Raw genomic sequence first — 263808 nt, 5'->3', positions numbered from 1 at the left:
GGCAAAAAGATATGACACTGAAAGATGAACTCCCCAGGTCGGTAGGTGCCCAATATGCTACTGGAGAAGAGTGGAGAAATAACTCCAGAAAGAATGAAGAGACAGAGCCAAAGTGAAAACAATGCCCAGTTGTGGATGTGACTGGTGATGGAAGTAAAGTCTGATGCTGTAAAGAACAATATTGCATAGGAACCTGGAATGTTAGGTCCATGAATCAAGGTAAATTGGAAGTGGTCAAACAGGAGATGGCAAGAGTGAACATCAACATTTTAGGAATCAGTGAACTAAAATGGACTGGAATGGGAGAATTTAATTCAGATGACCATTATATCTACTACTGTGGCAAGAATCCCTTAGAAGAAATGGAGTAGCCCTCACAGTCAACAAAAGAGTCCAAAATGCAGTACTTGGGTGCAATCTCAAAAACAACAGAATGATCTCTGTTCATTTCCAAGGCAAACCATTCAGTATCACAGTAATCCAAGTCTATGCCCCAACCACTAATGCTGAAGAAACTGAAGTTGAATGGTTCTATGAAGACCTACAAGACCTTCTAGAACTAACACCAAAAAAAGATGTCCTTTTCATCATAGGGGACTGGAATGCAAAAGTAGGAAGTCAAGAGATACCTGAAGTAATAGGCAAGTTTGGCCTTGGAGTACAAAATGAAGCAGGGCAAAGGCTAACAGAGTTTTGCCAAGAGAACACACTGGTCATAGCAAACACCCTCTTCCAACAACACAAGAGAGACTACACATGGACATCACCAGATGGTCAATACCAAAATCAGATTGATTATATTCTTTGCAGCTGAAGATGGAGAAGCTCTATACAGTCAGCAAAAACAAGACCGGGAGCTGACTGTGGCTCAGATCATGAACTCCTTATTGCCAAATTCAGACTTAAATTGAAGAAAGTAGGGAAAACCACTAGACTGTTCAGGTATGAACCTAAGTCAAATCCCTTATGATTATACAGTGGAAGTGACAAATAGATTCAAGGGATTAGATCTGATAGTGCCTGAAGAACTATGGCCACAGGTTTGTGACATTGTACAGGAGATTGTGATCAAAATCATCCCCAAGAACAAGAAATGCAAAAAGGCAAAATGATTCTCTGAGGAGGCCTCAAAAATAGCTGAGAAAAGAGAAGTGAAAGGCAAAGGAGAAAAGGTACCCATTTGAATGCAGAGTTCCAAAGAACAAAAAGGAGAGACAAGAAAGCCTTCCTCAGTGATCAGTGCAGAGAAATAGAGGAAAACAATAGAATGGGAAAGACTAGAGATCTCTTCAAGAAAATTAGAGATACCAAGGGAACTTTTCATGCAAAGATGGGCACAGTAAAGGACAGAAACAGCAAGGACCTAACAGAAGCAGAAGAGATTAAGAAGAGGTGGCAAGAATACACAAAAGTACTAGACAAAAAAGATCTTCTTGACCCAGATAACCAGGCAGACGATGCTGTGATCACTCACCTAGAGGCAGACATCCTGGAATGCAAAGTCAAGTGGGCCTTAGGAAGCATCACTATGAACAAAACTAGTAGAGGTGATGGAATTCCAGCTGAGCTCTTTCAAATCCTAAAAGATGATGCTGTGAAAGTGCTGCACTCAGTATGCCAGCAAATTTGGAAAACTCAGCAGTGGCCACAGGACTGGAAAAGGTCAGTTTTCATTCCAATCCCAGAGAAAGGCAATGCCAAAGAATGCTCAAACTACTACACAATTGCACTCATCTCACACGCTAGCAAAGTAATGCTCAAAATTCTCCAAGCTAGGCTTGGAGAACCGAGAACTTCCAGGTGTTCAGGCTAGATTTGAAAAAGGCAGAGGAACCAGAAATCAAATTGCCAACATCCGTTGGATGATAGAGAAAGCAAGAGAGTTCCAGAAAAACATCTGCTTTATTGACTGTGCCAAAGCCTTTGACTGTGATAACATGTGGAAAATTCTTAAAGAGGTGAGAATCCCAGACCACATTATTTGCCTCCTGAGAAATCTGTATGCAGGTCAAGAAACAACAGTTAGAACTGGACATGGAACAATGGACTGGTTCAAAATTGGGAAAGGAGTACATCAAGGCTGTATATTGTCACCCTGTTTATTTAACTTATATGCAGAGTACATCATGTGAAATGCTGGGCTGGATGAAGCACAAGCTGGAATCAAGATTGCTGGAAGAAATATCAATAACCTCAGATATGCAGATGACAACACCCTTATGGCAGAAAGTGAAGAGGAACTAAAGAGCCTCTTGATGAAAGTGAAAGAGGAGAGTGAAAAAGCTAGTTTAAAACTCAACATTCAAAAAAATAAGATCATGGCATCTGGTCCCATCACTTCATGGCAAATAGATGGGAAACAAAGGAAAAAGTGACAGACTTTATTTTCTTGGGCAAAATCACTGCAGATGGTGACTGCAGCCATGAAATTAAAAGATGCCTGCTCCTTAGAAGAAAGTCTATGACAAACCTAGATAGCATGACAAAAAGCAGAGACATTACTTTGCTGACAAGGTCCATATAGTCAAAGCTGTGGTTTTTCCAGTGGTCATGTATGGATGTGAGAGTTGGACCATAAAGAAAGCTGAGTGCTGAAGAATTGATACTTTTGAACTGTGGTGTTGGGGAAGACTCTTGAGAGTCCCTTGGACTGCAAGGAGATCAAACCAGTTCATCCTAAAGGAAATCAGTCCTGAATATTCATTGGAAGGACTGATGTTGAAGCTGAAGCTCCAATATTTTGGTCACCTGATGAGAATAACTGACTCATTGGAAATGACCCTGATGCTAGGAAAGATTGAAGGCAGGAGGAAAAGGGGATGACAGAAGATGAGATGGTTGGATGGCATCAGCATCTCGATGGACAGGAGTTTGAGCAAGCTCTGGGAGTTGGTGATGGACAGGGAAGCCTGGCATGCTGTAGTCCATGGGGTCACAAAGAGTTGGACACAACTGAGTGACTGAACTGAACTGAACTTCTCCTTTGAATTGTCCTGGCAGTATGTCAAAGGTAAGTGAGTTGTATTTGTAAAGGCTTATTTCTTGATTCTTGATTCTATTCCATTGATCTAGCCTTAGGCCACTACCACATGTGTCTTATTTACTAAAACTTTACAATAAGTTTTGAAATTGGGAAGTGTGAGTTCTACATTTTGTAACTCTTTTTTAAGATTGTTCTGGCTGTCCTGAGTCCCTTGAATTTCCAGGTGAATTTAGAAACAGACTGTCAATTTCTACAAGGAAATCATCTAGGATTTTGATAGGTATTGTGTTGAATCTATAGATAAATTTAGAAAAATTTACCCCTTTATATTGAGCCTTTCAATCTATGAACATGGACTGTTTTTCCATTTATTTAGTTCTAATTTAATTTCTTTCAGTTCTATAACATTCAGAGTAAAAGTTTTTCAGTTGTCAAACTCATTCCTAACATATTTTCATGCTACTATAAATGAAACAGCTTATGCTTTTTATGTTAACTATTTATTACACAACTCATTTAACACATTCAGATGAAATTATTATCTAAGACACATTCCTTGTCATAGGATACTTCATGTCATTGCAGCTTCCTGCCATTGATATATAATTGCTGACATCAGTAGGTGTAGGAAAAATGTGATCTGTTCCATATAGCAAAAATATTTGTGTCAGGCCCCTTCAATTAGATTTTTTTTTTAATTTTATGACTTAAAGATGGTGGAGTAGAAAAGGCAGAGGAACCAGAGATCAAATTGCCAACATCCACTGGATCATAGAAAAAGCAAGAGAATTCCAGAAAAACATCTACTTCTGCTTCATTGACTATGCTAAAGCCTTTGACTGTGTGGATCACAACAAACTGTGGAAAATTCTTAAAGAGATGGAATACCAGACCACCTTACTTGCCTCCTGAGAAATCTGTATACAGGTCAAGAAGCAACAGTTAGAACTGGACGTGGAACAACAGACTGGGTTCCAAATAGGAAAAGGAGTACATCAAGGCTGTATATTGTCACCCTGCTTATTTAACTTATATGCAGAGTACATCATGAGAAATGCTGGACTGGATGAAGCACAAGCTGGAATTAAGATTGCCAGGAGTAACCTCAGACATGCAGATGACACCACCCTTATGGCAGAAAGTGAAGAGGAACTAAAGAGCCTCTTGATGAAGGTGAAAGAGGAGAGTGAAAAAGCTGGTTTAAAACTCAGCATTCAAAAAAGGAAGATCATGGCATCCGGTCCCATCACTTCATGGGCAAATAGATGGGGAAACAATAGAAACAGTGACAGACTTTATTTTCTTGGGCTCCAAAATCACTGCAGATGATAACTGCAGCCATGAAATTAAAAGATGCTTATTCTTTGGAAGAAAAGCTGTGACAAACCTAGACAGCATTTTAAAAAGCATAGATGTTACTTTTACGACAAAAGTCCATAGAGTCAAAGCTACGGTTTTTCCAGTAGTCCTGTATGGATGTGAGAGTTGGACCATAAAGAAGGCTGAGCACCAAAGAATTGATGCTTTTGAACTGTGGTGTTGGAGAAGACTCTTGAGAGTCCCTTGGACTGCAGGGAGATCAAACCAGTCCATCCTAAAGGAAATCAGTCCTGAATATTCATTGGAAGGACTGATGCTGAAGCTGAAGCTCCAGTACTTTGGCCACCTGATGTGAAGAGCTGACTCATTAGAAAAGACCCTGATGCTGGGAAAGATTGAAGGCAGGAGGAGAATGGGATGACAGAGACGAGATGGTTGGATGGCATCACCGACTCAGTGAACATGAGTTTGAGCAAGGTCCCAGAGATGGTGAAGGACAGGGAAACCTGGCTTGCTACAGTCCATTGGGTCACAAAAAGTTGGACACAACTGAGTGACTGACAGCAACAACAACACTTTTTTATTTTATAATTTTTATTGAGGTATAGTTGATTTACAATATTATATGTTTTAAGTATACTGTATTATGATTCACAATTTTAAAGGTTATTCTTAATTTATAGTTATAAAACATTTGCTGTATTCCCTGTGTTGTACAATATATCCTTGTAACTTATTTATTTTATAAATAATAGTTTCTGTTTCCTAACCTCCTACTTCTATCCTGCCTCTTCTTCCCTCTCCCCAGTGGTAACCACTAGTTTGTTCTCGATATCTGTGAGTGTGTCTTTTTTGTTGTGTCTACTAGTTTTAATTTTTAGGTTCCACATATAAGTTGTATCATACAGTTTTTATCTTTCTCTTTCTGGCATATTTCACTACACATGATACCCTCCAAGTCCATCCATGTTGTTGCAATGGGAGTAGTTAGAACCACTTTCTTAATTTCATTTTTTGATTGCTCATTGCTACTATACAGATACAGTTGATTTTTAGCTATTGTACTTATTATTTATTTAGTTTGGAACAACTTGACAAATATAATTCACATACCATTACAATTCACTCAGTGTATAATTCATTGTTTATATGTTAAATTATTACTTTTTAAATTGTAGTAAGAAATATATAGCATAAAATTTGCCATTTTAAGATACAATTCATTGGCATTAATTACATTCAGTGTTATGCAAACTTCACCCCTATTTCCAAAATATTTTCTTTACCCTTTTGTCAGCATTAAGTGATAACTCTTCAGTCCCCCTTCCCCAGCCCCTGGTAATCCCTAAAGTATTTTCTGTCTTTATGGTTTTGCCTATTTTAAGTGTGTGCTTGCATGCTCAGTCGTATCCAACTCTTTGTGACCCCATCGAGTCCTCCAGGCTCATCTGTCCTTGAGATTTTCCAGACAATACTGGAGTGGGTTGCCATTTCCTCCTCCACAGGATCTTCCTGACCCAGGGATTGAACCCACATGTCCTGTGTCTCCTGTATTGGCAGGCAGATTCTTTATCCCTAAGCCTCTGAGGAAGCCATCATATAAATGGAATTGTAAAATATTTGTCTTTTTGTGTCTGCATTATTTTGCTTAACATGAGTTTTTCAAAGGCCAACAAGGATGTAGCAGGCATCAGAAGTTCATTCCTTTTTAATATCTGAATAATATTCTGTTAAATATACATAACACATTTTATTCTGTCCACTTGTCTGTTGGTGAACACTTGAATCATTTACAAATTTTGCCTATTATAAATAATGCTGTAATGAAAATTGATGTATAAGACTCTGTTCAATGCCTGGTTGCAGTTCCTCTAGATATTTATTTAGAAGAGGAATTTATGAATTGTATGATGATTCTGTCATTAGCTTTCTGAGGAATCACTAAATTAGTTTCCATCGTGGCTGTATCATTTTACATTATTGACTAAGTATTTTATTCTTTTTGAAGCTATTGTAAATTGAATTGCTTTTACAATTTACTTTTGAGTTGTTCATTGCAAGTATATAGAAATACAACTGATTTTTGTGTGTTGGGTTTGTATCCTACAGATTTGCTTAATTTATTAATATTAGCTCTAACAGTTTTCTGTGAAATCAGTAGGTTTTTCAATATGTCAGATCACATCATTTGCATACAGAGAGAACTTTACTTCATCCTTTCCATACCTTTTATTTGTTTTTCTTGACTAATTGTTCTGGTTTGAACTTCCAGAACTGTGTTGAATCAAAGTGGTGAAACTTGGCACTGTTGCTTTGTTCCTGATCTTGGAGGGAAAGCTCTCAGTCTTTCACAATTGAATATGATGATATGTGTGAGTTTTCCACATATGGCTTTTATCGTGTTGAGGAATTTCCCTACTATTACTCATTTATTATTTTTACATTAAGTTTTATTAAATGTTATTTCTGCAACAACCAGGATGATCATGTGGGTTTGTTCCTTCTTTCTAATAATGTGATTTACTGTATTGGTTAATTTTAGTATATCAAACCATACTTTCATTTTAGAAATAAATTCCACTTGATCATGGGATAATTCTTTTCAAATGCTGCTGAATTTGACTTGCTAATATTTTGTTGGATATTTGCATCTATATTCATGAAGATTTTCATCTGTTGTTTCTTCCTGTAGTGCCTCTGTATAGTTTTAGTATCAAAGTAATGCTAGCCTCATAGAGTGAGTTTCAGAAATGTTTCCTCTTCTTCAATTTGTTTGAAGAATTTGTGAATAATCGATATTGAGTCTTCTTTAAACATTTGGTATAATTCACCAGTAAAGTCATCTGTTTCTGGGATTTTCTTTGTTGTGAGATTTTTTCATTACTAATTCAATCTCCTCACCACTTAACTTGCTATCTTAATTTGGGCTGCTACAACAGATACCATAAACTGGATAGCTTAAACAACACATTTTTTTTTTTAATTTTTATTAGTTGGAGGCTAATTACTTTACATCATTACAGTAGTTTTTGTTATACATTGATATGAATTAGCCATGGATTTACATGTACTCCCCATCCCAATCCCCCCTCCCACCTCCCTCTCCACCCGATCCCTCTGGGTCTTCCCAGTGCACCAGGCCCGAGCACTTGTCTCATGTACCCAACCTGAGCTGGTTATCCATTTCACCCTAGATAATATACATGTTTCAATGCTGTTCTCCTGAAACATCCCACCCTCTCCTTCTCCCAGAGTCCACAAGTCTGTTCCATACATCTGAGTCTCTTTTTCTGTTTTGCATATAGGGTTATCGTTACCATCTTTCTAAAGTCCATATATATGTGTTAGTATACTGTAATGGTCTTTATCTTTCTGGCTTACTTCGCTCTGTATAATGGGCTCCAGTTTCATCCATCTCATTAGAACTGATTCAAATGAATTCTTTTTAATGGCTGAGTAATATTCCATAGTGTATATGTACCACAGCTTCCTCATCCATTCGTCTGCTGATGGGCATCTGGGTTGCTTCCATGTCCTGGCTATTATAAAGGGTGCTGCGATGAACATTGGGGTGCCCGTGTCTCTTTCAGATCTGGTTTCCTTGGTGTGTATGCCCAGAAGTGGGATTGCTGGGTCATATGGCAGTTCTATTTCCAGCTTTTTAAGAAATCTCCTCACTGTTTTCCATAGTGGCTTTACTAATTTGCATTCCCTAGAGGGTAGGATTTCAACATACACATTTGGGGAGGACAAACATCCAGTCTAAAGCTCTTACATTTAATGTGATTACTGTTATAAAGGGTTGACTGTTTTCTGTGTTTCTTCTATGTTTTTTGTTCTTCATTTCCTCCATTGCTGCCTTTTTGTAGTAAGTTAATTTTTTTCAGTGTACCATTTTGATTCCCTTCTTTCTTTTTCTGTATATTGTTAAAGTTATTTTCTTAGGAATTGCCATGGGGATTACAATTAGCGACCTGAAATTATAATATGTTTTGAGTAATAGTTCTATTGTAACAGTACACACTCTGCTCCTGCACATCCCGTCTCCTCCCTCGCCGTGTTGCTGTGTCGCTGTGATCACAGATTACATCTTTATACATTATATGCCCATTATCATGGACTTATAATTATTTTATGCATGTTTCTTTTAAATCACATGAAAATGGAGACACTATAAATATAAACTAAACCAAAAGTACAACAGTGCTGGCTTTTTTCTTTACCTGTAAAGCTTTCTCTTCACTAGTGTCTTATAATCTTTTCTTATGTCTTTGAGTTACTGTCTGGTGTTCTTTCATTTCAGTCTGAATAATTCACTGTAGAATTTCTTGTCGGGCAAATTACTGCTGATGAACATCCTCAGCTTTTTTTAAATCTGATAATGCCTTATTTTCTCCTTCATTCTTGAAGGATAGTTTCACCAGATATAGAATTCTTAGGTGACAGGTTTTTATTTCAGCACTTTAAGAATGTCTTCTCATTGCCTTTTGATCTTTATAGCTTCAGGTGAGAAATCTACTGTTAACCTTATTGAAGATCATTTGTACTTGAGAAGTCACTTCCATCTTGCTGCTTTCAATATTATCTCTTTGTTTTTGAGTTTTAGCAATTTGACTATAATGTATCCCTTACAAAGATATGGATCTCATTAAATTTACCCTGTTTGGGATTTGTTAAGCTTCTTGGATGTATGTATTCATGTCTTTCATCAGATTTAGGAAGTTTTGGCCATTATTTCTTCAAATATTTCTTCTGCCCGTTTGTATCTTCTCTTTCTGGAATTCCTATAATGTGCATATTGTTCTGTTGCTAGTATCCACAGGTCCCTTAGACTATTTTCACTTTTCTTTCTTCCTTTTTTTCTTTCTTCTCCTCAGATTAGGTAATTTCTTAATGTCTAACCTTGAAATTCATTGATTCTTTCTTTTACTTGCTCAGATCTGTTGAATCCCTCTGTGAGTTTTTCACTTATTGTACTTTTCAGCTCCAGAATTTATTTTTGACTACCCTTTATAGTTTCCATCTCTATTGATACTCTCATTTTGTTCTGATATCACCTTACTAATTTCCTTTAGTTCTTTGTTCATGGTTTCCTTTAGCTTATTAATACTTAAGACAGTCACTGTAACATCTTTGACTAATAATTCTAATATCTGGACTTCCCCAGGAATAGTTTCTGTCAAACTCTTTATTTTCCATGACTGGAACATACTGATCTATTTCTTCATACGTTTTCTATTTTTGCTGAGAAGTAGATACTCTGAGCATCATGCTGTGGTAACTTTCTGGAAATCTGATTTTCCCACTCATCAGTGATTGCTGGAGTTTTCTTCATTCATGGCTGGAGACATCCTTTTGTAGCTTTTCCATACTGTATTTTGCAAAGTATATATCCTTTGTTGTGTGTGTTCACTGAAGCTTCCCTTCTGTTGTCTCTACAGTCAGCCAGTGTCCTGACAAGGATTTCCTTAAATGACTCTCAGAAAGAGAGAGAGAGAAAAAAAATGTTTCTTCAAATTCTCTCATGTCCGGGAGGCACTTCAGCCTGAGGGTTGAAAGAACATTCACCCGCCATGGCTGCCAGTCACTGATCAAAAACAATATCAGAACCGACAACTCCAAGTTTTGGAGGACAAAGCCCTTATTACCCACTCTGGGTCCAGCAAGCCATACCAGGAGTTTGGGTGGGCACCTATTTTCCATCACTGCCTGCTCCAGGGCTTAAGAATGGGTAACAGTAGCCACCATCTCATTAAAACTGAAGTTGACAAAAACTACCAGCCTCTTCATCCAGCTCTCTCTTGGATGCTGCAACTGCTCTGCTTGCGGCAACTCTACAAGGGAGTTGCTTCAGACAGTTTCTGGCAATTTGATGGTTGGGTCAGTAGAGGGATAGATTCCTGGAGCTTCCTACTCTGCCATCTTCCTGAATATCACCCACGACAGAATTTGTATTTATCTGTATACAGTTTGTATCTGGATCTTGTGTCCTGCAAACTTGCTAAACTTGTTTATTTGTCCTAACAATGTTCATTGGTTTCCTTAGGATTTTATATACACAAGATCATGTCATAGCCAAAGAAAGATCATTTTCCTCCTTCCTTTTCCAATATGGACACCTTTCTTTCTTTCTTTTTTTTGACTCCTTCCTTCCTTCCTTCCTTCCTTCCTTCCTCCCTCCCTCCCCTCCCTCCCTCCCTCCCTCCCTTCCTTCCTTCCTTCCTTCCTTCCTTCCTTCCTTTTGTCCTAGCTGTAACTTTCAGTAACTATTGAATAAATGTGGTGACAGAGAACATCCTTGTCTTGTTCCTGATCTTAGGGGTAAAGTGTTTAGTCTTTCACCATTACGTATGGTGTTAGATGTGGGTTTTTCATAGATGCCATTTAAAAGATTAAGTTCCCTTCTAAGTTTGTTGAGTTTTTTTTTTATCATGAAAAGGTGTTGCATTTTGTCAAATTCTCTTTCTACATCTATTGAGATGATCATGATGTAATTTATTAATTTTTTAAGGTTTTTATTATATATTAATTAAAGATATTGTTCTGTATTTTTTGTGTGTGTTTGATGTATTTGTCTATTTTGGTATCACGGAAATAGAGGCCTCAGAATGAGTTGGGAAGTATTCCCTGCTCTCCTTCCTTTTGGAAGAATTTGTAAAGGACTTCTATTTATTCTTCCTTAACATTTTTAAAAATACACCAGTGAAGTCATCTGGTCCTGCAATTTTCTTTGTGGAAAGTTCTTTAATTGTTAATTCAAATTTTATTTCTTACATATCTATTCTTTTTTTTTTTTTACATATCTATTCTTAAACAATTCTTGGTTTTGTTTATTTTTTTCTGTTGATTTCTTGCTTTCATTGATTTCTGTTGTGATTTTTATAATTTCTACTGCTTAATTTTTTTTTTTGCTACATGTATTTAGAGCCATACATTTTCTTCTAAACATTGTTTTCATTTTATCTTGCAAATTTTGAAAATTTGTATTTCATTTTCATTTAGTTCAAAACTATTTAACTTATCTTGAAATTTCTTTGACCCATGTGTTGTCTAGAAGTACATTGTTTAATCTGAAAATATTTTGGAATTTTCAGTATTCTTGGGCTTCCCTTGTGGCTCAGCTGGTAAAGAATCCCTGCAATGCGGGAGACCTGGGTTTGATCCCTGGGCTGGGAAGATCCCTTGGAGAAGGGAAAGGCTACCCACTCCAGTGTTCTGGCCTGGAGAATTCCATGGACTGTATAGTCCATGGAGTCACAGAGTCAGACATGACTGAGTGACTTTCACTTTCTGTTATTGATTTCTATTTTAATTTTACTGTAGTCTGAAATGTTCTTTATATGATTTTTATTCTATTACATTTGCTAACATGTGTTTTATGGCCCAGAATGTGATTTATCTTAGTAAGTCAACTCTGCTATTAATGGACTCCTCTATCTTGACTTTTATACTAATCAAAGTTTTGCGTTTGCTTATGGTTTTAATAACAAATTTTGCCTATCTAAACATTGCAGTTTACCTTGACTATATTCTTATTGTCTTTGATATGCCTTTTAAATCTTTAATCTATATATAGGTGGCCTTTCTGTTCTTTTTATCTTACAATTTGTTTGAGGAACTCAATCCTTTAATTTTTAGTTTCCCATAGTTTAATTTTTGCCAGTTATACTTAATAGTATAGTAAAACATGATTCTCTGTTTTCTGGATCCAGAATCTTGGTCACTTCATATTTGATTTTTTATTTTGGTAGGACTATGTGCAGTGTTGTATTCTCTCTATGGGAGTTACTTACTGCCTAATTCTATCTCTTTTTATGATGTTAGCAGGCAGTAGGAGTATCTTCAGGTTGACTCCTAACTCTTTTGTTATCATTTTGCTCTCTGGTATGGCAAAATATTCCCAACACATCTTATATATTTCCTGCTTCTCAAACTGGTCATTTCTCTGAGTCCCTGGTTTCAGTTTCTGGAAAGGGGTGCTTAAACATCACAATCTAGGCAGTGGTGTGATTATTTCTATTGAGTATGTGATTGTCTTTAGGACTTTTTAAGTAGACAGATACACAAACACACGTTTTATGTGTAGTGTTTAATTGTAAAGTTATCCCCCACCTCTTTTTCATTAACCACGCTTTGGAAACAAGTTCCTAAGTATAGCCCACGTTCACGGGATGAGGAACGCGGCTCCACCTCCTCGAGGGGTCTCCCCTCATTTTTTAAATAGCTGTGCTCTTCCTGCTTTGTCAGAGCACATCAGCAGCAGGGAGCATACTACACTCTCCCTGTAAACTTCAGTCCGTGTTAGTTCAGTAATTAGACATTTAGTGCTTACCTCCAGTCCTTATGTCAACGTCTTTTTTCCTTTTGTTGCCTGAAACTAGTTCTCTGATGAGTTCCTCAAGAAGAACTCAAGGTACAATATTCCTTCAGTTTTGTGTGCATCAGTAATTGTTTGTCCACACCTTTTGTGATTGACTGTCAATCTGACTGATTTTAATAAAATTCTTGATTCACATACAGTTTGCCTTTTTGTTTTACAAAGGGGAAATGGAAACTTTACAAAGAAAGTGTATATAATCTTTTCATTCAAACTAGCACAGCAGTGTTTTAAAAGGCTTACTTGTCGGTTAACTTCCACCATTTTAATAGCATGTAGATTGGTGTTCTTAAAGCACTCAGGGGTTTGTGGCTGTCAGGGTGCTACAGTTACTGCATACAGGATGTGTATCATCCCTGCTTTTTCTTCTCATTACATTTGTGCACATTTTCATAGTTTTTCATGGCGCATGATAAATTGCCACAAACATTGAAAAGCAGTATTATTTCAGTGTCCATGCTCAGGCACCCAGCAGAGTATATAGCTGCAGCCCTGGTTAGGGCCTCATGAGGCTGCAGTCATGGTACCCACCAGGGGTAGGACATCATCTGAGTCCTCCTTCAGTCCCATGTGGTTTTTTGGTATAATTCATTTTCTATTGAACCCATGATGGCTTGTCCCAAAGGCGGGCTTTTCTGGCTTCATAACTCCAGAAGCCAGGTAGGCATAGTTACCGCAGTAGACAGCAGAGACAAAGCAACAATCTGAATAGTTTGACTCACTGTAGTGCACAAATTTGTGGCATTGGCTTGTTAATCATGGGGTTACTAAACATTTAAATAGGTATGAAAACTACTAAATTCTTAATTGATCTATATAAGCAGAAAAGTTCTGGACTTCCCTGGTGGTCCAGTGGTTAGAAATACACCTGCCGATGCAGGGGATGAGCTTCAGTCCCAGATGCAGGAAGATCCCACATGTTGCTGAGCAACAGAGCTGAGTGCTATAACTACTGAGCCTGTATTCTAGAGCCTTCAAGCTGCAACCACTGAGCCTGTGTGCTGCAGCTACTGAAACTCTAGTGCCCTAGAGCCCGTGCTCGGCAACAAGAGAAACCACCGTAATGAGAAGCCCATTCACTGCACCTGGAGAGTAGCCTCCGCTCACCACAACACAAAGCCTGCGTACGGCAACAAAGACCTAGCACAGCCAAAAATAAATAAAAACTTTAATTAAAAAGAAAAGTCCTAGGTTAAGTGAATGAAGGTCTAGCTCAAGTCATAAAGTAGAGTCACACCCACTTAAAATTCCCAAACTTGAGCCAATTGACAGACCCAGAATCTTTTGAATGAAGGTGAAGCAAGACCTCTTGAGGAAGAACCCCAGTACACCACCAAAAACATATACCGTTAATCTTATTCCCAGCTTTCCCCAAAGGGACCTACAGCCTTTTACCAGATCATCTATGCATTGACGAAAAGGAAATAATCAGAACTTTCAGGGACACTGGCTGTGAATAGGCATTGATTTCAAGAGACCCAAAATGTCATGTGCCCTCCAGTCAAATTAGAACCTTATGGGGCTCTGGCTGGACATCAGTGGAGTTTTAACTGAGGTCCATCTCACAGTGGGCCCAGTAAGTCCTTAAGCCCATCCTGTGGTTACTCACTCAGCTCCAGAATGCAGAATTGGAATAGACATACTTAGCAGCTGGCAGTATCCCCACTTTGGTTCCCTGACCTTCAGAGTGAGGGCTATTATAGTGGGAAAGGCCGGATTAGAACTGCCTCATCCTAGGAAGATTCCCTTGCAACTCAGCTGCTAAAGAATTCGCCTGTAATGCGGGAGATCTGGGTTTGATCCCTGGGTTGGGAAGATCTCCTGGAAAAGGGAATGGCTATCCACTTCAGTATTCTGGCCTGGAGAATCCCATGGACTGTTTTGTTGGACATGACTGACCAACTTTCACTTTCACTTTCATCCTAAGAAAATAGTAAATTAAAACAATGCCACATCCAAGCAGGGATTGCAGAGATCTGTACCACGACTAAGGACTTGAAAGTTGAAGGGGTGATGATTCCCACCATATCCCCATTCAGTTCTCCCATATGGCCTGTGCAGAAGACAGATGCATCTTGGAGAATGAAAGAGGATTATCACAAGCTTAACTAAGTGGTGACTCAAACTGAAGCTGCATAGTGGATGTAGTCACATTGCTTGAACAAATTAACACGTCCCTTGGTACCTGATATGCAACCTGTGGCCTGGCAGATGCCTTTTTCTCTCCCTCTGTTCATAAGGCTTCTCAGAGCAGCTTGCTTTCAGCCTCTGCTGTCCTACTGCAGGAGTATATCAATTCTTTGCCCTGTGTGACAGTTTAGTCCAAGGGATCTTGATCACCTTTCCCTTACACACGATATCACACTGTGCCCTTACATTGACAACACTGTGCTGATTAGACCTAGGAAGTAGGCACTATGCAGACTTCTCAGGTGGCTCAGTGGTAAAGAATCCTCCTATAATGCAGGAGACCCAGGTTCAGTCCTTGGGTTGGGAAGATTCCCTGGAGGAAGAAATGGCAACCCACTCTAATATTTTTGCCTGGAGATCCCATGGACAGAGGAGCCTGGCAGGCTATAGTCCATGGGGTTGCAAAGAATTGGACACAACTGAGCACACATGCACAAGTGTAGGCGCTACTCTAGACGTATTGGTAAGACGTGTCTGAGGATAAATATAGCCAATTAAAATTTAGGATCCTTCTACCTCACTGACATTGCTAGGAGTCCAGTTGCATGCAGAATGTCAAGATATCCTTTCTATGTTAAAGAATAAGGCTTCTCCTATAACCAAGAAAGAGGCAATGCCCAGTTAGCCTCTGGAGGCAATGTAGTTCTCATTTGGGTTTGTTGTTTTTGACGATTAGTCACTAAGTCAGACACTGTGTGACCCCATGGACTGTAGCATGCCAGGCTCCTCTGTCCTCCACCATCTCCCAGAGTTTGCTCAAATTCATGTCCATTGAGTTGGTGATGCTATCTAACCATCTCATCCTCTGTTGCCCTCTTCTCCTTTTGCCTTCAATCTTTCCCAGCATCAGGGTCTTTTCCTCTACCTCATTTACTGAGTGGCCCCAAAGCTGCTGGCTTTGCGTGGGGCCCAGAACAAGAAAGTTCTACAACAGGTCCAGGCTGCTAAGCTACTCTGCCACTTGGGCCTATGATCCATCACAACCAGTGATTCTCGAATGTCAAAAGTGGACAGGGATGTCTGGAGCCTTTGGCAGGCACTAGTATATGAAATACATCATAGGCCTTTAGGATTTTGGAGCAAGACCCTCCCATCCTCCATGGATAAAAACATTCCTTTTGAGAAATAGCTCTTGGCCTGCCTAGTGGACTTTAGTAGAGACTGCATGCTTGACCATGGGTCACCAAATTATCATATGACCTGAGCTACATACACCTCATGAACTGAGTGTTATCTGACACACCAAACCATAAAGTTGGGTGTGCACACAACACTCCATCATCAAATGAAAGTGATGTATCTATGCGACTGGGCCTAGGCAACCCCTGAAGGCACAAATAAGTTGCATGAAGAAGTCACCCATATGCCAATGGTCCCCACCCCTCTTACATTGCCTTCTCTTTCGCAGCCACCTCTCTCTTGGCCTCATGAGGTGTTCCCTACAATCAGTTGACAGACAGAAAAAAGTCTCAGGCCTGAGCTAAAGATGGTTCTATATGACTTGCAGGCCCCACCTGAAAGTGGACAGATGTATGATAGTCCCTTTCTGGAACATCCCTGGAGGACAGGGGGGATGGTAAAATCTCCCAGAACTTCAAATAGTGCGCCTGGCTGCTCACTTTGCCTGGGAGGAGAAATAGCCAGATGTGTGATTATATACCCACTTACGGCTCTGGCCAATGAGTCAGTTGGATATCAGGGACTTGGAAGGCATGTGATTAGAAAATTAGTGACAAAGAAATTTAGGGAGGATGTATGTAAATAAGACCTCTATAGATCTGTTTTATGGATACCAGTCAATCTCTCTCCCCAGTCACCCCCGTCATCTTCCAACGAGCTCATGAACAAAGTGGCCATGATGGCAGGGGTGAACTTTGTGCATGGGCTTCCACTCATCAAGGCCGACCTTGCTCTGCTCCTAGCATCAGGGATCAACATTGAGCCCCCAGGTGACACCATCCCCTGGGATAACCGGCCAGCCATGTGTGACAGGTTGATTACATTAGACTGTACGGTGGAAGGGGTAGCATTTTGTTCTTACTCTAATAGATATCCTGGATATGGATTTGCCTTTCCTGTATGCAATGCTTCTGCCAAAACTACCATCCGTGGACTTACAGAACACCTTGTACGCTGTTACCATGTTCTACACAGCATTGCTTCAGATCAAGTAATTCACTTTATGACAAAATAAGTGTGGCAATGGGCCCATGCTCCCAGAAGTCACCAGTCTTACCAAATCTTCCACTAACCTGAAGCAGCTAGCTTGATAGAATGGTGGAATGCCCTTTTATTTATTATTTTTTTGATTGAAGCATAGTTGATTTACCATGTGTTAATTTTTGCCACCTAACAAAGTGATTCAGTTATATATATATATATATATATATATACACATTCTTTTTTTATATTCTTTTCCATTATGGTTTATCATAGGATATTGAATATAGTTCCTGTGCTATACAGTAGGACCTTGTTGTTTATCCATTCTATATGTGATAGCCTACATCTGCTAACCCCAATCACCCAATCTATCCCTTCCCCAACTCCCTCACCCTTGGCAACCACAAGTCTGTTCTCTATGCCTGTGAGTCTGTTTCTGTTTTGTAAATAGGTTCATTTGTGTCATATTTTAGATTCCACACATAAGTGATATCATATGGTATTTGTCTTTCTCTTTCTGACTTACTTCACTTAGTATGATAATCTCTAGTTGCATTTGGAATGGCTTTTTGAAGACTCAGTTACAGCACTGGCTATGGCAATACCTTTCAGGGGGTCAAGGTTCTTCAAAGACTGTATTAATCTTCCCTGAATTAGTGTCCAATATATGATGCTATTTCTCTGATAGCTAAGACTCACAGGTCTAGGAATCAAGGGGTAGAAATGGAAGTGGTCCCACTTACTGTTACCCTTAGTAACCTACTAGCAAAACTTTTGCTTCCAATTCCTGTGACTTTGCTCTGCTAGCTTAGAGGTCTTGGTTCCAACAGGAGGAATGCTTACATCAGGAGAGACAGCAATGATTCCACTGAACTGAAAGTGAAGCCTGCCTCCTGGTCTCTGCATTCCTCGTTACTCTGAGTCAGCCGGCGAGGTAGAAAGTTACTGTACTGATTGATCCTGACAACCCAGAGGAAATCAGACTACTGCTCCACGAGGGAGGTAAGGAATTATTTATCTGGAATACAGGGGTCCTCTTAGGACATCTCAGTATTTCCATGCCTTGTGATTAAGGTTAGTGGAAAACTATAACTCAATCCAGGCATGACTACTTATGGCCCAGACCCTTCAGGAATGAAGTCTGAGTCACCTCAACAGGTAAAGAACCAGGACCAACTGAGGTTCTCACTGAAGGCAAAGTGAATACAGAATGGATCGTAGAAGAAGGCAGCTATAAATACCATCTACAACCACACACATAAAAGTACTGATACATACAGTTTCCATGATTCAGGAGCTCAGGACGCATAACTGGGAGCCTGATCAGGGTCTCAAAGGCAACAATCATGGTATCATCCCGGTCTGGGATCTCATCTGAGTCCTCTGCCAGGCTCACTTTTTTTCTGGCAGAATTCGTTCCTGCTGAACTCCTGGTGACTTGTTTCTTCAAGGCCCAAAGGCATGTCTTAAGCCTCTCTTAAAGCATTGGTTTCCAGCCTTTTTGGCACCAGGGACTGGTTTTATGGAAGACCATTTTTCCACAGACAAAAGGTGGGGGGAATGGTTTCAGGATGATTCAAGCACAGTGGGGTTCTCGCTCCTATGAGAATCTAATGCTGCCACTGACCTGACAGGAGGCAGAGCTCAGGCAGTAACCAAGCAGTGGGGAGTGGCTGTAAACACAGATGAAGCTTCACTCGCTCACCCACCACTCACCTCTTGCTGTGTAGCCCAGTTCTAACAGGCCACAGGCCGGTACTGGTTTGTGGCCCAGGGGCTGTGGACCCTTGTCTTAAAGGGCTCCCTGACTAGGTTAGGGCCATACAGGATGATCCCCTTTTAATTAACCTAAGGTTGATTGACTAAGGACCTTAATCACATCAGCAAAAGCCCTTCAGGTTTGCCATATGATGAAATCAAATTATGAATGTAGAAAAAATTATGAACATAAAATCCCATCATATACACAAATCCCAGCCACACTCATGGGGAGAAGATTATAAGGGGCATACACACCAGGGAAGGGGAAGGAAACTTGGGGGCCATCCTAGACTTCTACCTAACACAAGCTGATTTTTTTAGTTAATTAATTAATTAATTAGTGCTGAGTCTTAGTTGAGGCATTTGGTATCTAGTTCCCTGACCAGGGATCAAACCCAGGCCCCCTGCATTGGGAGTGTGGAATCTTAGCCACTGGACTACCAGGGAAGTCCCACAAGTTGACTTTTTAAAAAAATTTTTAAGTATATAACAAAACTGCATTTTGGAAAACATGCTCCTTTCTTTTGTCTTGAGTTTCTAATGTGAACAAGGTCTAGCACTAAGTTTGAGGACAGATACAGCAAAGCATGTTTGTGTTTTCTGGCTGTTTTATCGCAGACTGTGTACATCAAAAAGAAAAGCAGCAATAGACAGGAGCATATGCTAAGCAGTAAATCAGGTGTATAAAATAAAGGTGCTTTCAGGGTTTGGAGAAGGAAGTCAACACAGGATAGGAGTGACAGAATGAGGTTAACACTTGAACTAGATCTTGAAATTGAATTGAACAAATATTTATTAAGCCCTGAGTGACTCTGTGGGGGTAGAAAGATGAATCAGACCAGTCTTTGCCATCCAGGAATGTGTAGCCTGGAGGGAGAGACAAACACTGAACCAAATGAAAGTGGGCAGGTTGAAAATTGGTAGACCAGAGGTAGAATGCATAGGGGGGAAACCCCATAGATTGCCAAGGGTAGAGTCTGCGGAGAAGGGGAGGAGCAAGAAATGGCAGAGCTGAAGGGCAGGGTGCACGGAGAAGGAAGGACGAGAGACAAGACCAAGCCTCTGGGTCTTGTCTGCCTTGCTACTTAATTTTCACTTATCCATAAGAGTCATGGGAATTCAAGGGGCTTGGAGACAGAAGTGGAGAGCAATAAATGCACAAAGTATGATTTTGTTTCCTGCATTTGTTCAATTACCCCTGGGAAAGCTGATTAATATCTCTAAGCCTCAATTGTCGCATCTGTTTAACTGGGAGTTTCTATTTCTGAGGTGTTGATGAGACGATTAAATGGAATAATTTGTGCAAAGCCTTGATAGTTCCAAAGGGCCAATATTCTGACAGCGATGAGTATTTAGCTACTTTGGTCATACATGAATCTTTACATTGAAATTTAGTAAAGTGTTGGGAGAGGGGAAATTGGGTGAAGAGGATTAAAAGGTATAAACATCCATTAAGTCCTGGGACTTCCCTGGTAGTCTAGTGGTTAAGAATTCACCTGCCAGTGTAGGGGACACAGGTTGGACCCCTGGTGGAAGATGCGGGAAGATCCCGCATGACATGGGGCAGTTAAACCTGCTCACTACAATCAATGAGCTCACTACAATCTATGCTCTAGAGCCCGTGAGACACAACTGCAGAAGGCCGCATGCCCGAGAGCCTGTGCTTTGCAGCAAAGACCCATTGCAGTTAAGAATTTAAAAAAAAAAAAATAAGTCCTGGGGATGTAGCTTTACAGCATGGTGACTATAGTTGACAACACTGTTTAATATATTTGAAAGTTGCTAAGAAGTTAGATTTATTATTTTTTTTTTACAAAGCTACTTTTAATACTTTGGGGTGAGCCCCACAGGAATAAAAAACACTGGGAGGGGGTAACCCCCTCACCCCCAGGAGTGGCCCAGGGGGAGAGAGGCTACCTGAGGGGCAGGAAGCACAGACGGGACCCGCGCAGACCCAGGGTGAAGGGCGCGCCTTCGGAGCCGGCCCGTGAGCGCCACGGGAGAAACCGCGGGCGTGATGCGGCTGGCTCCAGGCACACAGGCGCAGGGCGAGAGGGCTGGACACGCAGCCGCAAAGCTGCTTGGGTCCCTCCTTCTTCTCGTTTGCCTTTTTCTACTTCTGCTGCATGATCTCCGAGTCCCTCTGCTTGCGGGCGGCAGCAGAAAGCCCGTCATCTCGGCGCTTTCCCTTAACCGAGTCGCTCTGCTTTTTCATGTTCTTCTGGCGGGCGAGCTCGCGCTGGTTACCGCGGGTCATGTCGACGGCAACGGCTCCAAGAAAGTAAATTTTAAAAATTCTCATCACAAGGGAAAAATGTAACTGCCTATCGTGATGGATGTTAACTAGACCTTTGGTAGTGTTCATTTTGTAATATATACATCTATCTAATCATTATGCCATACGCCTGAAACTAATACAGTGTTACATGTCAGTTATATTTCAACAAAGCTGAAGAAAAAAAAATAGTAAAGTGTAGTGAGGTTTTTGCAGGAAGCGGGACCCCCTTCCAGGGCCTGAGAATAGATTCTTGTCTAACATTAGGAAATGGATTGTCAAGGGAGACACACCGCTGACACTGAGACTTGACTGGGAAGGGGTGACTGCGCAGAGAGCAGCAGGGTTAGGAGACCCAGGAGAGCTGCTCTGCCCTGTGGCTCGCAGGCTCCGGTTTTATGGTGATGGGGTTAGTTTCTGGGTCGTCTCTGGTCACTGACCTTGCTCAGCCCATAGTCTGACCCAGAGTCCATCCTGGTAACGCACATCTCTCCGTCAAGATGGATTCCGGCATGAAGGGTTCTGGGAGGCTGGTCATCTCCCCGCTTTTTGGGCCCCTCCCGAATTCCCCCAGTTAGCTTTTGGCAACAGCACCGTGTTCCTTTTTGGGACCTCCTGTTGCGAGACAACTCAGGCACTAGGGTCTGGCCGACGCAGGTGGTTTTGGTAAACTGTTCTCTAACAATATTAAGGAATGAAGTCACTTTTAAACGTGTTTAAAAGTATTTGAAAAACTGAAGGTGAAAACTTTTTAAAGTCATAATGAATTTAATATAAAATTATATATTCTCATTATTTAAAAAATATTCAAACTTAAAGAGGTACAAAGAAGAAATTAATGACTCTCCTGAAATCCTACCACTTAGGAAAAAAATCAGCATTAACTTATGACAATCATAGTTCTGGACATTACTCTGTTACAAGGGGGGCATGACTTAGTGACAAAACCACCAGCCACCATGTGACCCAGAAATTCCACTTCTAGGTCATACTCAAAAGAATTGAAGTACATGTCCACACAAAACGTTGTATATGAATGTTCACAGCAGCATTATTCATAATAACCTGAAAGCAGAAACAGCCCACATGTCCGTCAACTGATGAATGGATGACCAAAATGTGATACAACCGTTCATACAGTGAAATATTATTTGACCATAAAGTGGGACTCACACATGCCACACATGGATGAACCTGCAAAAGATTATGCTCCATGAAAGGAGGCAGAGACAACAGACCAAACATTGTGAGTTCATGTATGGATACATATGAAATATCCAGAATAGACAAATCCATCATGGATAAATAGTTGCCACAGGACCTAGGGGAAAAGAAAATGAGTCACTGTGAATGGATGGGAGGTTTCTCTTTGGAGTAATAAAAATGTTCTGAAAGTAGATTACGGTAATGGTTGCAAAACTCTGTAAATATTAAAATCCATTAAATTGTACACTTTAAACAGGTGAATTTTATGGCATGTAAACTATATCTCAATAAAGCAGGGTTCTTGGTTTTGTTTTGTTTTGTTTTCCCAAGAAAAAGAAAAAAAAGCAAGTTTCAGGACTTCCCTGGTAGTCTAGTGCTTCCACTACAGGGGGCACAGGTTCGACCCCTGCTGGGGAATTAAGATCTCACAAGCCGAATGGCCAAAAAATAAAACTAAGACTTCTCCATGCCAAATTTGATAACAGAAAACTATAGGGCAATATCTACAAAAGTGTAAGGGAAAGATTGATGTGTGAATAGTATACACAGCTAAGATATCTCTTCAAATACAAAAGCAACAGGGAAGCCATGGGAAAAGCTACCCAAAATGAAATCTAGCCAAATAAGAAAGATTCAAGTGAAAGAATTCAACAACAGAGAAGTCAAGGTAAAAAGATTGGAGGTGAAAATGGAATCAAGTTAAATATGGAACCAAGGGCTGGGACGGGGAGTGGGGGGCAGGAGGGAGACTGAAGAAGGAAAGGATATATATATTGCATGCATACATGCCCAGTCGCTTCAGTCCTGCACAACTCTCTGTGAGTCTACGGACTGTAGCCCGCCAGGCTCCTCTGTCCATGGGATTCTCCAGGCAAGAATCCTGGAGTGGGCTGCTGTGCCCTCCTCCAGGGAATCTTCCCCACCCAGGGATCGAACTTGCATCTCTTATGTCTCCTGCATTATCAGGCGGGTTCTTTACCACCGGTACCACCTGGGAAGCCCATTTATTTATATGCTTAGAGCTAATTTGCACTGTTGTATGGCAGAAACCAACAAAACATGAAAGCAATTATCCTCCATACAACAAAGTATAGAAATAAATCAGGCTGGGAAAATAGAGGACCAAGATTAAACAATGGGGGAAGTATGATTTGAAATAAAACATAAATGTCACCAACCAGGGCTCTTAGCCTACTCCATCAGTAGAAACTGATTACAGGTCACACAAGAAATTCAGGCAAGGCTTTATGGAGGCCTCTGCTGCAGCAAGAGGGAGCGGGAACAAGTAACACGTTCCCTTGCTTGCTTGCTCACGTGGGGAGGGAGTGGAGTTCAAATTGATGCTAATATGGGTGATGTTAGGATGTGTCCAGAGGTCAGACTGGAGGGGTGGCTTAGGTGGCTTATCACACCATTAAACGGTGGCATACGCATGGGCACGCTCAGTACTCTGCTTTTGCTCCCGGATCCTCAGAGGTGGCAGAGGGGATACTTGCTCTCATTGTTCAGAATTTGTCCTGGCTGTGTATGCCTGGGGTTATTTTTAGTCCCTTAGAGTTTCTTTGTATTTCTTTCCTCTCACAGAAGTTTGTACATGTGCAAGCACTGCAGCAAAGGGTCCCAGGTCCCAAACAAAGGAAGACCATGGACTCCTGTCTTTCACAGACGATGAGAAAAATGTTAACTTCCTTCCTCTTCCCCTCCTTCTGCCTTTTGCCATTATTGCATGTGAGCATGCATACTCACCTCAGTCATGTCCAACTCTCTGCAACCCCATGGTTTAGTCCAGGGGAACTTCCCACCTGGCATCGAACCTGAATCTCCTGCATTGCAGGCAGATTTGACTTTGTCAGTTTGTATGTATTTCTAAGGTGGAGAGCAGAGCCTCTAGGTTGGACTGTCTTTCAGAAACAAACAGCTGTGTCATTTCAATGGCTCGGCGATACAGGTATGCAGATGTACTGACTTTCCACACCCAACACTTGTTGTTCTGGGTCTTGGCTTCACACTGTCACCTAGAGACACAGACTAACCGAGGGTCACTGTCTTGTAGCCTCAACACTGGGGACACCTGGCCCTCACTGTCAACACTCCAGGGAATAAGCTGCTGAGTGAGGTTCACTCAGGCTATGAAATTCTATGAAATTCACCAGAAGCGACCCCTATCACTTTGACTCCCAGGACAGCATAATTTCAAATGTTCCTGGTAGAGAGGTAATGACTGGATTCGGACAAGCTCTAGAAAGGTCATCTGTGGCCTTGAAGATATCATTGAGATGCAAAGAGTCAGGGGTGGCAGAGACTCCTGCACCTCTAGTGTTGTTTTTTTTTTTAAATTATGAAAGTTTGACAACACATTTACAGGAGACTGGGAAAATATAGAACAAGGTTACTTATAGTTCCACTATAAAAGATTTTTAGTTGGCATTTCAATATTAAACCCTCAAAATTTAATAGAATGAATATACAGAGAAGTAGAATATAACAGACCTGAAAAGCACTGTGAACCAATTCAGCATAATTAAGATTTATACAGTTTTTATACAACGGTAGGATAGTGAAGAGGAACTAAAAAGCCTTTTGATGAAAGTGAAAGAGGAGAGTGAAAAACTTGGCTTAAAGCTTAACATTCAGAAAACTAAGATCATGGCATCTGGTCCTATCACCTCATGGGAAATAGATGGGGAGACAGTGGAAACAGTGTCAGACTTTATTTTTGGGGGCTCCAAAATCACTACAGATGGTGATTGCAGCCATGAAATTAAAAGACGCTTACTCCTTGGAAGGAAAGTTATGACCAACCTAGACAGCATATTAAAAAGCAGAGACATTACTTTGCCAACAAAGATCCATCTAGTCAAAGCTATGGTTTTTCCAGTGGTCATGTATGGATGTGAGAGTTGGACTGTGAAGAAAGCTGAGCACCAAAAAATTGATGCTTTTGAACTGTGGTGTTGGAGAAGACTCTTGAGAGTCCCTTGGACTGCAAGGAGATCCAACCAGTCCATCCTAAAGGAGATCAGTCCTGGGTGTTCACTGGAAGGACTGATGCTGAAGCTGAAACTCCAGTACTTTGGCCACCTCATGCGAAGAGTTGACTCATTGGAAAAGATGCTGGGAGGGATTGGGGGCAGGAGGAGGAGGGGACGACAGAGGATGAGATGGCTGGATGGCATCACCGACTCGATGGGCGTGAGTTTGAGTCAACTCCGGGAGTTGGTGATGGACAGGGAGGCCTGGCGTGCTGCAATTCATGGGGTCGCAAAGAGTCGGACACGACTGAGCGTCTGAACTGAACTGAGGATACAAATTCTACTCAAGTTCCCATAGACTGTAAACTAGGAGACACTAAGGACTTTCCTGGTGGTTCAGTGGTTACGAATCTGCCTGCCAGTGCAGCGCACATGGGTTTGATCACTGGCCTGGGAAAATTCCACACGCCAACAGGTCAACTAAGCCCGCACACTGCAACTACTGAGCCTGTGCTCTAGAGCCTGGGAGATACAAAAAGAAGCTACTGAAGTGAGAAGTCTGAGCTTTGAAACTGGAAAGTAGCTCCCACTGGCCACAACTAGAGAAAACCTGCGCGGCAGTGAAGGCCCAGCATAGCCAAAAATAAATAATAAATTAATTAATTTTAAAAAACACCTCAGAGATACTAGAACATATCCAGGGACATAAAACAAGGTGCAAAAATTTCATGGTCTAAAGGTATTGAAATCATACACAGTCTGTTCTCTTATCACTGTGGAATTATGTTAGAAATCAGTATCAAAAGATATTTGAAAATAACCCACATATTTTCAAGTGCAATGTGACATTTACCAAGAGAGATCTTCAACTTAGTCACCGAAAGCCTTAATAAAGTTAGACTAAGAAAAAAAAATACACAGAGATTTCAGAGAAAAAAAGCATTTAAATGAGAAATTAGTTTCAAAATGAGAGATTAACATTAAAGAATACTTTAAACAAAATCCCTTGTATTTGGAAATTAAATATCCACTTATAAATGATTGATGTATCTAACATGACATAACATGGGAAATTAGAAAATATCTGTAATAAAATAAAAATGAAAAGAGAATTTGCCAGAATTGTTGCATGCAGCTGAAGTTGCTCAATGCAATTAACTACAATGTAAAGTCTTGAATAAGGGAAGAAAACAAATTAGGGACACTAGCATAAAACTTTGTGAAATTTGAACAAAATCTATGTTTTATCAACTACTGTATCCCTTGTTAATTGCCTGTTTTTGTTTTTTACAACATAGTATTTCTTTATATTCTCAGAATTGGATTAGAAGTTTCAAGCACCAAATTGTTTTGCACCTCTAGTGTTTTTGAAAGTCTTCCCTTTCCTGGGGCAGCAGCTCCCACAGCCCTGACCCTGGGTGAGCCTCGGGATCTCTACGGGACGGTGGCAGCCTTGCTGCCCTCACAGACCGTATGAGAAGGCACAGTCTTGACTGGTGTTCCCTGCCCAGCCTGGGAACCCAGCTGCTTCTTTCCAAAGAAATAGAGAACACTTACAGGGTACTGTTATGGAGATGGAGTTAGATGTCTGGGAAACCGGCCCATTCTCTTTAACTTGTTCTGTGTCGAATGGGTAAGTTCCATGATGGAAAAGCCAGATTTCTGGGCTGGGCATAAAAGATCCTACCCCCAGCCCCCAAATGGGTCCCCTACCAGATAGTCTGGCTCTTCCAAGACTTCTATTTCCTTTAAAAAAAAAAAAATGCATCCTAGCAAATATGTAAGGACACATCCACACAAGCCCTGTTTCTTTCTCAACACTGAGGACATAGGGTGTTTCTTCCATCAGTAATTGAGCACTACCTGTAGCTCTGCCAGCACTTCAGGCTGAAAGATAGGAATAACTTCCCAAGTACTAAACTACAGATAACAGCCAAACAATTTTGTGAAACAAAGTGAGGTGCCAAGCAGTTTCTAGCTATAAAAAGGGTGTCTACAAACCACAGACTGGGAGAGAAAATTTGCAAATCACATATCTGCCTTGTATCCAGGGTGTATAAAGAATACTTACAACTCAACAATAAGAAAGACAACTCAATTAAAATATGGGCAAAAGATCTGTATGGATATTTCTCCAAAAAACATCTGCAAAGCAAAAATATACACATTAAAAGATATTACAGGAATGCAAATCAAAACCACAGTAAGATACCACTTCACGCCCAGGTAGGATGCCTGTCATTTAAAAAGATAGACAATAACAAGTATCAGAGGATGTGGATTAATTGCAGGGCTCATACATTGTTGGCGAGAGCATAAAACGGTGCAGCCGTTCTGGAAAACAGTCTGGCAGTTCCTCAAAATGCTAAACCGAAGAGTTACCGTGTGGGTGTGGGTGTGGGTGTGTTAGTTGCTCAGTCGTGTCCGACTCCTTGTGAACCCATGGACTGTAGCCCGCCAGGCAATTCCTCTCCAGGTGTATAGCGAGGAGAAATGAAAACACATGTCCACAAAAATACTGGCACGCAAATGTTCACAGCACCCTTACTCATAGTAGCCAGAAGGGCAAAATAATTCAGATGTCCATCAGCTGGTGAGTGGATAAACAGAAAGCAATATATCCTCACAATGGAATATTATTTGACCACAGAAAAGAACAGAGTACTGATACGTGGAGGGACCTTGAGAACATTAGGCAAAGTGAAAGCAGTTGATCACAAAGACCACAGATTGCATGATTCTGTTCATATGAATTGCCCCATCGAGAAGAGGCAAATCGACAGAGACAGAAAGGCACTCAGCGATTACCAGGACCTTGGCGTGGGGAGTTTGGGTGGGCGGAGGAAGAATGGGAAGTGGCAGTAAAGGATGTGGAGTTTCTTTGGGTGGTGAAAAGGTCCTAAAATGAATTTTTATGTTTGTACAATGCTGAATATACTAATAACCATGAGATTGTGCACTGTAAAAAAGTCAGTTTTATGGTCTATGAATTATATCTCTTTAAAACTGTAATTTTTTAAAAGTACACATAAACAACTAATTCACTCAGATTTTTTTTAAGATTTGAACAAGTTTATTAATCTCATTTTCAGTTATTGAGAGTGATTGTGTAGAAAGAAAAGAGATCAGCATCTTGCCAGTAAAGGGTAGTTAAGTTTTGCCTTGGAGAATAACAGATTGGAGCCTAAGTGAAAAGTGAAGTCGCTCAGTTGTGTCCGACTCTTCGCGACCCCATGGACTGTAGTCTACCAGGCTTCTCCGTCCATGTAATTTTCTAGGCAAGACTACTGGAGTAGGTTGCCGTTTCCTTCTCCAGGGGATCTTCCCAACCCAGGGATCGAACCCAGGTCTCCTGCATTGCAGGCAGATGCATTACCATCTGAGCCACCAGAGAAGCCCTATTGGAGCCCAAATCCTATTAAATTGATTCAGTGCTTCACTGCCCTGCCCAGGTCTCTGTCTCTCTCTCAAAGAAGCGTTTTCCAAAGACCAAAGTGAGAGCCTAAGCAGCTGACCTACAGTTGTGTCCACGGTTTGAGGACAGGAATGACCTCAAACCCCGGTCCCCTGGCACCTGTGCAGCCTACAGTTTCAGGGTGTGATGGGAGGGGCGCATGCCCTCAGGGCTCCTTCCTCCCCACCAAGGGGCTCTGCTGAAGGGTCTAATCTCAACTCACAGCAAGGCCTCTGCAATGTGACATATCACAGCCATTCCACATAGTCAGGCTGATTGCCTATGGCTAAAAGATGCTGCTTTTTAGCAAAGACAGCTTCTCATTCCTTGGAACAGCACTGGCCTGGTGGTTTGGAGATTTTAATGGAATTCCTAATGGGGCTGGCAGCTCTGTTGTGGCAGGACAGGTCGCTCTACCTTTGGGGCCTCAGCTTCCTTGTCTGTAAAGTGAAATGTTTGGACTGTATAATTTCTAACTCTTGGGTTACATTTCTTTTCTAGAATAGACACTGGTAGCTAATAAGACCAATATTCAAACATTGCATTTTTCTCTCTCTCCTTTATAAATATTTCTATTTCCTTATTTTAATAAACATTAATATAAATTCCAGACATTTTATTGACCTTTTACATATTAACTTATATTAGTAATACATTTTTTTTAGCTATGTGATTTGTGGGATCTTAACTCCCCAATGCCCTGGAGAAGGAAATGGCAACCCACTCCAGTGTTCTTGCCTGGAGAATCCCATGGATAGAGGAGCCTGGTGGGCTACAGTCCACAGGGTCGCAAAGAGTCAGACACAACTGAGCGACTACACTTACTTACTTAACTCCCCAATGAGGGATCGAACCTGGGCCCCTGGCAGTGGAAGCACAGAGTCCTAACCACTGGACTGCCAGGGAATTCCCAGTAATAATAAGTTGGTGCAGAAGTAATTGTGGTGTCAAACTGTGAATTTTAAATCATTATAACTAGGCTCAAACACATCTTTATTAATCAAAATAGGAGCCATTACAATCAACACATTTTTGCCAATGAGAAATAAGTTTGTTTATTCCTGTAGCATAAAAATCTGTGCTTCAGGATTCGATGAACTCTTGGAAAGCACTTTGTGACAAAACATAGCTCTCCACAGGAAACTGCTAACAGTTGCTATATATCCTTTTAGTCTTTTTTTCCAGGCAGTGGCATGCAAATAAACAAGCATACAGAGAAATACTTGCATATATAGAAATATATCACAGGGTCTGTATGCTAATGAAAACAGGACTAAGGTTGGATTTTGGTGTGTGCTGCTGAGGTAGGAGAGACAGATGAACAGCTGCAACCAACCTCCTGCTGACGCTTCAAGATAAGATACTAGCAGGAGCCCTGAGTGAGTGGAAGACAAAGTGACCACATTTTCCTCATTCTTATGGTCAAGTGGATTTCCCAGCCTGACATGGGAAATGGTCTTCCCATGAAGACCAGAGATGGTCTTCACTCTAGGGGAGAGAACAAGGGAGACAGGAACCGCCAGCCCATAATATGTCCTGCCAACCCCAGAAACTTTCATATTGGAATCCATCTTGGCTGAGAGATGCACACGTACCACCAGGAAGGACACTGAGTCACACCAAATATGGACACAAGTGGGATGATTGGCCAGAGACAACTCAGAAGACTATCCGTGTATAAGCAATCTAAGCACCCCTGTTACATACAACTCACTCTGAGTTCACTGTGTGCTCTTCCACACATACTCAGATTGTGATCTAGTTCATAATCTGTGTCTGTTTGCTTAATTCTTTCTTCAAAGAGGACAAGGACCAGAATTTCCCTGGCTGTCCAGAGGTTAAGATTTGCTTTCCACTGCAAGGGGTGCCAGAGAAGGCAATGGCACCCCACTCCAGTACTCTTGCCTGGAAAATCCCATGGACGGAGGAGCCTGGTGGGCTGCAGTCCATAGGGTCGCAAAGAGTCAGATACAACTGAGCGACTTCACTTTCACTTTTATTCATGCATTGGAGAAGGAAATGGCAACCCATTCCAGTGTTCTTGCCTGGAGAATCCCAGGGACAGGGGAGCCTGGTGGGCTGCAGTCTATGGGGTCGCACAGAGTCGGACACGACTGAAGCGACTTAGCAACAGCAGCAGCGACAGGGGGTGCAGGTTCAATACCTGGTTGAGGAGCTGAGATCCTATATGCCTCACAGCCAAGAAACAAAAATCAAAACATAAAACAGAAGCAATACTGTAACAAATTCAATAAAGACTTTAAAAGTGATCTACATTTAACAAATATTAAAAAAGAAAGAAAATAAGGACCAAGGTCTTGCTTCCAGCCTCATCACCCCCATGCCCCGAGATCACTGCCAAATCACTTTCCCAAAATGCCACAACACCACTCCCCACTTATCCACACTCCCCAACACTGACAAGTGTCAATAGTATTGTATTGTACCAGTCTATAATGGTATGACCTAAATCAAATCCCTTATGATTATACAGTAGAGGTGACAAATAGATTCAAGGGATTAGATCTGGTAGACAGACTGCCTGAAGAACTGTGGACAGAGGTTCATAACATTGTACAGGAGGTGGTGAACAAAACCATCCCCAAGAAAAAGAAATGCAGCAAGGCAAAATGGTTGTCTGATGAGGCCTTACAAATAGATGAGAAATGAAGTAAAAGGCAAAAGAGGAAAGGAAAGATATACCCATCTGAATGCAGAGTTCCAAAGAACAGCAAGGAGAGATAAGAAAGCCTTCTTAAATGAACAATTGCAAAGAAATAGAGGAAAACAATAGAATGGGAAAGACTAGAGATCTCTTCAAGAAAATTAAGATATCAAGGGAATATTTCATGCAAAGATGGGCACAATAAAGGACAGAAACAGCAAGGACCTAACAGAAGCAGAAGAGATTAAGAAGAGGTGGCAAGAATACACAGAAGAACTGTACAAAAAAGGTCTTAATGACCCAGATAACCATGATGGTGTGGTCACTCACCTAGAACCAGACATCCTGGAGTGTGAAGTCAAGTGGGCCTTAGGAAGCATTACTAAGAACAAAGCTAGTGGAGGTGATGGAATTCCAGCTGAGTTATTTCAAATCCTAAAAGATGATGCTGTTAAAGTGCTGCACTCAATATGCCAGCAAATTTGGAAAACTCAGCACAGGACTGGAAAAGGTTAGTTTTCATTCCAATCCCAAAGAAGAGCAACATCAAAGAATATTCAAACTACTGCACAATTGCACTCATCTTACACGCTAGCAAAGTAATGGCTCAAAATTCTCCAAGCTAGGCTTCAACAGTATGTGAACCGAGAACTTCCAGATGTTCAAGCTGGATTTAGAAAAGGCAGAGAAACCAGAGATCAAATTGCCAACATCCGCTGGATCATAGAAAAAGCAAGAGAATTCCAGAAAAACATCTACTTCTGCTTCATTGACTATGTTAAAGCCTTTGACTTTGTGGATCACAACAAACTGTGGAAAATTCAGATGGGAATACCAGACCACATTACTTGCCTCCTGAGGAATCTGTATGCAGGTCAAAAGCAACCTGGAGAAGGAAATGGCAACCCACTCCAATATTCTTGCCTGGAGAATCCCATGGACAGAGGAGCCTGGCAGGCTACAGTCCATGGGGTTACAAGAGTCGGACACAACTTAGCAACTAAACCACCACCACCACCAAGAAGCAACAGTTAGAAATGGACATGGAACAACAGACTGGTACCAATTGGGAAAGGAGAATTTCAAGGTTGTCACCCTGCTTATTTAACTTATATACAGAGCACATCATGTGAAATGCTGGGTTGGATGAAGCGCAAGCTGGAGTCAAGATTTCTGGGGGTAATATCAATAATCTCAGATATGCAGATGACACCACCCTAATGGCAGAAAGTGAAGAGGAACTAAAGAACTTCTTGATGAAGGTGAAAGAGAAGAGTGGAAAAGCTGGCTTAAAACTCAGCATTCAAAAAACTAAGATCATGGCATCTGGTCCCATCACTTCATGGCAAATAGATGGGGAAAAAATGGAAACAGTGACAGACTTCATTTTCTTGGGCTCCAAAATCACTGTGAATGGTAACTGCAACCATTAGACTAAAAGATGTTTGCTCCTTGGAAAAAAGCTATGACAAACCTAGACAGTGTATTAAAAAGCAGAGACATCACTGACAAACATCCATAGAGTCAAAGCTATGGTTTTTCCAGTGGTCAGATGTGAAATTGGACCATTAAGAAGGCTTAGCACCAAAGAATTTATGCTTTTGCACTGTGGTGCTGGAGAAGACTCTTGAGAGTCCCTTGGACAACAAGGAGATCAAACAGGTCAATCCTCAAGGAAATCAACCCTTAATATTCATTGGAAGGGCAGAAGATAAAGTTGAAGCTACAATACTTAGGCTACCTGATACAAAGAGCTGACTCATTGGAAAAGACCCTGATGATGGGAAAGATTGAGGGCAGGAGGAGAAGGGGTTGACAGAGGATGAGATGGTTGGATGGTATCACCAACTCAATGGACTTGAGTTTGAGCAAGCTCCAGGAGATGGTGAAGGACAGGGAAGCCTGGGTGCTGCAGTCCATGGGGTCACAAAGAGTCAGACATGACTGATCAGCTGAACTCAACTGATAATGATAGTGGGAAAATGTTCTAATTTACAATACATTTTCCTAAATATCAGAAGGATCAATCATTTTTACATATGTTTATTATCCATTTGCATTTTAATGCTATTTATTGCCTATTCATATTATGGCCAGTTTTTTGTCTTTTTCTTATTGACTTACACTTAGTCTATAATTATTCCAGATATTAACTTTTTCTCATTTATTTATTAAATTTATTTATTCATTATTCTAATAAAAAATGAATATTTTTAATGATAAAAGGTACAATTCACAAAGAAGATAGACATCATAAACCATTAGACACCTAACAACAAAGAAACAAAGATACATAAAGCAAAAATCAGAAGAAATATAAGGGAAAAGAAAAAAATATATAATCATAGTGAGACATATTAACATTTCTCTGAGAATATTTTATCAAGTGCAGAAAAAATAAGAATAGGAGCATCTTGAATGATGTCATTAATAATTTAAATATATAGATTTATATTTATATTAATTTATATTAATCATATCCTACACAAATATATTTAAAATTTTGTATCTCATATGTTGTTATTAGGTGTACCTAAGACATTTAGAAAAACTGGCAAAAAGATAAACATTACTAAATTTCAAAAAGTAGAATTCTTTTTGTGTGATTCAATTATACATATACACATATATTATTTTTGAAATTATTTTCCATTGTATTACAAGATATTGACTATAGTTCCCTATGCTATACAGTAAACCTTTGTTGCTTGTTGCATATCTATTTTTAAATTAGAAATCTAGCATTCTATTCATACTGAGTCAAACAAGTAGAATCAAAACATCATAAATTTTTTAGTTAGGCAAAAATTCATAACTTTTCTAAAATATATATTATACATATTATTTATATATGTATACAAAAGCTTTTCTACTACACTTGATAAAGGCTTGAGAAAGAATACAAAAAAAAGAGATGGAGAAATTGGAAAAACATAAACTAAATGAAATGGAAGCACTGGATATGAAATAGAAAAAGTGAACCAAACTTGATAAAAGTAAAAGATCTTCATATACTCCAGTTGTTTTTAAACATGACTGCTCATTAGAAACATATCTGGAGCTCTGGAGAAAAAAAAGCAATACCTGGGCATTTGTATTTTTCAAAAAATTCCAAGATAATTCTGATATACATTTGGATATTAAAAGGTAATTACATTGGGTTGGGGAATACATGTAAATCCATGGCTGATTCATGTCAATATATGATAAAAACCACTACAATATTGTAATTAGCCTCCAACTAATAATAAATGAAAAAACAAACAAACAAAAAAAGAAATGAGAAAAAAAAGGTAATTACAGGTTTTTCTAATAAATCGTAGTTTTGGTGATATAGAAGTCTGTTATTTTTCTGTTGATCAAAATAATACAATAATATTAAGTGAATAATAGTTACATAATCACAATAGTAAAAGATGTTTATCAGTTTTCACAATCAATAGCCAGACAAAAAATAGATAATTACAATTGCAAGCCATAATGGGGACATGATTAACCTAACAATATAAAATAATTACATGCAATTTGGGGAGTCAAGCAGAGTGATGTGGTAAGTGGAAGTGCATACATGCACATGTTTTCATCTGCTCAGCCAGTCTATGTCTTTTGGTTGGTGCATTTAATCCATTTACATTTAAGGTAATTATTGATATATATGATCCTATTACAGCTTTCTTAAATTTGGAGGGCTTATTTTCTGTAAGTATTTTCCTTCTCTTGTTTCCTGCCTAGAGAAGTTCCTTTAGCATTTGTTGTAAAGCTGGTTTGGTGGTGCTGAATTCTCTTAACTTTTGCTTGTCTGGAAAGCTTTTGATTTCTCCATCCCCTTCTCTCTGAAGGAGAGTCTTGCTGGTAGAGTACTCTTGGTCGCAGAATACTCTACCGTTCTTTCATCACTTTAAATATATCATACCATTCTCTTCTGGCTTGTAGAGTTTCTGTTGAGAAATCAGCTGATAGTCTGATGGGAATTCCCTTGTATGTTATTTGTCATTTTTCTCTCGTTGCCTTTAATGTTTTATCTCCATCTTTAATTTTTGTCAGTTTGATTATTGTGTGTCTCAGTGTGTTCCTCCTTGGTTTTTTCCATCCTGGGACTCTCTGTGCTCCTGGACTGGTTAACTATTTCCTCTCCCATGTTAGGGAATTTTTCAGCTGTTATCTCTTCAATATTTTCTCAGGTCCTTTCTCTCTCTCTTCTCCTTCTGGGACCCCTATAATGTGAATGTTGGTGTGTTTAATGTTGTCCCAGAGGTCTCTTAGGCTGTCTTCATTTCTTTTCATTCTTTTTTCTATATTCTGCTCTGTGGCAGTGATTTCCACCATTCTGTCCTCCAGGTCATTTATCCTTTCTTCTGCCTCAGTTATTTTGCTATTGATTCCTTCTAGTGTACCATCTGTTTGTTTTTTACCTCTTCTAGGTCTTTGGTAAACATTTCTTGCATCTTCTCAATCTTTGCCTCCATTCTTTTCCCAAGATCCTGGATCATCTTCACTATCATTATTCTGAATTCTTTTTCTGGAAGGTTGCCTATCTCCACTTCATTTAGTTGTTTTTCTGGGATTTTATCTTGTCCCTTCATCTGGGACATAACTTTCTGCTTTTTCATCATGATTAACTTTCTGTAATATGGTTTTTGTTTTAGCTGCTGTGAGACTGTGCTTCTTCTTGCTTCTTCTGTCTGCCCTCTGATGGATGAGGCTAAGAGGCTTGTGTAAGCTTTCTGATGGGAGGGACTAGTAGTGAGAAAAACTGGGTCTTGCTCTGGTGGGTAGGGCCTTGCTCAATAAAGATTTAATCCAATTATCTGCTAATGGGTGGGGTTGCACTCCCTGGTAGTTTTCCAGCCTGAGGCAAACCAGCCTGCCAGTCTACAGGCTCTATGATAGGGTTAATGGTAACTTCCAAGAGAGTTTACTCCAAGGGGGACCTTCCCAGACTTCCCAGACTTCTCAGCAGACTGCTGCTGCCATTGCCCCCATCTCTGGGAAATCCCATGGATAGAGAACGGCGGAGCCTGGCGGATTATAGTCCATTCGATCGCAAGCATCGGACGTGACTTTGCTACTAAAGCACCATAGCCTGCTGACTCACACCTCCACAGGAGACCGTCCAACACGAGCAGGTAGTTTTGGTTCAGTTTCCTGTGAGGTCACTGCTCCTTTCCTCGAGTCTTGGAGCATGGAAGGTTTTGCTTGTGTCCTCTAAGACTGTTTCTGTTTAGACTCTCTCTTTTCCCCAGTCCTATAGAAGTCTTGTAATCAAATCCTGCTGGCCTTCAAGATCAGATTCCCTGGGGATTCCCAGTCCCTTTGTTAGATCCCTAGGCTGGGAAGCCTGATGTGGGGTTCAGAACCTTCACAACAGTGGGAGAACTTCTTTGGTATTATTGTTTTCCAGTTTGTGGGTCACCCACCCAGTGGGCATTGGATTTTATTTTATCATGATTGTGTCCCTCCTACCCTCTCAATTCAGCTTCCTTGTCTTTGAATGTGGGGTATCTTCTTTTGGTAGGTTCCAGCATCCTCCTGTCAACTGTCGTTCAACAGCTATTTGTGATTTTGGTGCTCTTCCAGGAGGAGATATCAGCACATGTCCTTCTATTCCCAGATACTAACTTTTTGACATGAAGAATGTTGCAAGTGTTTTTCCTACTGTAAAACTTTCTCTTTAGCTTTATTTTTTTAACAATTTTACTCATTTCCTTTCATTCACCATCCTGTTAGTAAGCATTTACTAATTCCTTGATGCTACCATCTCTGTATAAGAAAAAACAAAACAAACAAAAACTAAGCTTTTCATTTGCCCTCTTTTCTACACTAAGTTCTCTTATGCCTGGATGTGAAACATTCACGCAAGTTAACAATGGCTTGGCTTGGAAGTTAACCAGACAATCTTTTCTCCTTGAACATTCAGGAACATTTATTCTGAACTTTCCATTCTGCTGATCCTCTACCTTTCAAAGAACAGGTCTGGGGACTTCCCTGGTGGTCCAATGATTAAGAATCCACCTCCCAGTGCAGGGGATGCAGTTTTGGTTCCTTAGTTATGAGGCAACTAAACCTGTGCACCTCAACTAGAGAACTCACGTGCTGCAAATACTGAGTCCATGTGCCCAAGCACCACAACAAAGACCAAGAACAGCCAAAAAAAAATAAATAAATAAATAAAGAACCAAAGAACAGGTCTGCAAAGACAGAATGCATGCACCCACAGGCATCACTCAGATTACACTCTCCACAAAGCATTTGTCTAGCTCTTAGCCTTAGACACATCTACTCATTCTTGATATCTTTGATGTATAGATGCTATGAGTGTGTCATGTCAACCTCTCATACCTAGGACACAATGATGTGTGGTATTTTAGTCCTTGCAGGGCCAAAGTGACATGGGAGAGAATTGGGGCTATGGTGGTTTAGTCGCTAAGTTGTGTCCGACTCTTGTGACCCCATGGACAATGTATAGTCTGCCAGGCTCCTCTGTCCTCTATCCACAGGATTTCCCAGGCAAGAATACTGGAGTAGGTTGCTATTTCCTTCTCCAGGGGATCTTCCCGACCTCGGGATTGAACCTGGGTCTCTTGCATTGCAGGCAGATTCTTTACTGACTGAGCCACCAGGAAAGCCCCAGTGCGGGCTATAGGAGGTGAGATCTTGTCTCATCTCAGGGTGCTGAACTGTCTGCTTAGTTGCTCAGTTGTGTCAGAATCTTTGCAACCCCATAGACTGCAGCCCACCAGGCACCTCTATCCTTGGGGATTCTCCAGGCAAGAATGCTGGAGTGGGTTGCCATGCCCTCCTCCAGGGGATCCTCCCAACCCAGGGATTGAACCCAGGTTTCCCACATTGCAAGCAGATACTTTACCAGCTGAGCTACCAGAGAAGCCCATTTCACCTTAGTGTTAAGTAAATCTTGGAAATTGCTGTTATGGGCATAACATGTGGATATGCCTACCATCATGTGTCTTATAGCAGGGCCTGAGCAAGTGGTGGCAATTAATACTGTGCATGTCAGTATAGACTTAACATCATGTTTCCATAGAAACTTAGTTGTATGACTTTACCTCCTAAAATTCACAATATAGCCAAGCACCATTTTATTTTATTTTATTTGTATTTTTTCCCAATTATTTTTATTAGTTGGAGGCTAATTACTTTACAATACTGTAGTGGTTTTTGCCATACGTTGACATGAATCAGCCATGGATTTACATGTGTTCCCCATCCTGAACCCTGCTCCCACCTCCCTCCCCATCCCATCCCTCTGGGTCATCCCAGTGCACCAGCCCTGAGCACTTGTCTCATGCATCCAACGTGGACTGGCGACCTGTTTCACACTTGATAATATACATGTTTCGATGCCATTCTCTCAGATCATCCCACCCTCGCCTTCTCCCATACAGTCCAAAAGTCTGTTCTATACATCTGTGTTTCTTTTTCTGTCTTGCATATAGGGTTATCGTTACCATATTTTTAAATTCCATATATATGCGTTAGTATACTGTATTGGTGTTTATCTTTCTGGCTTACTTCACTCTGTATAATGGGCTCCAGTTTCATCCACCTCATTAGAACTGCTTCAAATGAGTTCTTTTTAATGGCTGAGTAATATTCCATTGTGTATATGTACCATAGCTTCCTTATCCATTCATCTGCTGATGGGCATCTAGGTTGCTTCCATGTCCTGGCAATTATAAACAGTGCTGCGATGAACACTGGGGTACACGTGTCTCTTTCAGATCTAGTTTCCTCGGTGTGTATGCCCAGGAGTGGGATTGCTGGGTCATATGGCAGTTCTATTTCCAGTTTTTTAAGGAATCTCCACACTGTTCTCCATAGTGGCTGTACTAGTTTGCATTCCCACCAGCAGCGTAAGAGGGTTCCCTTTTCTCCACACCCTCTCCAGCATTTATTGCTTGTAGACTTTTGGATAGCAGCCATTCTGACTGGCGTGTAATGGTACCTCATTGTGGTTTTGATTTGCATTTCTCTGATAATGAGTGATGTTGAGCATCTTTTCATGTGTTTGTTAGCCATCTGTATGTCTTCTTTGGAGAAACGTCTGTTTAGATCTTTGGCCCATTTTTTGATTGGGTCATTTATTTTGCCAAGCACCATTTTAATATGCACTGATATAATTTCTTACTGAGTTTCCTAAAATGTCCAGGCTGAGATGTAGGAAAGGCCAGGGTTGGCTCTTGTTGGCAACGAATAGACAGAAAGAGCTTCCATAGAACAATAAATTGTCATTAGCTTAATTTTTTTAAGGTCACTCAGGAAGACTGTATTTGGCACAACAGTCTTGGCACAGTTATTGTCAGCAAGAAGCTTAATGTGAGGACATGGCAGCTTGACCTGCAAATGATTTCCTTGAAGGTAGATTGTGAACAGCTTTTCTTGGAAAGCTTCACTTTCCAGGGCAAAGTTGAAAGCTTCAGCTAATAAAAGCTTAGGATGGGGACTTCCCTGGTGGTCCAGTGGTTAAGAATCCGCCTTGCAATGCAGGGGACATGGGTTTGATCCCTGGTTGAGGAACTAAGATCCCACATGCCATGGAGCCATTAAATTAAGCCCACAGGCCACAACTAAGACCTGATGCAGCCAAATAAATAAATAAAATATTTTAAAAAATAGAAAAGCTTAGGGGTTCACAGCCACTGGAGAATCTGTATCTCAAGCTGCCTGTATGTTCATTTTGTAGACTGCAGTAATGTGAGGGCTTTGCTGGGCAAGGTTTCCAATTCATCATGTAATAGAGAGGAACCTCTTATCCCTATGATAAATTAATCACTAAAGAAATGTTTCTATAAGCTTAAATTGTACATAATGGCTCATCTCTGAGAACCCTACCTCCCAGGTAATTAGCTAAAATATCTTTGTTTTGCTCACAGGAAACATCTTAGGCCAGGCCAACTCCTGGATGACTGGAGGGAAGAAGAAATTAACACATCCCCTCCAGAGGCTGATGGGAACCAGGAAGTGTCTGACTTTAATTTCTCCCCTTTTGGTATAAAAAGAGTCTGAATTCTAACCCAGAAAAGATGATTCTCTGGGACATGAGTCTATCATCTTCTCTGTCTTCTGGCTCACAAAGTTGCCATTCCTTGCCCCAAAAACCTGAATCTCAATTTGTTGGCCTGTTGTGCAGGCAGCAGCATGTGCTTGGAGTTGGTAGCAATCACCATCATGCTTACCGCTTACTGAGCGTGGCTGTGTGTGCACAGGTCGAGCGCTAGGACAAGGCCTTTACATATGTCATTTAACTTGGCCACTCACCTGTTGGACAGTTACTAATCAGATGAAAAGCTAAGGCCCAGAGACGTAAAGTGACCTGGCTGGTAGGTGGAGGAGCTAAATTAAAACCAGAAATCTGTGTGCTTTGCTCCGTGCAGCATCCTACTCTTAGTCATGGACTGGCTATCCTTTCCTCACCCACTCAGTTCACTTGCATACTTACCTGGCCTTTCATCTAATGAGCTGAGTTGGCACATAAATCTAACGAGTGTGTCCTGTATGCTGGAAATTGTCAGGTGCCCTACATATGTGATCACTTAAACATCACAGTTCTAAGAAGTAATTACCTTTGAACTTTTTGTTTGAATATCGTCATTTATTTTTTAAGTAGCAAGTCAATACAGAAAAGCACACAAATTTGAAGTACCCAACCCAGTGATTTTCACAAAATGAACACACTGTGTAATCATGGCTGATCAAGAATCAGAACAGTCTGTCTTTTCTCCCTTCCTCCCTCCTGCCAGTCCACTCTCTTTCTGGCCAACACATGTATCTCCGTGCAGCTCAAATGAGGATTTTGGGGTCTGATTCAGAGAGGGTTGCAAATAATTAAGGAAATGGCATTAAAAAAAAAGTACAGGTTTTGTATCTTATAAACTCAGAATGAAATCGGTAAGTTAGACCTCTCCTGTCACATAGGACTAACTTCAAAGTGAAAGGCACAGATCATAATTTCAAATGAGACTCTTTGGTAAATGTCCTACAACTTTTACTAAAATACCTTGAATGTCCCATATTGCAAGGCATTTCAGCACTATTTTATTTACTTTAGTATTTTATTTATTGATTTGGCTGCACCAGGTCTTAGTTGCGACATGCAGGATCTTTTAGTTGCAGCACAGTCTTGGGATCTAGTCCCTCCACCAGGGATCGAACCCAGGCCCACTGTATTGGGAATGCAAAGTCTTAGCCACGGGACCACTAGGGAAGACCCAGCAATACTTATTTTAAATCCACATTTCTTTCACAGGTATTGAGCATCTGATATGTACCAGATACACAATCAGGCCTGTCCACACTGGCTCCTTTCCCATGGATGGTTTCTTTTGGAGCCAGAGAAAAGGCCACCTATCACTGCGGTTCTTTTTAAAATGATTACTTATTTACTTTGTTTTTGGTTGTGCTGGGTCTTCATTGTGGGATACAGTCTTCTCATTTTAGTGACTTCTCTTGTTGCACAGCACAGGCTGTCCATGCATGGGCTTCAGTAGCTGAGAGCACTAGGGCTCAGTGGCTGTGGACCACTGACTTAGTTGCTCTGCATCATGTGGAATCTTCCCAGACTGGGGATCAAACCAGTGTCCCCTGCATCGGCAGGCAGATTCTTATCCACTGTACCACCAGGGAAGTCCTGTAATGGTGGTTCTGACACCAACTAGATGTCCAACAATTCAATTCAATCCAATTCTGACACTACCTACTCAGGGTGAGGGGCAGACCCCACAGGTTTAAGAAGTCCACCCCCACTTCAGATATAAACAGCAAGTCCTGGGGGGGCCACCCCTAATTCTGACAGATCAGCTACAGATTAAGGGTTCCCCCACTTCCTCCTCAGTTTTAGTAATTCATTAGAACTGCAAGGAGATCCAACCAATCCATCTTAAAGGAAAGCAGTCCTGAATATTCACTGACAGGACTGATGCCGAAGCTGAAGCTCTAATACTTTGGCCATCTGATGTGAAGAACTGACTAATTGAAAAAGACCCTGATGCTGGGAAAGATTGGAGGTGGGAGAAGAAGGGGATGACAGAGGATGAGATGGTTGGATGGCATCACTGACTCAATGGACATGAGTTTGAGCAAGCTCCAGAGTTGGGTAATGGACAGGGAAGCCTGGCATGCTGCAGTCCATGGGGTCGCAAAGAGTCAGACACGACTCATAATCAACACTCACATAATACCATGATGTGAAATTCAGAGCCAGTACTAAGCTTCCCATGGGTGAGGTGACTGACTTTGAGCTTGGATGATTGATGGGTTACTTATGCCTTAACCTGGCCCCACCTCCTCAATATCTCACTCTTCTTGTTAAAAATCAGGATCAGATCATGGACCTGTCCCAGGGAAGATGCAATGGCTCACCCTTCAGAGAAACAGGAACAATAACCAGGCCCCTGAAACCTGCTGCCTCCTTTGCACCTGCCAAGAGAAATGAAGACTAACAAAGAAGGACCAGTTTCCTTGAAGCTGCTAAAACTGCATTCATGTCCCTTCTCCACGAAGTCTGGGGTGGGAAACCGACACCCACTCTGCCATGCCCCAGTCCTGGCTCTCAGGAACAAAGAAAACATTACACCTTGCTTGTGGGTCACCTGTATTTTGAGTCTTTCTCTTTAGAGTCAAGGGGCTTCCCAGGTGGTGTTAGTGGTAAAGAACCTGACTGCCAATGCAGGAGACATAAGAGATGCAGGTTCGATCCCTGGGTCGGGAAGATCCCCTGGAGGAGGGCATGGCAACCCACTCCAGTACTCTTGCCTGGAGAATCCCCATGGACAGAGGAGCCTGGCGGGCTACAGTCCACGGGGTCACACAGAGTTGGACAGGACCGAAGTGACTTAGAAGCAGTAGCTTTAGAGTCAAAAGAATCTGATTTGGGCTCCACAGACGGAACTGGAAAGTTATTCCTTAATAAGACTGATATAAAATAGGATCAGAAAACTGGGTGACTGCTCCTGCAGAAATCTGCTTTCTTTAGGATCTTCTGTTTTTGTGAGGATGGAAGATGGGGCTCAGGGAACACAGAATAATTCTTCCCTAGCACACTCCCTCTTTTAGGATTTCAGCAGCTCTCTCAGAGGCATTTTTGTTGCCTACTGTCATTTGAACTGTTCCAAGGACACTTTATAGTGTTCTTTTAAAAAATAATAATTTTATTTATTTATTTTTGGCTTTTTTGTTGCTGTGCAGGCTCTTCTCTAGTTCCAGAGAGACGGGGCTACGCATTGTTGCAGTTCGTGGTCTTTTCATTGCAGTGGCTTCTCTTGTCGGGAAACAGGTTCTAGGGTGGGTGGGCTCAATAGCTGCAGTTTCTGGGCTCTAGGGGACAGGCTCAGCAGCTGCAGTTTCTGGGCTCTAGGGGACAGGCTCAGCAGCTGCAGTTTCTGGGCTCTAGGGGACAGGCTCAGCAGCTGCAGTTTCTGGGCTCTAGGGGACAGGCTCAGCAGCTGCAGTTTCTGGGCTCCAGGGGACAGGCTCAGCAGCTGCAGTTTCGGGGCTCCAGGGGACAGGCTCAGCAGCTGCAGTTTCGGGGCTCTAGGGGACAGGCTCAGCAGCTGCAGTTTCTGGGCTCTAGGGGACAGGCTCAGCAGCTGCAGTTTCGGGGCTCCAGGGGACAGGCTCAGCAGCTGCAGTTTCGGGGCTCCAGGGGACAGGCTCAGCAGCTGCAGTTTCGGGGCTCCAGGGGACAGGCTCAGCAGCTGCAGTTTCTGGGCTCCAGGGGACAGGCTCAGCAGCTGCAGTTTCTGGGCTCCAGGGGACAGGCTCAGCAGCTGCAGTTTCTGGGCTCCAGGGGACAGGCTCAGCAGCTGCAGTTTCTGGGCTCCAGGGGACAGGCTCAGCAGCTGCAGTTTCTGGGCTCTAGGGGACAGGCTCAGCAGCTGTGATGGGTGAGCTTAGTTGCTCTGCTGTATGTGGAATCTTCCCAGACCAGGGATCTAAGGAACCTGTGTCTCCCGCACTGGCAGATGGCTTCTACCGCTGAACCGCCAGGGAAGCCCCTTGTTAGTTCTTCTAATAGAAGACCTCATCTATTGACACACATAAATGATGAGTCTGGAGGTAGCTCCTACCTCCAGGCATGAACTGTTTCAAACAATACAGTCAACATGGTTCCTCTCCAGCTCCTCCAGGGTCATGAGCTACAAGGCGCCATGACTCCAGCCAGCAGTGCCAAGAGAAAGGTAAGCTACCACTCTTGCTCAGCTACTGTCTTTGGCCTGAATTAGGTCATGGAGTCAGGTCTGACCACTTACTAGGATGAGAAGGATGAGATGCCAGACCTAGTCCCAGCCTGTCCTTACAGTGAAGAATGAAGCTGAGCCAACCTGATGGCTGGGCTAAAGTGTGGGAAAGGTATGTTCCTGGGGATCTCACAATACACCACCCCCAGGTCTTCACCCTTGAGCTCCCTCTGGCCAGGTCAGCAAGAGCTGGTTCATTTTTATGACTGAGCAGTATTCTAGTTTTAGACTAGTACAAATGAAGCTGCTGTGACAATTATATAAAGGTTTTTGTGAAGACATAACTTTTCATTTCTCTACAATAAATATCCCCTGGTGAATTGTTGGGTCCTATTGGGCTTCCCAGGTGGCTCAGTGATGATCTGCCTGCCAATGCAGGAGACTCAGGTTCGATTCATGGGTTGGGAAGATCCCCTGGAGAAGGAAATGACTACCCCCTCCAATATTCTCGCCTGGGAAATCCCACAGACTAAGGAGCCTGATGGGCTACAGTCCACGGGGTTGCAAAGAGTTGGACATGACTTAGCAACTAAACCACCACCACTATGGAAAGTATACATTTAGTTTTTAAGAAACTGCTGAACAATTTTCAAAATGATTGTACCATTTTACATTCCCGTCAACACTGTATGAGGGACCCACTCTCTCGGATCCTTGCAGTATTTTGTATAACTACTACTTCTTATTTCAGCTCCTCTGACAGGTATGTAAGAACATCCCAGTATGGTCTTAATTTGCCCAGTGATACTGAATATCTTTTCATGTGCTTATTTTCCTTCCATATATCCTCTTCAATGAAATGTTTATTAATGCATTTTGACCTAATTGGATAGTATGTTCTTTACTGTGCAGTTGTGAGAGTTCTTTCTATATTCTAGATATGAGTTCTTTATTGAATATGTGACCTGCAAGATTTTTCTTCCTTTCTGTAGTTTCTCTTTTTATCCTTTTTGAGAAGGTCTTTCACAGAGAAAAAAATTTTTATGAAATCTAATTTATCACTTTTATTCTCTTATGGATGGTGTTTTTATTTGCCATGTCTGAGAATTTTCACCAAGCCTTAGATTCTGAAGATTTTCTGTTTTTTTCTTCTAAAAGTTTTGTAGTTCTACACTGTAAAGTCTATGATTCATCTTGAGTAAATATCAAGTGAAAAAACCTTAATGTCAGGTAAAAGTTGCGAGGTTATGCCAAGATTTGTTTTTCTTTTTCTCTTCTTGTTTTCATTTTGTTTGCCTAAGGATGTCTAATTACTCCAGCACCATTTGTTAAAAAGACTCTCTTTTCTTCCACTGAACTGCTTTCTCATCTTTTTGAAAGAAAACAGTTGGCTGTACTTCTGTCGGCTGTCTCTGCTTTCTCTTTTCTGTAGTCTATTTGTTTGTCTCTTAACCAATACCATGGTCTCTTTTTTCCCAGTTTCACTGAGAAATAACTGACATACATCACTGTATAAGTTTAAGGTACAGAGCATGATGGTTTGATTTACATATATTGTGAAATGACTACAATAGGTTCAGCTAACATTCATCATCTCATAGAGATACAATAAAAAGAGAGGAAAAAAGGGGGAGAAAAAGTTCTTTTTGAAATGAGAGCTCTTAGGACTTACTCTTAACATTGTTCCTTTATGTCAACCATGTATAAAGTGTTAACTATAGTCATCACATGGTGCATAATATCTCTAGTATTTATTTGTCTTACAGCTGGAGGTTTATGCTTTTTGACCTCCTTCCTCCAATTCCCCTTCTCACACCCTTTGCCTCTGGTAACCACAAGTCTGATCTATTTTTCTATGAGTTCTTTTATTTGCTTATTTTTAAACTCCACATATAAGTGAGGTTATACAGGGTTTGTCTTTCTCTATCTGACTTACTTTACTTAGCATAATGCTCTCAAGGTTCATCTGTGTTGTCCGAAGTGGTAGGATTGCTTCATATTTTATGACTGAATAATATTCTGTTGTCTACGTACAACACAACTTTTTAATTCATTTATCCATCTATAGATACTTAGGTTGTTTTCATGTCTTGGCTAATAGAAATAACACTGCTATAAACCTGGGGGTGCAGACATATTTTCGAGTTAGTGTTTTTGGTTCCTTTAGATATAGTCCCATGAATGGAATTGCTGGATCATATGGTAATTCTGGGCTTCTATGGTAGCTCTGGGAAAGAATCTGCCTGCCAATGCAGGAGATGTGGGTTTGATCCCTGGGTCAGGAAGACTCCCTGGAGAAGGAAATGGCAACCCATTCCAACCTTCTAGCTTGGGAAATCCCATGGACAGTGGAGCCTGGAGGGCTACAGTTGATGGGATGGAAAAAGAGTTGGACACAACTTAGTGACTAAACAACGGTAATTCTATTTTTTATTTTTTCGAGGACCCTCCACATTGTTTTCCATAGCAGCTAAGGACCCATTTATAATCTAATCCTTCGGTCACAAAGGTTCCCTTCTCCATGTCCTCCTTAGCATTTGCCTTCTCTTTTTTTTTAGGGTTGTTATGATGGCCATTCTAACAGGCATGTTAACTCATTATGGTTTTTTTGGTTGTTTTTTTTTTTTAGCTATTATGGTTTTTAAATGTATCTATTTATTTATTTATTGGCTGCACATGAGCTTTCTCAAGCTGCACCAAGGAAGGGGCTAGTTTTCATTGTGGTGCATGGGGTTAGTTGCTCCAAAGCATGTGGGATCTTCTTTGCATCAGACCACTGGCACCAGGAAAGTCCTCACTGTGATTTTAATTCGCATTTCCCTAACAACTAGTGATGTTGAGTATCTTTTGAATAACTGTTGACCTTTCACATATTTTCTTTGGAAAAACGTGCATTCAGTACCACAGCGCTTGATTACTGTAGCTATATAAGAAAGCCTTAGTATCAGGTAGACTGAGTCATCCAATTTTACTTTTCTTTTTCAAAATTGTTATAGATATTCTAGTTCCTATTCCTTTCCATACAAATTTTAAATTAAGATTTTCTATGTCTACAAAAACCCTTGGTAGAATTTTTAAAGGAATTGCATTATAATCTTTATTTATACAGATTAACTTGGGGAGAATCAATATCTTTATTATATTGATTCTTCCAATACATGAACACACTATGTCTTTTTGTTTTTTAAAATATTTTTTTACTTCTTTCATAAGCATTTTATAGTTTTCATTATACTGATACAAGCCTTTACATATTTTATTAGATTTATACCCAAGTGTTTGATTTGGGGGGGGGGAATTGTAACTGATATATACATATACATAATATATACATGTACATAATATATACACGTATATGTTTATACAACACATAATTTTTATATATTATATATTTTATTAATATTTGGCTGTGTCAAGTTAGTTGCTGAACATCGGATCTTCCTTGCAGCATACAGGCTCTTAGTCATGACATATGGGATCCCTTATGAGAGGTCAAACCCAGGCCCCCTGCAGTGAGAGCATGCAGTCCTAACCACTGACCACCATAGAGATCCCTAACTGATCTATATTTTTAATTTCAGCTTTCATTGCTAGGATGTGGAAGTATGATTGATTTGTGTGTGTTGATTTCTTTTATCCTGTGGCCTTGCTTAACTCATTTATTAGCTCTAGAAGTTTTTGGTAGTCCCCTAGGGATGTTCTACATAGACAATCATGTCATCTACAAATGGAGACAGTTTTCTTTATTGCCTTCCAACCTGTATCCTTTTATTTTCCTTTCTTGCTGTATTGTGCTGCTTAAAATTTCTAGCACTGTGTTAAATACATACTTCACTTTTTAAAATCCTATTTTTGCTAACAATAATTTTTCTTCTCCTAAATCATCTTCAGGATGTTTATTTTTAATTTACCTGTTAAATATTTATTGTGCACATACTATGTGCACACTTGCGAGCTAAAGAGATGGAAGTGAAAAATACCCAGTTCTGTTTTGGAAAAGCTTTCATTTCAGAGAGAGAAACAGACAAGGAGATACATAGTAGCCCTCCTGGGAGGGACCAGAATCCAAGAGGTTGAGTAAGGCTATAGGTACAGGCATGATGGTTGTTCAAAGGAGCCCGGGTTTCCTGCACCTCTGCCTCCCTGCTAGTTTGGGCAAGGGGACTGGGGGGTATGGAAACCCGTGGAGAGGTCCCAGTCATTCCCAGCACCTAGCTTGGGAGTAGCTCTTCCTCACAGCACAGTGGATAATGCAATCCAGAAGATCCAAAACCTCACTTCTCTAAGGTTCCAGCTGTATAAAGAAAATGAAAAGGGGAAAATTCAGTTCTCAAGGGGGATTTTTAAGTCCTCGCTGAGTAGGCAAGAGAGAACTATACAGAGGAGGTCTTGTGTCTAAACTGGGCTGCTGGCAGAAGTGGGGCTATTGTTGTCCTGTCAATGTACAGTAAGACCCAGATTCACTCTCCAGTCAACACAGGGAGTAAGTGGGCCCAGCGGCACGTACATCTGTACGCAAGTCTGTTCTCTTCTGCGTCCCTGAGCAGAGACACGCTGTCCCCCTCCCCATCCTGGGCCCTCTTTGCTTATTCTCCTTGCATCCTCCTTCCTACAGCTTTGTGGTTGGAAGAAAAATAATCACGAGATTGAGATGTCTGGGCTCTCTGCTTCTCTGGAGAAATGTGTGCCAGGGTTCTAAGGCTCCAAAGCTTAGACCTTTTCTGTCAATTAAGATCCTTACCCTGAGAAGTCAGAAAACACTCATAGCCTTCGAAATTCACATATTCCCTCTTTTGGACGGACATGCTTGTGCGCCCAGTGCTGTAGTTACGTGGTATTTCACGCTGTGACGTATTCAATGCATCAACTGCATGGCTGCAGCTGGAAAGCCTTCCTGACAGGGGTCAGTGGGCAAAGATGTTTCCAGGCATGTTGAGCTGCTTCTCCTCTGCCTTGGTGTGTACTCTCGGTGATTCAGTGTTTTCATTGTTCTGTGTCTGTTCAGTGATTTCCGTCCAACGTGGCCACTTCTGTTTCCCCTGAGCAATCCCCAAGCTAACTTTAATCTTCCTGAGCATGAATAAATCTCTGGGCTTGTGGCTTCTCACTAGCTCCTTCCTTCTGGGGCCCTGTCTCCTGCCTTTCCTTTTGTATTGGCTAGATGTTAGCTGCTTATTCAGTCTTATTTTCCCCCATCATGTTTGCACATAAAGATCTCAAAACAGAACAGTGAAGGAAAAATAGATGTCTTCAATTACTCTCTTTGGTTTCCATCTCTGAGAAACACAAAGTAATTATATTAAAAGACTCCTTCTTATATTTGTAAGGCATTTACTTTTTAAAATTAATTAATTTCTGTGGCTGTGCTGGGTCTTAGTTATGGCATGTGGGATTTAGTTCCCTGACCAGGGATTGAACCCAGGCCCCCTGCATTGGGAGTGCAGAGTCTTGGCCACTGGACCACCTACGAAGTTCCATGTAAGGCTGGACTTTTGTAATGTGTCCACTGACCTCAGAGAGGGCAAAGAAAGGAAAGTGTCTGATCTCTGGCCCTCTCCTTCCCCTCATGTATATCTGACCAGTGCAGCTTTAGGAGCCAGAAGTTCAGGAAGTCAACAAGCCCTAAGGTACTAGACAGTTCAGGGATGGTGCCAGCTTTCAACATTATTGGAACAAGGCCTCAAACTTCAAAGATTTCAACCCAAACCTGAAGGATGTGCTACCGGCATATTCCCAGTAACACAGAGGGAAATCTTATTTTGGAGGAAACTTGAGCTGATGGCTGTGCCATTATTTACCTGTTACTGCTCAGGCCAAGCCAACCTTTCTCCATTCTGCTCTGTGATGCTAGGACTGGAATCTGTAAACTATATTTCCTAGAAGCCCTTGCCATCTAATTTCTTTTCAGGCTCTACCAATGAGAAGTGCTGGTGGGAGACTGGAAGATGGTAAAGAAGGCAGCCCCTCTCATCTTCAGCTCCCGTGGCTCTCCTCAAGGGCTCCCCTACAGACTCTCTTAGAGATCTCAGCACCAGACATGCAATAGTCTCTCAATCCAGCACCAGCCTGTGGTGGCCCATCCATTTTGTCTGAAACATCTCGTGCATTTCAAACAAAAGTTTCTATCTCCTAGATCTTAACTGATAGGATACTTGTTACCAAGATTAGGAGTTATTTCCGACCTCCTGGAACATATTCAACTTTCTAATGCATCGGAGGTACCTGCCACTTCCTGCTCCTTGGTCTATGCAGGAGGATGTCATGAAAGTAATGATCAGGGTGATGTTCTGCGGAACATCAGGAAGATTCAGTTCTCTGCTGGCACAGTGACGGCAGTGAGAAGGAGAGGTGACATAAGCCTGAGGCTAGACAACTGAAGATCTATTGCTGCCACACCTCCTTCCTGACTGGTCCTGATGATACAGCAGCCATTTTTAGGACATGCATTTGAGGATGAACTACACTGAGGCTGCTGAAAAAACAGGATATTTGGGGGGAAAATTTAAAATCACTAGATTCAGAGAAAGGAATGATTTTTCTTTTTTCATATTTTTTGGTTGTGCCACGTGGCAGAAAATTGTTTTAAAATAAATCTGGAAAGATAAATTGTGGCATATTCATTCAATATGTATTGAATGACATAGTAGTTTATGAAGCAAAGGAAAATAGTGAAATATAGCTGTAGAGAACCAGAGATGAACTCCTAGGACATAACATTGAGCAAAAGAAACTAGACACAAAAGAATCCACACTGTATGAAGCAATTTCTATGACATTCAAGAACAAGGAAAACTATTCCAAGGTGATAGCAGTCGGAATAATAGTTAACTTTTGAAGAGAGATTAATACAGGTGGAGGCACATAGAAGCTTTCTGGGCTGCTGGAAATTTCTACGTCCTAATTCGGATGGTTGTTACATGGATGTATACTAAGAATTTACATCCAGTAAGAACTTGCTGAACTGTACACTTATGAGTTGCACATTCTACATGTGTATCTCTCAATAAAAAAAGCAATACAAAATTCTCAGTACAGACAAGACATTAAAAGTATTTATAAGATAAACAGATGTGTAACTTGAGCTACTGCATGGCAAACAGAAGGGGAAAAGGTGGAAGTAGTGACAGATTTCCTCTTCTTGGGCTCCAAAATCACTGCAGACAGTGACTGCAGCCATGAAATCAGAAGACGATTGCTTCTTGGCAGGAAAGCGATGACAAACCTAGACAGTGTGTTGAAAAGCAGAGACATTACTCTGCCAACAAAGGTCTGTATAGTCAAGGCTATGGTCTTCCCAGTGGTCACATACAGTTGTGAGAGCTGGACCATAAAGAAGGCAGAATGCCAAAGAATTGATGCCTTTGAACTGTGGTGCTGGAGAAGACTCCTGAAAGTCCCTTGGACAGCAAGGAGATCAAAACCAGTCAATCTTAAGGGAGATCAACCCTGAATATTCACTGGAAGGACTGATGCTGAAGCTCCAGTATTTTGGTCATCTGATGTGAACAGATGACTCACTGGAAAAGTCCCTGATGCTGGGAAAGATTGAGGGCAGAAAGAAAAGAGGGCGTCAGAGGAGGGATGGCTCCACTATACCACCGATGCAATGAACATGAACTTGGGCAAACTCTGGGAGATGGTGAGGGACAGGGAGGCCTGGCATGCTGCAGTCCACGGAGTCACGGGGGACTGAACAACAAGAACAACTTGAGCTTTCCGACCTGGTTTCATTTATTTCACCAATAAGATTAGTAGAAGTTTAGGAAATTTTTGATGAACTGTGTACCAAAGTGACATACAAAGTTTAAAAGCTTATCTTCTCAAGAGTAATGTGGTTTAACTCTAATGCAAAGGAAATGCTGTGGGGCTTAGTTTATTTATACTACCTCATATATCTGAAAATATTCAACTCACGTACACACTTGTATATATAAAGATTTATTTTAATCAGGTAAGTATTCATCTTTTAAAAAATTAATTAGTTAATTTTTATCTTTGGTTGTGCTGGATTTCCATTGCTGTGCATGGGCTTTCTCCAGTTGCAGCAAGCAGGGGTTACCCTCCAGTTGGGGTGTGCAGACTTCTCATGGTGGGGGCTTCTCTTGCTGTGGAGTTCAGGTTCTGGGGTACACAGGTTTCAGCAGTTGTGGTTCAAGGGCTCCAGCATGCAGGCTCAGCAGTCATGGCACACAGGCTTAGCTGCCCTGTGCCACGTGGGCTCTTCCCAGGCCAGGAATTGAACATGTGCCCCTGAATTGCAAGGTGGATTCTTTACCACTGGACCACCAAGGAAACTCTCTTTTGTTTTTTTAACTTTTTTCCTGCTCCAGGATTCAGTCTGGAATCAGGTTACATTTAGTGGTCACGTCTCTCTAGTTTTCTTATTTATTTATTAAAAATTTAAAAAAAATTTTTTTTGCCAAGCTGCAGCATGCAGGATTCCAGTTACCCGACCAGGGATGGAACTCGCACCCCCTGCAATGAAAGCACAGAGTCCTCACCACTGGACCACCAGGAAAGTCCCCTCAACATTGCTCTTAAGTACCCAAATGAACTCACCCTTTCAAGGATACACATGAGCATACGAAAGATACACAGACACGTTTATGGCGGCCAGAGCACAGATGCAGATTCTGTATCTACTACCAAGACCAGACTCATGTCAGTCTGGAAAGTGGGACAAATGAAATCTGTAACTGTTGTTGTTCAGTTGCTAAGTTGTGTCTGACTCTTTGCAACCCCATGGACTGCAGCATGCCAGGCTTCCCTGTCCTTCACTATCTCCCAGAGTTTGCTCAAATTCATGTCCATTGAGTCAGTGATGCTATCTAACCATCTCATCCTCTACTGCCCTCTTCTCCTTTTGTGTTCAATCTTTCCCAGAATCAGAGTCTTTTCCAATGAATTGGCTCTTCACATCAGTCGGCCAAAGTACTGGAACTTCATCTTCAGCATCAATCCTTCCAATGAATATTCAGGATTGATTTCCTTTAGGATTGACTGGTTTGATCTCCTTGCAGTCCAAGGGACTCTCAAGAGTCTTCTCCAGCACCACAATTCAAAAGCATCAATTCTTCAGCACTCAGCCTTCTTTATGGTCCAATTTTCATACTGTACATGACTACTGGAAAAACCATAGCTTTGACTATACGGACCTTTGTCGGCAAAGTGATGTCTCTGCTTTTTAATATGCTGTCTAGGTTTGTTGTAGCTTTCCTTTCAAGGAGCAAGCATCTTTTAATTTCATGGCTGCAGTCACTGTCCACAGTGATTTTGGAGTCCAAGAAAATAAAATCTGTCACTGCTTCCACTTTTTCCCCTTCTATTTGCCATGAAGTGATGGGACCAGATGCCATGATCTTAGTTTTTGTTTTTTTATTATTTTCTTTTTTTTATCTTGTTTTTATTTCTCCCTCTTTTTTTAATCTTAGTTTTTTGAATGTTGAGTTTTAAGCCAGCTTTTTTACTCTCCTATTTGACTCCCATCAAGAGGCTCTTTAGCTGCTTTTCACTTTTTGCCATTTTATCATCTGCATATCTGATGCTGTTGACATTTCTCCTAGCAATCTTGATTCCAGCTTGTAATTCATCCAGTCTGGCATTTTGCATGATGTACTCTGCAGAAGTTAAATAAACAGGGTGACAATATACAGCCTTGTGGTACTCCTTTCCCAGTTTTGAACAAGTCAGTTGTTCCATGTAAGGTTCTAATGTTGCTTCTTGATCTGCACACAGGTTTCTCAGGAGAGGTAAGATGGTCTGGTATTCCCATCTCTTTAAGAATTTTCCAGTTTGTTGTGATCCACACAAAGGCTTTAGTGTAGTCAATGAAGCAGAAGTAGATGTTTTTCTGGAATTCCCTTGCTTTCTCTATGATCCAATGAATGTTGGCAATTTGATCTCTGGTTCATGGCTCACAGCCTTGTCAGGAGAATGGGCTGCATAACTCAATGAAGCTATGAGCCATGCCATGCAGGGCCACCCAAGACAGACAGGTCATAGTGAAGAGTTCTGACAAAATGTGGTCCACTGGAGAAGGGAATGGCAAACCATTCCAGTATTCTTGCTGAGAGAACCCTATGAACAATATGAACAGCATGAAATCTATAATTCCCATCAATATATCCTGTGAAACTTTATTTCATGGTCACAGGTTGGTAAATGTCTTTGGTACATCAATGCATTGCCCATCGAAGCTGTACATCCAAAAGAATGCATGTGTTTGCTCTGCAGGCTAATTTCATGCTTATTCAACACCCTAATACTAATGAGGCTCACAGTGACAGAGCGATTTTTGACATGTTAACCCTATAATAGCTTTATAAGTATGGTGTTATGGTGGTTTAGTCACTAAGTTGTGTCCGACTCTTGCGACCCCATGGACTGTAGCCTGCCAGGCTTCTCTGTCCATAGGATTCTTTCCAGGCAAGAATACTGGAGTGGGTTGCCATTTACTTCTCCAGGGGATCTTCCCAACCCAGGGATCGAACCCAGGTCTCCTGCATTGCAGGCAGATTCTCTACCAACTGAGCTACAAGGGAAGCTAAAGGGTGTGTTGCCTCCCCGTCGGGGAATTGAACCCTGGTTTCCTGTATGACAGGCGGGGATACACACCACTATGCTAACAAGGACAGCAGCTTTTATAAGTACAAACATTTAAATTCATAGGGACTGCTCCAATCTCCATTTTATAGATGGTAAAATGAAATCACTAACAGTCTAAGTTGCCCTAGGTCACAGGTCTTCATAGCAGGACTAGAATTTGAAACCATGAAGTCTGATTCCATTCTCTCTTTTTCAAATTATTATTTTAAATTTTTTATTTAGTTTTTAAATTTTTTTTGGCTGTTCATGTCTTCATTGCTATGTGAAGGCTTTCTCTACTTGCACCGCTACTCTTTGTTGCGGTGCACAGGCTTCTCTGCAATAGCTTCTCCTGTTGCAGAGCCCAGACTCTAGGGCATGTGGGCTTCAGTAGTTGCGGCCCCTAGGCTCTAGAGTAGCTGTGCGTGGGCTTTAGTTGCTCTGGGGCATGTGGGATCCTCCCTCCAGACCAGGGATCGATCCCATGTCCCCTGCACTGGTAGGCGGGCTCTTATCCACTGTACTACCAGGGAAGTACCTCCATTCTCTCTTAATCATTATTTTAGAAATTGAGATATAATTGACCTATAACATACTTTTTAAAATATTGAGATATAATTGACATATAACATTGTATTAACAAAAGTTTAAGGTACACAATGTGTTGGTTTGACACAATTATACTGTACTATGATTACCACCAGGAGAGTTACCTAATATCTCTATCATGTGACCTAATGATCATTTCTTTTTTTGTGGTGGAAACAATTAAGATCTAATCTCTTACATTACCATTTATTCTTAACCATTCAAGGTCAGAATAATGGAAAGATAGGGAGACAGACGATTTGATCTGAGGGTATTTTGATAGAGTGGTACAGATTAGGGTGACATTTCAGGACCAGGCATAGTGCTTGAGGCACTTGGCTCTTCTGTAGTTCCCCTTTCCCAACTACTAATAAATTACTTTCCCACTGCTTTCTGGCTTTCTTCTTCACTTAATCATTCAGGCTACAAATAATTATTGTATGCCTACTATGTACCAGATTTCTGAATCATGTGCAAGAAATGAGACAGTAAGACACAGGCCCTTCTATATTATGGCATAAATTGCTCTCGTTTCTTCCTCATTCCTAATCCTAATTTCACTGTTTATTTTTTGCATCAGTTCAGACTGTTGCTTGCTGATGTGAGGTGACCCCAAAGTGACTTTTTAAAAAGTCCTAACCCTTTGCCTTTTGGCCTCAGTTAACAACAGCAACAATATATGGGTCCTACTTCTCAGTAAAATGCCTTTTCACAGCTCAAGGCAAGGTTTTTTTTTTGTTGTTGTTGTTTTTTAATTTGAGAGTGTTTCAAATGCAACCTGGTTCCATCATTTACCTCCTGGCAGCTTCATAACCAGGGAGCAATAACTTCCTTATCTGTGGATTGTTCAATGACAACATAGTACCACCCCGGGAGCAATAGACTGAGGCCCTTTTCCAGATGCCATGTTTTAAAACTTTCAGCTGGAAAGACTTTCACTATGTGAAACTTATTGCAATTATTTAAAGTCAATATCTGATCTTCTTCAGAAACAAACAAATGATCTCTGGCTTGCTGCCTCCTGCTTTTGGCTCTAGGCCACGGGATTATTTAATTTGGAGTTTTTCAGTCTGACAAGAGGTTAGAAACTGGCCAAGTGGGCCTCAACAACAGATAAGCGCGTCAAAACCGACAGGAATTATGAAGACTGCTATAGATGGCTTAAAAAAAAATCGACCTCCTGTTCTGCAAGGCATCATCGTCTCTTCTTCCCACTGCTGCGCTTTGCCAGGTTTTCTGAGAGTTCCAGGTCTGAGAGGCACCAATCACTCCGTTTCCTCGGTTTTTGCTGCGTACAGGTAATTAAGCTAAAAGTCTGTAGTAGTAGATCTTATTATGCTTTAGTACATTATGCATTCCAGAGCAGAAGGTTTTTGCTGGAAAGCTTCACTGTTAAGATATGATTTGCATTTTTTACTAGATACTTGTCTTTGCTCCTTGAGGACAAACACGTTAGGATTCCTTTGTGCATAAACAAAACTGTGGGCTTGACTGTGTTTTTGGCAAGACTGGAAATGCTTTAAAACAGAGCATGCTTTTGCTGCAGAGCCTAAACTATTTGGTTAAGGTGAGGGAGCAAGGCAGGAATAAGACTTTTAGTGCAACTCCACCTAGAATTAAAATGAGTGCTAAGTCATCATATGAAATAGCAAATATTTGAAATTACAACTATTTACTCCTAATTTTAAAAAGCTGGTTTTTGTAGTGCTCTTTTTGAGGCCCCTGCCCTGCCAGTACTGAGGAATGTGCTTAGTCGACCTACTGAATTAAGCCTTTACTGTGGGCAATTCCACCTGCGTGGTCTCCAGACTGGGACGCAGAGGGTCAAGACAGAGATGGGCTGTTGGCACCACCCGGGTCTGGTTTGCTCTTTCTCGTCCATGAGGAGACTGGCTCAGAGCCTGGAACATCTCTCCCGCGGATCTGCCCAGAGCCAGGGGGTCGGCTTCATTTAAGGCTGGTCTGAGCTGCCCCTTTCTGGCTGCTTTCTAAGGCTGCGGCTCGGTCGTGGGAAGCGACGCGCGCCACGGCGCTTGGGTTCTAACGCGGGAGAGGGCGGAGCTGCGAGGCCCGGGCACCCGGGCTGGCATACCCAGCTGGCACTCAGGCCTCGTCGCGGCGGACAACGCCGCCCAGCCGGCCGCACTACAAATCCCGGCGCGCTCTGCACTCGCTCGCAGAAGCCAAGGGGACCCGGCGTGCTCTGCGCCGGCCGGCCAGACAGCCCAGCGCACCCCTCGGCCCGCTCAACGACCTGGGGGGAAGCAGCCTGCAAACCTCCTCTCGCGCCTCACTGTCCTCCCCTCTTTCTTCCAACTGCCTCAGATTCCGCCACAAGAATAGGAAGCAGTCTCCTAAATTCAACCCAGTAGAGTCGGCGCCAGCCAATAAAGTACGCAGAGCTAGGCCACGTGACAGTAGCGGGGCGGCCCTCCGCCGGCCCCCTAATCTCTATGGTTTCGACGCCTCGCTAGAGGGCGTGTGGTCCACTGGAGGACTCCCTACATTCTTCCTCCATTACCTCACTGCCTCCGGTGGCTGCTGGGATACCGGAAGACTCGGGTCCCGACTCGGTTCAGTCCTCCAGCTGCCCGGGGAATACCTCTAGCAGTTCTTCCCTGCCGCCACCGCCGCCCCGCCGCTTCCTCCTCCGCCCGCCCCCTGCCGGCCTTCTTGGCCCCGCCCCGTCCGCGCCGCGCGTCCGGCCCGCCCGCGGCCCGCTTCTCTCGGGAGCCCCCACCCAGGCGCATGGCTCCATGAAGCAGGAGGAGGAGGCAGAGCGCGAGAGGTCCCGTCTGCCCCGGCTACGTCTGGGCCAGGAGAAAAGGTGGGAAACTCGGTCCGCGCCGCGCCCTCTTCCCGCCCCGCCGGGCCGCCCTCTCTCGATCTGCCGCCGTGCCCTCCGGGCCTCCTCACTCCGCGGCGACTGGAGGGGCTGGGGAGCGGGTCCCCCGGGTTCGGGGCGAGGGTCCCGGGGCAGCGTGGGGGAGGGGCTTCTGAGCGGCCGGGTAGGGAGGCGGCAGGCTGGGCCTGCGGGCCGCGTGTGCCTACCGGGGGCAGGAGGGTCGGGGGACGCGCTGGGGAGGGGGTGGGCGGACGCCCCTGCCCCGGGCCGCGAGGAGAGGCCGGGCGAGGCCAGGCGAGGCTCCCACTCTTTCTACACTCCCTCCTGGAAACAGTCTCGGGTCGTATAAAGTTTGGTGGTCTCCGGCGCCGCCTGGCGGCCCTCGCCCCCCGTCCCGTCGCCCCCTCCCCCGCTTGGCGTCTGGATTCCACCCCCGCGGCTTGGCCTTAGCTGCCCTACCCGTCGTCGGGTCGTCTCCCCACTCCTCCTAGCGCCCCGCGCTTTCCTTCCATCACCTTTTTCTTACCTTTTACCTTTCTCTCTGCCCGCTTGACCCCTCCCCGCTCCGGTCTCTTCTCTCCCCCCTGTATCTCGCCCTTTGCTTACTAAACTCTTTAACACGCACGCTCTCGCCTTTCATTAATCTTTTTTTTTTTTTAACCCCACTTTGATTCTGCCCTTCCTTATCCACCCAGAGCTCCTATTTCCACCATCTCTCCACCTGATACTCTGTGGGTTTTATTCCTCCCTCCTTCCCAGACTGTGGATTTTGCCCTTCGTTACTTGCCCTCCTCCGTTCCCTGTCCTGATCTGAACTCCTCACTTTGCCACACTCTCTCACCCTTATCCCTCTGGGCCTATCCTCTTTCACTGCCCTCTCCTTGGATAGAGTGGGTGGGGCCTGGAGTCTCCTGTTTACATCTTTGGGAATAACTCAGATATCTACTACTGGGGGGTGGGGAGAGTTGGTGAAGAGATTATGAAGAGATTTATGCCAGCCGAAGAGTAATGATGACGGACTGTTACGGACAGTTACCATCTCCAACTGGGATAACAAGATGGCCTGTCCTCGGGACCCTGACATGCGGTCCAGTAATCCTTCCGCACCACATTTGCAGAGGATTTGGAAATCTTGTTTGTAGTCTGAAACCAGTAGAGAGCCTTGAGATGGTGTATCTTGGCCTGAGAGCAACTTTTGATCTAAATTAGTGGTGGAGGAAGTTTTAATGTGTGTTTCATGTTCAGTTTCAATAAAACCTTTAATCTTCCTTGTCCTCCCTTCTTGGTGTTGAGGCCAGGAATGAGGTGATTTAGTACAGGGGGCTGCCCTTGCCACCTTATATTTAGATTTTGAAATATTTTGAATTAAGGAAAGCCTGTTTCTTAGCTTTTTTTTTTTTCTTCCTAGAAATTACTCTGTTGTAGTCCTTTCAAAAACCATCTCTTACCTCCGCACCGCCTTGATGTTGTTCACTCACTGCACCTGCGTTTCCATCTTAGGTACAGGAAGAAGGAATGGAATCGGAAGGAAGAAAATTTATGTCAGAGACAAAATAGCTCCCCTCCTCTGTTATAGCTGTTCCCCTGACAATACAAACTTTCTGCTTTCAGTGAGTATTACCTTGGACATACTTAGAATGGAATTGTGTTGCTTTTATTTTTTATTTGGTTTTAGCCCTGTGCTTGGACTAGAATATATGTTTACTTTGTTCATTTCTGTTTTTCTACTTGAATGAGTGTTCTAAACTTGATGAATCCTTCCACTTCCACTTGCTCGCTTTTAAAATAATTTTAATTGGTAAAAAACAAGTTTATTTTCCATAATCCTATTAGAGTGACTTCGATGGTTTTGTAGCATTACACTTACCCTTGGGTTACATAAAGGTTTGCATTTAAAGACAAAGATCATAACTCAGAGGTTAATACAGTTTCTGTCAAGGTCAGTTATCAGATGTCTTCCATATGGTTTTAATTTTCAGAGAATTTTGGAACATTCTGCCCTAAATCTGCTAGGGTGATACGGTTTTCTTAAAACTAACTAAAATTCTACATGTGAACAGAGTTCTGGGAAATTTTTTATTACTGCTGGGTCCCCTCGAGTCTGTTGATGGTATGCAAACACTTGTAAAAAAAAGTTTTTCAGAATGCTTCATGTCTTATTGGAACCTCACCGTCTCTCTATGAGGAAGGCAGGGGACAGATATTTTCATTTTACAAATGAAAGAACTGAGGCCCAGAAAGATCTGGCATCCTGCCATAGCTTACATAGTTAAGGGAGAGGATCTAAAAAGAAAACATTTGATTTCTTATATTCATGTTTTTCCTAAGCTAAATTCACACGAAGGTGTACAGTATTGTATGTTTTTCTAAATCTGTAAATTTAAAAAGCAATTGTATAGGGAGATCTGTTTTTTGCAGGGAAAATTTTTACACAGCAAATGTTTCAGATGTGTATGTGTGTATGATCGGCTTTCAGAAATATAGAGATGATTATTTGAAACAATGTCCAGAATGTTTTGTGGGTCTTTTTATCTGACTATTTCTTGGAATAGTTCCCTAAGTAGGCCAGAATATAGCTTACATGCCATTTCACTACTCAAATAATTATTAAATTGAATTTCAGTTCACTTGTGTGTCACAAAGGAAACAGCAGTCTGTTCCCTTCTGTATAAACTTGGTTTGAATAGACATCTGGACACTAATAATAACAAGAAAATGCAGAGACCCCCTCCTTTTGTTCCCCCTTTTTCCTACCTCCCGAGTCTAGTCGTCGTCGTTGTTAAAAGGTCGTGCCCCTGAAGAGCTGTTTTGAAGCTTGTCTTCCAAAGGTGAACCTCTTTTCTTTCTACCTCCTAGCCTTTCTAGATATTTTTATCTAGAAAATTATTATTAGTTATTGGAACTCTAACTATTTTGACTCGGTAGTTCTGTTGGTACTCAATATATATCAAGATTTCTGTAATAGTAGCGTATTTAGCAGTTTTAGTTTCTTTTTGTTATATGGCTTCAAACTTAAAAGAGGACTCTTGTAGAATAGAACTGTGCACAGCTGTCAGCCCAGTATTCCTTATACTTCCTGGCATCTCACAATGAAGAGATCAGTGGATGACTTATTAGAAGTATGGGTCTCCAAAGAGGAAAAGCATCATGGTCATTAGAATAATAACCCCCTATTAATAGAATAGCAGACGCTTTAATAAATAGTAGTTCTGTGCCAAAGATCTGCTAGATGTTTTTCATGTCTTACTCAATGAATGCTCACAAATAAACCCTCTATGGTAGCAGGAGCCTAGATCCACAGACAGACAACCTGCCTGAGTTTGCACAGCCTGTACCTGCTAAGTCAGATTTGGGACTTGCGCCTAGATGATGACCCCAAAGCCTGGACTCTGTCCTCTGAGGATGGGAGCTGCTCTGGGAAGGCAGCAGCTTGTTTTCAGTGGACTTTGGAGCCTTGGAAGGGACCCCCAGTGAGGGAAGAAGACCCTCCTGCCCAGCCAGCTGTGTCTGTCAGGATGTTCTTACATCCTCCCCTTAGCACTGGTCTCCACATCTTGTTTATAAATATCAGCAGTTTATGACACATCATTTCCATTAACTTCTGAAATTGTAAATTGCCCTCCAGACAAATAATGCTCTTAAAGTGCTCCATCATTTTTAAAAAGTAGGAAAATTCTTGTCACATGCAGTTTAGAAACTAGATACGTCGTTTGGAAGGAAAGCCTTGAGCAACCTACTGTTAAACAGCACCTGAGGCCAAGCCTAGGACTGACCAATTACTGTAATTTGGCAGAGAACAGCTACCAGCATAAATCAAACCACAAAGTTCGTGTAGGGGGTATTTGACCTGATTTTTAGAATGAATGGTCCACATTAGCTATCCATTTTGCTATAAATTAAACCACTCCTTGGTTTGGGCTAAGTAGAATTGGCATTGTTGATAAGAATACATACTTGTATTTTAGTTACCTTCAGCTTCTGACACATGCAACAGTCAGCACCTCACAGTGGAACAGAGTAAAGATCAGGTTGTACCATAAATATTCATTTTATTAAAAAGGCTAGCTTAAATGAAGTTGCTGGGAGATCTGTAAATAAGATTGTTGGAGTGTGTGCCATATGCAGGATGCTGGGTTAGGTGTTGTGGGAAAACAAACAGAAATGCAGCCCAGCTTCTGCGACTTAAGGTATTGGTGAGTTCAGTGCTGGCTGGAGTTCAGGTGGCTTTGTATGCCACTTGGCCCAGGTCTGCAGCACGCCACTCACCTTCCTCTCAGAGAGGCCCGCAAAGGTGCCTTTGTTGTGGACCCTCGTGAGGGTCAGGATCCCTTGAGCATTCCATGTCAGATAAAGGGCATGATGATGTTCAACACTGAAAACAACTTCACTGGATACTTGCTAGGTTAGGAGGCCTTAAGAGGTAAAACAGTGACTCCTGTTATTTCCTCCAGCTCTTTGTGCAAGTATGGGTATTGTCTCCATCTGGTAGAAATCCAGTTTTAACTAGCTTGTTCTTGTTTGTTCTAAAGTAGATGGAGTGTAGGAAAATGACATCACTATAATAGGCCCTTAAAATGGCCTTGAGGTTAGCCTACTGAAGGCTCCAGAAGGGTCTTTGTGGTATATGTGTTTATAAAGCAAGGGTTTTTACCTGATTCCAGTTACTTCATATGAACCAACTTGAGTAACCATTCGGTTACTCCTATAATCAGGGTACCATTGCTGGTAGTTTTTATGAAGTTTTGGGGAAGGATGAGAACAAAGGCATAGTTTTCTAGGAGAGGTAGAATATGTATGCCGTTAGGGGTATTTTTAGTTGGTCACAGCAGGTTAGTCTGTTGCATTGAAATACTGTTATTCTGGAGGATCTCACACTGTGCCTTCAGAAACAGAGCTGTTGGGAGAATCAAGTGTGTCCTTTGTAGTTGTGAGGCGGTCTTGGGAGCCAGGTCTGGGACACAGCTGTGAGATACCCACTTTGTTGGAGTTGGGTTAGGAGAGTCTTACTTAGAGAGAAGCCTGATGGAATTGATAGGTGGTGGTTGCCGTGTAAATAAAGGTGCTCACTACCAGCACCGTCACAGTCTGTACCGTTTAGTTAATGTTTGCTTTACGCTGACAGATAAGTAAAGTTTTGGCCCGTTTAAAAAACAAACCTTAAATAATTCAGTAGGGTGAGGGAGATGGAGTAAGTAGGCTGTGGATGAAATAAGTTTGGCCCTTTGTTGAAAATTATTAAACCTGGGTATTAGGTTCATTTTTGTTTGAAGTTTTCTATAGATTTAAGTTTTATGGAATAAATTTTAAAGAAATGCCTTCTAATATACTTCTGATGTAGAAAGTCTGTAACTCTGCCTTTATTCACTAATTGAGAATATTGATTGAATTGTCTGTTTAGTGGCCTCTGGAGAAAACTTGGTCCTGAGGATCCACGAGGTTTGGGTTGGCTCTGTTGATTACAAATCACAGTTGGGGATGGTGTGGGGGATTGCTAAATGTAATCTCTCAGTATGCCCCACTCCAGAGCAGTGGTTGTACATCATGGGTGGGCCAGGGGTCTCCAGCTGCAGGCCTCGGACCAGTACCTCCTGTCAGATCAGCAGTGGCATTAGATTAAAAATAAAGTGCACAGTAAACATGCTTGAATCGTCCGGAAACCATCCCCAACTCACCCCCGTGGGAAAATTGGCTTCTCTGAAACCAGTCCCTGGGCCAGAAAGATTGGGGACCACTGGTGTAGGCAGAATCTTCCTAAGCTTGACCTCACCTGCCTTGGCATGGTTTGAAAACCCACTGCTCTGTTACAGGGTGTTTCGCCCATCAGAGAGCTGATAGCACCTTTGGAGGAACACCTGAGTTACCACTGTCTCATGACATTTCTCTCTTCCTTCAAGCATCCTACGGTGTAAGGAGAATGAGGAAGGATTTGTTTTCTCGCCTTACTGTTATTTCATCCCTTCTCTCTGCTTCTTTGAATGTTGGGACTCTAGAGGCAGAGCCTCAGGGCCCTCTTGGGGCTGTTAAAGCTCTCGCTCTGGAGAGAAGGTCCCTCTGCCTCGTTGAACACAGGCTCTAAACCCTCTGCCCACAGTTATGCCCGAGGAGGAAGGTCAAGTAAGAGCTCAGAGGACAGTGACAGCCTCTGCGGGCTCGGGTGGCCATGGCAGGGGCACTGGCCATTGTCAGGGTGGTGGCAGAGCTTTGGGCTTAGGTTTTGATTTCTTTCCCCTGCTCCTCCTTTCTTTAAAATTATTTTGGCCACACTAGGTCTTTGTTGCGTCTCGAGGGGATTCTCTAGTTGTGGTGTGGGAGGGCTTCTCTTGGTGCAGAGCATGGGCTCTAGAGCCTGCAGCCTCGGTAGTTGCAGTGCACAAGCTTAGTTGCTCTGTGGCATGTGGGAATCAGTCCCCCGGCCGCGGGTTGAACCCATATCCGCTGAATTGGAAGGTGGATTCTTAACCACTGGTCCACCAGGGAAGTCAGCTTCCCTCGGCTCCGTTTTTGTTGGCGAAATTTTGCAAGCTATTCTTTTAGTTTTAGTATACCTTTGATATTTTTTTTTTTTTAAATCACGCCCTTAGGAAAGGGACTGAATCCAATGGATATGACTGGCAGGCCCCGTTCTTTGTGGCATGGTGGGAAGACCCGAGCTTTGTAGTCTGACAGATAGATCGTGGTCCAAATTCTGACTCTGCCACTTAGTGGCAGATTACCTTTCTTACTAAACCTAAGTTTCCTCCTTTGTAAAATGATGCTAATATCATCCTTGCTGGGTGGTTCTGAGGATTAAGTGAAATCCTGTTTAAAGAGCATCTGTTTGGTGCTCTAAGCCTTGAGTGTGCAGCAAAGTCCTAGCCTTCCCAGAGCCTCCACCTCTGGGGGGAGCAGGCAGATGAGAGCCCAGATGATAAGAGTAGCTAACTTTATGCCAGAAACTGTATAGAAGCACTTCACATAGATTAAACTCAATTCTCCTAACAGCCCCATGAGGCAAGTACTATTGTTATTCCCAGTTTGCGGAAACTGAGGCATAGAGAGGTTAATCCTGGAGGAATCACATTTGAACCCAGGCCATTTGACTCGGGAGGCAACATTTTTAACCAGAACCTCCTGCTCCCTCTCTTAACAGTCTGAACAAGACAGTGATATCTACACTCAGAAACAGTCTATTCACTGGAGGTTTTACTATATCACATGCAGGAGGCTTTCTCAAAAAGAAGCCTGTTGCAAGCTAGACATCAAAATGTGTAAACTGTTACTCCTCTGCTGGAGGCAACTTTCTTCCAAAGAATTGTCTTAAATACAAAAATGTGTATTTTGTTAGGGATCAGGATTTATCAGAAACAAAAGCACTATTTGTGAAATTTTTGGATCTCATTCACTCTAAAGTGACAAGTTGTGTTTGTAGAAATAACAGCATTGGAAATGGGTATGTACATATCTAATTTTATTTAAAAGATTGTAGACACTACAACCAAAAAACTATACAATAGAGTAGTGCCTAAAAAGGCAATTGTGTGCTGCGTGTTCAAATTACAGAGAAAATTTTAGATAAAAATTATATATTTTGAGTAGGAGGCTAGAACTAACATGTAGTGATTTGTGAAAAAACAAAGTACATTTTTCTCAGATTAGCAGGATTTTACAAACTCTGGTATTATCAACATTGAAATAACTAGGATCTATTTCCCTGAGTCTCGATTGTTGACATAGACAATAGAAAGGATCTGGGTCATGCTACAGCTATATATCTTTACCTTGGGCTTCTTAAGAAAAAGGATTTAGGAGAAGGAAATGGCAACCCACTCCAGTGTTCTTGCCTGGAGAATCCCAGGGATGGGGTTGCACAGAGTCGGACACGACTGAAGTGATTTAGCAGTAGCAGTAAAGTCTACTACTGCTTTATTTAGAGGACAGGTGTAAGTGAGAGCAGGAGAGAGTGGGGTAGACACGCCTGTCCCTGCTTTCCTCATCCCATCTGGACCCTTCTTTGCCCTTGAATCTATTCCTCCCTTTCCCCAGCAGTCTATTTATTAACTAGCAAGAGGGCAAATAAGGGATCTTCTAGGATTGATTTTGCTAATTTTTTTGAGGATACCGAGCACCATTTCACCATATTCTGTACCCTTATCTGACAGTCCCTCCCAGAACTGAGTTTTCTTTTCATCCAGGGTTCAGAAGGAAAAACAAAAAACAAATCATATCGTCACGCACCAATAAAAAGTAAGCTGTCCAGATGGAAATAAAATCTAATTAGGCAATAAAAGTAGAGATTGTGAAACGGTTCAAAAAAAGAAAAAGGATTTAATGGAAAAAGATTCCTTCCTCCCCTTTATCAGCTGGAACTCCCATCTGATGCCACATTTTGTCAGACTCATGCCTTTGCATCTCTGCCTTCCTGTGACAGGGCAGAAATGGCTACCTCACAAAAGGACTGAAGCTTGGGTCATTTGTGTGAATAAAGGTTTCTGCTTGGTTGTAGCTTTTTTTTTGAATGGGGTCTTGAAAGTATAGAAGTGTAGAAATTGGAGTATGTTCAGAGGAGAAGGAAGAAGATAAGTAAGACTGTGCAGGGTCACTGTGAGCACAGAAAGGCGGCAGGAGCCTTGTGCTAGCGTGCTCTTGTCAGAAGAGTGGCTGCTTCTCATCCTCACAGAGGTCTGGAGCTAAAGTCACATAGGTAAGTTGAGGTTGGTGATGAGGAAAAATATGAAAGTTCCTCTGGGGTTCTTTAAAAACAGAGTGGTTCAGGTTGGAGCCTGTACAAATGTAGAGAGAGCATCCTGCTGAAGAGCCTGTCAGGTCAAGTGCGGTCTTCCAGTTGGTCTTGAAATGTCCCCGTCTGCCTGCAGACTGGCTGCCACTCTGCCCGTCTTTCTGCCCGAGGAGACCTGGGCACGAGGGAGCCGTTTGTGGCCTGCGTCCATCCATGATGACCATAACCTTCATGGAAAATGAAAAATAGTTTCCCCTCAGGTAACAGTTAGGTGTCCCTGGTCTGGAATGCAGAGTCTTTTCCAGCCCACTGGTCTGACGCCCTTTGTGACCAGTGTGACCTGTGTGAGAAAGAACTCGATGACTCCTACCCCTTCCCTGTAGACCCTTTCTCTGATTTTTGTGTTCTTCTAACTAACCATTTGCATTAATGCTTGGGTGTTCTCTTTTGGATTAGGGTTCTGCAGCATTCCGGACCTCAAGCACTGAATCAGGATGGGAAAAAGACGTTGTGTTCCTCCACTTGAGCCCAAGCTGGCAGCAGGTTGTTGTGGGGTCAAGAAGCCTAAGTTATCTGGAAGTGGAACGCACAGTCACGGGAACCAGTCTACAACTGTCCCCGGCTCGAGTTCAGGACCTCTTCAAAACCACCAGCATGGGGATGGCAGCAGTGGTCGGGAGAATGTGTCGGACTTAACTCTGGGACCTGGAAACTCTCCCATCACACGAATGAATCCCGCATCGGGAGCGCTGAGCCCTCTTCCCCGGCCCAATGGAACTGCCAACACCGCCAAGAACCTGGTGGTGACTGCAGAGATGTGCTGCTACTGCTTTGACGTCCTGTACTGTCACCTCTACGGCTTCCCGCAGCCGCGGCTCCCTAGGTTCACCAACGACCCCTAGTGAGTAATGCGGTCACGCGCCGAGGACGCAGGAACGGCACAGAGGCCTCTTCCTGGGGTCGCTTTCTTGCAAGAATCTTCTACTTATAAAAAGCTTTAACATGGTTTGGGCAAAGGTTAATGGGAAAAGAATGAAGAAAAGTATCCAGACAATATCTAGAATATCAAAAGTGGATACTAGGCTACATTTAAAGGAGTTGTTGGCTTGTCATTAAAGTTACATTCTGGAAATCAGGAGGGTTTTGATTTTGATTGTCTTTTGGTTTCATATGACAGGGGGTAGGTCATTCAAACCCTCATGTGGAGAAGTCACACCACCACACCATTGTGGACCTGTGCATTGCTGAAATCCGAGTGAACTACCAGTGTTCACTACCAGTGTTCACTCCAGCCAGGCTGGAGATGAGCTCATTTACTGGGAGCTGAGATGCTCTTAACAAGAGTCCCATCACTTACTATCAGTCCCGTGGGGCTGCCAGCACCCCACCAAGAATGTCAGAATTTGTTTTGATGTTTTTAGTTCAAGACTCCCAAGTTCCCATGAGGTGTTAGTGACTTAAATAAGGAATATGTGTATGTAAATGGTGAAGTCAAGTGAAGACAGACATGCTAAGGCTTGCTTTCTCAGAATTGGAACCGCTTCGATGTGGATTTAGAGAGCAGTGCTGCTCTTTTATTTTTTAGGAGGTGCTTTTAGAGGATTCACTGACCAAGAACTGTTAGTGCCGTACTGAGGACTGGGCAGGGAATAGACAGGTATGAAGAAACAGTCCTTGCTCTCAGGAGACTTGAGTTGACAGATCACACACAAAAGCTAAATAGGGTGTGTCTCACACTGTCTGGGCAGAGGTAGAGGGGAAGTTCGTCTGTGATTGTGTCAGAGGAGAGGAAATGAGAAAATGTGCTTGCTTTTTAGGGAAGCATTGCCATATGACATCTGGGGATAGAAAAATCCTAAGTAGATGGAGAGTCTGAGCCTTGATCTGAGTGGGATTGGGTGTGTCCCTTGCAGGAGAGGGACACAGACTTTGAAGAGTAAGTGGTGACCACAGCTTTGTAGGGTGTGGGCACAGTGGGATTCCTGGAAGGGTTTTGAGTAGGTTTTGGAACGTTAACTTTGGCTGGTGCTGTTCAGCTGTTTTACTGAAAGGAAAAGATGGGTAGGTGGGAGACCTTGCCTTGTAATAATGATCAAAGGTAACTTGAAAGATGTAAGTTTTAGCAGTGTTAAGAATCTTAAGAGGTAAAGGCATAGGAACATGGAAGAATTTTGGGAAGAGGCGGCAGCCCCGTAACCTGTGTCTAAATATCTATTAGTGTCTCTGATGTAGCCTAATGCAGCATGACTTTGGCCTGGAAAGTGGTAACTTCTGCTGAAAATAAGCTTTTTTTAAAAAAAGAATTATTTATTTTTGACTGCATTGGATCTTAGTTGCAGCCCGTGGGATTCTTTCTAGTTGGGACACTTGAGGTTTAGTTGTCCCTCAGCACGTGGGATCTTAATTCCCCAACTAGTGATCAAACTCATGTTTACTGCATTGGAACGCAGATTCTTAGCCACTGGAACACTAGGAAAATTCCAGAATAAGCCTTCTTTTTTAAAATACTTATTTGTTTATTTATTTGGCTGTGTTGGGTCTTAGTTGAGGCACATGGGATCTTCATTGCATCATCCAGGATATTTTGTTGTGGCGAACAGAGTCTAGTTGTGGCGCTCTGGCTCAGTAGTTGTGACAGGCAGGCTTGTTGTATGTGAGATTGAACCCATAACCCACTGCATTGCCTGGCGTATTCTTAACCACCAGGAAGTCTGCAGAATAAGCTTTCTCGGGGAGACTTTTTTTTTTCCTGGAATTTATAAACAGAAGAGACAGAAATAATGATGGGTGCAGTATGGGGTTGAGGGGAGAAGGTGTGCAGGCTAGTATGTCTTCAAGAAGGATGGAACTGGGAGACATAGACACAGAGAAAGAGAGTAAACAGGAGGAGGAAGATGTGGAGAACTAGAAGAAAGAGTCCTGAGCAGAGGAAGATGGAAACAGCACCCCTATGTGGAGTGGTGCGGAGCTGAGAGCAGGGGCTGCAGGAGCCTCCCTGTGCCTCGGGGCCATCTCCTCTCCATTTTCACCTTGGGGCCACACAGCTCCCCAGACAGCCCACATCAGAAAGCAGTCATGCTGGGGAAGAACAGGCGGACGGGGGTAAAGCCAGGGCTTTCTTCTCTGATCGCTGCGTGCTTGCTTTTTCAGTCCACTCTTTGTGACATGGAAGACAGGGCGGGACAAGCGGCTTCGTGGCTGCATTGGGACCTTCTCAGCCATGAATCTTCATTCAGGACTCAGGGAATACACGCTAACCAGGTAATGACACCACGCGTGAGATGGGTAGATTATTTGCAAAATTTGAAAATAACTGCCTGTTTCTTCTGAGTGGTAAAGCTTGAGTGTTTCTTTTTGATAGTCAGGAGCTGTGGGGGCTTTAATCTGGTGAGTCACTTAGCAGTTCAAGTATAGACAGTTAGTAGCATCGGTTGTTTTTAGCATGTTCGTGTTGATGGGTAGTGAATGTTTTTTTGCAGAGCTCAAGAGCCATAAACTTTCAGGCTCATGATGTTGGCTCCCAATTCCGGAGCAGCCTCACTTATGTTTTCTGTCCCCTCCAGTGCACTTAAGGACAGCCGATTTCCCCCCCTGACCCGAGAGGAGCTGCCTAAACTTTTCTGCTCTGTCTCCCTCCTTACTAACTTTGAGGATGCCAGTGATTACCTGGACTGGGAGGTGAGAACAGCCGCATTTGGAACTCTGCATCTCTCGTTGCATTTGGGTTCGGGTTAGTACATGGTAATGTATCTCCTTCATTGAGCAAGGGTATAAGCATGTGAGAGCTGAGGTCAGAGGCAGTTGTAGGCAACCTGGGTGACAGAAAAGATACTTCGATATTAGAAGCAGAAAGAAATCCCTTTCTTACCAGTATACTCTCTCCCGTGTCCTTTTCCCATGTCTAATAAATAATGGGATAAAGGAGAACATTCCTGATTCTTCTTGGTAAGCCCTTGAATAAATGTTATTAGGAGCCACATGTGAAGTCAGTAACCCTGATCAAATCCTGCAGCCTGTTCTTGAATATTAAAGGTGGAATGTTCATGATTATTGGATGCGTTATTAAAATAATTGCTTTATGTAGCCTCCATAGTCTCAGAGAGGTGGCTGCACTTAAGAGTCTCCCTTTCCCTGAAGCAGCAGTTTCTTTGGCTTCTGTGCCTGAGAGAGAGTCAGCCTTGAAAAGCATGAGGCTCCCCTTTTCTCAGCCCTGGGTCAAACTGGTCAGGGGACAGTGTCAATTTACATGAGGATAATTAAAGTTCCATTAGAGTAAGTAAACAGCATTTATTGGTTGTGTGTTTTTGTAGGTTGGGGTCCATGGGATTCGAATTGAATTCATCAATGAAAAAGGCGTCAAACGTACAGCCACTTACTTACCTGAGGTTGCAAAGGAGCAAGGTGAGTTAGACAGACGGAGTGATACCCTTCACTGTGAATGGTACCCATCAGTGTTGTCACATAGAGGGCAGGAGAGTGGGATGTGTTGCCTTTTAGTCCAATGTAGCTAAGTATGAGTGGCTTTCTTCCTCTCCGTATCTATCAAATTCTTACAGAATAAGAAATAAACTCCCCAAAAGAGCTGGGAAAGAAAAGGGGTAAATACTTCTTAGGTGCCTGTTTCACTTACTTTCAATGAGTAGCAGTATTTCTTGGCCCCAAAACTTCAGTGCTAATTGTAGGAAAAAAGAACTCAATAGTTCCTGTAGTGGGACCCTAAAGGTAGGAAGTGGGTTGGGCAGGTTTTCTCTTTAAAAGAATATTTAGAAGAATACCTTAAAATGTTGCTTATGCATTCTGCAGTGTACAACCCAATTTTCTTTCTTTCTTGGAACTAGTCTTTTTTTGAAAATAATATCTAGTAGTTAGGTATGAAACTGAAATAGAGAAAAATACTGAGTTCAGTGTATCAATGAACTGATTACGTGGCGAGGGATTGCCCTGTTGGTTCCCATCATGGAAAGCAGTGGGGATATGGCTTAAAGAGGAGGAAGCCTTTTAGCCACCTCTTTGAGGTAATAAATCTGGCATTTCTGTCCAAGGAGATGGACCAGGAATATTTCCTGATAGTGAGATGTGATGATAATTTAGGTAAGTAATCAAACACTTTTGCTATTTGAAAACTGATTGAGGAAATTAAAATCAAGGCACCTACTGCAGTGATTTATGGAGTTTGTTATGGAGTGATTTGTTTGGTTTTCAATTTGATATATTTGGTTGTATCTGGTGAAAATATTTCTAGAACAACACAGCAGTAGATGTGCAAACAACTTTCCCATCCTTCCTAAGGGAATAGCTTCCGTCCTGCTGTCAAGTCTGTAGTAGAAAACAACTGCTAGAAATCATCAAAATGAAGCAAGGCCACATAAAGGAATGCAAGCTGCAGAATATGAATTCTCCCTTCTCCCAGAGCAGCCCTAGTTAGCGCACTAGGCCAACTAAGTTGGGACCACATTTGCTCCTAGATAGTTGTCCTGGGATCATACCTGACAGGAAAGACTCAGAAGAAGGGGAAGGCCATTGATGGTGTGTGCTGGGCATCCTGGCACATCTCAGGCTCTCCTTTGACTGCCAGCAAGGCAGACAGGACTCCGGGATGCGGGGGCAGCACCCAGCTCGCTCTGCCCACAGCGGGTCCGGCTGCTGCCCTCCTGTCGCTGCGTTAGGGCACTGCCTGCCTGGTTCTGTCACTGTGCACTGACCTCCATTCACCTGTCTTCTCCTCAGACTGGGATCAGATCCAGACGATAGATTCCTTGCTCAGGAAAGGTGGCTTTAAGGCTCCAATTACCAGTGAATTCAGAAAAACCATCAAACTCACCAGGTAAGCCACTGTCTCATTTTCCTTGTCATTTTAACTTAGTTGGGGTTAGATGGAAGATACTTTTGATAGACAGGAAAGAGAAAAATGTTCCCTGCTAATGTCTCCAAACCAAAGAAGTATTTGTGAGGTTGAAGCTCTGAGGAAGCAATAGCAGTGAAAGCAGAGGCTCCCCAGCATCCTGGGCATGTCCATAGTTCAGCTGATGGCATAGTGGGGGCAGAGTAGCTGCTGAACAATCGTGGGTGTCTTTGCCAGACCCACTTGTTGGGAGGATGAGTGGGAAGGCGGAAAGCAGGAGAGAAGCCTCTTAATAACAGAAGTCCTGGGTCAGTCGAAGTCACCACATGCAGTCAGGTGGCGTGTTGATGGACTAGTAACAAGGAAACGCCTCTGCCTGTTAGGAGCAAATACATCCATGGGGTGGCTATAGTAAAATCTGCATGAATTGGACCCTAAATCCCAGCTCCACCACTTCCAGCTGTGTGACTTGGGCCTCTCTAAGCAGAAAAAAAAAAATCTGCTTTGGGGTTGTTCTAGAGTGTGGTAAGGTAATGTATGCAGAAATTCTAGTCTGGGGCCAGGCAGTATTGTAGGTGGTCAGTAGATGTCAGCTCTCCTCCCATCCCTGCTGAGATTGGAAATACTGAGAGGTGTAGCTTCTGTGGGTTTGTGTGGGCCTCTGTTGGCCTCTTCATCTGTAAAATGCTGAATAATCATGTAGTAACCTCACAGGTCTATTTGGAAGATAACCCCATGTTTTTGAAATGCTTTGGATTCCAAAAAAGAAAAATCTTCAAATACAAAGCATTATTATTATCATTATTATTATAATTTATTTGAACAGCCATTTCCCTGTCAAAATTCAGGAATAACCACCTTGCAGTGGAGGAGTGATTACAGAGGGAAAGAGATGGCTCTGGGTAAGGATTGTCACACCCAGCTCCTGTGGTCTGTAGTAGGCTCCATAGGTTTGTAACACCCCATGCTTTGCATCCTGACTCATGGCTCTTTTTAGAGCGAGGCCAAAGTGCTATGGATTCTGTTCTGATGGCCCTGTGATACAATGGTATGGCACATTCATCTGGGAAGTGAGACCCGGGATCTTTTAACCTGCTTCATCAGAATTTGACCCAGAATTAGGTGTCTGTGCCCCTTTTAGTTATAAATAACTTGTTTGTTGCTTTTCTGCAAGTTGAAGTTGCATTTCTGTCAAATTTATCACATTTTAACCTGAAATAGATAATGCATTTTACACTGGGCATTGGTGCAGCCATCTTCCCGTCTGCCACCCATATAATTTGACCTTAAATTCTTCATCCAGACCCTAGTAGCAGATTGCTTAAGAGCAGCCTAATGATAAGCATACGAAGTGTTTAAAGGTGGGATGTACAGAAAACATTCTCAGGGGTGAACTGTGACTGTGCTTTTTCATCTTGTTCATTTGTAATAACAACACTGTTTTCTTGTGCTGTCTTTCATTTTCTGTAAGTAAGATTGCTCTTGGTCTTCCATTTTATTCTTTCAAAATGTGGAATAAGCTTTTGGTTTACTCTGCTGCGTGATTTTGAAATGAAGTATTTGGGGTTCCTAACACCCTTTCCTGTTTCCTTACACAGGTACCGAAGTGAGAAGGTGACAATCAGTTATGCAGAATATATAGCTTCTCGACAGCATTGTTTCCAGAATGGCACTCTTCATGCCCCACCCCTCTACAATCATTACTCCTGACACACGGCTGCATGACCAGTCCCACCCCCCTGTGGCCACCAATGGCTATGACATCATTGGAGCAGATGCCTCCTCTTCCTGGTCCAGTTACTTCTATTACTGCACCATTTTATGATGCTAGCTTCCGTTGCCAAGTCTGCCTCCGGCTGACTGAGGTGGGGGGCGGGGGGGGGAGGGGTTATACTGAATGAAACAGAACTTGAGGGCCCAAGCCTTATCTCAGCCTTTCCTCAATACGGGGTTCCATTGGATTGGGGCTCCTCCATGACTAGTGAGAATTCCGTGTGGGCTCAGAAGACTTTGGCATGCAGGTGCCGCTGCTGATTTGCCGCCTGTGTGTCGGGCGCACGGTGGAAGCTGGAATTGATGGTCCATGAAGGCCTACCCCACACACACCTGCAGCCTCCCCAGATCAAGTAGGTGTATTCCCCTGGCAGTCTGGGCAACGGAGACCAACAAGAAACATTTTTAGGTTGTTTTAAATTCCTTTTTTTAAACTTGCAGTTAATTGCGTACCAAGAGTTGATCACAACCTCCATGCTTCATAAGCGGACGCCATGTAAGGGTCGAACGTGGGCACCATGAGTCCTGTGGCTCCTGGACAGAGACCCACCTCACGACCAGAAGCCCTTTGGATGGCGTTGCAGATCTCATTGCTCAGTTAGCCTTGAAGGTTCTAATTCTCATCCCACTCTCAGTTGGATTTTCTGGCACTCTTCCTGCATCGAGTCTTCTGGTACTGAACCGAGCTCTGTGGTTTGGCCTGCTGCGGATGGACTGGGATGCCTGCGGGAGGTCCTCATGGCATCACTGCACGCAGTGTCAAGGGAGAGACCTCTTCCTTACCACCTGGCTACCTCACTCCTCTACTGGTAGCAGTGCCTATAGCTGGATCTAGGTTCTCAGAGACGTTCCAACAAGCACTTGGGTTGGGTTTTAGAAGGATACGTCGTCATAGCAGAGAATCCAAGGTCTCCAAGCTGTTTTTCTTTTCAGGCAAACATCCTGAGAGACCTTTAAGCAGAGGAGTTCCTTTTTCTAGTTTGCTTGTAGAAGTGGGAAAACTGTTAATGTTTCAGTCCTTTATGGGGACTTTAGAACAAAGCTGTGTAATTAAACAAGGTGAATCTTTATCTTGCCTAACACGCTGGGAAAACTTCACCCCACTGTGGCAGAGTTCCAAATAGCTTATTTTATTTTAGGTCATTCATACTTTCATGTGGCATATTTCCCTTTCCCATTCTTGCTGATTCCAAATGGCTGTCAGCAAGTTTCTCCTCCCTCTTGCCTATTCTTCACTCATATGGTGGCAAAGTTCATAGAAGTTGGGAATTAGGAAGATGCTTTGAAAACATTGTCACAGAGGCACTGCTGAAATGATTCACAGGAAGAGGTGGCCAGTTGGAAGAAAAGGCCCTACAGGTGATACACTGGTTTCCAACAATAAATATGCTTAGAGAACTCTAAAGTGGATTGGGTGTCAACCCAGTGAACATAATGTTTTGATTTAATTTATTTTAATGTTTATGTGGTAGTGGTGTGGCTTTCTGAAATGGGCAAATATTCAAGTCAAAAGATCTTTTGAGTTTTCTTCTGTCAGGAGCGGGGGGCGGAGGGGAGCAGGGACACAGTCTGAGGAATGACACACATGCTTTTCTAGGCGTTGCTGTCCTTTTCTTGAAGAGATGGGTTAGGGCGAGCAGGTGTGCTTGGCACCATCCTCTGCTGTTAAGGGTGTGGAATGTGCCAGGGAAGCGTGGGCTGATGTCCAGATGTGCGGGCCAGGCTCCAGCACTGTCTCGCTGCTGGGCCGCACTCCCACATCCTGCCCCCTTTCCCTCGCAGTGCTAATGAAAACAGGCTTCTGAAGATGAAGTTGTTGTTTCATGATTTCCTGCTGCTGAGAATAATAAATGTCTTGTTGCAAACAAATGTGACGACGGTTACTTAGGTGCCATGGATTGATGTCAGGGTGGTCAGCTCTGGACTAAACCACCCACCTCCAATTTGTACAACAGTATTGATACATAGGGCTACACTCATTACTGTTCAAGTCTTCTATGTTAAAAAAGTTGTGTTTAATTTCTAAAGTTTAAAAAAAGCAAAAAAAAATGGTGCTAAACTTTCACCCCTGAGCACGCTCAGTGAGACTGGTCATGCAAGCATTTACAGTGCCATGCTCTTTCAAGCCTATTTTTTCTTGTAGAAATGTTGCCCTATTTGTCTTTCCCAGTGTATAGTTGTGTTGTTTTGTTTTGTTTTAATTTTATTGAGGGTGGGGTAGGATACCTGCCGTTTAAGGAAAAAACCAGAAAATTTAAAACCCCAGGAAATGGGGGTAAAAAATCAGTGCACAAGAATCGGGCTTAAGCCCAGCATCACACTGAAGTGGGCTCTGGTTTTTGGAGTGAAGAAGCCTTACTCCCCGCACATTCCCTCATGCTCCCATCCAAATCCAGCAACGGAGACGCTCGAGTTCCTTCCTTTAGTAAGAGGACTCAGGAGTCGACCAAGGAAAACTGTTTGGCCCTGTGAGGGATGGCACTCAGTGTGTGTCCTGAATGGAGCCAAGTCAGGAAGGGGTCTGGAAATAAACGGTCATGGTCACCTTATGAAGATGTGTGGCAGGTGGCTCTCAGGAAAAATACTAAGTCTGGATCATCCATATGGCAGCTTTGCATAGGGAAATGACAACTCCGAATGGGAACTGAGCTGCCTTCCATGTTGCTTGACCAAAGCAGTGATGCGGGTGGCCAGTATATGTGGCGTGAGTGGCAGTTTAAAGAGAAGGGGATGTTCTCTGCTCTGTTTCCTATGTCCTTGGACTGCTCGAGCTGAACAGTAACCCCTGTTTTTAAGGGACCAGCCCACTGTGGCTGGTTGGTTCGGAGTTCGTTTCATCCCTAGCTGTGAGTGCCTTTCGGTCTGGAAAGTTGGCTTGTCTCATAATACCCACAGCTAGGACATTCTCTCTGTAATTTCGAATTGCCCTTGTTCTTCATTAAAAGAGAATGTCTTTGATCATTAGAGTTTATCAGTGTTGGATTGTTTCCACTGTGAGGTTCTTAAACTTTTTCGCTTCATAATATCAAAGCAACTCATGTTAGAGACCATTTCAACATGAAAGGTTTGTAGTTCAGACATTACATATATTTTATTGTTTATAATAAAAATCATCTATACAGAAGTCCTGGGTGTTAATTTTAATATTTGCACAAGATCTGTTTTCCATGGTATGTTAACACCTACAATTTCACTAACTGTTGATGTTATTTTCTATTGAGATTCTGGAACCTAGGGAGCTATTTGTTCTTTTTGTTTATTTTCATTCTTATTTCCCTGAAGCAAGAGACTTTGTATGGCCTTCAGTGCAAAGACTTTAGACCAATTCTTTGTATTACACTTGGTTGCCTCTTGGCTATATAACTTCTGAGTGCAAATCATTGAACTCTTTAACAAAGTATTGTAGAGAATAAATCATAATGGGTAAAAATTGTTCTTTGTCTTGTCTTTTTTTTTTTTCCGAATAGTAGAGAGTAGTAATAGTAATTTTTGAATAGTCATTATTTAGAGCTAGCCAACCAGATCATATTTACTCAGCCTGCATATTTTGTATGGTGTTGATCCCCAATAACCTTTCATTTTTATATTTTTTTGTGGTTGCTAGCAGTACCACTGGTTTTTTAAGAGCCAAATTTTCTGAACTAAGGTTCATAGTTCTTAGATTTTCCAATGATCTTGCCCAGAAAGCTACAATCTGAAAGGGGGTAGTGGGGAAATGCTCAAATTTAAGATATTTCATGAGGTTAACAAAGCCAACAGTGACCCTGGGACATTGTGTGGTCTGATCTAAAGGAAATATTTCTTAGTTTTGGATGGCCTAGAAAGGATAAAGTGTGTTTGGAGAAAATAGCAAGGAATAACTTCAAACTTTACATTCATATACGGATATTGTTAGTCTTTGGCTGAAATTATTTGCAAGGATGTAATTTTTTTTTTAAGATACCAAGATCTGAATCCCTGATACTTGGCCACAGGTGTACATTATCAGGGTTAGATGACTTTTGGAAATAGATTACAGCTGATTGAGAAATTATGGTTCTAGAGTAGTATTTCATATTTGTAATACCACCTATAGTTAAACGGCATGGAAATCCATGTCTTTTTTGTTGTTTTTTTGTGGTAGTAAAATACAGACGTGTTAGTCACATCCAACTCTGACCCCGTGGATTCACATATAACATAAAATTTGCCATTTTAACCATTCTGTTGTCTGAGAAATGTTAACTAAGCCATGTGGTCAGAAATCAGAGTTCTTGTAAGGATGGAGGAGATGCTCAAGTCTGCTCTAAATCTGCTTCCAGATAAATCTAGGGTCTGTGACCTTGGCTTTGAATATCTGCCTTTGAAAGGCACTCACTGGGCTGGTTGAAGAACTTGACTCTGAGCCAATACAGTAGTACAAAGAACCATAGTAGCTCTTGAGGAACTTCATGATCTCTTTCTCTGTATCTTCTGTCACTCTCTTTTATGATAGAAGTTAAGTTCAGATCTTTCATCAGCTACTCTTGGTGAGCTCCTCTTGGGTACAGCTCTAGGACTGATTCATTTTAAATTCAGGGCCTTGCACTGACATGTTAATAATGGCTTCCTGAATGAAAATGTGGATAAAGCAGCCTGTGAAACATCACTGTGGATTATTTGTGGTTCTCCTCTGTTGACTTCTCTTCCTGCTGTGTGCTGGGGATCTGGCTGATACTGGAGCCAGCAAGTGTTAAGGTCCAGTTAAGTAGTAGGTAGGTGCTCTGCAAAAACCTATTGGATGGATAGATGGGAGAAGGGGGCCTACACTGAGCTCAGGACTTATCCCACACCCAGCTGGGGCATGTTCCCAGATTCCTTCTCCGGGCATTGGTCTGCAGCTCTAATGAACTGTGTAGGAAAGCACTTTGAAGCAGTAATAAGCTCTGCCAGCACTATATAACCTACCATTAATTCACCTGATACATTTTTTTTGGAAACACATACACAAGGCAAATTAACTTTTATAAATTATAATTTAAAGGAATTATAAATGAAAGGGATACAGGTGCATACCCTTGTCTGGTAATGTCTTCATTTTTTGTGAACAGTTTATATACTTATAGATGGTTCATTCCTGAGCCAAGCAGGGCACTATGGTTATTTCCTTCATTGTACAACCATCTGTTTTCTCTCAAGTTGGAAACAGAATCATTTTTCATTTGCTTACTTATTCTAAATATCATCCAAATGTTCCAACAGGCTTCTCAATATCACTATCCACATGTTCAGAAGTATTGGAAAAAATCCACTACAAATCAAACATTTTAAATGCTTTGAGGCATTGGAGGAATTATACTGAATGTTTTCAATCACCTACCCAGCTTCCGATCCTTGGGTCGGTCAGCGCGTTCCTGCATCTCATCTAATCCTTCCCCTGCGCCCTGGAAACCGGTATCCTCCTCCGCACTTCACAGGTGAGACAGCCGAGGCTCAGAAGTGCCAAGTGAGCAGTCCCCACGACTCGCGGCGAAGTACCTACTGTTGAAGGAAGTGCCGGTTTTCTCCCGCCGTGGTCGCAGGATACGCCACGCTGCCGCGGCACTTGCAGAGACCTGCAAGACCCCACCGCTCTGGCCCCTCTCGGCTCGCGCCCTAGGCCGCTTGGTCCCGTGGCCCCGCCCACTCCGTGGATGTCTCGCCTACCCATCGCGGCCCGCCCATCTCCAGTGGGGCCCCGCCCCATCCCCAAGGACACGCCCCTTCCGTGGCGGAGGCCGGAAAGAGCTTCCGCTTCCGACAGAGTGAATACAGGTTCTCGGCGAGAGGATGGCGGCAGGCGGTAGCGATCCGCGCTCTGGAGATGTAGAGGAGGACGCATCACAACTCATCTTTCCCAAAGGTGCGCCCTGGGCAGGCGTGGCGAAGGGAGCGGAGGAGGAGGGTGAGGGCGCTGGGCACGGTACCGCGGGAACTAGCCAGCTGGAGCCCACACCGGCAGCCCTGGAGCCGTCGGCGCCCAACTTTACATCGCCCCGGGTGGCCTCTTGTTCGTGTTTAAGTTGTTTTAGCCCGTAAACTGGGAAGTGCTGGACGGTTGTGTCAAAGATAAAGCCAACATTAAAGGGGTAATGGCAGGTTAATATACTATTGCAGTAGGGAAAAGCGTGAAGCGTGGAATCTATCTAGACTTGTATTTGTACAAAGGTGACTGGGGGTTTTAAAGGGAGAATGAAGGAATAGGGAGAGGGGTGAGCAGGGGCTCATAAAGAGTCAGGGAAGTGAAAAATTACGAGAAGCGGGGGTTGGTCCGTTTGAAGCTCATTTGGATTTAACTGGTGATTATGGGGTTAGGCGCCTTCCCTTCCACACCCTTCGCTCTGGGCTGTGAGACGAGGGCCCTATCTTCAGATGTTGTCTGGAACAAACAAATTACTTTGACAGCCTTCAGTTTTCATAAGCAGCCATTGTAAAGGAACCAGAGTCATCCAAGGGATGCAGCCTTGAGCTATTAGAAACCGTGTTAGTGTTTTCTTCAAGTCTTTGTGGAACAACCTTGAGTCCTAGTCGAGAAAAGGGCGCATAGGAGCCTGGCTAGAGTTTGGTTATGAGAGATCTTTGTCAGATGACAGCGAGTAAAGCACGGTTTGCTATCAGGGAACTTCTGTGCTGTGTGATGGATTTAATGTGTAATTTACTGCTAAGTCACTTCAGTCGTGTCCGACTCTCTGCGACCCCATCCCTGGGATTCTCCAGGTAAGAACACTGGAGTGGGTTGCCATTTCCTTCTCCAATGCATAAAAGTGAAAAGTGAAAGTGAAGTCGCTCAGTCATGTCGACTCTTGGCGACCCCATGGACTGCAGCCTACCAGGCTCTTCCGTCCATGGGATTTTCCAGGCAAGAGTACTGGAGTGGGGTGCCATTGCCTTCTCCGTAATGTGTAATTTAAAAACCCAAAATAAGTAGAAAGCTTAAGACTTCAAAATGTTATCTTACAGGTACTGAAAAACACGAAGTTAATGAACAACAACAACAAAGTGGGGAAAACTCTAACAGTACCCTCCTTTAAAAAAAAATTTTTACTAATATATGCAGAGTAAAACATTAAAGTCCACGCCTTTTCACCCAAACAACTATAAATAGTGTTTATCCTTCTAAACCATGCTTATTTACAAATATATACTTACACATATACCCTTTATTCTTTGCAAAAATAGGATTATGCTATAGAAATCATAAATCATGTAGAACTGTTCTATTCTTTTAAAGGACTAGCTAGTACTTGATGGGTGATGATGCAGTTCAGTCGCAAAGTTGTTGTGTCAACTCTTTTGTGATACTTTGGACTGTAGCCCACCAGGCTCCTCTGTCCATGGAATTTCCCAGGCAAGAATACAGGAGTAGGTTGCCATTTGCTTCTCCAGGGGATCTTCCCCACCAAGGGATCAAACCCAGGTCTCCTGCATTGGCAGGTGGATTCTTTACCGCTAAGCCCACTTCATGGTTGTCAGCTCAGTTCAGTCACTCAGTCGTGTCCGACTCTTTGCAACCCCATGAATCGCAGCACGCCAGGCCTCCCTGTCCATCACCAACTCCCGGAGTTTACTTAAAAACTCATGTCCATCGAGTCAGTGATGCTGTCCAGCTATCTCATCCTCTGTCGTCCCCTTCTCCTCCTGCCCCCAATCCCTCCCAGCATCAGGGTCTTTTCCAGTGAGTCAGCTCTTTGCATGAGGTGGCCAAAGTATTGGAGTTTCAGCTTCAGCATCAGTCCTTCCAATGAACACCCAGGACTGATCTCCTTTAGGATGGACTGGTTGGATCTCCTTGGTTGTACTGTATTTCTATTCATTAATGTATATAGAGATTGCTTTCAGTATTGTATTTCATAGACTCAGGGTGAAATATTTCCAAGGACAGCTTCATGGACGTTGTAGGCATAATGGACGTGTATGTTTGTTTTCTTTTTTAAGGTGTGATAACTGAGAGGTAGGTGGTTTTCTGAATTTCATGATAAACCAGTTTTTGGTACTTGGGTTTTGTCTCGGTTTTTTTAATTTAAGGAGTTTTGTTTGTTTGAACACTGTACAGTTGTAGGATGTGAAGCCTCTGGATTTCTGCAGGGGCAGAAATTTGCTGATAGTCACTAAGGCAAATGAACATTTAGAAGCTGACTTGGGAAGAAATATTTTCAGTTGACATTTATGCTTCTCGCAAATAGAGTTTGAAACAGCTGAGACGCTTCTGAATTCGGAAGTTCATATGCTTCTTGAGCATCGAAAGCAGCAGAATGAGAGTGCAGAGGATGAGCAGGAACTTTCAGAAGTCTTCATGAAAACTTTAAATTACACTGCCCGTTTCAGTCGTTTCAAAAACAGAGAGACCATTGCCAGTGTCCGTAGGTGAGTGCTGAAAGAAAGTTCTTGTTAATGCAGACTGTTGTCTTATTAATGCAGACAGCATGTATAATGCTGTCACCACCACCATCCCCACTCACCCATCCCACCCCCCTGCTACCTCATGAGCATCGTCTGTGTGATTCATGTGAGTAAAATTATTTCTTTGACAAAATTTAAAGTAGCTTGTTAGGCCAAAATCCTTCTTGCCTACTTTTTCTGTACCCCAGATCCCACTTAACCTCCATGCAGAGTAACTACTGTCAAAAGTTTGTTGTTAGCCCTCCAGAGCTTATTCCATGAATTCATATACATACATGTCATAAACACACAGACCTGTTATGTTTTAAATAAAGTGGACTTATTTATTTATTATTCACTTGATATGTCCTAGAGGTCTTGCTGTGTTTTTTAAATACCTATTTATATGTATCTGTCTGTGTCAGGTCCTAGTGTCTGCACATCAGCTCTTCACTACAGCGTGCCAGCTTCTCACTAATTGTGACTTGCAGGCTGCAGAGTGTAGGTCTCAGCAGTTGTGGCAGATCGCTTTAGTTGCCCTTTTGCATGTGAAATCTAGTTCCCCAAGCTGGGATTGAACCCACGCTCCCTACAGTGGAAGTGTAAAGTGTGGAGTATTAACCACTGAACCACCAGGGAATTATCCTAGTGGAATATATTATTACATAATCATACAATTATATATATATTATATTGTATAATATATGCTATATATTATATATAATACATTATTACATATTAATACATTGTTATAATATATAAGTATATAATTATATAATGTTTATAATTATATTCATTAACGTAGCAAGAGGGACTACCCTTGAGGTCCAGTGGTTAAGAATTTGCCTTTTGATGCAGGGGACCCAGGTTCCATCCCTGGTCAGGGAACCAAGATCCCACATGCTTAATGGCATGGCCAATAAATAAACAGACATAAATTTGGATTCCTTTTGGATCTTTACTTTTCAAATGGTGACTGGTTTTTAGCCTTTATTCTCCCTAAGGCATTGCTTCTCAAATTGAGTTGGACATGTTCTGGGAACAGTGAGGTGCTGGAGCATACAGGAAGCCTTATTTGTATGAATTAGATAGTCACCTGAAGTTTAATATAAATCAAGCCACTGGATAAGTCCATTTTTATAAACTGGGTAGCATCTCTTTCTTGAAGAAGTATCAGTTTTATTTGATGGTATATGATTTAATACATTTCTACATTAAAGCAGATACCAGTATACTGTGAAGTAAAACAAAAAATGTATATGAATTCTTGAATTAAATCGTAAGACTTCTATCCTTGCAGTTGCAGAAAGTCGTTTTGCCTGCAGGTTGCCTGGGGGTGCTTGTTTTCTCCACTCCTGTGAAAATGTTTGAGAGGTAACTGTCCTAAGGAAAGGCAGATGAACAAAAAGATGTATATATGCAGACTCTAAAGAGAATTATAGTAGTCAAAGGTGAAAAACAACCTAAATATTCAATAGTAATTAAATAAATTGTGGTAAATCCATTCGATGGACTCCTATGTTGTCATTAAAAATTATGATAGAAAATGAAACTGAAAGATGTTCACATCAGTTAAATGTACAGAGGGAGTTCCCTGGCGGTCCAGTTAGGACTCAGTACTTCCACTGCAGCAACTCAGTTCAGTCTCTGGTTGGGGAACTAAGATCCCATAAGCTGCTCAGTGCAGCCACAAAAAAAAAAAGTGTGCAGAAAATGAAGTGATATAACTATGTGAAGTATAGACTGTTGTGAAAAGTTTGAGTGTATTCATGGGGAAAACGTTCCATACAAAACTGCTAATTGTTTCACCAAAAAAGTGAATAAATGAAGGTGAACTTAAACATTCACAAATAAAAGGTCTTAATACCATAAAAATGTCATTTCTCTTCAAATTAATGTATACGTTTACTGCCATTCTAAATTCTCAAGGGAATTGATATATATACACCCTCCAGGCTCCTCTGTCCCTAGAATTTTTCAGGTGAGAATACTGGGGTGGGCTGCCATTTCCTATTCCAGGGGATCTTTCCAACATTGGCCGGCAAAAATTCTTTAACCACTGAGCGACCTGAGAAGCCTGCACACACACACACACACACTCACTCTCTCTCTCTCTCTCTCTCTCAAATATGCTCATGATAAAGCTTAATTTTCCATATAATTCAACTAAGATAAGATGGTAATAGATCATAGTGGCTGAGGCAAAACACCGATTATTTGACTCCTACCAGTGAGTAGCACAGTCTATCTGAAATGGTGCCGAGAAAAATATATCCTCAGCAGTGAAAAATAAATAAATGAATACCCCCCAAAAGATCTTAAATTTGTAAGAATTGTCAGGAAAAAACTTAAAAAAAAAAAATAAAAGGGAATTTGCTCTATAGGATGTTAAAATACATTAAAAAATGACAATAATTAAAATAGTGACACTTTGGCGTGAGGATAGATCATTGGGACAGAATAGGAAATTAAGGAACAGATTCACCTCCAAATTTATTATATTTTATATGATTCCAGTATATGACAAAGGTGACTTGCTAAGTTAGTGGGAAAATATTTTGAAACAGAGTTTTAACTCTGTATACCTTACTCCAAACTGGTTTCTTTAGAAATTAAGAATGCAAATGTAAACTATGATGCATAAAAGTACTATGTGATAACATGAGTGAATGTACAATTTTGGCTGTGGTTAGTAGGACTTTATATGTGAGGAAGGTTGATAAACTCTAGTTGGCTGTAAGCTTTGTAAGAGCAAGGACTTGATCATATTCATCACTGTCAATTTCATTAAAGGCAGTAACTAGTTTTTAGTTGAATAAGTAAATGAATTTGCAATAAGTATCTTTAAACTTCCTTATATCAAATAGACTGCCATACTTAAAATGTAAGTATAAGTAAACTGGGAAAGGATTGATAATCCTTGATGTTAAGAGCTCTAAAAGGTAAGAGATGACACCCAGTTTATAAAAATGAACTTAGTCTTTAATGACTAGATTTATATCACAACTTCAAATGACTATCTAATTCATATGAAGTAATGTTCATCTTCAAGGAAATCAAAGACATGCTAAAATGGCTAAGTAGATTTTAAAAGAGTGGGAAACTATCCCACGTCCCCTGCACTGGCAAGCAGATTCTTTACCACTTGAGCCACCTGGGAAACCCTTTTCGTCCTTTACCCGTTCCTCAGTAGGCCTGGGTCTTTGACTAATGTTTTTAAAGCCTCCCCAGTGACTATTTCTCTTGGAACCTTTTGAGACCAAACCTCTCCCCTTTGGACCATGTTATAGGTTGAAATGTGTCCCCTCAAAGGATGTTGAAGCACTAAATCCTCAGTACCTGTGAATGTGTCTTTTTATGGAGATAGAATCTTTGCAAAGTCAAGATGAGGTCATATTCAGTTAAAGTGCATTCTAATCCAGTATGACTGTTACCCTTATAAGGAGAGTATGACAGAAAAAATAGCATATGACAATGCAAGCAGAGAATGGTTGTCATATTTACAAGCCAAGGAGCACCAAGGATTGTCAGTGGCACCAGAAGCTAAGAAACTGCAGGAAACAGCTTCTCTCCTAGAGACTTTAGGAAGAGCATGACCCTGACAACATCTTAATCAGACTTCTGGCCTCCTGAATTGAAATAATAAGTTGTTTTAAGCAAACAGACAAAGAATGGGAAACCTAGTGTAAGAAGTAAGGGAAACAGCCACCATCTTTTTTTGCTGGTGGAAGTGTATAATGGTAAAGCTCTTTCAGGGCACTCACTGTCTCTCAGAAGCCTTCCAGACGGTCATATCTTTTGACTGAATAATTCTGCTTCCAGAAATTTATCTTTAAAACACACAGTAATCAGATACATAATGAAGTATGCATTTACAATGATGTTCAGAATGCATTATTCAAAATGGTGAATAATTGGAAGCAAGGGAAGTGTTCAAGAGCAGGATGTTTGCTATATAAATTAAGCAACAGGTTGAATGCCTGTTGAATGCCAAGTCGAAGGAAAAGGTACGTGTGTAAATGTGGAAGACAGTGACTGTATTGTTGAGTGAAAAAAGGCCAGTTATAAAATAACATATGTTATGATTTCTTTTTTAATTATGTAGAGAAGGGGAAGAGGAACTCCATGAATATGTTAGCACTAGTTATTTCTGGGTAGAATTTCAGCTTATTTTCCCATATTGGGTGGATTTTTTTGAGAGGGTGTTCGTTATAAATGAGCATGTGTTCATTTTACAAACAAACCCCTCCATATACATATATTTACTACATTATGAACCTGTGTAAGTTTTTCTTTACAAGATGAAAATAGCTTTATTAGGTGACCAAAAGTTAAACAATAGAATGAGTGAGTTTATTTCTAAAACATAGAAAAATGTTTGGAATGGTATAGTAAGATGGTAATGTTGATTTTGTTGAGGTAGTAATATGGGTGCCATTTTTCTGTCTTTATTTTCTCAATTTTGTTTAATAACTAGTAGACTTGTAATCAAGTGATAAGGACAGTAAATGATTTTGTCTGATCAGATAATCAAGGGTTTCACAGGCATCCCAGTGGTTAAAACCCTGTGCTTTCACTGCTGAGGATGCAGGTTAGATCCCTGGTCAGGGAATTAAGAAGCTGCATGCTGCACAGCACAGCCAAAAATAAGATTTTTAAAAACAGGTCCTTTCTGAAACCGAATTTACCACAGACAACCTGTGTTTTAAGAAGTTTGATTTCCCTGGTGGTCCAGCGATTAAGAATCTGCCTTTCAGTGCAGGGGACACTGGTTTGCTTCCTGGTTGAGAAGAGTCCGCGTGCCCAAGGGGCAACTGAGGGCACCCGGCACAGCTTCGAGCTTGTGCTCCAGAGCCCATGCTCCGCGGCGAGAAGCCGGAGCTCGCTGCAGCTGGAGAAAGCACGCGTGCAGCAGTGAAGACCCCTGACAGGAAAAAATAGATAGATAGATAAACTAAATATCTTTTAAAGTTTAGAAAATTTAACATGTAGTTGATGTCATTGACTCGATAAAATATTCTACTAAAATGATATTATCTTTCTAGAAAAAATAGTAGATGTGTGAGAATCCAGGATGTGATTTGTATTAATGATGTTCTTTTTCACAGTTGGAACTAGAAGTACATTTAAAATAAGATGCAGCTTATACACAGATTTGTACAAACAAGATATGCCTATATTTATTTCTTAGATACATGTAAAAGAGAATTTGAGGCATTCCCTGGTGGTCCAGTGGTTAGGACTCTGCGCTTCCACTGCAGAGGGTCTGGGTTCGATCCCTTAGTTCAAGGAACTAAGATTCTGCAATCCATTCATTGTGGCCAAAAATCAAGTAAAAATTTTTTTAAAAAAGAGAATTTCCTCCAAGTCAAAATGCCTACTAGATCGGGGAAATCTAACATCGTGTGTTAAGACATAAAATTAACAAAGGAAGCAAAGAACAATGGTAGGAAGAGCAGAAAGCAACAAAATCAATTCTTGGGGGAAAGATGGTATGGTCCTCTGGGTAGAGAGCATTTTTTTGGTAAGCTTTCATCACAAGAATCCTTCTTAGGTGTGCTCAGATTACTGTGCTCAGATTATTTATTGTCTTTGCCTGATTCATAGCTTCCTGCTCTCCAGGAAGAGAAACAGGAACAGGAATTGATTTGAATGTGGGATTTTATAGCAAACCTAATCTTAACGGAAAGATTGCAGATACTTTACATTTTTCTCTTCCTTGCTACCTACATTTCATCCCCTTTTTCTTATTCATCATTTGGCTTGTTTTGGTATTTCTCCCCTGTATCAGCTTGCTGCTCCAGAAGAAGCTTCATAAGTTTGAGTTGGCCTGTTTAGCCAATCTTTGTCCAGAGACTGCTGAGGAGTCCAAGGCTCTGATCCCAAGGTTAGTGCTGGTGGTGAAAAGTTCTGTGTATGTTGAATAAATTCCTGCAAGTAGAATTACTGTATTTAAAAGCTGTGTGCTATCTGGATATCACCAACATTGGGTTGGCCAAAAAATTCCTTTGGTTTTAAAAGTAAAAATAAAAGACATTTTTCATTTTCACCAAGAACTTTATTGAACAATGTATTCACCATTTTGTTCCACTACCTTCTGCCATTTTTCAGGCAACTTCATAATTCCATCTTCCCAAAACTTTTTATCTTTTTGAGCAAAGAACTGTTCCAGGTGCCTTTTACCATCTTCTATTGAAGAGGAAAAAGTTGAAATTTTTTCCATTAGTAGAATTTTGTACAGACCAAAATAAATGGAAATCTGAAGGTGCAGTGTCTGGTGAATTTGTTGTTCAGCCGCTTAGTTGTGTTGGACTTTTTGCAACCCCATGGATGGACTGCAGCAAGCCAGGCTTGTCCTGCACCATCTCCTGGAGCTTGCTCAAACTCATGTCCATTGGATGGTGATACCATCCAACTATCTCATCCTCTGTCATCCCTTTCTCCTCCTGCCTTCAATCTTTCCCAGCATCAGGGTCTTTTCTAATGAGTCAGCTCTTCGCATCAGGTGGCCAAAATATTGGAACTTCAGCATCAGTCCTTCCAATGAATATTCAGGATTGATTTCCTTTAGGATTGACTGGTTTGATCTCCTTGCAGTCCAAGGGACTCTCAAGAGTCTTCTCCAACACCACAGTTCAAAAGCATCAGTTCTTCGGTGCTCAGCTTTCTTTATGGTCCAACTCTCACATCCATACATGACTACTGGAAAAACCATAGCTTTGACTAGTTGTGACCTTTGTTGATAAAGTAATGTCTCTGCTTTTTAATACGCTCTCTAGTTTGTTATAGGTTTTCTTCCAAGGAGCAAGCGTCTTTTAATTTCATGGCTACAGTCACCATCTGCAGTGATTTTGGAGCCCAAGAAAATAAAGTCTGTCACTGTTTCCATTGTTTCCCCATCTATTTGCCATGAAGTGATGGGACCAGGTGCCATGATCTTTGTTTTTTGAATGTTGAGTTTTAAGCCAACTTTTTCACTCTCCTCTTTTACCTTCATCAAGAGGCTCCCGTGAATATGGCGGATGAATCGAAACTTCCCAGCCAAGCTATAACAGTTTCTGCCTGGTTGTCAAAGAAACATTTGGTCTTGCGGTATCCTGATAGAAGATTATGCATTTTCTGTTGACTAATTCCTGACACTTTTTGTCGAGTGCTGCTTTCAGTTGATCTAATTGGGATCTTTTCCAAAAAGAGCTCATAATAGAGGACTCCCTTCCAATCCCACCATATACAACATCACCTTCTTTGGATGAAGACTGGCCTTTGGCATGTTGGTGCTGATTCATTTTGCTTGCCCCAGGATCTCTTCCATTCTGCATTATTGTACAGTATTCACTTTCATCGCCTTTCAAACTTTGTTTTTAAAACAAAATGTTTTTGTTACATTCATGTAGAGAATTGCACAGGAAATACAGTAAAGAAGGGTTTGGTTTATTTTTTTTGCATAACTTATGTAGAACTCAGACATAAAAGAACTCAGACACCAGCTGATGCAAATGATTTTCAATGCTTGATTCAGATATTTTGAGTATGTTGGCTATCTTATATCCTGCGTGGTATAGCATTGATTGTTTTCTCAATTATTGTGTTGATTTCATTGCTATCAACTTCAGCTGTTCTGTCTGACTGTGGACATCGTCCAGCGAGAAATCTCCAGCGCGAAAGTTCACAAACCACTTTTGATGTGTTCAGTCAGTCATAGCACCTTCTCCATACACTGCACAAATCTTTTTTTTGCACTTCAGTTGTGTTACTTTCTTGAAATAAAGCATAATAGGCCAAAAATGTTGCTTTTTTTCAGTATAGAAGTGGCCACACAAAAATTCAATTTTGGTAAGTTTTTTTTTTTTTTAATGCATGCTGATATGACAGCTGTCACAATACAATCTAACAAAATTGTTTTGAATGAAATTAAAGACAACTAAGTGCTAATAGAGCCATCTTAAGGAAAAAAACCGAACTTTTTGGCCAGCCCAGGAGAATGAGTGCCTTTGTAGTGAGACCAGTGTTTTTATAGTATGCCAGTTGTTGGCAAAAATGTGAAACAGCTGAAACTCTGGTCCACTGATGATAGGAGTACAAATTAATACAGTCACTTTGGAGAATAATTTGGCTACATCCAGTAAAGTTAAATACACCCCATGACCCCAAAATTCATTCCTGGGTATGTGTCCTAAAAACAGTTCAAACATAGTTTAAAAGGAGACATGTATTCCAGTGTATATTGCTGCATTATTAGCGATAGTGGAAACTTGCCAACAGTCTTCAGTCTGCAAGACTGGATAAATAAATCTTTGTGCAGTCTTGCAATGTTTATTATAAAGCAGTGAAAAAAATAAGTGAACTAGAACAATGTGAGATAATGTCAACATGTGCCAGAATGAATGTTGAGTGAAAAAATTGCAGAAGGATACATACAGTACAATGCTGTTTCTTATAGTTTAAAAACAGTGCTATGTATTGCTTATGGGTACATTTATGTATACAGTAGTAAGTATAAAAATATATGTAGGAATAATGAATGCCAAATTTAAGATGATTGTTACTCCTAGGAAAGGAAGAGAAGGTTTTGGAGTAGGGGCACACACACAGAACCATTGATTTGTGTCTGTCAGTATTTATTAATGAGTCAAGTAGGGATAATTCTTCTATACCTTTTTTGTATTTGAAATACTTAATAATGTTTTCAAAGGAAAGGAAAGAAATTGAGTTGAAATGTAAAGGTGTCAGTGTTTAGGGGTGAGCGGAGAGATGAGCCAGCGGTGCTCCAAGATCCACATCTATGAAAGAAGAGGGTGAGAGCACTGTCAGTTGCTGTGACACTCACTTTTGGTTTTCTTCTTGTAGCCTGGAGGGGCGGTTTGAAGATGAGGAGCTACAGCAGATTCTTGATGACATCCAGACCAAGCGCAGCTTTCAGTATTAGTCTCCAGATATCACTGCTGCTGGGGAGCTACGTCACATCCCCAGCACAGTGCCCCTCGCTCAGAGTCTGGGGCTGACTCGCACCGAAATTCTGTTGCATAAGACACTTGGCCTTCCTTTGGATAGAACAACCCAGTGCTGTGTTATGGTTTAGGTTGCTATTTCAAGCTTGACTATTGGCCAGTGATGACCTGTACAACCTTGGCGAAGCCTTGCAGGAGCTGCTCATGGCTGTGTGAGCTTGCCTCTGGGAAGGACGAGGTGGGGGGACGTGCATATAAGCAACACTACTGACTGCCTCATATCATGGTCTTTGGCCCTTGTGTTATTTTGATTCCTAACATGTCATGTTTTAATAGCAATGTGTTCATAGTTTTTTAAGCTCTTCTAGAACGTGTAAAACTAGTATGGGAAACAGTCTTACCTAAATGCAAAAGGAAGAATTAAACCAGACCTATATCACTGTTTGAAATTCTTAAAGAAAGGATATAGAGCCCAGGCATCATTGTGCGTAACCCCGGAGACAGGAAAGGGGTTTCTGAGAAAAGCAGCTCATCTGTCACCCTGAGGATAACTGCTGGGTATTGTGGAGCACACAGCCTTTTGCTGGACAAGCACTGTGCCTTTTTCTTGGATTCCTGTGGAACGTATATGTGGAGTATGTGTTCTTAAAGCACTTACTTCGTCACTCCTGAATTGAGACTCCCCTCCTAGGCCGGGTGTGAAGCAGGGAGCACTTTGTTGTGCCCTCACGTGGGGCCTCAGGTCCAGATGTCTGGCCTCCTTCTCAGCAGCAGGCCTTCCATGGTGGTTTGGAAGGAGGGAGCCTGCCACTTGCTGAGCCACTAGAGTGACATCACTCAATCTGAGACTGGTTGCAAGGAAAATACTTTACTCTAATAGCTGAATATTTGGCTCTCAATTTTTAGAGGGGAAATACGCCTGTTTTCTTCAGTTTGGGGATTTTTCTTTGGCATACTCATTGATGCCAAGTAAATTCATGATCCAAGGATAAGGATGCGGAAAGAACAAAGTTGGCTTTAAAAAGTCAAGGCTGTTTTATGTCAGCTTCTAAGGCAAAAATAAAGTTTTCTTATTTTTATAAATTATTTTCAGTTTCTGAAATGACATGATTTCTAAGTCACCATTATTTGAAGGAAATGTCAGTTATACCTCAATTAAAGGAGTATTTCCTTGAGGAAGTACTCTTCATCCTTGGGCGACTTCACTTCTTTGAGACTCATCAGCGTTCTCAATTGTAAAATGTGGATAATAATAGATACTGAAAGTTGAATGAGAAAATTATTAAAAAGAGCCTGTTGGTATCTGACATACACTATACCCCAGTACATGTTAGCTGTTATTAGCTTGCTTCATAGAAATTGGTGCAAGGATTTGGTAGCCTACCCACTGGCACTGGTATCAGACTATGAAAACAAAGCAAACTGACTACTTTTTGAAGCCTGTGGAGTTACTTTTTGAAAGAGGCAGTTACATGGTTGGCGCCAGGCAGTGGAACAGAAAACAGACCCAGATACCAGACTCAAGCTGTCGTCCAGGTGTGTGTGCTGTGTGGCGGGAGCAGGACCTGCCGCCATCACTACGGGGTTCCCACCTGATTCTCTGAGGTGAGCCGCTGGAGAATTTTACACTGTGTAAAGCACCTGGCGTATAGTTAGGCGCTAATAAATGGCAGGTAGTAAGGCAACTAGAAGCAGATTTAAAAAACAATAGCTCATATCAGGATGATGGGTAAAAGCAACCTCATGCTGTGTTACAGATGCGCAGCCTGGTCTGTGCCTTCTGCTGGACCGGTTCTCTACAGTCCTGGACAGCAGCTCACTGTCCAGTGAGCAGGAGACCTTGCAAACTCTTGGGTCATCTATGAAACATCACTAGACTTGCACTGTTGGCAAAAGCAGAATTCAGACACATTGAAATAAAGATGTCATGTTGTCAAAGCCTCACCTCACTGGAAAACTAAATGAACCAGAAAAGCTTTCCTGAAAATTCTAGTCATTTTGGTTTTATAAAAATCTATTAAACTTGAGTCTTGAAAAACAGCACTACTGAATGTGGCCTAAGCACAAGCTGCATAAAACGACTATGCTTATAAAATAAAAATGAATATTTTATGCTTATCTCTCAAACCCACACAAAGACTTGTGTATGAATAATTACAGCATTATTCATAATAGCCCCAAACAGGAAACAATCTGAATGTCCACCAGGAGGTGGGTCGATCAACAAATCTGATATAGCCATACAGTGGAATACCATTTAGCAATAAAAGGATGAACTAAAATACCTGAACCATTGGTATGTTGGTTGTGTGACATTCTTTCAGCTTTTTATTAAAAAACGAAGCCCAGAAGAGCTAAAAGGCTAATGCATTGATCACACCAGGATGTTCATCACCTACATTTAACACGTTTGTCATACTTGCTTTATTATATTTTTCCAGGAAGCATTTTAAAGCAGCATGGCACTTCATTAACTTCATTAATTCATTGATTCATGTAAATGTATGGCAAAAACCACTACAATATTGTAAAGTAGTTAGCCTCCAACTAATAAAAATAAATAAAGAAAAAAAAAACAAAATTTAAGCATGCATTTTAAAAATACACTTCTCCGTAAGTTTGACTATTGCACTTAAAAGAACACCAACAAGAATTTCCTGGTACTTAGTTCAGATCTCTCCTGGGGAAAGTTCTGATCAGTCCCAGTGCTGGTACAATTTAGTATATAAAATCAATCGTTATTAAATATCTAGACACTTGTGAGAAATAAGGAAGAAGCAGGGCTACTGCCCTCAAGTTGTTGGGTGAAACTACCCCTGGGTGAAACAGATGGGCCTAAGCAGAGTGCAGGCCCTGGACAGTCAGTGATGCATCTGCGTGTGGCTCTCCTGTGTCTTCCAGCATCAGCGGGAGGACAGTTTGGGACTAAAAGGCAGAACATTGAGTGGTGACAGCAGGATGAAGGCAGTTCTATCTGCTGGAGTCTTGGAATTTTGTGTACACAACGCTAAGGGAGGGCTTTGAATCCACCTGCAATGCGGGAAGCCTGGGTTCGATCCCTGGTTGGGAAGACCCCCTGGAGAAGGGAACAGCTCTCCACTCCAGCATCCTTGCCTGGAGAGCTCCATGGACAGGGGAACCTGGCGGCTGAAGTCCATGGGATCGCGGAGAGTAGAGCACGCCTGACCGACTTCCACTGCTGAGGGCGAGGGCTGCTTAAGGGATAAGTGTTGTTTAGTGATCTGCTGCCCCTGTTTTCTGGACAGTGAGGAGTGCAGGGAGAGCAAGAATATACTTGAAATAACACAGTTGGAAGCGAGGGCTTGGTGAGACAGGGTGGAGGTGGAGAAGCAGCCCAGAAGACCCCTGAGAATTGTGGAAGACAAGGCAACGCTGTCCAGAGGAACATAGGACTCTTCTGTATCTGCCTGCTACCGGTAGCCCTTGAGCACTTGAGGAACTGCACTGTAAATGTAGTCTTAAATTTTAAAATGTAAATACTCACGGAATCTCCCCAGTGGTCCAGTGGCTGTGACACTCAGAATGCAGTGGGCCCAGGGTCGATCCCTGGTCAAGGAACTGGATCCCACATGCTGCAACTAAGGTCCAGCACAGCAAAAAGATTTTTTTTTTTTTAAATAGTCACATGTAGCCAGTGGACAACACAGCTCTTAGCTCCCAACACAAATGTCCTGCAAAGCGTTGACAGCATTTCAGCAAGGCTGACAGTGCTCACAGGCGCAGCAGTAACAATGGCCGACCATTCATCCAAATTGTGTCTCCAGAGTTTTGAAGGCTACTATATCACTTTCTATGCATCACTGAGTCCGGTTTTTGTGTATGGTACAAATTCCGGTTTTAAAAACCTGCCTCTTTAATACTAGTGCTCATGGACAAAATTATAATGGCTATTTTAAGGTAACATTTGTGAATAGTGAAAAGTTGAATACTTCATCTTGTGTTGAAAACCTCGTTCCTAATTAATTCTGCCTTTTAAGTAGGCTGAAAACTTGTATGTTGAATTTCAAAAGCAAAACTCCCAAGATTTATTACCTTTAAAGGCTTCCGATATTTATAATTCTACTAATAAATGTGGTTCAGGCACCGGATACTCCTGGATTCAAACTGAAGTCCTTTTATTTTTTTTTTCCATTTATTTTTATTAGTTGGAAGCTAATTACTTTACATCATTACAGTAGTTTTTGTCATACATTGAAATGAATTAGCCATGGATTTACATGTATTCCCCATCCCAGTTCCCCCTCCCACCTCCCTCTCCACCCGATCCCTCTGGGTCTTCCCAGTGCACCAGGCCCGAGCACTTGTCTCATGCACCCAACCTGGGCTGGTGATCTGTTTCACCCTAGATAATATACATGTTTCGATGCTGTTCTCTTGAAACATCCCACCCTCGCCTTCTCCCAGAGTCCAAAAGTCTGTTCTATACATCTGTGTCTCTTTTTCTGTTTTGCATATAGGGTTATCGTTACCATCTTTCTAAATTCCATATATATGTGTTAGTATACTGTAATAGTCTTTATCTTTCTGGCTTAAGAGCTAAGTAAGCCAGAAAGATGAAGTCCTTTTAAATTCAGACCAGCCTCTAGCTCCCAAGCCATATCAACACCAGCCTGTGACCACACATGTCTTAAATACATTCTCCTTGTTAATAGGGAATTTAACAGTTCTCCATGTTGAAACTCATGTTGAAGTTAGAAGACATGTAAAAAGCAATAAAAGCAATACTTTCTAAACTTAATGATAGAAGAATTTAAAAAGGTGAAAGATGATTACATAAAAAGTTGTGTAAAATCCCTAAAAAGGCAATTGAGAGACATAGCAGAGAAGACAAGCAGAAGGTGAAGATGTTTATAAACAGCTTTTAAAAGTAAATTTTAAAAGATATAATATTAGGACTCCAATTTCAGAAAGGACATAGACACAAGTTACATTCAATTACCAAGTTAATGGGGAAATGTGCACCCTAATTAGTTTTCAAGAATGCTTAAATAAGGTAACATTTTTCTCATTTAAAAGGTACAAAAGAATCCCCTCTATTTACACATAGTGAGCAACTTCTTTGTGTCAGGTGCTGCTTTATACACATGAGGATACAGAAACAAGATAGAACACCTACTCTTAGAGTCTGCAGCCTCAGCGAGACAAACAAAAAGAAAACATATTTCCCGTTTGAAGTCTGTTACTCTCCTGAGTAATACAAAGACCACAAAATTATCCCTGAGTCTCTACTCCCACCTCTGTGCTGTTTTTGTCCAGGATTTTAGATTCACTCTTGTTTTTAATTACCCTCAACACACACACAAATACACAATGTTTACAGTCAATGCAGAGACTTGTCCATATTTTTAGCAATTTACTTGCTCATCGTTTCCTCTCTGCATCCCTCCTTCCTCCTGGGTTAGTTTTCATTTTCACAGAGATGTTCCTTTGGTAGTTCTTTGAATAAGAGAATGAGAGTAAGCGTTCTTGGCCTTTCTTTAGCCAAGTATGTCCACCCTCATTTTGAGTAGTAGTTGTAGAATTCTATGTTCTACATAGACATTAACTTTCCAGGGTTCTTTGAGGATGCTATTTGTTGCTGGTAAGATTTCTGACAGTCTTAATGTTCCTTTGTAAATAATCTGTTGTTTCTAACTGCTTTTATGAGTTCCTTCTTGTTTTTTTGTGTTTTACAATTTCACTTCAAGATGTCGAGGAATGGATTCAGTCTTACACTCTGGGAATTTTTGCTGCTGCTGTCTATGGATTCATGCCCTCTATAATTTGGGACAGTTCTTTAGTCATTGCCACTTTTAACTGCAGCTTATTTCCCATGCTCCTTCCTCTCTCCCTTTTTTTTTTAAATTTGTTTGGGCCACACCATGCGGCTTGTGGTATCTTAGCTCCCTGACCAGGGGCACTGAACTGTCAGGGAATTTCCCTCTGAGATTTTTTTTTAAACTGCTTCATTGAAGTAGAATTGACATACACATTTAAGGTTTACAAATTAATTTATTAATTAGTATATTCTTTAGTATAGCCACAGAACTGTGAAGCCATCACAAGAATTAAGTGTGGAACATTCCAGCATTTCAAAGAGAAACCTACACCATTAATAGTCACTTCCCCTCTTCCTCCCCCATTTCCATCCTCTTCAGTCCTGCTAACTGAATTCTTACTTCAGTGACTGTAGTCTCTACTTCATAATTTTCAACTTGATGTTTTCAAAATCACCTTGTTCTTTTTTCCACAGTGTCTTATTCTTTCATCATGGTTTCTATTGCTTCTTTCATAACTTAAAGACATTTAATTTCTACTCGCTTTCAGACTGATTATCTCAAGTTCTAGTTCTCTATTTGTTTGTTAATTTTGCCCTTTAGAGAGGAAATGTGTCGAGTTTATTGACATGTTTTTACAGAGGGGTCTGCAGGTCTCCTAGACTTCTGGTATCGATGGCCTTGAAATATTTCTCTTTTTTTGGAATATTTCTTACAATAACTTCTCAGCATAGAGATTCCTACAGCATAGAATGTGTAGCATAAATTTGAATTCAAACCCACATGTGGCACAGGTTTCAGATTTTGAGTTCTTGGAGGAGATATTTTTTTAACCTGAAGCCTTGAATGAAGGACAAGCATCCTTGTCCACCTGGTTCTTTTGGCAGAGACCACATTTCACTCACAAGCTGGAATCAAGATTGCTGGGAGAAATATCAACAACCTCAGATATGCAGATGATACCACTCTAATGGCAGAAAGTGAAGAACTAAAGAGCCTCTTGATGAAGGTGAAAGAAGAGAGTGAAAAAACTGGCTTGAAACTCAACATTCAAAAAACTAAGATCATGGCATCCAGTCCCATCACTTCATGGCAAATAGAAGGGGGAAAATGGAAGCAGTGACTGATTTTATTTTTTCTTGGACTCCAAAATCATTGTGGATGGTGACTGCAGCCACAAAATTAAAAGACACTCCTTGGAAGAAAAGCTATGACAAACCTAGATGGTGTATTAAAAAGCAGAGACATCACTTTGCTGACAAAGGTCCATATAGTCAAAGCTATGGTTTTTCCAGTAGTCATGTACAGATGTGAGAGTTGGACCATAAAGAAGGCTGAGTGCCAAAGAATTGATGCTTTCAAATTGTAGTTCTGGAGAAGACTCTTGAGAGTCCCTTGGACTGCAAGGAGATCAAAACAGTCAATCTCTAAAGGAAATCAACCCTGAATATTCATTGGAAGGACTGATACTGAAGCTGAAGCTCCAATACTTTGGCCACCTGATATGAAGAGCCAACTCACTGGAAAAGATCCTGATGCTGGGAAAGATTGAAGGCAAAAGGAGAAGGGGTTGGCAGAGGATGAGATGGTTAGATAGCATCACCAATTCAGTGGACATGAATTTGAGTAAACTCTGGGAGATAATGGAGGACAAAGGAGTCTGGCATGCTGCAGTGCATGGGGTCAGACTTGACTTAGTGACTGAAAACAACATATTTCACTGAGGAGACAGACCTTCTGGTTCCTACTGTTAATCAGGTGACTCAGAAGAAAGATGATGTGGGAGATGGTAGAGCTGAATGATTGTCGGCGATAGGAGACGGAGGGCAAGCTGAAATTTCACTCATGCCTGTCATTGACAGCACAAGTTCTGGTTCCTTGCTGGATTCAATTCTATCTACCCCATTGAAAAAACAATCTGGTGATATCTGGGTAGTAACTCTTTTTTTCTCATCATAAATGACATGGTAGCACTGAATTGCATTATGCATGGCTCCTGCCATTTACCTTCAATTACCACTCTACATTCAGGTCCTGTGGTTCAAAACCAGAAAAGCCTTGGATTCTTGTTCAAGATGGTGGAGTAGAAGAACGCACTCCTCTCCTCCTGCTAGAGCACCAAAGCTGCAGCTAACTGTTGAGCAACCATTAACAGGAGGATGCTGGAACCCACCAGAAAGATACCTCACTTCCAAAGACAAAGAAGAAGCTGCAGCTAGAGGGTAGGAAGGGTTCAATCATGATAAAATCAAATCCCATGCCCACTGGGTGACCCACAAACTGGGGAACAGTAATACCAAAGAAGTTCTCCCACTGTTGTGAGGTTCTGAACCCCACATCAGGCTTCCCAGCCTGGGGATCTGACAAAGGGACTGGGAATCCCCAGGGAATCTGACCTTGAAGGCCAGTGGGATTTGATTATAGGACTTCCACAGAACTGAGGGAAACAGAGACTCCAGTCTTGGAGGGCACAAACAAAATCTTGTACATGCCAAGACCCAGAGGAAAGGAGCAGTGACCCCACAGGAGACTGAACCAAAGCTACCTGCTAGTGTTGGAGGGTCTCCTGTGGAGGCACGGGTTGGCAGGGACTCATCACAGGGTCCCGGCTCTGAAGTTCTCCCTTGGTGTAAACCCTTTGGGAGGTCACCATTAACCCTACCATAGAGCCCATAGACCCCAGGACTGGGTCACCTCAGGCCAAACAACTAACAGGGAGGGAGCACAACCCCACCCATCAGCAGATAATTGGATTAAAGCTTTACTGAGCAAGGCCCTGCCCATCAGAGCAAGACCCAGTTTTTCCATTGCCAGTCCCCTGAATCAGGAAGCTTACACAAGACTCTTAGCCTCCTCATCAGAGGACAGACAGAAGAAGCAAGAAGAAGCACAATCCTGCAGCAGCTAGGAAAACCACATTACAGTTAATCAGGATGAAAAATGTTAATCACGATGAAAAAGCAGATGAAGGGACAAGATAAAACCCCAGAAAAACAACTAAATGAAGTGGAGATAGGCAACCTTCCAGAAAAAGAATTCAGAATAATGATAGTGAAGATGATCCAGGATCTTGGGAAAAGAATGGAGAAGATGCAAGAAATGTTTACCAAAGACCTACAAGAACTAAAGAACAAACAGAGATGAATAATACACTAGAAGGAATCCAGAGCAGAATAACTGAGGCAGAAAAATGGAAAATAAATGACCTGGAGGACAGAATGGTGGAAATCACTGCCACAGAACATAGAAAAAAAGAATTAAAAAAAAAAATGAAGACAGACTAAGAGACCTCTGGGACAACATTAAATGCACCAACATTCACATTATAGGGGTCCCAGAAGAAGAAAGAAAGGACCTGAGAAAATATTTGAAGAGATAATAGCTGAAAACTTCCCTAACATGGGAAAGGAAATAGTCAACCAAGTCCAGGAAGCACAGAGAGTCCCAGGCAGGATAAACCCCAAGGAGGAACACACCAAGACACACAGTAATCAAACTGACAAAAATTAAAGACAGAGATAAAATATTAAAAGCAACAAGGGAAAAATGACAACATACAAGGGAACTCCCATCAGGTTATCAGCTGATTTCTCAATAGAAACTCTACAAGCCAGAAGGGAATGGCATGATATATTTAAAGTGATGAAAGGGAAGAACCTACAACCAAGAATACTCTACCCAGCAAGACTCTCCTTCAGATTTGATGGAGAAATCAAAAGCTTTCCAGACAAGCAAAAGTTAAGAGAATTCAGCACCACCAAACCAGCTTTACAACAAATGCTAAAGGAACTTTTCTAGGCAGGAAACACAAAAGAAGGAAAAGACCTACAGAAAATAAACCCCAAACAATTAAGAAAACTGTAATAGGATCATACATATCAATAATTACCTTAAATGTAAATGGATTAAATGCACCAACCAAAAGACAGACTGGCTGGGTGGATGAAAACATGTGCATGTATGCACTTCCACTTACCACATCACTCTGCTTGACCTCCCAAATTGTGTATGATTATTTCATATTGTTAAGTTAATCATGTTCCCATTATGGCATTCAACTATAGTTATCTTTTTTTTTGTTTTTGGTCTGGCTATTGATTGTGAAAACTGGTAAACATCTTCTACTATTAAAAAAAAAAACTAACAATGCCTTGTCAAAAAAAAGAAAATCCCCTTGCCATTTCCTGCATCATGAATCTCTTTGGTTCTTCAGTTACTTCTCTTTTGTCCTTACTCTGGGCCTCCAGTTCCATCAGGTTGTCAAGGCATGTTCACATATTTGAAAGTCACAACTTGAAGGTTCATATGTAGAGGGTTTACTGTAGAGCAAATATCTTGAGTGCTGCCAGAAGTGAAGGTGAGTGGCATGAGTAGTCGTGGGCCCAGAGGGAAAGAAAGCCAGCACTAGAGATGGGCTTTAATGGTAGAGACAGGAAATTGAGTCCAGTAGGGAACAGTGTGGGGTGTCCCCGGTGGCTCAGCAGTAAAGAATCTGCCTGCAGTGCAGGAGCCACAGAAGACCTGGGTTCAATCCCTGGGTTGGGAAGTTCCCCTGGAGGAGGGCATGGCAACCCACTCCAGTATTCTTGCCTGGAGAATCCCATGGGTAGAGGAGTCTTGTGGGTCGCAAAGAGTTGAACAGAGTTGAAGTGACTTAGCGTGCACACATGAAGCGGACTCTGCAGCTACAGTGGGCGGATACAGTGCTTAAAGGCTTCTAATGAGGACACAGAGGCCTGATGGTGAAGTCACTTGCCAAGGTCACACAGTACTCCAGGGAGCAGCGTGAAGGCCAGGGAGACAACAGTCTCAATTACTGTGGTCCTTTCTGAATGGACCCTGTTCTCTAAGGAAGCTGGCATTCCTCCAGGACCTTCTGTCAGTTATGAGTGATGTTTGTGGATAATAGGATCCAGGAGAGCATGCTGCTGGATCTCAACAAGGAAATCATGGATGAACCGGGTGTGACTGTGGGGGGCGACATCATCGCTATCCTCAAGCATGCCAAGTTGGTGCACTGCTAGGATGTTAAGTTGCCACCAAGTTGGTGCCCTGCAGCCCCAGGCCCATCCCAGGTGAAATTCACTGAGGTCCCTGTAGGAATTCTTTTCCATTATAGGTTATTATGAGATATTGAGTATAATTCCCTGTGGTATACAGTAGGTCCTTGTTGGTTATCTACTCCGTGTATGGTGGTGTGTCTATTTTAATCCCAAGCTCGTTGTTTACTGGACCCCCTTTCCCCTTTGGTGGCCAGGAGTTTGTTTTCTATGTCTGTGGATACATTTTTGTTTTGTGAATGGATTCATTTGTTATCATTTTTTTTTTTGATTCCACATATAAGTGAAATCATGTTTGTCTTTGGCTTGCTTCACTTAATGTGATAATCTCTAGGTCCATCCATTGTTACTGAAAACACAGAGTCTTATTTCTCAAAAAAACAAAACAAGTATCTTAAGTACAGAAAAAGCTCTCTATCCAGAGCTGATTCTCACTTTGTCTAGTAGAGAAATTGGCAGAGTATGTTATGGTCACTTGTTTGTGGGCTATACTCATCTGTTAAACAGATGAGTTTTTCAGGAGCTAAATGGTTTGTAATCAAAATATTTTTGATTTTGCTGGACCTTGAGGGTATCATGCTAATTGAAATAAGTCAGACAGAGAGGGACAAATGCCACATGATCTCAGTTATATGTGGAATCTAAAAAACCCAGCTCACAGAAACAGAACAAATACGTGGTTGCCAGAGGTGGGGGGTCAGGAGTGGGGGAAATAGGTGAAGTTGGGCAAAAGGTACAAAGCTTCCAGTTATAAGTCCTGGGGGTATAATGTACAGCATGATGACTGGAGTTAAAAATACTGCATTATATATTTGAAAGTTGCTATGAGCAGGGCTTCCATGGTGGCTCAGATGGTAGAGAATCTGCCTGCAATGCAGGAGACCCAGTTCAATTCCCGAGTTGGGAAGACCCCCTGGAGAAGGGCATGGCCACCCACTCCAGTATTCTTGCCTGGAGAATCCCATGGACAGAGGAGCCTGGCGGGCTACAGTCCACAGGGTTGCAAAGAGTCAGACACGACTGAAGTGACTTAGCACACACACAAGAGAGGAGACCTTAAAAGTTCTCTTCACGGGAAAAAAAAATTGTAAATATGTGAGGTGATGGATGTTAATTGAACTTATTGTGGTGGTCATTTTGCTTATATTATGTTGTACACCATTATGTTATACACCATCAGTTCAGTTCAGTTAAGTCACTCAGTCGTGTCCAACTCTTTGTGACCCATGGACTGCAGCACACAAGGCTCCCTGTCCATCACCAACTCCTGAAGCTTACTCAAACTCATGTCCATTGAGTTGGTGATGCCATAAACTAATACAAAGTTCCATGTCATTTATATCTCAATAAAACTGGAGAAATACATAAAACTTACTTTTTTTTCCCCTTAAAGTAAAAATTAGATGCTTGAGTAAACAGACACAAAAGAGGTAAACATTTATACTTCCCTTCTTTACAGAGGATTTAAGAACTGAACTTGCCTTCTTACTCAGGTCAGTGTACTTTAGCATGGACAGAGGTCTGCCAAACGCCCTCCTCTTCTCTGTGTGGACAGGAACTCAGAATGTGCAGGCCTGCTGACCCCTGGATAGACTGTGTCAACCAATCTTGCGCTTGAAACACCTTAGCAAGGTTCCAATGCCACCTGGAGCCAGCCTGGCACACACTTCCTTTTTACTGCAAACTCACAGCTGGGGAAACCACACAGCTCTTCATCTAGAATCTCACAGCTTTCAACATCTCTATTTGCATTTCAGTATCACATGAAGGAGCTGACAGTTGTATATGCCTCTGTGAAGTAGAAAAACCATTATCAATGTATCCTGTTCTTGGTGGGGAAAAATGAGCTAGTTTTAATAATAATAATAGCTTGCTTTTCTATATAAGACAAGATACAGAGGACTCTGCCTTTACCAGAGGCTGCTCTTGGTAAAAAATGTTCTTTTCAGCAGCTAGTCAGAACTCACCTTCTCCAGTAACTTACTTCTGCCAGTTATAAATTTTCAATAAGCAGGTGCTTTTCAAAACATTTAATGACCTAGAAGCTAGGCCAATGGCCTAGATGTTGTCAGGCAGTAACTCTCTAATTGCCAGATTATAGTGAGGTCCTGGGGAGACAGGAGTGATCAGAGGTTACTTACGGAAATATTTCAGTATTTTAGTAACTAGTATGGCCCCAGGGTTGTCTCAACTGAATCTCTCCTCCTTTCTATGTCTCTTTCACACACACCTACCCACGGATGTCTTGTAATTCCCAGGTTTATTTGCATTTGAAATAGAGAAGGGGCGAAGGCAGACTGCCCTTGAGCCCAGGTGTTTGTGGCCAGATGCTAAGTGTTTTATACATCTTATCGAAACTTCACCACAACCCTTGGGGAATTTTTAAAAACACTCCAAGGCAGGCCCTTATGCTTTAATGCTCACTTATGCTCTTATAACCTTCTCCATATCTGCTCATTCATTCAACACATTTTATTGAGCACCCACCAAATAGACTGGGATTCAAAAAGGAGATCTAGATGAGAAGCTTCCAGTGCTCCTGGAGTCTACATTCTAGTGGGGAGAAAGGGATAAGAAAAGCAATGAAGCAGATTAGCCTGAGAAGAGTGCTAGATTAGACATGGTGCTTGGGGCTGGCCTCTTTAAAGAGTTGCAATTTGAGCTGCCAAGATGGTGAAATCTAGGGGGAAAAAAAGAGTTCCAGATAAGGAGAGAGGATGCAAAGTGGAAAGGCATGGAGTGGGGACAGGGGTGTGGGTGCAGAGAAAACAAGCTGGAGATTCAACAACTAGGGCAAAACTAGCAGGAGCCGAGGTGGCAGCAAGGGGTTTGGATTTTAACTCTGTACACTGGGAAGCCATTTGGAGGCTTCAAGTAATGGGGACAGAAGCTCTGGTTTGTGTCTGAAACCACAGACATTTGGGTCATTCTGGCTGCAGTGTAGACAATCGATTGGAGGTGGGTGGAAGAAGAAACTAAGATGAAAAAGGAGAGAAGGGAGAACAGTTAGGAGGCAACCACAATAATTCAGGCAAGCATGGCCTGGACTAGAGCAGAGGTCAACACGCTTTCTGTAGAGGAGCAGAGAATATTTCAGTCATTGTGGATTACATATGATCATCATCCCAGATTCTTTGTCTTTTTTCTTAAACCTTTAAAAATGTAAAGCTCTTCTCAACTAGATACAGGCACACTCTGCCTATATCTGGACTAGAATGACAGCAGTGGAGAGGAAATGTGGTCAGGTTTACAATTTGTTTTGAACATTCCATGAAAGTGTTAGGTAGTTAGAATAGGGAAAAGGAGTCCAAAATGGCGGTGGCTAAAAGACAAGGAAGGGAAAAGCCCGCGAAAATAGAACAAAGGAAGGTCAAAGAAAGGTCCGAGGACCGGAGTGAGGACTTCAGGTAGAACAGCACTCCTGGCTGAGCCCAATTTGCATAGGGCAGGCCCAGGGGGAAGAAAACATATAAAAGGAGGAGCCAAGCGCGCGCTCTCTCTGCCCCGCGTGCACACGCGCTCTCTCTCTCTCTCCACGCCCCCTACCACACACACCGCCCCCAACTGCACGCTGGGGTGCTCCTCCACTCTCTTCTCTTCTTCAGGATGGATTCTCCTGCTATCTTCTAAATAAAATAGAGCTGTAACACTGATTTGTCTAAGAGCTATGACACGGTTTGTCCAAGACCCGAGAGCTGTGACGCGCCGAGGGCTTTAATGTCCGTCACTCCAAATCTTTGTTGTGACGAGACAAGAACCGAGGAGCATACACTCGCCTGACAAAAGCATTTCATTTCACCAAAGAAGAAACTGAAACTCAGAAAAATCAATATTATGCATGCAGTAAATCACAAAGGTAAGATGTAAATTCCAGAAGCATTTTGAATCCAGGACGATGTGACCCAGAGGACTTCTGGTGATAGTATTCAGGACACAAATAGGATGAGGCTGTAATAGAAGCGTTTGCGTGTGTCCGAAAGGTAAACCTTGGGCTGGGGATTGAATCTGCCAAATGCTCCTTAAATTCTCTAACAGGCATTAGAGAAAAAAACAGAGGCAGTGCAGGCCAACATCAGTTCACCATGTGGCAGAACCAGGACTCTGACCCAGGCCTATTGACCTGGGGTCCAGTGTTCTTGCTTTATAAGCCAAACCTGTAGTTGTGTATACAGTATTCTAAATGCAAATTTTTACTTTCTCTAAACATCAGAACTGAGTATTCAAAGAAATTATATGCATTGTCTTCTTTGGTCTTTAACTCAGGCACATCGTTTGTTCTGTTTCTGATTTGTTGTTGTTGCTGTGTTGAAAAGCCTTGCTTCCTTGGCCTCTCAGAAAAATCTTGGGATTTCCCTGGCAGTCCAGTGATTAAGACTCCACACTCCCAATGCAGGGGGGATGAGTTTGATTCCTGGCCAGGGAACTAAGATCCCATGTGCCATACAACATTATCTAGAACTCTGCATTATCTACAGGATATAGACCTCTAGAAATAATTTACTTTAATCCAGTGGGAGGTGACATATGGATCTGTGTTTAGATGTTTAAGAAACATACAAGGATGGCAATTGCAGCATTAGTTGTACTAGCAAAAGATTAAAAGTAACCTAAGTGCCATCAGTATAGGACTCATAAAATAAGTGATCGTTTCACCATAAAACAGAAAACTGAGAAGCTGAGACTAAGAAAAGCGCCAAGACATGTTGCCACAAAAGGAGCTAGGTAAGAAACGTTGTATCACATCCTACTTGTGTAGGAAAAAATAATGTCTTTATATACTATTTCCATATGTTATAGAATATGTAGCAGGGAGGGGGACAGAGTACAGCCTTTAAAACAAGGACATAGAGGATACAACAAAAACTGGTTGGCACCAACTAGAGGGTACTTCCCTGATGGTCCAGTGATTAAGAATCTGTCTTGTCATGCAGGGGACACTGGCTTGGCCCCTGGTTGGGGAACTGAGATCCCACGCAGAGCAGCTAAGCCTCCATGCCACTAGAGAGCCCACAGGCTGCAACCGCAGAAGCTCGCACGCTGCAACTACAGGAGTTGCTCCGTAAAGAAATATCCCATATGATACAGCAGAGTTCCTTCATGCCACAGCTAAGACCTGATGCAGCCAAAAGAAAAAATTTAACAAAGAAACAACTAGGCCCAGGATAGTGGAAGACTTGACTTCCAGTAGACCTGGAGCCTCATTATCCGCTCGTTGTAATGCATCAGCTAAACAACACACCCGAAGAGCTCCCCCATGAGCTCTGAGGCCATAAAAGGCCAAAAGTGGGTGGTGGCACAATTCCTGGAGATCCTCATCCCTTCCCCCAAATAATTGGAATAATCCTCCCACTTGTTAGCCTATGAAATTACCCCGCCCATAAAACTAACCACCCCATATTTCGGCACTGCTCTTGCCATAGGAGGTGGACCACACTCTGGGGAGTGTGTTTCTCCCAGGGCCTCTCACCATCTGAGATGGCCCACACTCTGTCTATGGCACACATATCTCCCTAAAGAAACCTACTACCCCACTGAGTTCTCAGGACAAAGTCCTCTTGCCTCTGCTTGTATCCTTCACAGAAGTCCAATATTAACATCTACTTAGCACTTTGTCTCTTGCTGAATGCCTCCAGTGCTTAGATATAACGAATCTGAGCTTCACGTCTGAGACCAGGGGTCTTTTTCAGTTGGGAGACTGTGGGCTTAAGTCCAATCTGAAGAGTGACTGGGCTCAGAATCCCAATCTGAAGTGTGCAGTTTCATCTCTGGAAGGACACATAAGAAACTGGTAAGAGTGGCTGCCTTCAGAGAGGTGACTGAATGAGAAAGCAACCATCTTTTCGCTTGTTTTCCCTTTTGTAACTTGAATTTTGTGTTATTTGAATGTATTACCTATTCCCCCCAATTGATAAGGAGCAACTGTTCAATATTTCCTTAAAGAATGTTTCAAATATATACAAAAATAGAATACCTTTATGAGCTCTCATTTACCTGTCACATAGCCGGTTCCTGTCATCTAGCTCCTACTTCCCTCCCATTCCATTTTATAAATTGAACCTTTACAAAAACAGAAATGCGGTTTTACAAGCAATGCAAAGCCTGTTGCTGTTGAGTCACTGAGTCGTGTCCGACTCCTTGTGACCGCACGAACTGCAACACGCCAGGTTCCTCTGTCCTTCACTATCTCCTGAGTTTGCTCAAATTCATGTCCATTGAGTTGGTGATGCTATCTAACCATCTCATCCTCTGCCTCCCTCTTCTTTTTTGCCTTCAATCTTTCCCAGCATCAGGGTCTTTTCCAATGAGTTGGCTCTTTTCATTAGGTGGCTAAACAATCGGAGCTTCAGTTTCAGCATCAGTCCTTCCAGTGAGCTTAGTTCAGTCACTAAGTCAGGCCAAACTATTTGCAGCCCCATGGACTGCAGCACTCCAGGCTTCCCTGTCTAACACCAACTCCCAGAGCTTGCTCAAACTGATGTCCATCGAATTGGTGATGCCATCCAAGCATCTCATCCTCTGTTGTCCCCTTCTCCTCCTTCCTTCACCCTTTCCCAACATCAGGATCTTTTCCAGTGAGTCGGCTCTTCGCATCAGGTGACCAAAGTATTGGAGCTTCAGCTTTAGCATCAGTCCTTCCAATGAATATTCAGGACTGATTTCTTTTAGGATTGACTGGTTTGATCTTGCAGTCCAAGGGACTCTCAAGAGTCTTCAAAAGCATCAATTCTTTGGCACTCAGCTATTTTTATGGTCCAACTCTCACATCCATACGTGACTACTGGAAAAACCATCACTTCAGTTCAATTGCTCAGTCATGTCTGACTCTGCAACCCCGTGGACTGCATTACTCCAGGCTTCCCTGTCCATCACCAGTTCCTGGAACCTGCTCAAACTCATGTCTGTCAAGTCGGTGATGCCATCCAACCATCTCATCCTCTGTCGTCCCCTTCTCCTCTGGCCTTCACTCTTTCCCAGCATCAGGGTCTTTTCCAATGAGTCAGTTCTTCTCATCAGGTGGCCAAAATATTGGAGTTTCAGCTTTAGCATCAGTCCTTCCAATGAACATTCAGGACTGATTTCCTTTAGGATTGACTGGTTTGATTTCCTTGCAGTCCAAGGGACTTTCAAGAGTCTTCTCCAACACCACAGTTCCAAAGCATCAGTTCTTTGGCACTCAGCTTTCTTTATGGTCCAGCTCTCACATCCTTCCAAAGAGTGTCTTTTAATTTCATGGTTGCAGTCACAGTCTGTAGTGATTCAAATCCTACCTATCCTTTTTTTTTTCCCCCTACCTATCCTTTTAATCAGTCTCCAAACCTCCACTGTGAAGAAATGAGAGTGTTAGTCGCTCAGTTGTGTCTGACTCTTTGAGACCCCATGAACTGTAGACCACCAGTGCTCCTCTGTCCTCAAAAGTCAGACATGACTTAACACCTAACCAATAACAGCAAGCTTATGTATATATATATAAAAACCTTTTTTTGGGCTATTTGTCTTGATAGTGTTAACTACAAATTGGCACTTGCCAAGAGCATTTGCCATCTGCCTGTGTGGAGACTGAACTCTGTCCTGCAGCAGTTGTTGACCTTCAATAAGCCCCGAGGGAAGCTGAGTGTGGAGAATGAGGCACTCTGTGCTCCAAGGAAACTGGTGGAATAAGTCTTTAAACAGACATTTTTAGGAACTGATTTCATGATCCCAATCCTTGCATCTCCTCATATCTAGAAAAGCACTAAATCCCTTCATGGTGACATCAGCTCCTTGTGACTAGCAGAAAACCTTTTGTAAAATAAGTGCTTGATTACACTGAACTCCCCCTGCACCAACATCATATACGTTGACCTTCCCTACTGCCTCTTTGGAGCAATCTCTCAGAGCTATCTGAGGTCAGGCTGCAGTCCTCATTTTGCCCCAAATAAAACTTAACTCACAGTCTCACGTTGTGCCTCTTTTTTTAGTTGACAGTAGTTTCATGCTTCCTTTCTCCTTTCAGATTTACGCACTATTATTATTTTGTAATTTTTATCATTGTGCTATTATGGAATTCATACATTCTACCATTTTTCTCACTAAAGTGGCTCCTCTGACTGCAGACCACAGTAGTTATGGCTCATGGGCTCTAGAGCACTGGCTCAGTATTTGTGGTTTGTGGGCATAGTTGCCCTGTAGCATGTGGGATCTTCCCAGACCAAGGATCAAACCTGTGTCCCCTGCATTGGCAGGTGGATTCTTTACCACTAAGCCACCAGGTAAGCCTGGGAAACATTATTTTTTTTTTGCTAGTGAATATCTCATTTCTGCCTACATGTATGTTTGTCAATATTTGCTGAACATTCCTTCTGAGATTATTCTCCCTTTAATTGCCTCAGTTTGAGAAACCATCTTTATTTTTACTATTATTTGAGTGCACGTTGAAGTATATGATTCTATACTGATCTTCTTTTGAATTCTGACACATTAAGGTGTTATTTCAGTTCCTTTGATTTTTACTGTTGCTGGTTGTTCTTTTGGGGTAAAAGCAGTTCTTTTTCATCTTTCTCTTTGTTTTCCTTGCATCTTAATATAGCTGTACATGAATTTTTAATTTCTCCACACACCACGGTTTTCATCCTGTTTCTTAAAGCTGAGAATTCATAGATTTTATCAAATCTAAGAACTATTTGGCTATAATCACGTCAATGTTTTCTCTCCTCCATTCTCTTCATTTTCTTCTTGGAATAAAATTAGAAGGTTATCAGATCTCATCCTGTTTCATATTATTTAACCTTTTTGTTTATTTATCTATTTATTTATTTTTTTATTTGTTTGTCTCTTTGTTTTTTTATGTTAACCTCCTTAATTGAGTATTCCATTTATTTGTATATCTGAGTTGGGAAAATATGTCAGATCTAACTTCCATTTCTATGTTTTTTTTCACCTATCTCTAGTCTTTGATAGCTCATTAAATGAGTTTTTAGTTTTAATTTCTGTATTTTTTATTTCTAATATTTCCAATTGTTTCCTTTAATGATCTGCCAGGACATGTTTGATAATCTGTAATTCCTTGACCATGCTTTTAGTTCTACACTTACTTTTAAAAATATTTTAAATATACTTGTGATTCCGACAACTCTAGAATCTCCAGCCCTTGGCAAAAGAAAGAAAGTAAACTTTTAGGCCTTTGAAAATCCAGATATCTTCTGGTATCTGGATATTACATTTAATCACTTCCAGTCCTCATTTCTTTAATTACTTTTGCATCATAAAGTAGAATGAAATTATAAATATACCTTTTGCAGAGTTTCTGTTTACTCATATTTGAACATATCAAACAAATTATTTGCTCTGGGCATCATAAACAGTCTATTATAGCCTTTAATAAACTTAGCTATGTGTCAGTACTTATTTCAGATGAGCACATTGCTGACCTAAAATATAATTAGAACTCTCTTATTAAGGTAGAAGGGGCGATGGAGGAAGGCGTAAGCCACTGTGTAATGTCCACCACAGTATTATTGAGTTTCCATTTTCTGTATGTGTGAAAATTCCTCAAAATTGCAGTATGCATGAAACAAATATGTCACTGCTGAGATTTTCAAAGTATCTTTGAAACATACTTTTAAAAAAATGTTTATGGAGAAGGAAATGGCAACCCACTCCAGTACTCTTGCCTGGAAAATCCCATGGACCGAGGAGCCTAGTAGGCTACAGTCCATGGGGTCGCAAAGAGTCGGACACGACTGAGCAACTTCACTTCACTTCATGGCAAAATGTCTTGTGTGAAACATGTTTATCTTAATTTCCATGAAACAACATTCTGCAGTCTAATAAAACTTTTATCTACTGTAAAAAAAAAACAATGTTTAAATGGAAGTATTATAAACATATCGAAAAATCTTTCTAACATGATTGCTTAGTTCAATGAATTTCCACAAACTATGTAATCATCCCCTAAATTAAAAAATAAAGACAAAACCCCAAATACGTGACTCTAACCCAGCACCCCAAAGTTCCTTCACACCTCTTTTGCATTTTGCACCAGGGGTCACCCCTGTCAACTACTTGCAAATAAAAGAAATGATCATTCCTTTTGTGTCAACTTCATTTGCTCTGCATTTCATGAAACTCACTCATATAACTGTATATTTTAAGGATCCTTCTTTCCTATGAAACTGTACCACACACTTGCTGAAATATGCTAGAACTGGTTCACACATTCTACTCTTACAAGGGTTAGGGTAGTTTATACCTTTGGGAAATTTAAGAACAATGCTGCTATGTACCTTCCTGTAAATGTCTTCCGGGAACATGTGTGTGCATTTATTCTGTATTCTTGATTCCTCTGCCAGAAGAACCACTGGGTCACAGCGATGCCTGTGTTCATCCTCAGGCGATACTGACCGACAGGTTTTCCAAATGGAATGAGTGTACATCTAACCCTCACACTGGCTGTGGAAGAGCATTTGGTTGGTTTGGGTGCTGCCCAGCCTCACCTATAATTGGTATTTTCTGGAAATGTCATGTCAGCCCTTCTGGGAATGCGCAAAAAGCACGTAGAAATTTAGATGCTTCCAGTCAGCTTGCAGATTCTGAGAGTTTGCAGGCAAAAAGGGCAGACTGGTCAACCTCTGCCACTGCTGGGCTATTCCTTAGCACCTCGTCCAAAATAAAGAACTGGGGAGATAGTTTAGTGCTACTTGATATCACTGTCACCACAAGCCCTAGAAATGCACAAATAGTGGGAGATACAAAACATGAGGACAAGTAAGAGTTCAGAGGAACACTGGCGTCCAACACCCTTTTTGCAACTCCCTCTTATAGCTAAGTAAAAGCAGTGAGTGAGCAGGCCCATCAGTGTACTGAAAGTTTATCTGCATCCTCTGAGTTCCCCCAGAGGACCAGGGAGCAGAGCAGGTAAGCGGCGACCATCTAATGCCAAGTTACGATAAATGCCAAGTTACGATTGTCTTTGTCTGAGGCAGAAATGTTGCTTTCTTGAGTTTTTTCTTAATCAGCCTAGTTCAGATATGATCTGATCATGCACATCATAGAGTTTATTGACAGTTTCCTTGGAGGACTGGAATGGGTAATCTCTTGCCAACTGTTTGCTTCTTTCTTTTTATCGAAGTATAGTTGATTTACAATGTTGTTTGTTAATTTCTGCTGTACAGAAGAGTGACTTAGTTACACACATATATATTCTTTTTTATATTCTTTTCCATTACCAGGAGATTGGATATAGTTCCCTGTGCTCTACTCTAGGACCTTGTTTATTCATTCTAAATGTAACAGTTTGCATCTACTAACCCCAAAGTCCCAGCGCCCCCTCTTCCCTTCTGTCAACTCTTCCCCCCTTCTTTTGTCAACTGTTTCTGACTTAAGAGGCACTAAAATATGGGAGTATCAGGTTATAAACTGTTGGTAAGGGACCTTTCTCCAGCAGCGATTTTTTCCTCTTCAGTTAAGACTTTTGAAATGGACAACCAGAATAGACGTGAGACATATCCTCCAGGAAACATTTATGTCTTTTGGTATGTGTAGATGTCTTCTATTCTTGCTTATACGTTTTCTTGTCTTGACCACTGTTTCTCCTCTGATTCTCTAAAGTCAGAAGGAGAACAAAGTTATCCATGTGAACATAATGTGACCTGATCCTCACAGTGCATTCATTTCTGTAACTGCAGATGGTCTTAAGAGAAAGCAAAAAACAAACAAACAAACAAACAAACTGTACATATTCTGAGTCAGTTACTTGCTGGGAAAAAAAAAATCCAGATGATAAGAAAGGTGGGTTTTTCCTCCTGGCTTTTATCTAGAGAACCAGCCCTATTCCAACTTTCTGGTGGAAGTGAGGATTGAGAGGAGGCAAAAGAAAATGATTTTCTAGGTAAAGAACTATGGCTGTGTTTCTGTAAGCTGCTGCATTCTCTTTAGATAGTACAGGTTTGTCATGGGGTCTGGGATACATCTTCACGTCACTTTGTGTGGTGTGTCTTTCCCGTAGATTACATTTCCCTTCCACAGCGAAAGTGCAAGTGTCAAATTTTTCAGTAAAAATTCTGTCACCTGGGACTTCCCTGGATGGTCCAGTGGTTTGGAGTCTGCCTTATAATGCAGGGGATGTGGGTTTGATCCCTGCCGGGGTCCAGCCCCAGCAGGATCCAGGGGAACCCTCAGGATGAACGGCGTCGGCGAATGAGAGAGAGAGAGAAAGAAAAAAGGAGAGAAAGAAAGAGACCAGACCGGAGTGTGCAGCAGAGTCTGGCAGTTGCTTTATTTTTCACCATAGCCTTTATACCCTAAGTTGGTACATTTCTAAGGGGCAGATAAGCACACAGACTTAGTTTAACATTACATCAGCTTGTCCTTCACGAAACCAGGTGTGCTCTGTATATTTTTGTTTATGAGCGTCTTTTCCATAGATTTTTGTACATTATCTTCTGGCCTTGAGCTCAGCAGAAAACAGAAAAGTGGCAGTCTCATGGTACAGCAGGTTGTAACATAATAGAAATACAATCCTGTTAACATAAAAGTCAGTCTTTTTGCAGAAATTCTCAGCTAAATTTATCTAAAAAGTTTAGCACACAAAGACTCTGCGGCTCTGGTGAGGCAGCCCCTGTTTAGCACTCCTGGTTAAAATTAACAATTATCTTATTGTTTTTACACTAGGGCTAAACTCTTATTTTACTATATCTTTAACTATATTAACAATAGTTTCCACTGCACAACCTCAGCACATTAACATCAATCAAACGTTGATCTAATAACCACTTTTAAAACAATATTTTTTGTATTCTCCCATCCAAGTACTAACCAGGCCCGACCCTGCTTAGCTTCCGAGATCAGACGAGATCAGGCGCGTTCAGGGTGGTATGGCCATAGACTATTTTTTGTATTCTCTAATAGGGCTTTCTCACCCCCCAAAGGGCTCTGTGCCTATTAGGGCCTTTTTTATGGTTAATCTCTATGTATAATATCTTTTGGCTTTCAGGCCTGTTGACAATTTATGGCTTGCACCTGGTGCAACTTTAAGCAACTTCAGTAGCCGACCCTGTCTTTTTTGTGGTTAATCTATTTTCTTTCTATTAGGTGTCATCTCCATGGGAACTAGATAGGATTACATTTTTACAGAACAGAAATGCAAAGGATTGCAAAAAACAGCAGATATGGCACAAAACAGGCTCTTAGTCTAAAAGTTAATTACCTGCAAGAAGTCACCAGCTAATCTCTATCTAAACTATTTTCTATTAGGCACATTTGTGGCTATAATATTTGTGGAGCTTTTCTCACCCCGCGGAGGGACCTATGCTTAATAGTTTCTTTTGTTAGCGTACTGTGCTTAGGATGTTTAGAACAATCATGAGCATTTTTTGCAATGAGAGCACACATTTATCAAACAAGCCAGAATGCCAGCAAAAGGGTTTGAATTGAAGCATTTCCTTCATCCCTGGCCCCTTCATAGGGTACCAGCGTCCAGGAGATTTATTAATTAGGGTTTTAAGTTGGTCTTTATTCAGTGAAAGAGGAGCAGGAGAGCTCTCGGCAGGCAACACAAGAATCCGCAGCAGGGCAAACAAGAACAACAGCAGAAAAGCGGGGAGGATACAGGGTGGGGTAGAGGCCGAGGCCAACCTGGAGGGTCCCTTATCCTAGACGGCCTTGCCTGTCAGGTTTTTCCTCGTGACCTCGTCATGGATGGGGTCCTGGACAGCCTTGCCTGCCAGGTATTTTCTTCATGACCTCGTCACGGGCGGGACCTCCCATAATGGCTCCCGGCAGATCCCAGGTCAGGGAACCAGGATCCCATATGCTGTGGAGCAACTAAGCCCGACAACCACAACTGGGGCATCCGTGCACCACAATGAAAGATTCCACACCACACAACAGGGATCCTGTGTGTGGCAGCTAAGACCCTACACAGCCAAATAAATAAATAGATGAATATATAAAGTATTTTTAAAAAATCCTGTTACCATTACCTCGTAGATATGAGTGCATCCTCTTTCCACCCTAGTTGGGTGTCTTGCAATCGCATTATGACTGTAACCACTTAGAGTTACTATCAGACCCCAATGTTAAGAACAAATTCTTCCACAGGACAGTCCTTTCTTCAGACACCCAGCCACAATTCAGTGGTTCCCTAGACTACTGGTACTTCCAAAAGACTGGAGATAAATTTAGGGGTCCTCATGACCCCCTCAGGTTCGATAATTTACTATTAATGATTCACAGAACTCAGGAAAGGGCTATACTTATTATTGAAGTTTTATTTTATTATTTACTATTATATATTTATTACATAGGATGCGGTCTGTGAGAGGATCCTGGAAGCATAGCTTCCATCTCCTCTCCCTGTGGAGTCAGAGTACATCACCCTCCAGCACATTCATGTGTTCATCAAACAAAAACTCCACTGAGCTTTAGTGTCTCTAATTTTTACTGGGGTTTCATTATGTAGGCATCATTGACTAAAGCATTGCCCAAATGATTAAAGTTGATCTCTGTCTGCCCTCCCCTCTCCTAGTCTTTGACCATTGTTTCCTTATAGCAAAATGATCATACCTATCTGAGCATCGACACTTGCTATAGCATTTATATAACAAATACAGCAAGAGTATCAGCATGAATATAACTAACACTTTGAGGAGCAAGTGTGGGGTACAGGTTTTTTAGTTTCAGTGTACTTCCCAATACATGTGTCTATCAATACCATATTATAATTTTACTAATAATGCCAGTGTTAGACCATATTGCAAAATGGCAGATGTAACCTGAAAAATAAAAGTCAAAAGATACTGACACATTACTAATGTTCCTTTCAGTCATTCATAATTAGTTCAGCCCATCAACATGGTGTTTACATCCAAGATGTCCCCATGGGCCAGGGTCACACAACCATGCAGACTTCCATTTGAGAATGTCAGGTTCCAAAAAAAGGAGCTGTCTCAGCTATATACGCTTCACTCTTTCTGGCATCTGGAGTAACTGAACTAAGAGCTTTTTTTTTTTTTAAGGGTACAAGATTTCTTCCATTGCATAATCCATGTATTCATTCCTTTACCCTCAGTATTACTTCCCTTTCTCTCGTCTGATACAGAACCAATGTGCTATTTCTACACTAGACAATACAGGTGCATTTACTGTGAACCCCCATTTTGACCAGAGGAAATGAAAGCACAACTCACTCAATCAGGTCTTTAAGGATTCTGACATAAAAATATAAAGGTATAGTTACAATTTATTATCTAGAAACCATGCCTGATTCTGACAGTTGTAGTTGCAACCCAATCCTGGAATTACTGGGTCAGTAGGAAGAAAAAAAAATTGAGGTGATGGGGGAAGAAGGAAACATATATAGACATACCATCATCTTTCCCCAGTGGGAAGAAGTACATAGACAGGGACTTCCTGTGTGGTCCAGTGGTTAAGTATCTGCCTTCCAGTGCTGGGGACGGAGGTTCAATCCCTGGTCTGGGAACTAAGATCCCACATGCTGCAGGGCAACTAAGCCCACACACTACAACTACAGAGCCCTCAACTCTAAAGCCCATGAACCACAACTAGAGAAACCCTGTGCACGGCAATGAAGACCCAGTGCAGCCAAAACAATAAAAGAAGCTTCGTAGTCATACCAGCATCCTCTTCTACAACCTCTTCCCAGATCCATCAGGAAGGTAGGAGGATTTACCTAGTGGGGACACATCCTCAGCACCGGTCGTGGTGAGTGTGAGCAAACGCTTGTAAAGGTGAGGAAGTGAGCCTGTCATAACTCCATCTCCCTGTGTTTCAGGGCTCCCAAGTTGAAGCTAGTGGTGAAGAACCCACCTGACAATGCAGAAGACATGATAGATACAGGTTTTATTCCTGGATAGGGACGATCCTTTGGATGAAGGCACAAAAACCCACTCCAGTATTCTTGCCTGGAGAACTCCATGGACAGAGGAGCCTGGCAGATTACAGTCCATAGGGTTGCAAAGAGTTGGACATGACTAAAGCAACTTAGCATACATGCATACCCCTTGTTTTAGACAAATTAATGATCTACTTGCCCATCCCAATTCTCTATCAGATCACTATTCTGAGAATGAGTGTGTGTTCCTTGGTCTAAGAAAATCTAACTGGATGTTCTAAACTGGTCCAGAATCTTCTGTTCTGGTTCTTCTCTTATACACTGAGCATCTGCCTTTACCAGCTGGAACTTATAGTCTGGCCCAAAGTCAGGGTCTATTCCCATCAGGATGCAAGGAGAGCCCCCTGAGACTCTGACATTGGTCCCATACCCGCTTTCCCCCTGGGAAATCTGCTCTGTGGTCATCTGCAGTTTCCATCACTGTTCTTGGCTGATGGAACAGCTCTTTCGTGTCTCAAAGGCATTTTGTGTCTCAAAGGGTGCAAGAAGAAAACACTTCTGTTTTATTGCAGTCCATGGGCCAAGATGGCCACCTCAAGCAAGCACATTGCTATTTCCACTCGTCTATTCTAATCAACCCTTAAGAAAAGGGTTTTTCTGATGGACATTGAGACACCCGCCTTTAAAACACTTCAAATTTCCATACTGATTTCCATAGGGCTACATCCCGTTCGGGTATCCATCTTTTTAAAGGATATATATTTTAAAAATATCTATTTATTTATTTGCCTGCACTGGGTCTTAGTTGCAGCATGCAAGATCTTTTTTAGTTGCACATGCAAACTCTTAGCTGCAGCATGTGGGATCTAGTTCCCTGACCAGGGATGGAACCTGGGCCCCCTGCATTGGGAGCATGGAGTCTTAGCCACTGGACCACCAGGGAAGTCCATGGGCATCCTTCTAATAGGACTGTTTTCCAGTACTCTCATGCCTGACTATATTGGCCTGGCTCTAGGTCACATCCCATCAATAAAAAACAGGGGCAAACACCATTCAGTTTAGCCTGCTGAGCTAATTTATTTTTACTTTCTTTGATCAACATGACAGTCTTCCAAACAGAACACACTCTGTTGACCTTAGAACTGCCATCCAAAAGCTAAGCAGCTCTGTGCTGGTCAATGAAGAGCTGTTTATAGGGCGCTGTCCAAGTGACAGTGGATTCAGGCAGCCCCTGATGTGGTTTTCAAGTCAGTCCTAAAGGAAAAGATTGTACTTGCTCACAAGTGTGCTAACTCTTTACATTCCCCTTGCAGCATCTGGGCATTGCCCTTCATATTACAGTGTCTCTCTGTGGTTTCCCAAGATATTATGGGTAGTTCGGGTTTCAACTATTCTATGTCCTTCAGTTGTAGGGCAGAGTTAATTAATATCTGATTCCAGTTATACTTGTTCCTCAAATGGAAATTCTTTAGTCCAAGATGCCAGAAGTTGTTGCAGGGGAGCGGGTGGGGGCCCAGAGGATTTTGCAATAATCCCCAGTCTGCACTCTACACAGCCTTCTTTATGGTCCAACTCTCACATGTGTACACAGCTACTGGAAAAACCATAGCTTTGACTATGCTTAACATGGCTGGCAAAGTGATTCTCTGCTTTTTCATATGTTATCTTGGTTTGTCATAGTTTTTCTTTCAAGGAGTGCCTTTTAATTTCATGGTGGTAGTCACCATCTGCAGTGATTTTGTGTGTTAGTTACTCATTTGTGTACAACTCTTTGCAACCCCATGGACTGTAGCCCACTAGCTCCTCTGTTTATAGGATTTTCCAGGCAAGAATACTGGAGTCAGTTGTCATGCCCTTCTTCAGGGGATCTTCCTGACTCAGGGATCGAACCCAGATGTCCTTCATTGCAGGCAGATTCTTTACCATCTGAGCCACCAGGGAAGCCCTGCTGTGATTTTGGAGCCCAAGAAAATAAAATCTGTCACTGTTTCCATTGTTTCCCCATCTATTTGCCATGAAGTGATGGGACTGGATGCCATGATCTTAGTTTTTTGAATGCTGAGTTTTAAGCCAGCTTTTTCACTCTCCTTTCCCCTTCCTTAAGAGGCTCTTTAGTTCCTCTTCGCTTTCTGCCATTAGAGTGGTATCATCTGCATATCTGAGGTTGTTGATATTTCTCCTGGCAATCTTGATTCCAGCTTGTGATTCATCCAGCCTGGTATTTCACATGATGTACTCTGCATATAAGTTAAATAAGCAGGGTGACAATATACAGACTTGATGTACTCCTTTCCCAATTTTGAACACATCCTTTGTTCCATGTCCGGTTCTAACTGTTGCTTCTTCCCCTGCACACAGGTTTCTTAGGAGGCAGGTAAGGTGGTCTGGTACTCCCATCTCTTTAAGAATTCTCATTAGCATTTCCAATTAATACTGCTTGAAGGGTAGATTTCTGTGCCTTTGTTTCATCCTAGCAGGGAGGGGAAACATTCTCTAGTCAGACACAATAACTATCCCCATAATACATTCAAGTGAAGTGGACACAGCCACCTCACACAGAGCCTGAATAAACATTTCAAATTTTACCCAAAAATTTCACCTTAATCCTACCAACTCTTGTATTTCTACATTTTTCAATTTAATTGTAGGCTCCATTAGATTTTCCTAACAGATTTTAGTAGCTCAGAGTTTATGAGGTTCCCTTGTCAAGGAGACTGAGAAACTTCTCCACACCCACATCATGCCAAAACTCAGGAGCATAAGTCTTTATGTTCCTGCAGAGGGTTGAGCCAATATACCCTGGATCTTTTGTCAATCTTTATCTTGATAAATCTGCTGACAATTTCCCCAGTTGATTCCAGGTTAATCAACTGGAATCTTTGGAAACTGGAATCAACTATAATCTTGGCCTTCTGGTTTTTAAAATTTCTCCAAACTGGATGAAGTAGAATGGACAGACTTTTGGGGGGGACCCTGAGGAGGTCCTAATGGTCCACTATCCTTCAATAGGGCTCCATGAAGACCTTTGTTTCAGTGCCACTATTGTCTGCTTTATTCAGCCCATTCCATTCAAACCATGTAGGCGTTTCCATTCTGCTGGGAAGAGTCCCTTTATACTCCTTTCTATCTCTCTACATATTTTTGTTAATTAATCTATTTTTAAAAATTTACTTATTTATTTGGCTGCTCCAGGTCTTAGTTGAGGCACCCAGGATTTTCAATCTTCATTGTAGCATGTGGAATCTAGCTCACTGACCAGGGATTGAACCTGGGTCCCCTACATTGGGAGCTCTGAGTCTTAGCCACTGGGCCACCTGGGAAATCTCTAGTTAATCTATTTTTAATTCACATTCTTAAGACGCATAAGGTGAGACTGAGAGAGGAAAATCCAATAAGCTGGGACTTCCCTGGTGGTCCAGTGGCTAAGATTCCACGTTCCCAATGCAGGGGGCCTGGATAAATCCCTAGTCAGGTAACTAGATTCCACATGCCGCAACAAAACATCCAGCGAGCCATACGTGAGACTCAGCACAGCCAAATAAATAAATCAATATTTTAAAAACATCCAGGAAGTCACTTTGGGGCCATTGTTAACTTTTACAGCTGTAAGTCTACATGAGCCCATGCAAAAAGGGCCCTCTAATCACAGCACTTGCCATGCCTTAGATAAGTGGCATGTTCTGTGCATTGAAACTGTGACCATCATAAAGCTAGTCTAGCAAGCAAAGGATATCAGCTGCTTCACCTGAGATGGACCACTTGGCATTCATAGGCACAGTCCGATAGTCCCCTTGAGATCCACACATTTTACCATGCCTTTTATCCAATCCACAAGGGTACTGTTTTCTCAGGAGTAGCCTGTGGTGTATCTGGATCATGCACAGCCACCTAGGATGGTTCCGTAGTGAGATGTGGGTCCTGTATGAACCCAAACATGCTCTTCCCCTTAGCTCAGTGGTGTCTCACTCTTTGCGACCCCATGGACTGCAGCACGCCAGGCCTCCCTGTCCATCACCAATTCCCAGAGTTTACTCAAACCCATGTCCATTGAGTCGGTGATGCCATCCAACCACCTCATCCTCTGTTGTCCCCCTTTTCTCCTGCCTTCAATCTTTCCAGCATCAGGATATTTTCAAAAGAGTCATTTCTTTACATCAGATGGCCAAAGTATTGGAGATAAGAAAGCATTCCTCAGTGATCAATGCAAAGAAATAGAGGAAAAACAATAGAATGGGAAAGACTAGAGATCTCTTCAAGAAAATTAGAGATACCAAGGGAACATTTCAAGCAAAGATGGGCTCAATAAAGGACAGAAATGGTATGGACCTAACAGAAGCAGAAGATGTTAAGAAGAGCTGGCAAGAATACACAGAAGAACTGTACAAAAAAGATCTTCACGACCCAGATAATCACAATGGTATGATCATTCACCTAGGGCCAGACAGCCTGGAATGCAAAGTCAAGTGGGTCTTAGAAAACATCACTACGAACAAAGCTAGTGGAGGGGATGGAATACCAGTTAAGCTATTTCAAATCCTAAAAGATGATGCTGTGAAAGTGCTGCACTCAATATGCCAGCAAATTTGGAAAATTTGGCAGTGGCCACAGGACTGGAAAAGGTCAGTTTTCATTTCAATCCCAAAGAAAGGCAATGCCAAAGAATGCTCAAACTACCGCACAATTGCACTCATCTCACATGCTAGCAAAGTAATGCTCAAAATTCTCCAAGCCAGACTTCAACAGTATGTGAACCGTGAACTTCCAGATGTTCAAGCTGGATTTAGAAAAGGCAGAATAACCAGAGATCAAATTGCCAATATCCATTGGATCATTGAAAAAGCAAGAGTTCCAGAAAAACATCTACTTCTGCTTTATTGACTATGCCAAAGCCTTTGACTGTGTGGATCACAACAAACTGTGGAAAATTCTTCAAGAGATGGGAATACCAGACCACCTGACCTGCCTCTTGAGAAATCTGTATGCAGGTCAGGAAGCAACAGTTAGAACTGGACATGGAACAACAGATTGGTTCCAAATAGGGAAAAGAGTACATCAAGGCTGTATATTGTCACCCTGCTTATTTAACTTATATGCAGAGTACATCATGAGAAATGCTGGGCTGGATGAAGCACAAGCTGGAATCAAGATTGCCGGGAGGAATATCAATAACCTCAGATATGCAGATGTCACCGCCCTTACGGCAGAAAGCAAAGAAGAACTGAAGAGCCTCTTGATGAAAGTGAAAGAGGAGAGTGAAAAAGTTGGCTTAAAACTCAACATTCAAAAAACGAAGATCATGGCATCCAGTCCCATCACTTCATGGCAAATAGATGGGGAAACAATGGAAACAGTGACAGACTTTATTTTCTTGGGCTCCAAAATCACTGCAGATGGTGACTGAAGCCATGAAATTAAAAAATTCTTGCTTCTTGGAAGAAAAGCTATGAGTAACCTAGACAGCATATTAAAAAGACAAAGACATTATGTTGCTGACAAAGGTTTTTTCAGTAGTCATGAATGGATGTGAGAGTTGGACTATAAAGAAAACTGAGTGCTGAAGACTTGATGCTTTTGAACTGTGGTGTTGGAGAAGACTCTTGAGAGTCCCTTGGACTGCAAGGAGATCAACCCAGTCAATCCTAAAGGAAATCAGTCCTGAATATTCATTGGAAGGACTGATGCTGAAGCTGAAACTCCAATATTTTTGCCACCTGATGTGAAAAACTGACTCCTTAGAAAAAACCCTGATGCTGAGAAAGATTGAAGGCAGGAGGAGAAGGGATGACATCGTCAACTCTATGGACATGAGTTTGAGCAAGCTCTGGGAGTTGGTGATGGACAGAGAAGCCTGGCGTGCTGCAGTCCATGGGGTCGCAAAGAGTTGGACACGACTGAGCAATTGAACTGAACTGAACTGAACTTATACTTTACATCTGAAACTAATGTGATACTGTAAATCAACTGTATTTCAATTAAAAAATAAGGTATAATTTCCATTCCAGTGAAGGAAAGAAGTTAACATAGAAGAAAATAGGTAAGGGAAAATAGCCAAAACTTCACAAAATTGTAAAACACAGATCTCGGAACCTCAGAAAAGCCTCAACCTAACATGTCATAATTAATCTGCTAAAAATCAAAGGTGAAGAAAAATCTTGAAAGTAGTGAGAGAAAAATGACACGCTATACATAAAAGAATATCAATTCAAAGGCCTGCAATTTCTTATCAGAAAACAGGGGCCAGAAAATATATTTAAAATACTGGAAGAAAAAACTACCAATCCAGGACATTATATGCAGCAAAGATATACTTACAATTGAAGGCAGAACAAAGGTTGATGAAGATGAAAAAAGCCTAGGGGCATTAATCATCAGGCAACTAGATATAAAACAATATTAAAGGAATTTCTTCAGATCAAAGTGAAAACACACAAGAGTTCCCAAATCTGGAACTTCAGGGATAAAGGAAGAGCAACGGAAGTGGTAGTATCTGGATAAATGTGACAGCTTATTATATTCTCCTCTTAAATTTTTTTTAATATATGTATATAAATTTTGCATGAGATAAAATTATACCATTATCTCAGAGGGTGGGGTTCAATTCATGTTGATGTTATACATATGACAACTAAAACATAAAAAATAGAGTCAAAGACTATATTGCTATAAGGCCTACACTTTACTATTGTCAAAACAAAAATTGCACCCAAGAATGTTAAACAGGCAAGGAAGATGTTATTCAAGATTACTGCAGTAAGGGAGAAACACCAGAACTCAGCCTGAGCTTGGTTGCACTGAATCCAAAGGTAGGAGAGTTTTAAGGGCTGAGGTTATGTTAATCTATGGGGTGAGTCCAGGTCATTGCATCATTCTTGAGTTTGCAATGGCTTTTCTCTGTGATTAGGACATTTGTGTGTGCTATTTAGTACCATTTAAAGCCAGGCTCCTACCCTCTCACAGACACATGTACCCATGTCCCTCCTTGCCTGCCTGGCTGCCACTTCAGTCGCCCTCCCCAAAGGCAGCATCGTGATGGTGTGGGCACCAGGGAAAGGGCAAGAGGACACACAGTTGGTGATCCCAAAGTTGCCACTGTGCTTAGGGGTGCTGAACCAGGAAACCTGCTTTCCAGTTCCCTCTCTGCTGGGTGGGGACTGAGGACTCTTTCCTGTACAGTTAGTTCCCCCATAGCTCCAGGGCCTGGCCTGGGGAGAAGGGCCACTGCCGTGGAATAAGCTCATTACCCTTAAGACAAACATCTCCAGCCCTTAGACCCCAGGACACTGGGAAGCGCCTGAGAGTCCGGGGTGAACTGCACTCGTGCGGCCTCCAGTGCTCGAGTGGCCTCTGCACACATGCCGTCTCTCCAGGACCTTTGCTCGGGGCAGCTCCAGGCACCTGCACCCAATCTTGGCTCCTGTATTCAAGAGCTCCATCCCAGAAGCAGGCCAAACAGTGCCTGTTTCGCCTTCAGAGGTTGGGACCTGAAGGAGAGCGCTTAAAGCCCGGTTCTCTATCCGAGGACTGACCTTATTCGAGTGTTCCATGGGCAATTACCTGGGCAGACGCTGCCCCTCACCCCCACGAAAGGCACTGGGGGCCAGCACTTGCCAGGATCTTGGCAGCACAAGCCCTGCTTCCTTCAGCTTGAGGGTTTCAGGAACATGTGTGGGTTTTACCCCAGATCTGGACTGATTTGCGACACTCAGCATTATAGGAGAGACACGGGGTCAAGGGGCTGAGTATAAAACACCGCTATGGGGGAAGCTTTGGCCTCAATATCTGGGGCTTCTTTGGTCAGAGAACCCCCATGGTGGCCACAGGACCCAGCACTAGAGTAACAGTAATCCCGTTTTTGGACGCACTGTTTCCCCGACCTTAAGTCACATCCCCAGGGGCATGCCCTGGTAGAGCCCCCGTTCTTCTAGCCAAGAGCCGAGTAGCCCTGCCAGCAAGACTGCCTTTAGGGGCTTGTTCATCCCAGTCTCTGCCCCTAGGAGCCCTGCTTGTGAGGCAGGCACAAGAAGTAAGCTTGTTGTTATGGTTCCCTCATCACCTGCCAGGGTTTGGTTGGACACAAAACCGTCGGGCCAACCAAGTCATTTTCCGCCAGGTTAGGATCCAGTCACTCCCTTGGGGTCTAAGAGGTGAATGCTAGCCTGAGTGAATAGGGCTTCCTAGAGAAGTAGTCAATGTCTATGTTCTTTCCAGGCTGGACCTTGTTATGAGCCCCATTTCAATGAGATACACATGTGTAGGTCTGACCTCTGTGATACTGGAGAAAAGTGGGCACCCAGAGATACAACATTCCCACCCCCTGCCCTGCAGTGTTCCACAAAAGTGGGTAGTTTGTGGCTGTTGTCTGCAGACAGAAGACAGAAGTCCTTGTCCTGTCCCCCCTAGGCACACAGCAGGCAGTCCTCTTATTGAGTGCAACAGGTTCATCCCCTCTCTCAACCCCTCTCCCCACTTTTCTCTCAGAATCCTTGGGTCTTCTTCATAATTTACCATTAAAAAAATTTACCATCAAGCCTTATTCTTGTTGTTTTTCATAATTCTCACATGTTTGTACCCTGCAGATCATGGGGAAGACATTGACTTGTATGAGTGATGATTAGGAAGTCAGAGCTGTTTTATTTTAAGAATTGATTTTTTTTCATTTATTAGTTGGAGGCTAATTACTTTACAATATTCAGTGGGTTTTGTCATACATTGACATGAAGTCAGAGCTGTTTTAAAGTTTCCTGTGGCCCACTCAGCTCAAGGGGTGTAGGCAGTAGCACAAAAAAGGGAGAACAGGGCAAAGGATAGAACATAGTTACAAATATGATATATAGTAATCCAACTATCTCAATAACACTTTAAATATGAATGGTCTAAATGTATCAGTTATAAGACACAGACCATCAGAATGGATTAAAAGAACTGCCTGTGCAGTTTTTGGGTGCATGCTCAGTTGCTCAGTCACGTCTGACTCTTTGTGACGCCATGGACTTTAGCCAACAAGGCTCAGTCACGTCTGACTCTTTCCAATGCCATGGACTGTAGCCAACCAGGCTCCTCTTTCTGGGGATTTTCCAGGCAAGAATACCAGAGTGGATTGCCATTCCTTTCCCAGGAGATCTTCTGGACCCAGGGATCAAACCTGCGTCTGTGTCTCCTGCATTGGTAGGTGGATTCTTCACCGCTGTGCCACCTGGGAAGCTCCTTTAACGCTCTTAAATTTTACTGCACTCCATGGCCATCACTTTTTCAGTCCTGAGCCACAGACCCAAATGGCAATTACCAGGAGGCATTTATGATTCAAATTCACTTCCTATGGCAGGTTCCTACTCCCTTGGCTAGGGGTAAGTGCAAATGAAGTTGTGACCAGGAACCTTTCCTCAGCTCTTATACTGTAGAATCTGCTGCTAAAGCCATAGCTATCTGATAAAAATCCCGAGACTCTCTGGCAGGAATGGTTTTTGATACTAGAATAATCCTTGATTATCTCTTGAGTAAGGAGGAGTTTGTGTTAAGGCTAATGTGACTTGTTGCACTTGAATTGACACTTCTGAAGAAGCTAAGATTCGGCTATATAAGACCAGAGAACAAACCAGTTATCTTAAGAAAATGACCCTTCAATGTGGTCTTTCTCTGACTTATTTGATTCTGATTGATTTGGGTCTTAGGGGCTGCAGCTCCAAAGTACATGTCAGGTATTGGGAATTATCCTGCTTGTGGTAATCAAAGTAGTCTCCCCAGGGCTCAGTCTTCTCTGAAAATCTTCAAATGCATGTTTGCAGCCACTAATGAGCTAGCAAAAGATCTCCCTAAAACCAGAGCATCAGAAAAGGAATGAAGAGAATGACTGACTTAAAGTATGTGAATCTGATGCAACGCCATAGAGAGATTCAGCAAAAGCTTAGAGAACTTCAGAGAAATAGCTGGGAGTAATGCCAATTCCCTTTCATCACATCTCAGTTAGCCTGAGCATCTCATTGAAAGGGGGAAACTGATAAAAACAAGACAACAGGCCCCAAATGGAGTCATTTATGCTAAGTCTCACAGCTCCAAACTGAGATTTAATTACACCTTTGGCTCTCCCAGGAATGCAATCCTCAGTCAGTCAACCAAGAATCGCATAAGCAGCTCCAATTAAGTAGTAACCTACTTGATAGATCTCATCCCATAAAGGAAAGTGACTTTGCCACCATTCTGCTTTTTGTTGGGAGAACTTCCTTGTCCTTTCTGCCTGTACTCTCCTTGGAGCACCTTTCCATCTGTTCGATTGGGTGCTGCCTGATTCATGAATCCTTAAATAAAGTCAATAAAATCTTTAAAATTTACTCAGTTTAATTTTGTTTTTTAACACTACTCTGGAGTAGTGTAGATTTGCCTAAATCTTTGCTTTTTGCTTTCAAGTTTGTGTATTGTCAAATGATGGTTAGCACTTTTTACAAAGAAAAAACAATAATTTTATAATTGAGGTATGTATTGGGTTGGCCAAGAAATTAATTTCGTTTTTTCCATAAGATGGCTCTAGTAGTGCTTAGTTGTCTTTAACTTCATTTGAAACAATTTTGTTAGATTGTATTGTGACAGCTGTCATATCAGCCTTGCATTAAAAAAAAATCAAAATTAGTGAATTTTGTGTAGCCATTTAATACTGAAGATGGAAGGAAAAAAAGCAACATTTTTGGCATATTATGCTTTATTATTTCAAGAAAGGTAAAAACCCAACTGAAATGCAAAAAAAAAAAAAAGATTTGTGCAATGTATGGAGAAGGTGCTGTGACTGATTGAACACGTCAAAGTGGTTGGCCAAGTTTCACGCTGGAGATTTTTTCTTGCTGCATGATGCTGCATGGTCAGGTAGACCAGTTGCAGTAATTGAGAACCATTGACATTATACCATGAGAAAGACAGCCAAAATACTCAAATGATCCAAATCAAGCACTGAAAATCACTTGCATCAGCTTGGTTAAGTTAATTGCTTTTCAAACTGTTAGGTGCCGTTTCAGGAGCTCTGAAGTGCTCTGGTACCACAGTCCTTTATGTCTCAGTACAGAAAGAATTCAGCAAGAGGCAAAGTGGTAGATGAGAAGTGACCTGATTAGAACAGGATGCTCCTGAGGTTTACAACAGGCAGGCAAATGCCGTGTCCTGAGAACTTAGTGGGCTGCAGTTTTATAATCAAAGGAAAAGTCGGGAAGGGGAGAAGAACTTTGTCTTGAGTAGAAGTCATACTTTCATTATCCGCTCCTTCTACCAGCTGGGCATGGGTTTTCTTATCCCTACCTGGTCAAGCTAGGTCCACAAATTATTGTTTTTTATACGTGCAGAGAGCATGTCCTAGAGATCATTAATTTACTGAGCTCACTAGGTAGGATGTGGGGCTCATGCCACCATTGTTTTAATGATTTCAGGTCTGTCTCCCGCTTCTGTAGCATGGTTTTGTTGTTAAGCAAACCAACTCTCTTTAGTAATCATTAACTTACAGGGGTCTCCCATATTTTTTTCTACTTAAAATCCTCTAGTGGGATTAACTATTTAATCACCTACATGGTTGCGCAGTGGCAAAGAATCCACCTGCCAATGCAGGAGAGGCAAGAGACAAGGGTTCAATCCCTGGGTCAGTAAGATCCCCTGGAAAAGGAAACGGAAATGGCAACCTACTCCACCGTTCTTACTGTGAAAATTCCACTGACAGAGGAGCCTGTCCGGCTATTGTCCTTGGGACTGGCAAGTCCCATACCACTGAGTGACTGAGCACACGTGTCCCTTTACTCTGTCCCTATCAATGGCATGACCACACCACAATTTATTTAGTGGTACACAGGTTCCTCTGTCCAAAGAAATCTCCAGGCAAGACTACTGGGACAAGTAGCCATTCCCTTCTCCAGGGGATCTTCCAGACCCAGGGATTGAATTCAGGTCTCCTGCATGAAGGCGGATTCTCTACTGTTTGAATCACCAGGAAAGCCCTGTTACAAATAAAGCTGCTATGAACATTCTCATGTAAACCTTTGGTGGACACGTGCACTCAGTTCTCTTGCAGGGGAACTGCTGTTTTACGGTGTGTATGCTTAACTTTAATAGACACTGCGGAAACCCTTTTCTAAACTGGTTGTACCTTAGGGCTCAAGTTTTATAACTCAGTATCCACTCTCATTTAGAAAGGAGATACTTAAGAGACACTAGGAATGCACAAACAAGTCAAGGTGTGCTTGACTCAGCTCGGTGCGTTTCTTCACATTCTCAAGATATTGTCAGCCAGAACCCCTAATTTTACGGGTGAATAAACATACTAGCAACTGCAGTACAGCCCACGAACAAACTTCTCATTTAAATTTTCCAAAAAGGGGTATTTCTAACAGCACCAGGGTTAGCTCACAGGGTAAAAAAATAAGGCGGCACCACTGTTATGCCCGATGTCCGAATCCCCGAGCAGGAAAAGAGAAGGCTACCAAGACAATGCAATTTACAAAAAGGGAAGTTTTATTTCTGGCTCGAGTCAGGGCTTTCTGCTGCGACCAACACAGTGGCGCAAGGTCAGAAAAGCCCTGAACAAAGGCTGTTATCCAAATTTATAAGGTATGCATAAGAGGTTAGTAGCTGGCTTAAGCGGATTGGTTACATGTCTGCAAAGCAATTTTATTGGTGCAACTTTCGCGGGCCTTTCAGCTCTTCCTTTGTTTCTTACTGAGAGCATATTGGCTGGCTTCAGGTTACCTGATGGGGGTAGGGAATCTTATCATTTCGGGGGAAGCAAAAACTTAGGTCCAGGCCGCCTGTCATGGTATTAACCCTGGCAGCCTCACATTCCCCCCTGTCTTGTTGTTTCTGTAGAGGAATCTTTCTCTTCATCCTGGGCTACCATCTGATATTGTTGCCTCAATACCATAATCTGAATGGTATTTAGACGTTCTTTAATAAATGACATTAGCCGGTTTAAAATACAAGGGCCAAACGTGAGTGTTAATAATAGCACTATAAGTGGGCCCAGGAGGGTGGAAACTAAGGTGGTCAGCCAGGGGGAGCGTTGAAACCAAGACTCAAACCATCCCTGCTGGGCCTCCCGTTCCCTCTTTCGTTGCGCCAGTCCCTCTCTCACTTTTGCCATAGATTCTCTTACCACTCCTGTATGGTCTGCATAGAAACAACATTCTTCTCCCAGAGCCGCGCAGACCCCACCCTGCTGGAGAAAAACCAAGTCTAATCCTCTCCTATTCTGCAAGACCACCTCAGACAAGGAAGTCAGAGACTTCTCTAAGTGACTGATTGATTCTTCTATGCGAGTCAGATCCTCATCTATAGCGGCTCGTAGGGAGGAAAACCCTTGGCCTTGCAGAGATAGTGAAGCTATTCCTGTCCCTGTTCCTGCCAGCCCAAGACTGAACAAGGCTGCCATGGTGATCGCACTGACTGGCTCTCTCTTTTGTCTTAGCATTTCCCGGTCCCAATGTGAGTACATAACCTCTTCAGAGTGGTATAAGATTTTTGGCATTACAGCAACCAGGACACAGAATTCTTGACTCTGGTTAAAAACCTTCACATTCAAACATGGGGTTAGCCCAGTATGTGAACAAATCCACCAACCCCCAGCCTCTGGCACAATCCAATTTTTGCCGTGTAAGCGTAGGTTACTAATAGTCCGGGCACAAAGGGAAGTTTTATCACGTGGCACTGTGCCCAAACAGAGTCCCTGTCCCCAAACTTCATTCATTGAGAGGCCAACCTTGCGTTCTTCCCATCGGCATTGGCGTGGGTTCTGGCCTGAAGACAAGTGGTAAGAGACATTGAGGCCTATGGCCTCATAGAAGGGGGGGTGAAGATTATAACAAAGCCAGCAGGATTGGGTCGCATTAGGGTTGGTATGGTTTAAGACCGTAAAGGCTGCATTCACTAAGGCCCATAGGGGGTCCTGAATTGCTGAGCTAATGGTAACAGCCAGAGGGCCAGGGGTTTCCGACAGTTTGTCTCTGAGGCTCGGGGTAGAGGAGATGTTACATGTTCCCGGCGAGCCTGGTCTGGAGGTGGTTGGCTTGGGGGTCGCCTTGTGCCCCTGTAATGTTTTGACCAGATTGGGACCTAAACTATGTACCTGCACTGGCTCAATAACCTGTCTTATGGTCAATAACCCACTCGGATAGGGACCGGGCCAACTCACGTGGAGTTGAAATCCCCAAGTCAGTCCGGAGGTCCACTTGTTTTCTCTTTTTGCCCTTTCTTGGTTAAACTGTACCCGTATTTGAGGTGCCCTGCGGTCAGGGTCTCGGAAGGTAAAGTTCACCAAGTCTCGATTTCCCACATCCCACTTTCTGGGCCCATCGCATGAGGTTACACAACTCCAACTAGCACAGTAAAAGCTTTCTACCCCCCCACATGTCCTCCAATTTCCCTTGATGCCACCAGGACAGGCGTAAAACCCATCTGGCCACCAGAACCCATCCGTTCTGACCCACCCTGGCCCAGTATGAAAAAGTTGCCTGAGATCAAAGTACAGGTCTGGCCACCAAGTGTTAATGGGATGGATCTCCGAGGTCTGGTTGAGCACTTCGTGAGTCTGTCCGTCGCTGAGTTTCCAGGTAACCTTGACCGGCTGGTGGGGGTTGGTCTGGAGGCCGTGAGAAGTCGTCCCTGGATTGATGAGGGCTGCCATCAGCAAGAGAACTAGGAGGCTTCTCGGCGGGTGAGCTTCAGTTTTAAAGGATTTGACGGATGAGTATTCGCCTTCCATTCTGTTTGTGCCTTATCTCGTTCCTCTGGCGTGGCCTGCCGCACGTGGTTGCAGTGAACCCAGGGTCCAATCCCGTCAACCTTGACAGCGGTAGGAGTGGTTAGGAGAACAACATAAGGGCCTTTCCATCTAGGTTCTAATACTCTAGATTGGTGTCGTTTTACCCAAACCCAATCACCTGGGCCAATATTATGAGAGGGGAGGGCCCTCTCATTCTGGCCCTCGTATACTTCTCGAATCAATTTCCAAACATGGTTATGCACCTTACTTAATGCCATCAGAGTTTGCTGGAATTGTCCCAAAGTAGGGGGTGGCAGGCATTTTCCTTCGAAAATAGGACACACAGGAGGGGGTCTTCCATACAGAATCTCAAAAGGGGTAAGATTCAGCTTATAAGGGGTGTTACGCGCCCGAAAGAGTGCAAAGGGAAGGAGGGTCACCCAGTCCCCGCCAGTCTCTATTGCCAACTTTGTCAAAGTTTCTTTTAGGGTCCGATTCATTCTCTCAACCTGTCCTGAGCTCTGGGGATTATATTCGCAATGTAACTTCCATTTCGTCCCCAGAGCTCGGGCCAGCCCTTGTACAACCTGGCTCACAAAGGCAGGTCCGTTATCAGAGCCCATAGTCACTGGCAGCCCATACCTAGGCACTATTTCCTCTAAGATCTTTTTAGCAACCACTATGGCTGTCTCTCCCTTAGTGGGGAAAGCTTCCACCCACCCCGAGAAGGTATCTACCAGAACCAACAGATAGCGGTACCCATACTTGCCTGGCCTTACCTCAGTGAAATCTATCTCCCAGTGTTGCCCTGGCTTTTCCCCTCGGTACCTCGTTCCCGAGTGCTGCTTCTTCTCTGCCCTCATCAGCTGGCAAGCTTTGCAGGCTTGAATTATCTCTCGTACAGTTGCATTTTGTCGAGGGAACCTCAGGCAGGCCGTCTGGAGAAGTGTTAGGGTCTTTCTTTCTCCCAAGTGTGTAGTTGCGTGTAGGTGTTTACACAGGTGACGACCCAGGGTGGCAGGCAATATCAGGTTGTTGTTTTGGTCTCGGTACCATCCATCTTGGTCATCCTTCTGGAGGGTGGTATCCTCGTTGATCCAGGCGAGATCAGGGAGGGAATATTCGGGAACTGGTGGCAAGGTCCCCATACCAGGAGGTGGAAGTCCCACGGCTAATATGGGGGCGGCATAGTCCCGGCTAGCCGCTTCTCGAGCGGCCGCATCAGCGGCACGATTGCCCCGTGCCTTAGGGTCTTCTCCTTTCTGGTGACCGGGGACATGTACTATTGCTACTGCCCGGGGCAGTTGGACAGCTTCCAGGAGCCTGCGAATCTCAGGCAAATTTTTGACCTCTTTTCCCTCAGCTGTCCGAAATCCCCTTTCTTGGTATATGGGACCTTGAATATGGGCAGTGCTGAAAGCATATCGGCTGTCAGTGAAAATGGTGACTCTCTTCCCTTTCGCTTGCTCCAGAGCCTGTATTAGGGCAATCAATTCTGCTTTTTGTGCAGAAGTGTTTGGGGGAAGTGTCTCAGCCCATATCGTTTGCCCTGACTCATCAACTATGGCGGCCCCCGCCTTCCTTTGCCCATCTTTTACATAGCTGCTCCCATCGGTGAACCATACTAGCTCACTGTTGCTTAGCGGTACATCAGTTAAGTCTTTTCGTGCCGCCAGGGCCTCAGCCAGTATCTCACTGCAATCATGGAGAGGGCGGTCTTTCTCTGGGTTAGGTAGGAGCGTGGCTGGATTCAGGAAGCAAGGGGTCTGAAAACGCACCCGTGGGGCATCGAGCAGCAGGGCCTGGTAATGTGTCAAGCGGGCATTGGAGATCCACTTACCCGGCGGCTGCTTCAAAACCCCTTCGATGGCGTGGGGGGTGAAAACCGAGAGTTGCTGTCCATACGTCAACTTGTCGGCGTCGCGGACGAGGAGGGCAGTGGCTGCAATGATGCGAAGGCAAGGGGGCCACCCAGCGGCCACCGGGTCTAATCGCTTCGAAAGGTATGCCACCGGCCGCTTCCATGGTCCCCATTGTTGCGTCAAGACCCCCTTTCCTATTCCTTGCTTTTCATCTACAAACAGCTGGAATGGCTTATTTGGGTTAGGCAGGGCAAGGGCTGGGGCTTCTAGTAGGGCCCGTCTGAGTGTCTGGAAAGCCTGTTTCATTGGCTCAGTCCAAGTCCAGTTTGGGGTCTCTTTACTTCCCTCATACAAGGGCCGGGCCTTCTCAGCAAACCCCATGATCCACAGTCTGCAATATCCAACAGTCCCCAGAAACTCTCTCACCTGGCGGGGGGTCTTGGGCTCTGGTATCTGCAATATTGTTTCCTTCATGGCCTGGGTTAGCCACCTTTGCCCCTGCCTGATCTTATACCCCAAATAGGTGACCTCTTGCCGGGCTATTTGTGCCTTCTTTGCACTAGCATGATACCCCAAGGTGCCTAGGGTCTGTAAGAGGTCCCCGGTGGCACGGCTGCATGCCTCCTCCGTGGTTCCAGCCAACATAAGGTCATCTACATATTGTAGCAGAATGACCTCTGGGTGGCAAGCCCGATATTCGTAGAGGTCCTCACTCAGAGCCTCATTAAACAGGGTAGGGGAGTTCTTGAACCCCTGTGGGAGGCGGGTCCAAGTTAATTGTACTACCGGTTGGCCCTCCCCCTCGGTCCACTCAAAGGCAAATATCTCCTGGCTCTGGGCCGCCAGGGGTAGGCTGAAAAAGGCATCCTTCAAGTCTAACACAGTGTACCAAGTGTACTCAGGCAGTAAGCTGCTCAGGAGGGTATACGGGTTAGGGACAGTGGGGTGTATGTCACTCACCCGCTTGTTGACTTCTCGCAGGTCTTGGACAGGTCTGTAATCTGTCCCCCCTGGCTTCTTCACCGGCAGTAAGGGGGTGTTCCAAGGGGATTGGCACCGCTTGAGAATTCCGGCATCCATGAGCCGTCGAATGTGGGGAGTGATCCCCCGCCGAGCCTCCTGGCTCATAGGGTACTGTCTCACCCTCACAGGAACTGCCTCGGCCTTTAGCTCGATGACGACCGGATGTCTCTGTTTGGCCAGTCCCATTCCTGCCGTTTCTGCCCAGGCCAATGGGTATTTATGGACCCACGGTTGTACATCTGGTGCTATAACCTCTGAGGGCTTAGGCGCAAAAAGTCTGTATTCATCCCTTAAGGCTAGGGACAAGACATGTATCGGCTGTCCAAGTCCATCCGTGACTGACATTCCCCCAGGGTCAAAATGGATCTGAGCATTAACTTTAGTTAACAAGTCTCTTCCAAGTAGAGGGGCTGGGCATTCTGGTATCACCAAAAACGAATGGGACACCTGGTGGGTCCCCAGATTTACTTTTCGTTCTGTGGTCCAACAATATCTTTTTGTCCCCGTGGCTCCTTGCACTATGCTGGTTTTCTTAGACATTGGTCCCAGCTTTTTATTTAAAACAGAGTGTTGGGCGCCAGTATCTACCATGAAGCCAACGGGTTTCCCCTCCACATGTATGGTTACCCAGGACTCGGGGAGGGGTGCCGAGTCTTGACTCCCCTAGTCACTGTCTTCCCCCGCATATAGAACTCGAGTTCCGGGGGGGATTTTCCCCCTCTGGGTCATTCCTCTCCTCGAGTCCCTCTTAGGGCACTCGTTTTTCCAGTGCCCCTGTTCTTTGCAGTAGGCGCACTGATCCTTCTTTAGGGCCTGCCTTTTTGGTTTTTCTTTTTCTCCCGTCTGGGGGTCTCGAGGTTCCCTCAATTCTGTTCCGGCCTTTATCCCCGCAAAAAGAATCTGGGCTAGCTCTCTCTGGTTCTTCCGGTTTTCCCTCGTTCTATATTCTCTATCTTCCTTCCTGATCTTCTCAGCTAATTCCCTTTCCTCCCGTCGAATTCGTTCTTCCCTTTCTTCTGAGGTCTCCCTATTATTAAATACCTTTTCAGCTGCTTTCAGTAAATCCTGTATTGTCTGTTCTCCCAACCCCTCTATCTTTTGTAATTTCTCCTAATATCTGGGGCTGCCTGATTCACAAACGCTAACAGAACTGCAGCGCGTGACTCCTCAGCCTGGGGGTCCATAGGTGTATATTGCCTAAAGGCTTCCATCAGCCTCTCTAGGAAGGCTGCCGGGCTCTCAGTGGGCTCTTGCCTTACTAAATTTACCTTCGCCAAATTTGTCGGCTTCCTAGCTGCAGCCCGCAGGCCAGCCATCAGAGTCTGGCGGTACACTCGGAGACGCTCCCTACCTTCCACCCGCTCAAAATCCCAGTTAGGCCGCAACAGAGGAAACCCCTCGTCTACGAGATGAGGCTGGGCAGTAGGCCTCCCATCGGCCCCCGGGACTCGTTTCCGCGCCTCTGCCAGGATTCGCTCCCGTTCTTCTGTGGTGAAGAGTACCTGTAACAGCTGCTGACAATCATCCCAGGTGGGGTTGTGAGTGAACAAAATGGAATCTAAGAGGTCAATGAGGCCTTGGGGCTTCTCTGAGAAAGGAGGGTTTTGGGTTTTCCAATTGTACAGGTCACTCGTGGAAAAGGGCCAGTACTGATAGGTTCGCTCTCCATCCGGGTTAGCTGGTCCCACTCGGACGGGGAGCGCCTGAACAGTGGATGAAGGTAACTCTGAGTCTCCAGGGTCTTGCCCACCCCTATCTCCCCTAGTTCTCCCCCGGGTCCCCAATGCCGGTCCCCCCTCACGGTCGGTTCCCATTGGCCCTCCTAATCCTCTCGGTTCACCCGTGGGAGCTTCTCTCCTCGGAGGGGATTGCAAGGAGGGCACATAAGGCGGAGGCCTCATCTCCGTTTCTAGGTCTATCAGGTTTGGACAAGATGATTCCTGAAAGACTAGTTTTGGGTCCTCTTTCTTTTTGGTTTCCTCTGGGGGGGTCTCCATCACCAGGACCTGTGAATTAGAAGAACTAGGAGGTTTGTGAACGAAAGGTTTTAACCACTTAGGCGGATTTTCCACTAGATCCTGCCAAACCATGACATAGGGGACCTGACCCGGATGGCCCCAGGGATCAGGAGCCATAATCTTCTCCTTCACAGCCTGTATGATGGACGGTTGAAAGGTGCCTTCCGGAGGCCATCCAACCTGGAAGGCGGGCCACTCTGCAGAACAAAAAGTTATTAATTTACTTTTCTTGACTAACAAAGACAAGTTATGGGCCCTGGCCCTGACATCTGAAAAATGGTCAGTCATGAGAGAAAGTGGGGTAGATTCTCCCTGACCCATGGTCAAGGAATAAATGGTAGGGAAGAGAGAGAGAGAAGTCACTGAGAACGACCACCAAAAATCCTACCGGGAGTGGTGGCGGCCAAGAGGTTGGGCTTATGGTATGCTTTTGGAACTGTTTATGTGCCTGCGTCGTTGCACGGAAGTTTTCTTGCTGGGGGCGGGCACCCTAGGGGTTTCTAGCCCGTTCCGTGACCCCCTTATCCTCTCACGGGAGTCTTCAAGTGGCAGGCGCCCTAATGGCCTTTAAGTGCCTGACCCGTGCCCACACGAAGAATTTTAGGCCACGTCCTCAGTTAGGGATGTTAAAGGAGAGTTTCACCCGGTCGGGCTCTAGTTACTGAGGCTCACTTATTGTAGGGCCTTCAGAGTCCGCCAGAGTGTAGCCCTGGCCAGGACTCATCAATTGCCTCCACAACTGTTCGCCTATTCACTGAAACTCCCGAAAAGAAAAAGGAGTTGAGGGCAGATCAGAGAAGAAGAGAAGGAGAATAAGTCAGAAGAGAGAAAAGAACGATGTATCAGAAGGGAACGAGACCAAAGACAATGCCGGCACACACACAAACACGGAGGGGCGTAGACGAACACACGGACAAACGAACGGCGGCCGCCAACACAGCGCTGGGTTTTCGGGCCCCCTGAATTCTCTTGCCTCCCGGTCGCAGGTTCACCTTACCGAATGGCGTCTCCCGCAGAATCGGCTGCCTCCCAGCGCGTCCGCTGGCCTCGGCCTTACGCCGGCTGGAACGTTTAATCCGTTCCCCCTTTATACAAAACCTTTCCGCAGAGTCGGCCGCCTCCCAGCGCGTCCGCTGGCCTCGGCCTTACGCCGGCTCGTTCCCCTCTTTCCCGCGGAGTCGGCCGCCTCCCAGCGCGTCCGCTGGCCTCGGCCTTATGCCGGCTCCCTCTCCTTTATAGGAAGTTTTTTCTGCGCCAGATACCTTCCTGCTTTCCAGCAGGGCCTCGGATTTACACTGGACTTTCCTGTTCTGCCTGAGCACCGGTGTTTTTATCTATCCTTCCCCTCTGTCCTGTAAGTGTTCTCTTCTCCCGGTCAAGGGATCCCGGACGAGCCCCCAAATGTTATGCCCGATGTCCGAATCCCCGAGCAGGAAGAGAGAAGGCTACCAAGACAATGCAATTTACAAAAAGGGAAGTTTTATTTCTGGCTCGAGTCAGGGCTTTCTGCTGCGACCAACACAGTGGCGCAAGGTCAGAAAAGCCCTGAACAAAGGCTGTTATCCAAATTTATAAGGTATGCATAAGAGGTTAGTAGCTGGCTTAAGCGGATTGGTTACATGTCTGCAAAGCAATTTTATTGGTGCAACTTTCGCGGGCCTTTCAGCTCTTCCTTTGTTTCTTACTGAGAGCATATTGGCTGGCTTCAGGTTACCTGATGGGGGTAGGGAATCTTATCATTTCGGGGGAAGCAAAAACTTAGGTCCAGGCCGCCTGTCATGGTATTAACCCTGGCAGCCTCACAACCACCTCCCCAGATCCCTTCTCTCCAAGGCGTGAGGACCTCTTCTCATCCTTAACAAAGAAGTCGCTCCGAGAGGCCGCGTGAAGTTCCGGTCAGGCCCCGCCTCTCAGCTAAACACATGCGCAGAGAGCCCTACGGAGTCCTTTGGCTTGGGCGCGCGTGACGTAGAGGCGTACGCCGGTGCGTGATGACATACGGACGTGCGCTCGGTGGCTCATAGGGGAAGATGGCGGCTGCTCTTTTGGAGGAGTGGGATTGAGAGGGGAGGAGGGGGGGGGCCCGACGGGAGAGACATTCCTGACTGTGAAGACGAACATATCGCTCGCCAGTCATTAGGACCTCTGATCAGCGCCTGAGGGTGAGTGCGGCGGCGGCATGGGACCGCTCACCTGCCGCAGGCGGCCGCACTCCGCCATTTTCATGCTCGGCCGTTGCGTGCTTTGGGGACCTCAGGGGTGCCTGTGGACGAGTTGGAAGAGTTGGGAGGATAGACCTCCCAACTCTCTTTGAGGCGGGTTTGGGCCTTACGGGAGGGGGCTAGCAGCTTGAGGCATCCCGGGAATGGCGGACATGGCAAGGCTAAGGCCCTGACTTGGGACCTGTGGCGACGCGAAGACGTAGGTAGGGTAGGCCGCGGAGAACACTGAAGTTTGGAGGAGTGAAGCGCCTTAAAACTGAAATTGGGGGCGGGAGTGGAAGGGGTTGGGCCGAGAGTTGAATGGTTTGAGTGGTTGATTGAAGAGGTCATGGGAAGTTAGTTAATAGAAACCTGTAAAACGGCGAAGGTTTAGCCTCGTTTTTATCGTGACCTGAAGTCTGTAATTTTAACAGGTATAAGTCCACAGCTAGGTAGGCAAAAAACCTCTGCTCCTGCTCCTTTGGAATAGCTTTATTACTGTTTTGTTTGGTTTAGATCGTGCTCTCTGCAAGTGGCCATTAGTAGCTCCCTGTGTATTTCTGATTTTGAGTTCTGGCAGTTAGATACTCAGGATTAGAGAAGGCTTTTTTTTTTAGGAAATGTAAAAACTGTTGATATGTCCATGTAAACCCTTGTAATTGGTGGTTCTTCCGGAGAAGGGAGAAGGAGGCGGGTCGATAGGGAATTCGGTAATTGGACCTGTTTAAATCAAATCAGAAAAACATGGATTATTTCTAGAAAACCTGTCATGAATGATTTGAAGTATTTTCTACTCAGATGACATTATGTTGAGTGTTAGGGGAACTTTGGAAGACTAGAATATGAACAAAAAGGACTGTGAGGACTGTTACGAAGCCTGAGTGAACTTTTAAGTACCCTCTGGAGATTAGTGCACGCAGTATTTTTGCCTGTGAATGTGATGCAGAGGTAGACCTATTTAGTTCAAACAAAAACTTTTAAACAGAAACTGTTCATTGTTCCCCGATGGCATTTTTTCCCGCTAATCTTAATTGCATTTGGCCTCTCTTATTACCATAAAGTACTTTTACACTTTTAAACTGCTTTCCTTGCTTAGAAGAAGACAAAATACTGTATCGATTTGTATTTATGTTGAGGCCTTACGTTCTGTATTTGGCCTTTTTCTTGAAGTTTAGAGAAAAATTTTTAACTTTGGTATTTGGAGGAGGAATTTTAGTAGAAAGTTGGCCTTAAATCACAGTGCTTTAGAAAAAAGATAAATCCTTATCTCTGAAGTTGATGGCTTAACTTGCATTCTTTGGTTGGTGAAAAATATTAAAACGCAGGTATTGCCATCAATTTTACCCTGACCTGAGGCTTTAATTACACTTCTAGTAACCATTTAAGGTGCTTATTCAGAGCTCTTGTATGCTAAGTAACAAGTTCTGTATACTTTTCGCACTACTTAGGGAAAAATGTTAATTGTTGCTGAAACTATTTCATATTTCAGAATAAGAAAGTAAGGCAGAGGGGACCGGGATGGGGAATACATGTAAATCCATGGCTAATTCATTTCAATGTATGACAAAAACTACTGTAATGATGTAATTAGCCTCCAACTAATAAAAATAAACGGAAAAACAAAAATAAAAAGAAAGTAAGGCAATGTAAAGTTTTATAACTGTCACAAATATATTGACAAAGATATTAGTGAAAACTTTTCACCTAAGAATGTATTTATGTTATCCTTTTGAGGTTGCTTAGCAGAAGATGGGACTTTTACATTAAAGTAGTATTAATTAGAGCCCACAGATTAGAAATCTTCATTATCAAATCATATTTAGTTGTCTAGCTCACCAGTTTTTTAAGCATTCCAGATTTGTTTTTTAAGATTCCAGTTGTCCTAGTTTTCTGCCAAACATTATTCCAGGATTTTATTTGTGTTGTAACTTCTGCTTTTAAGAGATTTTTTTTTTCTTTTAGATTAGTGAAAATTTCTCTGATACTCATATATGCATTGTATTGGAAAATATTTTTATTCTCATCCTTTCTGCCTTAGAACATTTTAGTATTTTTTACTAGTGACTGACTTTATAATGTTTGTTTTGTACCTTATAATCATAATTTGAGTGCTTGTTATTTTCTAAGATCTAGGTAGTATTTATTGGAAAGGCTATGGGTTTTAGCAGTAGATAGACCTAGGTTTGAAGGTCTGTCTACTGGTTAGTCTCTCCACTATCTAGCTTTTTTACATTTGGTCACTTACATGCTGAACTTCAGTTTAAAAATGTTAGTTATAGTATTATCTCCAAGGTAAAAAAAGTACATAGTAAGCATTCAGTAAATTTTGGCATTTTTCTTTTGTGACTTGAATTTGATGAAGTCCTTTTTTTTTTTTTAAATTGAGTTGTTAGTTTCAGGTGTACATAGGTACAGTAATGCTTCACTATTAGTATATATTGCAGAATGATCACCACAATAAGTTCATCACCATACAGTTATACTTTCTTTTTGTTATGAGAACTTTTAAGATCTACTCATTTAGAAAATTTCAATATGCAATATAGTGTTAACTGTAGTTGCTATGTTTAACTTACTTTAGAATTGGAAATTTGTATATTTTGATCCCCTTCATCCATTTTGTCCATTTCTGCCTTCCCCATTTTTACTTTTTAAAAATTAACTCAAATGTCTTTGTTGGAAACAAAGATTGGATCAATCTCATTCCTTTGGTAAAGTAAGTACTCCCTTCCCTGTGTTTAATTAAAGAGTTTTGTGTATACTTCTTCTTAATGTATTTTTTAAATTTAACTTTATCCAATTATTTTTGGCTGCTCTGGGCACGAGGGTTTTCTCTGGCTGTGGTTTGCAAAGCAGTGGGCTCTCGGCTGCGCGGGCTTCAGTTGTGGCACAAGGGCTCAGTTTTCTCATGGCGTGTAGCATCTTCTGGGACCAGGGATGGAACCCGGGTCCCCTGAATTGGCAGGCCGATTCCCAACCACTGGACCACCAGAGAAGTCCTATTTAATGTATTTTGATTGGAGCATAACTTCTCCACTAATTTGTCAGCTCTTAGAAGGCAGATACTACAGTGCCTTATATTTTTTTTTTGTGCTCATAAAGCCTAAAACATTATAAAAATTGAGTGAATGGTTTTTCTACAAAAATCCTCATCATGACTCTCCTAAGATCTGTACTTCACACAGACTGGGTTTATTTCTGCTCCTTTGCCCTTACTGGTGACGTGTTTGCCCATCCCCCTCCTTTCATACTTCATATCCTGTCCATTTCTCAAAGTCCAGCTACATCTTGCCCCATTAGTGAGGTCTTCAGTGAATATTTGTTTATTTTCAACTGTGCCTCTGTTTAACCTAAGGTCTGTGTGACTGCCTCTGTTACGCTAGCACCTGACACTATGCCTTACCTTTCAAGCGGGTCCTTGGGTGGGTTGACAAATGCACAGCTGTGCTTTAAGGCTGACTTTGTTATAAAGCCACCTGCTCTTTTTACTTTCTGCACTAGTAAGATTTGGTTAAGGAGCAATTTCCCTTTATTTGTGTGTAGGATATTCTGGTAACTTTTTTTCTTTGTGTGTTAGGATAAATTGCAAACATCCAGAAAAGCTGAAAGAAGAATGCAGTGAACACCTATTGCCTTTCATTTAGATTTATCTGTTACTAACATTTTGACCATTTTGCTTTTCAGCATACCTCTCCCCTCAACAACCAGTTGAAATTAAATGCTGATATCATGCTATTTGTTCCCTAAATACCTCTTTAAACTAATGCCATTTTTCTACACTTTATATATTTTTATTATAAACTAGCCTCCAGGTGAAACTATATAAAAACAATTCCCTTTATTATGCTTTAGTCAGTTAATGTAAACCCTGGGTTGGGAAGATCCCCTGGAGAAGGAAATGGTAGCCCACTCCAGTATTCTTGCCTGGAGAATCCCATGGACAGAGGAGCCTGGTGGGCTACAGAGTTGGACACGACAGAGCGACTTCACTTTCACTTTCAGTTAACGTTGTTTCTGGCATGGACTTCTAAAGAATATGCTGTATTTGGGATTTTCTAACTGAATGCTAAAAATGTCATTTAACTTGTTTCTCTATTTTTAAATTTCCTATAAATTGAAAGTTAGATCTAGAGAGAATTAATTAAGTTTGGGTCAGTATTTTTGGCACAAATACTTCATAGATGGTAGTATGTAATTTACATTGCATTGCACAGGAAAGACAGAATTCTGGTTCTCCTGTTTCTAGTGATCTATTAATAAGGTGGTGAGGATTTCCAGATGTTTGCCCCACTGTTTACAATGCTAAATTTACTTGTTTAGTGTGGTGTCCATTGGATTTCTTCATTGAAAAGGTACATTTTCCCCTGTCACCTAATGGTTGATGATTGTTGGCCTAGTCATTTAATTTGGAGTTATAAAAATTGAATAAGTGAACTTTCTACAAAAATTCTCCTCACAGCTCTGTTATTTCTTGGCTGTTTTCTGTTAAAAAAAAAGTGCTTCCCCCTCCTTTATAGTTTTTAAAATTTTATTTATTTATGGTTTTTAATGATCTGGGTCTTTGTTGCTGTGCGTGGACTTTCTCTAGTTGTGGCAAGCAGGGGCTACTTTCTAGTCGTCTGCACAGGCTTCTCATTGCGGTGCCTTTTCTTCTTGCACAGCACAGGCTCTAGGCATGCGGGCTTTGATAGTTGCAGCCCTTGGGCTCAGTAGTTTCAGCTGACTGGCAGGGAATTCCCCCTATTCTGTGTGTGTTTTCCTGAAACATCTGGAGTCCTTGATAGCTACCATGCATCTTCCCCTTAAGAACACCATTCTCTTTAATACTCAGAATATTAACAGATTCTACAGACTTGAGTTTCGAGCAAGCTCTGGGAATTGGGGATGGACAGGGAAGCCTGGTGTTCTGCAGTCCATGAGGTCGCAAAGAGTCGGATATGACTGAGTGACTGAACTGAACTGATGGACTTAATGTAGGTACGATATCTGATATTCAGATTTCATATTACAGTTTCTCCAGTTGTCTCAATAACATCCCTTACAGAGTTTTTTCCTCTGTAATTTAGGTTCCAGTCTAGAATTGAACATTGTATTTGTCATATTTCTTTAGTCTTTATGATATTTTTAAACTTAAAAAAATTTATTCATTTTTGGCTGTGCTGGGTCTTCGTTGCTGAGTGAGCTTTTCTCTAGTTGCAGCTCCTGGGCTCTTGAGCACAGGCTCAATAGTTGTGGCACACGGACTTAGTTGCTCTGAGGCCTGTGGGATCTTCCCAGATCAGGGATCAAAACCAACTAATAAAAATAAATGGAAAAAAAAACAACCTGTGTCTCTTGCATTGACAGGCAGATTTCTTTTCCACTGAGCCACCAGGGAAGCCCTCTTTAGTCTTTGGTTGGTAGTTGTTTCTATGGCCTTTCTTTCTTTAATGACTAACTTTTCTTTAAGTCTAGTCTACTAGTTTTGTTTTCTCCTGATTTTTGGAGTATTACTGTTTTTTTTTTTTTTTTTTTGATGTGTTAGTCAGTTGTAGTTGTTACTGTTTTCCATGCTTAAGTTGTTGCAGACTTGGCTAGTGTGAGTCCCTCTTTAAGCTGGTTCTTGTATCCCCACCCCCACCCCATGGGTTTTTTTTTTTTTTTTTTTTTTTTTTGGTCATGCCACATGACTTATTCCTGGATCAGGGGTAGAACCCATGCCCCCTGCAGTGGAAGCTCTGTGTTCACCAGGGAATTCCCTCTTCAAAAGGAATTCCCTTTTGGCTGAACCTAATTAATCTTTGAGAGCTTTTTTCTTGGTTTTTTAGCAAAACAAAATAACCCACGTCTTTCTGTGTTTTCCTGTTTTGTTTTTTATGTTTCTCTGTTTCTCCAAAAAGTCTTACTTTTTTTTGATAGAAAATGATATTCATAGATTTTAAGATTTGGGTGGTTGGTAATATATACACTGTTACTAGAGTGTCTGTGTTCTGGGCTTCCTTCATTGGACAGAGCTAGAAAACATGTTTTCAAAAACTGTTTATATTAGTATTTTAAATTCCAGTTTAAAGTGAACATTGTTATTGGGATTTGTTACAAGGAAAGTAGATTCAACTGAGTGCAGTTGATTTCTTTTCAGTCCTTTTTCCTTAGACTGTATTCCACTAAAAATGAACAGTTAGAGGACTTCCCTGATAGTCCAGTGGTTAAGAATCCTTTTGCCAGTACTGGGGACACTGGCTCAATCCCTGGGCTGGAAAGATCCACATGCTGTGGGCGACTAAGTCCATGTGCTCTAGAGCCCGTGCTCCGCAACAAGAGAAGCCACCGCAATGAGAAGCCTGCGCACCACAACTAGAGAGTAGCTCACCACTACCCCCATCACTGCAGCTAAAGAAAGCCTGCCTGCGGAGGGAAGACCCAGCACCGCCACCCTCTCCCCGCCCCCACAAAAAAAAAGAACTGTTCAAAAGTTACTTGAAATGACACTTTTTTGTTTATTTGAGCAATTTGATTAGTTTTGACTATTAAGTCAGACTTTTTGCTTTTTGTTCATGATTGGGTGTGTTTTTTTCTTTACTTTTTAATATAGTAAATATTTACATGGCTTAAAACTTGATACAGTATTGAAAGATTTTGTAAATCTTGCTTCTGTTTCTGAGCTGTCTGTTCCTTTCTCACTCAACCAAAGTATGGTATGTTTATGTCTGCATCCTTATTTTCTTTTTCTTACAAAAGAGGTATACTATAAAAATTGTTTTTTAAAAAAATTATTTTATTTATTTATTGACTGTACTGGGTCTTTTCTCTAGTTGTGGCCTTCGGGCGCTGCTTTCTAGTTGTAGGGCGTGGGCTTGTCATTGCTGTGGCTGCTCTTGTTGCTGAGCCGTCTAGGAGTTGTGGGCTTTAGTAGTGGCAGTGCAAGGGCTCAGTAGTTGTGATTCCAGGGCTCTGGCTCAATAGTTGTGGCATAGGGGCTTAGTTGCTCTATGGCAACAGGATCTTCCCAGACCAGGGATCGAACTTGTGTCTCCTGCATTGGCAGGCAGATTCTGTTGTTTTCACTTCTCGATTATAGCAAATAATACTGCTATGAACATTTGTGTACAAGTTTTTGTGTGGATATAATGCTTTTGGTTCTCTTGGGAATGTACCTAGAATTAGAATTGCTGGGTATTATGGTAATTATATTCTTAGAATTTAGGGAAATTCTGACCTGGTTTCCTAAGAGGCTGAACTATTTTATATTCATTCCTACCAACAGTATATGAGGGTTCCAGTTTCTCCACATTCTCACCAACCCTGTATGAAGTGTTTTCCCTTTGTGTTTTGATTTGCATTTTCCTAATGATGCTTAGTGTCTTTTCATGTGGTTATTAATCGTTTGTATATCTTTAGAGAAGCAGCTATTGTCCACTTAAAATATTGGTTGTCTTTTTAATATTGAGCTGTGAGAGTTCTTTATATATTCTAAATGCCAGTCCCTTATCAGTTACATGATTTGCAGAATTTTTTTCTAATTATGTGGATAGTCTTTTCGTTTTCTTTTTTTTTCTTTTAATACTTCTATTTATTTTTGGCTGTCTGGGTCTTCCTTGCTGGGAGGGCTTTCTCTGTTTGCAGGGGGCTGGTGGTGGGGGGGCTCCTGTGGTTGCTGTGCTCAGGTGTCTCATGGTGGTGGCTTTTGTTGTGCAGCACAGGCTCTAGAGTGCACGGGCTTCAGTAGTTGCAGCACGTGGGCTCAGTAGTTGCGGCTCCCAGGCTCTAGAGCACAGGCTCAGTAGTTGTGGTACATGAGGCTTAGTTGCTCCATGGCATGTGGGATCCTTCTGGATCAGGGATCAAACCCGTGTCTCCTGCATTGGCAGGCAACTTCTTTACCACTGAGCCACCAAGGAAGCCCTGTCTTTTCACTTTAAAGATGGTTTTATTGAAGCACAAAAACGTTGTAATTTTGATGATGTCCAGTTTGTCCATTTTTTCTTGGGTTGATTGTGCTTTTGGTGTTGTATCATAAAAAGGCTTCCCCTAACCTGAGTCACAAATATATATGTTTGCTGCACTTAGTGCAGCTAGTAATTGGTTAAGCAATTGATTTTCCCAACGAAAAATGTAGATTGTTTTCCATGAGTATGCCTAAGAAAATGAATTTGACTGTTTAGAAAGCTCTGATTAGTTTGCCTTTGTGGTAAGAAATTAATAAGCTTTAGTTTTAGCTGTAATAAAAGCAATTTTATGTAACTATACTGAACCTTTATAAAGGGGAGATTCACATAAAAAAGGATATATGTTTCATTGGTGAAATTTTTTTAAACTTTACTTTTTAACTCAGTAATTATATCCTTAATAACCAGTGTATTTTTGAAATTCAGACTGATTTGTTTGAAGGAAAGACCAAACTAAGACAGTATGTGTCATAGGGTAAAAACACCACAAATGCCAATGACTGAGGAACTAGTTAGGATTGTAGGCCAATGTGGGTAATAAAAGCAGAAGCGGAATCACTGTGCCAAAATCAGGAGGCACTCAAAACCTTAAGCTTTTCACTTTATCTTGCTGTTGACAAATTTGAAATATTCAGGACCATCTGCTTAGGATTCTGCCTTTCGTAATGATTGTGTGTTTTGTTAAATGTTTTTACATTCAGTTTAGTTGTTAAGCTAAATTTAAAACTGAGTTGAAAAGAAACTGGAAAATTCTTACATGCTCTCTGTATAATCTTGAAATTTTAGAATTATTTAACTTTAGAGGTCATAAGATCTAGACTCTTAAAGAAGCAGGATTGAAGAGATTAAATTTGTTCAAAGTCACACAGTGGAAGAATACAGGTCACTTGAATGCCTGTGTAGTATTCTTTTCTCCACCTTAAAAAAAACCCCCCAAACCCATCAACATTTCAGTGTAACTTTGGAGAGTGTAACTTTTGTTCACTGTCTTCGTGAGAGAGCTAAAATTATACTTTTACATAGTCAGAAAAGTCTAAAATAAGAAGATCTTCCATCAGGAAGTAAGTGATCATATTATTCTGTGGTCTTGAGGTTGTTATATGTAGCTTTGTTTAAAATTATTACCACCTGGGACTTTGTTGTACTTCTATTTTAGTAACTATGATTTCAGCTTTTAAATCTAGTATTTGACAGAATATTTTTTGGTAGGTATTTTAGAAATTAATTAAATTATTTGGTCATGCTGTGGGGCTTGTGGGATCTTAGTTTCCTGACCAGGGATTGAACCTGAGGCCAAGAGAAACGTAGAGTCCTAACCACTGGACCACTGGGGAATTCCCTCTTGGTAGATATTTTTTATCCAAACATGCTGCATCTCAAATGAGTAGCTAGGTTCCTCCCTCGTGTGTGTCATGTTCTCAAATTATAGTTTTTCTTTTTACCACCCACATTTTCTACCCACAATGTTCATTTGCAGCTGTGTTTTTTACAACAGTTTTGTGCCCAGAATGTTCATTTCCAGTTCATTGCCTATGTTCATAACCCTACTTAGTAATTTCTTTTATAAGTTATTTTATCTTTAGGCATTTGTTCATTCATACTTTAATACTGCATGCGTGCTAAGTCACTTTGGTCGTGTCAGACCCTTGGTGAACCTGTGGCCTGCAGCCTGTCAGGCTCCTCTGTCTGTGGGGTTCTCCAGGCAAGAATACTGGAGTGGGTTGCCATGTCCTTCTCCAGGGGATCTTCCCAACCCAGGGATCGAACCCATATCTCTTATGTCTCCTGCATTGGCAGGTGGGTCCTTTACCACTAGCCTCATTACCAAAAAAAGTGAAGAGTATAAGGGGATATACAGTGATCTATCTCTTCCTTGTGGCTGTCCTCCAAGCCTCTTTCATCTATCCAGTAACTATAGTTATCAGTTTGTTGTGAATTTTTCCAGTGATAATTTGTGTTATATATATAGAAAATGTGGAGCTTCCCCTGGTAGCTCAGCTGGTAAAGAAACCACCTGCAATGCAGAAGACCCTGGTTCGATTCTAGGTCGGGAAAGATCCCCTGGAGAAGGAATAGGCCATCCATTTTAGTATTCACGGGCTTCCCTGGTGGCTCAGGAGGTAGGGACTCCGCCTGCAGTGTGGGAGACCTGGGTTTTGATCCCTGGGTTGGGAAGATCCCCTGGAGGAGGGCATGGCAACCCACTCCAGTATTCTTGCCTGGAGAATCCCCATGGACAGAGGATCCTGGCAGGCTACAGTCTGTGGGGTCAGAGTCAGAGCTGACTGAGGGACTAAGCGCAGCACGTAGCACGTGTATTTACTGCAGATGTGTGTGTGTGTGTGTGTGCGCCTTTTTTATTGCTTCTCACATCCATGGTAGTAGTCTGTGCACTGCTTTGTACTGATTTTCACTTAACAATACATCTTGGAGATTCTAAATAGAACTACCTTCTTTATAATAGTTGCTTAATATGTATTGTATGGGTATTTCATGTTAACTAGTTCTCTAATTCATAGACATGGGTAGTTTCCAGTCTTTTGTTATTAAACACAGTGCTCCATTGAATAGCCTTATGGATATGTGTTTGTGCATGTGTGAGCCTATGTAGGGATAAATTCATGGAATGGAAGTGCTTGGTCAAAGAAAGTGTACTGTCAATGTGTGAATATGATTGTTTTTCTCACATCAGACTATCACTTCTATTATCATAGTTTCTGCTTTCCTTTTTTTTTTTCACATGTTTTCTTATTTTATTAAATCTTACTAGTATTCCTTAAGGAATAAACACACAGGTGAGTAGGCTACAGTGAAGAAATCTTTTTATAAGAAAGTTAAGACATTAAAAGATATTTCCAGGTATTATCTTCAGTGATGTTTCTTATCTTTTTTCTGGGACTCCAGGTAATATTCAGCCCCTACAGCTACCACAAATGCAGCAAATCCCCACTTGAATCCTTTTAATAATGCTCCAACAAAGGAAACATTATTTGCAAAGCCACCCATGTATCTCCAAGCTTCATTGCGGCCCCATGGATCCCTTAGTCCTCGTGCAGCCAGTTTCTCCTGGACAGTTTCCAATGGTGTCCCTTCTATCTTCCATTGTTTATAATCTGGAAGTTCCATTTTACTAGGACCATGTTCATGTCCATGTCCATGGGCCATGTCTGACAGCAATCTGACCTCTCAGGACACTCAAGCAGTTTCTGCTTTCTTGAATGATATTACTTCCTAGTAAATGATGAGTCATTTTCAGCATGAGTAACAAGGGGAATTTAAAATCACTAATTTGTCCCTTTTTGATAATTTTCATGTGATACATATTCCTGGGATGATTGATTATTGCCTACAGTAGTGCTTTCTATACTTTTTGGACCCCATAGGAATCTGATAAAAGTTATATATTTCTTCCTAGAAAAAAAAGTGAATACCCATATTAGAATTTTACCTGTAATTATGAGGTGGGAGGGTCATTGAAATCCTTCTTTTCTTAAATTTAATTTTAACACCAAAAACATTTTGTGTTCGGGTTCAGTTCCAGTTCAGTCGCTCAGTTGTGTCCAACCCTTTGCGACCCCATGGGCTGCAGCATGCCAGGCCTCCTTGTCTATCGCCAACTTCTGGAGTCTACACAAACTTATGTCTGTTGAGTCGGTGATGCCATCCAGCCATCTCATCCTCTGTCATCCCTTCTCCTGCGCTCAATCTTTCCCAGCATCAGGGTCTTTTCAATGAGTCAGCTCTTTGCATCAGGTGGCCAAAGTATTGGAGTTTCAGCTTCAACATCAGTCCTTCCAGTGAACACTCAGGACTGATCTCCTTTAGGATGGACTGGTTGGATCTCCTTGCAGTCCAAGGGACTCTCAAGAGTCTTCTCCAACACCACAGTTCAAAAGCATCAATTCTTTGGTGCTCAGCTTTCTTTATAGTCCTACTCTCACATCCATACATGACTACTGGAAAAACCATAGCCTTGACTAGATGGACCTTTGTTGGCAAAGTAATGTCTCTGCTTTTTAATATGCTGTCTAGGTTGGTCATAACTTTCCTTCCAAGGAGTGCGTGTCTTTTAGTTTCATGGCTGCAGTCACCATCTGCAGGTGATTATAGAGCTCCTAAAAATAAAGTCAGCCACTGTTTCCCCATCTATTTGCCATGAAGTGATAGGACCAGATGCCATGATCTTAGTTTTCTGAATGTTGAGCTTTAAGCCAACTTTTTCACTCCTCTTTCACTTTCATCAAGAGGCTCTTTAGTTCTTCACTTTCTGCCATAAGGGTGGTGTCATCATAGCTGATTAACAGTGTTTGATAGTTTCAGGTGAACAGTGAAGTGACTCAGCCATACATACACATGAATCCATTCTCCCCCAAACTCCCTCCCATCCAGGATGGCAAGTAAGATTGAGCAGAGAAGGAAATGGCAACCCATTCCAGTATTCTTGCCTGGAGAATCCCATGGACAGAGGAGCCTGGCAAGTCCATGGGGTCACATGATTGAAGTGACTGAGCACCATGTGCTATTCAGTAGGCTTTTGTTGGTTATCCATTTTAAATACAGCAGTGTGTATGATACCACCCTTATGGCAGAAAGTGAAGACAAACTAAAGAGCCTCTTGATGAAAGTGAAAGAGGAGAGTGAAAAAGTTGGCTTAAAGCTCAACATTCAGAAAACTAAGATCATGGCATCTGGTCCCATCACTTCATGGCAAATAGATGGGGAAACAGTGGCAGACTTTATTTTTTGGGGCTCCAAAATCACTGCAGATGGTGACTGCAGCCATGAAACTAAAAGATACGCACTCCTTGGAAGGAAAGTTATGACCAACCTAGACAGCTTATTAAAAAGCAGAGACATTACTTTACCAGAAAGGTCCATCTAGTCAAGGCTATGGTTTTTCCAGTAGTCATGTATGGATGTGAGAGTTGGTCTATAAAGAAAGCTGAGCACCGAAGAATTGATGCTTTTGAACTGTGATGTTGGAGAAGACTCTTGAGAGTCCCTTGGACTGCAAGGAGATCCAACTAGTCCATCCTAAAGGAGATCAGTCCTGAGTGTTCATTGGAAGGACTGATGCTGAAGCTGAAACTCCAATACTTTGGCCACCTGATGCAAAGAGCTGACTCATCTGAAAAGACCCTGATGCTGGGAAAGATTGAAGGTGGGAGGAGAAGGGGATGACAGAGGATGAGATGGTTGGATGGCATCACCAACTCAACAGACATGAGTTTGGGTAAACTCTGGGAGTTGGTGATGGACAGGGAGGCCTGGCATGCTGCAGTCCATGGGATCGCAAAGAGTCAGATACGACTGAGTGACTGAACTAGAACTGATGCCCATTTATGTATCCATAGGACCCAGGTAAACTTCCTGCTTTATTTGATCGATGCAAATAAACTCTTGTGTCTAGGTTGGCATAATGAACATTTCAGAATCTAGCTCCACTATGTGAACTTAGGTTTCCAGCTTCTTCCTCAAATGCTCCCTCTCCTCAGTACCCTGTCTTTGAACCATTAAAAAAACAAACAAAACCGCTTAAAATCGAGTACACCTAAAACTAATGCAGTGTTTTATGTCAGTTATATTTCAAAACAAAAAAGCAAAACCTCTGTAGTTGTCTCTTTACTTGCTGTTTCCTCTGCTTGGAATTACCCCAGTCCCTTTATCCCCTTGTTGTATCCTTTTTGTAAATCACCATATATGTTAGTTCATCTGAATCTTTGTTTCACATTTGTGCTCCCCCTCTGTGTCTTCCCATGGCATTCTGTCTCACAGCACAATGTTTAATACATGGATAGGAGAAGGAGATGACAACCCACTCCAGTATTCTTGCCTGAAGAACCCCATGGACAGAGGAGCCTGGTGGGCTACAGTTCATGGGGTTGCAAAGAGTCAGACACGACTGAAGTGACATAGTACATTAGGACGATTCAATATTGTGAAGTGGTCAGTTCTCCTCAGCTTAATTTATAGATTCAATATGATCCCAGTCAAAATCCTTGGAAGTTATTTTTTGGATGTTGATAAACAAAGCTCCTTATTTGAATAGATAGTATCATCAGTGCCTGTTAAATGAATGGTTGCTATAGAACAGAATATTCACAGAATTCTAAGGCTTTACCCTGTGGTGTTAAACATTTTAGATATCCAGAGAAATTGAAGAAAGAAGTTAATACCATACATTTGCCTCTTAAATTCAACATTTGTTAGGAGTTTCTGTATTTTCTCGTTAGGGCTGATATATCAAAATGTAAGTTCAGTCACTAAAGTCTGTTCAGTCGCTCAGTCATGTCTGACTCTTTGTGACCCCATGGACTACAGCATGCCAGACTTCCCTGTCCTTTACTATCCTCGGGGTTGCTCAGACGCATGTCCATTGAGTTGATAATGCCATCCAACCATGTCATCCTTTGTTTCCCCCTTCTCCTCCTGCCCTCCGTCTTTCCCAGCATCAGGGTCTTTTCCAGTGAGTTGGCTCTTAACATCAAGTGGCCAAAGTATTGGAGCTTCAGCATCAGTCCTTCCAATGAATATTCAGGGTTGGTTTCCTTTAGGATTGACTGATTTGATCTCCTTGCTGTCCAAGGAACTCTGAAGAGTCTTCTCCAGCACCATAGTTCAAAAGCATCAATTCTTTGGTGCTCAGCCTTCTTTATGGTCCAACTCGCACATCCGTATATGACTGCTGGAAAAACCATAGCTTTGACTCTATGGACCTTTGTTGGCAAAGTGATATCTCTGCTTTTTAATACGCTGTGTAGGTTTGTTGTAGCTTTTCTTGCAAGGAGCAAGCATCTTTTAATTTCAGGGCTGCAGTCACTGTCCAGTGATTTTTAGAGCCCGATAAGATAAAATCTGTCACTGTTTCCATTTTTTCCCCATCTATTTTCTATGAAGTGATGAGACCGAATACTGTGATCTTAGTTTTTTTAATGTTGAGTTTTAAGCCAGTTTTTTTCACTATGCTCTTTCACCTTCATTATGAGGCTCTTTAGTTCCTCTTCACTTTCTGCCGTAAGGTTGGTGTCATCTGCATAGCTTAGATTGTTGATATTTCTCCTGGAAGTCTTGATTCCAGCCTGGCATTTCACATGATGTACTCTGCGTATAAGTTAAATAAGCAGGGTGACAATGTATAGCCTTGATGTACTCCTTTGCCTCTTCTGAACCACAGACTTAAACAAATAGACATTTGCTGTCTTCCAGTTCTGGAGGTTTGGTGTCTGAGATGATGGTTCAGCAGGGCTGTGGTCCCTCTGAAGGTGCTAGGGACAGATCTGTTCTAGTACTTTCCTACCTGGTTTCTGGTAGTTCCTTGGCCTGTGCCAGTGTGTGTCCTAAATTTCCCCTTTTTATAAAAACACTAATCATGTTGAATTATTGACCCATTCTGCTCGTGTATGATTCCATCTTAACTAATGATATCTGCAGTGATACAGGGGGGTAGGTGTGGCGGCGGTGGTGGTGGTGAAGACTTCACCATATGAATTTTGAGGGAATGTAATGCAACCAGTAGCACTCTATCTCTTATATAGAGATACATACATACATTCATACCTTTTAACCGTTTGAGAGTAATTGTGGATATCATGACAAATGATGCTTCAGTAAGCAGTGTCAGCATGCAGTAACACATCTAAGAAAATCAGCCGTAATTCCCTAATACTGTGTAATATCTGGTCCATTCAAACAGCTTTTAGTAACTGTTTTTTCCCCCAGAAATGTTTTTTCCCCAGCAGACAGCCATTTGGTTGTCTCATTGGACTTGGTTAACTAGTTTAACTAGTAGGACTTGTTTAAAAAGCAGTCCTTTTGCTTTTTTCTTTCTCATACATATACTTTTTTTTTTTTTTTCAAGATTTAACAGAAGTATCACATTTGCAGATCAGGCATCTATGCCTTGCCAACCTGATTGATTGGTTGAAGCCTTCATTTGCTTTCTCTGTCCAAGAGTCTTAATACAGAAGGCATGTCTCTTGATGGACAGTTTACAGGACTGTTACATTAAGTTGTTCTGGAGAGTGGACTTTATCTTTGTACATTTCAAGGGTTATCCTGTCACCTCAAAAATGTTTATTTTGTTTATGCTACACATTCTGTATTTTAAATTAGACTGTTGCATATAGGCCCTTTAAATTTGATAAATATTCTCTTAGCTCATCACCTGTGGTCTGTTCTATGAGCAAATACTTGCTGTGTTTGCTGGACTTCTCCACTGTATAATATGTTTTTTGTAGTTAATAAATGTCTTGGAAGAAATACTTTGAAACTGTGTAAATATACTGTTTTTGTTCTCAAATTTTTAGCTTCCATGGGTGGAGCCTGTCTGTAGCAACTATTACTAGGTGTTCCAGTGATGATTTTCTGTGAACATATATTTTAACATATATTGGGTTGACCAAAAAGTCCCTTTGGTTTTAAATAAAAATAAAAGACACATTTTTCATTTTCACCAAGAACTTTATTGAACAACATATTCACAGTTTTGTTCCACTACCTTCTGCCATTTTTCAGGCAACTTCATAATTCCATCTTCCCAAAACTTTTTATCTTTTTGAGCAAAGAACTGTTCCAGGTGCCTTTTACAGTCTTCCAGGGAATTGACATTTTTTCCATTATGAGAATTTTGTAAAGACTGAAATAAATGGAAATCTGAAGTTGCAATGTCTGTTGAATACAGTGGTTGAATCTGAACTTCCCAGCCAAGCTATAACAGTTTTGCCTGGTCATCAAAGAAATCCTTGTGTTATCCAGATGGAAGATTATATGTTTTCTGTTGGCTAATTTCAGGCTCTTTTCTCCTGAGTTGTATGCAGTTGATTATTCTCAGTTAATGTCTTGATTGGATCACTCTGAACTTCAACTCGTCTACCTTACCATGGAACGTTGCCCAGGGGAGAAATCTCCAGCATGGAAATTTGTAAACCAGTTGTGACATGTTGGATCAGTCACATATACTTCTCCATACACCGCACAAATCTTTTTTTCATTTCAGTTGTGTTTTTACTTTTCTTTAGATAATAAAACATCAGTTCAGTTTAGTCGCTCAGTTGTGTCCGACTCTTCGTGACCCTATGGACCACAGCACTCTAGGCCTCCTTGTCCATCACCAACTCCTGGAGTCTACTCAAACTTATCTCCATTGAGTCAGGGATGCCATCTAACCATCTTATCCTTTGTCATCGCCTTCTCCTCCTGCTTTCAGTCTTTCCCAGCATCAGGGTCCTTTCAAATGAGTCAGCTCTCTGCATCAGGTGGCCAAAGTATTGGAGTTTCAGCTTCAACATCAGTCCTTCCAATGAACACTCAGGACTGATCTCCTTTAGGATGGACTGGTTGGATCTCCTTGCAGTCCAAGGGACTCTCAAGAGTCTTCTCCAATACCACAGTTCAAAAGCATCAATTCTTCGGCATTCAGCCTACTCCAACTCTCACATCCATACATGACTACTGGAAAAACCATAGCCTTGACTAGATGGACCTTTGTTGGCAAAGTAATGTCTCTGCTTTTTAATAAGCTGTCTAGGAAGAAACTTTCCTTCCAAGGAGTAAGCGTCTTTTAATTTCATGGCTGCAGTCACCATGTGCAGTGATTTTGGAGCCCAAAAAAATAAAGTCTGCCACTGTTTCCCCATCTATTTGCCATGAAGTGATGGGACCAGATGCCATGATCTTAGTTTTCTGAATGTTGAGCTTTAAGGTAGCTTTTCCACTCTCCTCTTTCACTTTCATCAAGAGGCTTCTTAGTTCTTCTTCACATTCTGCCATAAGGGTGGTGTCATCTGCATATCTGAGGTTATTGATATTTCTCCCAGCAATCTTGATTCCAAGTTGTGCTTCATCCAGCCCAGCATTTCTCATGATGTACTCTGCATGTAAGTTAAATAAGCAGGGTGACAATGTACAGCCTTGACGTACTCCTTTTCCAACCTAGAAACAGTCTGTAGTCCTAACTGTTGCTTCTTGACCTGCATACAGATTTCTCAGGAGGCAGGTCAGGTGGTCTGGTATTCCCATCTCTTTCAGAATTTTCCACAGTTTATTGTGGTCCACACAGTCAAAGGCTTTGGCATAGTCAATAAAGCAGATATAGATATTTCTCTGGAACTCTCTTGCTTTTTTGATGATCCAGCGGATGTTGGCAATTTATCTCTGGTTCCTCTGCCTTTTCTAAAACCAGCTTGAACATCTTATCTGGAAATTCACGGTTCGCATATTGCTGAAGCCTGGCTTGGAGAATTACTTTACTAGCATAACATGCCAAAAATGTTGCTTTTTTTCTTTCATCAGTTTTAAAATAGCTACACAAAAATGCACCAATTTTGATTTGTTAAATGCACATTTAAAATGTCGCTTTTTTCTTTCATCTTCAATATTAAAAAATAGCTACACAAAAATTCGCCAGTGTTGATTTTTTTTAAATACACGTTGGTATGACAGCTGTCACAGTACAGTCTAACAAGACTGTTTTCAGTGACGTTAAAGACAACTAAATAATCCTAAAGACAGCTTATGGAAAAAAACTGAATTGAGTTTCTTGGCCAGCCCAATATTTATTACCATTTTTAGTGTGCCAGGCTGTATGCAAGACACTGGAATACAGAGATTAAAAGCATTCACTTCTTGCTTAAAAGGAATTTATAGTTTAAATAGGCAGACATAGTTTTTACCAGTATAATGTCTGCTTTTCCATGATTATGGCATAATACACTTTGGAAATGCAGACTGCTGAATAAATTTAAGTGTAATAAGCAAGCATAAGCTTACAAAAGTAATTGAGAACATTGGTATAGAAATACACCAGCAAAGGCTGTGAGAGTATTTGGCAGACTTAGAGATTTCAGAATAGCATTGAAAAACAAAAGTGAAAGGAAAAAATGTCCCCTCCTAGCTTCTTATATAGACCTCCTTGTCCATTGTGGACAACTTGGAAAAACTCAAGGTGTAAAGAAGACAACAAAATTTTACCATGAGTCCGTGCTCTATTTTCTTTATGTGTTTCTTCTCATCTTTTGGCTTTTGAGGAAAAGTGTACAGTTCTTTTAAAATAATTGTAATTGTTCCACAGTCTGATTTTTCCACTCAATATTAGATTTTGTGTAATTTTAAAAAATATTTCAAGCATTTTAATGGTTAGCTAAAGTTTTATAATATAGATACACAGAGGTATTGATAAATCTTGTTGCCTATTATGCTTGTGAACTGAACTGAAAAACTTTGTTGCAAGAGAGAATTTTTTAGTTGGCTACTTGAATCCCTGTTAAATCATAGAATGGTTCTCTGAAATAATGTAAATGTATAAATGTTTATAAATGTATAAAGGTACTCCTGGAAATCACAGCCAGGTGCAACATGGTTTAAAAATTGCAGAAGTTTTCTTGCATTTCGGATACAAGATATAAGTCATTCTGTGCTTTACAAATTTTTAACTATTGAGTGATATTAATGGTTCTTAATGCTTTCCTTTGTTTTAGAAATTAAGGGAAAAAAGACCCAGAGTGTCACACTGTTTCTTCAGGGCGGGAGAGCCTGAACTAGAGGCCTGTCTTCCCCAGTGGGTGGCTCTTTGCATGCTAACAATAACAGTGTGCCCTCCCTCAAGGCTGAGGAGTTCTGTGGAGGGGTTGGGAATAGCATGACAGTGGTACAACTTTGCTGTATATTTTTTAAAAATGTCATTTGTTTATTTTTGGCTGCGCTGGGTTGCTGGTGTGCAGGTTTTCTCTAGTTGTAGCGAGTGGAGGCTACTCTAGTTATGGTGTTCATGCTTCTCATTGTGGTGGATTCTCTTGTTGCAGAGCACAGGCTTCAGGGTGTGTGGGTTTCACTAGTTGCTGTGTGTTGGCTCAGTAGTTGTCGTATTGGATCTTTCATTGAGGCTCATGGACTCTAGTTGTGACACTTTCGGGCTTAATTGCCCTGCAGCATGTGAGATCTTATTTCCCCACTTAGGAATTGAACCTGCGTTTCCCCTGCATTGGAAGGCAGATTGCTAACTGCTGGACTATCAGGGAAGTCTTTCTTGAACTTACTTTTAAGATGTAGCTTGAAGAAAGGGTTCTACAGTTGAAGGAGTTTTATAAAAAATGAGAATTTCCTGGTGATCCAGTGATTAGGATTCTGTGCTTTCACTGCTGAGGGGCCAGGTTTGGTTCTTGGAGAGAAAAAGATAACGCGAATGTCCTTGAGAATTCTTTGTCATATTCAGCCTTCTTTTTTCCACTTGTGAATAGTAAGTGCTGCCAACTCCAGTTAATTTTTGTTATTCATAGCACTGGTGAGTCTGGGTCAGTCTCTTGTGGGGTCACTGACTCCTTTCTCCTGGGTCCTGGTGTGCACAAGGTTCTGTTTGTGCCCTCCAAGAGTCTGTTTCCCCAGTCCTGTGTAAGTTCTGGTGGCTCTATGGTGGGGTTAATGGCAACCTCCTCCAAGAGGGCTTATGCCATACCCAGGTCTACTGCACCCAGAGCCCCTGCCCCTGCAGCAGTCCACTGCTGACCCGTACCTCCACAGGAGACACTCAAACACAGTTCTGTCTCAGTTTCTGTGGGGTCTCTGGGGCCTGGTGCACACACAGTTTGTTTGAGCCCTCTGAGCATCTCTGATGGGTATGGGGTTTGATTTAAAGTGATTTTTCCCCTCCTACCATCTTGCTGGGGCTTCTCTGCCCTTGGACGTGGGGTATCTCCTCACAGTTGCTCCAGTGCTGTGCTGTAAAGAGCAATATTGCTGTAAAGAACAATATTGCATAGGAACCTGGAATGTTAGGTCCATGAATCAAGGCAAATTGAAGTGGTCAAACAGGAGATAGCAAGAGTGAACATTGACATTTTAGGAATCAGTGAACTAAAATGGACTGGAATGGGTGAATTTAACTCAGATGACCATTATATCTACTACTATGGGCAAGAATCCCTTAGAAGAAATGGAGTAGCCATCATAATCAACAAAAGAGTCTGAAATGCAGTACTTGGATGCAATCTCAAAAATGACAGAATGGTCTCTGTTTGTTTCCAAGGCAAACTGTTCAATATCATGGTAATCCAAGTCTATGCCCCAACCAGTAATGCTGAAGAAGCTGAAGTTGAATGGTTCTATGAAGACCTACAAGACCTTCTAGAACTAACACCAAAAAAAGATGTCCTTTTCATTATAGGGGACTGGAATGCAAAAGTAGGAAGTCAAGAGATACCTGGAGTAACAGGCAAATTTGGCCTTGGAGTACAAAATGAAGCAGGGCAAAGGCTAACAGAGTTTTGCCAAGAGACGCACTGGTCATAGCAAACACCTTCTTCCAACAACACAAGAGTTAAGACTCTACATATGGACATCACCAGATGGTCAACACTGAAATCAGATTGATTATATTCTTTGCAGCCAAAGATGGAGAAGCTCTATACAGTCAGCAAAAACAAGACTGGGAGCTGACTGTGGCTCAGATCATGAACTTCTTATTGCCAAATTCAGACTTAAATTGAAGAAAGTAGGGAAAACCACTAGATCATTCAGGTATGACCTAAATCAAATCCATTATGATTATACAGTGGAGGTGACAAATAGATTCAAGGGATTAGATCTGATAAACAAGAGTGCCTGAAGAATGGATGGAGGTTCAATGACGTTGTACAGAGGCAGTGATCAAGACCATCCCCCAGAAAAACAATGCAAGAAGGGAAAATGGTTGTCTGAGGAAGCCTTACAAATAGTCGAGAAGAGAAGAGAAGCGAAAGGCAAAGGAGACGAGGAAAGGTATACCCATTTGAATGTAGAGTTCCAGAGTGGCACGGAGAAATAAGAAAGCCTTCCTCAGCTATCAATGCAAAGAAATAGAGGAAAACAATAGAATGGGAAAGACTAGAGATCTCTTCCAGAAAATTAGAGATACCAAGAGATGAGCAGAGATGCAGAGATGAGCACAATAAAGGACAGAAATGCTATGCACCTAACAGAAGCAGAAGATAGTAAGAAGAGGTGGCAAGAACACACAGAAGAACTATACAAAAAAGATCTTCACGACCCAGATAATCACGATGGTGTGATCACTCAGAGCCAGACATCCTGGAATGTGAAGTCAAGTGGGCCTTAGAAAGCGTCACTACGAACAAAGCTAGTGGAGGGGATGGAATTCCAGTTAAGCTATTTCAAAACCTAAAAGATGATGCTGTGAAAGTGCTGCACTCAATATGCCAGCAAATTTGGAAAACTTGGCAGTGGCCACAGGACTGGAAAGGGTCAGTTTTCATTCCAGTCCTAAAGAAAGGCAATGCCAAAGAATGCTCAAATTACTGCACAATTGCAGTCATGTCACACGCTAGCAAAGTGATGCTCAAAATTTTCCAAGTGAGGCTTCACTGTGAACCGTGAACTTCCAGATGTTCAAGCTGGATTTAGAAAAGGCAGAGGAACCAGAGATCAAATTGCCAACATCCGTTGGATCATTGAAAAAGCAAGAGAGTTCCAGAAAAACATCTACTTCTGCTTCATTGACTACACCAAAGCCTTTGACTGTGTGGATCACAACAAACTGGAAAATTCTTCAAGAGATGGGAATACCAGACCACCTGACCTGCCTCCTGAGAAATCTGTATGCAGGTCAAGAAGCAACAGTTAGAACTGGACATGGAACAACAGACTGGTTCCAAATTGTGAAAGGAGTACATCAAGGCTGTATATTGTCACCCTGCTTATTTAACTTATATGCAGAGTGCATCATGGGAAATGCTGGGCTGGCTGAAGCACAAGCTGGAATCAAGATTGCCGGGAGAAATATCAATAACCTCAGATATGCAGATGACACCTCCCTTATGGCTGAAAGCAAAGAAGATCTGAAGAGCCTCTTGGTGAAAGTGAAAGAGGAGATTGAAAAAGTTGGCTTAAAACTCAACATTCGTAAAACTGAGATCATGGCATCTGGTCCCATCACTTCATGGCAAATAATTAGGAAAGCAGACTTAATTTTCTTGGGCTCCAGAATCACTGCACATGGTGACTGCAGCCGTGAAATTAAAAGATGCTTGCTCCTTGGAAGAAAAGTTATGACCAGCCTAGACAGCATATTAAAAAGCAGAGACATTACTTTGCCAACAAAGGTCCGTCTAGTCAAAGCTGTGGTTTTTCCAGTAGTCATGTATGGATGTGAGAGTTGGACTATAAAGAAAGCTGAGCACCGAAGAATTGATGCTTTTGAACTGTGGTGTTGGAGAAGACTCTTGAGAGCCCTTGGACTGCAAGGAGATCCAACCAGTCCATCCTAAAGGAAATCAGTCCTGAATATTCATTGGAAGGACTGATGCTGAAGCTGAAACTCCAATACTTTGGTCATCCGATGTGAAGAACTGACTCAGTTGAAAAGACCCTGATGCTGAGAAAGATTGAAGGTGGGAAGAGAAGAGGACGACAGAGGATGAGATGGTTGGATGGCATCACTGACTCAATGGACATGAGTTTGAGTAAACTCTGGGAGTTGGTGATGGACAGGGAGTCTTGGCGTGCTGCAGTCCATGGGGTTGCGAAGTGTCAGACTTGACTGAGCGACTGAATTGAACTAAACTGATTCATCAAAGTTATGTTCTATAAAGTTTCCACAAACATTGAAGTTGCAAATACTGAGCCATTGTTGCTAGGAACTTTCGATTCCTTTGAGTCTTTGTGACACTAGTTCAATCAGTCTACCAAAACATAGCCTTAGGTTATATGTCCTTTTGTTTAAAGATATCTTGTGCTGTACTCAGTTATGTCCGACTCTCTTCGACCCCCTGGGCTGTAGCCTACTAGGGATCCCTGCTAGGGAAAATCCGTTGCCAGGATTTTCCAGGCAAGAATACTAGAGTGGGTTGCCAGGATTTTCCAGGCAAGAATACTAGAGTGGGTTGCCATTCCTTTCTCCAGGGAATGTTCCCTGACCCAAGGATTGAACCCAGGTTGCCTGCATAGCAGGCAGATTCTTTAGCACTGAGCCACGTGCAAAGCCCTTAAAGATAAACTTGGTTATTAACATATTAGGTTGGTACAAAAGTGTCATTTCAGACACTGAATTTTAAATCATTATAACTAGGCTCAAACATATCTTTATTAATCAAAATAGGAACCATTATAGTCAACACATTTTTGCCAGTGAGAAATAAGTTTATTTCCTGTAGCATAAAAATCCATGCTTTGGGGTTTGATGAACTCTTGGAATGCATATTCTGCCTCCCTCTGGTTGTGGAAGCATTTTCCGTGCAAAAAGTTGTCGAGATGTTTGAAGAAATGATGGCTGGCGAGAGGTCGTGACAACTCCTGACCAGACATCGCACAACCAATGCTTCAAAAGCTGAACAAATTGGACCATGAAGTTTTCTCTCCTCAGCTATGTTCTCCTGACCTCTTGCCAACCAACTATAACTATAGTTAATAGAATTGTTTTACCTCAGTAATGTGCATACCTGCATACTAAGTCGCTTCAGTCATGTCTGACTCTTTGAGACCCTATGGACTGTAGCCTTCCAGGCTTCTCTGTCCATGGGATTCTCCAGGCAAGAATACTGGAGTGGGTTGCCATTCCCTCCTCCAGAGAAATCTTCCCTACTGAGGGACTGAACCTGAGTCTCTTAATTATCTCCTGCATTGGCAGGCGGGGTTTTTTTTTTTTAACCACTAGCACCACCCGGGAAGCCCACCTCAATGATAATCTTTATCATATTTCAAAATAACCATCTCTACATGGGACATTATTTCATTCTTTTCTTACTCATAGGCATATGAAGGAGCGCCCAGCTTCTGCCTCTTCTTTGTTCTCTCCTTCAAAGTAGATGGAATTATTTAATATGTTTAATGCAGGAGAATTAACACTTTACAGACATACACAGTTAAGGTTAAAGTCATTGACTAGGGAGCTTGCACACTCAATTCTAAATGTAATATATTTTCCTCCATAAATAACAAATATTTAATTGTCATGAGACAACAGTTTGGTTTTCAAAAATCACATCTAGGGATACATTCATAGGACTGATTAGATAGTCCAGGTGAAATGGTTATAGATAGAGAGGCATCTTCCTTTCACAACAGTCATTTGTATATGAAACCCTATTTTGAAGTTTACAAGAACTCTGTCTGAAGTTTGCGGAAAGGCTGAATTCTTCAAACTAATTATGCCTTCTCTAGCTCAGACACTCTTCTCTTGGCAAGAGCAAGCTGAAACTTATCCATGAAGGTAAAGGTTCTTAATGCTAAACTTTTCTTCTAAGCTTAGATTTGAACTGCTTAAAAAAATCGTACCCAAAAAACCAGTTTGGTCTTTTCCTACGTTTTTCCTATCTTAAGTAAATCATGTCATATTTAATGGAACATTTAGGAAGTTGTTTTTTAATTAATTATTTATTTATTTTCCATTTATTTTTATTAGTTGGAGGCTAATTACTTTACATCATTGCAGTAGTTTTTGTCATACACTGAAATGAATTAGCCATGAGGAAGTTGTTAAAACATTTGCAAAGCCTTCTGTAATATGGAAAACTCTTAAGCTGTTATTATTATGGGGGAAAAAGTAAATAATTTAGGTATAATACATGATTTATGTACAATTAACAAGTAACCATGGTGCTATATAGTTGTTTCTAAGTCTCTGTGAGGGATTGGTTTGAGGGATTGGTCCCTAATATAAAATGGCATATAGTGTTTGCATATAACCTACAGACATCCTCCCCTATATTTTAAATCATCTCTAGATTACTTATACAAAATGTAAATGCTATATGAATAGTTGTAAATGCAAGAACAATGCTTTGGAAATAGTTACTGCTGCTGCTGTTGCTAAGTCGCTTCAGCAGTGTCTGACTGTGCGACCCCGTAGGCGGCAGCCCACCAGGCTTCTCCATCCACGGGATTTTCCAGGCAAGAGTACTGGAGTGGGTTGCCATTGCCTTCTCCAGGAAATTGGCAATTTCAAGTTTTTTGAAACTTTGAAGAATTAAAAATAGTTTTTTCCCCATCCACACTTGGTTGAATCTGAGGGTATAGAACTTGTGGATTTACTTCCTCTCTCCTTAAGTTTTCCTTTTCTCCAAGATTTCCCTCATCTCCATATATTGTTTCACAGTGGATCAAGGTTTAAAAATATGCAAATTGTTAATAAGCAATGCAGATTTGGGTTGGGCTTCCCTTGTGGCTCAGCTGGTAAAGAATCTGCCTGCAATGCTCCCGCATTCAAACCCGAACCTGGGTTTGATTCCTAGGTTGGGACGGTCCCCTGGAAAAGTGAAAGGCTACCCACTCAGTATTCCATCAGTATTCTGGCCTGGAGAATTCCATGGACTGCATAGTCCATGGGGGATCGCAAAGAATTGGACACAACTGAGTGACTTTCACTTTCAGTGCAGATTTGGGTTACAATATGTATTAATATATCATTAGTGTCCGTATTAATTTGACACCAAGATGAAACAGGATCTTCAAGTGCCATCTAATAGTCTTTAGGGAGAGGTTAAATTATGCTACATATTGCAGCATGGTTTTCATTTATTTGTTTAGTTTTTCTTTTTTCCTGAACTCTGAAAGACACAGACTTTTAAAATTTCAGTGTTCATCATCTGTAGGGATAAAGAAATTTTCTTAAATGATTATAATCGTGTTATCAGACAAGAAATCAGCAATAATTACCTCATCTAATTCTTACTCTAATTTAACTAATAAGATCTGTTTACCAAATTTGCCTAATTGAATTATATCAGTTGAATAAATTATCTTATATAACTGTTTGGCACTTAAAAAACTGAGGTATAATTGACATAGCATTTTATTATTTTCAGGTGTACAACATAATGATTTCATATGTTTACAGTGCAGAATTATCACCACAATAAGTCTGGTTAACATCTGTCACCTTATATAGTCACAAGTTATTTTTCTTTTGATGAGAACTTCTAAGGTCTGTTCTCTCAGCAGCTTTCAAGTATGCAATATAGGATTATTAACTGCCGTCACAGTGTTGTTCATTACATCCCCATGACATTTATAACTGAGAGTGTACCGTTTGATCTCTTTCTCTCATCTCACCTACTTTGCACTCCCCCCTCTCTGGCAACCGCCAATGTAGTTTCTGCATGAGTTCTGTTTTTTGTTTGTATTTTAGATTGCACATATAAGTGAGATCATACATTTTTTGTCTTTGACTTATTTCACTTAGCATGATGCCCTGAAGATTCATCATGGTGTCACAAGTGGCAAGATTTCATTATTTTTAATGATTGAGAATAATAGTGTGATACGTATATGTATGTGTCTATAGACACATTGTTTCTGTATCTGGCTATAATAAATAATGCTGCAGTTAATGAGGGTGCATGTGTCTTTCTCAGTTAATATTTTTGTTTTCTTTGGGTAAATACCCAGAAGTGGGATTGCTAGATCCTATGGTAGTTGTGTTTTTAATTTTGGGGGAAACTTCCATACCATTTTATAGCTTAATCACCTTGTAGTGATAATCATCAGTCTCCAGAGGCTTTTATATTATTAGTAGCTTACAGTTTGGGAATAGAAAGTATTGCTTAAGCACATAGGAAAGGACAGCTGTTTTTTTGAAAGTTGTATTTCCTGTTTTAAGTTAAGTTTGGTTAAAAATGTTTCAGGTAAACTCTAGATATTAGACTTGTGCCTTATTCATTTCAAATAATGTTATAATGAAGCTGATTATCAGTTCTCTAGAAATACTATATTGGATTGAATTCTTCATTTGGAGGGACTAATTCTGTATATGGCATGCATGTTGTTTTTCAGTCTTACAGAGCTTCCAACTAAGATCTCAGGTTTTTTATTGAAAACTCAATCCAACAGAGAGTTTGCAACTGAATTTATATTTCTATCACATAAATTGATACCATCCAGTCATTAAAGGAGATTTAGTTAGACTCCTTTTGTTTTAGAGAGATTGTGTTGTTCAGTTGCTAAGTCATGTCCGACTCTGTTCTACTCTATGGACTTAGCAGCACGCTAGCCTCCTCTGTCCTTCACTGTCTCCTGGAGTTTGCTCTAACTCATGTCCATTGAGTCAGTGACATGCATACCATATACTGGAATGGAAAAATATTTTTAAACAATAAAAGTGAATCCTGCCTTCTATTGCCCTAGTTGAGTGAGAGGATGAAATTTTACAAGTGCTTTAAATGGAATTAAAAAGATAGATGTATGTGTTTGTTTTTTGGCCATGGTGGGTCTCTGTTGCCACGTGTGGGCTTTCTATAGTCACGGCGCTGCCGCGCGTTGCTGTGCGGTGGTGGCTGCTCACTGAGCACAGGCGCTCGGTGTCTGGGTGTCAGTGGTTGCAGTGCGTGGGCTCCGTAGCTGTGCTGCAGGGCTTTGTGGCTCCTTAATACACAGACTCTTCCGGGACCAGGGATCAAACTGGCGTCCCTTGCATTGCAAGGCAGATTCTTATTCATCACAGAAGCCCTTAAATTGAATTTTCAATGTACCAAATCATTATATATTAACTATGAAGGAAATTTCATTTACTTTTGGGGTGATACATATATAATCTAAAATTCAAAAGGTGTTAACTGAATTTCTTTTTTTCTAAAAATTTGATTTATAATATTGTGTTAATTTCAGATACACAGGATGGTGATTCAGTTTTTTTCTTAGATTATATTCCATTATAGGTTATTACAAGATTCATGGGTATAATTCCCTGAGCTTTACAGTAATCCTTGTTGCTTATCTACTTTATGTACAGTAGTTTTTAAAAAATTTCTTAAAAGTTGTTTTTGGCTGAGATGGGCCTTTGCTGCTGCACTCGGGCTTTCTCTAGTTGCAGTGCTTGGGCTTCTCATTGTGGTGGCTTTTCTTGTTGCAGAGCATGGCTCTTGGGAACGTGGGCTTCAGTAGTTGTGGTGTATGGGCTTAGTTGCCCATGCAAGCATGTGGAATCTTCCCAGACCAGGTATTGAACCTGTGTTTCCTGCATTGGCAGGTAGATTTTTTACCGTGGGATCACCAGGGGAGTCCTGTATAGTAGTTTGTATCTGTTAATCCTGTACTCTTGATTTGTCCCTTTCCCCTTCCCTTTGATAACCATAAGTTTGATAATCATAAGTTTGTTTTTTACACCTGTTTCCATTTTGTGTATGCTACTACTAAGTCGCTTCAATCGTGTCCGACTCTGTCCCCATAGACGGCAACCCACCAGGCTCCTCCATCCCTGGGATTTTCCAGGCAAGAACACTGGAGTGGGTTGCCATTGCCTTCTCCGATTTTGTATATAGATTCACTTGTGTTATTTTTTAGACTGCACATATAAGTTTATCATATAGAATTTGTCTTTCTGCCTGACTTATTTCACTAAGGCTAATATTTTCCAGGTCTGTCCATGTTCTTAAAAATGGCAATATTTCCTTCTTTTTTTATGATTGGGTAATCTGTTGTTTTCTTAAGCCAGTTGTCTGTTGATGGGCACTTGGGTTGAGTCCATGTCTTGGCTGTAGTGCTGCTGCAAACGTTGGGCTGCATGTATCTTTTCAAGGCTTTAGAATTTTTATTTTTCCCAGATGTATATATACCCAAGAGGGGAATTGGTAGATCATATGGTAAATATGTCTTTAGTTTTTAAAGGAACCTCCAAACTGTTTTCTATAGTCACTGCACCAGTTTACATTTCCACCGACTGTGTGTGTATGAGGGATCCCTTTTCTGCACACACTCTCCAGCAGTTTTTATTTGTAGACTTTTTGATGATGGCCATTCTGATTGGTGTGAGGTGATACCTCATTGTGGTTTTGATTTGTATTTCTCTAATTGCTGATGTTGAGAATCTTTTCATGTGCCTGTTGACCATATACATCTTCTTCGGAGAAGTGTCTGTTTAGATCTTCTGCTCAGTATTTGGATGGGGTTGTTTGTTTGTTAGTTGTATAAGCTGTTTGGAAATTAATTCCTTGTTAGCTGCCGCTGCTGCTGCTGTCACTTCAGTCGTGTCAGACTCTGTGCGGCCCCAAGGACTGCACCTTACCAGGCTCCTCTGTCCATGGGATTTTCCAGGCAAGAGTACTGGAGTGGGTTGCCATGTCTTCTCTGTTGTTAGTCGCATCAGTTGTAAATCTTTTTGCCCATTCCTAGGTTGTCGTTTTGCTTTATGATTTCCTTTGCTGTGCAAAACCTCTAAGTTTGATTAGAGTCCTGTGTTTTGTTTTGTTTTAATTTTTGCTTTTGTTTCTTTTGCTGTGGGAGACTGCTCTGAAAAAACATGATTATGATTTGTGTCAAAGAATGTTCTGCCTATGTTCTTTTCTAGTTTACTCTTCCTGATAAATTCAGAACAAGACAAGTATGCTCATTCTTACCACCTCTTTTTAACATAGTGTTGGAAGTCCTAGCCACAACAATCAGATAAGAAAAAGAAATAAAAGGTATCCAAATTGGAAGGGAAGAAGTAAAACTGTCAATATTTGCAGATGACATGATACTCTGTATATACAGAATCCTGAAGTCTCCACAAGAAAAACTGTATTAGAACTAATAAATTATTTCAGCAAGGCAATGGGATTTAAGACTAATACACTTGAAATCTGTTGCACATCTGTACACTAATAATGAACTGTCAGAGAGAAAAAAATCCTGTTTAAAACTGTATCAGAAAACTTAAATACCTAGGAAAAGATATAATGAAGGCGGTGAAAGACCTATATGCCAAAAACTATAAACCCTAAGGACAGAAATTGAAGATGATTCAAAGAATTGGAAGGATATTCTGTGCTCTTGAATTGGAAAATTAATGTTGTTATAACAGCCATACTACCCAAAAGCAGTCTACAGATTTAGTGTAATCCCTACCAAAACACCAGTGACGTTTTCCACAGAACTAAAATAAATAATCCTAAAATTTATGGGACCACAAAGGACTCCAAATTGCCAAAGCCATCCTGAGAAAAAAGAAAAAAGCTTGGAGGTATAACCTTTCCAGACTTTAGACTATACTACAGTGCTGCAATAACCGGAACAGTATTCTTCTGTCGCAAAAACACATACATACATAGATCTGTGGGACTGAATAGAGAGCCAAGAAATAAACCCATGCATCTACAGTTAATTATTATCTTCAACAAAGGAGGTAAGAATATACATTGGAGGAAAGCCAGTCTCTTCAAGTGGTGTTGGGAAAGTTGGACAGCTCTGTGTGAAAGAATGAAACTAGAACATTCTCTCACATCATATACACAAATAAATTCAAAATGGTTTTAAGCTCTAAATGTAAGACATGACCCTATAAAACTTAAAGGGAACATAGTCTAAATTTCTTATCCTGAGTCAGCCAATTCCCTTCCTGAGATCATCACTGATAATATTTCTGGTGTATTTGTCTATAAGTGATATAATCCTATAAAAACATGAGTGCACTTATAGTATAAAATGGCCTGCTTTCTTTATTTTTTTTTAATCACAACCAAGTTTAGTTTTTTTCTTTTTAGATCCTGTAGAACTTTCTGTTTCCTTCTAAGGTTTATTTCATCAGATGAAAGTGTAACTTGATCATTTTCATGAGTGAATTTGAAAATGGAATTAGGAATGGATCAGTTTTTTAGTATTAGTTGTATATGCTGTGAGTACCATGTGAATACCTTAAATTCCTAATAATTTTTGCAGTTTATAAAATTTTTTTCTATGCTAGTTATTTGAACTCAACTTTGTAAGGCAGTGGTGAGTTCTCAAAGTGAAGTCAGAACTACTAATTCTTCTCAGGTGGCACTAGTGGTAAAGAACCCACCTGCCAATGCAAGTTAGATGTAAGAGATTCTAGTTTGATTCCTGGGTTGGGAAGCTCCCCTGGAGGGGAGGACATGGCAACCCACTCCAGTATTCTTTCCTGAAAAATCCCATGGACAGAGGAGCCTGGTGGCCTACAGCCCATGGGGATGCAAAGAGTTGGACATGACTGAAGTGACTTAGCACGCAAGATATTACTAGACATTTTTTCTATATTGACATACGCGGTTCTGGTATAAAGGGCAGTAATGGATAAGAATGCTGACTCCTTAACATGATTCATGGCAGTGACACCAACTGTGTTAATAGTCATTTTATGTTTACTATCACCTTACACTGGTAGTTAAAGTGAAGAAAGCTTTTAAGTATGGCATTGGCAAGCAGTAAAAATAATTTATTTAAATGTTAATTGTTGAATGTTGGTTTTTAAATAGTGTAGTGTACTGTGGACAGAATTGTGTCCCTGTGAAATTCGAATGTTGAAACAGTAACTCCCAGTGTAACATTTGGAGATGGGGCCTTTGGGAGATCATTAGGTTTACATGAAATCGTGAAGGTAGAGCCTTAATAGTGGGATTAGTGTCTTTACAAGAAGAGACATTGGAGAACTTCTTGTCTCTTCTCTGCCTTATGAGAAAGCAGCAGGAAGGTGGCCGTCGGCAAGCCAGGAAGAGAACCCTCACTGGGACTTGGACTGTGCTTGTACCCTGGTCTCAGATTTTCATCTCCATAACTGTGGGAAAATAAATTTCTGTTGTTTAAGTCTTTCAGTCTGTGGTAGTTTGTTATGGCAGCCTGAGCAGACAGATACATACTGTGTAATGAAATGAGAAGTTTGGATAAAGCAGTTTTTCCCACGTATGAAAGTATGTCATTTCTCTTGATGGAAACTTATGTAATGATTATACTCACTTTTCCCCATGGAACCCATTTTGTACATGAAAGGATGACAGGCTGTTCAGAGAGAAGTGTGGCAAGTATAGAGGATAGGGGCCTAAATTAACCATCAGTAATGAAAGAGGGGCTGTCACTAAATGACAATGAGGGAATACCAGGAAAACTCTGTGCCCTAAAATTTGATAGCCTGAGTGAAAATGATCAATTCCAGTGACTACACAAACTACTAAAACCTACTCAAGAAGAAATAGCTAACCTGAATAGTCCATATGTTTGAAAGAAACATATTTTTTTTCTTGGTTAAAAATCCTTTCAGGAAAGGAAACTTGAGATTCAGATGGTTTTACAGGTGAAGTTTATGAAACATTTAAGGAGGATTTAATACATTAGACTTTACTGGTGGTCCAGTGATTAAGACTGCTCTTCCACTGCAGAGGGCATGGGCTTAATTACTGGTTGGGGAACTAAGATCTGGCACGCCAGCAGCCAGTTTAAAAAAAAAAAAAAGAGGAAATGATACAGGTTTTATAGTCTTTCCAGGAAATGTTAGAAGAAACGCTCTCCAATTCAGTATATAAGGCTTAATATAAAAGCAAATAAAGATATACAAGAAAGTAAAATATATCAGTACACCTTGCAAACATAGATGCAAAAGTCACAAAATATTAGTGATTCACATATAGCCAATTATAAAATAGTAAGACATGACTAAATGGGATGTATTCTGGAAATGAAAGGCTGTTCAACATTTGAAAATCAGTTAGGGATAATTTATCATATTAATAGGCTAGTCTTTGTAGAGGTTAGTCATTTGATACAGTTTTTCACACTTTCCTTTTCAAACTCCTGTCTCTTGCACCTTGTGCATTGGTAGGTGGATTCTTTACCACTGGCACCACTAGGAAGCACCATTCACTCATGAAGGGCACCTGTAAAAGTTTATGACTGATGTCATATTTGGGCTTCCCTGGTGGCTCAGACAGTAAAGAGTCCGCCTGCAGTGCAGGAGACCTGTGTTTGATCCCTGGGTCACGAAGGTCCGTGGAAAAGGAAATAGCAGCCTACTTCAGTATTCTTGCCTAGAAAATCCCATCTACCCAGGAGCCAGGCAGGGCTACAATCCATGGGGTCACGAAGAGTCAGATACAACTGAGTGTCGTAACACAATGTCATATTTAATGGTACATACTTTAGTGGCGAAAGACAGTGCTTTTGCCCTTCAAATTTAGAACAGTGCAATAAAACAGGAAAAAAAAAGTACAGAGGACTTTCAGAACAGAAAGGAAAAAATAAAATTGCCTCTATTTGCAAATGACTTGGTCGTCTATGCAGAAATCCCCAAGAAGTCTGCAGGAAAGCTTCTAGAACTAGTGAGTTTAGCAAGATTTCAGCATATATAGACAGTGTATACAATTAGTTGTATTTCTGTATACCAGCAATGGAATTATGTCAAAACTGGTTAACATTTAAGTAGTACCAAAAAAATAGATGTAAGTTTGGCAAAATGTGTATAGGATCTCTGAGCTGAAAAGTATAAAACACTGATGAAAGAAATTAAAGAAGGTCCAGTTGTAGAGAATTTACCTGTTTGTGGTTTTGAAGACTGAACATTAAGGTGTAATTTCTTCTCAAATTGATCCACCAAATCAGAATCCCAGAAACATATTTTGTAGATAATGAATGATAAGCTGCTTTTAGAAAATCATAGAATGGCAAAGAAACACAGATTGCTAAAAGGTTTTTGCTAAAGAACAGCATCGTTGGAGAATCTTATGTGAAATTTAGCTGATTTCAAGACGTTCTTTACAGTTAGAGTAATCAAGGTGTCGAGGCAGACCTCTGCAAAATGCAAAAGGCTCTTCAGTAGAAGAAAGAGTCTTTTTTGTAATTGGTTACAGAATAATTGAGAAATGTAAAACAGTAAAATTGACACAGGAGAAAAATCTTTGTAGTCTTGGCTTAGATAGAGACTTCTTAGATATAATCCAAAGCACAAAATCAATCAATAAATTTGGTTTCATTAACTTGGAAACTTCTACTCTGAAAGAAATGGAGAGAATGAAAAGTGTTAGATTGATAGAAAGTACTTGCAGATCACATATCTGATAAAGATTTTGTTTGTAGATTGTTGAAAGAATTCTCTAGAAACTCAACAGTAAGAAAACAACCCCAGGGAATCCCATTGAAGTCCAGTGATGATGGCTCCCTGCTACTCAGTGCTAAGGGCCTGTGTTAAATCCCTGGTTGAGGAACTAAGATCCCACAAGCCATGGAGTGGGGCCAAAAAATAAAAGAAGGAAAGAAAACAATTCACTTTAACAGGAGTGGGCAAAAGATTTGAACAGAAGCTCTTCTGAAAAGATTTGAGTGACCAGTAAGTACCTGAAAAGACTTCTACATGATTAGTCTCTAGGGAATTGCAAATTAAACCTCAGCAAGATACTACTTCTTGGGACTTCCCTGGTGGCCCAGTGGTAAGAATCTTCTTGACAATGCAGGAGATACATGAGTTTGATCCCTGATCCTGAAAGATCCCATATGCAGCGAAGCAACTAAGGCCAAGCACCACAACTCTTGAGCCTGTGCTCTGGAGCTTGGGAGCTGCAACTACTGAAGTCCATGTACCCTAGAATCCAAGCTCCACAACAAGAGATGCCACTGCAGTGAGAAGCCTGCTTGCCATAGAGTAGCCCCTGCTCACCACAACTAGAGAAAAGCTTGCATAGCATTGAGTACCCAGCAGAGCCAAAAGTAACCACAATTATATGCACAGTTTTATTTATATGCCTGCTTAGTTGCTAAGTCATGTTTGACTCTTTGCAACCCCCATGGACTATAGCCCACCAGGCTCCTTTGTCCATGGGATTTTCCAAGCAAGAATACTGGAGTGGGTTTTCGGTTCCTTCTCTAGGGGATCTTCTGACCAGGAGTGAAACCCATGTCTCTTGCATTGGCAGGTGGTTTCTTTACCACTGAACCACCTGAGAATCCCATGGGTGTGGGTGTGGGTGGATGTGGGTGTGTTTACCACTGAACCACTTGAGAAGCCCGTGTGTGTGTGTGTGTGTGTGTGCGCATGTGTGTGTGTGTGACCTTTCCTGCTTCTCGACTATTAGAATGACTAAGAAGCAAAACAGACAACCTTGTCCTCCACTTAGCAACTATATACGAAGTGTTAGTGAGGGTGTAGGCTATGACTGAGCTACTGAGCACACAGCAGAGAGCAGCTGGAACTCGTACACATTGCTGTTTGGAATGCAAAAATGGTGCAGCCATTTTGGGTAACAGTTTGTTTCCCATAAAGTTAAACTTACATGACCCAGTAGTTTCAATCCTAGATATTTACTCAAGAAAAATGAGAATTTATGTTCACACAAAAACTGCTGTGAATGTTTATAGCAATTTTGTTCAAATTACCAAGCACTGAAAAAAATCCAGATGTTTCTGAATTGGTCAGTGGATAAGCAGTTGTGATATATCCATAGAATTCAGCAGTTAAAAAAAAAGGAATTTTAAAATTTACTTTTATTTTGTCTGTGCTGGGTCTTGGTTGGGAAATGTGGGATCTTTTGTTGTGGTGCATGAGCTTCTCTAGTTACGGCACACAGCCTTAGTTGCCCTGTGGTTTGTGGAATCTTAGTTCCCCAACCAAGGATCAAACCCATGTCCCTAACATTGGAAGAGTTCTTAACCACTGGACCGCCAGGGAAGTCCACCAAAAGAATTTTTTGATACTAGCAACCACTTTGGCAAACCCCAGAAGTACTGTGCTAAATGGGAAATGCCACACTTATATGGCTGTATACAATGTATGATTCTCTTTATATGACATTGTGTGAAAGACAAAAACTACCATGATGAGAGGATTTCCCTGGTGGTCCAGTGGTTAAGATTCCTGCTTCCACTGTAGGTGGTGTGGGTTAGATTCCTAATCGGGGAATTAAGATCCTGCATGCCACACAGCTTGTCTAAAAAAACTACAGGGATGAGAAAGAGATTAGTGGTTGCTAGGGGCTAGGAATATGTGGGGGTGATGGAACTCTTTTACATCTTGATTGTTCCATGGTGTTTGTCAGAACTTAGAAACACATACCAAAACATGAATTTTATTGCATATAGCTTTAAAAATAATCAAGAGTATAAGACGACAAGCCACAGACTGGGAGAAGATATTTGCAGAAGATGCGTCTGAGAAAAGACTGCTATCTGAAATATGCCGAGAACTCTTAAAATTTAGCAATAAGAACATGTGTACTTAGTCGCTCAGTCATGTCCAACTCTATGCGACCCTGTGGACTGTAGCCCACCAGAATCATCTGACAGTGGGGATTCTCCAGGCAGGAATACTAGAGTAGATTGCTATGCCATCCTCCAGGGGATCTTCCTACCCAGGGATCAAACCTAGGTCTTCCACATTGCAGGGGGATTCTTTACTGTCCGAACCACCAGGGAAGCTCAGTAAGAACATAAACAACTCAGTTTAAAAAATAGACAAAAGATCTGAACAGACATCTCACTGAAGAAGATAAACAGGTGATAAATAAGAACATGGAAGATGCACAGGGTCACACATTATTAGAGAATAGCAAATTACAACAATGAGATACCTCCACACACCTATTAGAATGTCTAAAATCCAAAACAGTAACAGCTGGTGCAGAAATGGAGCAACACAAAGTTGCATTCACTGCTCCTGCTGGTGGGAATGCAAAATGGTGCTGCCACTTTGGACAGTTTGTTAGTTATTTTACAAAATGAATTATACTCTTTATCAGTGGATCCAGTAATCACACTCCTTGAAGTTTAACCAGGTGAGTTAAAAATAAGTGCATAGAAAAGACCTCCATATGAATATTTACAGTAACTTTATTCATAATTGCCAAAACTTATGTAACCAAGTGATACTTCATAGGTGAGTGGATAAGTGTGATCCATCCAGTCAATGGAATGTTAGTGCTGAAAAGAAATGAGCTAACCTATTGTGGAAAAGACCTAGAGGGGTTTAAATACATATTTCCACGTGAAAGAAGCCAATCTGAATACGTCTTTCAAAACTCATGGGATGTACAGTAGTGAGAATGAACCCTCATATAAACTTCGGGCTTTGAGAGGCAGTGATGCATTAATGTTGGTACACTGATTTTAACTTTAACTCTGATGCTGAATGTCATGGGGGAGGGGCACTGTGTGTGTGTGTGTGTGTGTGTGTGTGTGTGTGTTGTAGGAATTCTGCACTTTCTGCTCACTTGCTGTGGAGCTAAAAACTGCTTTTAAAAAAATAAAAGTATATTTACCAGGAAGGTGAAAGGCTTAATATGCTGAGAACTATAAAACTAATAAAGGAAATTGAAGATGATTCAAAGAAATGGAAAGATATCCCATGCTCTTGGATTGGAAGAATTAATATTGTTAAAATGGCCATACTACCCAAAGCAATCTACAGATTTAATGTGATCCCTGTCAAGTACCCATTATGTTTTCCACAGAACTAGAACAAAGAATTCTAAAGTTTGCATGGAACCATAAAGACCCAGGATTGCCAAAGCAATCACGAGGGAAAAGAACAAAGCAGGAGGAATCACCCTCCAGACTTCAGACAATACTACAAAACAGCATGGTATTGGCACAAAAGCATATATGGATCAATAGAACAGAATAGAGAGCCCAGAAACATCCCCACACACCTACAATCAGTTAATTTTTGATAAAGGAGGCAAGAATATACAGTGGTGATAAGATAGTCTTTTCAGCAAATGGTGTTGGGAAGGTTGGACAGCTTCATACAAATAAAGTTAGAACATACCCTCACATCACACACAAAAATTTAAAATGGCTTAAAGACGATGTATAAGAGACTACACTATGAAGCTCCTAGAAGAGAACATAGGCAAAGCATTCACTGATTCATTGTACCAGTGTTTTCTTAGGTCGGTCAGCCAAGGCAATAGAAGTAAAAGCAAAAATAAACAAATGGGACCTAATCAAACTTACAAGCTTTTACATAGCAAAGGAAACCATAAACAAAATGAAAAGACAGCCTATGAAATGGAAAGAAATATTTGTAGATGATGTGACCAAGGGATTAATTTGTAAAATAAACAGTTCATACAACTCAATATTAAAAAAAAAAACAAAAACAAAACTCTATCAAAAAAATGGGCAGAAGTTCTAAATAGACATTTCTCTGAAGAAAACATAGATGACCAACAAGCATGTGAAAAGATGCTCAGCATTGCTAACTACTAGAGAAATGGGAGTCAAAACCACAATGAGGTATCACCTCACACTGGTCAGAATGGCCTTCATTAAAAAATCTACTCAAAATTCTCCCAGGCTTCAACAGTACATGAATCGTGAACTTCCAGATATTCAAGCTGGATTTAGAAAAGGCAGAAGAACCAGAGATCAAACTGCCAACATCCGTTGGATCATCGAAAAAGCAAGAGAGTTCCAGAAAAACATCTACTTCTGCTTCATTGACTACGACAAAGCCTTTGACTGTGGGGATCACAGCAAACTATGGGAAATTCTTTAAGAAGTGGGAATGAATACCAGACCACCTGACCTGCCTCCTGAGAAATCTGTACGCAGGTCAAGAAGCAACAGTTAGAACTGGACATGGAACAATAGACTGGTTCCAAATAGGGAAAGGAGTATATCAAGGCTGTATATTGTCACCCTGCTTATTTAACTTACATGCAGAGTACATCATGAGAAATGCTGGGCTGGATGAAGCACAAGCTGGAATCAAGATTGCCAGGAGAAATGTCAATAACCTCAGATATGCAGATGACACCACCCTTATGGCAAAAAGCAAAGAACTAAAGAGCCTCTTGATGAATGTGAAAGAGGAGAATGAAAAAGTTGGCTTAAAATTCAACATTCATAAAGCTAAGATCATGGCATCTGTCCCATCACTTCATGGCAAGTAGATGCAGAAACAGTGACAGACTTTATTTTTTGGACTCCAAAATCACTGTAGATGGTGACTACAGCCATGAAATTAAAAGATGCTTGCTCCTTGGAAGAAAAGTTATGACCAACCTAGACAGCATATTAAAAAGCAGAGACATTACTTTGCCAACAAAAGTCCATCTAGTCAAAGCTATGGTTTTTCCAGTAGTCATGTATGGATGTGAGAGTTGGACTATAAAGAAAGCTGAGCACCGAAGAATTGATGCTTTCTGAACTGTGGTGTTGAAGACTCTTGAGAGTCCCTTGGACTGCAAGGAGATCCAACTAGTCCATCCTAAAGGAAATCAGTCCTGAATATTCATTGGAAGGACCGAGGCTGAAGCTGAAACTCCGATACTTTGGTCATCCGATGTGAAGAACTGACTCATTTGAAAAGACCCTGATGCTGGGAAAGATTGAAGGCGGGAGGAGAAGGGGACGACAGGATGAGATGATTGGATGGCATCACCAACTCAATGGACATGAGTTTGAGTAAACTCTGGGAGTTGGTGATGGACAGGGAGGCCTGGCGTGCTGCAGTCCATGGGGTCTCAAAGAGTTGGACACAACTGAGTAACTGAACTGAACAAATTAAAAAATGCTAGAGGGGGTGTGGGGAAAAGGGAACCTTCCTACACTGTTGGTGGGAGTATAAAATAGTGCAGCCACTCTGGAAAAATGGTATGGAGCTTCCTCAAAAAGCTAAAAATAGAGTTGCCATGTGATCCAGCAATTCCACTCCTGGGCATATTATCTGGATAAAGTTATAATGCAAAAAGTACCCACACCCTCTGTGTTCATACATTACAGTAATCAGGACATGGAGACAACCTAAGTGTCCATAGGCAGGTGAGTGGGTAAAGGAGGTGTGTACATGTATAGAGTGGGTTGCTATTTATTCATAAAAAGTAATGTTTGCAGCAATGTGGATAGATCTAGAGATTATCATACAAGTGAAGCTAAGTCAGGAGAAAGACAAATACATTATGATATCTTCTGTGGAATCTAAATTATGACTCAAATTAACTTATCTATGAAACAGACTCACAGGCACAGAGTACAGACTTGGCGGTTGCTGCGGGAGAGGAAGGGAGGGGGGGGATGGAATGGGAATTTGTGGTTAGTAGATACAGACTATTTTATGTAGACTGTATAAACAAGAAGTTCCTACTGTATCACACAGGGGACTATATTCAATATCTTGTGATAAACTATGATGGAAAAGAATATTAAAAAGAATGAATATATGTGTATGTATAACTGAATCACTTTGCTGTATAGCAGAAATTAACACAACATTGTAAATCAACTATAATTTTAAAAAGTATATAAAGGATTAAATAAATTTAAATGGAAAGGATGACGAGCTATGGCATTCAGACTTCTTGAGTATATGTTAAATATTTTTCTTGACAATGAATATAAGTAGAGTGTTGCTTCAAGGAAAACAACTGTTAGGATTTGTTGCCAGTGATAAGTATTTAGTTTTCAAGCAAGAGTTAAAGTTTCGGAAAACTTGTGTCCATGAGGTTGACTTTCCCAGTAGTTAGTAGTTTTTATTATGAGGTCAGGGACAGATGAAGTACCTGATTTTGTGGAACCATTGCTTTCCAAGTGATCAGTGCATGATGTTGTAAAATCACCCATGGTTTAAAGTTTCAAAGTGCAAAATAAACCAGTGTATTTTAATATAACAGTTCAAAAAGCTTATCGATGTTGCATTATAATTAATATTTAATAAACTGTCACTCGTCAAGTTTTGTTAGAATATCAAAGAGTACCTATAATTTTCTTCCTATTTCCTAATATATATCTCTGTGTGCCCAGACATTTTCCCTGTACTTTAAGGAACGTGCTGTAACAGATTGAATACAGAAGCTGACAAGAGGATTTCTTTGGTGGTACACGGGATAAGAACCCACCTGCCAATTCAGGAGACACAGGTTTGTCTCCTGGTCTGGGAACATTCCACATGCCACGAAGCCTAGAGAAAGCCCTCCAGAAAGCCCTCACAAAAACCCAGTGCAGCCAAAAATAAATAAATTTTTTAAAAAAAGTCCAACTTGGAAAAAGAAAAAAGACATGCGATTTCACCTGTTTTCAGTTAAGCTAGACATTAAAGAGATTTGCAGGAATGTAAAACACAAAGCATCTCTCACTGGTTGTTTTTGGTGAAGGGAAAATAGTTATTGTAATGAGTTTATCTTTGTTCTAAAATAGGTTAAATACTTTTAATTTTTCTAATTTTTTACTTTTAATTTCTTTAATTTCTAATATGGTAAGTATCTATGGCTATAAATACTACAATAAACAAAAATTGGGTGGGAAGGAAGCCTCAATTTTTAAGAGTAAAGGAGCCCTGAAATAACAATTGGCTAATGTAAAGAAACTCTTTCAGAGAATTCCATGGCAGTCTGTTGGTTGATATTTGGCATTTTCACTGCTGTGATCTGGATTTGATTCCTGTTGGGGAACGAAGATCCCACAAGATGCTGAGTATGGCTTTTAAAAAAAAGAGCAAGCAGCTGTTTTAGAAGTAGGCTATCCAAGTTATTTTGTTCCGTGGTTCCCAAACTTTGCCACACTAAAGTATCACCTAGAAGTTTTTAAAACTCTTCAGCTGCCCAGTTCATATCCCATACTATCAAATCAGAATGAAGATGAGAGCCTTAAAATCTAACCTTAGGAACTGCTGACTTCAGCTCATCCTTCAGTGTTTGAATTCTTTGTCTTTATTTTTATTTTATTTTTTGAATTCTTTGTCTTTAATTTGGGAGGTCACTTTATGGTTTTCTTAGCTGGGGCGTAGCTTTTGTTTACTTGCGCAAAGATGATTCACTAATTCAGTGAGAATTGGTTTGCTTAGTTTTTATTGATTTAAACAGTTGACAAATTAATGTATAACTCAGTTTTAAACACTGTAATAATGGGAAAACCCTCTTTCTATGGTAATGACAAGGGGGGAAAAACACACACAATAACCAGTGACTTTATCTCCATTGAAAACAGTTCATGGTACAGGTTTCTTATCCCAGAATCACACTTTTGAAATACTAAGTTGTACTCTCTAAGTAGAAAGATTTGTGGTCATATGCATTAAAGCTATTTTTTAATATTTCTGTGCCTTTGAAATGGCACAGAAAACTGAATGTAAAAGCCCAAATACAGCATCAGGAAACATTCATTAAGCTCATCCAGTGCAACATCCACTAATATGTCTCAGTAACCTTGTACCTAGGTATACAACCAAAGCTGCTTACCCCAAGTTACAAAATATTGTGCAGTTAAATCTGAGGCTGAGAGCAATAGAAGTTGGAAAACTCCTGCACTGAGGATTAACTGAAATTGATTTTTAATGTCATATTTAGTTACCAACAGGATATAGAATTGTGTGAAGTTTTTTTTCTAATGGAGAGTTGATTTTACTTTTTTCCCCATTTTTAAATGTAAATGTATTTAAAAAATGTTTACAGTGTTGTGTTGGTTTCTGCCGTGTGATGACGCAAATCAGCCATAACTATATGTACAACTCCTTCTTCCCTAGCTTCCCTTCCTCCCCTCATCCTGTCCCCACAGGTCATCACAGAGCGCCAGACTGGGCTCTGTGTGCTGCATGGCACATTCTCGTCAGCCGTCAGTCTTACAGCTGATCCTGTGTATATGTTGATGTTACTTTCTCTTTTTGTTCCACTCTGTCCCTTCCCCACTGTGTCCAGATGTCCAGAGCACTTGAGAACTTTTATAAACTACTTATTTAAACAGTTTCCTTACTGTTTTTTTTCTTTTTTTTTTAATGGAATGGTCTCAGTATAATGTCTCCTGGCTTGTTCAGGATTCATATTTATCAATGATTGGACATCGAAGAGAGAACACAATGTTCATTTTGTTATTGGTCTTTTTTTTTTTTTTTTAAACCACTCAGTGTAGATCCCCTTCAAGTTCTGTGACAGTTCAGTTCAGTTTAGTTGCTCAGTCATGTCTGACTCTCTGCGACCCCATGGACTGCAGCATGCCAGGCTTCCCTGTCCATCACCAACTCCTGGAGTTTACTCAAACTCATGTCCATTGAGTTGGTGATGCCATCCAACCATCTCATCTTCTGTCGTCCCCTTCTTCTCCCACCTTCAATCTTTCCCAGCATCAGGGTCTTTTCAAATGAATCAGTTCTTTGCATCAGGTGGCCAAAGTATTGGAGTTTCAGCTTCAGCATCAGTCCTTCCAATGAATATTCAGGGACTGATTTCCTTTAGGATGGACTGGTTGGATCTCCTTGCTGTCCAAGGGACTCTCAAGAGTCTTCTCCAACACCACAGTTCAAAAGCATCAATTCTTCGGTGCTCAGCTTTCTTTATAGTTCAACTCTCACATCCATACATGACTACTGGAAAAACCATAGCTTTGACTAGATAGACCTTTGTTGGCAAAGTAATGTCTCTGCTTTTTAATGTCTAAGTTGGGTCATAACTTTTCTTCCAAGGAGCAAGCTTCTTTTAATTTCATGGCTGTAGTCACCATCTTCAGTGATTTTGGAGCCCAAAAATAAAGTCTGTCACTGTTTCCACTGTTTCTGCATCTATTTGCCATGAAGTGATGGGACCAGATGCCATGATCTTAGTTTTCTGAATGTTGAATTTTAAGCCAGCTTTTTCACTCTCCTCTTTCACTTTCATCAAGAGGCTCTTTAGTTCTTTGCTTTCTGCCATAAGGGTGGTGTCATCTGCATATCTGAGGTTATTGATATTTCTCCTGGCAATCTTGATTCCAGCTTGTGCTTCATCCAGCCCAGCATTTCTCATGATGTACTCTGCATGTAAGTTAAATAAGCAGGGTGACAATATACAGCCTTGATATACTCCTTTCCCTATTTGGAACCAGTCTGTTTTTTCCATGTCCAGTTCTAACTGTTGCTTCTTGACCTGCATACAGATTTCTCAAGAGGCAGGTCAGGTGGTCTGGTACTCATTCCCATCTTGAAGAATTTTTCCACAGTTTATTGTGATCCCCACAGTCAAAGGCTTTTGCGTAGTCAATGAAGCAGATGTTTTTCTGAAACTCTCTTGCTTTTTCAATGAGCCAACGGATGTTGGCAGTTTGATCTCTGATTCTTCTGCCCTTTTCTAAATCCAGCTTGGACATCTGGAAGTTCTCGGTTCACATGCTGTTGAAGCCTGGCTTGGAGAATTTTGAGCACACTTTGCTAGTGTGTGAGATGAGTGCAATTGTGTGGTAGTTTGAGCATTCTTTGGCATTGCCTTTCTTTGGGATTGGAATGAAAACTGACCTTTTCCAGTCCTGTGGCCACTGCTGAGTTTTCCAAATTTGCTGGCATACTGAGTGCAGCACTTTCACAGCATCATCTTTTAGGATTTGAAATAGCTCAACTGGAATTCCATCACCTCCACTAGCTTTGTTCGTAGTGATGTTTCCTAAGGCCCACTTGACTTTGCATTCCAGGATGTCTGGCTCTAGGTGAGTGATCACACCATTGTGATTATCTGGGTTGTGAAGATCTTTTTTGTATGGCTCTTCTGTGTGTTCTTGCCACCTCTTTTTAATATCTTCTGCTTGTATTAGGTCCATAGCATTTCTGTCCTTTATTGTGCTCATCTTTGCATGAAAAGCTCCCTTGGTATCTCTGATTTTGTTAAAGAGATCTCTAGTCTTTCCCATTCTATTATTGCCTCTATTTCTTTGCATTGACCTCTGAGGAAGGCATTCTCATCTCTCCTTGCTATTCTTTGGAACTCCACACTTGAATGGGTATATCTTTCCTTTTCTCCTTTGCCTTTCACTTCTCTTCTTTTCACAGATATTTGTAAGGCCTCCTCAGATAACCATTTTGCTTTTTTGCACTTCTTTTTCTTGGGGATGGTCTTGATCCCTGCCTCCTGTACAATGTCATGAACCTCTGTCCATAGTTCTTCAGGCACTCTGTCTTTCAGGTCTAGTCCCTTGAATCTGTTTGTCACTTCCACTGTGTAATCATAAGGAATTTTATTTAGGTCATATCCAAATTCCCTTCTATGACAGATTAAGTATCAAATCTCTTTTAGGTAGATTTATCCATCTTACGACCTACTGGTCTGGAGATAATCAATACAATTGAGGTTCCTAGGCTGAGGTTCTAACCTAGGTTTGTGTTAATGAGGGTGAGGTCTTAAAATGTTTTGTTATTTTAAAGCCCTACATTAATTGTACTTGCTGTCCTACAAGCATCAGTAATTTGCTTTCGGTTAGAATTCTTTCCTCTCATTGGGGAAAGAAGCTTTCATTTGCTGCTGATCAGAAGCTCTTAATTAGTGGTTGACTTGGTAAGAATTGTTATATTTCATAATTCAGCCAGATTCTGGTGCCATAGCTTCTGTAGCCAGATACTGTACCCACACTGGACGGATGCTGTATTTGAACTTCTTTGGGTATGGATACTCATTGGCAGTAGAAATTAAGTCATCACATGTGGATGATGGCATAAATAAGAAACTCTTTGTTTTCACTTCATGGTTGGTTAACATTAAGCCATTTGCTTTCACTTTTGACAGACAGGAAGGAAATATTTTTTATATTGTGACCCAGTGTATTTGTTGTTTAGTCACTAAATCATGTCTGACTTTTTGCGACCACATGGACTGCAGCATGCCAGGCTCTTCTGTCCTCCAGTCAGTGTGCTCACACCCAGCATAGACACATGCAGAATTGAAACAAGTTTCACAGAAGCGGTTCTTACCTTTAAAGTGTGTGGTTTAATGTTGTAAGTTCTATTTTTTAAACTACTGAGGTAATGCTAGTTGTGAGACATGTTGACTTCAGGAACCACCAATGGGATATGACTTCTGGTTTAAACAATAAACACTCCTTTACATTAGTTGATGAACTTTCAGGCAGTAGAGCTTTCTTTTGATGCAGAGCCTCGGGTCTGTTCTCCTGAATTGTAAAGACTTTTTCATTCAGTTGTGTGAAACATTTAGTAGATCCATTTTGGATTGAATTTGTGGAATTAGTTAAGGTTTAACAGTGTTATTTTCCAGTAAAAAATAGAGTTGACCCTTGACCAGTGTGAGTTTGATCTGTACAGGTTCAGTGTTGATGATTTTCAGTAGTAAATGTGATAGTACTGCGTGGCTCATTGTTGGTTGCATATGAAGTTGTGAAGAACCATGAATATGGAGGGCTGACTGTAAGTTATACTTGGGTTAACCCTCTGTTGTTCAAGAGTCAACTGTACACCTTTCCCCCTGTGTTTTGGTTTGAGATCGGCTGTGATGGTAAAGTTTTTCTTATGGAGTCAGAACTGTTTGTTTGGGGAAGATTATTTTGGATTATATTTGGTTGGGGAAAAGATTATTCAGGCCATGGTATTCTAAATGAATGAGTCTTATTATTTTTTTAATTTTTTTTTCATTTATTTTTATTAGTTGGAGGCTAATTACTTTACAGTGTTGTAGTGGTTTTTGTCATACATTGACATGAATCAGCCATGGATTTACAGGTATTCCCCATCCCAGTCCCCCCTCCCACCTCCCTCTCCACCTGATCTCTCTGGGTCCTCCCAGTGCACCAGGCCCGAGCACTTGTCTCATGCACCCAACCTGGGCTGGTGACCTGTTTCACCCTAGATAATATACATGTTTTGACGCTGTTCTCTCTAAACATCCCACCCTCGCCCTCTCCCACAGAGGCCAAAATTCTGTACTGTTCTGTGTCTCTTTTTCTGTTTTGCATATAGGGTTATCGTTACCATCTTTCTAAATTCCATATATATGTGTTAGTATACTGTAATGGTCTTTATCTTTCTGGCTTACTTCACTCTGTATAATGGGCTCCAGTTCCATCCATCTCATTAGAACTGATTTAAATGAATTCTTTTTAATGGCTGAGTAATATTCCATGGTGTATATGTACCACAGCTTCCTTATCCATTCGTCTGCTGATGGGCATCTAGGTAAAAATATGGAACGCTTCACGAATTTGCGTGTCATCCTTGCGCAGGGGCCATGCTAATCTTCTCTGTATCGTTCCAATTTTAGTATATGTGCTGCCGAAGTGAGCACGAATGAGTCTTATTTTTGTGTTTTTCCTCAATGTCTTTTCCTCTGACCTTCTCCCATCCCATCCGAATTTAAACTTCTTAAGGTTGAATTGTGCAGTAAGCACCCTATGTTATATCCCTATTGCCTATAAATAGTCCTGGCAAACAAGCATAGTAGATTCTCAATGTAGTAGTATTTTCACATTGTTTTCTTTATGAGCTTTTCTGTTCTGATAAACTGTCTTGAGAACAAGCTTTGTGTGCATTTCTTCTTTAGCCGGTCAGGTTGTTAGTGCTCACTGATTACTTATTGAAGTGAATTATATTTCTCATTATGCTTTCCCATGTCATAGGGATTTTTCAACAAATTCAACAGTTCCTAAGTGTATGTATTTATGACTAGTTAGTAACTGCTTCAGTGAACTTGGTGGCTGCTCATTATATTAATAATAACTTTTACTATATAAATTCCAGTTTGTCTTCTCTCATCACTTTCTGTTCATTCTACTATTATTGCTCTAATTTTTGACTTGTGATACTACTGGTATAGTTTTTTTTTTTAAGCTTTAAACTTTTTATGTTGTATTGGCCAATAGCCAATTAACAGTGCTCTGGTAGTCTCAGGTGAACATCAAGGGACTCAGCCATACATAAATATGTGTCCATTCTCCCCTAACCTCCCCGCCCATCCAGGCTGACATGTAACATTGAGCAGAGTTCTGTGTGCTATACAATATAGCAGTGCCTACATGAGCGTCTCCAAGTCTCTAGCTGTGCCTTCCCCCTGGCAACCCTAAGTTTGTCTTCTTATGTCTGTGTCATAAGTCTGTGAGTCTCTTGTTGTGAAAGTACGCTCACTTGTGTCATTTCTTTTTAGATTTCATCATAAGGGATGTCATACATTTCTCCTCCTCTGACTTACTTCACTCAGTATGACACTCTCTAGGCCCATCCATGTTGCTGCAAATGGCATTATTTCATTCTTTTTAATGGCTGAGTAATATTCCATTGTATATATGTACCACATTTTCTTTATCCATTTCTCTGTTGATGGGCATTTAGGTTGCTTCCATGTCTTGGCTATTGTAAACAGTGCTGTAATGAACATTGGGGTGCATATATCCTTTAAAATCGTGTTTTTGTTAATACAGTTTTTAGTTTTACATTTTTTCATAGTTTTCATTACTTTAATCGGATGTTAGTCTCAGTGAAATGAGTTATTGTTTAGCACAATTCTACAGCGTGAAGCTTGTAATGACTTCTTTAAGAAAAGCATTTGTGTAGGGACTTCCTTGGCAGTCTAGCAGTTAATACTTTGCCTTCCGATGAAAGGGGCGTGATTCCATCACTGGTCAGGGAACTGAGACCCTACATGCTGTGCAGTGTGGCCAAAAAAAAGAGCATTTGTTTTTTGTTTTTCCTATCTTCATTTGTAATCTTGGTAATATCAGATGACTATGAAAGAGATTATTTTGTAATAGCTGGGACAAGAAGCAGAATTAGAATGCTTGTATGGATTTGCATGCACAAGTATCTGAGAACTAAGTCTGGGTATTCCAGTTTGTTCACAGACTAATCAGTACATTGGCTAAAGGAATAATATATTTCATCCAAAATAGTATCTTTGAGCAAAAAGTATCTTTGGAGTTATCTACATTAAACTTGTTGTCCAGGTTGAGAAAACAGATGCAGAGAAGTTGCATGACTTGCCTAATTTTGGAGAAAGCTTGAAGGCTAAGAGTATGCTGCTTGCTTTTGTGGATTCAGGAGTCTTTTGTATTTGCCAAAAATAGAGGTGGGGACCAGACACCATAAAGTACGAAATTTGTTCTGTGAACTTAGAAGTGATATTTGTTGAATCAGAACAATATGTTGTACCTGATGCAAGGTATAATAAAAAGTAGGCACTTGGTAAAATTGTGCCGATTCCTTGAAATGTTGAAGGTTAGTGTGTATGAGAAAGATGGTGAATTCAGTGTTTCAGGTGGAGTTTTTTTCCTTAGCAGTTTGGTTCTATTGTTGATATGTATTTAATAATCATACACAAATTTCTTGTTGTCATTCTGCCTCAGTTTCTGTCTTGCCTCCTTCTCCCTACCCCATTTCCTCTATTTTTCCCTCATGCTCCACCCCAGATATGATATAAATACGCTTTGGGAAGACCCTGACTTCTAGTTTAAATTTGTCATCTCTGTTAGTGTAGCTCAAATGTGAATACTGCAGTGAGTAGAAATTACAGTAATTATTTTTATGAAAGGTAAAGTTCTTCTTTTTTTGTGTTTGTTTATGTATATGGTTCCTTGAATTATTGTCTCCTGAGTGAAGCTTGGAAAGGATAGTTTCAGTGATTTGATTGATGGTTCTTTCTATCTGGGCCACTCAGTTTTAACCTCATATATCAAGTTTTCTGCTTTTGCAATCAAGGAGAGCTGTTATATCATTATTGCAGAAATCTTTTGGCAACCCATGTTGAAGGAGGATCAGGAGGTCTAGGTGCTTTACTCTATCTCTGTGTTAATCTGCTCGGGTTGCCAGGACAAAGTGCCATAGACTGGGTGGCTTAAACAGCAAACAATTTTCGCACAGTTTTGCAAGTTAGAAGTCTAAGATTAAGATGTGAGCAGGGGGTTAGTTTCTTCTGAGACCTCTCTTCTTGGCTTGTAGATGGCTATTGTCTTCCCTTGGCTTTCCTGTGCCTGTCTGTGTCATAATCTCCTCTTCTTATTAGGGTACTAGTCATAAGGATCAGAGCTTTATCTCCAAATACAGTTATATTCTGAGGTATTGAAGGTTAGGACTTCCACATAGGAATTTGTGGAGGGACACACTTAAGCTCATAGCAACCACTAAGTGGCTCTGTTTTTTATTTTGGACAAGTTATAGTGGTTTGCAGGAAGTGATGCTGACATGTGTTAAGGCATTTATGAAGATTTGTTTATGTTTTATTTTAGGGCTGGATTTTGATTTGGAATATACTTTTTTTTTTGTCTCTTTTCCTTCATGCTGGGCCTTTATTTATAGAACACAAGTGGTACTTGACCATTCATGGAGAAGTGAAAGGCCTTTTTTTTTAGAACAAGTTTTATCAACAGATCAATAAAGGGAAGTATATTTTCTCCCATCCTCTGTAAAGTCTTTTTGAAAGCTTTATTTTTATTTGTCCATGGAGTCACAAAGAATTGGACACGACTGAGTGACTTAACTGAGTTTAGTCTTGTTTTTGACATACCTCATGGCATGTGGGGTCTTAGTTTGCCAATGAAGTATGGAACCTGTGCCCCCTGAATTGGAAGCATGGATCTTAACCGCTGGACCGCCAGGAAGTACCTGTGATGTCTTAAATGAAAGAGTAATTTTTTTTTTCCTCTAGCTTTAACAAGTGAATTATTTAAAAGTGTTAGTAACAACATATTGTTTTGTATTTGACTTTAGCCATATTTTCTCATATTTGTACAGTAGATCCTAGGTTTGGCTCTTGATGAGTGCTTTATGTCCATGTACCCATCACTCAACTTTAGTACCGTCAGCTTTCGGTAAATGTTTCATCTGTGGTGCTGGTGGTTTAATCACTAAGTAGCATCTGACTCCTGTGACCTTGTAGTCTGTAGCCTGCCAGTGTTTCCTCTACTCCATATAAAATTTTTTTCCGGTGGACTAAACCCCTATTTTTTGAGTGAGGTAGAAGTCGCATAACATAAAATTCACTGTCCTAACCATTTTAAAGTGTCTAATTCAGTACTACTCAGTGTAGTCACAGTGTTGTGCGGCTGCCACCTCTACCTAGTTCCAGATACTTTCATCATCAAAGGAAGCTCCATTCCCATTATGTAGTCATTGCCCATTCTTCCCTTTACCCACCAGCCACTGATGCACTTTCTGTCACTATGTATTAACCTGTTCTGAATTTGGGTATAAATGAAGGCATGTATTATGTGACCTTTTATCTTTGGCTTTTGTTTATGTAGTGGTTTTGAGAGTCATCCATGTTGTAGCCTATGTCAGCACTTCATTCCCCCTTTTTTTTTTTGGCTGAATAATTAAGCCTCTTTTGATATGTGTAAAAATCTTTATTCTCATTTGATACCAATAATAGAAACTAGAATATTAGGATAATTTTACTTAAATAAAATTAGAAACTTGATGATTATAAAAAAATAGTAATTTAAAAGTATACTTGCCAAAGCTGCATTCTTTTAGAATTATTGATAGAGATATCAAAATTAAAGCCTTCAGTTGAAGTCTGGATGCTGAAACTTAATTGGATTCATGGGACAGCAGAATAAACAGATTCCCTCACCAACTTTATTGGGGCATTTGCAGTCTGTTTAATTCGTACATACACAGCCTGAAAAGAGATACAGAATGTGTCTCATTGCACTGTTGTTGTTTTTAGTTGCTAAGTTGTGTCTGACTCTTTGTGACCCCATGGGTCATAGCATACCAGGCTCCTCTGTCCATGGGATTTCTCAGGTAAGAATACTGGAGTGGGTTGCCATTTCCTTCTCCAGGGAATCTTCCCAGTCCAGGAAATCCAACCTGCATCTCTTGCATTTAGAGGCGAATTCTTTACCATTGAGCCACCAGGGAAGCCCTGTCTCATCTCAATTCAAATTAACATTTGTTAGGGTCTTCTGGAATTGTTCCAGAGTAGTGGAAATAATACTACATTCATGTTTTATTATTTTGCTATCAACAAAGCTAGTGGAGATGATGGAATTCCCGCTGAGCTGTTTAATTAAAATCCTCAAAGGTTATGCTGTTAAAGTGCTGTACTCAATATGCCAGCAAATTTGGAAAACTCAGCAGTGGCCACAGGACTGGAAAAGATCAGTTTTCATTTCAATCCCAAAGAAGGACAGTGCCAAAGAATGTTCAGGCTACCATACAGTTGCACTCATTTCACATGCTAGCAAGGTAATGCTCAAAATCCTTCAAGCTAGGCCTTAGCAGTACGTGAACCAAGAACTTCCAGATGTGCAAACTGGGTTTAGAAAAGGCAGAGGAGCCAGAGATCAAATTGCCTAACATTCGTTGGATCATAGAGAAAGGAAGGGAATTCCAGAAAAATATCGATTTCTGCTTCATTAACTACACTAAAGCCTTTGACTTTGTGGAACACAAAAAACTGTGGCAAATTCTCAAAGAAATTGGAATACCAGACCACTATACCTATCTCCTGAGAAACCTATATACCAGTCAAGAAGCAATAGTTAAAACTGGACACAGAACAATGAACTGGTTCAAAACTGGGAAAGCAGTATGTGAAGGCTTTGTGTTGTCACCCTGTTTATTTAATTTCTCTGCAGAGCACATCATGCAAAATGCCCGGCTGGATGACTTACAAGCTGGAATCAAGATTGCCGGGAGAAATAACAGCCTCAGATTTAGAGTGGTATTATCTGCATATCTGAGGCTGTTGATATTTCTCCCAGCAACTCTAATGCAGAAAGTGAAGAGGAACTGAAGAGCCTCTTGATGAAGATGAAAGAGGAAAGAGAGAATGCTGGTTTAAAACTCAGCATTCAGAACACTAAGACCATGGCATCTGGTCCCATCACTTCCTGGCAGGTAGAAGGGGAAAAAGTGGAAGCAATGACGGATTTTATTTTCTTGGGCTTGAAAAATCACTGTGGACGGTGACTGCATCAATTAAATTGAAAGATGCTTGCTCCTTAGAAGGAAAGCTATGACAAACCTAGACAGCATTAATTAAAAAGCAAAGACATCACTTTGCTGACAAAAGTCTGTATAGTCAAAGCTATGGTTTTTCCAGTAGTCATGTATGGATGTGAGAGTTGGACCATAAAGAAGGCTGAATGCTGAAGAATTGATGCTTTTGAACTGTGGTGCTGGAGAAGACTCTTGAGAGTCCCTTGGACTGCAAGGAGATCAAACCAGTCAATCCTAAAGGAAATCAACCCTGATATTCTTTGGAAAGACTGATGCTGAAGCTCCAAAACTTCAAGAGCCAGCTCATTGAAAATGACCCTGATGCTGAGAAGGATTGAGGGCGGGAAGAGAAGGGGCAACAGAGGATACTATGGTTGGATGGCTTCGCCGACTCAGTGGACGGGTTTGAGCAAATTCTGGGATGTAGTGAAGGACAGGAAGCCTCATGTGCTGCAGTCCCTGGAGATGAAAAGAGTTGGACATGACTTAGCAACTGAAAACAACAACCACAACAACATGTTTTATTTCTCAAATTTAAAAAAGTTCACCTAATTTCAAAAGTTTGTCTGTGCTGGGTCTTCGTTTCAACACGTGGGCACCTCTAGTTCCTGCACATGGGCTTGGTTGCCCCAAGGCATATGGGATCTTAGTTCCCCGACCAGGGAGTGAACCCAAGTCCCTTGCATTACTGGACCTCCAGGGAAGTTCCTGTTTATTTTTGGTATCGTGAGAGTCAGGACTTAATCTCCCCACGCCCACCTTTCCTCCTCCATTTCCTTTCTGTTATCAATATTAGGTGGTTTCAGGAGACACTAAAGTAACAAGGATGTATTAAGTAGTACTGATTTTCATCCAAAGGAAATCACAAATTTATTTTCAGGTCCTTAATTTAGTGTCTTGAATTAAGGAAGGTAAATGTAAGAATATAGACAAATAATCTTTGCTCTTTTTGAAACAGAAATGATAACACCCTTTATGTATTTTTCATGATCTGATTTTTAAAATATGCTTGAAATGTGTTTTTAAATCTTGCACATTTGTATTATTGGTATGTAAATTTAATTGGAGAGCACTAAAGTTGAAAAACTAAGCCCCTAACATTTTTTTCTTCAGATGTTAGCCTAATACTGCCTGTATAGAAATGTAGATGTACATACTGAGAAATACGTTTCTATGGTAGTTACTTTGAGCCTGAAATTAGATAGACATACTTTTAGCATTCATATGAAATAAGATAGTTTAGTCTACTTTTTACACTTGTCCTAAGAAATTTAAGAGGATAGAAATGAAGCTTAAATTTTTTTTTTTTTGTGACTCGTATAAAATGAGGGTCTTAAAATGATCTGTTTTATTATCAAACATCTGATGAAAACTTCATTTTAAAAGTATGAACAGTTCTCAGTGATTTTACCTTCCTTCCCCCTGCAGTTTAGCCACCCCACATGTGCAAAATACACTTGCCCCAAGGTCTTAAAAACAGATGTTTCCTTCCACCAGTCTAAATTTTACAACAAATACTTATTAAATTATTTATTTATTCTTTTTTGGGGGGGCGGGCTTTGCTGGATCTTCATTGCTCTGCATGGGCTGTCTCTAGTTGGGGTAAGCAGGGGCTGTTCTAGTTGCCGTGCTCAGACTTCTCATTGTAGAGCACGGGCTCCAGGGTGTGTGGGTTTCAGTAATTGCAGCACATGGACTCAGTAGTTGGAGTTCTTGGACTCTGGAGTGTGGGCTCAGTAGTTGTGGCACACGGGCTTAGTTGTCCCATGGTATATGACATCTTCAGGGATTGAACCAGGGTGCTCTGCATTGCAAGTGGATTTTTAACCACTGGACCACCAGGGAAACCCCTACAACAAATACTTATTAGCACTTAATCTGTGAATTGACCTTTTTCAAATTGTAACTGGTTTCTGCCATTAAGTCAAATAGTTCGTTTTGTAAATAGGTTGACTAAAAGCTAGAAATGATGCATATTGGAAAAAGGTACAGGAGCGTAGAAAAAATGCTCATTTAAAAATGTTTTCTGGTAGTGTTATAGTGCTGACATATTTGTAGTGAAAGTACTTTTTCCTTTCCCAGGTGTCATAGAAGGAAAACATCGCCATGGCTACAGAAATTGGTTCTCCTCCTCGGTTTTTCCATATGCCAAGGTTCCAACACCAGGCACCTCGACAACTGTTTTATAAGCGGCCAGATTTTGCACAGCAGCAAGCAATGCAGCAGCTTACCTTTGATGGAAAGCGAATGAGAAAAGCAGTGAACCGGAAAACCATAGACTATAATCCATCTGTGATTAAGTATTTGGAGGTAAGTCCAGTTAATGTGCTTCAGATGACCAGACTTTGCTTTTTTAAAAAGAAGAAAAGTTTTTAAATGTAGGATAATGAGTATACCTATGTTTTTTTAATTAGGAGGATGAAATAATATTTCAAATGAGGCCAGTCACCTCAGTTAAATAGAGTACTGGGTGGTTTTTTTCCCCCCTCTGAATGCATGAATAATCTCCAAAAATTTTAAAGACTCTAGTTTAAAAATACACTTTGTTCTAAAGGTTCACAACATATTTCAGAAGAGAGTACTTTTGTTCCAGTTTTAAAGCACTCATTAAACTTGTAGTGTATATAAAATGTTAGATTATCAACATTAGGATATTTGTATGAGAACATGTGTTCAGAATAGTGATGTGTATGTCCAGTATGCTGGGCTCTCCAAGCCCCTCAAGGGAAGGGACTCTGTTTATTTAGAGGGTTGAGCACGTGCTGCAGTCTTCTTGGGTGAAACTCTGATATGGCATGTGAAGGCAGAGTAGAGGGTCTACCTAAACCTGTGTCAGCTTGACAGATCTCCCCTATGAGTTCTTTATTTATTTGTCTTAACCTTTTTTAAGTCTCTGATTTGCTTTTTATTACCATCTCCACTTTAATCGAGTTTTGGTCTGTTTTGATTCCTATGAAGAAAATTTGTCTACTTTTCATTACCTGAGACAAATTGCTAAAAGACAAATTGCCTGTTGGGCATGATTATTGTGTTGCAGGGACTTAGCAGAAAAATATTCATTCAGAGGTAAAGATAGATATAGGCTTTTTCAGATGTTTCAGTTGAAAAACTGAAAAGATGTTTCACTTGAAAAACTAAAAAAGAGAGTTTGGGAGGAGTTAAGAAAACTGAGACCAGGATAAGAGGAATTGTTTTGTGCTGAGGAATTTGAAGGAATTGGGAATGTCTGTCTATGAGAATGTGTTGGGGTCAACAGCATCTTGGATGATTGGTTGGGCATAATATGAGTAAAGAGAGGAAATTCTAAGCATTGTCAGTAGGAAAAGGGGGAAATCTCTTAAGATAAACACTATCATCTATGTTTTAGAACATGGTAAAAAAAATTCCCCATTTGATTACAGCTTACATTTTGTAAATATTTACTGAAGTTTCAAGTTGAGTATAATTAGACTGTATATTGATTGATTAACTGATTGATTGATTTTTAACAGAATAGAATATGGCAGAGAGACCAGAGAGATATGCGAGCAATTCAGCCTGATGCAGGTTATTATAATGATGTAAGTATAAGACATGTCATACTAGCTTAATAAAAACCTCTTTGCTTGGACCTAGGAACTATGAGATCTCTAATTTAAACGTGGGCTTTTCTTTTTACATTTTTTTTTAATAATTAAAACATTCCTGAAAGGATAGTGTATCTGCATAAACCATGTTTTTTTTAACCTGCATTTAAATTTTTCTTTTAATCTGATGATGGATGAACTTTTGATTTGGGGCTTAAAGCAATGTCCAATGAAAGGTTGCACTGCCTAAGAGTCTTTGTAACAGAGAAGTTAATTTTAAACCTTGCTTGTTAGGAATATGTTTTAGTGTGTTGACTTTGAGAAGTAATTTGGGAAATCTGGCACTTGATTTTATTGTTTATTTAATTTTCTTCATTTGATTACTGTAGACTAATATATTATAACACTTGTCCTCTATGGTCCTGAATTTGTCTTTAAATATTGAAATGATTACCTTACCATGTCCTTGGTTTATACCCTGTGTATGATCTGGAAGCTCTTTAAATCTAATTTTCTTTTTTTGTAGCTGGTTCCACCTATTGGGATGTTGAATAATCCTATGAATGCAGTAACAACAAAGTTTGTACGAACATCAACAAATAAAGTAAAGTGTCCAGTATTTGTTGTCAGGGTAAGTATTCAGTTTGATACTTTTTGGAAAAATTAATTTTGAAAAATTAGCCTGCAAATTATTTAGTAGGACAAAGAAAATGAAGCATTATTTAAGATATATAGCTGGGATAAAAATCAGTGTATTGCTTATATTTTTATTTTGGAATATCCAGTTTATCTATTATATCCATGTTTAGTAAAGTAGTACTTTTGGATTGCTTTTATGTTGCAATTTCTGTAGAATTCTCTCTGAGCTAGCCATGGATATATATTGTAGCAGGTGTCTGACTTGCTCTTGAATAGAAATGTTTTGTTGCAATTTAGAGAACAGCATCTCAAGGTGAATCAAAACTCTTAGGGTTACTAGGAAGGGAAACACCCAAGAAGAGCTGAAGGCCAATGGTAGACCATAGTTGTCATCAGTGAAGGTACCTTCTGCGTACTCAATACATTTTCACTAAAATTTTAAAAATATAATATTAAAATAAACAGTACATTGACATGGTTCAAATTATTAAGATTTGAAGGGTTTGTGATAAAGAAGTCTTCCCATCTCTGTGTCCCAGGCATCCAGCTAATGTTCCTATAGATAATAGTATAATCTTCTTGTGTATGTGTTTTGCTAGTAAGAAAGTACTTGTTGGTTAGCAGTATATCAAGTCCAGAAATGTAAGATAGTTAATAGTCAAAGCTGAGCGAATAAGAATTGAAAAAATAATGGGACAGAGGAAAGACATTTGTGGCAAATGAGCAAAATAAGCAGGTCTTATTAGAGAGGTGTGATCGACAGCCCAGAGAACTGAGAGGGCTGGAAGAGATGCTAGCTTCAGCTCCATACAAATGTGACAGTCAGCCAGGCCTCCTCTTTGTTTCAGAGGCCTGTTACAGTAGTAAACATTAGAAAAGGAACATTATTTGAGTGGCTTTTGTGTTAGTAGAGCCAACCAATTTGTAGTGCAATTTTGTATGGCAGAGGATTTCATAAAAGGAATATGATGTGCAGCTAATTTTAATTTCTTTTTAGCATATCACAGAAAACCTTTTTGAGGTGAATAGAAGCTGAGCATTCCATGTCTTGTATCTTGTTAGATGGGTAAATTTCTCATTTGGGAATCAAGCTGTAAGGTCTTAAGAAATTTGCACGTAGTAGAGACAAGTCCAGGTTACAGGTGTTAAAGACATAAAGACTGTGGGTCTTGTGTCTAGAGTGTGGTTGCCTGTAGTCTTTACCGTTGGGATCCATAGCAGATAACAGAAACTAGGAAAGTAGAAAGGTTTTTAAAAATAATCATCAAAATCGTGATCTTTAGGTAAGCAGTAAAAGGCTGGCTTGTCATGTGTATCTGTGTAATTTACCAAATAAACTTGATTTCGTATGTCTCATCCTATAAGCACCCTTGTATTTTTCAGCCCTGTGTCACACTTTTTACAATGAAAATTAGGATTGTTGTATTGATATTTCTTGTGTTTACATCTATGGAAAACGTGTAATCTGTCATAGAAACTTGAAAATAAAAGTACGTTGCGTTTTGAGTTGATAGGCGTATGTCACAGATTCCTTCAGAGTGCAGATTGTGACATTGAAATACTGGGGTCCTGTTAGTCATGCCTCTGTTGTATTGCTTTTTTTTTTGTTTGAGACTAGATTAGCCTGAGACTTGTCACTACTTGATATTGTGAATGAAGAAGAACTTTATATGTATTGTACATTTAGTTTCCAGAAAAAATTTGATAGCCTTGATTTCCTCAAATTGATATTTACTATTATACTGTTTTTTTATTTTCATAAAACACTGGTAACTTTTCTGCCTGAATGGTCCACTAGCAGCTGTAATAAACCAAATCTTTCACTCATTCAGTCTCTGAGTTTTTCTGGTGACTGACGGTCTTATTTATTAATATGTTGATCTCCCATGTATTCTAGAAAAAGTAGATCTTCAGATATTCTGTTTTGAAATGCTCTTTAGGGTGCCTAGGTGTGTGTAACTTAACAAATAATTATAATGCACTTACATTCTTTAATTTATTTAATGAGCTAAGTGCTGTTGTTGGGCTGTGTTAATTTCTTCTCTGGCGAAGTATTTGCTTATAAATCTGAGTCATATTTTGAAGTGAAAGTATTGTCCACTTAATGTCAATTGTTGGATATTTTATAAAGACTTTCTGAGTGTTTTAAAAATTAATTAAGGTTGTGGATTTGTGACCTTGTATAATGTCTTTTTTTCTTTCCCAGTGGACTCCAGAAGGAAGAAGGTTGGTCACTGGAGCTTCTAGTGGAGAGTTCACCTTGTGGAATGGACTCACTTTCAATTTTGAAACAATATTACAGGTAACAGTAATCATCAGATGGTAGCATCATTCTGTGTTATTGGCATTTTTAAACTTACAAGTGGACATATCATTGCCTTCCATCGTATAGTCTTTGATGTGATGTTTATAAATGTTTTGTGTTTTCACAGGCTCATGATAGCCCAGTGAGAGCCATGACATGGTCACATAATGACATGTGGATGTTGACAGCAGACCACGGAGGATATGTGAAATATTGGCAGTCGAACATGAACAACGTCAAGATGTTCCAGGCACATAAGGAGGCGATTAGAGAGGCCAGGTTTATACACAATATACCATTTTCTGTAGTCCCTATTGTCATGGTTAAATTATTCTCTAAGTGTATTCTGGGTGCAGACATGCATGGGTTCTGTCAGATTCTGGGAAACTTTTTGCACCCTATAAACACAATATTTTTCTTTGTTTTCACACATTCACCATTTTGCTGGCACTTATCTGAAGTAGTGTTGTCCCAATATGAGCCTTTGCAATATGTTAGAGATGTATTGTCTGCCGCATTTTGCACTGGTTTTCTCTTTTCATTTATGGTTAATAATGTGTATACGTTATTCATTTTTATTACCTACTATGTAAGACAAGAATATTTCATTCCAAATAAAGAATTCAGTCTTTAATTATACAACTGAATAAAATCTAAAGCCTACAGAAAACACCTTCAGAGTTCTCACAAAATACAAGGAAAAAAAAAAAGGCTTAAGTGAAGACCTGGTTGGCTTGGTTATGCCACGACTTCAAAAGGAAGGTATAGTAGGGCTAAAAACTCTCCAAGTAACTCTGGATGTGGCAAACATTAATGGATTAATGAGTGGGTTCTTTCAAGCTTTGAAGCTGTAAGCAGACCATTGTCAAGAAGACTGTAGGACTTTCCTTCTGATTCACTGTTGATGACATCAGTAATAATGCAAATGTGTGATAAGTGGGAGATTAAAGTATTTTCATAAGTTGTATATTTTTACATATCAGTGAGATATGTATAGTAGAAATGGAAAAGAATAAGTTTCAAAAACAAGCTTGAAGAAATGCTGCAGCTTCAGAAGAAAGCTAAGCAGCATTCTTTATGGTTGTGCTACCCACACGAGGGAGGAGGTTGACATCTTTATAGAAACATCACCCACTGTAGTCACTTGTTTCTACTTTCAGAATCTTAACAAAGACTTATTGGATAAACACACTTCTGCAAAGACTGTGCCTTTTTCTCCTGACTATACATTGAGTTTTCGAAAGTGGTCCTTTCTTAAGCATAAGGTTCAGAAGTTCAGGGGAGTTCTTAGAGTTAAATGAGAAACTTGATGGTCTTTTACAGGGAGCAAGAAATGGATCCCTCCTTTGCAGCATATTCTTTGGCTTTAAACAGTCAGAATGTCCCCATGTTAGTTTTCTTCAAAAAGTGTAACATTCATGGGATAACTTGCCTGAAAGAAGGTGTGAACATTTTCCACAAACCTTTTACATAAGTGAGAAACATCATATGAAGGAATATTTTAACAACTAGTCTTAAAACAGCCTGCCTGAAACTTTTCAGCTTATCATTATATGAAGTTCAAAGCAGAAGCTGGTGCTAGTTTTTTTTTGAGCAGTATTCCTATGTGCTTTTAAAAGACTTTACAGGAATATTGCAAAGAGAGTTTGCTTCGTTCTATACTTAATCAGCTCTATGTTTTCTGTTGATACCATAGGTAATACTGTACTGTGGGGAGTCTGGATAGCATTGGTACTAATAATATCCTCATTAAGTTCTCTGAATATTGATGATTGAAAACTAAGAAGCAGCTACTCTGAATTATTCTTTTGTTGAGATACATTTATTAGCTGACAACATTCTCTTTAAGGGCTTCTTCACTGTTGGATACTTCCCTCTCCTGTTTATAACGCAGCACAGTGTTTTTATTTTTCCCTGTCTGAGAAGCACAGATAATCTGTTAAATGCTGACTTCTTTCCCCTGCTGTGTGTCTTCATGTAACAGTTTCTCACCCACGGATAATAAATTTGCTACATGCTCTGATGACGGCACTGTTAGAATCTGGGACTTTCTTCGTTGCCATGAGGAAAGAATTCTCCGAGGTACGTGTACTAACAGTACTGATTGGAATATTTCAGTAGGGAAGGCGTTTGTGGTTAAATCATCACAGGACCACAATACCAGCTTACATCTTCATTCAGTTGTTTCACATACACACCATCTCAGCCAGGCTCTTTAAAGAAACCTGAACTCTTTCTGGTTCACAATCACTTTTTGTCTATTTTTGCTATTAATATTTTGAGCTATAAATTAAATACACACGCACTTGTTAGGGCTATATTCCTTTTCCTGCCTTGTACCCAGGATGGCTTTCTCCAACATAATGACACTATAATTTTATTTATATAACTCACATTCTTCTGACATTCCTTTTGTCAATAGGCATTAACCAAAGTCTCAGTAGCTACACTTCTCAATATTGGTATTTCTGAAAGGAGGTGGTTTTTCAGTATATTGCATTTATACTACATGGCCCACTTGTTACTAAGTATTGAAGGGGTTTTTATTTACTTTTATTGATTTCATAGTTATAAACTAACATCTGTGAATTACTCTATCCTAGAAAAGAAATCCATATTTTCACTTGGATTAACTTAGTTTTCTAAGGTGGGGCTGTTGAAATAACTCACAGAAGTACATCAACACTATTGATGTGAACTTAATAGTGTTAGAGTTAAGGAATTAATTGTGTGTTTTATATATTCAATATAAATATTGACACAACATTTACATACATCTCAGTTTATTATTAACTAGGAAGGTAGTTTTCTCAGGTATTAACAAAGAGTACATTGTCTTCCATACTCTTGATTCCATTATGCCATAAAAGTATATCATCTTCCTCTGACACATACATGCATAGTGAGAGAATGGGTGTCAAGACATTGGGTGTCAAGAAATTACTATTCAGAGATTGCTCTTTTTTGTTCAAGAGTTGGTAGAGTGAGTTATCTTGCTTGACTTGTTTCTTACACCTTTTCAGAGTTTTATTTACAGCATATAGAGTTGATGCTTTCTAGACAAGAAGTTTAGTGTTCTTGATATTTAACCCATATTTCAAGCCAGTATATATTTTTAATCACAATTTTTAAACATTGCTGGCTTTGTTCATTTTGTGGGTTTTATCCACAGTAATGTATTGTGATAGCTAGCATAGGGATATCGTACCTGTCCTATTGAAGGGGTGTACTCACGATGAGGTTATAATATTGACAACTTCAGAAACTAGATGGAGCCTTTGAAATCATCTAATCTGCTATTTTATGGGTGAGCCCTGAGACTCAGGAGATTAAATGAAACAGTCAAGGTTACAATTTAGTTCAGAGCCAGGATTGGCATCCTATCACTTGGCACCTATCCGATCCTAATTCTACTATGAGAAGTGTAGCTGTTAATGATAACTTTTTCTAGACTTTGAAAATCCTAAGAAATATAGAGGAAACCAAGTAATTTTAAGTATTGATGTAATTCTAAAGGATCAAAACCATTAATTTTACAATGACCTAGACTGTAATAACCATGAAGTCAGATATAATACCACTATGCATCTTGTATTAAATAAAGAAGAAAAACTAATACAGTGTTTTTAACCCCAAGTGCCAATGAAGTGTTACTCAGTTTTATTAATGAAACTATTCCTAAACAGTGCTTAAGAACTTGATACTTCTGAGATTTAGAGTGTAAGTTAGGTATTAATTAGCAGTTAAATATTTTCAAATTTGAGTCCAGGTGAATTTGGATAAAATTATGTGAATGCTGAATCATTACCTGTTCTTCATATAGCTTAAAAAACATCAGTATCATGTCTATATTAATTGAGAGTTGAATTTTATATTTTATGTGGGTATTCTTTTAAGTTTTTACTATGGATATGTAAAAAATGCACAAAAATACAGTGAACTTCCATGTATTTTTAGGATCTGTATTCTAGCTTATTCATGCTGTTGTCTTCCTATAAACAGTATTATATTTGCTTTATGGTCATGACTTTTTTCTTAGTACCTTAGTGAGTACATGAGAAATATAAATACAGTAAACCAAGTTAATTATACCACCTAAGTAGTACTTCTGATAGTGGATCTGGTGTAGTAAGATGGGTTGTTATGTTCTAATTATCTGGCAGAAAACTATCATTCCTAATTTTTCTAAATTTTCTGAATTTTAGACATGATTATAAAAGTAACAAAACCAGTGTTGTCATAATTTTCCTATTCCCTTGGTGGGCTGGGGATCAGGGGATTATGGAACTCAAGTTGTCTCAAGCGATGAGGTGAAATTCTTATAAAAATGAAGTGAATTTAATTTAGTTCTATTCATAGAAAATTGAATCCCAGAGTTAAGCAAATAGGAGGCTTTTAAAATGTCTCTTGCCCTTTATAAAAGTATGATAGGCTCTATGACATCAGGCAGGTAAGCACACTTCTATGGCATGCTAGTGTTGTGCATCAGACCACCACTTGGGATTAAGTTAAGAAAATCCAACAACATTTTTATTGAAGGGGATTTTTGTGAGCACATAGTCCAGCTGTTTCTCAAATACCTTCCTACATCATTCCCCCAGACCATTTTTCTACTCACAGACATTTTTAGTGATACAGTATTTATTGTGTGTGCGTGGCTAGTCGCTCAGTTGTGTCCGACTCTTTGCGACCCTATGGACTGTAGCTCACCAGGCTTCTTTGCACATGGGATTTCTCATGCAAGAGTACTGAAGTGGGTAGCTGTTTCCTCCTCCAGAGGATCTTCCTGACCTAGGGATTGAACCTGAGTGTCTTGCATTGGCAGGCAGATTCCTTACCACTGAGCCACCAGAGAAGCCCATACAGTATTCACTACCTCACATGAACCTCTAAAAACAGGTTCAGTTTTATGTAGCTCTAATTTTCAGAAAGTTCTTGATTTAAATCAGAAACCTGCTTTCTTAAAACTTGTCCTGCCTTCTGGAACACAAAAAATTAAATCTGAACTCTTCTACATGGCAGCCCTTCAGGTATTTGAAGACAGCTCTCATATCTTCTTAATGTCTTGTAGCTGTAAGCTTACAGGATCCCTGTGTGCATTATATGGTACTTTTGAGTACAGAATTTACAGTTGCTTTTTAGTGAGTGTCCTTACTGAGATTCTTCTTACGCTTCTTGGAAAAAGAAGATGTTACACAAGAGAAAATAATCAGTATTTTTAATGTTTAAATGAGCATCAATCTATTGTCAGATTTGCTACTTTGAGGTTGTCATATTTGTTCCATAGATGGGAAAAGGAAACACCTGTGCTGTGAAGTTGAATATATTGCAACATTGAGAAACACCATGTGTATGCTCATCCATTTCCAAAGCATATGCAAATCAGCATAATTTGCACACATTTATCTTCCTTTTCTAGTATGAATTACAGCGCTCAGTTTATAGACTGGGAGTAAAATAACCTTTAAGCACCAAGAATACGTAAGTCTAAATGAGCCTCTAGGTGTTTATACACTTGACTTCAAGTGAAACAGAGGCATTAAAATCCATTTATTCGTGAGCATATGTTGTCCATAGGTAGAACATATTTTAAAAAAATAAGGTATGATGTCTTCTTACCCTCATGCTTCTTAAAGTTTATTTTCACAAACTTAAAATGGTGGGTATTGGGGGAAGGAGTCAATGAGAGTCTTAGAAGTGTACTTTTATCAATATAAAGTTAGAAACAGATCATTTGTGACTAAAATGAAAATGAGAAAGATTGGAGATACAGAATCAGTAAGAATACTGTAGTTAATGAGAAGCAAAATTTATTCTTTTGTGCTTAGTTGTGTCTGACTCTTTGTGACTCCATGGACTGTAGTCTGCCAGCATAATATATACTATTAAAAAGAATCCAATTTACTAGCTTTAGTATGCGTTGTTTTACCTACTTGATTTTAGTAGTAGTAACTGACACGTTACACTTATTCTAAGTAGTTCATTTAATCTTACCAATACCCCTATGAAATAAATATAGTTTATTCCACATTTTAGAAAAAAGTGAACTTCCCCGAGGTCATATAACTTGTAAGAGGTGAGGCTCAGATTTGAACCCCTCTTATCTCAACTCTAGAGTTCATACTCTGAAGCGTTATGCTAAACTGCCTCTTCTGTGTTTTAAAAGTATCATCAGCATGGATGTAATAATGTCTTCCTGAGCTGTGATGATCAAATTGTAGAATAAAGGTTTTTGCAGGGAAAGAAGAGAAGTATTGGGTAGAGAGAACTATAGATTCTCAATTTTATTTTGCCTTTCTATTTTAAAGTTGTCCATGTAGGGTATAGGTTTTCAATCACAATGAATAGTTCAAACTGCAAATGAGTTACAAGCTGTTTACTGGGTTAAATAAATAAACATGGACATAAGGAGTTATACTGAAGCTTACTCAGGAGGTAAGATCTGTTTTCAGTTTTAAAATACACCATTCATGGAGAGGAAATGAACCCCTGAGTACACACAGCATAAGAAAATAATACTGTTAATATTTTTGATAAGTCTCTGTGTATCTCTCCCTGACTGCATGTGACTCTGGTTCTTTAATGAGATAAGCCCCTCTGCGAAGATCTTTTGGTTTAGCAGTGTGTCTCTGAACTGTGTGAAGACATATTTACAAAGTCTTGAGTGTTCAAAAAAGTCTCTGATGCTTTTTTATTGGTAATATTTTATTTGAAATTGGCAAACCATGAAGTTTGCGATTAAGGGACCTTTATATATTTGTACAAAACATTCCACAGAATCCTTTGTGTTTTCCCCAAGATGAAAAGCAAATACTCAGCTTCCTTTAATATAGCCTGTAGCAGAATAACTCCTTTCACTAACATAGCGTGTTTTAATATTAAAAGAACTTTAGGCACATCTTATATAATCATCCAGTCAATCATGTGGGCCCATAAATATATTGGTTGATACCTGTTTTCCTTGTGTTTCCTTATTTTGAGGAAGTGTTTATTGAAGGCTCTTTTCCCCCTGCTCCCCTGAACAGACTGGATCATGGTATGTTTTCCTACATAAATGATTATCTGGGTGTATCATGAGAGGGAAGAAGACTTTATATGTATGTCTAAAGCAAATTGTTTGAAGAAATTAGTATAGTAGGATCCTGAAATATTCATTTAGTACAGTCCATTCATATTTTACAGTATCGCTTTAGGTTTTTATACTGAGCTTTGTTTCTGTACTTATTTAAAATATTGCACATATGTTCCAAAAATTTGTTGAAAATAGATCTTGGCTTTCTTGGGATGCCAGGGCTGCACACTGTTAACGGTCATTCTGTGTTTTAATTAAGAGTCAAGAGTAATTTCCAGACATTCTTTTGTGTATAGAGATTCCAGTTTTTTGACAGCTACAAATCACTATGACTTGTCATCTAAGCAGTCAGTTTTTATTTTTGCATTTAGTAAATATTCTTTAATTGTGTGCTTCAGTTTGAGTGAGGCTTAAGTTTCTGTTTGCCGGTGAATTAGCTGCCCTTTAGAGCTTGGCTAACCAAGATTTTTACAGTTTTTAAAATTAAAATTCAGAACATTGGAAAGAGCTGATAAAAGTAAAGGTATAATATGCTTTTGGCATCTTCATTTTCAGTGGGTAGATCCTTTAATAAAAATATAATTAAAATATGGTACAATTAAAATATGGTATCACCACAAGTAAGTTGTTTGCCAGTGAAGGAGGTTAAGTACCGAAACAAATATTTTTTCATAGTTACTTTTTTTCTTTACTCACTTTTATTGTATATCTGAAAGCCATCTTAAAATTTGATTTAAATCAGATCTTGGGAATTTCTAAGAAGCACCTACAATGCTATGATCTGTTATAAGAGACTAAGAATTTCTATTTAAAGGAAGAAATAATAGTTTCTTGGTCATTTATCCTTTTTCTTACAGATTGTATCATAAAATAGTCTTAATTTGTCCAAAATACACTATGATGACTCAAAATCAATCTGCTGAGACTTCTTTTTTTTTTCTTTTCTAGTGAATATATTTTAATATAGTTCTCTCTGAGAGAACTTTACCTTCTTAGCCTGGTTCTAGAATGTCACGTTACTTGCATTATCCCAGTGAAGTGTATCCACTTTAATTTGATGCTTGTAACTACTGAATTGGTTTCCAGGGAACCCCAAGAAGGGCCCAGTGACCACAAGGCTCCTTTTTGCAGGGACTGGTAGAGCTTCTCTGCCAGTGTGCAGCGCCGTGTGCTGCTGTGGGACAGCCCTGCCCTGACTGTGTGTGCCCCTCTGTAGTTCTGAACAGGAGCCGCGTAGAGGTCCAGTTTAGGTTATGCAACTTTAAAAGTGGCTGAGTTGCTGCTGTTTAAATTATAAGTATTCTGGCACGTTAGAACGTTAGGAAATACTGAGGGAAATCAGCATGAATGCAGACCAAAGAGTACTAAAGTGAAAGTTACTCAGTCGTGTCCGACTCTCTGCGACCCCATGTACACAGGCCATGGAATTCTCTAGGCCGTAATACTGGAGTGGGTAGCCTTTCGCTTCTCCAGGGAATCCTCCCAACCCAGGGATCAAACCCACGTCTCCCGAATTGCAGGTGGATTCTTTACCGGGGAATTCCCAAGCCACAAGGGAAGCCCAAGAATCCCGGATCGGGTAGCCTATCCCTTGTCCAGTGGATCTTCCTGACCCAGGAAGCAAACCGGGGTCTCCTGCATGGCAGGAGGATTCTTTACCAGCTGAGCTATCGGGGAAGCCCAAAGAGTACTAAGGAGATCCAAGAGGCTCCACACCTGGGAGCTCAGTGTTTTACCTGCAGCAGGAACTTCTTACGTGAAACACAAGTGATTTGTCTTACCAGGAGTCTCCTGAGGTGAGAGTAGGTGGTCTTAGTCCTGTAAACCCTACTGATTGCTTTTTAAAAATAAATAGTTTTAACTCTTACTCTTCTGAAATGAAATTTATTGATAATAACCCATACATATAAAACTTTTTAAAAAAAGGCACCAGTGAATATCCAAACAGACTCTGAGAAGAAAAGTCTTTACAGAATGCTCATTAAGGGACATTATTGTTTCCATTGAAAACCAGTGGTTTGGAATAGAAATAGGTCATGCTAAAACAACCCTAGTATTAGAGAATTACCAGAGGGGGAGATAAAGGAATTGTTTCAAACCATAGTCAGTCTTTTGAATTAATCTGTAGGTCATGGTAGATCGTGGCGTTATAGCTGTATGGCTGACTGGTATCTCCAAAAAATTTCATTGGATGTTTGTTATCTGTGAGGCATATATGCAGAAATTGCTGCAAGATCCTTTACTTGGCCTCTCTCCTTTTTAATATGTTTTATTAAAGATGACTTTTGCAAGTTAACAGGTGATTCACAACTATAAGCAGAAATTCTCATCTAGAGAGAATCTCTTGAATCTTACCATATTCAAGAAGATAATGTCATGTTAAATTTAGTGAATAGAAAATTATTGTATAAAATCTTAAATAGAGATAAATGTAAAGTTCTGTATTTAGGTTTTCTGTCTCAATTCTGGAGTTTACTAGATTGGTATATGAGAGTTCATATAAAAATAACCATGGGTTTTAGCTGATAAGTGAATTCTTGAGGTGTCATGCCATCCCTCACTTGTAAAAAATGGATGTTTCAGAATGATGTGTGTGTGTGTGTGTTTAGTCTCTTAAGTCGTGTGCAACTTTTTTGTGACCCCATGGACTGGAGCCCACCAGGCTTCTCTGTCCAAGGGATTTCCCAGGTGATGGGGCATAGCTGTCATGGGAGATGATTAGAATGGAGAAAGATCTGGAAATCATGAGGAAAGGTACAGGGAAATTTAGTATTCATCTTGGATAAAAGAATCTGAAGAAAAAGTTTTGTCATCTTCAAATATTTAAAGGCTTGTATGGGAGTAGGTTTGGATTTATTGTATATAGCTCTAGAATAACGGGGATAGGGAGAAAATTAGGACATCATCATGTGTGCTAAGTCACTTCAGAAGTATCCAGTTCTGCAACCCTAAGGACCCTTTGCCACCTGCTAGGCCCCTCTGTCCGTAGGATTCTCCGGGCAAGTGTACTGGAGTGGGTTGCCATGCCCTCCTCCAGGGAATCTTCCCACCCCCCAGGGATTGAACTTGGATCTCTTACGTTTCCTGCATTGGCAGGCTGTTTCTTTACCAGTAGTGTCACCTGGGAAGCCCTAGGACTTTATATTTGAAGTTAATTATGGAATTTTTTTTTTTTTAGAAGATAAGATAATGGGTTATTATGTAAGCTATTAGGCTTTCCTTTGCTGAGATTTTGCCATGGTTAGCTTTGCCATATGTTAGGGAGATTTTCGAAGGCACTGCTTTTTCAGGTGTATGGCTCTATTTGAAAATAATTAACCTGGATTAGATTGTCTGTTCCTGTAGTTTCTTGTTTTAAGGCAGACCCAAAAGCCTGAAAGTCAAGCATGTGGATACATTCATTATCAAGGGTTAAAATGGGTAGGGTATGTCCCATGAGGAGATATTGCTACTTTGCTCTAAAAATGCTTTTGGTAAGCTTCTGGTAAGACGTTAGATCATTTAATCCTATTGTTTGAAGTAGTAAATGGAGTCTCCAAGCCACCTCATGTTTTAAAAAAATATTTAAAAGTATTTATACTTTTAAATCATTATACATGCGTGTATACAGTAAAGTATACAAATCTTAAGTTTACAGTATGAGTTAGTTTTACATACTTAAACATTCATCTGTAATCACCTCTTAGATCAGGATACAGAGTATTTTCAGCATTCTAGTGATTCCTTCATTCTACTTTTCCGCCTAAGCGTTTTATTAAGTATTTTAGACTGTCAAAGATATTTTCATTAAATTATTTTTCCTTTTTCCCCACTATTTATTTTGTCGATTTCTGGTTTCTGTTATCTCACCTTCTCTTGTACAGCTTTCTTAATTTCCTTTCCTTGATTTGTTTCTGTAGCCTCTTGAAAATGTCTTTTAATTTTTCTGATTTTACTAGTTTTTTGTTTTTACTAATTTTTCATTTACTAGTTTCCTATTACATAACAAAACTTAGTTTATAAAAAGATAGTTTTGTGTAGTACCACAGTCACAGGCTCTGGAATCTGAATGTTGGTCACAGTTTTAGCTGTTAGCAGCTGTGTGAGTCACATTGCTTTGGCATGTTCTCGTGTGTATGATGGGGATTAATAATAGTGCTGACCTTACTAAGTTGTGAGAATTAAATGGGTTAATTCAGAAGAAGCACTTAACTAGTGCCATAACAAGTGTTCAGTGTATGCTGTCTGTCAAGTTTCAAAGCTAATTTCAGAACCTGTTTCCCTAGCTCTGCCTAGTTAAGGACAAAAATGGTTGTTTTAGAAATGTATTTTACTTTTCTTGTTAAATGTTTCTCAACCATTGTCATTGGTGTTTCAGTAGTACAGGTTTTATTTACAGGTCATTCGTAAATAGGAGTACTTGTTTAAATACAGTTGTCGTGATTTTCTAATGTTTTCAGGTATAAAACACTCAGCACTTAGGATTGGGTTTTTAGGATCTCCTATGGAAACACTGAAGGGAGTCCCAGCGGGCTCAATGGTAAAGACTCTGCCTGCCAGTGAAGGAGACACAGAAGACTCAGGTTCAGTCCCTGGGTCAAGGAAGATCCCCTGGAGGAGGAAATAGCAACACACTTCAGTATTATTTCCAGAAGAATCCCATGGACAGAGGAGCCTGGTGAGGTATAGTCTGTGGCATTGCAAAGAGTCAGATGCGACTGAGCACGAACACATGGAAACACTTCAAGATTTTGTTTTGTTAGATGAATTGAGTATCTAATGACTACTCACTGTTCAAGATGCGTGCTGGATTCTTCTGCTGATACACAGCATGATTTTGACATTTAAGCCTCATTTTCAACATTTCCCTAGTTCTTTTATTTCTTCAGATATTTTGTAAATTGGCCTAGTCCCATGGTGAACCAGTTCAGAGTGCTGAATAACTGAAAAATAACTGAAGTTATTCAGTCTTCACAGTTTTTCACATTGCAGTAGAGTGTGGTAATTGGTGTCTAAAGACAGCTTCATCAAGACACCATTTATTTTTCTCTGGGGAAAGGACAGGTTTTTTATGTATTGACCAGATTGGTCATGATTTTAAACTTCAGACTCCACTTAGCAATGTAATAAAGTTGGGCAAGCTAGTGATAGCACTAGTAAAATGTTATTTTTTGGTCATCTTGATGAGTAATGTGACCAGCAGTAAGTTAGAAGTCTTGGGGAAAGAATATTCCACATATTTTTTTGTCACAGTAGACAAAACTTAAATACAGAAACCTAGTATCATCTGCTTGGGCTTCCTGATCATGCTCTGTCCCTGTCCTAGCCAGCTTGGCAGGTGACAGCAGACTGGCTGGGGTAAGGCTTATTTGCTGGGTAGGAGTGAAGTCTTCACACATGGTGGAGCAGATATGGGCCCAGCTGGTAAAGTGAGCAAACAGGATGATGTTACAGGACATATTAGAAGTTAAAGAGCTTTGTGAGTTCCATGATTCATCAGTGTAAATCCTGCTTCTCTCTTGAGGTCGTATAGTACGGTGCTCACTTGTAATGTTCTCTGTAGGCCCTGTGGCGTTCTCTCCCAGCTAGTGCCTGTACTGTGGGCCTTCCCTAGTGACTCAGATGGTAAAGAGTCTGTCCACAGTGTGGGAGTTTGATTTTGATCCCTGCTTTGGGAAGATCCCCTGAAGAAGGAAATGGCAACCCATTCCAGTATTCTTGCCTGGAAAATCCCATGGAACAAGGAGTCTGGTAGGTTACAGTTCGTGGGTTGCAAAAAGTCAGACATGACTGAGCCACTAATGCTGGATACTAGGCCCTGAATGTTTTGAAATACTTCAACCAAAAGTTTGGTGTTTTTAATATTTTACATATTTTTTGTGATGGTCAAATCAGGTCATTTTATTTAGTTCTCAGAGATTTATGGAAACTACTTGATTTACATAGTTTTCACGTGGCTTATTATCAATCTAATTTTTGAGGATTATTTTTAGTTTTACAGATTTAATGTTTTAATATATCATACAAATATAAATCACCAGTGGTGGTCTGGGTAAAAATAAAAGGTTTATTAAAACAATATTCAAGAGTATATGCTAGGCAAGTTATTTGGGTTATTAAATTCTAGCAGAAACATCATTAAATGTTATATAAATGTTACTGTAAATAACCTTTTCAATAAGGTGTTTTAAATGTGGTTTGTTCCTTTATATTTTGGACCACATTTTTTAAAAGGAAAATTTTCTGTCCTCCCACCATGAGGAAATAAGATGATGACACAGTTTTGATTTTGGGAATTGGATATTAGAGATTGAAGCCTGTGGTATTAAAAGACTCACTATGTTTAAGGAGAATTTCAGTCCTGGTGGAGGCTCGCCAAGGACTGTGATAATTGAAAGAGACAAGGCTTGGCACTGTTGTTAAGGTCTAGACTGTAAAAAGAATAGTAGTCAGTATTGTGATGTTTCCTTCATCACCATTTTACAGTCACATTTGAATAAATGTTAAAATCCAATGGGTGAGTAATCCACATTTCTTGAAAGAATTAAATTTAGAAGAGATTTACAGAGGAGGTTGGATTTAGCGGAACAGTCAGCCTTCTTGGATTACTTCTAATACTCTGGTACAAATGTTGGTGAAAGGATATAAAACGAAATAAAATGTAACATTCATATTTACCAATATTCCCTAAACATTGTGGACTCATTTACCATGTAGACTCAAGGGAGTCCACAAGTTTCCTTTTCCTACTGTAAATTACACTGGCATTACATGCTTTTGAACATTTTTTTATTGATATATAGAAGTTGTGGTTTTTAACTGCATGATCCCATCAAATAAGTTTAAATCATTGCTTGTCGTGCTTGTTGAATAACTGGGTTTTCATGCCTTGGAAAAAGTAAATCCGACAAAGGAAATCAGATTTTAACGTATGTAGCACACAAATGGTGTAGCACCACAGTGGTGGTGAAAATGTTTTTTCTCAACCATAATGCCCACATGGTGCATGTTCCTAAGGAATGATGTGCCTTTGGTGACAGTGACTTTCATGTTTGAGATCTCAAGACTGAAGTTCCTGACATGTCTTCTGTGGCCAGGAAGGACACAGTAGACACTTAGGGAACTGCGTGCATTTACCTCTGTCCCCAACCCTAGACATGATAATCTTCCAGTTTTATCTGGAAAGTAAGTAATGGGTGATTTTTTTGTTTGTTTTGGTATATAGGGCTTTTTTTTTTTTTTGAAAAGATTTTATAGTTGACAAATTAAAAGATATTTGCTGTTTTTTTCTTTGATCCAGAAACTTATTTTTTATTATTATTATCTTCAGGTTCTTCAAGACTTAATAGTTTTTAACTTTTGTGTTAAACATATAGTTATGAATAGATTAACTTTAAAATATTTTTTGACAGAATCCTCATTTTAGTGTTTGTAGTAGATTTGTTTCTATTATAGAAGCTTGTTTATTCTAAGTTGGTGGATTCTTGCGAAAATAACATTCAGCTGTGAAGTGAGAGTTTTTCGCACATTTAAAAAAATCTTTCAGTTGAGAAAGTACATATTAAAATCTTCATTTTCTTCTCATAGCTAACTTGTTATCCAGGTTTTCCCAGTAGCTATGATGAGCACTGTTGTTTAAAAAAAGGCAAGCAAGAGTTATTTTCTTTCACCTTTTCCTTATATACTTTTGATTTTATTATTGCTGTGTATTTCTGTGGGATCCTTGGTTTTAAACTACTTTTGAATCTGAATGTACCCAGATACTTGCGAATGCCTCCACTTGAAATGACTCCTGTTAAACTCCTGTTCATTCTCCTAATCAGCTTGGCTAGACGGGTTTCTCCTATGCCTTCTCAGTATGACTGGTAGTAATGCTTTTTGTCTGAATTCTTCAACACATTTTAGCATGGTTTTGATATTAAAAGCAAAATGGAAGAAATCTTACACCAAAATCATCCAAAGTGGCCTTCCTTGTGAATAATGAAATGAGTATTAATAAGCCATGTTTTAGAGTCATTTTATAACCCTAGAAGACTTAGTCTGTTTTTATTCTGCAGTTAGTATTGACAAGTATACCTGCAGTCAGAGACCACCAGAAACATACCTGTAGTTTAACAAGTTGTATTTATTACTCGTCACAGCAAAGAACATAGGCCTTAGGGAATTTGAGGTGTCTCAGTAAGAGGATATTATAAAGATTATATTATAGGCTTTGGACTGGATCATTAGGACAAGGGTTAAAGGATGTGAGGGCTGTCATTCTTTTAGCATAAGAAAGATGTTTGGTATCTTTTGGTTTGTGAGGACCTTATTTTTGTCTCACCTCATGATGATCTCAGAATGACTTAATATAATATAGATGTTTAGTGAGATTGTCCAACAGAACAGAATGGTTTAGCTGTAATTGTCAGATCAGTTTGTAATAACATTGAGGCTTAGTTGTGAGCATCAGATTAGTTCTCAGAGGAAGTGACTGCTCCACCCCACTGCCCCCTGCCTCCCGCCCCCCATAGCTTTTAAGTCCAAGTGGCCTTTCATTATGTAGGAACCAGCTGGGGGAGGCCAAGATTTAATAGCAGTGACATATTGGGTCTGTCACTTAAACAAGCTGCGGTGATACTGACAGGGATATTTTTATAAAACAGCAACTGGGAAGCTTGCCAGTTTTCAGCTGGTTATAAGTAGTCATAGGTTTCCCCCACTATCCTAAAGTAGGACACAGCTTATGAACAGATGTACAGAATAAATCGAGACAAAGCGTGGGTGCTCACGGTTGCAGTGCTCAGCTACCACGGCTTGATGCAGAGGTGCTGAGTGTAGTTCCTGATGAAGGAGCTTGATGGCGCCACTGCTGTGGTTCAGGGAGACCACTCTTCTATATTGGCTTTGCTGCGAAACATGAATGCTTTTGCCTTTTTTGTAAAAGCAGAAATCCTCTTTGGATTTCCTTCTGTTAGCGTTTTTCACAAGTTGAGGGTCTGTTTCTAACCCTGTGTTGCACAGGCCCTATCATGCTGTTTTCCAACAGCATGAGTTTTTAATTAAGGTATGTACACTGTGTTTTTAGGTACACTGCTATTATACACTTAATAGACCACAGTGTGTGTGAGCGTAAGCACTGGGAGACCAGAGGTTCATGTAGTTTGCTTTATTGTGGTGTTCTAGAACCAAACCCACAACATTTCTGAGGTATGCCTGTACTAATGTAGGTCTTTCACAAAAGTGAAGTGCTGTAAAGTGAACTTTGGAAAAGCAGGGGATACCTGTAGTGGGTAAAAACATGTTCATTTTAAGTAAAATGAATAAACTTTTATTAATCTCTCTGGGGATCCTAAGGGTTTACTCTACTAAATTTAGTGTCTCAGGATTAGTTTTTTGTACTTTAGGAGTTCTTTCTTTACATCTGGGAAGAATCAACTGTCTATTTTCTGTATTGTCTGTGTTAATACATAGCCATATACATCAAAGGGATTGTAAAGGTTTTTAAGACTTAACACTGTTTAGAACCTTACAATTAATAATTACAATAATTGTAAAATTCTTTATGAACTCTCAAGGCAAAAATAAAAGGACCATGTTTTTCATAACTCCACTCTAGTCATATTCATCTAAGGTCACTGAAAAGAAAACTATATGAACCTCTTTTTATATTTATTTGTTTATTCATTTCTGTTTTTGTGAGTAATACAAGTGATAGCTGGAGATTTTTGGTTTAAAAGCATCTATTTTAATATCTTCATATATATTCTAAAGTAAGCACTGCCTTATTTTTCTTTGCTCTTCCAAGTCTTTTTTTAAAATATAATTTTTAATTGAAGGATAATTGCTTTATAAAATTTTGTTGTTTTCTGTCAAACATCAACAAGAATCAGCCATAGGTACACCCATGTCCCCTCCGTCCTGAACCTCTCTCCCATCTCCCTCCCCATCCACACTTCTAGATGGTTAGAGAGTTCTTATTTGAGTTCCCTGTAAGCACTGCATTATTATAGTGCATAAAAAAGTATCCCCCTGATTCATGAGGTAGTTCTTACAGATTTGTAAGTTTAAAAGTGGTAACTTTTAAAAACCAGATACTTTAGAACAATTGCTCATGCAAGTCTGGAGATAATCTTTTTAAAATCTGAAGGTCTTCAGAACAAAATTTGCCTCCTAGGAAACTTGCAGAATAGGCTTTTTCTGTTGTATTTTACCTTGAATAATAAACTAAGAGTATTTGCCTTAACACTGAATCGTTTGGTAACACATTTATCATTTGGTAACAGCTTAGTAAGTTTTAATACTGGAAAAGTTAGATTTGTAATTAAGACTTTTTTAAAAGTTTAGAGCACATTTGGATAGTGTTACATGATAAGAGAATTCAAAATGTTTAGCTCCATTAGACAAGACACATTGTAGGTAAACTAGTCTCTTCATGTGATATTACTAGTTCTGCCATTGGTGTATAGAATTTTCCTGTAGATACAAAGAATATAATCACATTTTGTCATTAAAATCTTCATGCTAGCTTTGAATGTTTATGAGAATCTCAAAAACATTTAAGAAAGAATTTAGATCGCAAAACTTTTGACATCTTGATGCTTTTAGTAGAGCAGTGGTAGCATTAAAAATATGGTTGATCTGGACCAAGCTAAGGATGATAACTTTTCAAAATAAGGTTTTTTTCTTAAAGACCATTAAACATCAAAAAATGAGTTTAAAAAAAAAATGTGTTTAATTGTGGTTTTAAACACTCTATAATGAACTATTATTTAGATTTTATTTAATAAGTACAGTAAATAGTTTTGCATGGGAAAGAGTATTCTAGAGTTATCACAGATTTCAAGATTGATAGGGAACTTACTATGGTACCATTTTTAATCTGTGTGTAAGTTACATGTAGATGCCAGAATATATCTCCTTGTAATTTAGGCACAAAGATTTATGATATGTTCTCTTGATTTAAAATAACCTTGATTTAAAGGTTTTATAATTTATCTGGGCAGCATCCCACTTTCATGATCCCCACAAAATTGACTCTTCCTGTTATTTAGTGTAACCAGTAGATTTGCATTTATGTTTTCTTTGTAGCTATCCACCTACCAGAAGTACCAGAATAGTACAAGTATACTATGTCTTTTCATAGTCAATGATGTGTGCAAATCTTATTTGTAATGTATTTTTTTCTATAAAAAACGGAGGGGTAAATTCTCTGGTTTGTGTATTGTTACGTTTAAAATATAGGAGAATATAGTGTAATTGCTATTTCCAGTGGTTAAGGGACAAGGAAGAAGAAATCATTAATGTTACTCAACCTCCTTCTAGTTGTTCCAAATTTCTGGGTATTGTTGCAGTTTCTACTTGGGCAGTCTTTGTTTTTCCTCCAGAGTACCTTAAACATTACTCACTTGAGAGCAGCAGGTCTGGCTTTGAATCCCAGCTCTGCAGCTGGGCAGGTCAGTCTCTTCTGTATGCGTTTCCTCCTCTGTCAAGTGGGGCTGATGACACCTACCTCACAGGGTTGTTGTGAGGGTCCCAGAAGCACACGGCAGGCACTTCTCATGTTGTAGACTTGACGCAAATGTTTGTCGCTTAGATCATGTGTGTACTAGGAAAGGTGGGAAAAGCATGGAGGATGTAAAGAACGTCACAATTTAAGTTAATTTGGTTTACGAGGAGGTTGAAATTGATTAGGAAAGATATTATAAAGGGTTTGTTTATGAGGCGATTACTAGATCAAGAAATGGGATGGGTTATATAAGATTATCCTATTTCGGTAGTGATTCTTAGGTTTAGAAGTGTCATTGATAAAATTAATTGTATTGTAAGCCATATTTAAATAAATAACATTCTACTGAAATGGAAGTATGACTTATTTTTTGAAGCTTTATTTATGTAAGTCCTCATACTTTATTTCCACTGTCATCTTAGAACCACAGCACTACCTTACGGCAGTTGTTCACTTCCATTATTCCCCATGCACTGTCTCCAAAGTCCTGTTCTTTTCCTTTTTTTGGTTGCTTGTTTGGGTTTTGGATAGGTACTACATTTGAATCCTTCCTGAGAATCACTGGGCTTCCCTGGTAACTAAGCTGATAAAAGAATCCGTCTGCAATGCAGGAGACCCCGGTTTGATTCCTGGGTCAGAAAGACCCCCTGGAGAAGGGATAGGCTACCCACTCCAGTATCCTTGGGCTTCTCTGGTGGCTCAGCTGGTAAAGAATCCACCTGCAATGTGGGAGACCTGGGTTTGATCTCTGGGTTGGGAAGATCCCCAGAGAAGGGACCAGCTACCCACTCCAGTATTCTGGCCTAGAGAATTTCATGGACTGTATAGTCCATGGGGTTGCAAAGACTCAGACACGAATCACTAACTGGTTTTTTGAGTTCTGGTTAGGTAAATTTATATTTGGTGAATATATAAAATATACTGAGATATTCCATAGATACAGCAGAATATTTTTTCCCAATCTTATTACTGCTAGGTTTATAATATCTTGAAAAAAATATAAAGGCAAAAAAAATGATACATATCTGTGGTGTGAGTTATTTGAGCATTTTAAATAGACGTTTTACTTTAGATCGAAATCACATTCTCCAGTTTTAGAGATGTTTATATAAGTAGCAATGTTGTCACATTATAAGTCCTTATTCTGTTTTTCTTTGGTCTTTGATTTTCTGCTTTTATTTTTGCATTTTCTGAAAATTAGTAGTAAATGAAAAGTCATTCTTCAAGCACAGTAAGGTTGAGAAACCTTCATTCTGCCACATTACTTTTATTTGTGTTTGGTGTGATGGCTGAAGATGAGAATTAAATACCAGAAACTTGAGAACTGCGTGGTCCCACACTCTTCACCATCACACTGGTCCCGTAGAGGACAGACAGGCAGTGTTGCTGCAGATACCTGCTAACCAACATTTTCTCTCTGGGAAACACTGATGACACGACTTAGTGTGGTTGACTGGCAAAGACATCCATAAACTGTGGTTGTGCATATACACAAATGTGTTCAAAATACAATCAAGAGACTGGAGCCCACTATCAGTATTTACCTTTTAAGAGGTGTCCTCAATAGTTAAAATGGGTTTATGTTGACTTTTCCACATCTTGTCCTGTCACCAGAAAGATTACAAATGATGAATACAAATGCAGGCTGACTTCATAACACTTACTGAACCTACATGTGGATATCATTTGCAACCTTGGCTTCGTTCGCAGCACCATTCCCTAACCAACCAGGCTGAAGACCACATGCAACATTAAGATGCATTTTTTTCATCAGTCATGCATGGCAACAAGTATATTCTGTGTAACACATGGAGGTGAGCTTTGGAGAGAATTGTAATGTCTGGATTCACACATTCCCACCCTGTGCCACATGGAAGCCTGAGATCTGTGATACCTCAGTGTTGGGGGAAGGGAGGGATGGAATGGTAAGGAAAGAACTGGGTGGGATTAATTTTGAAACTTTTCTCTAGAATTTTCCACCTTTTACAAAGGTAATAAAGGTTCATAAAAAGTTCAAGCACTTAGAAGTAAAAAGTCAGTGTCTTATCTCCTCATCTTGAGAGGTAATCACTATTTCATTCATAATTTGGTGTGAATGTTTCCACAACTCATGCATATATAAAAAGTCGTTGAAGAAAAGCTGCTAAAATGAGACTATACTACATGTACTGTTTGACTATTTGCTTTCCTCACAACACAGTATATCATGATCATCTTTTCATGTTGTTACTATTCCAGTCTTCTCAGATAACTGCTCTATAACATTTCATAGCATGTAGCTATCATAGCTTATTTCACCATTATCATTGATAGACATTTAGGAATTGCAAGAAGTTTTCACATAGTTGTGCACCAAGCTTCCTGTACCTTTATGGTTGTTCCCACTTATGTAAATTTTCCTTTATGATAGAATCCTAACAGTAAACTTAATGGATCAGAGTATGAACATTCAAACTTTCTTTTGAAAGATACTTCTGAGATTTCCTCACCATCCTGGAGTCATTAATGATTAACAATGTTATTATGGTCCAGCCAAAAATTATAGATTCTGTAGGCTTAACATTTTAGAAAATTTCTACCATTTAAAAATGTAAGCTTATTTTATTTACATTTGTTTTGGGAGTTCTTTTTTGCCGTGGTTTCTTAATTAGTTCCCTGACCAAGAATAAAACTCACTTGCCCTGTAGTGGAAACTCAGAATCTTAACCAGTGGACTACCAGGGAAGTTCCTAAACTTATTTTATTTATTTATTTTTTCTAAGCTTATTTTAAAAATTTATAAATAAAATGTACATGTAAAATTTTCTCCAGCCCCATAGAGTGATGGAATTTGGACTGTCCTTTTAAACTGTTTATTCCTGTGGTTACCATCAGAATTTAAAATAATACATTTCTTGGTATATCTGTGTGACACAGTACCTGTTTGCTTCCTATCGTGAAAGGTGAAGAATTTCAAGTACTGACACCACCAGTCATGCCTTTGTTATGAATTATGGTTGCTTTGATAGTTTCTCGTATAGCTTTAAACATTCTTAGTTCTTTATTTTTGGGGGCCATCACCTTTACACAACATTCCTTGACTCACCATTTTGTTACCTAAGTAAATCTATGCCCTCAATGTCTTTCTACCTTTTTTTCTTTTATCTGTCTTTATTTAAAAATAAATACTTAAAAAAAAAAAAAAAACACTGCCAAGGATTTAACTACTGAACATGCTAAAAAAAAAAGAAACCAATTAGTAGAATTGTGACTATGAATGATCCTACTGATCTCAGAAACAAATAGTGTTATCAGATTTATAATAAACTGGCAGTTAAAAGTTGTCCTACTTGAATGTCAAGATAAAGTGAGAGTCTGTTTTCTTAACCTTTGTCTTATAAACTGTTAAAATAATGTCATAATTTAGTTTTTCTTAAAATGTCTAATTACTTTTCTTTCTTAATGGCACTACAAGCCTTTATCATAGGAAGTTTTTAAATTCTGTGATGACAGTAAATGTTTTGTTTTTGCTTTTAAGATACTTTTCAACTGGTTCTCTGACTTCTTGCTCTAATTTGGACTGATTGTCTTCTGTGCCTGCAACTGCAGACACAGTGGGATTTCTTTGCCTTTCCTTATTAAGTCCACTCCCTGCCTCCCAGTTTAGTTAAAGATACACTCTGCTCACCACCTTCAGTGCTTGAGAGGTTAATACCAAATTTCTTATGTCTGGAGAGGTCTGTAATTTGCCATCATACTTGACTCATGGTTTGGGTTTCAAATTGTGAATTTGAAATCCTTTTCCCTCAAAATTTTAAAGGCCTCCACTGCTTTCTCTCAGTTCTGCTGATGAGAAGTCATAAGCTATTCCAGTTCTCTTTATTTTGTATGTAACCTGGCTTTCCCTTCTGAATGTTTTTTAAATCATCTCTTTTTCTCTGTTGACTTTTTTCTTTTTTAATTTAAATTTCATTTCTTTCATTCACTTTGATGTGCAATCTCAGATCTTTATTCCATTCAAACCATTTTTGTCTTTCTTTGATTATCATTTCCTATTATCTCTGCTGTCTTAGGGATCTCAGTGATCACCTCTTGGAGCTATCTACCTTGTATTACCTTTTCTTTCATATTTTCTGTTTCTGTCCTTTGCTCTAAGAATTGGGGGATTTCTTCTGTTTTATCTTCCAGAATACAATCTTCATTCATGCCCAATCTGATACTCAACCCTTCTGGTGAAATTTTTATTTTATCCACTGCATGTTTAGTTTCCAAGACCTCCCATTGGTTCTCTGGTGTTTCCACGTTTAATGGTAGTCTGTTCTGTTGTTTATTTGAGATGCATGTACCCTTTCAAACTCTTCACATAGTAATTGAGGTGTGTGTATATGTGGGTTTAGTTTGATTGGTTCTGTTCTTCCTGTTTGTTTTCCCTAGAATCACTTGTTTGTTTCTTTTCCTGGTCTTTCTTCCTGTTTGATTTTTCTCAAATGTCCAGTGATCCTTGGTTGGCCAAATATTTGAATGAAAATTTATGTTGGTTAGTATAAGTTGCAGTCTTTTATTTCTTTTGCAGTTGAGTATGTCGACTTGCCCAAAACACCCCTCTGTCCATAATAGACCTCACTATAGACTGTGTCTGTGCATGCCACGCTCGCGGGTGTATGTGTGGGTAGTGAGCTGGATGGGGAAGAGCAATCTTGGAGTAAACAGGCAGCTAGCACAATAGCCAGAGTGAGTGTGTTGCATTCTGAGATGGAGTACTCAGTGTATTTCACTCTTGGTCGGACGGACCTCTGCTCTTCCCCTCCGCTTTCCTCCTCCTCTCCTGTCTAATCTCCCCTCCCCGTTCTGTCTTTTTCACTTCTCCTTTCTCTTTTCCTCTCTCCGGGGTCATAGTGTGGCACTGGCACAAGCTTTGTGCTTTCCTCTCCAACTTTAAGTCCTGTCTGGGATTTCTTCCCAGACTACCTTTTGCTTTGTTTAGAAAGCCATTGTCTGGCTTTAGTTGAATGCAGCTGTTGTATATAAATGGGAAGGCAGGAGGAGAGTCCTGGACAAGTTGCTCTATAGAGAGTTCTGTAATTACCCTCATTATAGTATCACAGACTTTGTCACTGAGCTATCCCGGAGCCTAGAGCCTTTTTTTTTTTTTAGGCCCCAGCAGCCCATTATGTATTATGGGTTTTGTTTTCTGCTCTGGTTTATTCATCACTGAACCCATCTATTTTTGGAGCATGTCAACATTTACGTTGAATTTTTTTGACATTTTCATAAAGTTTGTGGTCAGTGACAGTCTTGGAATAAGTACATCCGCTGTAAATTTTTTAAAAGTAATTTAGGAAGGAGCTTGGGTACATAATTTTATTTCTTTTATTATCTGTAGTCAAAAGTATTACCTGTTTTCCTTAGTTAATTAAAATATAGTCAAAATAATATAATAAAGGCAATGATGACTTCAATTTTGTAGGTCTTCCAGTTCTGAGAGAATAATGGCGTTAGATCAAGTCTAATACTTAGGTTGGGTATTGGTAATTAGAACTCATGGGTTATTTGAAGACTGAAATTTAGCAAAATCTTAAGAAGTCTGACTTTTGGGAAGTACTTTCAAATGGAACCATTTTCTGCTTTCCCATACTCTGTCCATGGTAGTGACAGGTCTTGCTGAACAACTAGCTCTACATGGAAATCTCTGTCTTTGTGGTGAGCTTTTTCCAGGCAGAGATTGGATCAAGATAAGAATCCTTATAATTTGACTATTCAAAATGTGTGCGAGGCATGGTGCTAAGTGCTTCATACATTTCGTTTCATTCTTGAAACTGCCCCCAATAATTGAGTAATCCATTTTACACATGAAAATATTAAGGTTTAGCAAGGTTATGTAAATTATATAAGGCCAGAACTGGTAAATGACATCTGAGGTTTAAACAGATGGTTTACTACAAATCTTTTTACTATTAACCGTTGTATAGTACATGAACACTAAACATAGTACCTACATAAATTATATTTAATATATCCTTGATTCCAAATAAAACTTTCTGACACTGTACCTGTGGGCCTCTTGGACAAATCTCATTTTATCGCTTGATTATTTCTTCCAGAGGGAAGTAAATATAGTAGATTGTACATGAAGTTGAGAATCCGTATGATTCACTCTTGACACTGCTCAGAGAGGGAGGCAAAATAAAACATTGATCTGTTGTTTTCCCCAAGAACACTCTTTTGTTTTGTTTGTTTTTGAACTCTGGGCTTTTCATCATTCATTCAACAAAGTACAAGTTAGCAAATTTTAAACACCTCCATGAGGAGATCATGGTGTTCTTTATAATATGTTACATTTAATTTGAGCTGTTTTGGATTTTCACATTTCCTAATAAGCATTACTTGGTTTCCACATTTCTGGAATAGTTATTTTTTTTAAATTTCTGAGATCTATGTGTGAAAATCTGAAAATTTATTATATGTCTTCATTTATAGTGAGTCTTTTGCTAGATACAGAATTCTGGATTCCAAGCTCTCCCCCATTCCCCCTGGTGTGCCCCCCCCCGCATTTTATCACTAAAAAAGACTTTGTTTCTGTGTCTTTTTGCTGCCAGTGTTTTGATGAGAAGTTTTACGGTAGTTGTGGAATGGCCCTCAATTGGGATTTATCTGATACTTTTCTCATGACTGATTTTGGTGTGGTATTCTGGAATTTGGGGAGGAAGATCACAGAGGTAAAGTGCCATTTATGTCACATCAGAATATGAGGTGTATACTGTCAGCATGACTTAATGTTGACTTTGATCACCATGTTGAAGCAGTGTCTGTGAGTTTTCCAGTGTAAGGCGACTTCTTTCCCCCTTCTACATCCAGTTCTCTTTGAAAGGAAGTCATGAAGCACAGCCCACATCTTAAGAATTGGGAATTATGCTCCACATCCTTGAGGGTGAACCTAAGTTGTTTGGAATTTTCATGTGAGTGATTCAGCTGCTCTCCTCCTCTTATTTATATCACCATGAACTAATGGATATTTTATTAGAATATGTTTTCATTATGATGGAAACTAGGTAATAGGACCAGGCTTACAGTTGAGGTTTTCTCCATTATCTTTTTTCTGCTTTGAAATAGAAATGAAAATGATGATCAAGATCCAATTGGGGTGTACGGCTGTATCTGAATTTCTTTTGTAGAAAAAATTCTTAGTTATAGCTAGAAATTACACAACCTGCAGGGAATCATATGGTATACACTTATCCCAGCAGTATTTAGGGGTTCACATAACCTTTTTGCTTTGATCTAGATAAATTTCTTTAACTTTGCCATTGTTACCTTCCTTTCTTCCAAGGCATGGGTAGTAGTAGATGGGCGGAATTATATAGGGAACCACATTTACCAAAAGTGTACAGATGTTCCCAAAAGGATTCTGGCAAAACTCAAGAGATTCAGAGTACAGTTGATACTGTGTGTGGCTAGGATTGCCCACCTGGGGTTAATAAACTGTACTTTGACCTGGATTATGTGTTGCTCTTATCTATCTAAACTTTCAACTTAAAAAAAAATGGTCTCTTTAATATGTCCAGCTGGGTGAATCATAGTTTTACCTGTTTTCAGAAGGAAAGCTTACCTTTGAAGTACCCAAAAGTATCATTGTAAATGGTTTTGTTTTTTCTTCTTTAGTAGGAGCTTCAGTTAGGAGTTCTCTTTGTTCTTGGCCAAGGTATCTTCTGGCGCTAATAGCTTTATTATTAATGTTGCATAGGACTGCTCTTTCTGGTAGTCCTATTGATTCTTTTAAAGTTTTTTTTTTTTCTTTTTTTGCATTTTCTTTCTGATTTTTCAAGCAATGACTGTGTGCTTTTTTCTTGACCATTTAAAAGAATATTGTACCATCTGTATATTACTATTGAATTATTTATGTGCATAGAAATGTTTACTAGAGAACCTTTGACTAGCTAATTACACACAGACACACACACACACCAGTGTACCCTTTCTTATAAAGGACTTCACTGCTGGTTTCTGCGCTGTGTGAGACACTGGTTGTCTCCCATCTTGGACAAATAAATGGCTGAAGTGCTTTGTAATATTTATTGTTAACAGTCATCAATGGGGGAGTATATCAGCAATGAGGCTGAAAGAATATTTGGTTGTTGCATCCTTCCCTTTAATCTTCTTTGATAAATATTCTCCAAAATAGCCTTGTATTTTTTGAATACTTTAAATTTTTAATTGAACTTAAATTATGCATTTAGTCATATATTCTTTTTTTTTCCTGCATTTTGCCAGAAGTAGTTACATGGCATTAATCTTATGTATGTTTGATTTCAATTTTTAATGTACTTGACAATTTCTTTTAGGTCAGCTTTTGTCAGTACTATGTAAACACATGGTACAAATGTACAGAAACCATTTTCCTTGCATATGCAAATTAAATATGTAAGTTAAGTAGAAGGTTGGCAAATTTATGATATATCTACTTCCTATTCCATATGAGTTTTTCTGTTTGTATACTCGATGCTCTTCTAACACTGTATCTTCGACAGTTTTTTATAACCTGATAAACACTTCTGTGTTACCACTCAGCTCTGTCAAACCCTTTTCTTTTGGCTTACATATTTATGAATTTTAAAAAGTACACATTACAGATATGGTTAAAGGGCCTTTTACTTGTTCCTCTCCTGCTCCTAAACTGTCTACTGACCTGAATTTACATTCATCATTTCAGCTAGCATTTCAGAATTTTGCAGATTGGTCTTTTGAGGGACTTGGAAGTATTCTGAGGAAGAAAGACTCACGGTCACATTCTCACCTACAGATGTGTCATATACATTGAAAGCCTTGTAAGGCCCTCAGACATGGAAAGAAACTTGTCAAATTTTTAAAATTCAGCATTGCCCAGCTATTTGACCAAAGAAACCCTTCACCCATGATTCTGTGCACTGTTGTTGCTTAGAAAATGTTTTGTGTAAGCACTGCCTAGAGGTGTACACTTTCCAAAATTTACTTTCCGTTTAATTTTATAGTTCTTTTTACTAATGTACCTTTCTGGATTTAAATGACAAAGATAGTAATTACTCTCAATTGATGTTCAGTGTTGGATCAAGTTTAAAATCATACAAAAAAGGAAGGTAAAAGTGCTAATAAATTGCATATTCATTGACCAATGTACAGGTAACTTAATGTTCCTTAATTTTAAAAATTCTTAATTCTGCTTATCTGCTGAAATATCTGGCTATGGACCATGGCTACACATTCCCTTTGCCTTAAACTAATCTGTTATATTTTCTGTTCTTGTGGCTGAAAGTAGCTTGAGTTTGTTGTTAATGTTTGACACACTTTCTTGAATAGCAGTTCTTCAACTGTTAATGTTGTACAAAGTGGTACTTGAATTTTGTTTGCTTTTTTCCTTCCTGTATTAGAAAATCTTGGTGCTTTTTGTAAGCTATGTATGAAAGAAAACTTAAGATTTGTTCATATAATGATCTGATCCAGGAAAAATAAAATGGGAAAATGGACACTATTTCTGACCTTCAAATAAAATTCTGTATCTTGCTTTTCAGACTGTTCACCAAGCCTTGGGACATATGCTCTGCCTTAAGGCAGGGCTGTTTACCCATGTGGGCTGACAGGTCCCTGAGGGTCTGGTGAGGCTGTGGAGGAGAGATGAGGTTCTTGAAAAATGCACAGGGGCACTAAGTTCACGTACAGTTTCACAGAGGCCAGGGAACCTCCGGGAAGGGAAGATCCAAAACAGACCTTGTTCCTTTGTTGGCTTCTGGCCTTCACTGCCAGAGAAGGCAGTGGTGCCCCACTCCAGTACTCTTGCCTGGAAAATCCCAGGGACGGAGGAGCCTGGGAGGCTGCAGTCCAAGGGGTCGCTAAGAGTCAGAGATGACTGAGCAACTTCATTTTCACTTCTCACTTTCATGCACTGGAGAAGGAGATGGCAACCCACTCCAGTGTTCTTGCCTGGAGAATCCCAGGGACGGGGGAGCCTGGTGGGCTACCATCTATGGGTTAGCACAGAGTGGGACACGACTGAAGCGACTTAGCAGCAGCAGCAGCAGCAGCCTTCACTGCACTATACTATATGATTCTGGGATAGGAAATTATTAATAAACAGGAAGGCTCCAGTTTCTACAAAAATAAGCCTAGAGCTGTTCACCACATAGCTCAGGACATCTATCCTGTTATTCCTAAAATTTTAGGATTTATTGAGGAGTCTCTGCATTATATTTCTTGGATAGCCTTTAAAAAAAATAACATCTAAACATTTTATCATTAGGAAAAATTTTTTTTCCTGCATTCTGCACCTTATTTCAGGATAGTTATGTAACATTTATTTTAAAAGGTTTTCTGTTTGTTTTGTGGACAGCTATCTCTAAAAAACCTGTATTAGTTTTTGCTGCCTTAATTTCCGTCTATATTCAGAAAACTTTTTTAAGCATTAACTTTCTTGAAAGTTTTTGTGCCTAAACTTTGTGGTTCCACAGATACTTCCCCAGAGTTCAGTTCTGTTTCGTGTGCTGATCACCTGCTTTAGAGGTTGAGCACCCGTAGTAGGAGCCCAGTAAGTACTGTTGAGCACCTTTATTTTGAATTAGTGAACAAGTGAAAGATAGATGAATGTGTGAAAGAATAATCAGGTGGAGTAAGTAAAATTATTGTTAATCTCCCCATTCAGCATAAATTCTAATCACAATTAATGGTTGCTTTTTGCAAACAAGTATTATGAAGTAATAAGCTAAACAATTCTGGATGTCAGACACTGGTTAATCCACAAAGCAAATGCCACCTGTGTCCCAGAAATGCTAATTCTGTCACTATTCATTTAGCTAGGATCTGGAAGGATTGTTTAGCTACCAAAGAAATGATGCAGAACTCACTGCCCTCAAAACTTAAGTTCTGAGAGTAACCCAGTATGATTAGATTAATTTGGAATTTCTTTGGGTGGAGTTGGGTCATGATTGCCACATTTAATAGGACCTTGCTCTTCAAGGTCAGTGTGATTACTTCTCAGTTAAAAGTAATTCTTATTTTGGTGTTTAGGTTTCACCCATAAATTCTTTCCATATTTTCAAGATGGAAAGGTATTTAGAAGTTTTCCTTCTGCACCCTCCTCAGTTACATTTGTGCAAGCAAAATTTGAGAAACAATAGAAACTCTTTGCCTCTTTATTTGGATGTTTTATATTTAGTGAGATGAAGGGAAGATTGGAAATGGGAAGGAGGCAGTCCTGGCTACCAGTGGTCAGTGGACTACCCCAAATAGGCCTCAGTTTTCTCATGTAAAACTTGTACAAGACTTTATAACTTTGCAGGTCTTCACTAGCTCAAGTATTGATTGAAGATAATTTTTTGTTGTTGCTGTTCATTTTATAACTGAGATAGTAAATAAAAATGTGATTATGGAGATTAAAGAAGAAAATTTTTTAAAAATGACTGATTACAGTCTAAATCATTGTTGTCCAATAGGACTTCCTGTGATGATGGAAATATTCTATATTTATGCTTCCAATATGCTAGTCATTAGTCACATGGGGCTGTTGAGCACTTGAAATGTTGGTAGTGTGACTGAGGGACCTAATTTTTAATCTAAATTAAAACATTTAAATAGCCACATGTGGCTAATAGCTACTATGTTGAACAGTGCAGGTTAAATTCTTAAGTATTTATAAGCATTCAGGAGTCTCACATGCAGATTTATCATGACAGTCTTATATTTCATTTGATGAGTTGCAACTGGGATATATTAGAATTTGTCAGTTGTACCTCCAAGTATCAATATTGAAATCTTTCTTCAAACACAGCCCCCATTTCTAGTTGCTGTCAAATACAGCCAAGCTGGGCTTCCTTGGTGTCTCAACTATAATGTGGGAGACCTGACTTCAATCCCTGGGTCAGGAAGATCCCCTGGAGAAGGGAATGGCTACCTGCTCCAGTATTCTGGCCTGGAGAAGTCCTGAGCAGAGAAGGCTGGCGGGCTACAGTCTGTGTGGTTGCAAAAAGTTGGATATGGCTGAGCGACTAACACTACTACTGCTACTACAACCAAGATACTTCTTACCTTTCTCAGGGATTCTAGAGTTTTTATTTGGCAACCATGTGCCTGCATCACTGGGTTCTTAACGCTCTGCCATCCTAATGATGATTGTATGTGTTTATTACAGTCTACCTGTTGACTCCTGTCCATCCCCTACAGGTCTGCACACTGTTCCTTTATAGTATATGGAGCAGGTTTGGTGTTGTTAAGAGTTTTATCTTTGTATTTTTTATGAGCCTAAACCTGAAACATTTAAATGTCACTTTAAAAAATACTTGGTCTTTCATTGTCAAGAAGTTTTTAGTCCTAAAATCTTGAGCCATTAGCAAGATGTTTTTACTACTAAAATATCTAGGTCACTAGGCCAATAAAAAGTTGTCATGTGGATGTATTAATTGCTTTAGCATTAAAAATACTGCATTCTTGAAATTTCCATGTTTGCGGATAACAAAGCACTTTGAATGATTCTGTCCTGAAATTCTGGATCTTTGAAATGATAAAAATTATTGTAAAGGCATTCTGTAGGGATAATGGTTGAAATTGATAAGCCTTGTGTTTGGGACTCAAGTCATTTTTCCATGAGATAATAATTTATATAAGGTTAAGTTTTTATATATGGCATGCCAGGTCACAAAACCTTTAATATCTTTGAACTTAATTCAGTCATACCAAGTCCAAAAGCTTTCAATGAAAACTTGCATTCCCACTGAGGCTCTGAAGTGTATCTCCCTGGGACCCCAGGCACTGGTTAGTTATGTACTGGCAAACACAGGCGCTAACTGGTGTCAGTCAGTCCCTTGAGTTTTGAATAGAAGGAAATCAGAAGCAGTTGCTGTTATACAAAGTAATAAAAGCACGTGTTGGAAATTTCAATCAGTATAAAAGAGTAAATTGCTTCTTAAACCCATACCATTTCTTCTCCCTGAACTGTTAATAGCTTATGTTTTCTTCTTTACAAATGGAGCTAAATTACACCTTGCTTTTCTGCTTAAGATTTTAGAAATCAGGTTTATACCCTGTTTAGGTGTACAGTTCTATGAATTTTAACAAATATATGCACGATAACATATGCATGATCAAGATATATAACATTTTTGTCCCTCCAAAAAGTTCCTTCCCACTGCTTCATTTTTTGTAACCACCACCATAATCAAGATATAAAGTCTGTCACTTAAACATTTCCTCTTTCAGTTCCAACCTCAATTTTAATAGTTGTATTGTATTCAGTTATATTGATGTACCTAAATTTTTCTAAATAGCCCCTCATTGATATAGATTGTTTCCAGTTTTATAATTCAAATAAGGTCCAATAAATACCTTTAAATATAAATCTTGGTGTGCTTTTTACAGCTGCAAACATATGGTAGATTCCTACCAGAGGGATTACAGAATTAAAGGCTGTAAGCATATAACATTTTGATTGGGCCAAAAGCCCCTGGAAAGTTGTGCTAATTTCCTTTTCAACCAGTTGTGTATAAAGTGTCTATAACTCATTAACAGAATCCTCCTGCCAATGCAGGAGACATGGGTTTGATCCCTGGGTCAGGAAGATCCCCTGGAGAAGGAAATGGCAACTCACTCCAGTATTCTTGCCTGGGAAATCCCATGGACAGAGGAGCCTGGAGAGCTAGTCTGTGGGATTGCAAAGAATCGAACACAACCTAGTGACTAAACTATATTAACACTGTCACCAAAATTAATTTTTGCCAATTTAATGGATAAGATATTACCTAGCAAAGTCGCTTGCATTTTTTTCCCCATTTTAAAAGCACATCAGAAAGTTCATACACGCAGAATCTACCCATGTTATTTATGACTTAAACCACAATATTTTAGGAATTGTAGATAGAAAAATCTTACCTTTATTCTCACAATTTCCCATATAATTTTCCTTTCCTTCTTATCTGTATGTACATTTTTATAATAATTATTTATGTGCATTTTTATAATCATCCTTACAGCATATGCACAGTTTGTGCATGTATTGTTTGCTTTTTAAAAGTCCACTTTATTTCATGAGCATTTTTCTTTGTTCCTAGAAGCTTCATTGCAGTTGTAGTATATTTCTTCTGTTTTGGGACTGTGGCACAGTTGATTTAGTCATTCCACTTATAAACTATTTTATACTTTTTTACTATTAACAAGGCTTCAAATACCATATTTTGAAAATAAGTTTGAAAAAATCCTTTAAAATTATTTTCTTGGGATAAATTTCTACTTGTTTGATTCTTCTGGATCTAAATGTGTCATATTGACAGGAGAGGGTAGAATTTCATTATTCGAAGTAGTTTTTGTCTCTTCATTGGGAATTCAGTAACTTTTTTTCCTGGAGAAGGAATCAGTTGTATATTAGTTTCCTTCTATGCCGGCTCAATTATTTATTTTCTTCTTTTTCATGAAAAATTATGAAAATGACTTATGCTACTTGTAAAGATTTCATAGAGGTAATCAATCCATTAAGTAAATTAAAATTTTAATTGAATTTTTTTTCTGAAGATCATTTGTTTTCAATATTTTCAAATTACCAAATAATATACAGTGAACTGTCCTTACCCTTGTTCTCTCAGTATCCAGTTCTCATTCTTTGTGGCAGTTAATATTATCAGATTCTTGAATAGTCTTTCAGACATATTTTATGCATTTTTGAGCAAATTTATGTGTGTCCTCTGTGTATGTTTGTGTCTCTCTATTTAAGCCACAAATGTCAGCAAGCTACACATACTTTTTGTACATATTCTCTTAGATTAGTTGTATTTATTTTTTTAAGTAGATAATATATGTACATTTTTCAAAGATAAAATAATTACATAGCCCCTCTTGTATTTCAGTACCCTGTCTGAAATACACCATCCTTTGGTGAGTCTTTCTGCACAGAAAAACAAATATTCAGTAGGAAGGTGCATATTTTTGTTTTCCTCTGTAACTGTCAAACTGGCCTTTCACATGTAATAAGGCAGTATGTAATAGGTGACAAGAGCAGTGGCTTGGGGGTCAGCTTGCTGCACTCATATATCTGCTCTGCTCATATATATCAAGTGTATAATTTGGGGCAAGTTAGTTAGCCTATCTGTGCTTTGTAATCAGATGTAAAATTATGACTCAGTGAGAAGGAAATGGCAACCTACTCCAGTATTCTTGCCTGGAGAATCCCATGGATGGAGGAGCCTGGTGGGCTACAGTCAGTGGGATCAGAGAGAGTTGGATACGACTGAAGTGACTGAGCAATACATACTTTGCTTAGAATAGTACCACACACATAAGGAGTATATGTGTTTGCTAGTGGTATTATTTTTATTATTAGGGACAGTGACCAATAAAATAATATTCAATCAGTCCAGATCAATTTGACTTATATTAGTTATATATATGAATATGAGTAAGTTCATTTAAAAAAAAAGGATGAATGGGATTTCTCACTTGTTTGAATTCTATTTAAATATTTTAGAAAACTTCCAAAAACAAAAGTAAAGCAACTAAAATATACTTTGCTGTTCCTTTCTTATGGGTTGATAGGGTTTTTTTGTTTTTTGGGTTTTTTTTTGGTTTGTTTTTGCATATACGTTTTTAAACAGATATACTTTCTTTATGTAGTAAAAGTGTCTTAGAGAAAGTGAGGTAGAGGTGACTGCTGAGAATATGAACTTTTTTTGCACAGTGCATCACATTTTAAAAAATGCTTTTTCATGTGCTTTCTACTCAAATTTGGTAAAAATACATATCTATACAATATTTAATTTTAGGTGATAGTGACCCATAAAGTTTTGAAATTCTCTGGCCATATCTTTTAAGGATAAAATTGTTAATGACATTTAAAGTTCTTAAGGCAAACAAGGGTCTGGGAGCTTGAATTATATTTCTATCCAATTTTTCCATCCTCAGTTCTTAATAAAAAAAATTAAGGGAACAACAAAACCTCTTTTCCTTTTCTGTTTGTTGGTTACAAAATAATATATATTTATTGTAGGAAATATAAAAGCAGAAGACAGAGAAATAATTACCTTGAAATTACTATTCAGTTTAATATTGTAACAGCTTGGTATCTAGGCTTCTTGCCTTTTTTCTCTATGTAGTTGTGCACACAGAGTCCCTCATGTTATTAATTTGTTTGCCTTCTACAGTGATGGCATCAGGAATGCTATACACAGTTTTTTTTTTTTTTAAATAAACTTAGTATCATGATCATTTTAACCATGCTGTTATCTATAAAATCATTTATAATAGGTGTATCATATTCCATTGAGCACATATGCCATACTGAAATTTAATTTGTAGTATATTTCCTACTCAAGAGCATTTAAAAATAAACTGTATCATTAAACATCCTTACAAATCAAATTTTATGGACACACATTATATTCTTAGGATCATTTCTGAGACATGGAGTTATTGGTTGTAGGACATACACTTTTTTCATGCTTTTTCATACACATTGCCAAATTGCTCTCCAGATAGTTGGTATCTTCCGAGTGCTTGCTAGCACAGGGATGGTCTCTAGTTAAGTCCTTGCCTATATGAGGTGCGAATTCCCTTTCTGCATGGTGTATATTCACTCTCCAGTGCCTCTAGAACCATCTCTTCTTCCTTCCTTTCCAATTTTTCTGTTCTTCTGTAGCCTTCCTCCTTCCCACTTCATAGAAGCCGGATTTGATCCAGGTTAGAGAAGGAGCTATTTCAAATGCTGTTTACCTCTCTCCACTTGCTTCTTAGGGCATTTGCTATATAAAATACTCTTGAGGCTCTTTTTCTATAGCAACCAAGTTTTCAAAAATCATGCTCATGTTTTTTTTCAGTTTGTAAATTCTGATTTTTGCTTTAGTGATTTTTAGTCTATTACACTTGTGAAGTAACCACAGTGGTTAAGAGAACTACTATCCCTAATTCAGGAGACTGGGTTCAGGTTCCGGCTCCTGTTCTTATTGAGAAGAACAGCTTTCCTCAGGTTTTTGTGAGGATTTAAAGAAGTGATGCTTGTAAGTGCTTCATACACTGCCTATCATATAGTGAGCACTTGATTGTCTAGCTTTTATTATCATCTCATCTGACATAAGTGTGAGTAAAGCAGGGATTATTTTTCTCATTCTATATTTCAGGAAATGGGATCAGAAAGATGGAATGCTTTTCCTGTTGTCACGTCTAGAAAGTGATGATGTCTGGATTTATAACTTTTGATCTGTAGGGACTGCTGCAAGTGGGAAAGCTAAAGTGAACAAGAGTTGTTTCTAATTATTAGGATAATACATAGAAGATCATGAAAAGTTTGAAAAGCTTTATATACAGGGGCCTGAGAGGTAAAGCTTCCAAAAAAGTCTTGACTGGCCTACCAGCAAGTAGGTGAGAATAGTTCAGAAGAGAAATGGTGCCTGTGCATTGTGGCATAGAAGGGGAGGTTGCATTTTAAAGTTTAAGAAGGCTGAGCACTAGGATCAAAACATTTAATAGATGTCTCTACTTTGGTTTAAATTAGAATGGAGTCCTGTTTTAAATATCTATGCTGATTAGGTTTTTATCTTAACTTGTTTCCGACAGGGCACGGTGCTGATGTGAAGTGTGTAGACTGGCATCCAACAAAAGGGTTAGTTGTTTCAGGAAGTAAAGATAGTCAACAGCCAATCAAGTTCTGGGATCCCAAGACTGGGCAGAGTCTTGCAACACTGTAAGTGATAGGAACCCCACCTTGATCCTTAAAAAAAGGAGAGCAAAGCTGACTGAATTGTTAACTATTAGCCTTCCTTCCTCTCATGTATTCCTGAAAAAGTAGTGTAGACAATAGATGGACTCTTATCTATAGGCCTTTTATTTATTAAATGTGATTTCTTTCTAAATTCCTCATAAAGTCAGGCTTAATGTTTGTTCTCCCATATACATGTAAATTTAATTTGGGTATCGTGGGGTAAGGGATAGGGAGGAGGTGGTTATTACTACTACTCTAGATTACTCGTAATATTGATACACTTGGCACTGTATGGAGTTGATATGTGTGCCACGTGTTAGACAGCCCACCTTTCTCCTTCTCACTACAGCTCTTCAGAGAGAGAAGTTTTCCCTCCATTTTAAAATCAGCTCTCATTTTTTTTGTCTGAGGTATTTAGTTACAATAAAGCCATATCATAAAATTTTCTCTTTGACTCATCTGTGAACATTCACAGTTCGTGTAATATGTTGTTGATTTTTTTTTCCTCCCCTACTAAGCAGCTGTTTCCTAGTCCCTCTGATTGAGAACTGAGCCATGTCCAGAGTGAGCTGGTTGGCAGCAAGGCTGCCTTGTCGCACAGCTCCAGTGGCCACAAACAAACAGAACACCTTGTGAATGGTGCTCCTAGGAGATGTGTATTGTGCAGGCCTCAGCAGTTGCAGAGTCTTTAGTTAAAATTAACCCTCAAACTATCTCAAGTTCTTTTTTAATGTTTGACTTAATAAGAGCAGCTTATTGAATTTCTAAAATTTAATGAGCTTTATTGAATATTAATTTATGTGTTCAAGTGCTTTCCTTGCTTCACAGATAAAGTTTTCTACCCAGTTGAAGTTCTGCTGCTGTTTTAAATTGGTCAGTAAAAACTGCTTAGATAATGGAAATTATTTTTCTCTTTGACCTATTTCTTTCATGTATATTTTAACTGTAGTCCTGTAATGTTACATGCTTTATTACTTCTAGGCCAATCTTCTTGCCAACTTGACTACCATGTACTTTTCAAGAAAAATAAATGACCATTGATTTAGACTTGTTTTGAATTCTGACCCAGAATTATTTTCTTGGTTCTTTGTTTCTAGTCATGCCCATAAAAACACAGTAATGGAAGTGAAATTAAATCTCAATGGCAACTGGCTACTCACAGCATCACGTGACCACCTCTGTAAACTTTTCGACATCCGAAATCTGAAAGAAGAGCTTCAAGTCTTCCGAGGTCATAAGAAAGAAGCTACAGGTCAGTGACTATGATATGCTTCTCATTCTATTACTGTAGAATTCTGACATCTTAATAATTTTGTCTTTCTCTATGTTTTTGTTTACAGCTGTGGCCTGGCATCCTGTTCATGAAGGACTTTTTGCCAGTGGAGGGTCTGATGGCTCTTTGTTATTTTGGCATGTTGGGTATGTGGCACTTACTATGTAAAGAAGTTGTAAATTGTATGAAGACCACACCCAAAAGTGAAAACAATGATAGTGTGTTGTATTTTTTTCTGAATGTTCATATGTCCTGTATCTGTAAACCCAGTTTGGAATAGAAAGCGTAGCGCCTCTCTTTTTGGCTACGGAAGTCTTATAAAGGGAGAGGAAGACCGACCTCCTTGTGTCCTGTGGTAGTGTAATTTCTAAGGCCTTCCCCCCTGAGGTGCTCTTTGGAAAACTGTTACTGATCACAGCTGGTACCTCTGAAACCTGTGGAATTGACCAGATTCAAAGTTACCAAGTTTGGTAGCTTTGTATTACACTAAAAGAAAGTACCTTCTTTGGCGGAGGAGAAGCTGAATGACTTCTGTGAAAAAGACCGCTTTCTGTGGTGCCCTTACAGAGTAGAGAAAGAAGTGGGTGGAATGGAGATGGCCCATGAAGGAATGATCTGGAGTCTGGCTTGGCATCCCCTTGGACATATTCTCTGCTCAGGCTCAAATGACCATACTAGGTAAGCTCTGTGTCAGAAATAACAAGGAATTGCTGTGTTTATGGAGCAGCTGGAGATAAATGTATATTTAGTTTATTCATAGATGAATGTATTTATTTATTTTCTAACTTACTTTTAAGGACATGTTTGCAGTGGTTTATAAATAATATATTACAAGGAGATTGAGTATTGAATATGACTTTGTTATTTGAGGTTTGTTTTGCCTTCTAATTAAAAAAAATCTACATTAAAAATTTTTAGAATAAGGCATTTTAAAACTCTGTTGTTTTTGCCAGAAGACTGCTTAGTATTGTTAAGTGCCCAGAGATACACTAAAACTCTGCTTCTCTCCTCCTCCCTCCAAATACTTTTACTTTGACAGCAAATTTTGGACCCGAAACCGACCAGGTGATAAAATGCGAGATCGATACAACCTCAACCTGTTACCTGGAATGTCTGAAGATGGAGTGGAATATGGTGAGGTTCTTGCATGTTTATTCTTCTTTGAAATATGATAATCTGTAGTAAAAATGTTAAGTATTGAGAAGGTTATGTAAAATGAATTTTAGTTTTATAGTTTATTGATTTATGAACCTCTAACAATAATTTTTATAAAGTGTTAATTTTATTGGCCCACTACATTTGTGAAATCTCTATTGACAATGGCTATATTCCTATTTATAGATGACCTTGAACCTAATAGTCTGGCAGTAATTCCAGGGATGGGCATACCAGAACAACTGAAATTAGCTATGGAACAAGAACAGATGGGTAAGAGAAGTTGTACCTAAACTTTTTCTGTAATTTTACTTGTTTCCTGTAATTGTGATATTAAGTTATTTTAAAAATGTCAAAATGATGTATGTTGAGAAACATTGATAAAAGTGATATAAGCTGTATAATATTTAGAATTTGTTCTTTCAAAAATACATTCACTGATGAGATGGCCACTTTCTTTCATTTCCTTCACTAACTGCTTCTCTTGGTTACAGGGAAAGATGAGTCAAATGAAATTGAAATGACAATTCCAGGTTTAGATTGGGGAATGGAGGAGGTGATGCAAAAGGATCAGAAAAAAGTGCCTCAGAAGAAGGTTCCATATGCAAAGCCCATCCCTGCTCAGTTCCAGCAGGTGAGGAAGTCCACGTGCACCCTCATCCCTTCTCCGTGCCCTCCTCATGCGCGGGGAACTAGTGAGTCTCGCTGAGGTGCAGGCATAGGTTTCCCTTGTATTATCTCATCTCTTGAAAGTATGTCTGGCTGTCCTATAGACTTTCTGGAGCTTTCTTCACACATTTCAGGCATTATTAGACATAGTCTCCATCTGCTGCTTTGCAGTTAGTGCTGAGTTTGTCATGAATCTTCTCTGGATATTCTTTTATCCTCACCTCCTTATTATTATCCAAGTTATTGGAAGAAGATAAGAGACTTGGAGTGGAAAGAATATGTTGACCCTCTTCAACATATTTTTTCTGTCTTCCACTTTGTTCCCTCACACAATGTGCAAAAGTGCACATGCCCTTTTGAAGAGGCAGGCAGGCTTTGCATCTTAATAGCATGTGAAATCTTGCAGCTTTTTCAGCTTAGCAATTTCTACGTAGTAATGTGCTTTGCCTAACTCTATTCCTGTGTCGCTAAGAATTAGAGAATTAGAGTTAGAAATAAAGATAATTCACCAGCTGCATCAACTTGTATTCACCAGGTTGGAATGAGCCCGTGATATTATAGAATGGTTTTCTCATTCTGTCTTTATAATTTACACACTTAGGGTATACTTTAATGTTCTCTTCATTCCCAAGGCATGGATGCAAAACAAAGTTCCAATTCCTGCCCCAAACGAGGTATTGAATGACAGAAAAGAAGACATTAAATTGGAAGAGAAGAAAAAAACACAAGCAGAAATTGAACAAGAGATGGCCACATTACAGTATACTAACCCACAACTTCTGGAGGTGTGTGACACTTTTGAGGGAATTCAAGATGATCTAAGAAAGTAGTGCTTAATGTTTTTGTATTGATATGCTCTGAGGAGAAGGAAAGGAACTCTCACATGGGTCAGATGAGCAGTATCATTTCTTATTGCTACATCAGGAAGCTAGTTTCTAGCAGAATCCTGTTTCTAAGACTTTTAAAACCAGACCAGTCAAGCAATGAGTAGACCTCAGCTGAACATACATTTTTAATAGACAAGGTAAAACCAACAGTTTTAATTTGGATTCACATATTTATCCATAGATAAAAAGAATTTTCTATTAGCTTTAGAGCAGGTGGTTTGTTCTTATTTTTCCTACCTTGATAGCTACTTAGAATGATAAAACACTAGTAAATTGTTGGGATTTCCCTGATCAAGATGGATATAAATAGTCCTGGCTGCTGTTTCCCAGCACCTGGAAAGAAGCATTTTAGAGTCTAGAAGCTTGAGTACCTTCAGAACATCTGAATATCATATGGATTTTAATTATTGTTGGGGCATTAAGAGGTCAATCAGTAATGTCTTATGTTTGTTTTGAGATTCCCCAAGCAAAGTAAGTGATAGTAATAATATCATATTTATTAGCATGCTTTTCCTCTGTTTCTTTCTAGCAACTTAAAATTGAAAGACTTGCACAGAAACAGGCTGAGCAGATTCAGCCTCCTCCTTCATCTGGCACCCCTCTCCTGGGACCCCAGCCCTTTCCAGGACAAGGTCCAATGTCTCAGATTCCTCAAGGTTTTCAACAGCCTCATCCATCTCAGCAGCTGTCAATGAACATGGCTCAAATGGGGCCTCCAGGTCCACAGGGACAGTTTAGACCCCCTGGACCACAGGGACAAATGGGACCACAAGGCCCTCCACTGCATCAGGGAGGTGGGGGGCCGCAAGGATTCATGGGACCACAAGGACCCCAGGGACCGCCCCAGGGGTTGCCGAGGCCTCAGGACATGCATGGGCCCCAGGGAATACAAAGGCATCCCGGACCTCATGGCCCTCTGGGACCTCAAGGACCACCTGGACCCCAGGGTAATGCTGGTCCTCAAGGTCATTTGGGTCCTCAGGGCCCACCTGGCCCACAAGGTCACATAGGCCCCCAAGGCCCACCTGGTCCCCAGGGTCACTTGGGCCCTCAGGGACCTCCTGGTACTCCAGGTATGCAGGGACCACCTGGTCCCAGAGGAATGCAAGGACCTCCCCATCCTCACGGGATACAAGGTGGGCCAGGGTCTCAAGGGATCCAAGGTCCTGTGTCTCAGGGACCTCTGATGGGATTGAATCCAAGAGGAATGCAGGGTCCTCCAGGCCCCCGAGAGAACCAGGGTCCTGCTCCCCAAGGGATGATGCTGGGTCACCCGCCTCAAGAGATGAGAGGACCTCATCCTCCAAGTGGACTGCTGGGACATGGCCCTCAGGAGATGCGAGGTCCTCAGGAGATGCGAGGCATGCAGGGCCCTCCACCCCAAGGATCGATGCTGGGCCCTCCCCAGGAATTGAGGGGGCCTCCAGGCTCACAAGGTCAGCAGGGGCCGCCCCAGGGCTCTTTGGGACCTCCACCCCAGGGTGGCATGCAAGGGCCCCCTGGACCTCAGGGACAGCAGAACCCGGCAAGAGGGCCACATCCATCTCAAGGGCCAATACCATTCCAGCAGCAGAAAACAGCTCTGCTAGGTGATGGGCCCCGGGCCCCCTTCAACCAGGTATTACTTATTTCCAACTTGTAGGCATTACACTTTGGGAAAATACATTCTGCACTGAGGCAGCACTTCGAAGTGCTGTGAAAGGAAGGAACAGCTGGTGTAGACATCTCAAGTAGCGACAGTGGCTTGTGAATAGCATCATGGCTGAAGAAAGAAATAAGAGTAATTAAGTAGATCATTAAATATATTGCAACAGAATCTTTACTCTCAGCCTCTTCCAGAAAAGACGAACTCCTGATTGAATACAGTTCATATTTGTCTCAGGGCTCTAAAAGATTTGTGGTGCTGAGGAGGGAGCATGGGGGGCTCCAGGTCTATCCTGTTCCCTTTTGTGGGCCCTTTAAACTTCATAGGCTGGTGTTTCATGGGCTTCCAGATAACTGAGGCACTTGTTGATCTGCCTGCCAGCTCTACTCTTAAGATAGTCTGGGATGTTTAACTCTTGAGTATACTGTAGACTGTGTTCTCACTATTTTCATTTAATTGAACTTTTAGAGATGTTAGCGCAGAATTGCATGTTTTCAAATGGTGACCCTTCTATTCAAGTTGTTTTTAGTTCACATATAAGAATATTTTCAAGAGGAAGTATTTTTGCAGAAATTTTCTTGGCCCACTTTAGAGAATTCTGTTATTGTCAGCCAAGTTTTTTTTGCATCCATTTGCTGAGCTATGCTTGAGAGGTAGTGGAAGTTCAGTTTTCTTGGGCCAAATTACAGAAGAATGCATGGGCACGAGTGGACTGAACGCTGTTTGACTCTGTGTTTTTTTTATGAATTTCATAGTCTGAAAGAATTATTTGGGTGTGAACAACTTGGTTTGTAACCACAGTGAGTGAATGCACCACTGTTGATTCCCTGGGTCTTCACCTTTTGAAAAGCTCTTGTTTCCCATGGAAGAGGGCCTACTGTGGATGCTGTGTGTAGAACATACACCACCTGTGTATAGAACATACACCACCTCTGAGTGTCTGTAATGTGAAGGTGACCAGTGGATTCACCAAATTAAAATAACTAGATTGTGTTCCTCTTCAGCACATCTTCCAGACGTTAAAAATGGCATAGCAATGAAGAATTTGATGGCATTTAAATCTATTTCCAGAATTTATTGGGCACATTTCAGAACTTAGGATGTTTAATAAATCTAAGTTTACCATCCAGAACTGTCCTAAAACTTAAAAATATTTTATATTTTATTAATACAGTGTATATTAGTGTATGTTTTTTATATTCAGTTCAGTCGCTCAATCATGTCCAACTCTTTACAACACCATGGACTGCAGCACACCAGGCCTCCCTGTCCATCACCAAGTCCCGGAGTTTTTATATTATATTTATATTATAAATATTTATCATATTTACCTACCTAACCTTATGTTAGTGAATGAACAGTTTTCGTTTTGTAGGCTAAAAATATGATGAACTTTAGCGACTGAAATTATGTAAACACGTCAGATTCCAGAGGACACATCTGTGGCGACAATTTAATGTTTATATTGTTTCATATAGTAGAAGATTTTATACAAGAAAAGCAAAATGGCTCTAAAATTTAATTTACCTGTAGAAATACTGGAGTGAAAATGGAGGATTAATACATTAGAGGGCATTTCATGTCTCAGAAGTTGTCTGATGAAAAGCTTTGCTTGTATTTCTTATGCTGATATCTGACTTTCTTCACCTTGACCAGGTCAGTTATTTAAATCAGTCGTTCTAATTGGTTAGATTTAATGGAATTGCTTTCAAGTGCTAACATGCTTTCAACATGAAAAATGTTGAAAAGCGCTGCCCTGCAGTAAAAGGCACAGGAAACAGGGAGTGTGGACACTACTGGTGTTGAACTCGTGGTGGCAGTTCATGACTGCAGAGCTGTGAGTGAGTCCTGTCAAGGCTGCTTTTGTAGTTAGTTGGGAATGTGGAAGCAGTTTTGCTGTTGATGGTAGGTTCAGTCACTAATGCATTTTTTACATGAAGGAATGACTAGATGTATATTTGATTATTTGTCAGGAGTCCAGATCCACGACCACTGGGCAGTGTGGGGAATCAGAATTTAGAAATGGCTAGGTGGAAATACAGAGTATCAGGACTAGGGACAAGCTCGGGTTGAGCTCTGGGGCTGCAGAGCGAGGAGGTTATGAGGATCAGAGCAGCAAGTGCGTGTCAGACAGAAGCTGTGAGCAGCAGCGGGTGCTGGGCTGAGGGGAGTTAGACAGCAGAGAGAAGGCAGTGAAAGGGGAGCGCAGTGAGTGAGCGCCTTGCGCATCAGGGGCCCCTTTCCTGCTCTCCTGCTCCCCATCTTTTAAACCTGGTCATAACCTTTGAGAGGATGAATTATTTTCTGTAGCTGGAAAGGGATCATGGATGCAAGAGCAGAGTTTACCTGTCCTGGAAGGTCTCCAGGTCTTTACTTTTGCCAGAAATTCCATCTCTGTGCAGAGTGTTGTTGTTTTTATGTTATGATTTCCGACTTTCCATTGAGGTTTTGGCTTGGCATTATAAGTAAAGATCTAGCTTTAAATAAACCTATCAGCAGTTTTAAAATATATGTTTCCTTTTATTATGGTCAGAGAAGTATCTTCTTTCCCCTGATATAAGGACAGTTCTCCTAGCTGTTTATGTACTACTGGAAGATTTGCGGCAACCTGATGTTTTTATCTTGTCACATTATGATAAAATTGCTGTTCATGAAGCATAAGCCTTTGATTTCACACCCCCGCTTTAAACACGTCTTTTCAGGAAGGACAGAATGCAGGCCCCCCACCCCTGATACCAGGACTAGGGCAGCAGGGAGCACAAGGTCGCATCCCCCCTCTTAACCCTGGACAAGGACCTGGCCCTAACAAAGGTAAATATCTGCTCGGCTGAATAAGAGATTATATTCTACCTTCTTTGGGTAAATCTTTCAGTTTTACTGGTAAGTAATTGATAGAATGTGATCATTTGAACCTCTAGGAAAAATAAGAGAATAGTCAATTCAGGTCAGAGCTTTGCCTTATGTTGTCTTCATAGATTTGCTTTGGGTAGCCTGAATGCCGCCCAGAGGGCACAGCTCCTCACTACCAGAGGCGGGTGATGAAACTGCTTGGACAGCCACCAGGAGCAGGGCCTGTGCTGCAAGCCAGCCTTGTCCTGGAAATGGGAGTGTTTTCTGTGTTAATCTGATGCAAGTGTACATTTTTACCATGCCAGAAAACGGAACAGTTTCTGTTTGAATTTTTGATGGGATAAAGAATTCAGACGTTTCAGCAGTGTTTCTGGTATCACCCCCTCCTTCCCCTCAAATTGTGTCATATATTGTTTCCTGGTTGCATTCTTCTGTACCCTTTGAAAAGAAGAAAGCTGTGTTCCAGTGTGTTGTGCCTCAGGTTGTTGATACTATGAAAAGCACAGAGTTCGCCTTTTCATGGGAGGAACACACCAGAGAATCATGAATATTGTGGAGACATCACTACAGAGAACTAGACCCCTTTTAAGTTGTAAGTGGCTAAGCCCACAGCACCTTGTAGTACATGTGAGGGTTCTGCCCCCATTTGATCAGATTAGGCAAAGTCCTGGTCAGCATATTCAGCCTGGGACTCTGGGAATTTAAAGCTTAGTTGTGAATTTATGCGAGTTGTTAGAAATAGGAAGGGAGAGGTAAAAGAATTAGGAGAATGTTTCTTTTAGTCTTACCATGTGGAAGTGGTGACTACCAGGGAAAAAGAAAGCTTCAAGAGCCAATCTCTGGATTTGGGGACCCTAAGAAAAGAAGTCTGTTACCCACAAGATACAGCCATCAGCAAACTGAGAGCCTGCCTCTCTCCCTTTCCCCTACCTTGTGTCTGTCTCCACCTACTTCCCTTTCCTCCTTGCTCTTCCCCTTTTCTCTTCACTCCCCTCCAACACCCCCCCCCCCCTCTTTCTCCTCCCAGGGACCAAAGGGAGAAGGGGGAGCCGAGAAAGTGGCCCTGCCATCCCCTACTGGATTAACCAGCGCCGCCGCCCCCGTCACCGGCGGCCACATCCCTTCTAATTTGTAGTGGTGGGTTTCTTTCCTTGGAGGAGCCAGGGTATTTTTAAGCAGGTAGAGGTAATGGGAGGATTGTTATTCATGGGTAAGTCCAAATGGAATGTGTTCAGCTTCCTCAGGTCAGAGGGCTGCAGTGTCTGAGGTCACACCACTCTGAAATATGTGAAGTCAGAGGATGAGCCCTTAGCTGCAGGATCACACTGTGAAGTGAGGGGCTGTTTACCAGGAGGAAATGAGCCTTGGGGTATTTGAACAAAAAGGCAACTTAGAAGATACTTTTCCTCAGCACTAGAGGACTGGTTTCATGGAAGGAAAGAAGGCAGAGGGGATAGAAAAAGTTAAAAGAGAAGATACTTGTCTAATGGTGTTTTTAGAAGAAAAACACTTCTCATGGTGTGTTTTTATACTGAGATTTCCAAGTTTTTTTACCCATGTTGAATGATGAAGAGGAATTGAAATGGCTAAGAGAAGTGAGTAAAAATGAAAGAGGAAGGTGTTGGAAGGGTAAGGATTATGACTGACTGTGATGTAAGGAAAGGAAGTTTGTCTTTATTGCTGGGAAAAAACAGTAAAAGTCACGAGCTGGCAAAGTGCAGGGATTACATTTTTAGAAGTTAGAAGCAAGAGTGTCCCTTTTGCTATCTACCTTAAAAAAATATTTGATTTAAATTGTATGTTGACAGAAAAGAGGTGTACATTTACAGTGGCTGCAGGTATCATTCAGTAGCCAGGAAAACAAACCCCTTTACAGTTAGGAGATAAACTAAGTGTAATTGGTCTCTTTTCATTTTTATTCAGTAACTATACTGCATATATTAAAATATTTTTTAAAAATCTTTAATTTCTACACACTGTCTGTGAAGAATGGTGGTGATACTATAGATGAAGGATGTTCTAGAAAGGGTCAGAAAAAGTGTTTCTATAAACCCTGAAACTGAAGAACAGCAGGCTGTTTGGTCACCCAGCAGTTATTAGAGAGGCCCATGCTTCCACGTACATTACAGAAGATTTTGTTAAGAATCAAAGCATCAGTGAACAAATCAAGTTAAGTGGACTAGGAGTTAAAGGAAAGACCTCAGGGCAGTGTGGCCTGGTGGCCCTGTGGTGGGCTTTGCAGGCTGTCACAAGTGCAGAGGTGAATCCCGTGCACTTGGCTTCCTGGCCGACCTTCAGCAAGAGTTGCCTGGGTGTGGAGCAGTGGGCCCAACAACACTCTGAAGGAATGGGGGCAGGAAGGGAGGCTCATCCTTATACCTGTGATGTTCTTGCGTTCTGAATGAGCCTTTACTGCAGCTGTTGAGTTGGTTAGCCAATGAATTGATGAAGTTGAAGTCTGTACCCCCAAACCCTTGATCTTTTCATTATATGATGCCTTAGAGACATTTGTCTCCTAAGTACGCTGGGAACCAAGGAGGGAAAACACTCTCAGTAAAAGACTGCATTCTGAAATTTTAAGATGCTGAAAATCAGACCTATGTTGACAGGATTCCTGGAAGACAAGGTAAACATCAGTTTTGTTTCCTTTAGGTGATTCGCGCGGCCCTCCAAACCATCACATGGGCCCAATGTCAGAGAGGCGGCACGAGCAGAGCAGCGGCCCCGAGCACGGTCCCGAGAGGGGGCCTTTCCGGGGCAGCCAGGACTGCAGGGGTCCCCCTGATAGGCGCGGCCCTCACCCCGAATTCCCCGATGACTTCAGCAGACCAGACGACTTCCACCCCGACAAGCGCTTTGGCCACCGGTTACGTGAATTTGAGGGGCGAGGAGGCCCTTTACCACAAGAAGAGAAGTGGAGGCGTGGGGGTCCTGGGCCTCCGTTCCCCCCTGACCACAGGGAGTTCAGTGAGGGGGATGCCCGGGGTGCAGCCCGGGGCCCCCCAGGGGCGTGGGAAGGCCGCAGACCTGGAGACGACCGCTTCCCCCGGGACCCTGAGGACCCGCGGTTCCGAGGGCGCAGAGAAGAAAGGTGGGCCAGACGCTGTATGGGTCCATGTCCTCCTCCCTGGAGCTTCCCATCTGTTCTGTCCATATGGATCTCTTTCCTCCTTCACTGGGGAGAGAGTGCCCTCCCCTCTCTAGGTTTTGTGTTTAGACCTAATATAATATGCCTTTTAACATCTATGTGGTTCTCTATTATCTCTGCAGTTTAGAAATCGTTCTCTATTTGCTTATTTCTTGGTCATTTTAAACAGATAGGTGGGCCTGTGTACTGTAAAGTTTCTTGGGTTTGAATAGAAATCTCCAGGTTCTCTTGGTTGGAATGATGAAATATGAGACAGAAATCTAGATAGAGAATAAAGGAATTATTGAGTAGATAGTTCTTGTGTAATTGCTTAAAGATCTTAACAAAACCCAATCAAGCTGAAGAATAATCGTGTTGTTCAAATAGGTTGAGGTCAGGCTTGGACACTTGACTTGTTTGGGGTAAAAAAATGAATAGAAGAAGTAGGGAGTAAAAAACAACAATTAGTGAAATCTCAAGTGAGACTCAAAATAATCAATGATGATAATTGAGTATTTACTGTGTGCCAGATGTTACTTCATTCAACTGTTGGAGTGAGTTGTGAGTTTAGGTGTTACTCTCAGCCTGTACAGGTGAGGGATGCCACTTAGAGAGCAGTTTCTTGACCTTGGAAGGGTCCACGGATGGTGCATGTAAGGGCAGCTCCTGCTCTGGCCATCCAGTTGCAGAGCCCGTGCTGTGCTGCCCAGCACCCCTATCCTCCTGCCACAGTCGTCTCTCCCATGTCTTTTCTCATCATGCTATTCTTGCTAGTAGGTAACTGAGATAAAGGTTGATGATCTCTGTTCTCATGGGTATGTTAGAAGAGTGGCTGATAAAACATCCAGGGAGGGTGAAAGGGAGGGTCAAGGGAAGCAGCTCTCAGAGGGGAGTTTTTAATAAAAAGATTTAAGAGCTCACTAAATGATATCCAAGTATTCACTCTTTGAAGTGGCCTTTTATGTCTGCAGGAGCCCCATTTCCAGTGGCTTTGGCACCAACATAACTTTCATGATTTCTTGAATCTCTGTGTCTGTGCAGTTTCAGATTTTACTCTGTTTGAGTTTGTGTTATATTTCATCCGTCAGTGACAGACCCACACCTAGACACTTGTGCTGTTCACAGTTTGTATTCCTGACATGCCAAACATGTCCTGCTCATGTTGCACTTGCTTTTCCTTTCATCAGGAGTACAGTCTCCTGGGTGTTTGTGGCTCACTGCACTTGGATCTTTCCTCCTGTCCCTTTGCTCTGCTTTATGTTCCTTCAGAGCACTTAGCAGTCCTTGACATTTAGTGATATATTTATTGGTGTATTACTTGTATCTCCCAGAAGTCTGACATATTGCTGAAGGGAGGTCCTCAGAACCTAGAGCGGTAGTGGTGACACCCTGTGGGTGCTCAGTAACTGCTGAATAAATGAATCTGTTACAGAGGGAGATATATTTTAGAAGCGTCAGCTCGTTAGGAGATACACTACTCAACTAACAAATATCGACTGAGGCGTTTCAACAACAGAAATTGATTTTTCTCACAGTCTTGGAGGCTAGAAGTCCCAAATCAAGGCCTAGCAGTGTAGATTTCTGGTGAGATTTTTCTTCCTGGCTTGCAGACAGGCACCATCTCCCCTTGCCCTTGCATGATGGAAAGAGACTGAGCAAGCTCTTTGTGGTATTTCTTCTTATTAGAGCATATATTCTGTCATGGGGCCCCACCTACAGAGCCTCATCTAACCTAAATAGCTCTCAGAGGTCCATTTCCAAAGTCACTTTGGGGGACAGATCTTCAGCATAGGAATTTGGTGGCGGGGACAAAAAAAAACGTTTAGTCTGTAACAGGAACTATTTTCTAACTAGGGCAGATTAGAGTCCCTCTGTCCTTCTGTCGCCAGGGCAGTTGTACAACTTGCCTGGGCAAGGGAAGAGTCCTGCCCTGTGTGGGGACCGCTCCCGAAATCTGCCTTGGGGAGGAGCGCCCTCTGCTGACACTCCTGCTCCACTTCCCTCCCCTTCTCAATTGCACCCTCACCCTCTGGTTAATTCCCAGCATCTGGAGTACCCCTCCTTGGCTTGCAGGAGCATGGCTCATTAACTTACAAAACAGGTGTTAAGAAGGTACCTAGATAGTTGGAATGGTGGAGTGAAAAAAGGAAAGCTCTTTTTACAGTAAAACAGCAAGTTACAGATGTAGACTTATAAAATCACTTATTTTAAGCAACCAGTGTCATAATTAATTCAGGCAAGGATCATCAGCGGATGTAGAAAGCCATCGAGTAAAAGGATTGTGGAGAATCAGTGTATTTTCACACTGCCCAGGTATCACTCCATGGATTACTTAATTGCAAAGGAGAAAATGGACCTTTACAACAATGACATTTGGTTGCCATATCACTTTTACATCCTAAACAGTGAGACAGACTGGCATCACTGTGAAGGTATAAGAAGTTTTACCAGAAATGTTTTACCTGAATCTAATCATGGGAAAATCAGAAGAATTCACATTGTGGAATGTTATGTAAAACCCCTGTATGGACCCTTCAAAAATGTCAAGCTCTAGTCCAATAAAAATTAAAAAGTCAAGGTCACAAAAGATAAAACACAAGAGGGGGACTGTTCTAGATTAAAGTAGACCGAAGCGATGGGACCACTAAATAACAGTGTATGATTGAAAACTATAAAGACAACTGTAAAGGACATTTTGAGGACAGAGAAATTAAAATTGGATTGTGTATTAAATACCATTACATGTTATTTAGAATGATAGTAGTGTTGTTATATAGGAGAAAGTCTGTATTCTTAGAAGAAATCTACTGAAGGATGAAGGGGTGAAGCATTATGTCACAGCTGGTTTTGAAAAGGCTTAGAAAGTGAATTAGTAAATAGATAGTGAAAAGACAAGGTTTGTGTGGCAGAATCTTAAGAACTGATTATGGGCATTTGTTGCTCTATATGTTCATCTTTACATTTGAAATTTTTCAAAATGTTGGAGTATAAGATAAACAAATGGAAACTCAGGAAAAAGCAGAAGGCCTGGTGGGCCCTAAGCCCTTGCCCCTCTCTGATCCTTTCTCCAGTGTCCGTGGCCTCTCTTGGTTGCTCACACACCTTTCCTACTGGCAGGCCCCTCTTTCTGCTTCCTCACAGGCTTCTGCTGCAGCTCTGGCACCCCTCATTAGCGGTCCTGCTTCAGTATCACTCCAGGCCCACTTAGTTTCCCAATTCCAGAATTCTTGAGAGGTGGTGAAATGGTCCACTAGCCCAGGCATGAGATTGTCAGCTTGGCAGTGGTGAGCTACTCACAAACCAGATGCCTTCCCGTCCATCAGTCAGCTGTGGCTGGGGCCATTGGTGCAGTTTATGGCCCCTAGGCCTGCCCCTGAGTAGAGAGATGGGCCAGGGCAGATGGCAGAACAGATGCCCCCAAACAAGTCAAGTACAGTGAGTAGGCATGATCTCTGCCCCCCCCCCCCACCTTTTCTGATTATGTAAGTCATGTTTATACATAAAGATGTGAGTGGTAAAATGAAAAATATTTGGGAGGCAGTGGTAAAGAACCTGTACTGAGTGTCAAGACTGGTTGAGTTCACATCCCAGCACTTAACCGTGTGTTCTTAAGTAAGTGACTTAACTTCTCTGAGTCCTATGTAAATACACATGGGTAGAATAGAGTCACTTTCATAAAGTGGTGGTGAGGATAAAACAAATGAAATAATACACTGTAAAGCACTTGGCATGAGATAAGCACTTTAAAAATGCTCACTGTTACTATTCCTAAAAGCCTGAAAACCCCACATTGTAGTACATTTCCCTCTTGCCCATTTTTACCTGCCATATTATAAAATGGGTACTTTTAAAAAAAATACATAATTTTGTTTTGTTTTTCTCCCATTCAACATTGTATCATATTTCCTCACATAATTAGGCTTCTTTGAAACATGAACTTGGAGCTACAAGGTATTCCATTAGATGGATATTCTGTTGTTTTTTCCTAACAGCTTTAGACGAGGAGCACCCCCAAGACATGAGGGCCGTGCTCCCCCCAGAGGAAGAGATGGCTTTCCTGGGCCCGAAGACTTTGGACCAGAGGAGAATTTTGATGCTTCTGATGAAACAGCCCGAGGAAGAGATCTCAGAGGTCGAGGTCGGGGTACCCCACGAGGTAAGCTGAAAACCATGGGTCTAGGAAGGACAGGGATGAAGAGTTAGGTTGCTGTGAGCACACCTGGAATAGTCTGCGAGTGTTGTGGTGTTTTGTTTCATTGTGTAGGAGGAAGGAAGGGTTTGCTTCCCACTCCTGATGAGTTCCCTCGCTTTGAAGGAGGACGGAAACCAGATTCCTGGGATGGAAATAGAGAGCCAGGTAAGGCAGTAGAGCTGCTTGTGCTTAGGGGTCCTCTGACTGACAGTTCTCAGAGTGAGGTCTGAGGACTCTCCTAGGGGTCCACTGGGTTCTCTCTTCAGCAACTCACCTTTCCCTGGGAGGCTGGGTTGTCTTCGTATCTTCAACCCACAGTGTGAACCGAATGCAGGAGCAGGTGGGGGAATCCAGCTTTCTCCTGCTGAGCCAGATATTAAAGAGATTTGTCAAAATGCCACTCTTTTCACTAAACAGTTTTGTTTATGGAAAATATAGTTAAATGAACTAAAGTTTTCTCAGTCTTAATTTCTAACATGGCAGATGTTGTTAGAACTCTCATGATGAAATCTCTTTGGGGTCTTCAATAATTTTTAAGAGTGTGAAGACATTCTGAAACTAAAGAATCTGAGAACCACTTTTCTGGACCTTACCAACTCTTGTTTTAGGGGGTATGTTGATCCCTAATCTTGACCTTTCTGTGTGCTTGTGATGTCACTGGCCTATGGCGGGTATTTAGGAAATGTTTCTTGCATGAATGAATATTCCTTTTCAAGTTGCTACTTAACAGTATAATTTGTCTTCTTTAGGTCACATTGTACTTTAATATGGGGTTCCCCAGTGGCTCAGCAGTGCAGAATCCACCTGCAATGCAGGCAATCTGGGTCGATCCTGGGTCGGGCAGATTCCCTGGAGAAGGTTATGGCTACCCACTCCAGTATTCTTGCTTGGAGAATCCTATGGATAGAGGAGCCTGGCAGGCTACAGTCCATGGGGTCACAAAGAGTTGGACATGACTGAGCAGCTGAACATGCATGAACATACTTAAATACAATGAGATTGTCAGATTCTTAGCCTTGTGAATCTGTGCTTCCCATTTTAGGGCCAGGACATGAACATTTCCGTGATGCTCCCCGCCCTGATCACCCCCCTCACGATGGTCATTCCCCAGCTAGCAGAGAACGGTCCTCTTCTCTCCAAGGCATGGACATGGCATCTCTACCACCCCGAAAGCGCCCCTGGCATGATGGGCCAGGAACCTCTGAGCACAGAGAAATGGATGCTCCAGGAGGTCCTTCTGAGGATCGAGGAGGCAAAGGTAAGTGAGGCTGGTGATTATGGCTTGGGAGCTGTGGGTGCTACAGCCCTGCCAAGAAGGCTTCAGAGTTACCGGAGGCCCCATCCCAGTGTATGCCTATTCTGTCTGTCCCTACTGGGGCACCCCCCACTGGGGTACTAGGGGTCCTTTACCCTCCAGGGCTTAGGCTGCAGAGGTACGTGTTCCCAGTTGTGGTACAGCCAGTGGGTGACTGCAGGCTCAGTCTCTGCATAGGTCTCCTCCACTTGCTTCCAGGAGTGCCTGGTTTATTCACGTTTTCCACTCCGGCTCTTTTTCAGATTGTCCCAGTACTTTCTCTGCTGACCTGTGAGACTCTTGCTCGATTGGCAAGTGTGCTCTGGTAATGGCTGCTCTGAGCCCTTGAGGCTGGTCTCAGTGGCAGGGAGGGTTGCTTTCTCTCAGGTTCTGTGACTTTTTTTTACTTTGGACCCAGAAGGAGCTCTGTTTGTGGACAGTCACAAGGACTTTGGGGAATATGATCTGGAAATGGTTTTCTTTTTTATTTATTTATTTTTTACAAACCCTTGTGTCGAGGGCTGACTTTCAATAGATCGCAGCAAGGGAGCTGCTCTGCTACGTACGAAACCCCGACCCAGAAGCAGGTCGTCTACGAATGGCTTAGCACCAGGTTCCCCACGAACGTGCGGTGCGTGACGGGCGAGGGGGCGGCCGCCTTTCCGGCCGCGCCCCGTGTCCCGGGACGAAGGGCTCTCCGCACCGGACCCCGGTCCCGACGCGCGGCGGGGCGCGCCGCGCCGCGCCCCGAGGGACGCGGGCGACGGCCCGCCGGCGGGGACGGCGGGGGACCGGCTATCCGAGGCCAACCGAGGCTTAGTTTGGTTCTTCTAAGTGCAGAGCTCTCAGAAACAACTCCGTGTCACCAGTCCCCACCCACACACACATTTTGTTGCTGGCTGGGGTGGGCACTCAGGACACTCAGTCCCAGGCTGAGGCCACGTGGCTAATGTGGAAGTGATATCCTGACTGACAGCTTCTCTGCCAGGGTACCATGAGGGGGCCCAGGCTGAGCTTTGTAAGAAAAGAAGCCAAAATTCCTTTGGCTATCTTTCCTCACCTCATCTTAGCTGGATTCAGATTCCATTCAAATATTTAAGACAAAGTTGGCAATAGTTTTCTGATAGTGCACGATGGGAGATGTGACCAAACGCTGTCATCTCAGGAAAAAAATTTTAAAAGTCAGAATTTTAATGATACCTAGAAGTTTGTGTGTCTAACCCTGGAACAACTAAAACTATCCCTGGGAGAAGCACTAAAAGCTAGTGTGTTTCTTTTTGTATTTTTGTTTTTCAGGGAATATTTTACTTAGTTATTTAACAAGAAATCAAAAGTAAAGTATAGTTTTAGGATAATCATAGTAAATACTTATTCTGTAGAGCACTTGTAATTAACATCATCAGCAGTCTGTATTTCTTACTTGCTTCTAATATTAAGTCAGTGCTTTTCAAACCTTCCCCCAGAACAGCCATGGTGGCATAGGAAGGTGAAGATACACTTCTCATAGACAGTAGGCACAGTCCAGCATGGTCTGTGACCTCCAGAAGGGGCTCTGTGTTTATCTCTTGGCTCCCCAGCGGTTCTGTCACAGCCTTGGGGAACACTGTGTCTGGTTGATGCTGAGGGGCACAGCCACAGGCCAGGGCGGGGATGAGAAAAGGGAAAGTGCAGGCACAAGTTTTACTGCTCTGAGTACCATGGTAATGTTCTCAGAACTCTGTTTAAGAAAACAAACAAAACCAGACATGTTCCACTGTCTGTCATTATAGAGTAAATGTTTGTACCAGGAGTTATTAAAAATTTAAAGTCACATGTAAAACCACTGTTTCATTTCAGGCCGAGGGGGCCCAGGACCTTCTCAGAGAGTGCCTAAGTCCGGACGTTCCAGCTCCTTGGATGGAGACCACCATGATGGATACCACAGAGATGAACCTTTTGGGGGCCCTCCAGGGAGTGGTACCCCTTCTAGAGGGGGCCGGAGTGGCAGTAACTGGGGTAGAGGGAGTAACATGAACTCTGGCCCACCAAGGCGAGGAGCTTCAAGGGGGGGTGGGAGGGGTCGGTAGAAGTTGGGGCTCAAAACCCCTAGGCCTCTCTGGACAGTATTTAAGAACTTATGGACTTTCCGAGAGAAAGAAAAGGAGACCTGCACCACGTAGCCCTGAACTCGCTCTGGGGCAGCTGAATGCCAGGTGCCCCGAGTGAGGCCTGCAAGACGAAGAGCCTGCTGCTGGCTACCCAGAGGCGCTGGCCTTGTTTGGTCCTGTCCACCCTCACTGCCCGAAATCCCACATGGGTTTGTGAAGATAAAAGCTGGAATCTTTTTTTTTAAGTGTCATGAGACATGGAGCACCTCCACAAATTTAAGTTCATGTCCAATCGAAAATTTGTTTCTATATGTACAGTTGTCAGAGAAAAAACATTAAGTTGTTTTTGTATGAATACAGAATGTGATTTACGCAAGAATTAACAGAAAATAACTAATCGTCAAGTGCTTGCCTTAAGGAAACCTTTAGTTTCCATTGCCTCCAGTCTGCTGAGGGGTGTACCACTACTGCTTACATTTGTGAACATCCTTGATGGGAATCTCTAAGTCATCTAAATTAACTCATTTGTGAATTTTGTTTTTAAACAAATTCTTATCTAGCCATTCTGTCACACTTACTTTTGTAGCATAGTGAAAAATACTTCAAAACTATAATGTGGTTTGAAGTTAGATTCAAAGCCTTATTAGACCTGCTGTGGCAAATGGAAAATTATACACTGAAGAAAAAAAAATCTGGATGTCCAAGCAGAGGGTCTCCCTTGGCTGCATCTCCTAGTAATTACACCTTAGACTTGAGTTGCTTTTTTCTGATAAGGGGAACTTAACATAAGCTAGGAATCATCTACACATACCTTTTGAATACTGTAAATCATTTCACAAATGGTATTAAGTTGAAAAGGAATGGATCAAAATCTTTCTTAAACCTGTTCTGCAAAATTTAAATAATGTCTTCCTCTTCCACACTAGCTATGTGGAAACACCAGTTTTTAAGGCAGAGGATTTTTCAATTAAAAGTAAGCCAGGAAGGTCTCATCCACAACAGATTCTTTTAGTTTTAAATGAATGGGACATTTGGCCCACTTTGAATTGGAAGCCAAAAGTTCAGTTTGAGATAACCCCAGGATATTTTCTATATTGACCCCTTACTTTGTTTTTATAAAAAGCTTTTTTTTTTCTTCAAAGGACATCCTGTGGTCACCCTCACTACTTTAACTTCAGTTGGGCATTGGAGACAGGTTTATTTGACATATTTAGTGGTGCTGGAAAGTGTCAGTAGTTGCTTAGGAAAGGGATATTGACTTAGTTGGAGTATATAAAAACTCCATTGGTTCTCCATTAATTTAAAAAATGGTAAAAAGCTAAGTTACTTCTGCAGATAAAATGTTTACCACACATACACTGCTTTTTTTTAGGGTGTTAGAACCTAGAGGCTTCAAGAGATTTTCTCTTTACTTTGCAATTTAAAACATCCTATTTATCAGCACCTTGCTCTAAACACACCTTTAGGAGGCTCAAGATTGCTTTAGGTTTGTGGATATTCTTTATTTGCCCTCTACTGGTATAGCTTTAAAAGAAGTTGTAATCAAATTCTAAGAGGATAAAAAGGGATCCAGAGAGCAAAACCATAATAGACAGTTGATTGTTGTTCAGTTGCTAAGTTGTGTCTGACTCTTCCGATCCTGTGGACTGTAGCATATCAGGCTCCTCTGTCCTCCACTATCTCCCGGAATTTGCTCAAATTCATGTCCGTTGTGTCAATGATGCCATCCAGCCATCTCATCCTGTCGCCCCTTTCTCCTCCCGCCCTCAGTCTTTCCCAGCATCACGGTCTTTTGCAGTACACTGGCTCTTCATATCACATGGCCGAAGTATTGGAGATTCAGCATTAGTTTTTCCAATGAATATTCAGGGTTGATTTCCTTTAGGACAGACTGGTTTGATCTTGCAGTCCAAGGGACTCTCAAGAGTCTTCTCCAGCACCACAACTCAAAAGCATCAATTCTTCAGCACTCAACTTTCTTTATGGTTCAACTCTCACATCCATACATAACTACTGGAAAAACCATAGCTTTGACTATACAGACCTTTGTCAGCAAAGTGATGTCTGCTTTTTAATATACTGTCTAGGTTTGTCACAGCTTTCCTTCCAAGGAGCAAGTGTCTTTTTGGAGCCTAAGAAAATAAAATCTGTCACTGTTTCCAATTTTCCCCCATCTATTTGCCATGAAGTGATGGGACAGATGCCATGATGTTAATTTTTTGAATGTTGAGTTTAAGCCAGGTTTTTCATGCTCCTCTTTCAACCACATCAGGAAGCTCTTTAGCTCCTCTTCACTTTCTGCTAATGGAGTGGTATCATCTGCATATCTGAGGTTGTTGATATTTCTTCTGGCAATTTTGATTCCAACCTGTGATTCAACCAGTCTGACATTTCACATGATGCTACTCTGCATGAAAGTTAAATCATCAGGGTAACAGTATACAGCCTTAATGAACTCCTTTCTCAATTTTGAATCAGTCTGTTGAATCATGTCCAGTTCTAACTGTTGCTTCTTGACCTGCATACAGGTTTCTCAGGAGACAGGTAAGGTGGTCTGGTAGTCCCATCTCTTTAAGAATTTTCCAGTTTGTTGTGATCCACACAGTCAAAGGCTTTAGCGTAGTCAATGAAGCAGAAGTAGATTTTTTCTGGAATTCCCTTGCTTTTTCTATGATCCAGTGAATGTTGGCAATTTGATCTCTGGTTCTTCTGCCTTTTCTACAGATTAGGCTCCTGTTGTTGTTTTTTTTTTCCTGAGACTCATGTGGTAAGAACTTTATCATAAGATTTTAAGGCTTTAACTTCAAAAACACTACCTCAATAAGCAGATAACCAGGTCGCATTTTGAGAATGAATTCATTTAGAGAAAACGGAAAACTCAACATTATTTATTACATAATGTGTATATCTGCATTTTAAATCATCACTGTCAAATTACATACAATATATTGTGCTTTGAATTTTATAAAAACAGATTTCCCAACAGTGAATTCTTGGGAAAATGCTGGAAAAACAATTTTTAAATAGCATCAATATAAAAATGGGCTGAACTCGGTAAAATCTTCAGCCTAAAATTTAGAACTAAAATACAGATTTAACTAGGGGGTAGGAAAAGCAGCCAATGGTACGTTTTCCAGTCAAAAAAATAAATCATTCCCCCAAAACCGTGGATTTGCTTTTACAAACACCGGGTAGTTGTGCCTCTTGAGGTAGGTAAACCTATTAACTGACAGTGGGGAGAAGCAGCCTTCTTTCAAAGTAAGGGGGATGGGAGTAACTCTACTTTAGCGTCCACCTCTTGGAGCAGGGCTTAGGACACTGATCAAGGCCTATAAATACAAATTTTGAGGCTGGAGCAAGAGGCAAAACACTCTTGCCTGACAACCTGTTTAAGCAACGCTAATCCAGTCCCAGGAAACAATTACTTTCAAGTTGTTCTCAACCTTAGCGGAAAAAGGAATCATACGGGAAGCTTAAAAAAAAAAAATACTAATGCCAATCTCCCCCCACCCAGCCCAGAGATTCCAACTGAACTGAGATTTGACTCAAGTAATCATGTGAACTGAGAACCACTGGCATAGAATTAAACCTTAAAAAATAGTTTATTTCCTAGTTAATATGTAGCTAGTGACAAAACGTTGTCTTATTTATGGATTTAACCAGAATACTGAGCCCAGTCTTTCTGGCAATAAATTAAGGTAAGTCCTAGACCAAGGTGCTAAATCTAAAAATGAAAATTGGCAACTAGATATGAAAAGCACCTTACATTGCATTAAGATTGGTTAAAAAAGCACATCATAAAATTAGGAATGAAAAACTAGACCTTGTAGAAATCCATGGTTTCCATCCAATAGGATAACTGGATGTGGAATTATCTTCCTGTCTCAGGCGTTTCCTTAGCTGAGTTATGTCCATGGATCTCTTCTGAGCATTTACGTGCACCTTACTGGCTACCATGCTTCTTGGTCCTTGGTTTCCTTATGTAATGCAGAACCAACTGTCCTTTAATCTTATAAGACATCATGTTAACAATTTCACTAAAATAAGAAAAAACTGAGATAAACCGTATTAACTAAAGCACTTGAAAAAATTCCAGTGGCTAAAGTCAGCATTTAATCTGCTAACTCCTATGGATACACTCACGTTGAAGAATAAGGGAAAAAACTTCCAAGAGCGAAAGAAAGCAAATTTACTGGAACTAAGCTACTGTGATCTACCACTGGATTTTTTTAGGTGACAAAATGTGAAAGAGAAATCCGGGAAAATAAGGGCAGTCAATCAAAACGGAAAAGCTATTTTCTCTTTTTTTTTTTTACTGAGTGCAATCTAAGACCACGGTTAACGCAAAAGCAATTTATCACTAATGTTTCATAGCGTACCACCAATTCAAAACAAAATCTGGTTTTCACAGCACTTGCTGCCGAGTGTAGCACAAAATGCTGAAATCGAGGAGCTTCCCAAACTGTTCGTGTCTCAGTTTATAGTTCGCTGGCACAGTAAAGGAGCAGCTTCTACGCTGTGCTGTCTGGGAACGGGCGGGCGCAGTCCTTGGCTTGGCTGGCGCTGGGCCTAGAGCCGGTTCCCCGTGTCCTCTCGATGGCGCATCCTGGGGACGGGCTCCGTGTGGTGTCCCGGGGCCGGAGTCTGCGTCCTTCTGACGGCGCGAGCCGCGGGCCTCAAACGGGGAGTGCCTTGGCGAGGGCGGCGCCTGGGCCCAAGCGCCCGAGCGTGATGCGCAGAGCGGTGCCCGCGCCCCGCGGTAGCACGCCTAGCAACGCGGCCAGCAGTGCGGCCACTTGTGCGCAGGCGCCCAGCGCTGTGAGCAACGTACTCCGCAGACACAGCGCCGCGTATAGCGTCGCGCCTAGCGCGACCACGTAGAGCAGCGCGGGCCGGGAGGGCGCCTCCTCTCCGCGCAGCAGGCGTCCACACGCTGCGCCGCCTCGCAGGAGTGTGCCTCCCGCTAGTGCCAGCGCAGAACCCAGCGACCACAGCAGCGCGAACTTCCGGGCGCGTAGCAGCAGTACAGGCGCGTAGAGTGCGGCCAGGCCGAAGCAGAACGCAGCCAGCAGCAGGCACACGCCACTCGCCATCAGCCGCTGAGTGCGCGTCACGCTGGGCAGACACGTCTGTCCCGCCGCCTGCTCCGCGGGGCTCTGCGTCCACGTCCAGCGCAGGCCCGCGCGGCCCAACCACGCCCCGGCCCCCGCCGCGGGCTCCTTCGCCTCGCCCGCGGCGAGCAGTGGCTCCGCGGCCGCTGGGCCGCCCGCTTTCCCCTGCGCCAGATATTCCTGCAGCTGGCGGTTGAGGTCCGCCATGTTGGATGGAGGCTTCCGCGTAGTTGCGGGGGGCGGGGAGCTGCCGCCCACTTCCGGCTCTACTCAGTCGGCTTTGGAAACTGCCCGGACCTCGGGCTGCTGTTAGTCCGCCGGGACGGAAGGGGCGGGGCTTCTGTTCCGCTGCCTTCGTGGTCTCGGCCGGCACTAGCGCTGGGACCGCGGCTGATCACTGCGTGTAGTTTCTGAATACCTTTCTTCGGTGTCCGCTGTAGGCGCTGACAGAGCTTGGGTGAATTATAACAGCATTAGAAGTTACGGGGCGTGAGCTCTTGTGGCTATGAATGAAAAAAACTTAAGTGTCTTGACTTCATGGATATCAGAATCGTGATTCTGTGCTGTAGTTTTCCAATATTTGGCCATTGGAGGAAAATGGAGAAAGGGTATACCGTCTTAAAACTATGCTGATCTATAATTTCATTTTTTAAGAAGCTCACGCTGCAGGTCATAAGTGGTATCTTTGGGAAAACTACAGAGCTGAAGCAGAGTTAACCGCCCACTCCCGCTGATGTGCTTCTCTTACCCGTTTCAGCATAGGTCTGGCAATATTATTGTTTCAACCCCAGGTCATGTATTTATATTTTTGGCCCACATCGTCATGGTTCTGATACCCCTCTGGGTACAGGTTTCCTGACCCATCAGATAATTCTGAAGCGCTTGTTCATGTCCGGTTAATTTCTAATCTGTTCTGAGGTGGCTCCTACAGCCCTGCTCTTTTTCGAGAACCTCCTTGAAGTTCCTTGGCTTGTTGTGTAGGTCACAGCCATCTGGGTGTCTGCTAGGACTTCTGGTTTCGCTGCTCTGTCTGGTTGTCAGACATTCAGAGTAAGCTGCACGTCTTGTTTACATCTCTCACTTAGGTGCACTTTCTCTGAGTTCTCATCTGTCCCAGTTGTGACAGTTTATTTGTTCAAAGCAGTGCCAGCAGCTTGAGGAAAAGTTCTCTTTCATCTCCCTTTTCTTCGGACCTGGAAGGCTACATCAAAGGCACTCAAACGGATGTTGACCTGATTGTCACAGCTGTCTGAGTGCAGTAAAGGTGTTTTGAAAGCCTTTGTGGATGTAGAAGCCTTTGGCTGAAAAACCCATTTTTTAAGTGTCTATTGTGAATTTAAATATGATGGCATGGAAGTCTTTAGTGATGTAAAGTGCAACCTAGTTAAGTACTACAGCAGTGTATTCTTGTACACGCCTTTTATTTACTTGCCCCAGAAGCACTGGGGATGGGAGGCAGGGCTGAGCGCTGTAGGCTGTTTCTTCTATCGCTGACTTTGGAGGCACTGCAGGAGAAGAGAGGGTGTCTCCCTGTGTCTGTTTTTTTTTTTTTTTTTTTGTCTGTACTAGCTCCCCTCACCTCCTTGGTACTGGCCTCCCCTGCACGACTCTAGCTGATGACTGGTGACCGTCCTTTGTCCTTTATGACAAGATAAGTATTAATGATTTCCTGCTGTTGTCATGTCTGACTTTTCTGTTACTTGTGTAACCGGTTTTCCCATATAAAATTATTCCCTTTAATACTTTGTTTTCCTGGTTGGATCTTGACTGTTGTTACTGAACAAGCAAACTTGATTCCACTTGCCCAATGTGCAGCAAAGCCAATCTGCTGCCCCTGTATTGTGGTGGAGGAAAATATCCTGTTTATTGTAGGGTGCCAAGTGCCTTGCTCACATGACCTGAACTCTCCAGTGGCTTTCAGGGATGGGTTTCTGAAACTGAGGGAGAGGGTCACAGGGTGCATGGTCAGCTCATGCACAGTTATCTGATTGGTTGATGGTGAGGTAACTGGGAGTCTCAACTGCCAACTTAAAAAAAGTACAGAGTGTGAGAGTTGTGAAGGAAGTTTTATTTGGGGCAAAATGTGAGGACTATAGCCTGGAAGACAGTATCTCAGATAGCCCTGAGGAACTATTCCAAAGAGGTAGGGTGAAGGTCAATATATATGTGATTTTGCTGAAGGGGAAATATGGAAACAAGCACATATTTTCTTTTTTTTGCAAAAGGTTTCTGCTAGTCATGAGCAGTTGTCACCATTTGAATGCTTTTCTAGATATGAGGAGATACAAGAATTGGGCTCATAAAATTGGCTCCTGAAAATATCTAACTATCTGAAGACCTGTTCTGCCAGTTTTTCCCAGAGCATAGAGTGCCTCATTTCTGCTCTCCACCCTGAACTCCTTTCAGGGGGTGTTGAAAATCAGCAGCTGCAGCAGCAACTGGTTTAATCCTTGTAGAGGTAGATGGCAATTACCCATGGCAGGTGCCAGTTTGTAGTTGACAGGGCCACTTCATGGTAATAAATTTGATCATGCTTAGAAAGGCACTTTATGACCATTTTGTCCGCTGGTGCTAGAAAGGCTGATTCCTAGGTCTGGCAGAGATTTTGCTGAAAGGCCATTCAATATGCTTTTACTGGACTAGGTCTTATAAACAATAGCTAAAGGTAATCCTGGACTATCTGTCTGGCTAGTCTGTTATAGTCCAGGAAACAATTACCTCTGTAGCATCTTCCTGTATCAAGAATCACACTATTATAGTAATTGATCTCATATAGAACCGTATATTTGATCAGTTGCTTCCAGTTGCCTAGTCAGCATTATATTTGTTGTAAGCTCAGTCACACATTTGGTAATATAAGAAACAATAAT

At 41.0% G+C, this 263808-nt stretch overlaps 6 protein-coding genes, 2 long non-coding RNA genes, 1 other non-coding gene and 1 pseudogene across 25 annotated transcripts; 3 read left to right on the top strand and 7 right to left on the bottom strand.

Moving 5' to 3' along the window:
* Positions 1 to 20589: 20589 nt before the first annotated feature.
* LOC110132804 (small EDRK-rich factor 1-like) lies at positions 20590 to 21092 on the bottom strand (annotated as a pseudogene).
* A 31389-nt stretch (positions 21093 to 52481) lies between these two features.
* LOC139033937 (uncharacterized) lies at positions 52482 to 58343 on the bottom strand. Its single transcript, XR_011486410.1, has 2 exons — positions 58253 to 58343; positions 52482 to 53034 (listed from the first exon to the last, which is right to left on the bottom strand). It is a non-coding gene; the product is annotated as an uncharacterized lncRNA (long non-coding RNA).
* Positions 58344 to 66006: 7663 nt separating this feature from the next.
* On the bottom strand, positions 66007 to 80532 carry LOC139033936 (uncharacterized). Of its 2 annotated transcripts, none has more exons than XR_011486408.1 (3): positions 80246 to 80532; positions 70959 to 71104; positions 66007 to 67519 (listed from the first exon to the last, which is right to left on the bottom strand). It is a non-coding gene; the product is annotated as an uncharacterized lncRNA (long non-coding RNA). The 2 variants fall into 2 exon arrangements; XR_011486409.1 differs by lacking the exon at positions 66007 to 67519 and adding an exon at positions 67857 to 70041.
* AMMECR1L (AMMECR1 like) lies at positions 67787 to 78337 on the top strand. 4 transcript variants are annotated; one of them, XR_002312594.2, is made up of 7 exons: positions 67787 to 68193; positions 70443 to 70553; positions 70856 to 70970; positions 71603 to 71693; positions 73020 to 73116; positions 74733 to 75260; positions 75349 to 78337. XR_002312594.2 is itself a non-coding variant. In XM_020886349.2 (7 exons), the coding sequence occupies exons 1-6, from the start codon at positions 67787 to 67789 to the stop codon at positions 74008 to 74010; spliced, it is 849 nt and encodes a 282-aa protein (XP_020742008.1). In that variant the 3' UTR covers positions 74011 to 74036; positions 74733 to 74821. The 4 variants fall into 4 exon arrangements, 3 of the variants coding, with proteins under 3 accessions (XP_020742008.1, XP_070320081.1, XP_070320082.1); XM_020886349.2 differs by lacking the exon at positions 75349 to 78337 and adding an exon at positions 73983 to 74036 and having other exon boundaries at positions 74733 to 74821; XM_070463980.1 differs by having other exon boundaries at positions 74733 to 78337.
* A 122-nt stretch (positions 80533 to 80654) lies between the features above and the next one.
* Positions 80655 to 93317, top strand: POLR2D (RNA polymerase II subunit D). The gene is made up of 4 exons (XM_020886351.2): positions 80655 to 80767; positions 83088 to 83268; positions 89075 to 89170; positions 92131 to 93317. The coding sequence occupies exons 1-4, from the start codon at positions 80695 to 80697 to the stop codon at positions 92207 to 92209; spliced, it is 429 nt and encodes a 142-aa protein (XP_020742010.1). The 5' UTR covers positions 80655 to 80694; the 3' UTR covers positions 92210 to 93317.
* A 40060-nt stretch (positions 93318 to 133377) lies between these two features.
* Positions 133378 to 140424, bottom strand: LOC139033929 (uncharacterized). Its single transcript, XM_070463949.1, is given in 3 exon segments — positions 133378 to 137610; positions 137613 to 138716; positions 139517 to 140424. Coding segments are annotated over 2 exon segments (5085 nt in total). The 5' UTR covers positions 138637 to 138716; positions 139517 to 140424; the 3' UTR covers positions 133378 to 133549.
* A 92-nt stretch (positions 140425 to 140516) lies between these two features.
* Positions 140517 to 256220, top strand: WDR33 (WD repeat domain 33). 13 transcript variants are annotated; one of them, XM_070463951.1, is made up of 24 exons: positions 140517 to 140681; positions 182057 to 182172; positions 189133 to 189252; positions 196008 to 196235; positions 197417 to 197485; positions 198018 to 198122; positions 200337 to 200432; positions 200563 to 200714; positions 202420 to 202517; positions 236504 to 236630; positions 237746 to 237900; positions 237989 to 238067; positions 238489 to 238599; positions 238961 to 239055; positions 239263 to 239349; positions 239571 to 239710; positions 240378 to 240530; positions 241162 to 242250; positions 244980 to 245088; positions 247780 to 248218; positions 252247 to 252410; positions 252519 to 252611; positions 253489 to 253704; positions 255577 to 256220. In XM_070463951.1, exons 4-24 carry the CDS (start codon positions 196032 to 196034, stop codon positions 255804 to 255806), a joined length of 4011 nt encoding a protein of 1336 aa, XP_070320052.1. In that variant the 5' UTR covers positions 140517 to 140681; positions 182057 to 182172; positions 189133 to 189252; positions 196008 to 196031; the 3' UTR covers positions 255807 to 256220. The 13 variants fall into 13 exon arrangements, with proteins under 13 accessions (XP_070320052.1, XP_070320054.1, XP_070320053.1 ...); XM_070463953.1 differs by lacking the exon at positions 182057 to 182172; XM_070463952.1 differs by lacking the exon at positions 189133 to 189252.
* Positions 151367 to 151841, bottom strand: LOC110132801 (NADH dehydrogenase [ubiquinone] 1 beta subcomplex subunit 3). The gene has a single exon (XM_070463983.1). The coding sequence runs from the start codon at positions 151808 to 151810 to the stop codon at positions 151514 to 151516; it is 297 nt and encodes a 98-aa protein (XP_070320084.1). The 5' UTR covers positions 151811 to 151841; the 3' UTR covers positions 151367 to 151513.
* LOC139033939 (U6 spliceosomal RNA) lies at positions 188171 to 188277 on the bottom strand. The gene has a single exon (XR_011486412.1). It is a non-coding gene; the product is annotated as a U6 spliceosomal RNA (small nuclear RNA).
* Positions 256221 to 260412: 4192 nt separating the features above from the next.
* On the bottom strand, positions 260413 to 261220 carry SFT2D3 (SFT2 domain containing 3). Its single transcript, XM_020886353.2, has one exon. The coding sequence runs from the start codon at positions 261143 to 261145 to the stop codon at positions 260504 to 260506; it is 642 nt and encodes a 213-aa protein (XP_020742012.1). The 5' UTR covers positions 261146 to 261220; the 3' UTR covers positions 260413 to 260503.
* Between the last annotated feature and the right edge of the window lie 2588 nt (positions 261221 to 263808).

The sequence above is a fragment of the Odocoileus virginianus genome, unplaced genomic scaffold, assembly GCF_023699985.2.
Source record: "Odocoileus virginianus isolate 20LAN1187 ecotype Illinois unplaced genomic scaffold, Ovbor_1.2 Unplaced_Contig_10, whole genome shotgun sequence".
In the NCBI taxonomy this organism is placed as follows: domain Eukaryota; kingdom Metazoa; phylum Chordata; class Mammalia; order Artiodactyla; family Cervidae; genus Odocoileus; species Odocoileus virginianus.
The sequence above is the reverse complement of the archived record's forward strand: the minus strand, read 5'-3'. Positions and strand labels throughout refer to the sequence as shown.

Bases quoted from the DNA above. Each gene is read 5' to 3' on its own strand.
- AMMECR1L (XM_070463980.1), top strand. From the start codon at position 67,787: ATGGGAAAAAGACGTTGTGTTCCTCCACTTGAGCCCAAGCTGGCAGCA. The intron at 71,694-73,019 runs GTGAGTTAGACA...TCTTCTCCTCAG, and splicing joins TGAGGTTGCAAAGGAGCAAG to ACTGGGATCAGATCCAGACG. The intron at 73,117-74,732 runs GTAAGCCACTGT...TTCCTTACACAG, and splicing joins AAAACCATCAAACTCACCAG to GTACCGAAGTGAGAAGGTGA.
- POLR2D (XM_020886351.2), top strand. From the start codon at position 80,695: ATGGCGGCAGGCGGTAGCGATCCGCGCTCTGGAGATGTAGAGGAGGAC. The intron at 80,768-83,087 runs GTGCGCCCTGGG...TCTCGCAAATAG, and splicing joins ACAACTCATCTTTCCCAAAG to AGTTTGAAACAGCTGAGACG. The intron at 83,269-89,074 runs GTGAGTGCTGAA...CCCCTGTATCAG, and splicing joins ACCATTGCCAGTGTCCGTAG to CTTGCTGCTCCAGAAGAAGC.
- LOC110132801 (XM_070463983.1), bottom strand. From the start codon at position 151,810: ATGGCCCATGGACATGGACATGAACATGGTCCTAGTAAAATGGAACTT.
- WDR33 (XM_070463950.1), top strand. From the start codon at position 196,032: ATGGCTACAGAAATTGGTTCTCCTCCTCGGTTTTTCCATATGCCAAGG. The intron at 236,631-237,745 runs GTAAGTGATAGG...CTTTGTTTCTAG, and splicing joins GGGCAGAGTCTTGCAACACT to TCATGCCCATAAAAACACAG. The intron at 248,219-252,246 runs GTGGGCCAGACG...TTTTCCTAACAG, and splicing joins CGAGGGCGCAGAGAAGAAAG to CTTTAGACGAGGAGCACCCC.
- SFT2D3 (XM_020886353.2), bottom strand. From the start codon at position 261,145: ATGGCGGACCTCAACCGCCAGCTGCAGGAATATCTGGCGCAGGGGAAA.